General features: G+C 35.5%; 1 long non-coding RNA gene across 1 annotated transcript; it reads right to left on the bottom strand.

The window, feature by feature from the left end:
* Positions 1–68,538: 68,538 nt before the first annotated feature.
* Positions 68,539–282,459, bottom strand: LOC140523835 (uncharacterized). The gene is made up of 5 exons (XR_011973486.1): positions 282,179–282,459; positions 252,237–252,343; positions 247,901–247,961; positions 69,761–69,823; positions 68,539–68,693 (listed from the first exon to the last, which is right to left on the bottom strand). It is a non-coding gene; the product is annotated as an uncharacterized lncRNA (long non-coding RNA).
* Positions 282,460–288,358: the final 5,899 nt, after the last annotated feature.

Below are 288,358 nucleotides of genomic sequence, written 5' to 3'. Positions count from 1 at the left end.
AAAATGTAGGTTAAATCTAAGGAAAATCAGATTAACAATTAGATCTTTCCAAAAAATAGGATGGGCTACTTTAAGAGGTAGTGGACTCACTCTCATTGAAAATCTTTAAGTAAAATTTCTCTAGATAGTTATTGCATATTATATAAAGGATAGTCTTATTCCAGTTGTTGTTAATAATGAGATTCCAATTTAATTACCATCATCCTGCTGGAAAAGACTATGCCATGAGAATGCCTAGGCATGCAAAATCAGAAACCAGAAATTGCTCACAGTTTTAACACAACTCTTAGAGAAATAGTGCCTAGATTTAGATTTCATAGAATCCATACTGATTATAGTCAAGATTTGAAGTAGAAGGTATTTAAAGGAAGTGTTAGCTTTATCAAAAATCAGGCAAGTGAGAACTACAGAGACTTGCATCCAAAGAATTCCAATGTATACTGCTGTGCATAGTAGTAGTCCTGGAAAACTGAGTGGAAGACTAAGTAGAGTTAATGAATAAATGTTGAGTATATACAAAAATAATACTGTCCCAGGCATTGCCACATACTTGAGGATATCTAGATTCAAACCACATTTATTATTATCTAAAGATGGAGATGAGCTGCAGGCTCAGCATCATTATTTGATTTCTGATTGAATGAAAGATTAGTTTATGCTAACTTTGTCCCAATTATAGATTTTTCTGAGAACTCAGAGTGGGAAAACACAGTGGTGTATTGATTGAGTTGGCCATCTATTTGGATCAGATATATATAAAATTTTGCCCAGGAGATCTATTCATGCTAAAAAATCTTGGTTTCTTGAGTAAACATTATAGTGTCTCACTAGACATCTAACTACTTTTCAAAGATTAAGCAATATGTTGATCTACAAAATAGTCTCAGAGAATGATTGCAAACCTACTGAAGTCATACATAAAAGTTGCCTACTGCTCAAAAGGGAGTTAGTCAAACTCCCTGGTGATCATGGGGACAAGAGAGATAGAATTGGTTTAGCTCTCTCTGACAAAGGCCCATCCACCATTGGTTAATAGGTTGCCACAGCCAAATAATGACTCCAGATAAAAATTTAGATGAAAAGAATAATGAATGTTGAGACCTTCTTGAAAGTCAGGAAAGCCTGCCTTGGAGGACATAGAGAGAAATAGGGAATTCAGAAACCATCCTACTCCTGCCTAATTCTCTAGTTGTGTAGCCCCAAAAAGAATGAAGGCCAATTACCAAGTATTTCTTTAGTGTCCACTATATTCTGAGCACTGTACTTGGTGGGGGTACATACTGCAGAAGATGGTGCCTGAGCTACATAATAAAAGAAGATAAGGAATCTGTGAAGTGGGGGTAAATAGGGATTGAATTTCAGATGTGGGTAATGGCCAATGTAAGGTATGCAGATGAAAGATGTGTAATTAATGCATGAGGATCAAGGAGAAACCTATTTGGTCCAGTTCTCAGAGTACAGAAAAGAATTTCATGTCCAATGAAGGTGAAAAGATAGATTGATGCCAGGTTATATAGAGCTTTAAAAGTTAACCAAAGGAGTTTATATTTGATTCTGGGAACAATAGGAAATCATTAGAATTGGATGATTTGAGAGTAATATGGTAGAAACATGCTTAAAAGTACTTTGGTAACAGTGTATAGGAATTCATTAGTAGTAGTAGTAGTAGTATTTAATATTTATAGGCACTAGAATACCAAAATACTTGAGGCAGAGTGAGCAAATTGGAGATCGCTGAAATAATTCAGGTAGAGATGATAAGGGCTTTAGCTAAGATAATAGTCGTGTGGGTAAAGAGAGGGGTTGGATACAAATGATGTTCTGAAAGTAGTAATGGCAAGATTTAGCAACTCATTGGACATGTAGGAATAAGGGAAAGTAAGGAATTAGGCTAATGCCTAAAGGTTTTGAACCTGAAATACTAGAAGGATGCTGGTGTTTTAGAGATAAATAGGTAAGTTTAAAAGAGGAAAGTCTTGAGGGAAAAGATAATGAGTTTAGTTTTAGACAAATAGAGATTCAGATGGTTTCAGGATATCCAGTTTTGAAATGTTTGGTAGGCAAGTGGTGATACAAGATTAATGCTCAGGGAAGATACCGGAACTGTCAATACATACATACATACATGCTCAATACAAAGACACAGGACTATGTAAAGCTTGATTGGGATCATCTGTATAAAATTGTTTTCAAATTTGAAAGAACTATTTGCATTATATTTATCATGTGAGTCAATGGTTATTATTATAGAGTAAATATGTGTTCTTTATACGTAGACTCAATGTGTGATTTTTATGTTGCATTTGAACTCCATAATTTGTCTAGAGTATATAGCACAGTTATTATATGTGATATATTTTATTTCTTTATGTGACCTATATATGTGGCTATTATATACTATGTTCCTACTTGAATTTCTTAGGATGATGACCTATCATTGTGTCTGCTGATAAACTTTTATCATGTATGGCTGTGAAAACAATGTGATTTTAAATAACAGTAATTTTTTGTGTTGTGTAATAGGGTGCAGAAAGAAGAGGGTGGAGAATGTGAGCCCCCAGCATGAAAATGTCACCGAGCATACATTATTACTGTAGCTGTACAAAGGGTAAAATGAATCCCTTACAGGGTGGTGAGATGCATTTTGACATAAATATGCAACTGACCTGGCCAGTGGAAAAAATGAGAAAGGGAATCTGTTGCAGATGGTAAAAATGTTGAAGGTGGGAAGAGTTAGCTGTGCTAGGAGAAGTCAGGGCCCTCTAGATTGTTACTTTGAAAAGTCAGCACTTGATATATTGCTAATTGAAACTGAATTGCTTAAGCAAAACAATTTTGGATATTAAGTCTTTAACTCACCTGTGCATTAAGTAGTCTGACTCTGACCCTTTCACATTGTATTGGGGAAAATGAGCTATTAATTGGGAAATAATTAGCTCAGACCGGGAGACATGAAATGAGGTTGACAACATTTGCTGCTTGATTCAATTTCTCGTTATTTGTCACACCATTCTTTTTTCATTAAATACCTTATGACCAGAATTCCTATGTCATCTGAGATGGTATGACATAGAGATATGTTATTGGCTTATCAAAATTTTGTATCTGAATGGAAAATGGCCCAAAATAATACTTATGAACTTGGTTGTAAGTGATAGGGGATACTTATATGTGTAGCTACATATGCATAAAATTGTTTTAAAAGTGGTACATATGATGGATTGCCAGAGGAGAGAATGGATGAAAGAAGACCTATTTTAGGGGGCTATTGCAATAGTTCAGGATGGAGAAGGAAGTTGCTAGCAGTAGAAGTAGAAAAGGAGTATGCAAACATTTGCAAAAACAAAACAAAACACTGATAAAGTGAAAATGACATGACATGGTCATTAATTGGACATGAAAGGTGAGAAAGAATGGTGTTCTCAATAAATGAATTGGTAATGCCAGATGGAGAAGACTTAGAAAATAAGATAACAAACTATTTTTAATCAATTGGGTTTGAGGTACTATTGTGACATCTAGGTACAAACAGTGTGTGTGTGTGTGTGTGTGTGTGTGTGTTTGTGTGTGTGAAGAGAAAGAGAGAGGCACAGAGACAGAAAGAGAGAGAGAGAGAGGGAGAGAGAGAGAGAGAGAGAATGGTGAAACTTCAAGAAAATAAATAATGGAAAGTAGAATTTTTAGAACAATACAAAATGAAATTCCACCTTTGATTAATTGTTCTATAACTGAAAGATCAGGGAAAAGAAAAAAAATCCAGAAGCCCCTGCTTGCCCAGTACTTACAAATGAAAAGGAAATGGTGAAGGATTGGAAAGTACCAGCAATCCTTTGAGGACACCTCTACTTGTGACTTGTCCTGCTTAATTTCACAAGCTCTGAAGGTAGACTTGGAAATTGCCCAATCTAACTTTTGCCCTTTCTCTGCTTTAATAACCACCAGCTGAGGGGAGGAAATATGTGACTTGAGGAAATTATATGCATTGTGAAGTATTTTGAAAGAGCTATGTCAGCCTCCTACCATTGTACTTGTAGTTGGTAGGTTAACCATTTCCAAAGTCAAGTCACTGAATCTTGTGAAATTAGATTGTTCTGTAATATCATCACATCTTCCTATCCTAACATTTTCCTTTAACTGAACTTTCTTTAACAAAGAAAGTATAACCCACTCATGGTTCATCATTAAAATAAGTTCAAGTGTCCTAGGGTCTAGTTCTAACTTGGGTTCATTATTGCATTAGCCATGGAGAAAAGTTAGTTTTTTCCATTGCTATTTTCTATTCTATATAGCAGGATGAGAATTCTTCTTTCTTTCCCAACCAGCAGTTATACTTTGTTGCTTAGGAAAACTTGAAATTTCATTGGCCTGTAGATCAATTGGATAATTTTGGAGATGCCATGAAAAAATCACCAGATAGCTGCTGGATGAATTAAGTATTAAAGCTAAACTCTAGCCACAGGCTAACATTCAATATTAGAGAAGCACATTCTTCATTTGTAAGTAAGTTGAACAAAATTAGGGAGTGTGGCTCTTCAGTCATAAGAGGTAGCTCATTGAAATTGTGATAAAGTGGTATAGGGTATATAGCATTGTTATTTTCCAATCCAATCCAATAAGAATAGAAGACTAAGGAAAGTGATGTCAGTTAGGGTTTGAGTTAGCATCATAGTTCTAAGTTTAGAAGTGATGACCTTATCCTGGGAGGGGCATTCTATGGAGTTGAATCCAGGAAGGAAAACAGATGCAAAGTGGAGTGAGCTCTCCCAATCTTACCTCTTTAATAAGTATGTTTAATGTGTAGGTAAGTCAAAGGAGTGTTAGAGATTTAATCAACCATATATTGCTTATCTAGTTCCATTGGTATTTTTTTTCTGATTGAGGATAGTTCCATCCTCATGGTCCATGTTCTCCCAGGAACTCTGAAAATTATCTACTTTTTCAGGACACTGGGGTAATGATGTGAAGTTACAACTTCTATACAGAAATGCATATTGGAAAATCAGGAAGCCTGAAAGTCAGGAAACTTCATGTAGATGCTAGCCTCCAGGGCCAAATTCATAAATCTGAACTCAATCTGCTACTCAAACTAACAGGAAATCTTAGCATTAAGGCTTCATTGAGTTAGACTAGAAAGGATCTCAGAGGTGATCCAGTCTAACAACATGATTTTACAGATGAGGAAACTGAGACACAGAGAGATGAAGTGACTTGCCTAAAGTCACATAAGTAGTAACTGAAGGAGCTAGGATTTGAATTCAAGACTTCTGACTTTACCCTTTTCACTATACTACTCTATCTTTAATATGACAGAATAGATATTTATGGAATCTTCATGCTGTATATATATATATATATATATATATATATGTATGTATACACATACATGTATATGTACATATACACACAAATATATATACATATATACACATATATATGTAACTCCTTCCTCCCATTGGCAACTTGTTATTTTCAAGAGTTTTCTAATGATACTGAGAAATATCTTGCCTATAATTCAGGCAAGACTCAAAACAAGATTTTCTTAACTCTAAACCCTATAGATATACAACTATATAGGACTATAGATATAGACATCTATACATATGGAAATAGACAAATAACATCTTTTTTTACTTTAATTTGTGGTTTTTGCATTTTAAAATTTCATTTTGTTTCTTTTGTTGATGGGAATGGTGGAGCATAAAGATGCTCATTTAGCTGCCCTAAGTCACAGAGTTGGTGGCAGATGCAAGGAGCCTCATTTCCATTGCTATCTGCCAAAGAGAGTATAGATGATACTATATAATTTGATTCATAGAGTCTTAATTATAGGATATAAAATGTACTGTAAGTGGGCCTTTAGCCAGAATACATTTTGTGTGGTATTGCAATGAATAGAGATTTCAAAATGAAGCAAATGTTTAGTTGGCACACTGGTCATATTTAGCGAGAGGCATTGTTGTCTAATGAATAATTCAGTAAAATGGGAGACCCATTCTTGGGTTATATTTTACTTGTGTTACTAACTTCCTGTGAGATCTTAGGAAAGTCACTTAATCTCTCAGTGCTTGTCTTCTCTCACTATAAAATGGAGAGTATGTACTTGTTTCATTTTGAGTCCACTGAGGATTGTAGTGGTTTTAAATATAATAGTCTACGAAACATGCTGAGCTCTTTGGAAGTGAATGAAAGACAAAAGCAAAGCAATGGTATTATTGTTCCTATTTGTGTGTGTGAGTGTGTGTGTCAAACTATTATTAGTATTAGTATTATTTGGGTAAACACATTTTATAATGACATATTTGTACAGGAGGGAGCTGTTATTTACTTGACATAATAACTTGAACTTACACTAAAATTCTCGATTTTGTGTTAAGGCATACACCCACACAAACACTTAACTTTTCCTGTAATTTGCATTCTTTGAATTTTATTGAATTATTCAAGTAGAAAAAAATCCATTTTTTCCTAATCCCTGGGAATACCCTATTGAAAAGTTCTGTCCTACATTCCACTCTTCAAAGATAAATTGCCAACTACAAACGTATTCCAGGGGATCCTTAAATGCCAAGTATTTTTATTTTAAGGATAGAAAGGTGGGGGGAAAAGAAATAGGCAAAATCTCTTTTGAAATTAATGTTTTCCTGTAAAGTTAACTGGTGGAAAAACTCCCAGGGTGTGACACAATTATACCTTTGATTGAGAGAGGAGTGGTGTTCCAGAGGACAATGCACTGAACACCCCATTAGTTCAGGTAAATAATTATATTGAAGAGGGTGGGGGCTAGACATAACCTCTAGGTTTTGGTTTCTTTATAGTTTTACTCTGTGCTAGATCTCCTAATTTGCCTCATTATCAAGATGGATCATAATTAAATTTATCTGCTGAGACTTTGAAGCATGTTATTTATTTGGTGTCAATGACCTTTTGCTGTTTTCCCTTTTAATATTTCCTTTTTGTATGATTTTCTTATCACAATGAAATATAATTAACACTGCAACTCATAAGAAAGCCTCACGACCCCAGGTACAGGATAAGAACAAAAAAGGACAGTCTGAGACATATATTACATTAATCCAACATTAAAGTTTATATATTTCCAGCCATACTATTTTAAGTAAGATTGCAAGTAAGTAAGAAACATAACAGTAAGCTATGACTTGCTTGAGAACCCCACAGACTTAATATAATTTTAAAATATCTGATAAAGAGTGTGGAAGGCAACATGGCCTAGTGGATCTCTATCCAGCCCTGGAGTCAGGAAGAGCAGAGTTCACATCCTGCCTCTAACATACACTAGCTTTGTGTTCTGGGGAAAGGTGACTTTAACCTATCAGTGCCCAGAGGAATTTCAAAGACTCTAAATTATAGATAATCTGCAACTGTGGAGGAAGTTTTCAGTGAATTCCCCACACTAACACAATCAAAGGCTTGGACCACAGACAAGATGCCACTGGGTTCTTGTCAGAGTATGAGAGGAAATAAGAAAGGGTTAAAAGATAAAGTTGGAAAGGATGCCTACCACAATAAACGACTTTAAGTATGAGTTACTCAAACCTAGCTTTACCCACCCCCTTCTATTTTTTTAATCTTTCAGGTGCAAACAGGTACAGGGCCATGGTCTCTGAACCCCTTTGTTCATTCCTGTTATGGCACTTAACCTTGCTGTCAATATCACCCCCTACTCAATAACCTCCAGTGATTCCCCTGTGACCTCCAAGATTCAATATAAAATCTTCTGTATGGATTATTTTGAACAAGATGCTTTATCTCCTAACTCTAAGAATTTTCATTACCTACCCTTTATACCTGGAATGCTTTCCCGCTTCATTTTCCTGGCCTCTCTGACTTCCTTCAAGTCACATCTAAAATCCCAACATCTACGCAAGAAGCTTTTGCCAATACCACTGAATTTTAGTGGTTTCTTCTGCTGATTATTTACAGTTTCTCCTGGAGATAGCTTGACTATACATAAATGCTTGCACGACGTCTTCCCTTTTAGAATCTTAACTCCATGAGAGCAGAGATTATAATTCACTTTTTTTTTTTTTTGCTTCCCCAGTGCTTTGGTTTGTTATTTAGTTGTTTTTTCAGTCATGGTTAAAACTCCTTGACATCTTTTCCAGCTTTCTCCAGCTCATTTTACAGATGAGGAAACTGAGGTGAACAAAGTTAAATGACTTGCCGAAGGTCACACAGCTAGTAAGAGTCTGAGGCCAGATTTGAACTCAGGTCTTCCTGACTCCATGCCCAATACTCTATCGGCCTCACCACCTACCTATCATCTAGCACATGGTAGATGATTAATGAATTTTTACTCACTGACTGCTTCCTCACATTCTGCTTCTTTGCATATGTGTCTTATTTCTCCTATTAGATGGAAAAGCTCTTGAGGAGAATATATTAAATAATCAATGAAAAAGCATTTAACAGCTGACTGTGTTCCAGGAACACATAAAAGTGACACAGCCCATGCTGTCAAAGAGGTTATATCCTAGTGGAGGTGATAACGAATCCATAAATACATGTACGTATGCATATATATATATATGCATATGTACATATATACACACACATATATCTGTGTATATATGCAATGAATCTCAGTGCTTTAAAGAGGGAGTGTACTCTAGTGTCTGAGGGAATCATGAAAGATTTCACATTATGTGTATTTATTTTTGTATACTGCATATCCCCAAGCAGCATCTTACACATAACTAGCAGATTGTATGTGTGTGTGTGTGTGTGTGTGTGTGTGTGTGTGTGTGTATTACAACGAAAATCTCAAAAGACCATTTCATCCAGTAACCCATGGAGAGGGTGAGAAGGTGGGCAGGGAATTATAGATGAGTCTAATACAGAAATCTTCTATCATAGAAATTCTACAACTCTTGTGGAAGCTTGTCAGTAAATTTATTTTTTCTATTTTAATTTTATGGAATTATTTCTTATTCGAATAAAAAATTGTAATAAAAATAGCTAACATTTTTATAGTGCTTACTATGTGCCAAGCACTTTGCTAAGTATTGTACAGTTATTATCTCATCTATTCCATACACCAACCCTGGGAAGTATATGCTATTATTATCCCCATTTTACTTTTGAGGAAATTGAGGCAAACAGATTTAACTGACTTGCCCTGGTCACATAGTTATTAGGTGTCTGAGATCAGATTTCAATTCTTTCTGACACTACGCCTGGTGTTCTATTGACTATGCCATCTAGTTGACCACATGACAATTTCAGCTTCTCTCTTTGGGTTTTATCTTCTGTGTAGAAAACATTCAAGCTTTTTCTTTTTTTAACATTTAATATTTATTTTTTCTCAATTACACATAAACACATTTTTAGCAATAATTTTAATAATTTTGAATATGAAATTCTCTCCTTCCCCCCAAGAAGGCAGGCAACTTGACATAGTTTAAACACATACTGTCATGCAAAACACTTCTATATTACTCATGTTGCAAAAAGCAAACAGAAGAAAGAAAAAAACAAGAATAGCAAAGTGTAAAATGGTGTGTTTCAATCTGCATTCGGATACTATCAATTCTTTCTCTAGAGGATGATGGCATTTTTTATCATGAGTCCTTTGAGATTGTCTTGGATCATTGTTTTGCTGAGAATAGCTGTCATTCACAGCTGATCATTGTACAATACTACTGTGACTCTGTACAATGTTCTCTTGGTTCTGATCACTTCACCTTGCATCAGTTTGTGTACATTTTCCAGGTTTTTCTGAAATCATCCTGCTTGTAATTTCTTATAGTTCAAAGGTGTTCCATCACAATCAGATACTGTAACTGTTTTAGTTATTCCCTAATTGATGGGCATCCCCTCAATTTCAAATTCTTTCCCACCATAATAAGAGCTGCTCTGAATATATTTGTAAATATAGGCCTTTTTTCCTTTAAAAAAATCTCTTTTTGATACAGAACTAACAGTGGTATTGCTGGGTCAGTGTATATCCAGTTTTATAGTTTTGGGGGCATAATTCAAAATTGCTCTACAAAATGGTTGGATTAGTTCACAATTCTGCCAACAGTGCATTAATGTCTCTTATTTTCCATATCACCTACAACATTTCTCATTTTCTTTTTATATTATATTAGGCAATTTGACAGGTGAGAGGTTGTAACTAAAAGCTCTCTTAATTTTCATTTCTCTTATTAGAGGAATGATTTGAAGCATTGTTTTTCATATGATCATAAATAACTTTCTTTTTTGTTTGGTCTGAAAACTGCCTGTTTATATCCTTTGAGCAGTTATCAATTGGGGAATAACTTGTATTCTTATAAATTTCGATCAGTTCTCTGTATATTTGAGAAATAATGTCTTTATCAGAGAAACTCATTGTATGTTTTTTCCTTTTTTGTTTTCCTTCTAATCTTGACTGCACTGGTTTTGTTTGTGCAAGGATTTTAATTTGATATAATAAAAACTTTACACCCTGTAATGCTTTCTATTTCTTGTTTGTTTGGACACAAATCCTCCTCTTATCCATAAATCTGACAGGTAAAATATGCCATACTGCCCCAAATTGCTTAGGGTATCACCCTTTATATATCCATTCATTCAAACTTTTCTAGATATTTTCACATATGGAAAAAAAATACTGTAAGTAGTACTACCAATCTGTAAGTTAGTAGCACTACACAAGAAAATCTCAGAACTTTACAATCATTTTCTACTACTTTTGAAATCTTTTATATATTCAAACAGAGAGAGAGAGAGAGAGAGAGAGAGAGAGAGAGAGAGAGAGATACAAAAATCATGGTCCAGATAATTCTACATCTACAAATTCTCTTAAATCAAAATTTGACTTAACATATTTTCTCTAGGCTTTCAGTCTAGGACCAGTCTAGGGTCTAAACTTAGATCTTAACTGCCAGGAAAGACCCTCAGAAGACCCACTTCTTCTATACTGACCTAAGTCATTCACATCTCAGATCATTTATCCATAAAATAACATATGCATTCTATAGATGGTGATTCCTTATTACTAATTGTTGGGATTGGAAGCTCAATTCCGTGCGGACAGTCTCGGGCGGGTAAAGGTGGGAGCTTCTAAATCTTAGAGCTCTCATGAGACCCCCCCAGGAAACGGCAGGGGATCGAGGTGAACCGAGCTATCTCGAGTAATTCCGCCTCTTCCCGTGAGAAACATGATGGGAGAGAGATCTCCCCGCCCTCGAGATTGTCCCGGATCTGGGCACACCTAGTTACCTAACAGCACGGTATTCAGATGCAAACTATGCGGCTGAAGGTTAAGTAGGATTGAGGAAGCCTGAAAGCTCTCTTAGCACGTGAGGAGCCAAGAGGACAGTAGGCTCCGCTTTTCTTCTTTCCTCTCTCCCCTCCCCCTCTCTCCCCACTTGTACTTCTACTTCCAATCCCTTAAGATCTTAGCCTCCTTAGGAAATCTCCCCCTCTTCCTCCTAAGGAAGATCACCCTGCACTTGTAACCGAGACCCTGAAATAAAGCTCAACCCTTGTTCGACTCTGGAACGTCCTTTCTCTCATATGAGCATCCGGTTTTGGCCAACCGAAGACCTCGGAGGTGAGGTAAGAAGACTCGGGTAGCCCACACAGGCCTCTAGGCCTGCCAGTTGGCGCCCCAACAGGGACTGGGAGCGCAGATAATCCTGGGTGTTTTTGGGGAACACCCGGAAGGGGCTGTGAAAGAAGAGAGTCCCGAATCCTAGATTCGGAAGGAGAGAAAGAGTGAGAGAAGCTTCCCACACCCATGGGAAAAGGGCAGAGATGGGGAATCTATTGCCAGTAATAAAGCCATAGGAACTGAGAAACTTCACAGGGAATGCAGGAAGGCGGGGGTCACAATAGAGTTAGATGACCTCCGAGAATTTTGTAAAAGGATTTGGAAAGTTTCTCCTTGGCTCAAGCAGGCAGGAATATCAAGAGAAAAATGGGGAGCGGTCGGAGAGCAAATGACTGCTTATGAGCAACAATACCCTGGGGAGCTGGAGGATTTAGATTTCCTGATATTCGGTGTAATTAAGAGCCTGCTGGAAGGGCTGGAGAGGCCAGGGCGGGATTGGAATGAGAGTGGAAGCGGAGAGAGGGGAGGGGAGAATTCGGGAGGGATGGAGAGTCCAGGCAAGCAGAAAGTTAAGTGGAAAGTTAAGGAGCGTAAAGAAAAAATAGGTTCAGAGCTCCATCTAGTGGATAGGACCTGCCTTAGTGGTCGCTCAGTACCCCGGCACTGGAAGCTCAAAGAAAGCCAGAGGCCAGTGTGGGGAATAGGAGGGTACCAAAATACCTTAGAGACAATGCACCCAGTAAAGTGGGAGGCAGAGGATTGCCAAGGGACCGTATGGCCGTTGGTGATTCCAGGACTTAGTTTTAACATCTGAGGCAGGGACATTATGAGCCGCCTCGGGATGAGGTTATCAAATTTTTAGTAAGGGCCATTGCTGTTGCTCTGGAGTCCCCACCCTTGAATTGGAAGTCAGACACCCCGATTTGGGTGGAGCAATGGCCCCTGACTCCAGAAAAACTCCAGGCACTACAACTACTGGTTAAGGAGCAATTAGCACCCTGGAATGCTCCTGTGTTTGTTATAAAGAAAAAATCTGGGAAATTCAGGTTCCTTACAGATGTTAATCAAGCATTTGTGAGCACCTGGCAGCAGCTATACCAAAATAAGCAGCCACTATGCATTCTTATCAATTTTACCTTAAAGGCGATTCTCGCTAAACAAAGAAGGGGAAAAGGTCGCCTAACACAATCAGAGCTTGATACAGCTGTGTATACACACAATTTTTTGCATATCTCAAGAAACTCACATACTACTCCAGCTATGAGACATTTTGTGACTTTTCCAAGACAACCCCGCAAGGAAAGTAATACCCAGGCTGGATATAAAGACACATGGGCCATGGTAAAGGATATGGCCTCAGGGAAATGGAAAGGTCCATATAAGATACTAATATGGGGTCCAGGGTATGTTTGTGTCTCCACAGGAAAAGGTGATGCATGGATTCCCATTAGAAGGATCCGTAGGTGGGAACCGATGTCGGAGACGGCAGAGATGCAGGAGGCAGAGACCCCGGAGAGCCCGGAGACCCCGGAGAAGGATCATACACCACCTGAGCCTGCTGCTGACAGCTTTAACCTTGCTGCCCAGAGAGGAGGCAGCACTCATCACAACTGCAGACACTGCTGCTGACAGCTTCCCATCTAGGCATCTCTTTCCACCGGCTGAAGGAGGACTTTGATATCACAAACCCAGGACTTGGGGGGGGAGGAGGTGACCAATTTTCCACCTGTATAGATCCATTTGCAAGATTAAGGGGGGTGGTGACGTGTAAGGCACCAACACCAGCTGCTCCTCTTAAAAAATGCTTTGGGATCAGTTGATTGCACTTCCCCTGTTGTAACTCAGCCATTTAGTTTCATCTTTGTTTTATTTGATGCCTCCCTTTGTCAGTTGTTCTAGCTGCAGATTTCTGTGTGAATGAAGTCTTGTTGTAGGGTACTCATATGCTAAAGGCCTTCCTAATCCACTCAGCCTCCAGCCACTGTTTGCTCTAGAGCCAGGTGCACTCCGCGCATAACAAAGAAGGGGAGATGTTGGGATTGGAAGCTCAATTCCGTGTGGACAGTCTCGGGAGGGTAAAGGTGGGAGCTTCTAAATCTTAGAGCTCTCATGAGACCCCCCCCAGGAAACGGCAGGGGATCGAGGTGAACCGAGCTATCTCAAGTAATTCCGCCTCTTCCTGTGAGAAACGTGATGGGAGAGAGATCTCCCCACCCTCGAGATTGTCCCGGATCTGGGCACACCTAGTTACCTAACAGCACGGTATTCAGATGCAAACTATGCGGCTGAAGGTTAAGTAGGATTGAGGAAGCCTGAAAGCTCTCTTAGCACGTGAGGAGCCAAGAGGACAGTAGGCTCCGCTTTTCTTCTTTCCTCTCTCCCCTCCCCCTCTCTCCCCACTTGTACTTCTACTTCCAATCCCTTAAGATCTTAGCCTCCTTAGGAAATCTCCCCCTCTTCCTCCTAAGGAAGATCACCCTGCACTTGTAACCGAGACCCTGAAATAAAGCTCAACCCTTGTTCGACTCTGGAACATCCTTTCTCTCATATGAGCATCCGGTTTTGGCCAACCGAAGACCTCGGAGGTGAGGTAAGAAGACTCGGGTAACCCACACAGGCCTCTAGGCCTGGCAACTAATGTCCAAGAATCAGGGCCCAGAGATAGCTATGAATAAATATTTTAAGACAATAGCAAATGGATCAACATTTAAGTAAGCAGGGGAACCTGTGAATTCTCAAGAATCATAGAAACAAAGGAGAGAAATTCATGAAAGATTCACTAGAGAAACGAGAAAAGTAAAAGCTGAACAGAAACAGTATAAACATGCATGTTTATATATATATATATATATATATATATATATATATATATATATATATATATATATATATATATATACTTGCATACATACATGTATTCATACATGCATATATACAGTATAGAGACATAGATTATATACATATCTATTGATAGCAGATATATTCTTAACCAAGGGATAGAGGTAATTATAAAAGATAAAATGTATAACTGATTATATGACATTGAAAAGATTCTGCATAAACAAAATTAATTCATCTAAAACAAAAAGTAAAAAATTTTGCGTCAAATTCATCTTATAAAGATTTGGCATCAAAGATATAGAAGCAATTATCATGCATAAGACAAAAAGTCATTCTACAAAACATATAATGTTTAAAAATAAGAAGACACTGAACACAACTACAAGTTATTGCCAACTATAGGAGCAGAGCCAAGATAGAAGAGTAAAGATAAGAACATGCCGGAGTTTTCCCAAATTCTCCTCCATTTAAAATGAAGCTTCAAAATCAATTGTGGTATGACACTACCAAGGAAAAGATGGGATGAAATAATTTTCCAGCCCCAAGACAACTTAGAATATTCAGGAAAGGTTTATCTCAGGAAATAAAACAACAGACCTTGGAGGTGATTGAATCAGTAGTATTAACTCCCAGAGTTCTCAGATTACAGACAAGTAGGGTGGGAGGGGGGGATAACTGGTCAGAAGGAGATTACATGGGATATTTGCAGGCACTGGCTGCAGGACTGTTGCATTGCCCATATAAGGATCCAGGAGGCAGAGTCAATCCCAGGACAAGGAGAAGCTCTAGCACACTAGATTTCAAAGCCACAGGGGAGCAGGGCTCCTGATCACAGTTATAGAGAAGAAAAGAGTACTTGAGGTTGCTCACAGATCATAGCACAAGCTAGGAGAAGAGTAATCACATCTTTTCTTAAACAGTATCACTTTTGAAGAACTGACAACTTAAGGACCCTCAGAACTAGTTCAGAAAGCAGCAGAACAGAAAGCCCTGAATCTTGGAGCAATGCCACCTCCACCCTTGGAGCACAGCCATCTTTACTATTGAGCCAGAGGTAAATAAAAAAAAAAAAGGGGGGGGGGGCTGCAATTCTCTCCAGATATATATCATATCTGGTTTATCTAAATTTTTTTCACTTCCTTAACTTAATTTTTATTTGTTTTTTTTGGTTAGACTTATCTAGCTCTGAGAGGGAAAGATTAAAGTCCCCTACTGTCATAGTACAACTACCTTTCTCCACCTGTAATTCATTTAACTTTTCTTTTAAAAATTTAGATGCTATAGTATTTGGTGCATATAGGTTCAGTATTGATACTGCTTCATTGTCTATGATACTTCTTTATCAAAATGTAGTTACCCTGTTTATCTCTTATAATTAAACATACTTTAGCCATAGCTTTGTCAGAGTTCATAACTGCTACCCCTGCCTTTTTTTGTATCAGCTAAAGCATAATAAATTCTACTCCAACACTCTATTTTAATTCTTTATCTGTTTCCTTTAGGGCATACTGCTTGTTGATTCAGTGGAGTCGACATGGAGGTGTTTATACTTCATTCAAGCTAAATTTCAGCACCAGAGTCTTTTTTGAAATTGTCTTAGGAAAACTCTTTTAACCTTCTGCTGTATATTATTAGTGATATTCTGTCTGTTTGTGGAGGAAATCTGAAGAACCTGGAAATTTCTGACATACTCTGTCATCTTCTCAAAATGGAAAAATAAAGAAGCAATAAAAAAATCTGACTATAGAAAATTACTATGGTGACAGGGAAAATAAAAACACAAACAAAGAAGAGGAGAACAATGTCAAAATAGCTGCATGCAAAGCTTCAAAGAAATATGTGAAGTGGTCTCTGGCCCAAAAAAAGAAAATATTTTGGAGGAACTCAAAAAAGATTTTAAAAATTAACTAAGAGAAATCAGGAATAGAAATTAGAGTGATACAAAAGAATAATGAAAAAACAACAATCAATAACTTGGTAAAGAAACAACAAAAAACAGGAAAAAGTATATACAAGATACATTGATGAAAACAACTCCTTAAAAATAGAAGTGGCCAAATGGAAAATAATTTCTTAAAAATTTGAATTGGACCTCTAGAAGCTTATGACTACATAAGGCATCAAGAAACAATAAAACAAAATCAAAAGAAAGAAGAAGAAAATGTCAACTATCTCACTGGAAAAACAAGTAAGCTGAAAAATAGATTCAAGAAAGATAATTTAAGAATTATTGATCTTGCTGAAAGCTATGATCAATTAAAAAGCTTGGACAGCATATTTCAAGAAATTATTAAGGAAAACTGCCCTGATATTCTAGAACCAGAAGTCAAAAAAGAAAATGAAAGAATATACCAATCACTCCCTAAAAGAGATCCTCAAATGAAAACTCCCAGGAATATCATAGCCAAGATCCAGAGCTCCCAAGTCAAGGAGAAAATACAGTAAACAGGCAGAAAGAAAAACTGCAAATATCATGGAGCTACAGTCAAGTTAAGACAACATTCAGCAGCTTCTACATTAAATAATCATAGGACTAGGAATATGTTATGTCCGAAGGCAAAGCAACTAGGATTACCAAGAATATCTTACTAATCTTTGCCAACCTAATGGTTGTGATGTGGAACCTCAGAATTGCTTTCATTTGCATTTTTCTAATTATTATTTCTAATTTCTAATTATTTTGGAGCATTAACAAGAATAACCTACCCAGCAAAACTGAATGTAATACTTAGAGGAAAATGGATATTTAATTAAATAGTAGAATTTCAAGCATTCCTGATGTAAAGACTAGAACTAAACAGAAAATTTGACTTTCGAATACAAAATTCACAAGAAGCATGAAAAGGTAAAGAGAAAAGAGAAATCATAAAGGATTCAGTAAGGTTAAACTATTTACATTCCAGAACAGAAGCATGATAATTGCAACTGTAAGAACTTTATCATCATTAGGACAGTTAAACTGAGTACATAAAGACAGAGAGCATGGGTACAAATTGAAGATGACAAGATGTTATCCCCATAACCCAAAAAATATGAACAGAAATAAGAGGTGACAAAGAGGTATGCACTGATGAGGGGGGGGTTGGGGAAGGAAGAGGTAGAATGAGGATAATTATCTCTTATAAAATGGTACAAAAGTGTTTTTACAGTGGAGGGGAAGATGAGGGATGGCAGGCAATGCTGGAATCTTACTCTCATTGGAATTGGCTGAAAGAAAGAATAATAGACACATTCACTTGGGTATAGGAATCTATCTTACCCTATAGGTAAGTAGGAGGGGAGGGAGATAAGAGAAATGGGCTGCTCATAGGATTGAGGGAGGCAGTGGTCAGAAGCAAAACTTTTAAGGATGGACGGGGTGAAAAGAGAGAGACAGAGAGAGACAGAGAGACACACACACAGAGGGACAGAGACACAGGGTGAGAGAGAGAGAGAGAGAGAGAGAGAGAGAGAGAGAGAGAGAGAGAGAGAGAGAGAGAGAGAGGATAAACAGGAAGAAATAGGATGGAAGAAATTACACAGTAAGTGATCATAACTGTGAATGTGAGTGAGATGAACTCACTCATAATATAGATATAGATAGCAAAGTGGATTAAAAATTAGAATCCCACAATATGTCGTTTACAAGAAAGAAACTTGAAGAAGAGAGACATACAAATAGAGTAAAGGTAAAGAACTAGAGCAGAATCTAGTATGCTTCAGCTGAAATAAAAATTAAATCAAGACTGACAATCATGATATCAGACAAGCAAAAGTGAAATTACAATCTAAGTAAAAAAGATAAGGAAAGAAACTATATCTTACTAAAAGGTACCATAGACAATGAAGTATTATCAGTACTGAACATATATGCACCAAATGGTACATCACTGAAATACCTAAAGGAAAACTTAAGCGAGTACCAGGAAGAAATAGGCAATAAAACTATGCTGGGGAGCCTCAGCTTTCCCCTCTATGACCTAGATAAATCTAACCTAAAAGCAAACAAGAAAGAAGTTAAGGAGATAAATAGCCTCTGGAGAAAATTAAATGGGAATAGAAAAGAATATAACATTTTTTTTTCCCATATTACATGGCACCTACACAAAAACTGACCATGTACTCAGGCACACAAACCTCACAACCAAGTTCAGAAAAGTAGAAATATTAAATGCATCCTTTTATGATCATAACACAGTGAAAATAACATTACATAAAGGCAATGGAAAGATAGATTAAAATGATTTGAAAGTAAATAATCCTGAAGAAGTGACTGGATCAAAGCACAAATAATAGGAACAACCAAGAATTTCATTAAAGAGAATGACAACAATGAGACAACATTGTTGAATTTTAGTAATGTTAGAAAAAGCATGAATAAAATTATTTAATAAAAAAAGAGATTATGAGTATTATGAAGAGGGAAGTTTCAATTAAATAATGAGTCCTGAAGCCAGATTGAGAGTTAATGAGAAGACAGTAAGTTGAGGTACTAAATATAGATCAGTTTTTCTCTTTTACATAATTATTTAACAAACATCTACTTTATCTCCTTCCCAATCCCCCACCCAATGAAATGAAGAGAAAGAGAAAAAAAACAATCCCCATGTCACAAACTGTTATAATTAAACAAAAAAAATCTCACATTATAGAGGCTCCAAATTGTATGTCTTATTCTGAATCTTGAGGTGGGTAGCATGTTTCATCATAAATCTTCATTTTCCCTGTATAGGAATAGAAACAATGTAACCTTCTCTGATCCCTTATGAAAATGGGGGAAGCAGGCAAGGGAGCATACAAACCTTACTCTCTTTGGAATTGAATCAAAGAAGCAATAATATACACACTCAGGTGTAAAAATGAACAAGACAGAAATGTGTATGTGTATATATGTGTGTATATATATATATATGTACATATATATATATATACACACATATATAACATGCATATACATGTATCTGTGTATATGCATAATATTAGAATTCATAGAGTTTTTGTCCAAGAAGTTCAAAGTTCTGAACAAACATCCATCTGTTAATTCTCTTTTTGTTTCTTTCAAGAAATTAATAAATACTATTGATGACAGATGAAGTAGAAAAGTCAAATTACATAAACAGAGTCAAAAACAGAACTCAGGTTCTTTCATTTTGGCCCATTATGTTTCTGATTATCTTTTCACTGACTAAATTAGGTTTTTCAAATCAATCTAAATGAAGATTTAATAAAATCCTAATGGTGATAGGAAAAAAAGGAGAGGGATGTAACTCTTCCCCTTTTATCCACCTCAGTGCATGGTGCCTAAGCTTTGGGTGAAAAAGAACTTTACTTCCCCGGATGCCACCAGAAAGAGAGGAAGACTGCCCTAATCTAGTGGTTTTAAAAACACAGCCTACCCCTAAATCAGAATCTTTGTTGTAGAGGAAAGTTAAGGGATTCTATGGAATACCACACATGCAGCACATCATTTCCCTGATCTGAAAGAAATCGAGTCATTATTTTCATCCTTTTATCTTTTGGCAGTATTAAACACTTAAAAATATTTCTCAATATTAATGGACTCTGATTAAAAAAGATCATATCCTTAGCATTATAGCCTAAGCCTTAGCAAAACTCTGAAGGGAAATCTTCCTCATATTTAACTTAAACCCAGCCTGTTGCTATTTAAATTCATTTAATTTTGTTTTGTCCTATGAGTAGAAAGTGAACTGTGGTGAGTCTCTCTCTCTCTCTCTCTCTCTCTCTCTCTCTCTCTCTCTCTCTCTCTCTCTCTCTCTCTCTCTCTCTCTTCTCTCTCTCTCTCTGTGTGTGTGTGTGTGTGTGTGTGTCTTCCTCTCTCACTCTCAGCCCCTTTGCATTAGTTGCATACCTGAAACAAGCTGTACCCTAAACACTGTTGAAAGCCATAACAGGGATTATATCCTGTTCCCTAGGTTCCTATAAATCCAGTAAATCCAAAGGCCCCAGGCACCAATTTAATTTGATTCAAAAGACATTAATTAACCGCTGATATTTTATAATGCAGGTGCACAGGAAACAAAGATTTAAAAAGGAAAGTGTAACTATCTTCAAGGAGCTTACATTCAGATTCTGATTCTGCCTTGATTTTCATAAATTACAGTATTAGCTTTGGTCAAATAACCTCAAATCTCTTGGTCACTATATATTGACTCCTCATTGTCTTCACTATTTATTAGATGTTTGTCATTATGCCAGAATGTCTCTAAAGGGAATATGAACACCAATAAAGAGAAATAACAAATTCAAAAACATAACATTTTTGTTAGCAAAAGAGCTGAGTTTTATATAGCTCTTTAAGATTTAAAGGAATGTTATATTTATCCATATGTATGTCCATTCATTCACCAAGTTTTTATTAAGCACCTACTATATGTCTGTGCTGGAAATACAAAGGCAAAAATGCTGCAGTTCCTGCCCTCAAAGGGCTTCAAATCCACTAGGGAGATATTAGAAGATTCACATTCATATGTACATGGAGGTGATTTAAGATACATACATACATACACGTGTGTGCATGTGCGGAGAGGCAGAGAGAGACAGGGGGTGGGGTGAGGAGAGAGTCTCACCACAACCATGTGAGACAAACATTTTAGCTATTATCTCCATTTTATGGATGACATAACTGAGATTCCTAGGGGCTAACAGACCTCCCTACGATCATACTCTAGTGTCAGTGATAGGATTTGAACCTAGGTCTCTTTGGATTCCATGTTTAGACTCTTCTACTCTGTCATGAAGCTTGCTGAAAGATCAGAACTAAAGGTAAAGGATTTTGTGCTACTTAAACATAAAATTCCCTAGCAATGAGATGTCTTTCTAGGACATCCAAAAGCAGTTTGGTATTTCAACGAATAGAAGATAGACATGGAATCAAGACTATTGGAGTTTGGATGCTGCCTCAAACATTTACAAGCATGTGACACTGGGCAAGACACCTAAATTCTCTGAGCTTCAGTTTCCCCATACATGAAATTGAGATGTTAGCATTTACATCACAGGTTTGTTTTGATGATCAAAGCTTATAATATATGTAAATTGCTTGGCAAACCCTAAAATACTACCTAAATGTCAGACATTATGATGATCATCAGTGGATTAATATTAGAATGCTGGATCTGGAGTTGGAAAATCTGGAATCATGTGTTTACTACTTCCGTGACCCTTAACTATGTAAAATGGGAATAATAATAGAACCTTGCCCTTTTCGTTGTCATAAGTACAAAAACATAATACTTGTCAAGCAATTTTCAAACATTTAAGTTCTGTACAAATATTATTATCATTGTTATTATTATTCATAAGTAGTAGTGTCTAAATAGTCACACTTTGACAATATCCAGATTGTTTGATTTCTTTGGTGCATGTTTCCACCAGTGGTGCTGTGCGCAACCCATCCACATCTCATGCTGTGTGATGCTTGCCCATATCATTCCATTAATGCTTCATAGTGGATTTATCCAATGCACTGGAAGCCTTCTGGGATTTTTGATATTTCTTCAACATAAGTGGAATACTCTGACTGCCCATTTATTTTGTCTCACTCTGACTACATCACTGGCCCCCTCATTTTTTGAGTCATGCATGTCCTAAAGGGTATCTTTAAGCCCCTTCTTATGTGTGTCATCATTAATAACATACCAGTGCCTTCTGACACCCACTGTGCAGCTTTACATTGCCCTTTGGGTCCCTGGCAATTTGCATTCTTTGGAGAGCATGCTGTGCCATGATTCACAGCCATTATCAAATCATCAGGGAAATTAGTTGCTTCTGGAATCTAAAAATCTCTGTTTTAAAAAACTGTTAGCCCAACTTCTCTAAATTCAAAGTCAATATACTAGTGGTTGCCCAGGGCTTCCAATCTCCTTACAGAATGGGATGAGTGAAATTTAGCTCCAGAACCATGACCCCTTAGGCTCCAGCCCTTATTACACACCTCTTTCTACATATTGCACAGAACTTGCAAAACTTTCCTAGTGATAAAAAAAATGCTTATTTTATACAATGAATTCATTTATGCACATAGTGATGAAGATGATGATAATAATAACAATCTTCATATAGTATTTACTATATGCCAGGCACTTATCTAAGCACTTTACAATTACTGTTACATTTAGTCCTCAAAACAACTCTGGAGGTATGCTGGTGCTGTTATCCTCATTTTAGAGAAAAGGAAACTGAGGAAAGCAGGGGTTAAATGACTTGCTGTCACAGTTAGGAAGTGTCTGAATTTGAACTCAGGACTTCCTGACTCTAAGTCCAATGCTTTATTCTGTGTGCCACCTATGTACATACATGTACATATATACATATATATAGGTACATTATATACACACACATGTGTATATATATATATACTGCATATATGCTTAGCCAATTTATGTCTAAATTCATCTGAGTATGCTCATTCATAATTAAATCTCTAGATCAGTTATTGTCTCTTAGCCTGTAATAACAAATATAATCAGACTATATCTGGAGCATTATGTCTGGTTTGAGGCATAACACTTAAAAAAGTTATCTAGAAAAGAGGGACCAGAATGTTGAAGGAATAAAAAAAAAAATGCATGCAATAATAAGGATTGATCAAAGAAACTGAGAAAATTTAGCCTGGAGAAGAGAAGACTTGGGGAGTGAGCCATTATCATTGTCTTGAAGCGTTTTGTGGATTTTTGTATGGAAGAGTAATTGAATTCAATTGACTTCCTCCTCACTAGCAGTCCCCATGCAATGACTGTGAAGCCTCTTATCTGGTATGTCCAACATACCAGAAGTATGCCCAACTTAAGATTGTGCTTATTGTGAGGATAAAGTGAGATGACACTTCTAAAGTGGCTTGCTAACCATAATGGTCTAGATAAGTGCTAGCTATTATTTTTGTTACTGTTGTTGTTAAGTAATTCCACCTCCCAGAAGTCTTCAACATTATGTATGTCCAACAGAAATAGAATGGATTGGATGGTCTCTGAAGTCCCTTCCAAACTTGTGATTCTTTCACCTTAAACTAGAGGCAGAAGTTTACTGCAAATAAAAGTTTTCCCTAGATTTCCAGCCCCCTGCCACCATGTCACTGCTCCTCCAGTCAGTCAAGAAATGCTAATGCATTCCCAATGGCTCGTTCTCTTCTGCTCTTCTCTTGAATCTAGTCACCTGTTGATGGGTCTCTAGTCCACACTAGTATATGGGTCTCTACACTTTGTTCTCCCATGATCCACTATGCAAAGGAAACTGATTATTCTTCACTGGATGTCTAACTGCTTTGGACCTTAGGGATTATTGATAACTTAAAAATTCAAGTCCCCAGACCTCAGATTAGTTATCAAATCCCAGCAATCCTATCAAGCCCACCCAAGTACATTTTCTATTATAGTCTCTCTTCTTCTTAAGGACCAAGTTTAACCTTTGATAGTCTGAGTTTTGGCAGTTCACGATCTTACTGTTATTAAACTACCTGATCCCTGTGGTACTAGTATCTTCTAGTTAGGTGTATAGTGGGTTTGTGTCACATATCTAGTCAATCAATAGCATTGCCCAAATGTTTCCTTCAAATTCAGTCCCTGCTAATTCTCAAAAATATATTTCACTAATAAAAGATGTTGGTAAGTAAAATCAGACAATTAGAATTTAATCTAGGACAAGCCTTCGGGTCAGTAAGATCTGAGTTCAATCTAGCCCAACATTTATTAGCTATGTAACCATGAACAAGTCATTTGACCTCTGTCTGTCTCAGTTTCCTTACCTGAAAACAGAGGTGATAGTAACACCTATCTCTCAGGGTTATTGTGAGGATAAAGTGAGATGGTATTTGTGAAGTGGTTTGCTAACCTTAATGGTCTATGTAAGTGCTAGCTATTATTTCTGTTATTGTTGTTGTTGTTAAGTAATTCCACCTCCCAGAAGTCTTCAATTGTTAAGGGGTACAGACTGTATAGTGAAGTGGTGTTTACATAAGTATAGTCATTTTCCTCAGATGGACCAAAGCCACAAAGAACTGACAATGATACCTCAAAATAAATTGCAGAGTATTGATAGAGTTATTGATTGGGGACTTAAGGAAAAGCACCTAGGTATAAAAAGTGTACAAAGACTACTTGTAAGATCTTTACTAGAGAGGTCTCAATACCAACACATCCCAAATTTAAAAATATAGTAGCAGGTCAAAGAGTTGGGAAGAAGGAATAAGGAAGATGATAAGTAATGGCTCAAGTGAATAGGTTAAAGTCTGCCAGATTAATATCGTGGATTCATCTGCTCTAATGAAGAGTCATCCTGCCAATCTCCATGTTCAGGGACTAGAGATGATGGAGGCTAGTAGGAGAGCCATCCACTTTAATAGCCCCCATTTTAATGTTAAGTACTCCTTGCAAAAACAATATGCTTTTTCCTACTTATTTGTATAGCAGCTTAAAATATGGCAGAAAGTATATAAGAGCAAGATGAAGCTGACAGCAGCTGTAGGAAATCTTTATCGAATACTAATTTTAGGAGAATAAACTTATCTTATTATAAATGTTTTGTTATAAGGAGTACAAAGGGTGAGCTCAAATGATAAGTTGAATTTTAAGGAGCTTATGAGTTAATGATCATTCCCAAGAAATTTTGTAAGAATACATTTCTATTTCCCTGCTGTTTTTCTATTGTTGTGGACTGATTTAAAAGCTGGATATTTTGTAAAAGGAATACTCTAAAAAATAACAATAATAACAATATCATATTAGAACAGAATATGCAAAGTTGAACAGCAGGCATTCCAGTGAGGGTTGCAGCAAATTATTTTCAGAGGCTTTGTAGAGAATTCTTTTCAACTGTAAAAAGATTCAGATCTCAAAGTCTTTAATAATGAGAGGCTTTTTGTTTATTAATTTCCTTCCTTTTTTCTTTGCAAGTGAGCAATGGAGAATTTACACATAACAAAGTAAAAGGGGGAACTCTCTGGAGATCACATATTATAGAACAAAAGGGACTATTTGGTAATATTTTCTTCAATTTGTGAGCTTTTTCTAGAACAAATATCATTGTGGGCACAAGTATACGATAACTGATGGGATTTTAAGGTGGAATTCTCATTTTTTTAACAAATAAGTTAAGGCACTGAAGCTGGAAAAATAGATTCCGAAGGTCTGCTTTGAAACCAACACTGTCAGTACGACATTTAACTTGCCTTTCCCTGTCATCTCATCTGCAAAATGGGATCAATAAATCTAACATCACTAACATCACAGAGTAATTTAAATGTGATATTATTTAATGCCTTCTAAAAAATTTTTAAAAACACAAACTTTTAAACATCTGAGTTATTTTCAGATTTATTAGTCAGTCAGTTAATAAGCATTTATTACATACTACCTACATTCCAGGCACTGAACCAAGAATGAGGACTTGAACAAATGTAAAAATATGATAACTTCCCTCAAGGATTTTACATTAGAATGGGATGGAAAACAGCAATATATGAGCATACTACATACATATAGTTATAGTTATATATACTTATATTTTATATGTGCATAGAAGATATACAGGTATTAAATGTATTTTACTTCAAAACATCAAAGATATATACTGAGAAAATTAGGCGGCACAGTTGCTAGAACTACTTCTTGACTTGGAGTCAAGGAGACCTGATTTCAAAATCTACCTTCACTTAGTAGTTTTGTGGGCCTGAGAAAACCTTAACCCCAATCAGTTTCAATTTCCTCAAGTGTAAAATGGAGGTAAGAATATCACTTACCTGACTGAGTGCTGGAAGCATCAAATAAGATAATATAGTAAAGTGTTTTGAAAATTTTAAAGGGCATTTTGCAGCATTCTATTAGGGATAACATTTGCATAAATGAATACATATGAAGAGGGAGAAAAGTGGCACAATGGATAGAGTGCCATGCTTAGAATCATTAAGAACTGAGTTCAAATCTGGCTGCAGACATTATTCACTATGTGGTCCTGGACAAGTCACTTAACCCTGTTTTCCTCAGTTTTCTCATCATAAAATTAACTGGAGAAGGAAATGGCAAACTACTCCACTGTCTTTGTCAAGAAGAATCCAAATGAGGTCATGAAGAGTGAGACATGATTGAATAACAACATACATATAAAATTGAAATAATGTAATTTTTTAAAGACACTAGCAGCTTGAGTGATAAGAAAAGGTTTCATGCCGGAAGTGGCACTTGGCCTGGTATTTAGAGAACGTTAGGGAATCTGAGTTTGGCATTGAGAAAGGAGGTTATTCTAAGCATGAAGGACTGTCGAAGTAAAAATATAGCAACAGGAAATGGAAACTCTTGTATGAGAAACAGTAAGATAAGTTAGGTCAAAATATGTCTATCAAAATCCCTAAAACTCCCCCTATTCACTTTAAAGACCTTATCCATCAAAGTGATTACCACAAGAGCTAAGCAATATTCAAATCATTCTATTTAAAAGACATATCCTACTATCACTGCCTAGCCTCTAGGCAGAGCAAAGAAATACCTTAAATAGGAGGATCAATAAGAAAACAAAGGAGAAGTAAGGGGCTTGACTCCAGAAAGGTTGAAAATGGACTGAATAGCAACACTTGCCTTTTCAGTCCATGGTTGTACACAGAGAGTTGAATTGAGATAAATCATTTCATCTTACTCTGCATGGATCCGAATTGACTGAGATCTAAGAGATAGCCACAGTCTATTCTTTGGTCTGTGGTAGGAGTTATAGTTTATAGAACTTGACAGCACTTAAAACTCTATCTTCTCTGTTTTCTGAGCCTTTTTTTAAAGACTGTCATACGTTTTATGACAATCTTCTTAATCAATCAACCAACAAGCATTAATTAGGAACTTAATACATGTCAACCACTATGCTAAACTTTGGGAATAACCCCCTAAAAAAAGAAAGAATGGAAATAAGAAAGGAAAGGAGGAAAGAAGGAAGGAAGGAAGGAAGGAAGGAAGGAAGGAAGGAAGGAAGGAAGGAAGGAAGGAAGGAAGGAAGGAACTCCTGATTTCAAGGAGCATTGTACATATACAGAAATATTAGCCCTCAGGTTTCTTACAATACTTTGTATATTTTATACTTAAGGGATTATTTTTTAAAAGTTATGTCTGTATATATATATATATATATATGTATGTATGTATATATATACATACATATATATATTAGCATTTAAATTCCCCGAAAAAGTTAAGAACTAAATACTAAGCATTGTTGCAGTCAACCAAAGCCCCTAACAATCATAAAACTTTATGTTTGTGTGTTTCTCCTACATATATACATGTAGCAGTATGGGAATTATATGGGACAATCAATAATTTTGAAAATGGTTTCATTTTGTGACAGCAATAGCCCTTTGAGTGTGCATCTACTGACACTAGGTAGAATAAAAAAATCTGATCTTGATTAGATGGAAAGTGTTGTTGTTTGTCTTTCCTTCTGGAAGAGAATCAAGGAAGGTCTTGACTTGCAAGTGAATTGAATTTAAATGAGGGAGGGCTGTACAAAGTCACCAGCCTCACTCTCTCCCCAAGAGTCATCTTGGTCCAGTGGCAAGATATAGATCAGGATGTCTGGAGAATGCCCTGGATGCAGTGGGAGACCTTGGCCTTTTTAAAATAAGGTCTTTAACAGATCTTCATTTGACTAAAGCAAACATCCATTTAGTGATAGAGCTGATATCCTCACTTTTAGTTAACTATCTATCAGTTGAGTGCTGAATTTCATGCCATACAGATGTATTTGATGGAACATATTGTATAATAGAAGTTTTCTTAAAATATAAAATATTCATAATTTTTTAAATAAAAATTTAATTATTTCATTTTATTTTGTACCAACTAAGCCATGTACCACTGAATGGGGAGAGGAGAGTAAATATTTTTGTTAAATTCAATTGTTCTCATATACCTGAATTCAACAATCAAGGTCAGATATATATTAGTGAGAATTGAAGGAAAAATGTGTCAGATCAAAGAAACCCAAATATTGTTCCTTTCTTTTTATTATTTGGCAGGGAGGAAAGTTATGGATGTTTAACTAAAAGAAAATTTCAGAAGCATTCTTTCCCAATCCCCTGCCTCTAAAGATAAGGTTTAGTATATATATTCGATTGTTCCCTACCAGTTTCATCTGTAATAGGATAAAACCAATGGCCAATTTAGAAATTTCAAAAAGTAAATACACACCTCTCTGATTTCATTCTAAGTAGTTGATCTAAGCAGGTGTGTTGCAAGGAGGATAATCATTTCCCCAGATATTGCTGTCAAGAATTTCCTCTGTCCTTAAACATGAAAAAAAAAAAAGAAGAAAAATAAATAAACCAAGAGCATGTTTTTAAACGTGGCTTTCTTTTTATCCTTATGTAAGCTTCTAGAGGGTGGGTATTGGCTCCCTGGGAACACTTAAATATTAAGTAAACATTCTGAGAGTTCTGGTTTTTTTTTGTTGTTGTTTGTTTGTTTTTTTTAAGTATGTGTAGGGGGGGAGTTAAGTTTAGTTTTAAACATTGGATTTAAAATGGGATTGATTTGTGTACTAATGGGGTAATTTCCCAGGTATTTGTTCTAATAACAAACAGCATTTGGAACGACTACTATTCCGCTGTAACTTTATAGCTAATTAGGAGAGTATCTCACTAATGCACACTAATGAAAGGAAGAGCTATTACAGATTAGCAAGTGAAATTATCAGGGTCAGCCTCATGAGCTGTAGCTTGCTTGTTCCTGTAAATATATGCTGTTTTCTTCATCTGTAACAACCCAAAGCTCACTCAAATATATAATAGTCTAGTATGTGAGTAAAATAAAAGTCTTGCTAACGTGAGCTCTCTACAAAGTGCTATGAAACCCATATTGGGAAGTGAGATCTGAAAGCTTCAGTTTTGAGGTACCAATTAGAGTGCTTCCTGAACCCTGATGTGTGTGAGAATTAAACATGAGAAAGAGCCAGGTGCTGAGAAAATCCCACATAGGTTTCAGCATCTTTGCTGTCTGACCTTGCCCTCAAGTCTTCCCAGAAGTAAAATGTTATTATGGATAGAGCAGCAGACTTCAAGTCTTAAAACCTGAGTCTGAGGCCCAGCTCCACCATTTATTAAATAGCCACATGACCTTGAACAAGTCACTTTTCCCTTTCTAAGCCTCAATTTCTTCATATTTTTAGGGTAGTTATAAAATGATGGAGCTTGGTATAATACAGTTTAAAAATTAAAGTCCTGATGGCTAGGTGTGAATTCCATTTCTGATATTTAAGCACTCTGTGACAGTGGGTAAGTCATTTAACTGTTCAGAGGCTTTGTTCCTCATCTATAACCTGAGAGGGTTGAAACAGATGACCTCAAAGCTCCTTCCCACATATAAATCTATGATATTATTATCCTAGAAGTCATTTAAACTCTCAGAATCACAGCTTCCTTATCTCTAAAATGAGGAGGTTGGACTATGATTATCTCTGAAGGTACCTTCCAGCCCTTAATCCTATAAATACTATAATGTATGTTAAACATTCTGTAGCTTTAAAGCTTTGTTCAAATGAGAGTTATTGTTATGATGATCTGGTATTTCAGGTCATATCACAGTGGTAGGTTCAATAAGGATAGTACTTCAGAAACAGCAAGTCAGTGTGTGAAAATTCAAAGACCTATTTGGCAATGACTGCTTGCATATGACTTCAGACACCAGGGTAGAAGTCAATTTCACAATCAGAAGTTAAGCTGGGTTGCTAAAGCCATAACATTGTTCCTCCTTTCAAGAGTTTATATTCTCAGGTCACAACATGGATTTAGGAGAAAAATAGTAATAGAATAGCATGACCAAAGTTAGAAGGGACTCCAGAGATCATCTAATCCAATTTCCTCATTTAATAGATGAGGAAACTGAGGACCCTGGATTTGAAGCAATTTGCTCAAATAGGTATTTTTGGTTTTAATGGCTCGTATCCCGGACTCAGAATTCAGCAATTGCAGTCACTGTAGGAACTTAACTATACTCAAGAAAGCAGCCTAGGATCACCTCAAGAATTTTTTTAACTCTGTGTGTGTGTGTGTGAGAGAGAGAGAGAGAGAGAGAGAGAGAGAGAGAGAGAGAGAGAGAGAGAGAGAGAGAGAGAGACAGACAGACAGACAGACAGACAGACAGAGACAGAGAGAGACAGAGACAGAGACAGAGAGAGACAGAGACAGAGACAGAGAGATGGATTCATTTAGCAGATTTTCAGTACCCGATGATGTTGGGCCTAACATTGCTATACTCTATGAATTATAGCATATGTTTATGACATTTCTTGTATTAATTTTTACTTATATATATTTATAATTATGATATATTATATGTGAGTATATATTACATATGTTTATATATACTAATATCTATACATGTTGTCTCCCCTGATAAAACATAAGCTCCTGAAGGACAGAGACTGTCAAAAGCCTTTGCATCCTGACAAACAGTCTTATACATGATTTAATAAATGCTTGCTGCCTCACTGATGGATTGGGTCTGCTGTAGTATTTCCTTGACTGGTTTCAGTGTTTCCCATGAACTGTATTTAACTAGCAATACAGAATCCACAGTAACATACTGCAACAGCAGTTGGTCAATCAGAAAGGAAATAATGATCACTCCAAGTCCTCTGCAACAAAAACAACATGCAGAAGATAAATCTTAATAAAATTATCCAGCCACTGTTGTAGAATCAGCTAAAATAGATAAATCAATCAATTAATCAACGGGAATTTATTGAGTCCCTAATATGTACCAGACAGTGTGGTAAGTGTTTAAAAAGATGAAAATTCCTGACCTCAAAGACTTTATTTTCTATTGGGAAGTATAACATGCACATGAGTAAATAATATACAAAACAGATGCAAGAGAAATATGAGATGGGTTTTTTTGGGGGGGCAAAGGGGGTGCAGCTAAGCAGATCAGGAAAGCGTTCTATAGAAGGTATTGCTTAAGCTAAGTTTTGAAGGAAACAAAAAATTCTAAGAAGTGGACATAAGGTAGAGATTTATTCCTATCCTGGGGAACAGCCAGTGCCAAAGTTAAGGAGAGAGGAGAGGTAATGTGATGTGTGTGCAGCAAGACTAGTTTGCCTAGACTGTTGAGCGTAGAAAGGGGAGTAACAGATGAGATTAGAAACAGGTTGTATTTAGGTTATGATGGCCTTTAAAAGCTAGACATAGGAGCTTAAATGTGATCCTCCAGGCAATAAGGAGCCATCAGAGATTCTGAGTAGGTGAGTAGTTTGGTCACAGCTTTCTTTAGGAAAATCACTTTGGCAGCTATGGGTAGAAAGATGAGAGATACATGAGACTGGATACAGGGAAAGTAAATAGGAGGCTACCATAAGAGTCCAGCTGAGAGGGAAGGAGAGCCTCAACAAGGGTGGTGATCATGTCAATAGAATAAAGAGAATGGATGTAAGAGAAATTGTAGTTAGAAATAATAGATTTAACAAAACAATTATATATGTAGGAAAGATAAATTGAAGAATCAATACTAAGCTGGATGAATGGAAACATAATGGTGCCCTCAAGATTAGTGGGGAAGTTTCCAAAGGAGGTCGACTTTGGGGAAAAGATAATGAGTAAAGTTTTGAACATGCTTATGAGATATTATTTGAAATATGCAATAAGCAGTTGGAGATTCATGACTGTGACTCAGGAGAAAGATTAGTAACTGAAGAAAACACCAAGTGAAAGAACACAAAACTAGAATGGACATGACCCAAGAAAGAGCTTTGGGCTACCCCCACAGGGAAGATCCATGATTTGAAAATGAATCTACAAAATCTGAAGAGATATTAGACAGATAGAGGAGGACTAAATGTAGTATCATGAAAATCTATAGAAGAAAGAGGACCCAGGAAGAAAGGGTAATTGACTGTTCACTATGGTGCAGGGAGTTGAAGGATAAAGACTGAGAAAGGATCATAAGATAAAAGGTTTAAGAGATCATCAGTGACTTTGTAGAGATGGGTTAAAGATAGCTTTTCCCCCTTAGGAATTTGTCTGTGAAAGTGAAGAGCAATACAGAAAGATCTATTATAGAGTGGTAGAGTAAGCTTTTGTTTTGTTTTTATTTTTTTAAAGGTTGAGTAGACTAAACTACATCTGTAGGAAGCAAGAGAAGAACCAAGGCAAGTAATGAGGATCAAAGTAACATTTCAGGAAAAACAAAAACAAAAATATAGCTTCAAGTGGTATTGTACACCAGCGAAATAAGAAGGAACAGCTTTTCAAAGACCAAAATGATGTATTGTGAAAAGGAATAGGAAAAACAGGACCAAAAGGCATAGAATTGAAAATAGTGTTAAATTCAGTTGATGCTGCATAAATCTATCAAAAAAGAAGAGACACTATGGAGAGTGGCAAGAACATTGGTTTCAAATCAGTCTTTTCAGTAATACATGTAGATGGCAATTATTATTATTCATAGAATCATTCTTTGTTACAAAGAAAAAAGAATGGTGAAATCATGCAATGTATCCATTTCCTCAAATCCCACATTTCGCACATTCAACAAATGATACAAAAGGTAATTTTGTGATGAAACTTTTTTTCTTAATTTCACTTATTAAAGATTGCAAGTTTAAAGACTAACATTTCAAAACAAAACTAAGAAGCTTCAAATTTTATTAAAATGTATTCCAAAAAACATATCCATATGACAGCATGGTGAACATTTATAAAGGGAACCATGTAGTTGCTTTGTTGACACAACATCAAAAAAATCAGATTTGGCTAATCATTTTTTTGGGGGGCGGGAAGGGGATACATTTGAGGGAAGATAGAAGAATAATAAGGATAAATCAGCCATTAGTTTTGGTATCATGGGGAAACAACCACAATCTTGAGTTTCCCAGTTCATATAAAAATCATAACTGATATAAGATTAAACTGTTTGAATCTGAAAAAAGTAGTGTTTGTATATTCTGTATTATCATTTGTGCATTTATGCCCCATATACAAAAGCTGGCCAATTTGCTGATAGGCCAGTTCATCTAAGAATGAGCTATTAAAAAACACTAAAGGGTTATTCAAGAGCTTATGAAATTTTAACACACTTCCAAAATGTCTATTACTAGTATGGAAGCTAATTTATTTGCACTTGTGATAAGAACATTAAACAAAACATTGTAATCCATTAGAAATTATTTGTGCTAGATTTGAGCTTTGAGATATTGGCTAAGATAAAAAGAAAACTAGACAAATAGCAGCATGTCACTGTAACGTAGTGGAAAGAGTCTGGGGTTTGGAGTCAAAGGAGGTGTGTCTAAACCCTGGCTCCACCCACACTTGTATGAACCTAAATGTCGCCTGCTTTAGGTCTTAGTTTCCTCATTGAAAAATAAGGAAGATTGAACTAGTAGATCTTGAAGGTCCCTTCCAGGTCCTCAATCTATAGTCTGATCCAATAAATCCCACTTGGTTTAGGATTAGTTGATTACAATCCCATTTACAGCTCTTAAGGAATATGTGTCTCAAAACTTGTGTTACACTGAATAGTCCATTTATATTTCTCTCTAGCCCCTCCACCAAGTAGCATTGGCTTTATGTTGCATTCTGGCAACCAACAGATTTGCTATTTTGGTTTTCCCTTCTGAATCCAGGCCCAGCTCTTTCCCTATTCCTCAGTTAAAATCTACCTACTTTGTATCCCATTTCCTCAGGGTCCTGATCTATTCTGGCTAATATGATAAATTAATTCACGCTAACATTTTAATAACTTATAATGGCTTAATGTGTCCCTTTTTGCAGATAACATTTGCATTTTAACAGAGGCCTTCAATCCCTTAAGCCAAAGGAATGAATGATGGTGGGAATTTTGGAACTGTAGGAGGTCAGTGAAGAAGGTAGTGAGGTATTCCTAGAAAAACGGATATCCACCAGCTATTCCAAATACCTTTAGCTTGCATCGTTTCTAAGAAATATTTATTGTAACATGAAACAAATAAATCCTCAAGCTAGTTGGTTTAGTTCAGTTATCAGCTTCCACTATGATATCACAAACACTTGCACTCTTACTGAACCTCAGACCCTGACAGAAACTGCATTTCATTCATCATCCTTGGGAATCATGCCCTCTATTTAATCTTCTGTACAGGAGAAATCTACCACTGGGGCACTTTCAAACAATAAATCTTTGCAAGGCAAAAACCTTAAATGTTAGTGCTTTTCTAACTTCATACTTAGTCAAATTCTGTAGGTTGCCCCTAGGAAACTTTTTTTTTTTTTTTAATATAGGGAAGGCTTAGGCAATGAGCTTTTTCTGTGAGATGATTAGTTAACTGCATATAATCAAATTTACTGAATAGAAAAAATGGATAAATTTTACCACCCAGGGAAGATTAATTAATTGGCTGCATTCAAGTTCCAAAAAAAAAAAAAAATTGAAAAAGAAAATCTGGTCAGGTTGGTCCTGAAGACATTCTAGTTGAGTAAATTTAATGATATATAAGCTTGTAGGATTATTTCTTCTCATGTTTATGGAGATAACAATGACAGGGAAAACTTAGCTTTGGAAAAATTCAACCATGGTTCTGCCTCTCCGTTTTGGCATTTAGGCCTTTACTGGCAGCAATAACCATAAAAGAGTCTAACCAACAGCACCCTTTCCTCCAAATATTTTCTCATCTGGGCAATGACCAAAATAAAAGGATAACTACTTTCTATTGGTGTCCCCACATAGAAATATTAAACCATTAGTAATAAGAATATTTCCTGAGATGCTGAAATCAAATCTTTGGTGAATAAAAAAGATTCTTCTGAAAGAGGAATTTCTTCTATCTTAACCATCCATCCAAAAGATGTATGATTTTGTGTCTCTCTTCTTAGGATAAAATAAAATGTTACTGTATAATATTTGGACATCAAAGTTACCTCAAGTGGGGTAGCTTTATGTTTGCAGGATTTTGTGATGGGAATGCCAATGAAGATGGAAGCTTCTTTGAGGGTCTGTCATAATATAGACACCCTCCTTTTTGGTCACCAACTTATAAATCTTACCTGTTGGTCTAAATATTGCTGTCATATCACTGACTGCTTTATTCGAAAATGGTCTGGTTTCTATCACAATTTCCATTATGTTGACATAGATCCAAAGACCTAATAAACAAAAGATATTCCTTTCAAATTCTTAATACCAAGGGTGATATTTGGACATCACTTACCCTCAACACATAGCATAGTGTCTTGTATGGTGTAGCTGGCTATCTAATGAATGTTCGTTGGTTGATTGATTCAATAATTTAAAGATATATAATTTGGTTGGTAAGTCTTCCAATAACACCTTCTATGGCCTCTTTTATACCTCAGTACAGTGGTGTCAAATTCCAATGGAAAAGGGACCACTTAACCATACATAAACAACACCACACATAAGGAGTCCTTTTGGCTGTATACTGACTTAGAAACCCACATAGCAACATTATCTGTTTTCTATTGCATTATGATTTATTTTGTTAGATGCTTTTCAATTTCATTGTAATTTGTTTTCAGCCACACTCACAAGTATTAGGTGAGGGAAAGGGGTAGATGGAATGTGTTTGCCACTTCTGCTTTGGTAGACAGCTTGTTGTCGTTTTATTAATGACTATTATCTTTATATTTCTATTTCCTCTTTGTCCCTATTTAATTCTCTCTTATAACAAATATATGTATACGTATACAAAAAAAAAATCCAGTAGACTTAATGATTATGACATATTGCACATTTGTTTCTTCAGATAGCAAGGGTGCATCATTCTAGCTCCCTAGGACCAATTTTAGCCTCTTGACTTCCCTGGCTATGTTCAAGCCCCCAGCTAAAACCCTACTTACTATATGAAAACTTTTGCCATCCCCCTTCAATTCTAGTGCGTCCATCTAAACTATTTTAAACTTATTTTGTATATAGCTTTTTAATACTTAGCTATTTACATCTTGTCTCCCCCATCAGACTATGAACTCTTTGAGAGCAGAAATTCATTTGCCTTCCTTTCTCTCCCCAGTGCTTACCACATAATAGCTGCTTAATAAACGTTCATCATTTACTGACATGGTCAGAATTTGACTTCCTTTTATGCTGCGTATTCAAATTACCAGAGTCATTGTGTATATCATTCTCCTTGCTTTCCATATTTTACTAGTAGTAGTAGTGATAATAATAATATAATAATAATGAGAGCTAATATTTTAAGTATTTTATAATGATGACCTGTTTAATCCTCAGACCAACCTGTGAAGGTCGATATGGTTGATAGCACTTGAGTAGCTCTCAAAAAATAAAAATACCATTATTCCCATTTTACAGCTGAGGAAACCGAGGCAAAAAGAGATTAAGTGAATTGCCCAAGGCCACATCACTAGTGTCTGATGCCACATTTTAATTCAGGTTGTCCTGACTCCAGGCTTGGTGCTCTTTCCACTTCCTCCCTTACCTGCCCTATATATTTCCTGGCATATTAAACTGGTACTTCTTAAATGCTTAGGGGTTGATTGATTTCCTTTTTCTCAGATCATACAAATCTCACATTTCTCTTCATTTCTCATATTCTTTATTTTTTAGACTACAATATTACATCATTGCATTCTCATACCATAGTTTGTCCAAAGATCTTCTAACTGATGCGTACACCCACTGTTTTTAGGGGTTTTGTTTCCTACTACAGAAGGTGCTACTAGGAATATGTGGGTGTATATGGTTCCTTTCTTTTTTTGAATTCTATGAGGTATATACCCTTTAACAGATTACTAAGTCAATGGGTATATAAAGCTTAGTGGGATTTTACTTTTTTTCAGACTTGACCACTTCTCTCCTTATTCTAATCTCATCATTTGTGTGTGTGAAAAAACCATTTAATTATTTACAGTCAAAACTGTCTATTTCATCATTTTTGTTCTTTTATTTAAGTATTATCATTTAAGGCCTTTTGGGGGTTCATCTGTCTAGGAATGCTAGACAGAACTGGGAGAAAATAGTTCATTTGAGTCATATCTATTATTTTTTTTATTTGTATTTATGACTTCTTAAATTGAGTTCTGGTTTTTGCTTTTCTATTCTGTTCCATTGAGCTAGATATTTATTTTTTAAATGAGTAACAAAGTTTGATGATTATTGATTTATAATATAATTTGAGACTTAGTAATGCTATGGCTGCTTTTCTATTTGTTTGGGTTTTTTGTTTGTTTCCTCTGTATTTCTGGACCATTTTTCATGAAAATGGATTTGATACATTCTCTATCTTATTAAAGTAATTCCTTAGTAGTATTGAATGGTATGGCACTGAAAGAGACAGAGACCAGATCTATGGTTTGATTGTTCCAGGAAATTTCTTGAAAAAGAAACAGTATATATGAATGTCAATTGATAGCTTCTCTGCAACTTATACTCTTAGAAAGTTGTCAAAAGCATTTGCTCAGGATCACAAAGGTAACACTCTATCAGAGGTATGATTTGAGCCCAGGAATTCTTGATTCCAAGGGTGAGTCTCTAGTTACTATGTCATGCTTTCTCCCTTTTATTGCTACTATTAAAGTGAAATTGATTTAGGTAATCATGCCATTATATTTTATTGTCATCATCTAATCATGGATAAATAATGTTTCTACAATACTTAAACATTTCTGCAAAGAATATTTTGAGGTTTTGCTGCATGAATTCTGAGTGTGTCTGGAAGGGAGGTTAAATCTTTTTTTTTTTACAGGTTTTCTGAATGTAATTTCTCTTTCTATCACTGAATTGGTAGAAATTCCTCATAAGACACTCGTTTAAAATTAAAAACACAGATTAGGTATATAGTAGTATTATATTAAATATATAATATTTATTATATATTAAATATATATTATTTATTTCTTTTTTTATTATTTTTATTATTATTTATAAATCAAGAAACAAATATATTAATATATATAAATATATTAAATATATAATAGATTATAATGTGCTACATTATACTATGTTAATACTATATTATATTTAATATTATATACTACACTATATAATATTTAATATTAATATGATAATACAATATAAATATATGTATATGTATGTGCATATTTGTATGCATATAGTTAATACTATAGTTTATATGTGTGTATATCATTATTAATACAGCATATATAAACATAGTTACTATTACAGTATATCTATACATTGTATATAATTGCTCTATATCTTTTTCAATTTAGTTAGAATCCATTGTTAGTATGAAATTTGGCATAGACATATATATAATTGTAGGTCTATGCCAAATTTATATGTATGTCTATGCAAAATTTCGTGTGTGTGTGTAAACACACATGCTTATACATATGTGTATATGTACACATATAGTTTCTAATTTGTAATGGTACCTCTGAGTATAATAAAACTTACTTATCCCTACTGATTCAATTTTTATTGATACTTTGTTTAAAATTATTTCAACACCTGTTCTTTTAGGTAAGTTTTCTTCTAGCCCTTGGTATTCATTCTAAAACTTGCCTGTTTTTCAAACATATTTCTTCCAAAAAGATTTATTAGGATTTATTTCTTTATCCATTCTGAATTCTCTTTCATTTTATTAGGTAGTTTAATCTGTTTATAAGGATATAAAAATTGGGCTTCTATTTTTCTTTTGTTTAAAGTTTTATTTTATTTCTTTCTTTTTGAATTCTTCCTCTCGCAGTCAAAATAGGAGTAAAGCTCAGTATCATCCCTACATCACTTCCTTGCCAATATGGGTAGTCAATCTCTTTGACATGGGTAACATTCATTTGTGGTACCCATTTGGAAGAAGTGATTATTTACAATCTTATTCCTTATTTCTTTCCTTTATTTCCCCCACCTCCCATGGACTATATATTTATATCCTATCTTCACTCTCTCTACATGCCTCATGCAATATACAACGTCTTGCAAAAGAAATCTATTTGGTTCATTCCATTCACTTATTAGCTTGCTTGCAGAAAATGACCGCTCTTCCCTCCCTCAGCTTTGCTTGTTTAGTTTAGTCTTTGAGGGGCTTTGTTCTAGTAAGCCATATTTCCTGAGTCTGTAATTGACAGATGAGGCTACTCAGCATGGTGGAAAAAACAAGGCCTAGGTAAACTTCTTATCCTAACATTCACTACTTGCCCCTCATAATGCCCATATATTTCACCTCTGAATATGTGTCTTCCTATTCATCTTGGCATCTATGGTTATCACTTTGAAGAGTATATATGCATACATACATACACATGTGTATATAGATATATATTAATATATGTTAATATAATATTAATATATATATATTAAATACCTGTAAAAAAATGTCTCTAAACAAACTCTAGAGCAGCAGAAGTCACAAAACAACAGAGTGAAAGAGATTTCTAGACCAAGGCAGCCTGGAAACTGACAAAAAGGTTTATCATACCAGGCATGGGGAGGAGCGTAGCCCACAGAGCGCAGCCCAGCCTTGGCAACTGGCCTCATGGGAAAGAATCCCTGGCAGCATCTGCGGTTCACAGATCTCTCAGCCCACAAATGCCAAAGACACCTTCAAAGATCAGTGAGAAAGCTCTTTCACCTGGGTAAGAAGGGAACACAGTCTGGCCTCAGTCCCACGTGGCTGCAGCATCCATTTTTGGAGACCTCAGCCTAAAGAACCTGGGGGAATTGAGCTGCTGATCTGGATCTTGGCCCAGGGTGAAGGCCCCAGGGAGGGGAGGAGCACTAGTTGGTGGACCTGGTGGAGGCTCTGGAGAAGGAGTTCTCTTCACAGATCCTGGGCAGAAAAGCTTGTGATTGTTCCCTGACCAGAGCACAGGTCAGGAGAGGAGCAAACTCTTCTCCCTTGATTGTGCCATCTTGGAGGAACTGAGAACTTACAGGTCCCTACAGTATACCCTCCATTTGACAAAGGACTCAAAAATCAAGTAACTGGCTGGAAAAATGCCCAAAAAAGGGAAAAAAATAAGACTATCAAAGGATACTTTCTTGGTGAACAGATATTTTCTTCCATTCTTTTGGATGAGGAACAACAATACATACCATCAGAGGAAAATCTAAAAGTCAAGGCTTCTGCATCCAAAACCTCCAAAATGAATATTCAGTGGTCTCAAGCCTTGGAAGAAATCACAAAGGATTTTGAAAATCAAGTGAGAGAAGTAGAGGAAAAATTGGAAAAAGAAATGAGAGTGATACAAGAAAATCATGAAAAACAAGTCAATAGCTTGCTAAAGGAGACTCAAAAAAATGCTCAAGAAAATAACATCTTTAAAAATAGACTAACCCAAATGGCAAAAGAGGTCCAAAAAGTCAATGAGAGAATGCTTTAAAAAGTACAATTAGCGAAATGCAAAAGAAGGTTCCAAAGCTCACTGAAGAAAATAATTCTTTAAAAATTAGAATGGAGCAGACAGAAGCTAATGACTTTATGAGAAACCAAGAAATTACAAAACAAAACCAAAAGAATGAAAAGATAAAAGACAATGTGAAATGTCTCACTGGAAAAACAACTGACCTGGAAAATAGATCCAGGAGAGACAATTTAAAAATTATGGGACTACCTGAAAGCCATGATCAAAACATGAGCCTAGATATCACCTTTCATGAAATTATCAAGGAAAACTGCCCTGATATCCTAGAACCAGAGGGTAAAATAAATATTGAAAGAATCCAGCAGTCACTTCCTGAAAGAGATCCCAAAAAGAAAACTCCTAAGAACATTGTAGCCAAATTCCAGAGTTCCCAGGTGAAGAAGAAAATATTGCAAGCAGCCAGAAAGAAACAATTCAAGTATTGTGGAAATGCAAACAGGATAACACAAGATCTAGTAGCTTCTGCATTAAGAGATCAAATGGCTTGGAATATGATATTCCAGAAGTCAAAGGAATTAGGATTAAAACCAAAATTACCTACCCAGCAAAACTGAGTATAATACTTTATGGTAAAAATGGAATTTCAATGAAATAGAAGACTTTCAAGCATCCTTGATGAAAAGACCATAGCTGAATAGAAAATTTGGCCTTAAAATACAAGAATCAAGAGAAGCATGAAAAGGTAAACAGGAAAGAGAACAATGGGAGGGGGGGCACACTTGTGAGGAACACTTTGGCCAAGGCCACTCATGTCTGTAGTATATACAGGACTTCTATATATTTTCTTTCCTCATGGTACCCTCATACTGTTCCCCACTAAGTGCAGAAGTTTTGCTGTATGGGTGGTTCCTTAGGTCCACTTCACTTCACCCCTCCATTCTCAATTACCTGAGCTACTTCTCTCTTGAGTCCATAGGCAATTCTTTTTCCTACCAGGAATTTGTTTCTTGAAGTTAGTTACTACCTTGAGTTGTTTGCTTCCACTCCCTTTCTGTGTTGCTATCTGTGGTTGTATCCCTTTCTGTGTCTTCTGTTTCCTGTTTTATTCATCTGAACTGTGGCCTCAGATTTTCTCTTGCTCTCCGTCTGTCTTTTAAAGCCCACTTGTGGTATGGTTAATCTTTTGTCCAGGCAATGGTTAGGCTCCCATTCTCAAAACTGAGGGATTTTCCACATTTTTTTAAAGGAGATCAGGGCACGTATATTATTATCTTTACACTTAATGTAATAAGTGTTTCCCTGACAATTATTTTCTATGATTACAGCTTCTTCTTGGAAGTTGTTTAGGGTACATCCCTCCTCTACTACCCTAAATGCATCTTATTTTGGTCTATAGAATATAAAGTCTTTGAGGTTAATACTTTTTTTCACTTTTTCTTTTGTTTCCTCAGCACTAGGGGAAGTGTCTAGTACATAAAAAGACTTCAATAAATGCTTATTGATTGACCATCTCTACATTATGATTTTCTTTTATGGATAATTGATAGGATAGGGTCCAGACCTATGATTTTACTAGTAAGTAATGGATATTTTTATCAATTATTTGTATTGTCAATAGATGAAATTCTTATTGACTTCTCAAATGACTCAAAGATAAAAAGTATAGCTACCAGGTATTTCCATTATTAGAATAATCTCCTTGAAAGTAGAGAGTGTGTCATATCCCCAAGCACCTTAAACTCCCTATGTCCCAAATAAAAGTCAGTCTTTCCCCCAAAACCTTCCTTGTTTCCAAAGCTCCTCATTATTACTGAGAACTACACCATTCTCCAAATCACACAGGCTCACAGTCTCAGTGCCATCCTCAACAACTTACTCACACTCATCATATATTTCCATTCTCTTATCAAATCTTGACATTTTTAGTCCTACCTTTACAACATCTCTCACGAATACGACCTTTCAACTCACACAGACACCACCCTAGCTCAGCCCCTCATCACCTCTGGACCATTAGATTAGGCCTGTAATTGGTCTCCATGCTTCAGATCTCTCTGTTACAATCCATCCTCCGGTCTATTACCAAAATGATTTTTTTAATGCACAAATCTGACTGTCCTCTGTCCTTTTCAATAAACTCTAGTGAGTTCTTCTTAGCTCCATAATGAAATATAAAACCCACTGTTTTGGCACATAAAGCTTTTTACAACCTGGTTCCTTCCTGTGTATCCAATCATCTTATATTTTATTGACTTTTGCGTTATTTTTTATCCAGCTACAATGGCCTATCTGCCATTCCTCCAACATAGCAATCTACCTTCTGACTCTAAAATTTCTCACTGGCTGCCCCTCATGCAGAGTGTTGTTCTTTCACATCTACCTTTTAGCTTCCTTAGCTTTCTTTAAAACTCTAAATCCTACCTTATAAAGTTCTACATGGCCTTTCCTTATCGTTCATCATAACTGTCCTTTTCCCTAGCCATCGTACATTTTGTCTATGACTATCTTCCATTTACACAGGATACATACAAACACACACACACACGCACACACACACACACACACCTTTGTGTGTGTATATATATATATATATATATACATATATACATATATAGAGAAAGATATGGATATATAGATAGATACAGATATCTATTGTGTGCACATATAGCTGCCTGCATGTTTTCTATGTGGTCAGAAGGTGAGAAAAGAGATGCTGTTCTTGCTTTTCTTTTTTAGCTTTAGCATTTAGCACAACGTTTGACACATATTAAGCTCTTACTAAATATTTGTAGACTGAGTGGCTAGCTAACTAGATGACTGACTTTAGATTTAAATCTCTAGAAGCTACCACAGTGCCTGATAAATAGTAGGTGTTTAATAAATATTTACTAATTGATAACAAACACAATGGATGATCATGAGGATTCTCAAAGAGACTAAAAGGTTAAAGAATTGGACCAAAGCTAACAATGTAAAAATTAAGAGACAAATATGTGTTAGATTTATAAAAATCAAACTCAAAAGTACAAGATGATAGAAGTATGACTATGTAGGAGTTCATTTAAAAAATATGTTGAGGTTTTGGCAATGATAAATTCAATATAAGGCAATAATACATCTCCAAAAAATTTGATGTGATGGTATATTAAGACAAGTACAGGATTCAGAATGAGTCCAACTGTGTGCTGCCCCGGTCACACAACAGCTGGAGCTTCACATTTCAAGAATCAGGAAGATGGAGAAAATTCAAAATAATGAAAGTGTGTGTGTGTGTGTGTGTGTGTGCATGCACGCATGTGTGCAGTCATCTAAGAAATGGTTGAAGGAACTGGGGATTTTAACCAGTGGAAAATAAAATGTAGGAGTGACGTGATACCTGTCTTCTAGTAACTGGGAAGTTGTTAGTTAGAAGGTCAATAAAATGTACTGGTTTTTTAGAAGACAGAAGTAGGAATTTGGTGTACAAATTGAGAAAAAAAAAGACTTAGGCTTGATGTCAGAGAGGAAAAAGCTTTCCTATAAATAAGAACTATTTCAAAATGGAATGAGCTGCCTGGGGAGGTAGAAGGATCCCCCTCATAGAGATATTTATACAAAGGCTTTGTGACCTTGTCAAGAATGTTGTAGAAGGCACCCTTGTTAACATAAAGTAAAGTTGGCCTAGGAGGCCTCTAAGGTCCTTTCTAGCTCTGAGATACTGTGATTCTGTGAAATAGCTGTAAATAGAGAGAATACATTTCATTATGTCTCTCCTCAGTTTCTTCTCCAGACTATATAATGGCAGTGGTTATAACATAGGCTTTTAGTCCATAGTCCCTCCATACTACAATCCTGATCATATTTCTCAAGCATTATATTAATTTTTTATAGCAAAGCTTCATTACTGATTAATTCAGCTTCTGGTTCAATATGGCCCTTGGTGCTGTACTTATGTATAGATAATCAGTTATTCTTTAGCTTGCCATGTATATAGAGCTTTTATTCCTCTTTAAATAGGCTATTCTGCATTTATTCCTATTAAGGCTCATTCCATTTATTACTGACCATTTTTCCAAGTCCATTTTAAGTTGTAATGTTATCCTCCTAGGCAAAAACTATTACTCCCAACTTGATTTCTTCTACAAATTTAATAAGCATTCCTTCTTCCATCATCCAAATCAAAGTTATAAATAAAAGTAAAATCAGGCTAGAGATAAGTCCATGTACAAATAGCTCTGAGGTCAACATAGAACAATTGATAAATACTCTGTACATAACCCAATAAACAGTTATTAATATAAAAATCTAAATTGTGTTTTCTATATTAAATCATGTCAAAAGGGATGAAAACATATGGTGAAATAAAATTAGTGGATTCTATTATTCTCTTTCCTCTATGGATCCCTCACTATGTCCTAGAAGGAAATGGATCCATTTGATATGATTTATTATTCCAAACTTATGCCAATGGTTGATTAATGCCTTATAGTCTACATTTTAATATAAACTACTTACAATCTTCTAGGATAGAAAAGATTAACATTGGTATTTTAGAGTGTCTTAGAGGTAATGATGGACTTATATTTTCAAACCCCTTACACTTGAGACTTTTAAAGTAAACCAAATGTCTCTCAAAACCTTCATTCAAGGTGGTACCCAGGTCAGCGATCTCTTCATTTCCCACCCTGGCTATGCCCCTTTGTTTCTCCCTCAGGTCCTTGGGACCTCTCCTCCAACCTTTTCAGTTTCCTATCATACATAATTTCCCTGCATTAGATTGTAAACTCCTCAAGGGCAGAAGGTATCTTTCATTTTCATATTTTCATCCCCAGCATTGTATTGTTAATGTATTTTTGCTCCATTTGAAGAACTTTCCCACCCATTAATAGGCCCACGTGACCTGCTTAAATCACATGGAAGGAGAAGTCGCATGTGGTGGGAGGAGAATGCTGAAAGGATGGAACAGAAGCATGGAGCAGAGCTGGGAAGAAGTTGCTAAGAGTAGTTAGAGTGGAAGGAGAGAGGACACAGGCAAGCAGATAGCTAGTCTTGTGAGAGTTTGCTTGTGGAAAGGTCCCAGCAGGTGGGGAGGCATGGGAATGGCTTTGTTCCCTGCAGTGCTAATGTGTATTGACTCCTTGGTTACTATGACAGATTTGGCTTTCCGGTGTTGGGATTTAGCTTTCTGGTGTCTGAATAAATGGGTTTTTTTTCTGCCTTCTATATGTCTATATGTTGGTGATTCTACAGCAGCATATTCACAGTTGTAGTTAGTGCTATGCATATTGCCTTGGTGATACAAGCACTTAGCACGGTACCTGGAACATTTTTGTTGTTGTTATAAAGTAATTTCAGGTATGTCTGATGGTTCCTTAGCCCATTTGGAGTTTTGTTAGCAAAGATACTGTAATGGTTTGCATTTCCTTCTCCAGCTCTTTTTACAATGAGAAACTGAGGCAAGCAGAGTTAAGTGGCTTGTCCAGGGTTACAGAGCTACTAAGTGTCTGAAACCAGATTTGAACTCAAATATACGAGCCTTCCTAACATCAGGCTCAACACTCTATCTACTGTGCCACCTAGCTGTCTTACCTTTGGAATATAGTAGGTACTTAATAAATGTTTAACGACTGATTGACCAGTCAGAACTATAAATACGTGATGAAATTTTTGGGCTTGTCTAATCATTTGAATTATTCCTTACATTGATACAAGAGGCAGGGCTTGAAATGTGTTTGGTAGGGATACCTCTAGAAAAGGTTGGTTCTCTGACTGTCAGTATATAACGTGTCATGGAGCACATACTCAAAGTCACAAGTGGTTAACATTTTCTACACCATGGACCCCTTTAGCAGTCTAGGGAAACCTATGGACCATTTCTCAGAATAATCATCTGACTTAATTCAATGAATAAATATGTAATTTTTGTCCCATCTAAATTCACAGGTCCCCTCAAATCTATCCATAAATTTCTGGATTCTATTATAATGACACCTAGAAATATTTCCAGTTTGGGAGAACAGGATGGAATTTACATTCAGGCTATTAAAGTCTTTAAGAAGCCAGGGTCATTTCTATGTAAGGGCATGTTGGAGCCAGCTTAGCAGATTGCTAAATGTTTCAGCATAATTTATACCTCAGATACTAAAACTATAATTTTGTTGGTTATTTTGACTTAAGGAAATGGTGAAGAAAATGTTAATAATGTAGATTAAACATAAAAGTGTATCATGGGTACATATTTTCTTCAGAGATGGTTGTTAAACATCCACTAGCACATCTCTGCTTCCAAACCATGATATTTTCACATTAGTCATGATGAAAAAACTAATTAGAATTAATGAGAGGAACCACAAGAAAAAGGAACAAAACAAAAGAACAAAAGAAAAAAGGAGACCAAGTAGTCTACATTCAGACTCCCAAGTTCTTTCTCTGGATATGGATAGCATTTTCCAATATGAGTCTTTTGTAGTTGTCTTAGAAACTTGCATTGCTGAGAAAAGCTAAGTCTATCAGGGTCAGTTCCTATAAGTCTTTCCAGGTTTTTCTGAAATCTGCTTGCTCATCATTGATTATAACAATAATATTCCATTTTATGCATATACTACAACTTATTCAGCCATTCCCCAATTGACGGACATCTCCTCAATTTCCAATTCTTTGCCATCACAAGAAGAGCTGCTATAAATATTTTTGTACCGTGAATCCTTTCCCATTTTTAGGATCTCTTTGGAAAACAGACCTAGAAGCGATATTGCTGGGTCAATGGGTATGCACAATTTTATAACCCTTTTGGCATAATTTCAAATTGCTCCCCAGAATGGTTCCATCAGTTCACAACTCCATCTGTGGTCCTTTCTTATGAATCAGTAAGTATATTTGCATTTTTAAATTGTAATCCATTTCCTGCCAGATGTTCTTTTAGTTTATTTCCTTTATTTTTTCTTTTAATCCTATTTGCAGAAACTGAAAGTTTGTTGTACTTGCAAGCATCACCTCTTTCTTAAGCCCCTCTCACTGTCCTCATTCTTTTCCTATTGAGTTTAATATATTTCTACACTAAATTGCTTCAGTGTGGTGTGTCCAGTACTTCTTTATTCATCTAATTTAAGAGTAGATTCATCTGTTGCCTGTTCCCCTCTTCTTTCATTTTCATATACTCTCCTCACACTAGCAGACTAGTTTGTTCTATCTCCAGTACTGTTCCAAATGTAGGAAAGAACAGTCACAATAGGAAAGGAAGCAACAGCAGAGCCATGTGTTCATGGTTTTTGTCAACCCTTATGAGTAGAGTAGGCCACTCATGCTAGCTCCCTTTTCGTACCTAGAAGCTTACCACAGACCTTGCTTCCTATGCCAGATCTCGCTGGGCAGGAGAAAAAAAGAATAGGGCTTATTTTATTAGTTAGTTAACTAGCATTTATTAAGGACCTATTATGCTCTAGGTACTGTGCTGAATATTGTAATTTAGTGACTTTTGAGTGCACTCTGAGTTACAGATCAGCAGCCCATCAAAACTCCATTCCTTTCCTACAGGTAGTGGGTTGAAAACAGTCATAAAGCACCTATAGATGCTCTGACGTGGAAAGCATAGTCCCTCTCTTCCATGCCTTCAGGTATCTTCAGAAACAGCCTTACTTGGCCAGCTTCCCATTATATCTCTATCAGTGAAGAAGTAGAGACAGTAAGCATAGTGATGAAATCTCAGATTCTTGAAATAACAGGGCATAAGTATATCATGTACATCTCACTATGTTTATATACCTTAAGGATCTATAATTTTGCCAGTATGAGTGGTCTACCAACATAGACACCAATGCTTCTATAATTCATTAGTACCTAGTCTTGGAAAGTTATTATAACTACAAAACACGTCACCCTATGGTTTCTCTTAACTTAACCAAACTGGTCCTCAACAAGAGTTCAAAACAGGGCTTATATTGAAATTATTCTGGTAAAAGCTACAAGAATTTGCTACCAAATGACAAAACCTTTAAGAATGCAAAGTTAGTTCCATGCCAAGATGAGGTATCAATGGAAGACTTTACAGGAGGATTTTTTAGATGTGTGATGTCATCCATATAGGGAATTCCTGGTAAGGAAACTTCCTTTATTGATGCAAGTTGGCAGATATTCTGCAATTTCTACTCTTTTGGGGTTGATGATCAAATGGTCATTAAATGATTCATGCTTTGGTTACATGATTTGTTCATGGTCACATTCTAACTTTTACATGTTAGAACATAGATCTTCCTGACCTCCATAAACACCAGCCTCTTTGTGCTATGCCATATTGTGTCTCTATTTTGTTGGTCTATTTGGGGCAGGTTGGGTTATGTGTTACTGAATCTATAACTTCAGAAGTATAGGGAAATGTAAGACTAAATTCTTATTATCAATATAAGTCTTCAAAGGCAATTTAAATTTTTAGAGAATTTTCTGGGAGATGTAAATCAACTTGCCCAAGGGATCCTTAACCAGAATTTTTTAGAGGAGAACTTCATTCTTCCCGTCACTTAAGCCACCACCTAACTACAACCTTACATTATCATTATATTATACAATATAATATGAATATGCAGCCACATATGTATATGCATTCATATCAAATAAAAATCTGTTTATATAATATATATATTTGGGCATGTATGTATATGTATTCATGCATATCTTTGCTAACATCCATTGGGCAATTCTAATGTCATCTTCATATCAAAGGCATCTTCAGCTGAGATAAGTGACTTGAGAGGGAATTTGTGAGAACGCGAGGATCAGACATAAAAGAAAAGAATTGCGCTGGTTCTTTTTGACTTTTAGAAGGAATATTTTTATTTAAAACTATTCTAATCTACCAAAATACCAAAATAGCATTATCCTTCCTGCAACCCATGTTCAACTGTTGAACTGAAAACATTTTGTAAATTCACCCTTAGAACAGGGTCCTCCATGTGTATAAAGTACGTGGATGGGGTGGGAACATGAGAAGTACTCAGTATTATTTTTGGTGACCTAGTAGTTATAATCCACAAGAAGGGAGACTCAGGAGCTCTGTCTGAATAAAGACTGTACCATTATTCAAGATGTTTGCATAGACAATCAGGAGAATGTCATGTAATGCATTAATTCATTTACCCTTTTTAATGATCTAAAAATAAAGATAGGAAGCAAATGTTCTGATAAGTATACAAAGGTCACAGGAGATGACCAAAAAAGAAATCAGAATTTTTTTAAAAAATACTTTCACAATATTCACTTTTTCAGCATCCTCGCCTGATATAACAAGCACAGCTTCTCAAGTTGATAAAGTGCATTTTAAAGGACTGGGGGGAGGAGGGGCAATGTTTAAAGTCTTATTTTGCACATAGGAGTAATTTTATACCATTTTGAAATCAAGTGGATTAAGTAGTTACAGACAATTGTTAAGCCATGAAAATAATCATAAAAAGAAGGGATGGAAGAGATCCTTGCAAGAGACCCATGTTAATTACCCTTGCAGCTGGAAGATCAATTTGCATATAGAGTCTTTGAAGCCTGTCAGGTATGAATTGAACCACTGAACTGCTACGTTTTGATAATCCAGCTTTCTAAAGCTTTTTTATTTTTTCTCTGAAGATGTTATGTTTCACTGTATCAGTCTTTTTCTATGTGAAAGTAGTGACTACTAAATAATTTGCTCCTGTGTATTTTATATGTTTATAACTTGCAAAAGAATTGATAGTGAAACACTGTCATAAAAGCATGAATGTCATTGATTAATTTAAAAAAAACATCCAAATAATAAGAGACTTAGGTTCAGTTGACAACAAAAGCAGAGAATTCAAAATGTAAGTCTCCTAAGGAGATGGATGGTTTACAGATTTCTAGTAGGATAACATGTTCCCCTATTTGGGTTTCTTATATTAATTCAGACAGGCACAGGAGCAGTGGTGGTTCATTGTACTTAGCAATAATCAAAGCTCATTGGAGTATTGTGTCCAATTCTGAGTTTCACATTGTCAGAGGGAATTCAGAGATAGTTTAGAGGGAAGCCACAGATTGATTAAAGGATTATAGAGCAAAACCTTAGAGGAAAGGCTAAAGAATAAATTGTTTGCCTGAAAGAGAGAAGTTTGAGAGGCGATTTGTAATAGTCTTCAAATATATGTAGGATCTTCAGAGAAAAATGTCCTTTTAGCCTCAATGTCTGGTTATATTAGAACAAAGGAAGCAGGTTTAGGTTATAAGCCATTGTTGGTAAACTTATGGAAAAAGTCCTGATAGCAAGGGGTTCAGGAGTCTTTCTCCCCAGAAGTGATGATATTACCCACTCCTTCTCACCAGTCAAATCTTACCCTTCCTTTAAAAAAAATAAATTTGTATTCACATTTTTTTTTACATTGTCAAAATTTCTCCCTGTATCTCTCTCTCTCCCCCTCCCAGAGAACTGTCACACATAGCAAAGGATATATTTTAAACAAAAAATAAGTTAAAAGAAGGAGAAGTAAAAAAAAATCAGCAAATTCATACTTCCATATTCCATACTTGTGGATCTCCCACATCCTCCAAGGAGTGGGAGTAGATGTTTTCTCATATCTCTTTTTTTGGAGTCATGCTTGCTCTTTGAAATTTTGTAACAATCAATTTGGATCGTTTTGTGGTGATTGTTCTTTACACTTGCATTATTGTAGTCATCTATAATATGGTCTTGGCTCCGTTTACTTCATGATCTATCAGTACATGTAAATTTTTCCTTTTCTCTCTATATTCATCATATTTATAATTTCTTATAGTGAAGATATATTTCATTGCTTTCATGCACCAAAAATTGTTTAGTCATTCTCTAATCAACGGGGAAAAAATGTCTAATCCTTTACTAACACAAAAAGTGAGGCTCTGGATATTTTGGCATATATGGGCACTTTCTTCTTATGATACATAGGCATAGTAGAAGAATCTATACGTCAAAAGGTAATGGACATTTTAGTACCTCATTTGCATAATTCCAAATTAAGATTTTTTTTTTCAAATATTATCAGCTATCTACATGAGACTCCTCTCTACCATTCTTTCTAACATTGTTTTCTCTTTTCCCTCAACTTCCATGGCAGTTATTACTTTCAATAGTCACTTGGGCGCTTAATTAAATGATTTTAACAATACTTCATATGTTCATGTTTTAAGTTATATCAGTCCTTGCCTTACTGGTATTGCTAGAGTTCAGATCTTTCTCATTTCATACTTAAGTGATGGAAATAATTTTCTCTGCCTTCCATCTACCTCTGATCCACTCCAACTAGATGAAGCACCTGAAAACATTTTGCACGTACTGACCTAGGATAAATTCTAAAATCATTAGTTTGACTTTCAAAATTTTCCATAATCTGCCTGCTTCATGAGTCTTATTTCTCATTTCTTTCCTACATGACTCCAGATAAATTAGTTTACTCATTTTCCATCAATGTTCCATGTGCATTCCTACCTCCACACCATTAACTGTGCAATTGTTTCTTAATGAAGTGTTTGCTTTATTTTCACTTGTTTTAAATCCTATCTGTCCTTGAAGCTTAGTTCAAATCTTACCAAATGTAAATGTTCTCTTGGGTGCTGAACTAAGCAATAGGAATAGAAATAAGCATAGGAGAGTCTCCTTGCTCTCCAGGATCTTAAAATTTATTTGGTGATACAAGTCACAAATGTAAAAATCATTATGTACAATATATAGTGGGCTCTCAAAAACATTTGATGATAAGAGGTGATTCTAGTGCTCAGTATGTTTCCAATAAGATTGTGAACTCCTAGAGATGAACAATCCTATCTTTATTTACAAAACCTAAAAAGTAAAGAGTTGCATATGTGGTAGGTTCTCAACAAATGCTTGTTGAATTGAACAGACAAAAGGTTTAAGAAGTCAAAAGGACTCTCTTACTGTGGAGGTTTTTTAAAGGCAAAATCCTTTCTTATTAGTCTTGCATAATTTGGACGCCACACTTCCTGAGGGTAGGTGGTGGCTAGTTGACTTAAAAGTAGTTTTTCTAATGTCATATTTCTCTGGTCTGCTCCCAGTCTTTCATTGTTGAAGAGAACCAGTGACATCAGGATGGTGATGTCTTGACTTGCAAGTGAATTGGATTTAGGTGAGACAGAGCTGTGCAAATTTACCAGTCCCACCCTCACCTCCACAGTCATCAGAGTCCAGTGGAAGGACAACTGGTGATGGCTCAGCATGTAGTAGGAGACCTTGGCATTTTTAAGCTAAGGTCTTTCCTAGGTCTCAGTTTGTTTGAGGCAACACCTATTCAGTAGTTAAAAGCTAGGTATGGAGAAGGAATATTTTGCTTTCTATTTAGGCCTGAAGAGTACCTTATGCTACTGACATCCACTTTAGTGAAAAATGGAGAGGTTACTTAATGTCATGACCTTGGTCGAGTAACTTCCCCTTACTATACCTCTGCTTCTTCTTCTGTATTATTTCCAAATTTCCTTCAAGATCTTATATCCTAAAAATTAGGAGTAAATAGACATTTTTGGTTGTCTTCATTAAATTTTATGATTTATATTGGCCAACCAAGGGTTGTGGTTAGTCTTTCAAGTAGTAAAAAAAAAAACCCAAAAACTTTCTGGCTATTAACCACAAATTTCCTGTGTCAATATAGATTTCTGAAGACTGAATGCCAAATACATCAGACGTTCAAAAGACAGAAAACATCTAAAAGAAACCTGGGTAAAATCTAAGGGATGTGGTATAAAGAGAAATCCCAAGAAACCAATTCAAATCTCAGGTAGTTCAGAAAACAACATGTTTCCACAGTGCCTTGCTCATTGTATGCATTTAGGAATTGTTTGTTGAACTGGATTTTTGAAGGTCATCATGTGAATTGATAAAAAAGATACTTTTCCTCCATCCTTTGAGGAGGTAGTCCTGAACAATACTTAAATGTTCATGTCATTCTGGTTTTTACCATGAGACTCCCTTACCTGACTACTGAATGTTCTCTCTTCTGAGCCTGAGGCTGGCAACTTTGTACAACTCTGCCTCACTTAAATCCAGTTCACCCATGAGTCAACATATTGTCCATGATGTCATTGGTCGGTCCTCTTTGAAAATGAAGGACAAACAATAACTTTCTCAGTTATGGACTTCAGTAAGTTCTCTCTCTACTTGTCTAACTGTTCTGCTTCCATTCTTGCTGATTCTTCATCCACATAATGCCTCTTAACTGTGGAAATAGCCTTTGTTCTAATCCCTCCATGCCCTAGACCAGGGCATCTTAAACTTTTTCCATTTGCAACTCCTTCAAGTGCTTCTTAAAATGTGACTTATGCAGAGTCACAATCCACAATTTAAGAAGCACAATCTTAGATTCTCTTACCTGATAATCTTATCACCTCACATGATTTAATCACCTATCTAACCCTAGTCTCTCTTGACCTCCAGTACATTAGCATCTGCCTGTTGGATATTTCAATCTGGGAATCCTTTAAACATCTCAAAATCACAATATCCATAATTAAAATCATTATCTTTTCCTCCTAAACTCACCCCCTTTCTGAACTTCACTATTTCTTTCAAACAAAGCATTAGTCTTCCAAACACAACCTCACAAGTTCACAACCTTAGTTATATCCTTGGTTTTTCACTCTCTTTTACCTCATGTATCTTATCAATTGGGAAATCTTCCTGACTGTCATATTCTCACATTTCCTCTCCTTTCTACTTAAGTACCCACTACCCTAATTCAGTTACTAATCACTTCTCACCTGGCCTACAGAAATAGTCTCCTAAATACTGCCTGCCTCCAAGCTCTCCCTTCTCCAATCTATCCTCCACACGTAGGATAATTTTCCTATAGTGAGGTACAATCATGTCAATCTACTATACAGTCAATTTCAATGGCTTGTTATTTCCTCTAGGATTAAATGTAACTTCCCCTATTTAGTTTTTAAAATCCTTTACAACCCAGTTCTAACTTAATTTTCCAGTCTTATTATACATTCCTCCCTGTCCCACACTCTGCATCTCATATTTGTTCAGGTAATTCCCCACGCCTGGAATACATTGCAAATTTACTTATGACTCTTAGAATCTCTTGTTTCCTTCAAAACAATGCTCAGGTTACAGGTCCCACCCAAGATTTTTTCAACTACCCTCTCAGGTATGGCCCCCAAATATATATATATATATTGTGTGTGTATAAAATTTGCATTTATTTTGTATGTGCTTGTTAATGTACATGGTATATCCATTGAGAGAGTATAAGCTCTTTGATGTGAAAGACTGTTATAGTTTTATCTTTGTATTCTCAGACCCTAGCACACAATCAGTACTCAGTACTTAAGTCATTGTGTCAAGTACTGTGCTAAGATAAGATCTGCGTATACAAATAAAAACCAGAAGGGGGGGTAGAGAGAGAGAGAGGGAGAAAACCCACAAAGTATCATGAAACTGGTCAGTAAGGAATGAAGGAGACCTTCTGTGAAGAATCTACAATCAGAAGAATTGCCCATGGAGGCTAAGTGATCTTCCAGAGTGAGAAGGTTGTTGTAGAAAGAAGTCTGGGAAAGAAAGAGTGGAACCTAGAGAGGAATGAATGAGTACTTAATTGCACATATAGATATAGACATATATAGATAAATGGATATAATATAGATATAGATAGATAGATAGGGATGGATGGATGGATGGATGGATAGACAGACAGACAGACAGACAGATAGATAGATAGGTAGATAGATGGATTCTGATTTAAGATTTAACATCTTCTAAAAGTGAAATAAGGAAGTCTCCTTATTGCCTCTCTCCATCAACCATTTATTCTTTGGATGACATTATTAATAATTCTGCTTCACTGTCACTGACTTTATGAAACTATCTGACTTTAATCCCAGAACATCTCTCAAATTATTGGTATGCCACCAACTTGCTACATTCATTTCTTTGACTCACTTTGCCTTCTCTCAGAACTCTTATTTCCTCTATCTCACCACTTACAGTCAAGCTCAATTATTACCTCTTTTAGTGGCCACCCATGGTGGCCAGCCCTGTGATCGTTCTCCTCACTTCCTCTTGCAAATGAAAAGGTCCCCTGACTACTCTCAGGCATTCCTACCTTCCCCAGAGTTATGATGTCCAATTCAAGAGCAGAGGTAGGCATAGCATCCTGCTCTTTTGTTATTTTGTTTTTGTTTTTGCTTCAGGCTTAGACAGTTTCATAGCTGTTGACATTCTGAGGTTAGCTTTATAATCGCCAAGTCTAGCAACACTGTCCCTAGAGAACAGTGAAAGATGCATTAACGTAAAGCCTCAGGAGTCCAAGGCCTACCCAAATGTATATTTTCTCTGACTGACAGCAGACAAGATGCCATGTAAAATGTTATAGCCTCTAAGCAGTTAAGTGACAGTCATTACTTTCAAATGCTATCCTTTGGCTCATTGTAAAAGTAGCCCAAGGGTACCACTACACAGTCATTTCCCAGGGTCACAAAACAAAATTTTCTGGGTATTCAGTGGTTCTCAAATTGTATAAAGTATACATTGTAATTATATATCTGCTTGGTTTCAGATTAATATCTTTTTAAACATGGATGTATGTGAGGACTTGTAGCAAGAGAGTCAGAGTTAGCCTGAGGAAAGAAGTGGACAGTGAAGGGATTGAAATCATGAATATTGCTTTGGGCAGATAGTCAACATGTTTATCTCTTACCTCTAAACTGAAATTTGAGGTGTACTTTTAAAGGCAAACTTACAACAAAATTATACAGATATTAGAAAATTAAATCTCCATCTTTGTAGGAGGAGCACACAAAAAAATGTTTTCTTCCCACCACAGCTTTGAACATGCCTAATTATGCCTTCTAGAAGCAGAAGGAAAAGTTGAGAAGGTTGGGAGGAAATTGAACTTTTTCTCTCTCTTTCTCCTCAATCAAGACAGCAAATGTCTACTGGGAGTCCAAAAGAATGGCAAATGCCATGGGAGTACAAATGAAGTATAAAAGATGTATCTTGCCTTGATAAATTTGTAATTTTTTTGAAACTGTCATATTTTTAAAGAGGTACATAAAGACCATGTGTTAGTCTGTGAAGGTTTTTTTTGTCTCCACAGTTCTATTCATTCCTTGATGTTAATTCAAACATCACAAGGACAGAATATAACAATAATTATAACAGCTAACATTTACAAAGTGCTTTAAAATTTGCAAAGTACCTGACATATGTTATCTCATTTGATCTAATGATCCTTTTCCCTTCATGTTTGAAAAATACTCCTCAGCTTGGAACTCAAAGTCTTCCTTAATCTATTTTACCATAAATTTCTCAGCGTAGTCTGAAACTCCAGCCACACTGTAGTATCTCACCATTCCCAGGATGCATTCTGTGTTTCCTTATCTTCGCAGCAATGCCTAGGTTAATTTTTACATTTGGTAAACTCCTCCTCTCTCTCCCATAAACCTATATCCCCCTCATCCACTTATCAAAATCCTACCAGTCTTTAAAAACTTTTCCCATTTCAAATGTGACTTCCTCCTTTATTCTTTCCTGATTCCCCTCAACTAGATAGGATCTTTCCCTTGTATGAATCTCAAGAGTATTTTGTTTCCATTGCCTTTACAAACTGTCTTCCAAGGCTAGAGCATTCTCTCTCCTCTGCTTCACTTCTTAGAATCCCTAGTTTCTTTCAATACTCAATTTTTGCACTTGCTACATTCTGCATAAGTCCATTTTTGATACCTACCGTTTCTAATCCATTTTAACCTTCTCAGCCTTCATGCTGATTACTTAGTATCTGGTTTGGGCAATCTAGGATACTCAGACACCTTCCCATCTCCTTCGACTTTCTCTCCCCTCTGATTGGTGGGCTAGAGAGTAAAATGTTAAACTCCTCCCACAGGGCAGAGAAATTGGATTTCCAGCTCACTTCACTTTCCATCTACAAATCTTCTTGTTTGGGAATAAGATACACCCTGGTACTCCCACTCCCTTTCTAGCTTCCATTTCTATTAACTTCCCTCATTAGATTGTAAGTCCCTTGAGAGTAGAGACTGTCTTTCCTTTTCTTATTTATATATCCAAGTGCTTAGTACAATGACTAAAACTTTGGAAGTATGTAATGAATATTTATTGAATTAAATTTATACACAATTATATAAAATAAGCACCTTGACATAATGTATAAAGAGTGGATAGCATCTAAGCCAGGAAGACCTGGGGTTTCAGCCTGTCTTTGATACTGCTTGTATGAACCTGGACTAATCACTTAACTTCTCAGGATTTTAGGAAACTTTCTAAGGTTAAAAGTTGCAGAGATAGTTTTGATCTGAAATCATGGAGGGAATTTCCTATATAATTCAAATCATAGATTCAATTGCTATCCTTTTATACATGTGCATGTTATTTCTTCATTTTGAGTACAAGCTTTTTGAGGTCAGGAACTATTTTAGTTTTGTTTTTGTATCCCCAAAATATTACCTGCACATAAGATGAGCTTCTAACATGCTTGTTGATTCTTAATTGATCAATTTATCTACATATTTCTTGTCATTGATTACATATTGCCTTGCAAAATAGTTATTTATGTGCCTCTCATGTGCCTCCACAATTATTATTACCTCCTTGAATGTGGGGAGCATAAATTATATATTTATGTAACTCCCCCAGTGCCTAGCATAGTGTCTTGTCCACATTAGGTACTCAGCAAATGTATGTTAGATAAAATTGAATTCTTCCCAGTCACAATGTTTTATTTATACTCCTCTAAATCTGGATGAATGATTTCACTAGTATATTCAGGTTCTGGTGTAGAAAAAAAGATATAATTTTAAGGCTCTTTAATAAGATAGATATCTAGCCTGAAAAATGTTTATTTAATGATTACATACTCAAAGATAAGTGTATACCTCTTCTCACAGTCAATAAAACTATCCCAATCCAAATTCAACTGTAGGTAGTTATAAAAACAAATCACGCCAAGTCAAATAAACTTCCTTTGTATTATCTTAAACTCTAAGATTTAGTAGGATCATACATTCCTTGATCTAATGCAACAAAGTAAGCCTTCTTTTTATAGCTGGGAGAAAAGTTTATATCATGGAACTGTTGTCTTAATACAGAAGAGGAGGAAAGGTAATTACCAGTGTTGAATATAATTAAAATGTAATTTAAATGCATTTTAAGCCACAGATGGGTTTTACATAAAACTTCTTAGCTTATAGATCTCTGACAAGTTCATTTTATTCATTGAGAAATACAGATAAACTGAATGGATATAAGGTAATATTGTGGTACCATGGAAATAACACTCAGCTTGGAATTGGAAGACCTAAATTCAAGTCTCTGAAACTCTACTTACAAGCTATGTGATAATGGGAAGGTCATTTAACTTTTCTGATTCCAAGCCCCCTGGTTTTTCAGAATGTCTCTGCAGGAATGACTGACTGTAATATTTCACCTGGAATCCTGGCTCCATTGTCAACAGGACTGGCACTCCTAGGTTCAATGGCGATTTCTATGTGTACTTGAAAAGGCCCATTCCTTAGAACTACAGCATAAAAAAAGGACAGAAAGAGGAGAAGATATTCTCTCTTTCCCAATTCATTTCATAATCCACCCATGGGTAAATTGCAAGTGATCTTCACCTTCAGGAAGCAGCAAGAAATTGCCACTCAGGTAAAATAGAGAGATTGTTTCAGTCTGGTAGTGGCCTCTTCTAGCTAGATAGCCATTTAAAGGGGACTACTCCCAGTCAGATGACAGAATGTAGAATGAGAGAAGAGTCCTACCCGGAAGCAAAATGCCTCCATGTTAAAATATCTGGGCTTGTATAAAACAGTCTCTTTACCACTGTATCTACCACAGTGCCTCGTTTACAGCTATTAATGACATGATAACACCACAGAGCCTATGGTTCTTCAGTATAGTATGGTGCCTATTAGGTGCCTAATAAATGGTTATTGACTATGGACTGACAGTTGTTACTAGGTCAATATTTCCCATAATAATCTCTAAGGGGAGGTTTATTTCTATGGGAAGAAATCTTAAAATTATTGCCACTAGGAATCCAGCAGACAGGTCAACATCAAAAAAGAAAAACAGAATCATTTGGTAAACATTTGTATTTTTTCATACACAACTTGAAGGCAAATTTCCACTGACCAAATAATGTCTTAAGCATCTAAAATTTTATTCTGAAGATATGTGAAAGTATATAATTATGAGTAGAGCCACACACACACACACCCCAAAAAAGCTTGAAAAAACATCACTATTGATTCATTATACTCTTTCTTGTTGAGTATAATGTGTGCATCTTTTATAAAACAAATCAATTAAAAATTATTTGAAATAGTTAAAAATTTTAGCAAAGTTGGAGAATATAAGATAAACCCACATAAATCATCAGCATTTCTTTATATCACCAACAAATCCCAGAAGCAAGAGATAGAGAAATCCCACTTAAAATGAGTGTAAACAATATTAAATAGTTGGGAGTATACTATCTGCCAAGACCAACCCAGTAACTATATGAACACAATTACAAAATACTTTTCACTCTAAATAATTGGAAAAATATAAGTTGTTCATGGTTAGACTGAGCTAATATAATAAAAATAACAATTCTACCTAAACTGATTTACTTATTCAGTGCATACCAATCAAAGTACCAAAAAATTATCTGATAGAGCTAGAAAAAAATAACAACAAAATTCATCTGGAAAAAACAAAAGGTCAAGAATATCAAGGGGTATGAAAAAATATAAAACTATACAAAGGAAGGTAGCCTAGTAATACCAGATCTCAGACTATGTTATAAAGCAATAATCACTAAAACTATCTGGTTCTGGCTAAGAAATAGAGTGGTGGATCAGTGAAATAGCCTAGGTACTCAAGACACAGTAATCAATGACCATAATAATTTGATGTTTGATAAATCTAAAAACTCAAGCCTTTGGGATAAGAACATAGTATTTGATAAAAACTGCTGGGAAAACTGGAAAACAATAGGACACAAACCAACATTTTATACTAGATATCAAGGTAAGGTCAAAATGGGTTCATGATTTAAACATAAAGCCATAAGCAAGGAATAGTCTACCTATCAGATCTACAGAGAAGGTAAGAATTTACAATCAAATAAGAGAACATTCTGAAATGTAAAACAGATAACTTTTATTATATCAAATTAAGAAGCTTTTGTACTAACAAACCTAATGCAACCAAGATTAAGAGGAAAGCAGAAAGTTGTGACACTATCTTTGTAGCAGGTGTCTCTGATAAAGGCCTCGTTTCTCAAAAATATAGAGAACTGAGTCAAATTTGTAAGAATGTAAGTCATTTCCTAATTGATACATGGTCAAAGGATATGAGCAGGCAGTTTTCAGATGAAGAAAAATCAAAGCTATTTATAGATACATGAAGAAGCACTCTAAATCACTTTTGATTAGAGAAATGCAAATTAAAACAACTCTGAGGTACTACCTCACACCTATCAGATTGGGTAATATGACAAAATAGAAAAATGAGAAATGTTGAAAAGAATGTGGGAAAATTGGGACACTAAATGCACTGTGGGTAGAGTTGTGAACTAATCCAACTCTTCTGGAGATCAATTTGGAACTATGACCAAAGGAAAAATCAAAATGTGTGTATATTTTGATCCAGCAATACCACTACTACCTCTGCATCCCAAAGAGAGCATAATAAAGGAGAAGAACTTACAAGTGCAAAAATATTTATACCATTCCTTTTTGTGGTGGCAAAAAATTGGAAACTGAGGGGATTCTCATCAGTTGGGGAATGGCTAAAAAAGTTGTGGTATATCAATGTAATGGAATGGTATTTTGCAATAAGAAATGATGAGCAGGATAGTTTCAGAAAAACCCGGAAACACTTGTACAAACTGATGCAAACTGAAATGAGCAAAACCAGAAAATCAGTGTACACGGTATCAGCAACATTATATGAAGATCAACTACGAGTGACTCAGCTCTCCTCAGCAATACAATGATCCAAGACAAGTACAAAGGACTCATGAAGGAAAATGCTATTCACATCCAGATAAAGAACTGAAGGATTCCAAATGCAGATCTAAGCCTATTTTTTTTTTTACTTACTTCATTATTTTTTGTGTTTTTTTCTTTTGATCTGTTTTTTCTTTCACAACTGTGACCAATACGGATATGTTTTACATGGTAGCACATGTATAATCTATGTCAAACTGCCTACCATTTTTGGAAGAGACGGGAGGGAAGGAAAGAGAAAAATTTTGAACTCAAACTCTTGTAAAAATGAAAGTTAAAAAATTGTCTTGGCATGTAATTGATTTTAAAAAAAAAAAAGAGTGTTTGGAACCTCCAAGAAGAAACTATAAAGAAATGAACCTTGTCAATCACCTGTAATTAAGGAAGAGGGAAAGAAATCATTTAAGAAAACAAAAAGAAAGATATTAGAAGTGAGAGAACCAGGATAATTTATAATTATAGAAATCAAAAAAGAAAAAATTTCAGGGAGGGAGTGATTAACAATATCAAGTACAGTAGGGAAGTCCATACCTCCAAACACCTCTTAATCTACATGGAAAACTACAGTAGAAGTACTGGAAGGCAAAATAAGAAGAGAAAATTGTGATATACATGAGGAGTGGTATCCTTTAGGATGAAAAATCCTGTATAGGACAGCAGACTTAGCTCTGCCTTTAGGCTAGAAACTTAGTTTTACAAATGATGGTCCTCAGACTGTGAGCACCTTTTAAAGGCCATTTTTCAAGGCTGATCACAAGCAGCCCAATTATAAAGGGATTGATCTTTTTTTAACTTATTCTTAAATATTTTATTTCCCTCCTTGCTTAATTCAATCTCCTTTCAAATGAATGAATCATCAGGACATAATGTGACCATTCAGTCACAATGGGAGACAGTGTTGCATTATTGGGATGGACCTAAGAGAATTCAAGAGGAACAAAGTTAGCTAGGGTCAAATTGAATTGTCTTAACTCAATTTCTAAGGTAATCCCAATGTTTATTGTATATTGTGGTTCAGAAGACTTAAAAAGAATATTTATTATGTCAAACTCAGGAGACGTATTTTTCTCTATGTTGTAGTTGCAATCAGAGTGGCAATAAATTTAACAAGACATTTCCTGAGGTTGCAGGTCATTTTGTTAATTATTCAGCACTAGGAAAGTTCATTTTCTTAAATAAAAATTGGCTGTCTAAAATGATGAATTCATAGAAAGACTTAAAACTGTTAGAATTTCAAGTCTATTTACTCTTATTGTTTGGGTAGAGGATATTTCTGGAGAAGCTTTCCTTTTGGTGAAAGGTGGGGGGAAGAAATGTTTTGTATATTGCTTTGTCAATTTACTTTCTTTTATTTCTCTAAGTAGAAAGTAGGAAAGAATAAGACCCAGGAGATCAACCTCCAACCAGATTTTCTCTCACATTCAATTTTGGGGATTTTCTTCTTCTACATCTCAGCATCTCCTACCCCACCCCCTCAGCTCAGAAATGTCTGACTGCACATTTGCCAAAGGGGTTTTTACTATGGTAACCTTCAGGCCTATACAAAGAACATAGTCAAAATAAATAGCTCCCTTTAAATGTCATTATGCCGAGTAAAATTCTATGTAGTGTATTAATAGGCCTCCCACAGCTAAATCCTAGCACACCACTTTGAAAAATGTCCCCCTCGTGTGTATCACTTAAACTGACAAAAGTGAGGGAATTCAAGAGTTAAGAGGGACCATTCTAGCTCTTGTGAAAATTAATAGAAGGCAGAAGAGTATAAATTAAAAAATGAGAAATAAGCAAGCTTTGTTTTAGAAGGCATTTTACTTTTTATCCTCCCTAATGTTATTTTAATGTGTGAGTGCTGATGAGAGGGATGGCTTTTTTCTTTGCCATTTAATTTGCTCATTTTTTAATTTAATAAATCTTTAATGGGAGTTGAAATCAAGTCTTTGTCATGAAGAAAGGACAAGAACAGCTATATATTTATTTCTGTCACCGCTATCAGAAATAATAATAATGATAACATTAAGTGATAAAAATGGCAATAGACCTGAATAGCAGCCTAATAGCAGAATTTACCCATACCTTATGTGTTCACAGCATGCAATGCATCCTGAATAGATATATCAGTTGTTCATTTTTTAGGGCTTATTAAGGAATAAGCTAATTTTAAAAAGTTATTAAGGAATTAGTTAAACTATCTAATAGACCTCTGGAGACACCCTGATTCATGATAAAAGTAAGTATATCTCTAGGATATGTAGGATATGTTTCCAACTGAGGTACAGTTGGAAACCTTTATGAAAATATTTTAGAGCATATAATAGGTCTTTATTAAACCTACTTATTTGTTCTTTTTTTTAAAGACAAAATGAATTAGCCATTGTTTTATTTTCTCACTGTCTTGAGCCTTAGGCAGCTTGTTTTAATCCATATACGGACTCATTAGGATAGCTGAGAAGCTTCACCATCCATAGCATATAGAAAAAAAAGACATTGAGGCTAATCAGAGCTACAAATAATCTGTCTACTTAGGGCAGTGCAACTCTCGAGGCCTTTATTTCTTCCATTTCAACTCCTACTATTTCCCCCCCTCCATATCCTCCTCCCGGCCACTCCAGTGATTTTTCCAAATGGTCTGGATAAACATTGAACAAGAGGAATAAGAAAACAGACCTGTGACACCTCACAGAGCCGTGAACAAATTTGGATCCTTTCTGGGTTTTTTTTTTTCTTTCCAAAAATTAATCATGAATCCTCCTTTTACAGCTGAATGTGAATTTCCTAGCCCCTTGCCCTCTTGTAACCCTACTAAGACTCAGAATCTCCAGTCATGAGCCACCACTTCTGCTTTAAGTTTTGACAGTGGAAAAAGAATTATTTATCTTTTATTATTTTCTATGACCTGCTTATGAAAGAATTACATAGGTTTAATAGGTAGTCATTCGTCCTCTTCAGGACTTGAGATAATGAGAACCCTAGATGTATGTTGAAGTATAGAATTCCTAGCTAAATGTGGTATCAATTTACTGGTCATACACCTTGACAAGTGTATCATCTAGTAAGAGTATATGTGTGTGTGTGTGTGTGTGTGTGTGTGTGTGTGTGTGTGTGTGTGTGTGTGTGTGTGTGTGTGTATGTATGTGTGTGTGTGTATAAGTACATAAAATTATCACTGGCAATATTTAAAAGACTGGAAGTCCTTTTTACCCTTTAAACTATCTCTTCTATTCCACTTTCAGAAAAAGAGAAATTCACATCCACACAGAATGAGAATCAATTAAATTAAATTCAATAAGCATTTTAAATTTTATTTTTATTCTGAATTTTACACGAAGGTGAACATTGTTGTATACAGAGTAGAATAGAAAGAGGGCAATGTGTGCAAAACCATGCATTTTCTACTACATATATAGCTTATGGGCTTATTTTTTAAAGCATATACTAAATTCAACATGTTACTTTCAAAGCTTGTCTGTTTCAAACTGCTTTGTCCTGTTCTTTTCTCTGCAATTTTAAAACTGCTTCTTTTCTTTTTGTTTTTGATTTACCAAGTTTATAGCTAACTCTCTATTTACTCTTACATCCAATCAAATCTGTATCTGTTCAAAAAGGTTCTTCTGGTTTTCTCAGAAACCACTTCTTTATGAATTATGGTACAATAATATTTTACTATATTCATACACCATGATTTTTCAGCCATTCATCACTGATGTACAACCTCTGTATTTTTCAGTCTTTGCTACAACAACAAAGTTACAATAATTTGCTTTTTGGTACATATGACTCTCCTCTTAATTTTTTTATCGTTGCCATATAGGCATCATCAAAAGGGTTTATATGGTTTAATGACTTCTGAGACACTGTTCCAAATTGCTTTCCAAAATAGCTGGAACAATTTACAGTTCTGCCAACTGTGCACTAGTTTGCCTGTCTTCCTGTAACCCCCTGCTAATTGTCATTTTCTTTTTTTTTTATCCTTCCTAATCTGATTGTTGTGTGGTAACCTTTAGAATTTTTTAACTTGTGTTTTTATAATTATTAGTGAAATGAAGCATGTTTTCATATTGTTGTTCATCACTTGACTTTCTTCTTTAGAGAACTACCTGTTTATGTAGTTTGATAATTTATCTAATGTGGAATGGATGTCAATCTTTTATACTTGAATCAGTTCCTTTTACCATTTAGATATAAGGTTTTTATAGGAGAAAGTTGCCGTAACTTTACCAGTTACATTTCCCTTCAAATTGTAAGCGCATTGTTTTTTTGGTAAAACTTTTCAATTTTATATAATCAAAATTTTCCGTAGCATTTTCTTTGGCTGTGTCCATCCTTTGCTTGATTCCGAATTTTCTTCCTTTATCTCTGGTTTAAAGACTTTTCTTCTTCCTTGCTCCTACAATTTGTTTGTGATGTGAATCTTTAAATATAAATTCAAGCATCCTTGAAGCATATTGTGAAGATCTTGGTCAAAATCCAGTTTTTTTTTTCAGAGTTTTTTCCAAGTTTCCTTACACTAAGAAATAAGATTTTAGGGTCTATAAACAACAAACTATGTCAATTTGCTTCTGTACGTTACATACCTAATATGTTCTTGTGATTAACTTTTCTAATTTTTAATTGGCACCAAATCATTTAGAAGATTCTGCTTTGTAATACAATATAACTTGAAATATGTTAATAATAATCCTCACCTTACTTCACATTTTTTCATTATTTCTCTTAATAATCTTCACTTTTATTCTTCCATGTTATTTCTTTATTTTTTTTCTGCTTCTATAAAGTAAACCTGTGCTAATTTGATTGATATATTCAATTTAATTTAGGTAGCTTTATCATTTTTATTATACTAGCACAGCCCAACCATGAGCAATTAATATCTCTTCAATTATTTAGATCTGTCTTCATTTTTGTAAAATGTGCTTCATACTTGCTACACATATTTCCTGTTTGTTTTAATAGGTGGACATATATATTATATATATATATTTAAATATTGTAGTTATTTTGAATGACATTTCTCTTTTTATTTCATCTTTCTGGTTTTTGTTGTTAATATATAAAAGGTTAGTGATTTGTGAGGGTGAATTTTTCATGCTGTTACTTTACTGAAGTTATTAATTATCTCAATTAATTTTAGTTGATTCCCTAGAATTCTCTCTGTGGAATATAATGTATTCTGCAATAAGCAAATGATCGTCTTGCATCCTCTATGACTATATTTATTCCCTCAATTTATTTGTCTTAGCTAATTGCTAGAGTTAGCTTTTCCAGCACCATGTCAAATAATAAAAATAATGATAATGGACATTTTTGCACAAAGAATTAGACCTTGATTAAGTATCCTTTTATAGCACATTCCTCTTGAGAATGGATAAAGAAAATTGGATCCAGCATAAATTCACCAGAATTGTCCATCTTAAGTCAGAGAATAACTCATATGCTCTGCGTTGAATTTGGTTTATTTCTCGTTCCTGTTATTTCCATCCTCTTTGGACTCCTCAGGAAAAGAATGATCTGAAAGTATTATTTGTCTTATAGAAAAACTGAAAAAAAATATCCACATTAGAAATATAAGGCTAATAATTTAGCATTTATTTAACTCTTTCAACTGAATCTGCAAACAGTTTTAACTTTGGCCATGGCTTACATATGTTTGTAATTATACACATTAAAAAAATAAATTTTGTATTCAATAGACCCAGTGTTTCCCACTCAAGGGAATAAATCTGAATCCCCATATGCTTTGAGATGGTATGTGTGTGTGTGTGTGTGTGTGTGTGTGTGTGTGTGTAGGGGGTGCATTTTGCATGACTTGGAAAACCTTTTTGCCCATCTGAATCAGAGATTAAGGTTCTTGTGTTCCTCTTTGAAGCATTTACTTGTGCCTTGGAGTCATCTCATAAACTGTGGCATGTACAGAGCTGAATTAGTAAAACTCAGAAAAGCTGTCCTCTTCACTATAAATGGACTAACTTAATTTCAAGATTCAAAGAAAGACGCAGATTCTATTTAAAAAGCTGAATATAGCATGAGTTGTGTAGATTTCAGCTAGTAGGTAGTGTAGCATCAACTGTAAAATATATATGTGACCCAAAGTACAGGTATGATAGATTTTATATGTGCTATATTCACAGATTATTTCTTCATTGTTTGCAAGTATACATAGCCTATTTTTTTTTTAATTTGAAATCCCCCTATATTAATCCAGACTGGGACCATAATACAATTGAAATGGTGATGGCTTTAGAGTCAGAGTACAGATTGTACAACCCTAGACAAGTCAGTACATCCCTCTGATTCTTTCTTTCTAATGATTATTTCCAATTTATCCTGTAGAGAGCTTATTTGTATGTAGCTGTTTGTATGTTATCTGCCCCATTTGACTGATCTTGACCAGGAAATGTCTTTTGCCTTTCTTTGTATCTGTAGCACTTAGTAAAGTGTCTGACATGTAGTGGGCCCTTAATTAATGTTTATAGAACCTGCCTCAGAGTCAGGAAGACGTGTTTTCAATTCGTGCTTCCTACATCTTCGTTCTGTGACAATAGGCAAGTCACTTAATCTCCCGGTGCTTTAGGCAAATTTCCAAAACAATAAATTTCAAACAAGCTTCTAATTCATGTAAGTGCATTGACTTGTCTCACCAGGAGTTCTCCAAACTGATGATGATATAGGTTGAAACCCGAAAATTACATGATTTAGTATCATAGGCCCATGGGCTGAGGGCAAGAAGGACTGTTTGAGGTTACGTACAACAATCCCCTCTATTAATAGGGAATGCATAAGGAAAATGAGGGTCAGGGAGGTTAAATGACCTTCCCAAAGTCAACCAAAAGAAAATGACAGGGTCAGGATTGGAACTCAGCTCCCCTGGTTCTACATCTAGCATTTTCACCACTGCATTATTCTAGATCCATGTCTATTACCCAGAACTAGGGGCTTTTAGGAGCTAGTCATAATTCATTTCTTTATTCAGACAAAGGATAAAATAATAGCAAATGAGCTAGAATTAGCAAAATGATTAGCAGTTGTCTTTTAGTCAGTTATACTAGGCTCTTAATTCAAGAACCCAGTAGGTGATGATGAATCCTTTTCCTGTAAAGATAAAAAAAGAACACTGATGGTTACAGACCTCCTTTACTTGACCCCAAATCCATTGGTGACTATTAATCTCTATTTTTTTCTAAATGATAGAAATAATGACAAAATGGTGTTTCCCATCACAGCGTCATTGCTACAAAATCAAGGTACCATATGCTTCTGAAGGCTGGAAAACACTACAAGTATCTGAACATGTATTTTGTAGATGTTTATGAGGATCATTTGTCAAGAGCTGGAAAATGGGAAGGAGTCTCTGGAGATCCCACATTTTATTGGGAAGTTCTTTCTGTCCATTAAGTGTTTTTATATTCTGGCTTGGGGAATTGTAACAGCAATACAATGGCCTTGACTTCAGCAGGATCCAGTAGCTTAACAGTCTGTCCTTAAGTAACCCATCATGATTAAAAGGTTAGGTACATCTGCCAATAGTATCTCTCAGCTCCAGTTCACATTAAGAGACCATACAGCTGGATCAGCTTAAACTGATATAACATACGTGCCTTCTGTGCTTTGTGTACAGGATGTCAGTAGAGAGAACATTTCAAGGGGGTGGGGAGGAAAAGGATGCATATCACACTGCTGATTTCCTACAATATCTTCCTAAGGACTTTCCTCTCTTTATTCATGGATTGGCCTACCACAGCACATTAAAGGTCAACGTAACCTATACCATTTAAAGAAAAATGCTTAGCAACATTTGCTGTACTACTCTTGGTTCGTTTTTTTTTTAGAAATCAAATTTCCTTGATGGTCTTTGTTCAAATTTCAGAAACTTCTATTAATTGAAATCATTCATCTGATACATTGTTTTCAAGATTTTGGGGTCTTAAGGCTTGTCTGGAACAGACCTGAAATTCTAGATGGGCACGCAGCAAAGAACTAAGGTAATAATAAAAGGGGAAGGATTGGACCCTTTCCAAATCTTCCACAATCTATAACAACACTGTTCCATTTTCAATTATTTTGTCCCTTTGATGAGCTATTAGTACGATATAGTTCCAAAAGAAAATCAAATTTGCTGCTGAGGAAAAGTTGGAAAATAATAATTTATCCACACTTGCCTTTCATGGAGCATCTGTCTTGATGTGAAAACTGGTCTGTCACCCATTTTCTTCATTTGAGATCTAAAAGCAGTAACAAAGTAAAATTTTAGTTTTAACTGTCCTTTTTAAGAGATGAGCCTGGTGCACTCTGGGAAACATAAATATTAAAGGCCATAGAAATAATGTTTTGTTTTGTTTTTAAATTAATCAAACAAAGAAAACTATAGCTTACTACACAAAATCATTTTGTTAATTAAAAAAATTAAAATTCACAATTTAGTCACTCAGATCTACTGGGAAATTTGCATGCTGCTTAATTAGACTCAGGGAAAAAAAATCTGAATATCATCAGCTTCCACTGTAAAAGGAGGCAAGCTGCTACCCAACCTCTAACCTAAGGAGAAGCCATGGTCACACTGTTTAGTTCAACCAAATTTGTCCCCTTGCCCCTCCCCCAATTCACAACAACCACATGGTCCCTAAATAAGACTGAAAATGAGATAGGTTCTATCCACCAAATTGTGTTCACCAATAAATCAGTCGGTAATAATACCAAAATGCAATGGATATCCCTTCTGCAAATTGGTAGGGAGGGGGAAAATATCACTTTGGCTCTGTGTGCTTTGTCTTATTTTCTGGAAGTTGCAAAATAGGGAAATAGATTGGTGCTAGTTACCATGAAGGTCATTTATCAGAATTAAAATCCTGGAATCACAGAATTGAAAGGAACCTCAGGAGGTCATCTGGTACAGCCCCCTCCCTATTAATCAAAAGGAAACATAACATATGCCCCAACATATACTATTATTTGTAATTTGAAATTGACATGGTATGGATTTCTGAAAGCCTTGGGCAAATTACCTTCCTCTTTTTTGCCTTAGTGTTCCTATCTATAAAATGATGACAATCATAACTATACATATACATGAATAATATATAGAGAATATATGTATATAACATATATGTGTACGTATGTATAATATATGTACATATATGTATATGTATATGAATAATACAAACTATATATATGAAAACTAATTTCTTGGCTAGTAACATTCAAAAAGTTCCTTTCAGAAATTAAATAGGCAAAAATATATAGTTTAAAATGGGAAAATGGGAAGTGTGCAATGTGAGGAAACAACCCAGGTGGTAATATTCTCATCAGCATATCTTCATGTGTTTCTCATCCCCAAAGATGCTGTTTCTGTAAAGCTCCCATGTCCCTAATGTCAGGGCATTCAGTAACATACCAGAATTCCCTTTGCAAATCTAGTGTTCAGTGTGGCATTTAGCACTGTGAGGTTGGGAGAGGGGAGTGAGATTTAAAATACAGATTAGCCAACAATTAGCAGAAAAAGAGGTACTTCCCTAGTATGAAACATGGACTCTTGTGACTAGTAAAGAACATGATTTTCAAAATGATGGCTTTGATTCTCTGTCTGATTATGCAACTCCCTTCCTCACCTCAAAAAATTGCCATGACAATAGATGAGTATGACTTGCTAGTGAGCATCAAAGCTGACAGTGTCACCCCAGAGCAGGTGGGATTGTTTCCATTTTCTCTAGGCTCCCTGATGAGTGAGAACAGGAACAGCTCTTAGGCTGACTATGGCCCAATCAGCTCTGTGATCTGTCTAGGAAGAAAAAGTGCTGTTCAGACTCAGAGCTTCTCCCTTACTACACTTGAGCCTTAGTTTCAGCAGTTAACTTCAGCCATTTGAACTGAACAGAAATGGGGGAAAAATACAGTTGAATCATATTTCCAATAACAGAAAAAGGAATGAAATGAGGGAGATAACAATTATCAGAATAAAGGGAGAATCCACAAACTACTTTGTCTCTTTCCTCTAACTCTGTATAAGTTGGTCTTATTGTATCTAATTCCAACTTTGTTTTACTAAATTCTAGGTAATAATACAAAATTCACAACCACCACTTGATGAATCAGTAGACCAATCTTCACTGGCATTGCTAAAAGTACTTAATTGCTAGGAGCTATTAAAAAATCTCTAGTCATTCCCCATTGTCTCTGGAATAAAACAGTAAATTATTAGTACTGTATTTAAAATCCTTCACAATATCTTCCCATACACTTTTTTACTCTCTTTTTTCCCCTATTACTTTCCTTCTCATATTCTTTATTCCAGACAGCGTGACCATGACAACTCTTCCCCATATACATTTCATCTCTTATTCTATTGTCTGCAAAAATTGTGAAATGAACTTTCTTCATTTCAATCTCAAAGAATCTCTATTTTCTTCAAGTACAACTCACTCACCACCTCTTAGAGGTTGTTCCTGATCTTCTCAGTTATTAGGACTTACTCTCTTCAGCTTACATCGTATTACTGCATATATTTACTTTGTATGATCTTTTTTTGTGCACTGATTGTGTCTCCCCTCATAGAATGTAAACTTCTTGAGAGTAGATCTTATTTCATTTTAATCATTATAATCCCAGCACTTAGTACCATGTTTAGTAGTTGTATGTTGTGTTTGCTTGATTGAGATTGTAAACTGATCTAAATATTATTTAACCCTGATATTTCAGAGTTTCACAATCAGTCAACAAACATTCATTAAGCACTTACTAATGTATGAGGAGCATAAATACTGTTTATCCTTCACCACAGAACGATGTAAATATTACAATCTCCATTGTATGAATAGAGATTGAGAAAGCAAAATTGATGATAACAAAGTCAATTTCATTAGAGAATGATTTTTTTTTTTTTGCTCAAAGGATATTTTGGATTGGAATAACTAACTTTATCTTTAGCCTGAAGGAGTCCAGCAAAGCAACAGGACTTAGTAAGTAACAGAGAAACTGGGAATACCTCCTAGGAAGAGGAAACCTTCAATTCTCCTGCCTTTCATAGCTAGCACATCCTAGTGTTCTTTGGACAAAATATTGGGACAGTGTTCTTTAGAAAACTTTCCAAAAAATACTTAGGAATTATTGTACCAAAACAGAGAAAGTATTTATGCAACTATAAAATGATGTTATAAAAATAACTGAAGCCTGAATTGATTGAATAGATTTTAAGAACATAGCACTAGAGAGGAAAGGGACCTCAGAAGTCATGCGATCTAACCCCTGTCTCTCTCACTACTAGGACTCCCTTCTTCCTACTTATATTTTTGAAATTTCCCTTGATATGTGTTTTGAATATTTTGTCCCTCCATATTAATTTTATTATTTTTTCTAGTCCTATTCAATAATCCTTAAATTGCTTGATTAATAAAGCACCAAATAAGTAAATTAATTTAAGTAATATTGTCATTTTTATTATGTTGTTATGGCTTATTCATGAGCAAGTAGTATTTCTCTGGTAATTAAGGCAGTTTTTATTTCTATAAATAGCATTTCATAGTTATATTCATGTATTCTTATAGGTACCTTGGAGTAGAATCCCAAATGATTTATACAATAAATAGGTAATTCAAGCTGGGTCTCATGAGTATTTTCCAAGAATACTAATGATTTGTGTGAATTTGTTTTATATGCAGCAACTTTGCTGAAGTTACTATTTCAATTAATTGTTAGTTGACTCCCTAAGGTTTTCTAAATATACCAACAAGTCTTAGAAAAATGATTTTTCTTATTTATGCTTATTTCTTCAATTTCTTTTTCTTACCTTATAACTATAGCTCATTTACAATACTTTATTAAATAAAAGGAATAAGAATGTATTTCTGTGATTCACATCTAATCTTATTAGAAAGGATTCTAATTTATCACTATTACACATAATTATTTTCTCATTATACTGTGAGATTCTTAGTAGTTGTAACTTTTTTCTGTACTTGCAGCACTTTGCAAACTGCTAGACACAATACATGACTGACTAGCTCTTGGAGATAGATGATTGCTAGATAGATAGACAGACAGACAGACAGACAGACAGACAGACAGATAGATAGGTAGGTAGATATAGATGCGAATGTAGATATAGATGTGTGTTATATAAAAAGATCCATTTATTATGTTTTTTTAATGTTTTGAAAAGGAAGAAGTGTTTGTTAGTCAAGTTTTTGCCTATATGTATTGATATAATTATATGATAATAGTTTTATATTATAGTTATATAATATAATTATATGATAATTTAAAAATATGCATTCCTGATATAAATGCAAACTGGTAATAGAATATAATCTTTGTGATATGTTGTAGTCTAAGCTAGTATTTTAATTTTTTTTCATCAATAGTCATTAGAGAGATTGGTCTGTAGTTTTCTTTTTTTCTGTTTTCATTCCACCTGACTTAAGAATCAAGATCAAATTATGTGTCATAGAAGGAATGTAATAAGAAACTATTCCTTTGCTATTTTAAAATAAATTCATACAATATTGAAATTAATTTTTCTTTAACAATTTTACAGAATTTGCTTGTGAATACAACTTGTCCTACAATTTTTCAACTTCTGGGAGTTCATTTATGGCTTGTTTGATCTCTTTTTATGTGAAACTTGGTTGTTCTCATCTTATTTCTTGTTCTACTAATCTGACCATTATACGTCTTTTTAAATGTTCAGTTATTTAACTTCTTTTATCAGCATATCTAATAAATATCTAATACAGTAATATCTAATAAATCCTTAATTTCTTCATTTGTTGTGAATTTTCATTTTTTTTTTTACTTTGCTAATGGTATTTTTTTCTTATTACCATTTAAATCAAATTGTCCCCCCAAAAAACACGTCGGCCTCTACTTTTATTTATTAATTCATTATTTTGTTTTTCTTTCAATTTTGTTAATCTCTTCCTTCATTTTCAGAATTTCCATCTTTGTGTTTAATTAGGTCAGATTAATTTGCTAATTTTCTTTTTGTATTTTTGAGTTTCATGCCTTATTCCATGATCTGTTTTCTGTTGCTCACTCTGTCTCTGTCTCACTGTTTCTTTCTTTCTATTTATTGATTAATGAAATCCTTTAAATATATAACTTTGCCTTTTAGGACTGTTTGGGCTTCATCTGCAAATATTGGTATGTTAACTCATCCTTGTCATTGTCTTCAATGAAATTAGCTATCATTTTTATGATTTGTTCTTTGACTCATCAATTTTTAATATTAAGCAATTTAATGTTCAATTGATTTTATTCTTTTTCAGCAGATCTATATTTAATATGATTCTGTTGTATTGTGGTCACTAAAAAATGTGTTTAAAAGTTGTAATTTTCAGCAGTTTTTCAGGATTTTATGCACTTGTACATGGATAAAGTCACCGAATAAACCATCAATCAATGTCATATACAGCTGAAGTATATGCATGTTCCTTTTAATTCCCATTTAATAATCCCTAGATGGTTATAGTATACAAATTTTCTAAAATTACATTTGGCTTTTCAACTTTGTAATGTTAAATAGATTTATGTAGGTACAAAAGGGGAAATATCTAGCTACCAAAGGTCATCCACGATTATAATGTATTTCCCAGATAACTATTTTTCCTTGATTTTTATATTTGTATTTCAATGTTCCTATTCAGCTCTGTTATTTTTACCAAGAATGTTCAAAAACCTTCCATTTCACTGGGGGACTTTTTATTTGCCTTATTAAGTTCTTAATACTGAGTTCTCCTTTGTTTCTGGATCCATACTACATCAAGGATCTTTTTTCTCCTGGAACTAATTAAGTCTCTCTTGTAACTTTTTTTTTTTCCTTCAAGAGACAGCCACCAGAATTCAAGCATTTTCTTCAGCCAATGCCCTTCTCTAATTGCTCAAGGGACCCTGTTCTTCTGGACTGTTTGCCAAAAGCAGAGAGGTGAAACTATTAGTGTGATAATCAGATTATTATGCAATGGTGGGGGAGATCTAAAATACCATTTTTTCCTACTCCGCTACCTTTGTCCTCCACATTATTTCTGAAAGAAAAAATTTATATAGAAAATATGTATGCCCCAAATGAAGAATGGTTAAACAAAGTATAATATATGCTTTTGCACCAGTTACCCTGTGTGCTCAATGGACTAACACTACCCAAAACAATGATACATTAATGTAATCCAATATATATGAAGGTAATTTAATTGTTACATAAGGAATGATAAATATAAAAAATTCAAAGACATGCACGAAGTGACATATCGTAAAGAAAGCAACGTGTAAGGCCACACATGATAAAATAATGCTCAATGAAGATTATATTAAAAGGCAACCAAAAATAGAACACATAAAATGAAAACTATTAGTGTCATACAGCCAAAATTAGAAATTAGAATACTAAAAAAAAAAAAGGAGAATAACCTATCCATCATGCTTGTTATTGCGTATATTTTTTCTTAAATGCTTTTATTTAAATGCTACAGTGTTGGATTTGAGATTAGGATGACCTGAATTCAAATCTGGTCTCAGATACTTACTAGCTTTGTGACCCTGGGCAATTCACTTAATCTTTGTTTGCCTCAATTTTACTACAAAATAGAGATAATAGTAGCAATTACTTCCCAGAGTTGTTGTGAACATCAAATGAAATCATATTTGCAAAGTGCTTAGCACAATCCCTGGCATGTAGTAGAAACTCTAAAATGTAAGCTATAAGCTATTAAAGCATTTTGCAAGCCATAAAGTGCTATGTATACATGGTAACTATATATAGAAAGACATATATATGTGTGTATACATATATGTATACATATATACATACATACGTGTACATGTATTAATGTACTACAGAAAAGTATGTATATATGTACAAAAATATAGCAACTCTTTTTGTGATGGCAAAGAATTGTAAATTGGGAATATACTCATCAATTGAGTATTGACTGAACAAGTTGTAGTATATGAATGCAATGGAATTTTATCGTTCCATAAGAAATGGTAAACAGGCAGATTTCAGAAAAACCTGGAAAAAAGACTTGCATGAACTGATGCTGAGTGAAGCAAGCAGAACCAGAACACTGTATACAGTAACAGCAACATTGTATGATGACTGACTTTGTTAGACTTACCTCTTCTAAATAATGCAATGATCTAAGAATTCTAAAAGACTCATGATGGAAAATGCGATTCACATCCAGAGAAAGAACTATGGAGTCAGAATGCATATCAAAGCATACTATTCTCTCATTTTTGTTGTTTCTTTTTTTGATTTCTTTCTCATGGTTTTTCCTTTTTGTTCTGATTCTTCTTTCATAGAATGAGTAATGTGAAAATATGTATTATCTCATGATAATACGTGAACAACCTACATCAGATTGCATGTCATCTTGGGGAAGGGGGAGTAGAGGGAAGGGAAGAAATTTAGAACTCAAAATCTTATAAAAGTAAATGCTGAAAACTAAAAACAAATTAATTGATTTTAAAAAAATGTGTATACATATATATGCTATATATAGGCTGTGTATGTATACATATATAAACGGTAATACAGTATAATTATATGGGGCCAATGCCCATATGCATGGGATAGAGTGGAAAGTACACCTAAGTGATTGATCAGAAGTGTACATTGTGTCAAGAACAAATATGAAATTAAAATCCAGTTTTCCTGAAGTTTTCTAAAAGAGTAGCCTTGTTAATCTTGGTGTTTTAGGCAGATCTTATTTTTTCTTGGGTTATCAAACACTTACTTTTAAATTACTGTTGATATTACATTCATCTTGCGATCATTTTAACTGACTTCCTTCAAACAGTCGCAATATTATATCGTGCCAGATGTCATATCTATATAACTAAATACAAATCATTAGAATCCTCTATTTTGTGACACAAATCAAAAGTCAGATTTATAACCGTCTTGGCTAACAGAATCTGATCCCTGCTTATTGATATCTAGTAGCCTGAAAACTTTATTCTAAACTATCCTCTTCTTTCTCTACAATTTTTTTATCTTTCCATTTCTATTTTCAGAGTACATTACAAAATTACCCATCAATCAATTTTTTTTCTATTCCTCCTTCTCTTCTTTTCCTTCTTCCTTTTCCTCTTCTCCTTTTTGCTGCTGTTGCTGAGGTGGTGGTGGTTTGTTGTTGTTCTTTTCTTCTCCTCCCTCCTTTCTTCACTTCCTCTCATTCTCCCATCCCAATAGTTATTCAAATCTTTTCAGCAGCATTAATGATATCTCTCCCTATAAGTATGTACTCAGAAAGCACTGTACTTTCAGAGTATAAAGTATAACTCTTGCACTGAGGTCCAGTCTATGAAGCATCTGCATGCCCCAACTTGCTTTTTATGGCTGTTACAGACTAGAAAAGTTAAATTCTCTTCAACTATAAAAAATGATCTTCCACAATAAAATTATCAAACAAGTGGATTTTTGTGTGATTTTATCCTTGATAAGTCTTTTAATTATCAATGAGTATATGAAATATAGAGTTGACTGTTAATGACATTTTTAATTTTTCAACTTCTGGATGCAAAGAAAAGAGTTAGTATTAGAATATCTATAGAAGAATTTATAAGCTATTTAAAAATCAGAGCTAATAGACAAGTCTCAACAATAAGACATATAGCATATGATACACAAAGCAGAGGAAAGTAAAAAATGTTGAACGTACACATATTGTACATGACTTCTGTTTCTTTTCAACTTCAACTTTTTAGAAAAACAATTTCTCTTGATGTACAAGATCTGAAGGATGCAGCAATAGATTGGGAGTTTTAATTGAATTTTGATGATACATGAAGCCCACAGTAGTATCTAAACTTGAAAAAAAAAGGTATAACAACTTGATTATAATTGATAGGACCTATCACTTTACACTCTTGTAAGTAATCAGTCATTTTTAAAACATACCCAAAAGATCAAGCTACTGACATTAGGAAGCCAGTTCTATTTCACAGTCTCTTTTTAGAAATAATCCCATCAAAACTGAACCAACTCAAGATCAGGAGGTGTGTAAATATTACAAGGGCATCTCAAACTGAACGATGAACAGGGAGTGATTACTTTTAATACCTACCTACTGGAACTCAAAAATCAATTGCTTTAGTTACTATTTGTTTTTATCAAAGTAAATCAATCACTAAAAGTTCATTTCATTCATTTTTGAAACAGTTTCTATACCTGCCCTTCTATTCCAACAATAAACTTACTTGCTCGCCTCCTACCTCCACCCCCAACACAAATAGACCATATGTGGATCAGAGCCTTTGAGTATTTGTCAAAAATAAGATGCAGCATTTTACTGAGTCACCTTGAACCTGTACTGGCAGATTGACTCACAGTCAGACTTTATGCTTTATAGTTTGTTGGGCAGATTTCCATCTGCATGACTGGATTAGATATAAGAATACCTCCACCATAGCCACTGTTCTCAGCATTGCTGGACTCTTTGGATGCCCTTCTTTTAACCTTCATCTAGAAAATCAAGTCTTAATAGACAATGCATCTTCTAGTAAACTGCTGTTTCTCTCTGTGTGTGTCTGAGTGTGTGTGTACATGTACGTGTGTGTTTCCCCTTCACTCAGGAGCAAAGCCAGAAAAGCAAAGTCACAGCCCAAGTCTGAACAGCAAGTGCCTTTGACTTATTGCTGTGATTACTCTAATTGCTGATCTACTTAGTGGGAGGCTGCAGGAAGCTGTTTGGGAGTAATCAAGCTGAGATGGGCCCTTCTATTTATAAGAGTCCTGAAAATTGTTCCTCCCCCAAAAGAATTTAATTGCATTTTTTTTTCTTAAAAATAAATTGTATTCTCTTCTATCCTGAATCCTGGCCCTTACCTCACCTCCTCATTTATTATCTAATTAACCGCAAATTAAAACTCTCCTCTTTGATTTAGAGTTTTAAACACAAACCCTATAATGCTTATTAAGCTGAAATCCAATGCAAACCTTAAACAATTCTATAAAAATTTCTAGATTTTTTTTTTTTGCTTTCAGTTTTCCTGAAGAAATATCTTCTGTATATATTCAAGTTTCCATATTATCTATGGAAAAGGAATGATTACTTTTCATTGATGCCTACTATAAATGAAAAGTTCAGTTAACTTAGTTACCATTTGTTTATACGGGAGGATATATTAATTCCTAAAAATTCGTTCCTTCCCTTTTGGATTTTTGTTACAAATTTCCTTTCCCACTCCTAAAACTGTATTTTGTCAACATAAAGTAAGTATATTGGAGCCTGTTATTCAGTCACTAAATTAACCAACAAGTATTTATTAAGCAGCTATAATATACCAGGCACTGTGCTAAACCCTGATGATAGTTAAAAATAAGAAAAAAAATTCATAATTTTAAAATTTCATCAGGAAAGGCAATATGTGTGTATGAACACATAAATACATGTATGTTAGAACAAATATAAAATGGGATGGATAGCCCTAACAATTGGGTGCTCAGGAAAAGTTTCCTATATTATAGCTGGAGTCTGAGCTACATCGTGATAGAAGAGAGCAATTCTAAGTGGTAGAAGTGAAGAAGGAGAAAATTCTGAAACTTTCAGCTAACATGGTAGTGGGATGGATTGCTGTAGGCTTTAGGAAACAAGAGAAGGTTTGAAATTACTTTTGTAGGAATAAAAATATGACTTTGTTGCAGTGAAGGACATATAACAGTTCTGCATCATTATTTCATTTTGCTTTGTTTTATTTTGTTTTGTTTTAAAGGAAAAGTAGATATTGTTTCAAGGTTTAATTTCTCAGATCTTTGGAAGAATTAAACAAAATTTTTAACCTATCCTCCTAGTGACTAAGGAGATATAGGTGAAAGAAACAAGGGGAAATGTTGCTGCATTTGGTTTTTGACATATCTTTTAAATAATTCTTTTCTAGAAAACAATCAATGTTAAGTAGTTAAATGGAACTGGGGTGCTAGTCACTGGTCCTTTAACAATAAGAGGAAACTGATCAGTGGGAACTCACAATTCCTGCAGGTACCCTGGAATTCTGTAAGAAGTCCTGGTCATGAAAGAATGGGACCAGAGTCTACATTCTACATAAGCAAAATCAAGAGGAATACATCTTCTTGTTTTTCAGACATTTCAATCATGTCTGACACTTCATGATTCTATTTTGAGGTTTTCTTGGCAAAGAGAATAGAGTTATTTGCCATTTTCACCTCTAGCTCATTTTACAGATGAGAAAACTGAGGCAAATAAGGTTAAGGAACCTGCCCAGGTCCCACAGTTAGTAAGTGTCTAAAGCCAAAATTGACTCAGGTCTTTCTAGCTCAAAACCTGGTAATTCACCAAAACCTGGTGAATCAACTAGCTGTATATAAACATAATATGTACAATAATGTATTTTCTAAAGGAAAATGTAAATGAATAAAAATAACTAATGGATGTAATCATAATAGCTAACATTCATGTAACACTTATTATTTGCCAGTCAATGTGTCAAGTGCTTTATAACTATTATTTCATTTAATTCGCACAATATACCTAAAAGGCAAATGCCCTTATTACCCCCATAAAGCAGATGAGGAAAGAGAAAGCAAACAGAGGTTAAATGACATACCCAGGGTCACACAGCTAGAAGTGTCTAAGGCCGGATTTGAATTCCGGTCTTCTTGACTCCACCTCTATCATTCTAGCTGAGATACCTCCTAACTGTTCCTAAAAGAAATAATGAAATTATACCTTCTTCCCTAATGGAAAGGGATGGGGGGATGACTATTAAGAAAATATTATACACAGTACCATATCTATTTTTAAGTTTTTATTTAATTCTTTTGGGGCAGAGTTTAGTCACAAAAAAAAGTTTGTTTATTTGTTTTTCCTGGTGGGGTGGAGGGAGGGGGTTGGTAAATGGCCAAGATAGAAAGACAATAGGCATCATTAAATCACATTTTTAAAAAATAAGAGAAAATCTTCAGTTTGAATTCTACTTTCAACACTTAGTAACTCTATTAGAAAGTCTCACTTCTCTGAGAATGTTTCCTTATCTGTGAAATAGGAATTATAATGCTATTTTTCTCATAGAGTAGTAAGGCAAGTATTATAATCTTTAAAATGCTATATAAGTTATTGTAAGAAAAATCTTATTAGTATCCCTTATCCCTTTACATATAGCATTAACTCTGAGCAGTTATCTAGTTTTGAGTTTTACTTGATAACAATGAGGGAAAATTTCCTTAGTCAGGGCTCAAAGCCTAGTTGTAGTTGTTGTTGAGTCATTTTAGTTAGGTTTGACTCTTCATGAGCCCATTTGGGATTTTCTTGGTAAAGATATTAGAGTGGTTTGCCATTTCCTTCTCCATCTTATTTTACAGATGAGGAAACTGAAGTAAACAGTATTAAGTGGCTTGCCAGGGTCATGCAACTAATAAGTGTCTGAGGTCAGATTTGAACTCAGGAAGATGAATCTTCCTGACATCAGGTCCAACATTATATCCACTGTACTACCTAGCTACCCTATAGAATCCTCTTTGAAGTTCTGCCTGGATTTGATTAATAGCATTCTATTTTAATGTTACTTACCTCAGATAAAATAAACTATCCACTTATATTGCCCACCCTACATATATATTCACGTTTCACTGAGATATTTTTATGGAAGACAAGTTTTAGTCTTTATAGCTCTGTTCCAATTTCATCTCCTCTTTCATTTGTTTGTTTGATATTATGATTAGCCACTCTTGGCTTCCAGAATGTTGCATGCTATTTGCGGGGAACAACACATATATAGGTAGCCTATGTATTTTGTGGGTTTTGAGGTTGAAAGTAAAAATAAAAGGAGGGATACACACTCTGTCTGGGTCCTTCCCCTTTGGAATTTGGACACTTTTTTGTTCTCCCAACATGTAGTTCCTACTTCTAAGTCAGTGTCTTTGGCTCTACTCAAGCTGAACTATCTCTGCACATGCACAGGAAAGACTAAAAATAAGGAAAGTAATTGTCTGGGAAGGGAGCTTTGACCTAAGAATCTCCACACTAAGAATTAAAAAGATCCTAGTCATGTTATTAGACAGTTGATTACTACACTCATGAAAATAACAAAAGAAATGTTGATTTCATTATTAAGCCCAACAAAAGGTGTAGAATAAAGGATATATTTTGTATACACTATCTCCCACCTTAGGAATAGGATTTCTCTATATATTCATCTATTTAAATAATTTTCTGTTTTCAGAACAATGCTTATTCCTTGAATCATCTCCTAATCTTACAACATAAGTTTTGTAAGGTGGCATTATCATGCTCAGTGAAATTTGCCTATTGTTGAATCATTTCAGTAGAATCCAACACTTCATGACCCTATTTAGGGCTTTCTTGGCAAAAATACTGAAATGGTTTGCCATTTCCTTCTCCAGGTCATTTTACAGAAAAAGAAACTGAGACAAACAGGGGAAAGTGACTTGTCCAGGGTCACAAAGTTATTAAGTATCTAAAGCTGGATTTGAATTTAGTTCTTCCTGATTGCAAGCCCAATGCTCCATCCACTGTACCACCTAGCTGCCCTAATAAATGTTTTTAATTGAAAATAAAATGAAATTTTATTGAAACAATTAGTGCAGTTTAAATAGTGCTGTCAAGTATCCTTATGGGTTGAAAAACTACAACCAATGGGTCAAATCCTCCACTAGGTGATACTGTGCTGCCTCTTTCAAAAAATCATTTTAAATGCAGCTAGGTGGTACAGGAAATAGAGTACCAGCCTTGGACTCTGGAGGACCTAGTTCAAATCTAGCCTCAGACAATTACTAGCTGGGTGATCCTGGGCTAGTCACTTAATCCTGGTTGCTTAAAAAGTAAAAGTGGTGGTTTTAATATTCTTAAATAAAGCTTAGGTATATTTTTTTAAATGTAAAAAACCTTTCTTAACTCCCTCACATGCAAAAATAAGTGACCAATTTGCTCCGCAGGACCTAATTTTCTGACCCCTGTGTAGAAAAAAAAATCCTACAGTGATGGAAAGAACAGCAAATTTAGAGGTAGATGACCTGGCTTCAAATTCCAGCTCTGTTGTTTCTTACCTTTATGACCAAGGGAAATCATAGAATCTCTCTAAGTCTCAGTTTCCCCATTTGTTAAATGAGGAGAACAGATAGTATAGTAGGGAGGGCACTAAATGTGAAGCAGGAAAGACTTGGGTTTAAATCTTGCTTCAGATATTTACTAGCTGTATGAGGCCAGTCACTTATCCTATCTGCTTAAGTCTTCTCATCTATAAAATTGAGTGTGATAGACTTGTTAGTTTCTAAGGTCCCTTCAGACTTTGAATCTATTGTCCTATGATCTCTGAGCTTCCTTCTAGCTCAAAATATATAATCCTACTAAAATACTTTAACAAAGCATTCCAGAGCAGAGAGAGATAGTATTTTTATATGTGTAGCTGTGTTTACTAGTCAATTCCCATTTGAAATGAGTTTTGGCTGTCATGTACATAGAGCTCATATGAATAGATTGTAAGCTCTTTTTAAGAAGTGACTCTATCTTGAAAACTTTCCCTTGGCACTCTCTATGAGCTGCCATTTACAGCACTCTCAGAGCTGTGAGCACTTAGTAAATTTGACCTGTCTGATTGACTGTTCTATTTCTTTCTCTTTGCCCTTAACTAGTGTTCAATAAATCACATGAACTCCTATTGTTTGGATCTTACAGCAGGCAGGCAAAGACAGATATTCTCTTACCACTTGAACACTATTTTATGCTAAGATCACAGACTTGTCGAGGTCTTTGGGATCTACAATGATAGGCATTATATAAATATATAGATAGTTAGATAAATAGCCTGACAAACAACCATATTTTACCTGTGTGCATATCAAAGTGCTACAAATAAGAATTTCAAGATATTTTACCCACTTTCTCTTAGAAATCTTTTCTGAATCAGAAAATTTATTTCTGAATTCAAAATCATAGATCATAGAGGCTCTTCTTATTCTTACCGAGTGATGAGTTTATAAGGTAAAAATAAACATGCTAAAAACCAATAATTCATAGGAAAACAGATTTAAAGCTAGACCCTTAGGGATCTTAGAGGCCATGGAGTTCAGTTTCTTTGTTTTAAAGAAAAGGAACTTTAGTTAAAAAAGGTAAGCACTGGAGAACACAGTTTCTGAGGAGGGATTTTCATCCAGGCTTCTCTGATTCTTCCTCCACTACTTAATCTACTATGTCACACTACCTCCTGCATAGCATTCAATCAAGAAATCGACAAATATTTACTAAGCACTTACTTTGTGCACTGTATTAAGTGCTGGGGATACAAAGAAAAAACAAGAAAAAAATGTCCCTTTCCTCAAGGATCTTGTATTGTAGTGGGGGAGACAAAATGTGCATAACTAAGTTGGTATTGTTTTACTTTATAAAGCAATTTGATTGAGGAATATAATTTCAGATGCTTTCAACATAGTGTAACTAGTTCAGTTTTATTTTTTAAGGTGTCATAGGGAAAGGCACTATATACATCATTAAAACATAGCATTCTTTTCTCCAGAATGATAGATCTAGACATGTTTAAAGGACTCTAGAGATTATCTAGCCTGACTTCCTCATTTTACAGATGAGAAAACTTAGATCCAGACATGTGACATAAGTGAAGGTCATCTAGGTCATTAGTGGAAGACTAAGGGCTAGATCTTGGGTTTTCTATCTCTTGGTCTCTTGTTTTTTTCCACTATACCTTTGACTGTTGAAATAATGATCAGAGTCAATAAATTCTGTCTTTGATGGTGTTGGAAGCATTATAGAAGACTTCATAAATAATGGCTAGGAAAAAATCTTGTAAGCAAGTTAGGGCCAAGTGTCAGGAAGACTAATAGAGAATCTGTATCTAAGGGACAAGAGGTATTTATTTTTTATAACCAGAGTAGTAGAGGATCAAAGTGGAGGTATTTGTATAGAGATCAAATGCCAGACTCATAATGTCCCTTACAGACAGACAAGCATTACAGCTAATAAGAGTAGCACCGAGAAGACTTGGAGAAAAGTAAAAGACGCTAGCTTTGGCCTTATAGCATTACAAGTTAATGGGAGAATAGTAATTTATATTTGAGGAACAATTCCACGTGTTGGCTTGCAAAACCTGACAGGTCTACTGGCAGACATGCCTACTGTTCTTATCCTTGATGTGACATAGACTGTAAAGGTATCCTGATGTATATAAGCCATGAAAAATTCCACTGAGTATCATTATCATGAGAAATGCAGAGTCTAGCTGCCCTTGACAGTCAGTGATGCTGTTAGCTGGCCTTCTGGAATTGTAGCAGGAGAAAATGCAGTCAACATATTTTAACCTTCCCAGCTATTCAGGCACATTCTGATCTTACCAAATGGACTGATAAGAAGCAAAGTACAAACTTGGCGTCAACCAGCTGTTTCCAAACAACCAATAGGAGGTGGAGCCAGTCTCTACTTTTTTTCTGTTTTTAGATCAAGTCAATGCCTTTCAAGGCTAAGACATCAACAACAATTTTTCCATTGCATAAAACATAAAGGAGTAAGCTTTCAAATGCATCAGAACTCAGAAAGGCAATGGAAAGAAACAAATAAAGGAAGAGTAATTTAGATATGCTGTGAAATCAAGCAGCACCTGAATCAGGAACATTTATACAGACATAAGATTATATAGTACATTTCATTCTGATCCAAATTAAATTGCATCTGTGGAAAGTATAATCAATAGTTTGTAAGTGGTAGTTCTTTCCTTAAAATATATAATAATTATTATCTCTTTTCAATTTTTTGTTTATGAGGAACTGTAATCCATTTTCAGTGTATATATTGAAGGGGAGAAGAGAAAGGAGGCTGACCAAACCATAGGGTTATATTGGAACTAGATGAAGCGTGGGAGTAAGTGCAATAATTCCACAGCTTCCTACTTGGAAATGAGCCCAGTTTGAAGAAATAAAAATAGAAGTGTCTGAATACAACTGAAAGGCCCTGCTACATGGAAGTAAAATGCCTGTTTTCTTCAGAGTTGTTTTCAGACTTCAAAATTCCCAGATCCCACAAATTCTTAAAACAATATGCAAGGTATAATATCTCTCTTTCTCTCTCTCTCTCTCTCTCTCTCTCTCTCTCTCTCTCTCTCTCTTTCTCTCTCTCTCTCTCTCTCCCTCCCTCTCCCTCTCCTTCTCCCTCTCCCTCTCTCTGTGTATGTGTGTGTGTCTCCTTTCCCTCCCTCCTTCCTCTCTCACTTTACTATCTTTTTCTGTCTCTTTTGTTTTCTCTCTTATTCTCAATTTCACTTTCTACTCTCATTATACAAATCCTGCCTCTGATAATTTGCCTTTGATAGTTATAGGTATAGATATTTGAGCTTGAAATGAGATCTCACATAAACTCAAGGTCACATTGACTTAAAAGAAAAATCCTTCCCAGTGAGTAGTTTCCAAGCCAATTGTGCTCATTTTTCTAAAAACAATTACACACAAAAATTTCCAAATGTATTTAGCAACCTGTTTCTGATTTGCCTTCAGGGTCTTACTTAGCATATTACTAGTATCAAGTATTCAAGGTGGAAGAACTGGAAATAGAAAACAGATTTGGGAAACCAAGGCCAACCACTTATATAAGATAGTAATAATGAAAACAATGATAATATTGTATAATCTTAGAGCAACTTATGATATATAATGCTTTCACAAACAGCGACTGATGCATTCTGAAGGTCTAGGTTGCAGATTTGGTTGTTTCTTTCTTGCTACAAGCAAGCTTCACCCATTCATTTAACTTTTCCAAGGTTCAGCTTCCTCATTGCCAAGATTATCTTTGTTTCCTTTAAACTAAAATATTTTATGATTTTCTCTTATCTCTCATCCTTTCATCTCATCATTATTCTGCTAAATTCCAATTCTGTTGATTCATAGTTACCTAGAAGTAACCCAGGATTCTCACAGGCTATGCCATTACCATTGACCTAAAAATGCTTCAAGGACAATCTTGATGATAAGTGATATATCTGTTATCCAAACACCAGCCTAGCCAGATTTAGAGAGGATCATCCCCAGTTTGGCCATAGGATGATGGATTTTTCAGACCTAGTAACTTTCAATGACATTGCATTAAATGGTAGAGATGCTGGGGAAAGGATATACATACCTGTACTATCACTGATCCTTGAAATATCCTTCAATCAACCAAGTGACAGGCATTATTAAGCATGCATTGTATACCAGGCACTAGAGATGCCCAGACAAAAGTGAAATAGTCTCTGTCCTCAAAAAACTTACAGTCTATAAGGCAAAATCATCCTTTGAAATAGATGGGGGGGGGGGGGAGTCATAACATTATTTTAGAAATAACAAAATTGAAGCTCAGAGGGCTCTAAGTTATGGGAACTGTAAGCAGCAGAACTGGGAATCAGAACTATGTCATATGACAGTGTCTATCATTCTCTTTGTGCCACTGAGATCACACAAGACCATTACGTTCCTTTGCTTCCCTTCTTACTTTAAACTTCCACCTATTGAAAAGGAAGCTTTATGCTCTCTGATCTATCCCATCAGCTACATCATCCATAGTTGATTGGTCTGGTGCCTGAATGGATCTCATTTGGAGTCAAAGGAAGCCTTATGTTTAGGAGAGGTAGTAAGGGTGCAAAGCAGAAGAAGAATCTAACTCAGGACATTTTAAACCTGTGTTTATACAGAATTCATTGGTTTCAGTTTTAACATATGTATATAGTTTCCACTACCACAAAACCTCACAAGCGTTTAGATCTTAGACTTGTAAACAGGTTTGATTTTCTTTTATTGAGCCTCTTCCTTCCTCACCCTTTATTGCAATCAGATGGCCTTAATTCCTTTTCATATACTTAGAGTAATGAAATATTTTGTCTGAATTAAGAATAATCATGTGTTCAAGAAGATCAATCCCAGAACAACAAAAAAGAGAATTGTTTTCAGCAGATCTATTTACAGTGACTGAACAACTAGGGTTTAGATGAATAAATAAAAAGACCAGTAATTTTATTGAATTATATTGTTCAATTTCAATTGTGTCTCCTAACGTAAACAGCTCTGTGATTGATGTGTTATTGAATATTTGTGGAGTGTGTCTGTAATGAATGTGTTTATGAATGACCCTCTGAGAGTAAATCAATGTTAGAAAGAGACCTCTGTTGATTTGGAGTTTATATGATTATAAATCAAATTTTAAAATGTCCAGATTCTAACTAACATTGCTTTCAAATTTACGAAAGAAACAGGAATTGCAAAGAACCTCAAAACCTTACTTATTTAAAGATTTAAAATAGGGATAAGGATGTTCATTTTACCTTACTAATATCTTAGCCTATATGTGATATTCCTTTGGGGGATAACAAAAGGAAATGCAGATTCTATTTCCATGCAATGGTTAATCTTTTTCTAAAGTTTATTTACAAAAGATAAGAATAGGCCATGATAGACAGATAATAGACAAGGGGGAGAGAGGGAGAGAGAGAGAGAGAGAGAGAAGAGAGAGAGAGAGAGAGAGAGAGAGAGAGAGACAGAGAGAGACAGAGAGAGACAGAGACAGAGACAGAGAGAGACAGAGACAGAGAGAAAGAGAGAGAGAGAGAGAGAGAGAGAGAGAGAGAGAGAGAGAGAGAGGAGAGAGAGAGAGAGAGAGAGAGAGAGGGAGAGAGAGAGAGAGAGAGAGAGAGAGAGAGAGAGAGAGAGAGAGAGAGAGAGAGAGAGAGAGAGAGAGAGAGGAGAGAGACGGAGAGGGAGAGGGAGAAAACAGAAACAAAGACAGACAGAGATAGAGAGATTTAAATATTTTGTATGTTTATCTTTGAAAAAAAAATTTGTTGTCAGCATAGTAGACAAAATGAATATTTCAGAAAAGAAAATGCCATAGGTTCATTTCCCACTGAGGACCTAGAAGTAGATTAGATAACATGCAGACCTGTCAAGGGGGATTACTTTATATTGGCCACAAGAGTTCTTGTCCTCTAAATCCTGATCCTAGGGACCAAACCAACTAACCATATGGTCACTGAGCCAGCTAGGCTCCTAATGCTTAGAGACCTGTTACACTCCAATATTTAAATGTCTGTCCACTGCTGTCAGAGTCCTTAACTTTTACTTTCATTCCATTGTTTTCCTTCTTCCACCTAATAATTTAAATCAATTCAAGTCAATAAGTAGCTAATAAGTATCTTCTATGTATAAATGCTGAATACTCCCCCCAAAAAAGTTAAAAAAACAGACTTGTAATTTAGCAAGATCAATTTGACAGCTACATGAACGGTGGACCAGAGTTGGGAGAGACTTGAGAAAAAGAAACTAACCAGCAGGCTATTGCAATAATCTAGGGGTGAGGTAATGGGAGCCTAGACCATGGTCTTGGTAGCAACAGAGGAGAGGGGGAGGGGAGTAATATGCTGCTAAAGTAGAATTGACAGCACTTGACAGTTGATTGGAGAGGGGTTGAAAGGCAGTGAAGAGTCAAGGCTGATACTGAGATTGTGAGCCACTCTAAACAGTAAAAGGGAAATTTGAATAGAGAAAGGGTTTGGGGAGACAGGTAATGCACTGTTTTGAATGCTTTGAGTTTAAGATGTCTAAATTACTTAGTTTGAAATGTCCAGTAGTAAGTTGGAAACTAGAGATTAGGTGAGAAAGCATGAACTACATAAGGTAATGAAAAAAGAATAGTATAGAAGGTTTGAGGCTTTAGAGAAACCACCATTAGCAAGCATTAACTGGATTGAGTTCCAGTAAAGGAGACTAAGGGTTGTTCAGATAGGTAGAAAGAGAACCACATGTCATGGAATCAAAATCTGGGGAGAAGAAACTGTCAAGAAGAAGAGGGTGATCAAGAGTGGCAAAAGTTGCAGAGAAGTAATGAAGATTGATAAAAGGATATTGGCAATTAAGAGATCATGATTAACTCTGGAGGGAACTGCTTCGATAGAATGATGAGGTCAGAAGCCAGATTTCAGAGAGGTAAAAAGATTGTGAAAACAAAGAAAGTGTAGCTACTGATTGTAGAATGTCATCTTGACAAGTTTATCCATGATAGGGAGAAGAAATATAGAATTACAGCTACGAGGGACGGATGGATCAAATCAGGGTGTTTTTGAGGATGGGGATGTCACCAAAATATTTGTAGACAATGGAGAAGCAGTCAGCAGACAGGGAGTGGTTGAATATTAATGAGACAATAATGAACATAGAGAAGGGAGTTATCTAGAGAAGATGGGATATCATTGGTTAATTTATACATGTATGCCATGTAAAACAAGGGGGAAGACAAAAAAACAACAGTGGAAATCATCTGAGTGTTATAAGATGAAGAAAATAGAAAAAAGGGACTTCTCAGTGAACGGCGGCAATTTTTTTTTCAGTAAAATAAAAGATAAGGCTGAGCTAAGAGGTTGGGCAAGTGGGGAGGCAGAACCATGGGAAATTAAGAAGAGATGAAAAGGTTTAGAGAAGTTTGTGTTGACTTGGATGATGAATCAGTTAGGAAGAAGTGAAAGGATTGCCTTGCCACAGTGAGGGTCCAATTGAGATTATGTAGCATAAATCTGTAGAAGATTTAGGCCACAAGATTTCATGATTTTTTTCTAGCTGCGTTAAGTATCATGTGAGTAAGAACAAAGGCATCAGATGATAGGAGTAATAAATGGATGAGACTTGGTAGGGCTACATTGTTGCAGGGTTAAGGGTCAAGGAACTCTAGAAAAAAGAGCAGGTTGGACTTGAACTAGTTCACCAAAAGGGTCAAGACAGAGTAGGGAGGAGAGTATAGTCAGTGCAGGGTTGATGACTTGGGAAAGAACTGAGGGTTGGAAGGACTGGAAGTCACAATGAGTATTAAGGATGGAACTAGGGGATACAAGACAAAGGAAAAAGTACAAGGACAATATATTACAATCCAATGAGGGAATTTGTTTATAAACAAGGAAGTGGGAAACTTCGAAGTGATGGCAAAATCAAAATTGATCAAGATTCATCAAGATTTTTTTTCTACACTTATTCACAGGAACAAAGAGCAACATATATTCAGAAATTATACATATATGTATATGCACATACATACATAAGCATACATGAAAATAGACATAAAAATTTTATGTTACCATACATGCTTTATATATTTTTATATATTATGATATGGCAGGGCATAGTGGAAAGTGGACCAGCCTCAGAATCAGAAAGACATGGGTTCAAATCCTGTCTCTGACACAAATTACCTTTGTGAGCCTAGACAATCACTTAACCTCTAAGTTCTCCAAACAAGTCTGCAAGGACTGTAAGTAGAAGTGAAGATCTGCATTACTAGAGGGAGTTTTCTCAATAGGGGTCCCCTACATTGAAGAAATCACAGGTTTCATTAAGTCTCACAACTTCAATTATCACCTTCCTATGGATGATTTCCAAATTGGAAGTGGTCATATTATAATGAAAAGAAACTGTAACTTGGAGTCAGGGTACACCACACTCAAAAGTAAACTTGATAATGAGTTTGAAAGGGGTAAAAAAGATTATCTGGAGGAATCAGGCCACATAATAATTATAATAGTCCAATATGTTATAATAATAAAAACAATATGCAGTAATAATAACAGCCATTAGACCTTCTGGCTCCCCAGCCAAACAGAAGCATTTAGCATGTGCCAAGCATTGTGCTAAACACTTTACAATTATTATGTCATTTGATCCTCACAATAACCCTAGGGGTAGGGGCTGTTATTAGGTCTATTTTTAAGAGAAGGAATCTGAGGCAAACAGCAGTTAAATGTCTTACCCAGGATCACAATATTAGTAAGTCTTGGAAGCCACATTTGCACTAGGTCTTTCTGACTCCAGGTCCAGTGTTCTATCCATTATACCACCTAGCTACCTACATATGTTTCTTTTATAGATATATTTCAGTATCTTCATGCTTCAGGTTTAAGCCCACTGTACCCAGCAACTGCGTGTATAAGAGGGTATATTCTGGTTAGAATGACGTGTTTTCTACCTTCTAACTTTGCTATACCATCTCAGTAAATACACATTTGCAAAATTAATTGATATTAACAGCTATAACAATTTTGGAGGAACACGCCCTGGTGGGGGCTCATGAGCATTAGATAGCATTAGAAAACCCAGCCCAATAGGATTACTCAGTAATGAAATTCTAAGAGGAAGTGCTGGCAGATATCCCCTGAGGACTGAAAGTTGCCAATGTGGGTGAGAGTTGAAAGAATGAGCTGTATGTATGTATATTCATGCATATGCATCATATACATACATGCATATATCTATGTGTTATTGTTGCAGTTCAGGTTTCAGTCAAGTCCTACTCCTTGTGACCCAGTGAACCATAACAGGCCAATACTGTCCATGGAGTTTTATTGACAAAGACACCGGAATGGTTTGCCATTTTCTTCTTAAATAGATTAAGGCAAAGGGAGGTTAAGTGACAGGACCAGGGTTACACAGCTAATAAGTGTCTGGTGACTGATTTGAATGCGAATCTCCTTGTTTCTAGGCCCACCATTCTATCCACTGAGTCACCTAGCTGTCTTAATATTTATTTGTGTATATTTCCACATATAAACCATGTATATGTACATATATGTGTATATGCATATGTGTATAAAATGTTGCACAAGTCACTAACCTCTCTTTTTCAGTTTCTGAAGTTATAAAATGTAGTAGATTAAAGATGATCTCTAAGACCTCATCATCCTCTATGAATCTGTTTCTATATAGCTAGATTCAAAATCTTTCCTAGGCTACAATCCTTCAATTCTAATATCTGACTAGACATTTTTAATTTAACTGTCTAAAATTGAACTGATCATTTTCCCTCTCAAGCCAACTCAATCTCCTGACTTTCTAAGTTATGTTAATGCTACGACCATTCTTCTAGTTGCACTGGCTCATTTCAACAAAAAAATAATATATGCATGCTTTAAACTTTCATTCTAGGAAGAGCAATGTTCTAAAAATCGAAGAAAATTAAACCATTAGATAAGACATAGCTCCTGTCCTTTTTGAGCTTACAATCTAGCACGACAGATTAAAATAGCTAAAATGCAAAATAATACACAATAAATGATTATGTAATCCAATTTATACTTAGTCAAAATTTGCCTCTATAACATGGTCAACAAGTAATTATCCAGCTTCTTCTTGAAGACCCATACTGATAGAGCATCTCTAGAGGCAGCACATTGCATTTAGCAACAGGTCTAATTATTAAAAACCTTTCCCGACATGAAGTCTAAATATTCCTCTTTGCAACTCCACTCATTTCTCCTATTGCTGTCCTTTGGGGAAAAGCAGAATAAGTATAATTCCTCTTCCAAAAGATAGTTATTTAAGTATAGCAAAACTATTAGCCATGCCTCTCTTAATGGAACCTTGGATGACTTTACCTTTTTTTTTTTTGGAAGGAAATATCATACTAATGGCTCTTATTCAGTTCAAAATCCCCTAAGATCCCCAGATTTTCATCATAGGAATCAATTTAAAGTCATACCTATATTATCCTGTATTTCTGAAGCTCCTATTTTAAAGCCAAGTAAGCACAGTGGGCTCAAACCTACAACATGAAGATACTGAAACATATCTATAAAAGAAACATATGTGGTCAGATGGGTGGTATAAAGGATAGAGCACTGGACCTGGAGTCAGAAATACATGACTTAAAATGTATCTTCAAAGATTTTGTTAATTCACTGGCAGAAGTAGTTCCCACATTGCTCAACCCACAAACCCCAAAGACAGCTTCAAAGTCAGTGAGAAAGTCTTTTCATCTGAGCAAGAAGGGAATGTGATCTGGCCCCACCAGTAGCAGCCACTGAAGCAGCAGCATCCTTTTTAGGAGCTGTCCACCCAGAGCCCCTGGGGGAATTGAGCAGCTGATCTAAATCTCAGCCCTGAGGGAGGCTGTAGAGTGAGGAGAAGTGCTGGTGTGGCAGAGCTTGAGGCCTTTGTGGAGAGGGAATTCTACTCACAGATTCTGGGCACAAAAGTTTTTGATTGCTCCCAGTGTAAACTCCTCTCCCTTGATTGTGCCACCTTGGAGGAACTGAGAACTTACAGATCCCCAGAGTATATCCTCCTCTTTACAAAGGACTCAAAAGTAAAGTAAATGACTAGGAAAATGCCCAAAAAGGGGAAAACAATAAGACTATAGAAGGTTACTTTCTTGGTGAACAGGTATTTTCTTCCATCCTTTCAGATGAGGAAGAACAAAGCATAACATCAGAAGAAGTCAAGACTTCTACATCAAAAATCTCCAAAATAAATATCCAATGGTCTCAGGCCATGGAAGAATTCAAAAAGGATTTTGAAATCAAGTGAGAGAGGTGGAGTAAAAACTGAGAAGAGAAATGAGAGAGATGCAAGAAAATCATGAAAAGTGAGTCAACAGCTTGCTAAAGGAGACCCCTCCCAAAAAATGCTGAAGAAAATAACACCTTTAAAAACAGACTAACTCAATTAGAAAAAGAGGTCCAAAAAGCCAAAGAGGAGAAGAATGTTTTAAAAAGCAGAATGGGCCAAATGGAGAAGGAGATTCAAAAGCTCACTGAAGAAAACAGTTCTTTAAAAATTAGAATGGAGCAGGTAGAAGCCAATGACTTTATGAGAAACCAAGAAATTACAAAACAAAACCAAAAGAATGAAAAAATAGAAGACAATGTGAAATATCTCATTGGAAAAACAACTGACCTGGAAAATAGATCCAGGAGAGACAATTTAAAAATTATGGGACTACCTGAAAGTCATGATCAAAAAAAGAGCCTAGACATCATCTTTCATGAAATTATCAAGGAAAACTGCCCTGAGATTCTAGAAACAGAGGGTAAAATAAATATTGAAAAAAATCCACCAATCACCTCCTGAAAGAGATCCAAAAAGAAAAACTCCTCAGACTATTGTAGCCAAATTCCAGAGTTCCCATGTCAAGGAGAAAATACTGCAAGCAGCTAGAAAGAAACAATTCAAGTATTGTGGAAATACAATCAGGAGAACACAAGAACTAGCAGTTTCTACATTAAGGAATCAAAGGACTTAGAATATGATATTTCAGAAATCAAAGAAACTAGGATTAAAACCAAGAATCACCTACCTAGCAAAACTGAGTGTAATACTTCAGGGGGAAAAATGGTTATTCAATGAAATAGAGGACTTTCAAGTATTCTTGATGAAAAGACCAGAACTGAATAGAAAATCTGACTTTCAAATACAAGAATCCAGAGAAGTATGAAAAGGTAAACAGAAAAGAGAAATCATAATGGACTTTCTAAAGTTGAACTGTTTACATTCCTACATGGAAAGATAATATTCATAACTCTTGAGACTTTTCTCATTATTTGGGTAGCTGGAGGAATTACACACACACACACACACACACACACACACACATGCACAAATACACAGAGACTGAGACAGAGAGAGAGAGAGAGAGAGAGAGAGAGTGCACAGAGTTGAATAAGAAGGGACGATATCTAAAAAGTAAAATTAAGGGGTGAGAGGAATATAGTGGGAGGAGAAAGGGAGAAATGGAATGGGGTAAATTATCTCTCATAAAAGACACAAGAAATAGCTTTTTCAATGGAGTAGAAAAGGGAGGAAGTAAGAGGGGAAAAATGAAGCTTTCTCTCTTCACATTTGGCTTAAGGAGGGAATAACATGCTCACTCAATTTGTTATGAAAATGTATCTTACACTACAGGAAAGTAGGGGAGAAGGGGAAAAGTAGGGTGAGGGGGTATGACAGAAGGGAGGGCAAATGGGAGGAGGGAGTAATTAGAAGTAAACCCTTTTGGGGAGGGACAAGGTCAAAAGAGAGAATAAAATAAATGGGGGGCAGGATAGAATGGAGGGAAATATAGTTAATCTTATACAACATGACTATTATGGAAGACTTTTGCAAAACTAGACATATATAGCCTATATTGAATTGCTTGCCTTCTCATTGGGGATGAGTGGGGAGGGAGAAAGGGAGAGAAGTAGGAACTCAAAGTTTTAGGAATGAATGTTGAGAATTGTTTTTACATACAACTGGGAAATAAGAAATACAGGTAATGAGTATAGAAATTTATCTTGCCCTACAAGAAAAGAGAGAAGATGGGAGTATGGGAAGGGAGGGGTGTGATAAAAGAGAGGGCATATTGAGGGAAGTGGTAATCAGAATGCAAGGCATTATGGAGTAGGGGGAGGAGAAAGATGGGGAAAAAATTTGGGACTCAAAATTTTGTGGAAATGAATGTTGAATAAAATAAATAAGTAAACATTTAAAAAAATAAAAAGATTTTGTTAATTTTTAGTTAATTTAGTTTAACTGTTAATTTAGCAATTAACAGTATTAAATATATTTGATACTATATATTAAATTTATCTTAATTGATTCAGCTTATCAAAGTAACTTACTGAGGCCTTTTTTTCACACTGTCATTTAATGTTACTTATCCATTTCCTCTTGATAACAATCTGTGTTTCTAATAAGAATGACTTTGATGACATTAAGCAAGTCATTGATAAAAATGTTGAATGACATAGGGCCAAGCTCAGATCATTGACAGGTTCTCTAGTGACCTCCCTCCAAGATGGCATTGACTCATTATGACTATCTTTGGATCTAACCAAAGTCCATGGTAAAGAACATTTTTTAGTCACCTTGATATCCTCTGCAGGACCTAATCTATCATTTCATAAATTATAGATGTGTAATAAATGATTATCAAATAAACAGACAAAAATTATTGTCAATTTTCATAGAAAAACTGGAAAGAACTATACAAGTACTCCATATTAGATTTTTAAATATAAATATATGATTAGTTAACCCTTTACAGTGTCCCAGAGCAAGATGATGAGGATGATGATAATTGTGGAAATTACACCACGTGAGAAAGCAGATACCTGCTTTCAGAAAGTTTATCATGTGCAAGGGGTTTTAGAATTGTATGTGATGTTCCAGGGATAGAAATAGGATCAGAGGACTGAAAGATATTTGGAAACAGATTTTAGTTGAATATAAGAAAGGTCTTTCTTACAATTGGAGCTGTCCAACAATGGTGTAGGTTTCCATGAAATATTGAGGCCCTTTTCACTGGGAGTGTTCAGGCAGAGATGTGGGATTATCAATTGTCAAGGACATTGCCTAAGGGTTTCTGCATTGGATTGACTAGAATGACCTCTAAAGTCCCTTTAATTCTAAGATTCCATGATTCATTTTTCTCAGAAACACATAATGCCCACTGATATGAACCAGAAGCTACGCAATTATGCAATTAAAGTCTTAGAAAACACATCATGCTTCAGCTGGGTTTTTTCAACAGCCACAGCAGCAGCATTTCCAAGTATGAATGATGATGGGAAGTTGGGAGGGAGAGAACAAGAGAAAGAAGAGAATACCAAACAAAGCAATCTATTCCTCATTTGTGAAGTAGGTTTAATGGTAAGTTTGACAAGATTAATTTAATGATTACATTTTATTACCATCAAGAACTCAAACATCCTTACAGCCAAACAATTGACTGATAGGTATGAAGAATATAAACTCCCACTGTGCTTATTTTTTGTTGGCTTTAAAAAGCATCTGATTTCACAGAATAAAAGCTTCCCTCTATCAAACGTCTATCATGGGAATGTCAAAATCATCCAAGATTCCTGAAAGATTTAATAAAAGATTACATTGATGGATCACCCTCTGATTATCAATACCAATACCAATCAAGTAATAAAATAAGGAGGCATATGGTACACAAAGTTGTTTGCCAGTCTCAAAAAAATGTACAGCACAGAGCTCAAATGGACGATTGATTCCATATGGAAGGGAAAGTGCTTCTGACTCTCCTCTTTGTACATGACAATATTCTGATTACGTCAAGCCCCTAAACATTACAAAGTCACCATCATTAGATTAGGTTTGTAATCACTCAAAACAGTTCAGTCTAACTAGAGAAAATAAAACAGTGCACAGATTTTAAAGAATTCTGTTGTTATTCAGTACATAACCATGGGTAGATACTAGGTTGGTAATGAGCTGAGAACATAATGGAGCAAGAGAACAAGAATCAGAGAATGGGCTGGACTATTTTCAGGAAATAGTATTTGCTTTTAATAACCACCCCACCCCCCAATTCTCCTCGGAAAAAAAAAAGGAAGGGCACAATATTTTCTTAATTTCTCTGTTGCTCCAGTGATGCTATGTAGCCATAAGTTACAGAATGCAACAATCACTAGAAAAGTAATATTATGATTTACACAGGGTGATAAAGATGAAATTTGGGGTTTGGATAGACCATAACATATTAACCACTTAAAAAATAAAACACAAGAGAAGGGCCTATATTCATGTTCTCTTCACCTTGCTAATGACTGTATCTTTTCAGCATAATAGAAAATTCAATTCAACAAACATACAATTGCCAACTATGGTGCTAGGCTGCATCCACTGCCAGAAAGATAGTGCTGCTTTTCTCAGTAAGAGTGTCCAATGAGGCCATAAGGCATTGCTGTGGAGTTGCTATAAATAAATAACTGAGGGAAATAAACCAAAACATCTAAAATCACATCACCACTTATGGTAACCCAAGCTCTACAACTCCATAAGGTTTCTTTGGAAAGAAGCATCAAGATAAAAAAATAGAATTGTTTGGTTTGAAAGAATAGAGAAAGAAGAACAATATTAAGAAACTATACTTTTAAACCAAATAAGGAAGAGAAGGAAGGAAGGGAGGGAGGAAGGAAAGATGGAAATGTCTCACCAATTGATATCTTTGAGATGATTTAAAGACTAGGAAATTTTCTCAGACACTGAGATTTGAATAGGAGGTGGAAATCTACCTTGATATTAAGTTGCTTGCTGCTCTAAAACTCTACCTCTTTAACTCTGGTATTCTCCAAATGATGTTATATGTAAATAATTCCAATCCAAGAATCATGTTTAAAGCACCCTCTACGTGCAAGACACGGTGCCATATACTAGGGGTACATTAACAAAACAAAATGAAAAACCAAGTCAAAAATAATGTGTCCATGCCTTCAAAGATAATATATTCTACTGGGGACAGAGGGGATCATTGTTCAGTCATTTCAATCATATAACTTGTAAAATATATGTGTGTATATATGTATGTGCATATACATGCATACATGCATACAGATATATATGTGTGTGTGTATACATAATTTAATCATATGAGGAAGGAGAGAGCACTAATGACTAGGGGATCACAGAAAAAACTGGAAGGAGACTTTTAAGCCATCCAGTCTGATATCATCCATTTTTCAGTTGAGAAAACTGAGTGATAAATGACTTAGTCAATGACTAAGATCACACAGTTAGAGAATGGAAAAGACAAGATTCAGATTCAAGTTCTCTGACTCCAGATCCAGCATTGCTTTTGCTGAATCATGATGATACAAAAGCCTAAAGATGAGAGGACATTCAGAGGGGAATTACCCACAATATAAAATACTACATCCAAGTCAAGAAATAGCGCAGGTTTATGAAACACTACAACTTCAGAAAAATAAAAATTTCAGATTATCCAAAAAGCAATGGTAGGACCCACTCTTGCATATGAGTAGGCCAAAGTATAATGTTGACAATGGCTTATGTATAAGGGGTTAACATTGTAGACATAATGAAGATATATATTACCAGTAAAGGAAGTGGGCTTTTTATGTAATGAGAATGGGAAACAACAGGACAAAGCTGTGAATTCTATGTTGAAACCATTGGTATGTTAAAAGAACTACAGAAATTCTTCAATTACTAGGGGGATCATCTATGAAAAATTAAGAGAAAAACGTGGAAATAATCACACAGAATGAGAAAGCAAAAAGGGTCTGAAATCTACATCAGTGAAAAGAGTACCCACATAATGGAAATGTTGATCTTTCTACTCTTTAAGTCCAGGATTTCATTTATGGAGACATTTCTCAAAAGAATTCTTGCAAAGAATATTTTAACATTTAAATTATCAATATAGAACATTAAAAACATTCAAAATGTGATAAAAGACAGAAAAAAAGAATCATTGAAAGAGCTGAATGGATGGTTTCCCTATTTGTTAACTATCTAAAGTAGCCATGGAAATATTGTTAGTATATTTTAAATTAGTTCCATATAAATTTTGAGCCAGAATAACTATTTCAAAGAAGTAAAATAAGATTAAAAAAATTGCACTACCATGTAGTCACCAAACACTTACAACAAAATCCTTTCCCATGGATCCTATTAATGAAAATTCTTTGATGTCTTACTTTTTTTATAAGCAAAAGGGTTTACTTATCCCACTCCATCAAATAACAGTAATGTTGTCTCTATAGTCTTTGCTGTTAGCTCAAGTGCTGCCTCCCACTTGAGACTTCTGATGGTACCCCTCCCCATGTGTTAGTATTTTGTCCTTGAAATTAATTTGTATTGATTTTATATAGATTAAATATTTTCCTACCTGCTGTATCTCTCCCATAGAAAGTAAGCTTCTCTAGTTGGATGAAAATAAGAAAAATATTCATCTTTCCAAGGAAACGTCCTCTGGTAGAGAGACAGAGATGACACAGAGAGGGGAGAGAGAGACAGACACAGAGACAGATACAGAAAGATAGATGAAGAGAGAGACAAAGAGATAGACAAGTTAATGAATTTCTCACCCAGTCAGTGTGTCAATGACAGAATTTGATCTCAGAGTCTGTTGACTCGAAAGTCAGTTCTTGATTCATTATTTTATTCTCTTTCTGGTTATTCATTCAAAATTTGAAATTAAAACTCATTTTGTATTTCAATCTTAGACATATATGATTCTTTTCTCTGACTTTCTTTCTTTAGATCTTCCACCTTCCCAGGGGGAAAACAAGTCAATTAAAAAGTCTAGAAGTTTGTATTGTAGTTTCTACCAAACCCCAACTGGCTAGTCAGTGTTATTTCATAATTCCTATCGAATCCATGTAGAATTTGGAGATTTTCATGCTTTTTGTCTCTCTGCTTTCATGAAATCTATACCGTTCTGCTATGTGAGTTTATAGAATACTGCTGACAAGTGTATTTTGCATTTTTCTCCCCTTTAAAAAATTCCAAAACAAATAAATACAACCTGAGAAGCAAATGCTCATAGGGACAAATTGTTTCAATAAGAACTGGTGTCAGCTCTAGGCATCAATACTACTGAACCATGATCAGTTAAAGAAAGCTAATGTTTATGCAATATATTTGTCTTACTGACCATTCAAGGAACTTTGAATGATAATACTTGCCTCTTCAACAGCCAGTGGGCAAATACAGGCTTCAGACAACATCAAATTGAAAGAAATATGACCTTTCAATGTCATTAGTTAAAGTGACAACAGCCAAGATTTTGAAAGCTTGATGCATTTTTCCTATTCTTAACATACATTGTAGTTCAAAAGATATATACAGGAAACTAACATAAAAGATGCTACACTATGAAAAAAGGTAATTGCATTATCAAAATAAGAGCTGTAAATATATGCTATTTCAAAGAAGTCTAATGAAATCATGAATGTCTACTTACAGTCTTTTCCTTGTGTTGTTGAATCATATTAGTTCTTTGTCATAGTCATCAAATCCACTTGTGGAACATTGAGGAAACAGTTAATTGTTCTGAATTTGCTCCCTTTTGCCTTTTTGTCCATTAATCTATTTATTCAACAAACACTTTTTATGTACCTAATATGCCCAACATTCTGTACCCAAACCAAAGAGCATGTGAAAAAGAATGCAATACAGTCTTTTCCTATCCTTTCCCCCTTTCTGAAAATGTGTCATTCTAAGAGAAATAAGGTTACAATCAAAGTACACTAAGTAAAAGTAGAATTTAATAAGAAATATACATGTAAGATGTGATGAGTTTTCAGGGTAAGCTGAGATTTCTGACACCAAGAGTTTTGGTACCATAATTCACTGTGTTTTTGTCACCATGAAATAATCATCTGTTGGCATTCTGTACAAAGCAAAAGGAGCAGAGAGTGTCTGCATTTCTCCAGTAGCTTGTCATCTAAAATGAAAAAAACAGTCTTCTATGTAGTAAAGGAGAAGTATATGTGCATATCGAGGCTGTGCTTTTAAAAGCTTATTAAAGATATTCACACACACACACATACACACACACACACATACACACACACACTCCGTATTATACAATCAACTCCTTTTGATGTCCTATCAAAACTCATAATGTTATTTTCTTCCAAATCTGATTTCCCACCATTATAATCTTCTTTATGCCATTTCTTAGTGGGCTAATAGGGTAAAGCATTAGCTCCATAAACCCACAGTTTAAATTCATGTGTGATACCTGAAGAGGAGAAGTGCACATATAGAGTCTCCTATTGCTTTCTATCCTCATTAGATAGATTAGTTTAATAAGTTAGCTAATTAGCAGGCATACTATAACTGGCCCAGAGAGAATAGATGACAGCAACAGTACGTTTTGATTTGGAGGAGGACATCATAGCAACAATGAACTTTGAAATGACAGAATGAAGATGTCAAGCCAAGGAATTTGTGCCCCACTGTTGATATCCAGAACATGAATTGAGATGAGAGAATCAAAATAGGGTAGAAAGGAAATAGTTAGTAGAACTCTAAAGCCTAACATTGGTCGTAAATGTGATCTATTTTTTTTTTTCAATTTTACCTCTGGTCGACCCTAACAACTGATGCTGAAGGACTTATAGGTATCCATCAATAAAGGAAATATACCTAGGTTGATACTATCATGGCAAAATTTCTAGATTAAATAGCCCTGGTCTTTAGTGTTTTCCAGACTTCGGAATTTAAATTTCTACCCCTAAAAAAATAGAATTTGATTCATTTTTATTAATGCAAGTTTACTAAATATTTTGTTTTGGGTGATCGATTCCTGTCTTGTAACAAATAGAGATAAAAGTGAAAAAGAGTGGCAGTAGAGAATTAAGCTATAAAAAAATTAAAATTCTAAAAATGAATTTTATGTACTATCTCCTTCTCCTTGATCCAGTGAATTTCTATATTTTGAGTTGTCTAGTAATGAATGATGACACTTAATAATGAAAAATAACATATCTTTAGCAAGATGTGTTTTTATTTTGGGGATTAATAGTCTTTCCACAGTGATTGCTTGGTTCCCATTGGTTTCATTCTCCCTTCTTTTCCCTGTTTTCCAGTTTCCTTTTATGTCTTGTCTTCTCTAGTTAGGATATATGTTTCTTTAGAGTAGGGGCTGTCTTATTTTCTTGTTTTTGTATCTCCAGAGTTTAGCACAAGGAGTGGCACATAAGTGCAATTCAGTGTTCTTTCCTTCCTTCTTTCTTTCCTTTTTTCTTTCCTTTCTTTCTTCCTTCCTTCCTTCCTTCCTTCCTTTCTTCCTTTCTTCCTTTCTTTTTCTTTCTTTCTTTCTTTCTTCCTTCCTTCCTTCCTTCCTTCCTTCCTTCCTTCCTTCCTTCCTTCCTTTCTTTTTCTTTCTTTCTTTCCTTCTTTCTTTCTTTCTTTCTTTCTTTCTTTCTTTCTTTCTTTCTTTCTTTCTTTCTTTCTTTCTTCCTTCCTTCCTTCCTTCCTTCCTTCCTTCCTTTCTTTCTTTCTTTCTTTCTTTCTTTCTTTCTTTCTTTCTTTCTTTCTTCCTTCCTTCCTTCCTTCCTTCCTTTCTTTTTCTTTTTCTTTTCCTCTTTCTTTCTTTCTTTCTTTCTTTCTTTCTTCCTTCCTTCCTTCCTTCCTTCCTTCCTTCCTTCCTTCCTTCCTTCCTTCCTCCTTTCCTTCTTTCTTTCTCTCTTTTTCTCTTTCTTTCTTATCTATCTTTGCAATATCTATCTTTACAACAATTAGGTGAAAGACTCAACCTTAATATTAGGCTCCTAGGCCTAAAACAAGTCAATCTTATGGTATGTCACTGATCATATCTCTACCGAGCAGAGCAAAATCACTCCTTCTCCCCAAGAGAGTTGATTGGGTAGGTCAGAAAAGGACTCAGGCACACCCAATCCAGCAGGGAGGAGAGAAGAGAAAGGCTAGCTACTACCACAGAGAGTCAACAAGATTATACTTATATTAAAGAGCATGGCAGTGACAGTACACCTCTAGGTCCTTTGTGTTTTTTTTCTTTTTAAGTAACAGAGGAAGTGTCTTTTGCAGACAGTCTTTCCCTTTGGAGGATCAGTAACAGTTCAATTACTTTATAATATGCATTTTATTTTGTGAATACTTTCCTTCTCTCCTTCCATTTATGGAGGTGTTAATCTCTTTGATTATATCACAGTTGGGGGAGAATGGGCCTTCACTAACTATGCTAACTTTCTGTACAAACCATAGGAACCTCTGAACTCTATTAAAACCACTGATAAGTAATCTTGGAAAAACAGTCTCTAGGAATGGATAACTGGGCAAGCACAGCAAAACACAGAATAATTACTGCTTTGTTGACTTATTCTGAGAGCAATTGTGACCAGACAACTTTCCATGATAAATGGAGTTTTAATTTATTATTCCTATAGGAGCTAGTAATGGTGTTTTTCCCCTTGACAAATATTTCCCAAAGTAATAGGCAACACAAAGCTAACATGGTTTATTGAATGTGAATCAATCATCATGTATTTTCACAAATCTAACACCAAGTCTGAGTCTACCTCAAAGTTCATCTAACTGGATAGAAATCTGCCAGGGACTTTGTCATCAAAATCCAAAGATGACTCTGAACAGAGGCTCCCCAGCAAACCAACTTTCCACATATGATCTGTGGAAACTACCATACCATATGCATGGTAGTACAGAAGCTGGTTGAATAGTTTGGTTAAATATTGGTACAGATTCACCTACAAAAATCTTATAAGATAAGGAAAGAGTAATACATACATGGCATAAAATCTAAACTTTAGGAATTTATAATCAAAAGCAATGGAACTGGTTTTCCATGTGACTGCTTAAGTAGGTATAGGCAGAAGAAAATACATGGTAAATGGGAGCAAAGAAGGTCTGTGAGGTGACTAAAGCCAACCAGGGCCAGTCTGTGAAGGCTTAATAAGTACAAGTCAGAGTCAGAATGGTAAAGGAGGGAGGGAGGTGGTTCAGTGTAAACAGTTCCTTGAAGATTGTCTTCTGTTCTCTACTTACTCAATGCCCAGCCCTTGAAAGTTGTTCTCCTTCTCCCAACTCTGTTGAGATCATTTTCTTAAGAGAATATTGAATCCACTTATCTTTTCTAATCATCACTGTTTTTTATTTCTCTGAAATATTTCCTTGATGCAGAGTTCTTGTACTGGACAGGGCTTCAGAGGTTATATAGCCCAACCCTTTTATTTTACAGATGAGAAACGTGAGTCCCAAGGAAGTAAAGGGAATTGCTTCAGGTCCACAGATACTAAGGATCAAGGAGAATTGGAACCCAGGTCTTATGATCCAAATGTCCCTATTCTTTCCGCACTAGAATCACCACCCAATCCTTCTTAAGATTCATTTTTTTCCTTAAACTTCTGTGACATTGATGCTATCTTAGTTCTTCTTTGGCTACCAACTTCTTAGCTGTTATCCTTTTCACAATTTACTACATGAAATATACAGTATTTCCAAAGGTTCTATTATTGCCCCTCTTCTCCATCGTATACTTTGTCATTTGGCAATCTTATTTATCCCTAGGCTATCACTGAATGAGGTTTTAATCTATGGAGATGGAATCTGTATTCAAGACCCATTTTCATATCAGGGCCAAATTTATGTTGGATACCACGTAAAAGTTACACCACTAGCACTTCAAACCTAATTTGTACAACATCAAAGGCATCATCTTTTCCCAAAAAACCAACTCTTCTTTAACTTTGCTTTTATCGTTTTTGTTCTCAGAGTTTAGCACAGTCTCTGACACAAAGTAGGTGCCTAATAAATGCTTGTTGATTGATTATTCCCTCTGTCATTTTTATATGTCTTCTCTCTTTTGAGTTGCACATTAACTCTGTGAGGAAGTGATTATAAATATGTAGGGGAAGGGGTTTTACATTTTTTAATTAACAAAAATCTACTTTTTCTCCCCTAGAACTCCCCTCCTTTGAAAAAAGAAAGGAAAACAAAATCATTGTAATAAATTTGCATAGGGAAGTAAAACTAATTCCTGCATTGGCCAGACCCAAAAATATCTGTCTCAGTTTTGGTTGTAAATATTATTAATCACATTTTACAGGTGAGGAAATTGAGGCTCAGAGATATTGGTAGTTTTCCCACATAGCTTGTGAAACCAATCCTGGTGCTCTTTCCACTATGCTTCTCTCATAGTACGTAGTATATACTATCATGTGTTACGTATCTTTTCTTTTATCTTCCTCTGTCAACCAGATTAAAAGTTCCTTGATGAAATGGATAATGATCGATTTTTTGTGTCCCTTGTATCACTTAGCACAATACCTTAGTTGTTGTTGTGTTTGTCCTTTGTTCTTGAGGAGAACCATAATATCAAGATGATGACATGAGTTGCAGTTGACTTTGATTTGAGTAAGGAAGGGTTGTGCAAGGTGACCACCCTCACTTTCTTCTCCTGAGCCATCTGGGTCCAGTGACCAGATATTCATCAGGACAACTAGCGATGGCCCAAGATTCAATGTGAGATCCTGACCCTTTCAGGCTAAGTTCTAACCACATTCTCACTTTGAGAGAAATATACCCATTCAATGAATAGACTTCAGAGGCAGGAGAATCACAAAAAGAATGAGACCTTTTCACCGTAAATGATTGAATTCTTGGTGGATTTGGGCTGTACATTCACCTTTTGTGACCCAGGGCATATTGTGGGGGTATTTTGACCTAATTCTGCTGTGCTTTTTCACCATCAGAGTTTCTAACTTCTGCAAAGTGTTGGTGGATGGAGGTGAGCAAATCTGGCCTAGAGTGCAATGAAGACTCCCCTGCTATGAAGGCCTTTTCCATGGATTTTTTTTTTTTTTTTAGAAAATTCTCCTTCTTTCCCTGTTTCTAGATTTCAGGCCATTCTCCTGCCTCTGCTGCTTTCCATGTAAGCAGTGGCATTGTCCTGAGCTGACATGCAGTGTGTGGAAAGAGTTCTGCTCTTTCTGCTAGAGCCCATCGTAGGCCCCTCTTCTGTGAATGATTGAATTCTGAGGGGACTGGGCATGTATATTGATCTATTGTGACCTGGGTCATATTTTGGGGTATTTTACACTAGTTTGGCCTGTGCTTTTCCTCCATTGGACTTTCTAATGTCTACAGAGTGTGGATGGATTGATGTGTGCAAATCTGGCCCAGAGTGTAATGAAGGCTCCTCTATGTGAACACCTGTCCCATGGATGGCATTGTTTTAGAGAACATTTAGTAGATATTCAATAAATAACTTTAATAAAATTGGATTACATCAATCCATATTGAATTAAATTGAAGTTTACTAAAGTTATCTCGATAAGTTTGTCATACTTGAGTATATACCATAGTTTACCATTTAAACGAGGGCTGAATATGTTTAAAGAATGACTTATAATTCTACTTGAATAGAAGGCAGATATGGACAGGTGAGGATAGAAAACCACTAGTTTGGGTTGTAACACTGTACTTTAAAGAATCCATTTTCCATTTGTTGCAAGCTTGTTGTTTACTCAATGTGTTAAGAGATAGCCTTCAGCTGCTTTGGTTCCCACAGAAAATACACAGAATTCTAAGAGGGAAAGAGCTAAATTTATTTGAGATCAAGAATCACTTCTGAGTTTTTTGCCTTTTCTAAGACAATGCCTACTTTCCAAAATAAATCACTTTATGTCCTTGCATTTGCTTAGGAAGGAGTTAGGAGAGAATGGAAATCATCATGGGTGGAGAGCAAAATGTCCTCTCATATCTGCATATCTGCTCAATTACAGGGATTTTATGGGACATCACCCAGATATGAAGTGCAGTTAAGATTTAACAATGTGCTTTCAAGCTGTCATTTTTTTTCTGACATTCATCAAACTATACTGTTCCATCACTTTACATTTCTCTTCCTTTTCTGTGTCAAAAATCTTACCCAATAAACCCTTTCCTCATAATTATTCATCTATTTAAAAAAAACTTATTTACCCAATGAATAAAACTAGGAATGTGGTTAATAAGGTGATATTCCTTTTCCCATCATTCTTTCCATGAAAACAAGCAATTTATTATTTCTGACTGACAAATATTTGGAGTCTTTGACAAGTCAAAGGAATGTTTCAACATTCATAGTATATTTTCAGTTACCAGAATATATAGGGTAAGACACATACACATACACACACACACACACACACATACACACACACGTACAAGTGCACAGAGAGAGAGAGAGAGAGAGAATATAAAGTAACACAAATTCCTTGAGAAAAGTAAAGTCTAATTATAGTGTACTCTGGTTATGTACATACCATGCCAAAATACACAGATACAAGTAAAAAATTTAGCCCATGATATAGATATTTTATCTGCATATCCTATATATATATATATTATATATGTATATAATATATATATATATATCTGTATTTAATTAAATGGTTAATATTATATAGACATTATCTGTTCCTTGCAGTTTATCTGAAACAAAGGAAACCACATATATTCCAAAGACTTCTCATTTGTTTTTGAAGCTTTGTGGCTTATGTGTGTGTGTGTGTGTGTGTGTGTGTGTGTGTGTGTGTGTGTGTATCCAAAGTAAAATATATTTTCCAAAGGCAGATACTGAGTTTCATTCTTTGATGACTCATGTTTTTTCTATTATAAGTAGCTTTAATATACAGAATTGCAAATGAACAGTACTGATGAAATACAGAGGTATTTAGGTATATAGGACCTAAAGAAGTAAAGTCTAAAACAATTCAAGCTGAAATTTGTTGGCAACATATTAGGTGATGAAATCTATTGATGAATGGTGATATCGCAACCCAATTTTATTAGCATTTTTAAAGTAATGTAGAGCGACAGACTCATCAGATTGAAAGGGATCCTAGAGATCAAACGTTTAGGTTCCCTGGTTAAGTCCTTTGGAATGCAACAAGGGGTAAGGGAGGTAAGGAGGAAAGCAAAATTCCAGAAATGATTTATCAAATAAGAGAACTAGACATGGAAGAGCATGAAAGAAATATCAATGAACAAGAAAGAGTAGAGAGGAGAGGAAGAGACAGGTCAGTAGCAAGTAGAAAGATTTGGTGAGGTTTTTTATATATAGAAAATTTGCTGAACCCTCCTCTTCTATGATTATAGAATGGAATATTACATATGTTGTCAGGCACAGCAAATGTGTTGACTGGTTTTATTGAACTGCTTTTGCCCCCTCTTTTTTAAGCATTATTATAAGGAGTGATTCATGTTTTGAAAAGGGGGGGAGGGAAATATTAAGAAATAAAGGTGCTATAAAATAAAGTATGTCAATAAAATAAAAAAAGGAAATTCCTTAGTCTTTTAAGTGTATATGCATGTATGCATTTTCTCTGCCATTAAATCAATTAGCAGTACTTTGTCATCTGCTTCAAAAAAAAAAAAAGTAGTTCTATTCTGGGCAATTTTCCGTACTGTTTCCTGTTTTTTTTTTTCATTCTATCCCACTCCCCATCCCCTGGAGATCTCTGATCCTTAAATTAACTCTAGGGTCTGCTCAATGTGCCTAAACAAAAAAGCAAACAGTTCTAAAAGAAATACAAACCCAGGAAGTGTATTATGAATTAACTTTTTTAAATCACTTAATATGCTTTAAATTGTTTCCCCAACTATAAAATAAAAAGCTAGAACAGATTAATTCCCTTATATCTCTAAATTCTACCAACTATGACAGGGGCTTTAACTACTTTATTTAATGCCACAAGTTTCTGATTTAACCCTTCTCCCACTAAAAGTTTTCAAATGAATCTATTTTTAATTCTTTCTATAGGAACATTTATAATGAAAGTCAATAAGAAAATAAATTGTTACTTCACATGATCAGCAAGATGGTAGAGTAGTAGCTTCTCCATAAATACCTAACCTAACAACCACAGAAGAAACTAATCTTTAATAATTAAAACTGAAGCCATAAGATATGAAATTCGAAACAGTTCACTTTATAAAAGATTCCTGAAATAATATTGAAGCATTTAAAAATTTAAAGTTCCCATTCACCATTCTCAACCCTAGTTTACTCATGCACCAGGCATAGCTGATGCAAGCAAACTCACTTGGAAATCACAAGTAATTCTTGCCTATTCTGTCCATAGCATAGTAGTGATATACTCTCAGACATGAAAAAAGAATCAATGTCCCCTACCCTAAAAAAAAAAAAAAAGAAAAAAAGAAGGAATGAAAACCTGGCTTAGGTCAGTGTTTTCCTCATGGAGTGTACTTTGGTCAAAGACATAAATAGACCTGCACAACGCTCACCTCAAGGAATCTGCAGACTGCTGAACTTTGGGGTCTAAAAAAGAGAAAAAGTATATGTCAAAGCAGTAGAAAGGGGGAAAGACAAGGTAGTGAAGATGGAAATGAAAGAAAACTACTTCTGGGAATACAGCAAACTGATAGAAAGACAAAAAACTCAAACTGAGAAAGAATAGCTATAAGTCAAGCTACCAAGCAGATAGTGAGATTAATTTTTTTTTTAAAAAAAAGGAAGAAATGCTTTAAGTTATTAATAATTAGAAAAAAAGTCAAATGTAAAGATGTCACACCTATCAGAGTAAAAAAGTTGGCAAAAAAGAAAATTGATAAATACTGGAGGAACTGTGGGAAAACATACATTAATGCATTGTTGATGGAACTGTGATCTATTCTGCAAAACAATTTGTAACTACACAAAAAGTCACTAAATGATGCATACCCTTTGACAGAGCAATGCCATTGTTGTATCTATATTCCAAAATGTTCAAAGAAAAAAGGATAAAGTTTCATACGCACAAAAATTTATAGTAACTTTTTTTAGTGGCAAACAATTGGTATTCATCAATTGGGGGATTATTGAATGAGTTGTGATGTATGAGTTGGATTAAATACTACCTTTCTTTGGTACTTAAAACTCTTTATATCCTGGACCCTCTTACCTTTCTAGTTTCCTAGCATTTCAGCCTACTATAATGACTTACTTAAAGCTCCTCAAACACAATACTCCACGCTGTATCTCTATGCCTTTGTAGTAGTTGTCCCCCATGCCTATAATGTTCTGCCTCTTCACCTCTACCTCTTAATTTCCCTGATATCCTTCAAGAATAAAATTAACAGTTCAAAGCCTACCCTCTTGAGGAATCCTTTCCTGGTTCCTTAAGCTGTGAAGCCTTTCAGAGTACTTTCTATCTACTCCATATACATTTGGTATCCTAATGTAGTTTAATCCTTAGTGCAGTTTTAAGCTATGAAAACTTGGTCTTAGTGCAGTTTTAAGCTATTAAAGCCTTAAAACCTTTAATAGCTTAAAACTTTATATGTATATGTATGTATACATACATTTACATGTGTGTATATATGTATGTGTGTTCATGTGCATGTATATATATGTAAGTATGTATAGATAACATATTAAACCTACCTAGTTATTTATATATTATCTCCCCCATTTGGTTTGGTTGTATGCCCCTCACAGGCAAAAGCAATGTTTTTTGCCTTTCTTTGTATCCCTTATACTTAGCACAATGCCAGGAACATAGTAAATACTCAATAAATACTAGTTAACTATTGACTGACTGAATCACTGGCAGTGATTATACCTTCAAGCAGGTATAAAAGCAATGGTTCCCCAAAGAATCGCACACCACCACATTATAAGTACTACTTTCCAAAACCCTTCTGCCCCAGCTCTTGGCTCTAACCTGTGGATTCTCTAGTCACTAAAATGATAGAATTTGTTAAGTGACCTCAGAGCTCATATCCTAATCCAACATGAAGCATGAAGAATATGAGCAGTTTACATTTCTACAGCAGTTTACAATTAACAGTCTCATATATGCAGTCTCTCAATTGATCCACAAAATGCTATAGATAGGTAATGCAAATATTATTGTTTTCATTTTTAAGATAAGGAAATAGAGACACAAGGACATCAGTGACTTGTTCAAGGTCATTACAACTGGTATAATTAGTAGATAGCGGAGATGAGGATTAACTGTTTTTTTTTTCATCCCCAAGACAATCCAATGATATTTAATTCAGCAGAGTTTTAAGTGACTATTATATGTCCATTACTCTGCTAGGGAATGCAGTAGGTTTAGATAATACATAGCCTATATCTTCATGGAACTGATAGTGTAGTTGACACAAACACAGATACAAACAATTAATTTAGTATTGTAATAAAATCTAGAATTCTTTGCATTGTAACATAGTCCCTTCTCTACCGAATATCTTTTTTTAATACCCTGATCATCTAACTTTTATTTGAAGGTGACCCCACCCCCACCCCCTCAGAGATATCAAACACTATTTTGTGAGGTAGCTCATTCCATATTTTGGACAGCTCTATCCGTTAGGAAGTATAGATTTAGGTAAAAACTGTTTCTATTTAATTCCCACTCTTCCTTACTAGTCACATTCCTCCTGTGGCTAAGAAGAATAAGGCTAATCTTTCTTCCTCATGGTGACTTTGGAGAGACTAGTTGGATTTTTGACTATATTTCCCTGCTCCTGTTTTTAATACTCCATCATCTGGAAGAGCCAGGTAGGGCATTGCCTAAGCCCTTCTGATGTCTACAGCACCATGACTTAGATTGTTTACCCAACATCTGTCTCATCCCTCACCCAACACTATAATTTGACTGGTCTATGAGGAACCATTATTCCCTCATTTGGTTCAAACTCTAGCCCTAGTTTCTGTGGAATTATATTCATTTTTATCTCTATGGTTCAGTTTCTCCAACTGCGAAGTGATTTGAGATCCATCCAAGGGCCCTCAGAGTCAAATACTGACCGATTGCTATTTTTTCATTCATAGTATTTCTTAATTATGTAGTTTTGGAAACAATTCACCAGCTATAACATTTAAAGTATAAGAGATTTTCCCCCTTCTTTTACAATTGTACATCATCCTATCATTCTATGATTTCTAAGCAGTATACTCCCTCGTTCCCAATTTATCATGAACACAAAACTTTCAACTGCCAGGATAGGGAGGGGGAGAGGGGATGCTTTAAATTAAGACATAGAATCAGCTTCATGTTTAAAACATCTAAAATAACTTTGCTGTAGGAAAGAGGTTACGTACTCAGACTGAGACAATATTCTCCGACAGCACCGAGGCTGGAGTTTTGTTTCAGCCAGCAGCTTGCTCTCAGAAAACAACAGAAATAAAAGGTCATATTCAAGTCGTCTAATATTCTAATAGGGACATTTTTAACCTTGAACTTAAAAAAAAAACACTGAAATTTTCCATCGTATGGGTTGCTAAATATTTAATGGTCAATGCCAGGGGTCTCCAGGGTGAGCTTTCTTGAAAAATTGAATTCCTTCCTGGGTAGTACAAGGAGTTAGTGTTCAGTGGTGGCCTGGGTACTCTGTGTAGCCCATGACATGTTTCTTTTTTTTTTTTTTTTTTTTTTTTTGTCCCCTAGTGAATCCCCAAGAGCCTCAGGCCAACCTTTGTTAAGAGGAAGGGTTTTTTGTTTTTGTTTTTGCTGGTTTTTTTCTTTCAGCTGGGTGTGGGAGGGAATCACTGTGTGCGGGCCTAGATTTTGTCAGTATTACAGACCAAAAAAACCTGAAGTTTGTGGCCCAATGAACAGAAAAGGGTCCCAAGGAGCTAGTATGCCTGTGTACACATATAACTTTACATCCAATTTAAATGCACATTTTAGTGGGAGTTTTTCTTCTTACAACCAACAAAGGAAAACGAATGTTCCTGCCCTAAAGCTTCTATCAAAGAACCATACATAGTTCCTTTCTTCCTCATTCCCTTTGATAAAGGCCTTAGGGCTGAAACCCTGGCTTTTCTTTCATTCATTCCAGTGAAAGGGGGATAGTGGGGGGTGGGGAGCACTTTTAACCCTTTCCAGCCAATCTTGGGCTTAACTGGCTACACATAGCCAGCCTATTAGGATCTCAAGTTTTCTCATAGCTTAAATATGTCCAGTAACAAACTGCACAGGATTGGGAGGCATGGATTGTGTTACTAATGAAATCATAGGTTATTTGTTATACTGATAAAATGATAAGTTGATTGGAGACCTGGAGGATCCAAAAACAGAATCAATGAGTTCTGATTGGATTTGCAGCAGTAGAGAATTCAAATAGCAATTCAGCTTCCTGCATTCAATTCCAAGGATCTAGCTTACCAAACTGTGTGTTTAGGATTTTGCAAAGATGTATTTGCTTTGGTAGAATGGGTTTCAAACGAACCATCTGGTTTTACAAAGAAGCATGTCATAATTGTACATTTACTCTACATGGCATGTTTCAGAAGGTACAAGGTGAACTATACCAACCAGATCCAAGACTACTTTACCCCTCTTCTCCTCAACCTGTCTTTCTATCCCTTTCCCTCTTTCAAAATCCAGAACAACATAGCTCCTACTTTCCTTTACCCAGTCCCCAAGTTATATTTGTAAAAAAAAAATCTTGCATCAATTTATCCCCTTCTCTCTCTCAAACAAACTTTAATTGTGTTCTACTAGTCAACACAAGTCAATTTATCTCCTTGTGATAAATATACCCAGTGACCAATCCTCAGATCATGGAGTCACTTAACAGAGTCAGAACCCAGCTAATAATTTCAGAATTACTAGCTACCTAGGGATGGTGCAAGTATAGCAAAAGGCTGGTGTTACATTATGGGTTTTTTGCTTTCAAAAATGGAAAAGATTTTGAGTATTCAAAAAAGACATTTGTGTTGACCCCAGAATAAAAATACATTTATCCAAACACCCAAAGATGAAGTAACTTCTTTTCTTCATAGCAGGTTAGAAGCTTTACGTGCTAAGAGAAAAGGATAAGAACAGAGAAAGTGGGGAGACTATTTAGTTGTGAGCAGTGGGTCTTTCATTTGCTGTACCTTTGATTACCAAACTAAAAGGGAATGAGGCACGAAAGAAGAGAAAATGTACAAATTAGAAACCTTATAATAATCATTCCACATGTTCCTGTCTTTTTACCCAAAGTTTTAAGTGTACAGTCTAATATAGGACTCTGGATCTAGGAGTCAGATCCCCTAGACTCTAGTGCTTGCTCCGCCACTAGTTCTATACTTGACATTCACCTTGTTCCTCAGATTTATTTCTTTATATGTAAAATGAGGGTGTTAATATTTGTATTGTTGTTAGCATAGGGTTATTTTGAAGTTCAAATAATATGATATATTAAAAGACCTTTAAAATTATGAAGTGTAATATATTGTAATGACTTCTTTCCTTATCTTTTGGACATCAGTAAAATATGAACCTAATTTGAGTATAGCTAATAAGAATGATATGTGTCCAAATTATAATTGTGTAGAGTTGTCACAAACGTGTATTTTGTGACATGTACATGCTTTTGCTTATGTTAAGAAACTTGAAGTATGCTTTTTTTCAATACAGGTCTTGAAATGTGACACTGTGAATTAAATATGAGATCACAGATATGGCCTATTAAATGAAGAATACCATGCAATACATTAGCCTTTGCTCAGGAACAAAAGATTGAGATGAGTCCACCAAAGAAGACAGTGACCATTATAAAGAATTATTGTAAATCTACAGAGCCCTCAAAAGATGGGAAAAATGATGCCTCAATAACTGCAAGCAGAGACTTTATTAAAACACAGAGAAAGCATTTTTCCCCAAATACTACTTGGAGGAAAACTACCAAGAAGGACTAAAAGGTAGAAATCTTCTTAAAAGAAATTTCTCTGGAGGAAAGAAATAGTAGAAGAAATAGTTTAGAAGAAAAATTAGTAAAGTTTACTTCAGTAACAGTAACTCAATGAAAATTAGAATAAACAGAAATAAATGAATCCACATAAAAGAAATAAGAAATAATGGAACAAAATTTAAAAAAACAGAAGAAAATATAAGATAGTTGATATATATATATATATGTATGTATGTATGTATGCATGCATGTATATATGATTGGTTGGTTGGTTGGTTGGTGGTTGTCCTTCATTTTGGAAGAGGACCAAAATGACATCACCATGATAAAGTGAAGTTTCAGTGTGTCCAACTGCGGCTGATCAGACCAATATAAACTCAGAATGCTCTACCACAGGTTGGACACAGATAGTCCGTGTGAATGTTTGGGATGGATACTCTAAATTTTTGCATCCTATGTTTACTTAGTGCTGTCTCAATTCTGCTTTGCTCATAGAGCAGAACACCCTTTCTGATGTGAGCATGCCATGCTGAGGGGTCCTGTGCCAGTGTCTCCCATGTTGTACAGTCCAATCCAAAGTTCTTGAGAGAGACCTTGAGAGTGTCCTTGTATCACTTCTTCTGACCATCATGTGATCATCTGCTCCATGTGAGTTCTCCATAAAATAGTCATTTTGGCAAGCGTACATTCTGCATTCGAACAACATGGCCAACCCATCAGAGTTGTGCTCTCTGAAGCATAGTTTGAATGCCTGACAGTTCAGTTCAAGCAAGAACTTCAGTGGTACCTTATCCTGCCAGGTGAACCTCAGAATCTTCCTAAGACAGTTCAGATGGAAGTGATTCAGTTTCCTGGCATGGTGCTGGTAGATTGTTTATGTTTCACAGGCATACGACAATGATGTCAGCACAATGGCTCTGTAGACCTTCAGCTGGGTAGTTTGGGGTGTATGGTGTGTTCAGGGAGGACCAGTACCTTTGGTATGATGGCTGCTGAGCCCTCTTCAGGGCTCTTTCCACCTTTGGTGTTCACCTGTTCCACCCAACTCTCACCTGTGGCTCTAAGAAGCTATAGCATGCACAGCATCTACACCTGGTATACTGTTTCAGCAGACAGGCCAGAACAGGTTGAGGGTAACCAAGAGGTCTCAGACTCATTCATGAGTTAAGGGAGTATCTACCCCAAACATGTGAAGACTTCCTCTGGTACATGAATGGATGAGAACAACTTGTTCCAATGGCCATGAAGACAGATGAAGCAGGTGATGTGGAGCACTTAGAGCTTGGTTAGACACTGAAGATGCCAAGGTCATCCACTGCATCCTGAGCCATTGCCAGCCATCTTGACTCTATCCTGCCACTGGACTGTGATGACTCTGGAGGAGAGGTTGAGGCTGACAACTTTGTGCAACTCTGCCTCACTTAAATCCAATTTATGCATGAATCAAAAGACATCACCCATACCATTTTACAATCATGCCTCAAAGTCCTGTGATGACAGGCAAATCATGTATGTATGTATGTATGAATGTATATGTGTGTATATGTATGTGCATATATATGTGCATGTATGTGTGTGTGTGTGTGTATATATATATATTTAAACTGACCAGGAAATTAAGCCAATAGTGGAAAATTTAAGAACTATTGAATTCAATCCACTATACAGTTATTGTATATACAGTTACACAGTTATTTTTTTTTAAAGCCTGGAAACTATATTTTGAGAAATCATAACTGAAGACTGGCCAGATCTATTAAAAGCAGAGGTCAAAGTATAAGCAAAAAGGATATACCAATGATTTCCTGAAAGAAACCCTAAAATGAAAAGTCCCAGAACTGCCATGATCAAAATCAAGAACTCTCTCATTAAAGAAAAAATGTAGGCCACTGCAAGTATACCAAAAGCATCAGTTCAAATACTAAACACAGTCAGCATCATCCCAGACTTAGTAGCTTCTACTAGAAGTGAGAACAGACTTTCAAAACAAGATTCTGAAAGGCAAAAGATAGAGGTCCATAAACAAGAATATCTTACCTTGCAAAACTGAATATAATCCTATTAGGGGGATAAGAGAAAGAGGGAATGAATCTTTCATGGAGTAAAGGACATTTGTGAATTTCTAAAGCAAAGACAAAGCTGATTAGGAACCTCAAAATGTAAACATAAAGAGTCAAGAGAAATCTAGCAAGATAAATGCATTTGAGCAACTGGAAAGAGCTCTTATCTCATAAAGTTATTGAGAGAAAAGTACTTTGTAAATCTTAAAGCCAAATAGAAATATGAAATAGCATTATCCATGAAAAAATGGAAGAAAGGAAGGAAGGAAGGAAGGAAGAAGAGAAGGAATACAATATGGTTAACTTAGTATAACTTGTTCTTAGTGAACCTATGCTAGTTCCTAAATATTCCTACATTATTTCTCTTTCTGTTTACAATAATTCAATACCTCAAAGCTTACAATTTTGTCAACATAAATACTCCTGAAATTGATGAAAATCATAATCCCTTTATGACTCAACATAGCAGTAAGCACCCCAACATACAAAGGAGTACCTGCTATCATAGGTTCTTAGATCTGCTTTCATGAAAGGAAACCAACTTTCAAGGGGTTAATAATCACTACATATGTATATATATATATATATATATATATATATATATATATATATATATATATATATATATATGTTATACATATATCATTCAGTTAGTTGAGGGAGTCAGCACCCTGAATTTCAAGGGAACATATGGAGAGATCAAAAGATCAACAGACATGACTTCCTGTGCCTGAATTCAAGCAGCTTCCCAAAGTTCTCATCAGGAATTCAAGCCTTCCTAACAAAAACTAAGTCCCAGGGCAAAACCTTACCTCTGAGTATTCATATACTTTTTAGAGCTAGAGGGAATAACCCTCTGACTTGGTGCCTCAATAGAAAAAAAAAAGGTATTTGGGACTCTCTTAAAAAACAACTCCCCTCATCAAGCTTCCCACAATGGGCAGGTCCATCAATGGGTGGAAAAGATCTTTAATCACACTAAAATAACTAACAATACAAATACACAAACTGTTTCTAGTTAAAGAAAGTCTTGTTCTGTACTCCTTGTAAAGACTCTTGATTGATAAAGGCAAGATTCAATCAGGGGTACTTGATTATAGTTTCTACATAAATATTAGCTATCAAAATAGCAATTAAATAATTGTACTTTCTTTTATAGGTTAACTTTGTACCACCTATCATGAGCTATAGATTTATATCTATGTTGTTCTCTTTGCTTCCAGTCATGTTAGGTTAAATATTTTCCAAATAACATGCTTTGATACATTGCTATATTAGTGATAATAATAATGATGGTAATAGCCAGCATTTTTATAATGCATTTAAGTCTGCAAAGCACTTCATAAAGATTATCTCACTTTATCTTCATGAAAACCCTAGGAAAAATTATGTCCATTTGACAGATGGGAAAACTGAGGCAAAGAGTAAAGTGGGAATAAGGGGAAGAGAACAAGCATTTATATAGTGCCTACTATGTGTTAGAAGATGTGTGGGTATTCAAAGAGGACTAATATTTCTGGTGAAAGGGCTTGCTGAGCCCTTTTCAAGGCTGCGTATCCACCTACAGTATCCAACTGGCATTCAACTACAACCTGTGGCTCCAAGAAATTGTAGCATTCATAGTGGCCACAACCAGGTAAACCATCTTGGCAATCAGGCTAAACTAGATTGAGTGTAACTGATGGGCCATAAACCCATCAATGAATTAGGGAGGTTATCTACCCCAACCACGTGAAGACATCCCCTGGTGGAATGGGCAGATTAGAACAATTTGTTCCGTTGGCCAAGAAGGCAGTGAAAATAGGTTCTGTGGAGCATGTAGAGCTTGGCCAGACACCAAAGACATAAAGGTCATCCACTGCACCTTAGGCCATCACCAGTCATCCTGACTTCAGTCTTTCCATTGGACTTAGATGTCCCTGGAAGAATGAGGTTTACAACTTTCTGCAACACATAAATCTGATTCACATATGAGTCAAAACATCACCCTCTGATATCACTGGTCCTCTTCAACAAAGAAAGACAAACAATAACAACCATGTGCCAGATACTATGCTAACTAAGCACTTTACAAATATTATTTCAGTTTATCCTCAAAAACAATTTGTGAGATAGCCACTGTTGTTATTCCCATTTTGTAGTTGAAAAGACTGAGGAAAACAAAGGTAAAGTGACTTACCCAGAGTTATATAGTTCATGTCTAAAACCAAGTTTGAATTCTTCTAGCTCTAATACTTTGTTTAATATAGCAGTAGCACCTAACATAGTCCATCTGGATCAATGTAGATATTCTCTTTTTCATTACAGATCACATGTTATCCATTTCTTCTTATTCAGTATTATCTTTATGAAATATCTATCCAAACTAATCTGTGTGTGTGTGTACCATAATAGTTCAATAAACTGTTTTTTTAATCTTGATAAAGATATTTCAATATAATTTATTTTCTTTGTAATCTTATAAATGTTATTTCATGCATTTAAAAACATTATTACAGAAGGCATCAGACTGCCAAAAGGTCAATGAAATTAAAGGATAAAGAATACAAGCACTAGAAAGAGACCTTCCATGAGATCTTTTTTTATAAAAGACATTTTGTGAGAATAAGCACAACACTTAGATTGTCTATGTTATCCCTTCCTCTCTCTCCCTGCATGATCTACCTCCTTTTTCCTTCAGTTGATATCTATCCACTGCTTTTTTGATGCTACAGAACCAAAAATGTAATTGCATTGATCAATTGACACAATGGGTGTATGGCTCTTTGAAAAGTATCGTGTGCTATATAAGAAATAAGGTAATCTTCATTTTCATCCAACGAATGTAGGAGAAAATGAGAAGTTAAAGATAGATTTTTGTTCGCAGGATATTGGGAAGGGCTGAAGGAGTGTACTTTCCTGAGGGTATAAGGGAGAATAGAAACTCCTCCTGCTACCCACCAACCATGCACATAGGTAAATGAGTTTATCTGTTATACTTTTGTTTCCCCTGAGGTGGTTATTAGAAGTTTCCTCCTTCTCTTCAGTCATGTTTGGAATTGTTTTCAGGATGTTTAGACTCTTTTCCTCGAGTTGTCACCAGCTCATTACCACAGAATTACATTTTACAAACAAGAGCTGGCTAGAGAGCCAACTTGGCTTGGTTGTTGCTGTCTAAGGGAATTGTAAAAAGGATAAATTTCCTTCGTTTTGAAAAGACGAGCACAATCTGACCAGCAGGCAGTCAGATATGCTGCCTTTTTCTTCAGTGCTGGCTCATGGCCTTTTGCTCTCTGGGAAGTTGTTTTCTGATGAAGTGAATTGTTTGGTGGCATAGTGAAAAAGACATTTCTTTTTCTTCCCCTTTGGAAATACCAAGTGCTCTATAGGAAGAGTGTTTTCCAGCTTCATTGCAATAAACTTTGCAATTACAACTTCAAACATACTAACTGAATACTGGTGACTAGAAAACCCCTATTCTAACATGATATACTTTTTGAATATACATAAAAATCTCTCTGAAGGAAGAATTGAAAGACTTCAATTGTTCCAATATCCACACTTTTCTGGGGAACTGAAATTATCATGTCAGTTTCATTAAAATAAACTTTCCTTTATGTGTAAATGCTTATGAGGATAATCTGAGTGCTCTGAGACAAGAGAAGGCAGAACTTAGTCACAACCCCAGTTCTTTCAAACCAAACTTGTCATATAAGAACTGTCTGAAGGAACTATGAATGGTTCACCTGGAGAAGTCTAAGAGACATATAATAGCTGTCTTCAAGAATCTGAAAGGTTCTCAGTGGGAGAGGGAAGCAATAAGAGTAATAGGTAGAAGTGATAGACAGGAGGATTTAGGGCTGATATGGGGTAAAAAAAAACAAAAAAAAAAAACCTTTCTAATTAGAGATATCCAAAAGAGGAATGAGATATCTTACGAGGCTTGCATCCTCACTTTGGGAGCTTGAGAAAAGCCTGAATGATATTTTTTTCAAGTGTATTGTAGAAGGAATTCCAGTTCCATTATGGGATTGTACTAGATGGCCTCTGAGATCCCTTCCAACTCTAACATTTTGTTATCACATAAGACTGAGGATATCATACTGTGTCAGATCAATGGTCTTCCCAACATAGTACTGTCTCTGATAGAAGCACCAGTGGATGGGCAGGCATAGTTTCCCTATATTCACTTAAAACTTTGAAATAATTCCAAATATATTTATCACCTCTCCAAAGAACTTCATAAATTATGAAGGCATCAAATCCTAACTTCAAACAAACAAAAAATCCTCTACTGACTTTTCCTCAATAGGGTAAGTGTATTTGTATATTCTTTAGTCCTATCTGTTATTATAGATTCCATCAGCCCATCATATATGCAAAGGAGACTAATTAGTCTGGAATTTTCAGTTTCCCCTGGATCTTAATTTATATACTGGAAGAGCTCTCCGGGTCATCATGATAAGCTATTATGGTGGCAAGATCTGATGTAGCAACAATTCATTCCAATCACATTATTGAGAGACTCTTAGGGCCAGAGTTATTAATGGCAGACCAGAAAAGAGGAAATTAGAAATAGTTAACACAACCATAGGCAGTGCAGTATAGTGGAAGGAGCACTAAGTTGGGAGCCAGAAGACTTGAGATTGAATCGTGAGGAACTGGGATAATTATGACAACGACGATGACAATGACGATGATGACGATGATGATGATGATGATGATGATGATGATGACGATAGTGATGACAACAATGCTGTTAATCATTTCAACCATGTGTGACTTTGGGTTTCATTTTGAGGGTTTTTTTGGTAAAGATACTGGAGTGGTTTGCTATTTCTTCCTCCAACTCATCTTACAGGTGAGGAAACTGAGTTAAACAAGGTCAAGTGACTAGCTCGTAAGTGTCTGAGATTAGATTTCAGCCCAGAAAGCTGAGTCTTCCTGACTCCAGGCACAGCACCCTATTCACTGTACTACCTATCTGCCCTAAAAATAACAATATATATATTCTATATCGTATTTATGGCATATATTATATTTATATTTATTATATCTGTATTATGCATATATATTATAATAACATTACTTATATTTATATCGTACATACTATGTGCTAGACACTGTGCCAAGCAGTTTATAATTATTATCCCATTTGATCCTAACAACAATCCTAGGAGGTCAGTGCTATTATCATCATCATTTTACAGATGAGGAAACTGAGGCAGGCAAAGGTTAAATGACTTGCCCGGGAGTCACATAACTAGTAAGTATCTGAGGTAAAATTTGAATTCAAATCTTCCTGACTTCAAGTTCAACACTCTATCTAGTGTACCACCTTCATGTTTCTACCTGAGGAAAGTTGTCTAACCAGGAGGGTCTCAGTTTCCTCATGGAATGGACCAGGAGATTCTTAAGTGTTTTCCAGCTCTAAATCCTAAGGTCTAATGTGTATATTTAGGTTAGGGTTATAACTGTAAATCTAATACTTTCCATACGTAATAGTAATAATTATCCTGTCAACGTATTCCTTATACATCACTAAAACCAGTCCATGAGCTGAGAAGTTAAAGCAACTTTACTGATCACTCATTTACAACTCTTCTTTTAGTCTCAACAACTGAGTGAACATTTCCTCACTCCATTCCTCCCAGGTCCTGGGTGTTTCAATTCAATTCATTTAAAAAGCACTAGTTAAATGCAAGATATCATACCTTCATTTTCAACACAAATTTTATTTATAATAACTCTGAAATCAGACATCTATTCTCTTAGGAGCATTGAACTTCCCAAACTATGTGAGTACAACGTGTTGTCTCAGAAACAGAATCTGTGTAACATCAGTCATACGTTTCTCTCTTTGGGTCTCAGCTTCCTTATCCATACAAAGTCCCTTCCATTTAAAAAGTCTATGAGTCTATTACCAGTTCCATCCCATTATAAAACAAAACAGTGATTTCCTTGATTAAAGTCAAGGACCAGCATAAATGTTAGACCTTAAACTTCTTGAGGACAGGGTTTATTTGTATTTGTCTATCTCCTAGTGGCCAATATAACGCCTTCCACATAGTAGACAAACAACAAATGTTGATTGAATGAATTAATTAGCCATTTAATAGCTTTTCCAGAGACATAATACAGTTCAAGTGGATTAACTATGACCTATAATTGAAGCATTTCCTCCAGTCCTCTAATCTGAAAGAGGAGGATCTTGATTGGACTGATACAACTTTTATTACCAGATAGAGGATCCTCACACTATACACTGTACATTATAACATCACTGTTGGCCTAACTCCTTTTCCTTCCAACTGGATAAAAAGTAATAGTCTATCTCTAAGGCTAAAGTTGGGCTAAAAGAGCTTCTTTGCTATTAATAATCCTGGATCACAAAGGGAAGGCTCTGAGACTGCCTAAATGGTGTTTTGCTGAAGATTCACTTTAATCCAGATCATTTCAGGATTCAGTAGTTGATAATGATAGAACTTTCATGCTTCTACAAAAATTATTGTTTACTTTTGAAATGGAATCTTATCATACCTTTAATCATTAGAAATCCTAGCAACTGTTACAAATGATAACATAGCTTTTGAACTTGGCAATGAGCTTGATCAAGAACAGGAAAAAGTAATAAACAGATAGCAGACACGCTGAGTCAACATGAAAGAGAGGAAAAGTATTGCTGAATGTTGGGAGTATATATAATCAAATAAATGAGATAATAATTGTAAGGTACATAGTACAGCATTTGGCATAGGGTAGGCACTGTCTATCTATCTATCTATCTATCTATCTATATATGTATGTATATATATATATATGTATATATATATATCCCTCTCTCCCATGTGTCACAAAACCTGATATTGAATCTAGGATCTGCCATTTAATACTTACGTGACTGGTAGGTGATTTCACGTCCATGGGCCACAATATTCACATCAAGAAAATAGGAGGAAGTACATCTGCTACTACAGAATTATTATGAGGTTTGAATAAGATAATATATATATAAAACACAATGGAAAGGTAAAGTTTTATAATTATTTCCAGTATATCATTATCATTATTCAGGATAATCCATGCAAACACACACATACACACACACAAACGCATATATGGATGTATGTGTATATATATATATTATATATATATATATATATACATAAATACACACACACACATATATCTGTTTAATTTTCTGCCTAAATATGGGGAATTTGGAGATTTGAAAAGATGACCTTACAATTCAGTTTCCATGGTTCTATTTTTCAAATATCTTCTTTCTCCAGGCTTTCTATAAACAAATGTTCTAGAAGACAAATACTAAAAATGGTTGTGGTTTGGCCCATTAGCATTTGTTTCTTCTGTCTCTCCTTCCCTCCCTCTCCCTCATTCCTGCTCCTTGTGGAATGCTAGCAAATTCCTCCACTAAAGCTACAGACTTCTTACTTGTTAGAATATATGTTTTCAAATTCAGCAGTTGCTGTGAAAAAATATAATATGAAATCGTGAGGAAACCTCAGTGGTATTCCAAGTATCTGGGGCAGGGGGAGAGGGGACTGCTATGGTATTTTCCCTAAAAAAAAGATGTATGTGCACTAAAACAGTGTTCTTTTAAAGACACAGAGTACTGCATTTATTTCTTCTCAACCAAAATTAACTTACATTTTTCCAATATATATTTTTTACTTATTCCATTAAAGATTTTCCAATTACAATTAGAAACATTCTTTTTTTGAGTTTTAAATTCTCTCCCTCTTTAGCACCCTTCCCACTTCCTTGAGATGGCAAGCAATTTGATATTAAAATACAAATGAGAAGTCTTACAGAACATATCTCCATATTAGCCATGTTGAAAAAGAAAACAGACCAAAAAGAGAGAGAGAGACAGAGACAGAGACAGAGACAGAGGGAAAGAGAGAGAGAGATTATAAAAGTTATGCTTCAATCTGCATTCAGAGTTCATCAGGTTTCTCTCAGGAGGTGGACAGCATTTTTCATTACAGGTCCTTTGGAATTGTCTGGATTGTTTTCTTGAACCAAGTAGTTAGTCTTTCACAGATGATGATGCTTACCACATTGCTGTCGCTATGTCAAATGTTCTCTTGTTTCTGTTCACTGAACATTGAATTAATTCCTATAACTCTTCCCAGGTTTTTCAGGAACCATCCTGCTCATTGTTGTTTTTTTTATACTGCAGTAATATTCCATCCCATTCATATCACAACTTGTTCAGCCATTCCCCAATGGAGAGACATCCCATTGATTTCCAATATTTTACCACCACAAAAGTAGTTGCTACAAATAATTTTAGTACCAAAACATCCTTTTCTCTTTTCTTTGATCTCTTTGGGACACAGACCTAGCAGGGGTACTGCTAAATCAAAGGATACACACAGTTTTATAGCCTTTTGGGCATAGTTCTAAATTATTCTCCAGAATGGTTTGATCAATTCACAACTCTACCAACAGTGCATTAGTTGCCCAATTTTTTCACATCCCCTTTAACATTTATTTTACTTTTCTGTCATGTGAGTCAACCTAATAGATGTGAGGTGGTCTCTCAGAGTTGTTTTAATTTGTACTTCTGTGATCAGTAGCAATTTATAGCATTTTTTCATGAGACTATTGATGTTCTTCCAAAAACTACCTGTTCATATACTTTGAACATTTATCAGTTGGAAAATGTCTCTTATTTTTTTTTTCATAAATTTGGCTCAGTTCTCTACATATTTAAAAAATGAATCCTTCATCAGAGAAATTTGCTGTAAATTTTTTCTCTAATTTTCCTGCTTTTCTTCTAATTTTGGTTGCATTAGTTTTGTTTATGCAAAAGCTTTTAATTTCATGTATTTGAAGTTATCCATTTGATTTCCTGTTGTCCTCCCTATCTCTTGTATAGTCATTTCCTCTTCACTTACAAATAGATATGACTGATACGCAATCCACTGAAATTGAAGTAATGAATATGAATAACCATGGCAAAGGGAAATAACAACAATAACAATAATATTCAGATAGTGCTTTAAGGTTTCCATATGCTATCTCATTTGATCCTTGCCATTACCCTTTGAGGTAGATTCTATTTTTAGCCCCTGTTTCAAAGACATATCACTCTGAATGGAAAACTCAGTTCTAAGTGAGTTATGTCACAACTTCAACTTCCATACTTTTCCAAGAGGATCACAGTCACCTAAAGCTGGACTACTCATTTATTCCAAATTTTGCCTCAATTAATCCTTGTTTCTGAAAGGCTGTGTGGAATAATGAATAGAATTCCAGTCTTGGAGTCCAAAAAACCTCCATTCATCTAATTGTAGGGTTCAAGAATTGGAAGGGATCATCATGGATTACCAAAAGATGAAACATATCACCTACAACTCACCAGGACATGATCATCCAGTCTTTGCTCTGCTTCCAGTCCTGTATCTGTCACATAGCACCTATTTGACCCTGGACAAGTCATATAAACTTTCAGTGTTCCAGGTAATTTTCTAAGATTGCAAATTACAGAGGAGTCATTGATCTACAATGGTACAGGAAGTTTCTTCATGAAGATTTCCTCATACCAACAAAAGTACAAGGCAGGTATAAATCAGACAAAATGAATAAATGAATGAATGAATGAATACACATTTTTTTTATTTATTCACGCTTTTATATTTTTTTAGTTTGATCTTCAATAAACATGATTTAATAGAAAATATGATACAGGACATGTGAAATGATGGAGATGGATTAGGTGAACCGTAAGGGAGCTTCCAACACTGTTCAAAGCATAGTAGGTGATTTGCTTTTAGAAAAGTAGTTCTTTCACTTTGAGCTGAGAAACAGACAATATATACACATTTGTGTGTATATATACACATATAAGCTCAAAGCACATATACACATATATGTACATAAATATAACTTGTATATATAAATGCATGCTTTCTCATTTTCTGAGACCTTCCTTCTATATTTAGGCTCTTTCCCTTAATCTTCATTCATTCTCTATTCCCCCACTCATTGTTTTCTCTTTCTCCTCAAATATGTAAAATTCTTCTTTTCTTTAAAGGAAAAAAAACTTGATCTTTCTCTTATCACCAACCATTATCCTATAACTTTCTATTACCTGGTAAGCTTAATAGGCATGACTAGACCTGCTACCTCAATTTATATATGTGTGTGTGTATTTATGTATGTATGTATACATATATACATATGTATATGTGTGTCTAGTGCTTTGCAAACAATGAAATGCTGTATAAATGTTAGCTATTATCATATTGGTTAAATTTCTCTAAGAAATAATCACAGTAAGAAACAATGTTTTTACTTTTATCTACTGCTATTTCCCAGAGGCAAAAATTATATTTAACTAGGGAGTTTTGAACTCTAGAAATGAAATTTTCTTCTTGAACTTATTTTTTTTTTTGCTAATTTGAACTCTACTCCAATTATCTGATGGTCTCACTGAATATAGACAGTAGATTTAGAAGTGAATTCCCATGTTACAAACAAATTCTTTTCTGTCTCTTAACCATATTAAACTTATATTCATTTTTACTTTGGTGATCATCATTTCCAAAACCTTTTTTTCTTCTAGAAAAAAATGCTCATTAAATAGAAATGAGGCTTTAGAATAATCTGCCAGGCTTAGATCTTCATTTCTTTAACCTGATCCATGTTTTCCAAAATGTTTTCACTATCATGCAACATTATGCTTACTTCTCTACTAAAGTTTTCAAGTCTCAATATATAAACTTCATTTTAAAAATCATGTTGTCATTCCTAACATGTCCATACTTCTTTACTTTCTGAAAGAGATGCATAAGCTCTCTTTGCCTATATCATAGCATTTATGCCTATGGTTGTCATAAACGCTGAGTAGGGAGATGACGAAATATTTCATAACATTGTGGGAGTTTTTTTTCAATGCCTCTTTTGGTCATACAATGAAAGTAATTTTGCAGACTCCTTTCTTTTCATCTCTGAGAAAAAAATAATGAGCTATGCATATATATATATATAATTTATGTATTCTATTTTTATTTATAGGAAAAATATCAAGTTAAGTCAAAGCAACATGAATTTACTAATAGCTTACTATATTCCAGGCTCAATTCCAAATACTAGGGATACAAAGAAAAGAAGAAAATAAAAACAGCCCTTGACCTCAAGGAGCTTGTAAATGAATGGGTGAGACAACATGCAAAAAAACTGTACACATGCAAAAACAATATACATAAGAATAAACTGGAGGTAATCTAGGAGGAAAGACTCATCATTGCGGACAAGATAATGCTTCTTGCAGAAGGCGCAATTTTAGTGGAGACTTGAAGGAAGTCAGAATATGAAGAAGAGGAGGAACAACTGAGCAAGTCTAACGTCACCCTTCCTACTCCCCCCACCTCCATCTCATAGATAATAGTATCAAGGGAACTTGTATCTCATAGACTCTGACAGAGAAGAAATTTGAATATAGATCTGCTGGTTTCAAAGCTAATGTTTTCCCACCGTACTACCTAGGCTGGTCCTGAGATGACAGGCTATGGCCAGGTCAATACTCAAAGTCTTTCCAGATGGGACAACTGATCAGCATTTGTATTTTACTGTCATTAATTTTGAGAACACAAGGTCACTTCCTAATGATGTTTTGCAATTTTTATAATATTTATTAAATTATAATTGTCATCATTAACAATCATTTATTGAGAACCTACTATGAATTGTGCATTGCTAATAACTACAAAGGGTTATATGATGGTCCCTGACCTTAAATAAGGAGGAGGCAGATTGTGAATAGTTTTGAAAATCAAACTGACCAGTTTGGGGCTTTATCCTTTAAATAAAAGGGAGCTGTAGAAAAATTTTGAGGAGGGTAGTGACATGGGCACAGTAGTGTTTTGGCAAGCTAATCTTCCATTAGGCGATTAAAGAAAGTTTCATTTTAAAAAGACTATGGTAATTGCAATGACAGGAGCCATGAGTGCACAGAAATGAGATTATGAGTATGTTAACAGTGAGAAGAGAGAAAGAGAAATGTCAATTTGATTAAAAAAAACATGTTTTATACTACCATTTACCTATTTAATATAATTTGTTAAATATTCTCAATTATATTTCAATGGGTTAAAGAGAAAGAACACTGAATTTGGAATCAGAGAACCAAGGTTCTTACCTTGGATCTATTATTAGCTATTTGTTTCACTTTAAGTAAGTCACTTAGCATCCCTCTGCCTCAGTGTTCCCATCTATAAAAACAGGGGTTAAACAGGTGATCTCTAAAGTCCCTACCAGCACTAGGCCATCTGATCATAAATTCTTTGAGGGCTTAGATCACTTCTCTTATATCCCCCACAGTGCCAAGCTCAATGAATCCTTGCTAAATGAATGATTTTAGATAATTATATGGGTACCCAACCTATCTGTGGAGAAATATAGAGCTAAAACATGGAATTTGTATTCTTCCAAAGCAAAATCATCTTTTCACTTTATTTAATTGAAGAAGCAAAACACGCAGTAAATTAAGTCCAATTTGTATGCAATTGTGCATGCAATGTAGATCTTGGCATTAACTAGAGAAAGCTGTGTATAAACTTAGATACCCTTATATTTGATTTTAATATTAATTATTTACTTATATTTTTCAGTGTACTTCTCTTTCATCCAAAGAAACAAATATCAGAGCTCTCTATTTTCTAATTTAATGAATGCAAAATCCATGAGTGATTTTTAAAAAGAAAAACAGAATCTCCAGGGACTAATGAATTTCTCTAGTTTTGCAGTGCTAATACCCACAGACATTGGAGGAAGCTTGCAGTTTCTTAAAGAATTCCACATGGGTTTTATTCATGCAGATTGGTTGTATTTAATTACATTTATCATTCCAAAATATTCTGCACTTATAAAAATATTGAATGATTTGTTCAAGAAGCAATGTGCAATGTCATATTTTATAAAATTTTGTATGCCATATGTATCTATCTTGATATAAACTTAAGAACAGACTTTAAATAAAGGTTTTAAATTAAACTTTCCATCAGTGTCTTTATCTCATTACCCTTAACATATGTATATACACATATATACATGTGTACATATATATATATGTATGTATATATATGTTTTGCAACCATGGAAATTTTACCTGGGTTCATTACTCATTTATACAGATTCATACTTGATTCACATGTCCAATCATCACACTCAGCTAGATTTAAGTCTTCAGCTTGCTGTCCCCCAAAAGGAGAACCTTTAACTTGGTCAGTTTTCATTGTTTTTTTTTTTAATTAAGTTGGAATTTCTCCTAACTTGACATATTTTATTTTCTCTAATACTTTTATCATAGAATTATTTATCTTTGAAAAATAAAAAATCACAGCCAAAAGAAAGTCCCAAGATTTAAAGTCTGATGAGACCCTACTTTAAGACTCAGACCAATATTAGGTCTTCCAAGAAGACATGAGAAAATTTATTAGGCCTCGAGGTCTCACTTTAGTATATACCAGTTGGAGCTAATTATACCCCACAAAAGGAGAAAGAAAGAATGTTTCTCTAGACCCTAAGGATAAAATTAATAACTTTTTTATAAGCTACTGAAGTACAGAGACATAAAGGTGTTCTTACATTGTTAAGCTATAAAACAATAAAAAGCATAAAAAAACAAGCTTTGGTATTTGGGGAAAAATAGATTAATGGTAGTACCAACACCAAGCAACTGCTTCTAACACCAAACTTCCTTACTCCAAGTTCTATTTCTTCTATCCTACTTTTCTGAGGGAAGGAATTGCTCTGTTTTTTAGAGTCACAAAATCTTAAAATCTTAAGGATAGAAGGTATCTCAATGGTCCTATACTTCAATTCCCCTCATTATATGGATGAAGAAACTGAGGCCAGAAAGATAGAAAGATTGGCCTGTCCTTGTTATTTATTTGAGGACACAGTCTTTTGATAGCTCTAAGGTTGTAGTTATCACCAGACAAATAGTGGCAATCTTACTGTGATCTTTTTTAAAGGAGGATAAAGAACAGTTTAAGATCCTTAGGGGTATGGACTGTACATGATTCTATCTTCCCATTCCCAGTGCCTAGAATCATTCTTTGCACATGCAGGGGCTCATTAAGGGTTGGCTAAGTTGAATTGATTATATGAGCTAAACTCTTGGTTCAGTATCTAAAACAACACTGTAATTGAGTAAAATAATAATTCAAGTGTGTAATAAGTGCCTATTCTGTGCCAGATCCTATGCTAGGGAAATAAAAAAATCCCCCCATACTTACGAGTTTACATTCTCTCAAGACAATAAGTTCATAAAGAATGGAAACAAACTAAATAACCAGTAAATACAGAGTGATAAGAAGGAAGGTAGTAGCAATAAGCAGGAACAGGGATCACGGAAGGCATCACGTAGAAGGTGGGGCTTAAGCTTTATCTTGTAACAGCAATATTGTTTTAAGAACAACTTTGAGAGACTAAGTCATTTTGACTATTGTGAATACCTAGATTAACTACAAAGTACTTAAGAAAACTGCTATCTGTATCTAGAAAAAGAATTGATAAATAGAAATATGTATAGAATGATTTTACACATGCAAGCACACAAAGGCATGTGTGCATAATGGTAGCCATCATCTCTGGAGGGGAGGAGGAAAAAAAGGAAAAATTAGCAAATTGTACATAATAGATTTGAAGTTTCATGTACAATTATCTTTTTTTTTATTCTATGTTATGGAAATGTTTGTTTCATTTCCTAAAATAAAAATAAAGAAAACAAAAGAAAAATGAAAATAATTCTATGAAGTTCACTGGCTCCTTGTAGGTCTTTTAGCCCCATGATGGTAATGGTTCAGAAATAGTCTCCACACAACTTTGGCCAGGCAAATGATTCTTTTCACAATATTGTTTCACTTACAAGATGAAATCTCAGCAGAATTCTAAAATGGACAGAATTTGTTTTGACAAATTTACCTCTCTTTGTCTCCTTCTGTGGGATTCCACCTGCCCCATGGTGCTCATCTGAAGCTCCTTCTTATAGCTCTCTGGACCTAACATTCACATTGTACTTTCTGCTCTCTACCTCCCACTTACTTACTAGTATGAAACCTAGTTCATTTATTATTTAAATATTCAACAGGTGCCTACTGTGTGCAAAAAAACAATTTTGGTACTCAGATACAGATAAAGATAATTAAAATATGGTGGTTGCCCTCAAGGACTATAAATTCTCATTTGGTGGGAATAAAACATAGAACTAGATAAAAATACAATACAAAAATACAATACAAAATTGTAAAAAAAAAATACAATATGTAAATTATATAGAAATGTACAAAATGAGGATGGAGAAATTATTTCATATGGGAGGGTGAATGAAAACTTTATGGAAGAGAGTAACATTCTCTCAAAGACAGAATCATAAATTCAGAGTTTGAAAGGATCTTACAGGTCACATTGCTGAACACCCACATGTTACAAATAAGGAAGCTGGGGCTCAGATATTTTCCAAGGAAATGTACTGTAGAACACAGAGCCAGGATTTAAACTCAAGTATTCTAAATCCAGCATCCAATGCCCTCTATACAATACCATGATGCCTCCTTTTTTTCCACAAAGGTTGAGAAGATTTTAGGAAGCAGAGATTAGTGGATAGGGAGTTGGAGTAATATGAGGCTTAAGAAGTGGCATGTACAAAGGAATAGAGGTGGGAAAGTAGAGAAGGTATAGTGATTTTTATTCACTAATATAATTGTGGTATCTTAGAACTCATTGCAGCATATGTAATGAATATTTGATCCTTTGACACTACTGTACTGTGAATTTTGGAACTCCAAAGGTATACATGACCCTCAGACTTTCCTTTTTACATACTCCATAGCTTTCCTGTTTCTGCACCTAGTGGGGGATGCCCTACTTCCCATCATACTTTTTGGGAGGCTGTGATAAGCCTCCCTGATGGCCACCAAGGATACCTGACAGATGAGCAGTAAAATGGATACAGGAGAGTGTCACCACCCTTGGACCTCCTTAGGAAAAGCTTGATTCAACCAATCTAGAAATCAGCTACTGGAACCTCACATTCTACCTGGTTATCCCTGGTAGAATTTGACCCCACATGCAGTAAAACTTTAAAAAAATCCCTACAGTCTCCATTGAATCAAGAGTTCCTATCTATGATGCAGGGCCATGAGCATGTTCTCCACTCTTGCTGTTATGATTTAGGACACAAACCAAGGCTGTGTATTGCAATCCTTTGTTCCAATATCAGATAACTCTTCCTTCTTTATCTCATGTGTTGCTAATGAAGATTGGGACTAAATTTAGGGGCTCTCACTCAGAAATTCCCTCACTAAACCCTATTTCCCCCAAAAAGAGGGACTCAGCTCTTTGAGAATCACCCAATTAGCAGAGGAACCAGATAATACCCCAAACAGCTAAATCACCAGAGTTCCCTTCACCAGTCCTTAGAGGGTATGAATTTAAGACTCTTCACCATCCTAGTTGCCTTCCTTGAACTGTTCCAACTTACCAACACTCTTTCTTAAATGTGGCATCTAGAATTGAATTCAAATGTGGCTTTTGTTCTAGTTTTCCTTGTGATCTTCAGATTTTACCTTGCCTTGTGTGGAAATTACTAAGATCTCTAAACCAGGACACTAAGATATGTAATCTGACTGAGCTTTATCATCACAGCCTCCCATATCATCACTGATATGGCTGTGCAGGGGTCCACAAACACTTGCTTTCATATAGAGATGCTATTGCAGGATTGCTTTATCTTTTGTTGAATGAATGGATGAATGAATGAGTGAATTAATTAATTAATTTAAAAAACTAAGAGTTTACTGTATGTGCAAAGCACTGTACTAAGTGCCGGAAATAAAAAGAGAAAAGACAGTCACTGTTCTCAAAAAGCTTGTATTGTAGGGAGAGGCAAAACAAATGGGAGCATTCAGCCAAAGCCAGATGGAAAGTCCCATGGTTCTCAGGTGAAGCAGCAAAGTGGATGGTAATGTTTCTTTCATATTATTTCTACTGACTGAACTCATATTAGTTTCTAATGTTGAACCATTTGACAATGTCAAGGACTTGAATAGCAAGAACATTCTTTTCCAGGTCTTCAGTAGCTATGTCCATAGCATCTGATAGATCAGTTGTGTTTCCAGAGGGGTTGTTTCTCAGGTTGAAGGCTGTGGGCACCAGATTAGAAGCATTGCTCTTGGGTTCAGGGTCCTAGGCTGTCTCCAGTGGATTCTGAAGGAACATCATACTCAAGGTGGTGGTGGTGATCTGACTTACCTGGAACCTACTGCTTCTTTTCTTTCCCTCAGGGTAACCCTTGATGCTTCAACTAAGCTGGCTTGCCTGCCCTGTGGGTGACAGTTGGTTGGTAACTGGTCAACATAACTGGCCTCTTCTCCATAGGAGCTACTTCAGTGGATAATGGCTGTGGGTATTGGACTGGAAGCAGTATCAGTGGTATGGGTAGTTTTGAGGACAGGGGACGGTGTTACCACTAATAGGGCTCTTGTCTGTCTCTGCTATCTGTTGGTGGCAATAAGCAGCTTAGAATCACTAAAAGTTCTGTATAATTTGCTGGATATAATATAGGCCATTACCATCTCCCTATCTGGTTCTAGTTCCATTTTACTGCTAACCTACAGAATTTTTACAAGATGAAAACACTGAATGATGAATTAAATGAACTCCCTTTTCAATTGCATTTTATATTCTGGTAATATCCATTTCTCATCCACTTGGTTTTTCTGAGTAGATTACTGGGTACAACTTTTTTCCCATTGAGTAGTCTCCTGGGGTTCAATGAAATTAGCAAAATAAAATATTGAAACAGACATATTTGAAGCATCTCATTATTTATAAAGAATACCTTTCCATGGAGACTTTGTTCAGGACATGACACTGGGGAATACCTTTAGGAAGCATATGACTTTCTAATACAGTGAGATGGAATGCGGATAATAATATTTGCTTTATATGCCTCACAGGATTTATTCTGAGAAAAGCCTTTGAAAACCACAAAGTGTTATGTGAAAGTGTTCTATCATTATTATAATTATCATTACTATATGCTAAAGCATTTTGTAAGTGATAAAATACTATATAAAATCACATCATTATTATTATTATGTATCCCAGTTGTTTGGTCATTCAGTGGTGTCTGACTCTTTGTGACCCCCATGGACCATAGCATGCCAATGTTGTCCCTGGCATTTTCTTGGCAAAGATACTGGAGTGGTTTGCCATTTCCTTATCCAGCTGAGTAAGGCAAATAGAGGTTACATTATTTGCCCAGAGTCACAGTTAGTAGATGTATGAGACTGGATTTGAACTCAGATCATTCTGACTTCAGTTAGTGTTCTATCCACTGGACCACCTAGCTGCCTCATTATTGGTTTAAATAAGCAAAAGGGCTCAAGAAAGACGTTCAAGTTTGAGGGTGTGTTTGTTTTAATTTTGATGACACTCTATATTGCAAAGCACTTTGTAAGTATTCTATAATTATTGCTATTGTTTTAATTATGCATGCCAAATCACATTACAACTATAGAAAGCTATATGGGTGCTATTATGATGTGTTGTTTTCACTTGTATTGTAAACTGTAAAAATGCTATAGAGATGTAAAGCATAATTAAACAGAAGGTATTATATGACCAAAATAACATGTGGCTCCTCATGTCACTTAGCAGAGGTCTTCCGATGATGTCTCATCCCCAGGATACACAGCTAGTTAGCCCGTTCCCTTAGAGTAAAGGTGAGGGTTAAGTTCAGTGTGGATAAAATTTTTAAAAAGAATATTCAATCTGGTTGAAGTTAATGACCAGAATTATTCTTCCTCAAAAGAGGACAAGAGGAGCAAAAAAATGACAGGGGCAAGGATCATTCTATTAGAGATGATCTCACTTTGGTCAGGAAGTGGAGTGTGCCCTAATGCTTTTTAGGGGAAAAAATCTAATGGGATTCAAAGGAAGCAGAGTTTATCACCCTTTCATCCATTTCACCTCACTCTTGTGCATACTGAAAACTGGTTTTCAACAATGTCATTCCCTGGGTTTAGGGCAGATGCTTGCAGGCAGTCACTTAAGTTTTTAATTTTACATTATGAATTGGGCATGAAATACACACCCGAATTCATGCATAAAATATCCTTGGCAAAAATGACATCCCCAATGTAAGTCAATTATTAATGAGCTTGGCTTCTAACTTACTGAGCTTCAATTGCACAAGAGTACTGCTAAGGTTCGGTGTATCTGACAGCAAATGAGTGACTGTCGTTGCATCCCCAGTAGTCTGAGGAAAGCATCAGTCACAGCCCAAGTTATTTCCTAGACCTGGATGTAACAAGTGAAAGGTTTCTATGTATTATGAAGCCACTGCCCTAAGGGAAGAGATAAAATTGCATAGCAATAGAATAGCCTAGCAGCCCTGAGTCCTGGGCAAACCAACCCTAGGCTTTTGAGAATTAATGAGATCTTTGGAGGATTAGAGAGACGCTTATACCTCTTCCCCAGCATCTTAGCCATTTTTCAACAATTGGATGCCCATATCCATGTAGTACATACTCCGGTGTTTTCAAAAGAGTCTGATCACATTTGTTTTTCTATAATTCTATAATTCTGTATTTCTTAGATGAAAGGGTCTTGGCATGAGGATGAAATGTGACTGTTTTGCCTCTGGTTAAAGCAATTGAGGTCAGTTTTTTTTTTCTTCTTCTTCTCATAATGCTGCTGTAGTACGTGATGCTTTAGAATAAGCTTTTATTTTTTAATTTCACAGAGTAAATCTGAAAGAAGACCACAAATAGTTAATACCAAACTACATTGTTAGAGGGAATTCCTTGACCAGGATGTCTCTCTAGCAATGAAACCACTCATCCAACTCTTAGCCTTATCCCTATCCTAAAAGGGAAGATAGGGCCCCTGAAGTTACGCCACTGGACAGCTTAAGGATGATGTCACAGAGGTCAGTTACTATGACCTGCTACAATATATATCCTAAGGTCATCATCATAGAAGTTTGGGCTAGTGAATTTATCCAGTTTGGTCATTTTGATATTCTCAGATCTAAAAGTACAGACCTATCGATATTTTAAACACTATGCGAATACACATGCTTTCTACCACATTATACATTTTCCAATAGAGTTTCTGAAAAAGATAATTCCCATTATCATTATTCCTTCCAAGAATTCTCTTTGATAGTGCTCCCAGATACAGACATAGTGAGACATAGAGATTCTATGTTATATTTTGATAGCTGTAGCATCAAACACATGACAAACATAAAAATTATTGAACATGTCATGAGCTTATAAGATACGTTTTACTTTTATTTATGTATTTTATTACTTCATACTATAGTTTAAATAATAACATACCATTTTAATGAATTATGTTACTTTTAAACAAATTAAATGAAATTTCTACCTAACCAGTTTTTCTGCATTAATATATTGATTCTGATTGATAAAGCACATATATTTTATTAATATTATTGGTTAAATAATTAAATTTTGTGCCTTATGTCTATGACAGAAGACAGTCCAATTTACATAGGGAATACTTTTTCTTAACTTTTTCAATTGTTCTCCAAAATGGGCAACATTCATAAGATAAGACTTATTTGTCCTGGTGGTTTATTTTAATATATTGATGGCTCTCTGATCTCATCTGCATACTTCTACAAACACTGATTAGACACATTCATATCTTTCCATCCTGTACAATTCCTGTCTATGTTATCTCATAAATCCTTTGTAGAGGATCAGCCTCATGTACTTAAGTCCTTACTCTAGGCCTTTTCCTTTTTCACAAATACTGTTTCATGATGCAAAACACTCAGGCTATGTCCATCCTTATCCTGTTTATATAACTTCTTTCCCTCCTTTCCAGTCACACTTGTCAAGGTAAATAGTGGTTATATCACTTCTTGTATGCAAGTTGCTAATTATGTAAAACAGCCTACTTGCACTCATCATGAGTCTTTCATTGCCATTTGGGTCACTTTTCTTCATAGGCTGCAATTTTTCATGAAGAATGGGGAAACACTGTTAAAAAGATGAACTTTGTATAAGGGAGATATGGGAGATCTTTGAAAAGCTACACCATTTCTCAAATTCACACCTGACACAGAAATCACACTGGAAGTGAATCAATCTTAGAGGCCGTGAGGAATTGATTTTCAAATGATCTCAGGGAGGGGAAGAGTACCAAAGAATAGAAATTCTTTATTTGTTAGCCACACAGACATAGAAACCCAGAAAAGACTTCAGCAATTACGAACTTATCTAGATAACTAGGTGGTACAGAGGACTGAACATTAGGTCTGGATCCAGGAAGTCAGATTAAATCTGCCCTCAGGTACTTATTAGTTGTGTAACTTTGGCAAATCACTTAACCTTTGTCTGCCTGATTTTCTGTACTTGAGAAAAATGGATAATAATAAGTACCTACTTCCCAGAGTTGTTATGAAGATGAGATAATATTTGTAGTATTCCTTGTAAACTATATAAATGGGACCTAATAGTATTATTAGTTTTTCACCTTTACAATACTTTATGAGAATGATGGACATATCAGGGATATCTAAGATAAAAATGTTAAAATGAAAAATAGGCTTCATCAGACTACCAAAGGGGTTCATGGCACACACAAGATAAGGTTAAGAACCCCAAGCTAAACACAAGAACTGGAGGGCTTTCACAATAAATTTTCCAGAGGTTACAACAGGTTCATTCAAAATTAATTAAAAGTCTTAGAAAACACAAAGCTCTATACTCTTTGCTGGTTACAAAAAGCACTTGATCTTCAGAGCAAAATGAATATTGGTCACATTTAGGAAAAAAGAGAAGAGGACCCAAATTTCCCATTTTATGCGATTAGTCAGATAATTTGGATAACTGTCAAGTGGTTTGATCATTCTTAATCCTAAATCACTACAAAAGAAATCCAAAGCAACATTAAAAAAACAACAACAACAACAACAGATTAATAGCTTGCCTGTCATTCAAGATTTGATAAGACCTTTACATCATTCCACCAACTCTATATCATGTTTTTCTAAAGGAGAAGCATTGCTTAGCAGGAGTTAGCCCAGTGTTCACAGACTCCTCAAGGGATCAATGAAATTGAATGGGAGAAAAAGTTGTATCCTTATTTTCACTATCCTCTAACTGAAATGTAACATTTACCTTCAATTATTTAAAAAACTATTCCAAGAACAGGTCCACAAATTTCACCAACCTGCCAAAGGGGTCTATAATCATACATAAGAAGAGATTAAAAATCACAGGCTTAGCATATTCAAGATTTTACCTTGTTCTGAAATGATAACCATAGGGCCCATTCAATAGAATATAAGAGAATATAAGTAACTTTTGAGGGTGTTGTACTGACATCCTCCCCATCTCACAAGACAAGGACAAGATATCCACATCAAGACAGCCTTATATGTATTGAAATATAAATGCATTTCTACTTGCTTTGATCACTGTTCTTTTAAAAGCCAATTCCTACTCATCAGTTTCTAAGTTTAGTGCCAGGCAAAGCATTAGGGACAACCCTGTTATGCCACTATCTTTTCCATCAGAAGTCCCAGATCTTGAATCTTTCAAATTTCAAACTACCAATACCTATTCCTTACTAGATTTCCCAATCATCTTCTGTTTCAGGGATAAAACTGCAAGATTTTCTCTATGGTCTCCTTCACCCTGTCCCATGATAACAACTTATCAACTTTTAAAATATTTACTACTATTTTTATGATTCATTATGAAACCTATAGTAGTTTTATAAATTTGAGGGAAGAATAATATAATAATAGGATATATATATATATATATATATTATATATATATATATATATATATATATATATATATATATATATATATATATATATATATATATATATAATATATATATATATATATATATAGATGAGGTATAATAGGATAAAAAGTCGTTGGGTCCACAATTTACAGAAATCCTAATAGTTATTTCTACTCCTGCACCAGGTATATATGCCATATTTCTTTTGGCCAGTTAATTTCTCCTGCTGGTCTAAGCCTTGATATCAACTAAGTTTTAGTTGATAGATGTGGAATCAGCCTGTGCACTCTTCAAAGTCTCTGCTTCTTCAGCCCACTCACTCTAAGGCACACAGGAATCTGGGCTTAGACAGAGTCTTCCCTTCTATTGTCCCAAGTTTTACCACAGAGTCATTTCACTTTCAACCCACTGGCCAAAACTCTGATACCATCAGAAGCCACTCCTCCTGTAATTTTTACCTTATTCTAAAAGGCACCTAATACAGATTCTGTGAGGGGAATCTTTTGAATGGAACTTTAACCATTAGCCGTTGATTAAGAAGAATTAATTAATAAACTTCACAAAAAAAAGTCACCTTTTCTGTCTATACCATCTGATCCTGAAACTTCAGGACTAGGGTTTTACGAGACCTTATTATTGAACTTTTAGCACTCTGGCTTTACTCTACAGCTGCTTTGTCCCTGACTAATTTGGGGTCCCAGGTGAGTCTACTCATAATTCCCCATTATTGACTAAGCTCAAATGATAGAAGTACCCAACGGCCAATAAGGAATAGTCATCTTTGGAACTTGTGAGCTAAGGACAAAAATCAATTCCTACCTTCAGGTTATGAGCCATTAATCCCTTGTTCTAGAGATAGGTCCTGAACACTACATGTTATAATCATCACAATCATAAAAACTATGAGTACATTATCAAACTATCCTAACTCCCCTTCTTTTTCCTCCTGATTCTTCCAAGAATTTCATATGACTTACCACCATATTAAGTCACAAGAAAAAGAATAACATACCATAGACAATTTCTACACTTGAAATCAGGGGAGAAAAATCTCCAGGCCTAAAAATGATGCCATTTCCTTTTTTTAAGCTAGAATATAGAATGACTGTTACCAAATGCTGACAGGAGGTGACTGAGCAAGGAAACAGTAACTGGGATCATTATTAATCAGATGCTAAGGAATGATCCAGAAATGCTTACAAAGGTAGATACAAAGCAACCCTCTGGATCAAGAGCTTGGCATGAGACTAGAAGAAAAAGAAAAGTAGAAGAATGTATTACCTCTTTGTGGGCAGATTGGTGATATAGTAGATAGAGCAACAGGACTACAGTAAGGAAGACTCATCTTCATGAGTTCAAATCCAGCCTCAGACACTATGTGACACGGGGCAAGTCACTTAACCTTTTTTACCTCATTTTCCTCATCTTTAAAATGAGCTGGAGAAGGAAATGGCAAACCAATGCATTATTTTGCCAAGAAAACTCCAAATGGGGTCACAAAGAGTTGAAAATGGCTTAAACAATTGAATGAAAACATTATCTCCTTATTGGCCACATGTGCTTTTCCTCTCAATCAGTTTGTGAGCTCTCACTTGTTCTATTTCGTATTTTGTACATCTGGATGGAGGTAGTGGTGTTGTTTTCTCTCCTCCTAGTTTTTCCTATCATATCAGCAATAGAATTGTCTACGCAGAGGTATCCATAAATTATACCGCAGTCTAGGAGTTTCTAGTGTCTGGAAAGCTTGGAACAAAAGGCAGAAATGCTAATGGGAACTGTTTAATTCAGTGAGTATATGTGCTGTTACCCAGGTGCCAATGACATCCCTCTGACCAGCACAGAGGCACCAGGGACCAACCCAGCATACATTTTTAATGTGCTCAGCTGTGACAGCATATACACAAAGAAGACCTTAAGGCCTTAAAGTCGTCCTCTTGGAAACCACTGCACTTTTAGGGGCCCAGAAGAAATGGTTTAATTAATCTTCTTTTTCAGGATCGCTTTTTTATATGAATTATGTACACTGAAAACCTGCCAATTATAGCAAATTAAGGGACTTGGCAAGTGCATCCCTTGGAGGCAGATGGTAAATAATATTCAGATTCTGACTTGAAATAGGCCTAGAGATTAGTCAGTGGAGAATTTAAAAGCAATCCAGATATGTGAAAGAAATGGATTTAATGTGAACCTAAGAATAGGTTATTGTTTTGGGGAGGTAATGATGACATGCTAAAATTGATGATTCATAAATAATGAGAGGTACCCCGTGAGTGGCAGCAGCTTCTGATGCCCCTTCTCTGTTGGCATTTGGGGTTTTTTATGAATATTTATTTATTGTGCTCTTCTATGACTACATAAAATAAACAAGACACCCTCACTCCCTCTCCTTTTTCCTGAAGGCTGGCAGAAATTGATACACTGGGTGAAATCTCAGAACTGAATGGGGCAAATCGAAAGACTCTTCCTGCAAACCAAATAAGGGCCATGTTCAGAAGAATGTTCTAAGTGATCTCCTGGGGAGGGACTGAAAGAGAGCAATTGGTCAGGGCTCAACTCACCTTTCAACTCCAGAGAACTCAGTTTGTGCCTGGGTTTAGTTACTCCAGTAATGAGTGTGGCGATCTCAGTTTATTCCCCTAATAGCCGTTTCTCCTTTTCACTAATTCGCCACAGAAACAATTCAGGACAATTGGTAGTCTCAATAACAGGCTCCAGGCCGGAAAACAACAGGAATGGTGCCAGTTAGAATGGAGGTGTGTTGGCAGAGCCAAGAAGAGAGGGGACAGCTCACCCACCTTCAGCTTGCCCTCTGCCTCCCTTCTTCACTGAAGCTTTTCCAATCCATCCCGAATCCCACCCAGCCTAAGGACAGAAATCTTTCTGGAGATCCCGAGCTCCAGAAGAGACAGATCTCAAAGTCAAGTGCACGGTTAGTCATTTAATTCGTGTTCGGCCTGGGATACTAAATTTAGGAAATGACTCAATCATCATCCACAATTACAGCTATTTTCGAGGCGGTAAGTGATGCAGTATACCAGTACTGATGCAAAAGCATACCCCAATTAGTTTCTGCAAATGCTCTTCCTGCAACAGGGCTTGTTTCCTAGGAGCCTTCAATCTAATTATGAAGCTTGATTTTCCCTCAGGGCCCTCCTTGCCGGATGATTTCATTTTACACTTAGGCTAACCTTTGCTGTCAGTGATGTCACTGGAGTGCGCCTTCTCGGGAGAGGCTCATATGAATACACTAAAAGGTTAATTTGCTTGATATTTGGTTAAAGAGGCTTTCCCTACTACAGGGGTCCCATTCTGTTTTAAATGGGTAGTGGTATAAAGCCATCTTCTTCAGATGGCAATTTGCACCCAGCCAGCACTAACAGAGCTTTATATACTAACTATCCAGAAATCACTCAGATGGAAAATAACTGCTGAGGAAGAAATCTGTGGATCCTTTCTCCAATTCACATTATTCACTCAAAGAGACTTAGCATATTTCTTAGTGGTTTTTCTCATAAAAACAAGAGCTGCAAGGCTCAGTGGAAAATGTAAACAGTTGCACCGCAGGGGAAAAAAAATTATGTTCAACTGTCTTAAACCATCTGACTTATAAAATAGGAAGCAAGAGTAACTCACACACAGAAAGCCCATCATCATTATGCCCCAAGTGCAGAATGCATATAATGACTACATATGGTATCACTTTCTGGTATTCACCTGTACTTCCCATCACTCTCTGTGCATGGGAATTGTTGTATAAGACTAAATATGGTTTTGGGGAACAAGCATAACCCAACCTTTAAAGCCATCTGCAAAACTGATCCATAACACAACGAGCTGAAATTGACATTAAACCTGTGCCAGGTTTCACTAATTGAAAAATAAAAAAAAAAATCTAATCAACTTTTTTTTTCTATTTGAATGATAAATACCTGGTCCAAATGATTAAAATAAAAACAGTAACACTAATTCTGTGTCAGCTTAGATCTTTCACTTTATTCTTTCACTTTTCTTTTGCTAGAAGAACCTTCAGTGTTCCTTCTCCTTAGTGGGTTTTCCCTTGTATTTTGGTTTTTGTCTTCATAGTTTTGCCTAAAGCAGTATATTCCTCAAAATTAAAATATATTTCGATGTTTAAGATTTTAATATTCATTCTTAATATCACTTTCCTTGTTTCAGATACACAATTCTTCATAATTTCATAATTATACTAACATCCGGTTTCATATTCTGCCTTTGATACACATTCACTATAAGCAAGACACTTGTCAATGTCCCAAGAAACTCTGAGATTTTAAATTGCAGAGGATCTTGTGGTTTGAATTGCTGGAAGAGTTCTCAAATTGGTTTTCATCCCAACTATATACAGACACACACATATATATCTTTGTATCTATATATGCATATAGATACAAAGATATATATGTGTATACATATCTATATATATCTATGTATATAGATACATAGATATATATGTGTGTGTTTGTGTGTATATATATATATATATATGTAAAATTTGTCTAGACCAAAAGAAAAAAAAAACACTCATGCTACTGCATGGACTGAATTTCATGGGACAATCTTTAGAACCATGAATTCATAGTTACCAGTCTAAGTGGAAAGAATCTGGAGTCCATGCTTCACCAGAAGACCCAAGACAGTTTTTTGGTTGTTGTTTTTGTTTTTTGTTTTTGTTTTTTCACACAAGGTCCCTCATACAACATTTATCGTGGCATCCCACATATGACTGAAGAGCAAACTTGCTGAATATGAAATGTATAAAGTTCTCTGACATCAGTCATGGAGATGGTGCTAGAATTCTCTATGGCTATGACCGTGGAGTGTCAATTTTTGTAACTTAGAACTCAAGATCATATTCAAAGCTTTAATAGATTGGTAGGGCCTACAAAAACTGACACTGAATTATCAGAGCTACAGAGTATTTTGTCACCAATGGCTAATCTCCTCACTCTGGAATGTTCATATCCCCTTGGTGTATCATCCCCTTTGAACATCACTTGGCCAAGCTAGACAGCTTCTCTTATTGGTGAGTTCCTCTCAGAGTCTCCATTTGAGGAAAGGGCCAAGACCAGTCAACCTTCATTGGCTTCCTGGCTCTGTTCCTGACTTTCTGGACTTAGAAACCAATGGCTTTTTAGAAACCACAGCTTTTCAGGTCTTTTTTATGTGTTGTCTTGCTTCATTAGAATATAAATTCCTTGAGGGCAGGTAGTGTCTTTTTGTTTGTATTTGTATTCTCCCCTCTTAGAACAGTGCCTGTATAGTAAGTACTTAATAAATATTTGTTGCCTTTTGGCCTATAAATTTAGAGTGGTTCCATATCAGAGCTTCATTCATCAGGTGCTGATCTTCTTGGGTCATATAAATTCATAAATACTAATTGCAACTGACTGAAATAGTAAAATCAAAAGGAAGAGTGGATTTAGGGATAAAGATCACCTTCAGAATTGTTAAACAGAAGGACATATAAGGTGAAGAATATGAGGTGCATAAGTGGACTGCAGCATATTACCAGCAATTATTTATTGGAAAAAAGGACTATAAAAAAATCAAGAACTCATAACAGAAGAAAATTAAGTAGACCAGTCAGTCATATAGTAAGAGGAATGGATAGCAGATGGACAGACTAATTACTGTGCTGGTAACCACAAAAAAAATTTTTTTTTTAACTCTATAGAAATGAATCCATCTGGTTGGATAGATGCTCTTTAGAGGATTTATTGGTGATAAAGAAGAATCATAGGAAGAGAATTACTAAATTAGGTACAATATAACTTAGGGGAAAGAGTTCTTACAGTTGTTATCTTAAAGGAAAGAGATGACGGATCCATTACTTAATTTTGCAAAGTTTTATTGACATTTTGTTTCTTACATCATCATACTAGCTCATGTATTCCTCTCCTACCCTGCCCTAAGAGTCATACTACATAACAAACAGTATTTTTAGAGGTGAAACTAAAAGTCAGCACAACTTATACATTGAAAAAGTCTAAGGTGAACAGAGCCAAGATGTCAGAGAAAAGATAGGAAGTTGCCTGAGTTCTTCCCAATTTCCTTCAGAAACAATATTAATTCAAGCCTCTAAATGGATTCTTGACTAACAGAACCTACAAAAAGAGTAAAACAATTTTCTAGCTTTAGATGACTTGGAAGGACTTCAGGAAATATCTGTCTCACTTGGGTAGAAGAGGAGCACAGCCCAGTTCAAACAAAGTTCAGGCAAGCCAGCAGGAGGCTCTTAGCTCAGTACAGATCAGCAACTGAGGCCCCTCTGTCATGGCTCAGCAGGCCAGCAGTGAGGTTTCAAGCCCCAGCATAGAAGGCAAATTGTGAGCCCTGGAACACTTGAGAAACAGTTTGGAAAAGAAAGGACAAAAACTGACTGAAAATAACAATTCCTTAAAGAATACAATTGGCCAAATGGGAGGAAAATCCTTGAAGAGAAAGACTACTTAAAAAATACAATTGGCCAAATAGAAAAGGAGATACAAAAGCTAAGTGAAGAAAATAATTATTTAAAGATGAGAAATGAACAAATAGAAGCTAATGACTCTATGAGACATCAAGAATTAGTCAAACAAAAGCTAAAGGATAAAAAACATTGGGAAAAATTGTAAAAGATCTCAGTAGAAAACAACTGACCTGGAAAATAGATCCAAGAGAGATAATGTCAGAAACACTGGACTACCTGAAAGCCATAATCAAAAGGAGGACTTGGAAAGCAATTTTCAAGAAATTATCAAGGAAAACTGCCCTAGATATCCTAGAACCAGAGGGTAAAATAGTAATTGAAAGAAGCTACCAATCACTTCCTGAAAGAGATCCCCAAATGAAAACATTCAATGAATTCAATGAAAAAGGGGACTTTCAAACTTTCCTGATGAAAAGACCAGAGCTAAATAGAAAAATCAATTTTCAAATGTAAGACCCTAGAGGAACACAAAAAGATAAACAGGAAAGAAAAAAATAGCACCCTATTCAATAACGTTAAACTGTTTACATGCCTACATGGGAAGATAACACTTGTAACTCTTGAAAACTGTATCTCTATTAGGGCAAATAGAAGGAGTATGCATATTTAGAGTGTGTGGATATAAGTTGACTGATGTGATGATATAAAAAAATTAAGGGGTGAGAAAAGGATAGTATTGGGCAAAAAGGAAAGGGGAACAGAATACAGTAAATTATATCACATAAAGAGACACAAAATACCTATTGCAGTAGATGTGAAGAAGGGAGAGGGATGAACATTGTTTGAACCTTACTCTCATCAGAATTGGCTCAAAGAAAGAATAATATGCACACCCATTTGGGTATAGAAATTTAATTTACCCTATAGGAAAGTAGGAGGGAAAATAAAAAAGAAAAAGTAAAGAGAGATGGCTATAAAGGAGGATAGCTTGAGGGAGGTTGTGGCCAGAAGCAAAACACTTGTGAGGAGGGACAGGGTGAAAAGAGAAGGAAGTATAAGTGGGAGAGGGAAAATAGGGTAGAAGAAAATACACAGCTAATAATAATAACTGTAAATGTGAATGGGATGAACTCTCCCATCAAACAGAAGCAGACAGCAGAGTGGATTAAACTAAAATTTAAATTAAATTTAAAATTTAAATTAAATTAAAAGAATCCCAGGGGGCAGAGCCAAGATGGTAGAGTAGAAGCAGGAACATGCCTAGGTTCTCCCCCAATCTCTTCAAAATACCTATTAAAAATGACTCTAAACAAATTCTAGAGTAGCAAAAGCCCCCAAAAGACAGAGTGAAACAGATTTCCAGTCCAAGACAATCTGGAAGGCCAACAGGAAGGGTCTATAGCACCATACTTGGAGCAGAGAGCAGCCCAGCATGGGACATACCAGCACAGACAGGACTGGAGTAGGCCTCAGGATGCTGGATCATTGGCAGCTATAGCAGTTCCAGACTACTCCCACAAAATGGCAGACAACTTCAAAGGTCAGTGGGAAAGTTCTCTCATCTGAGTGAGAGAGGAACATGGTCCAGCCCCAGAGTGGCAGCAATGACACTGCTACATTGGCAGCTGCTTCTGAAGCTCTTGGCCTGTGGGGGCCACAGACTGTGGGGGAATCAAGTGGCTGATCTTGGTCACAGTCCTAGGTGGTGGTCCTGGAGTGAGTAGGAGCACTGGCATGGCAGAGCTGGTGGTAGCTGTGGAGAGGGAATCCTACTCACAGTTCCAGAACAGAAAAGGGTGTTTGTGGTTGCTCACAGGCCAGAGTGTAGGCCAGGAAAGGAGTAAACATCTCTCCTTTGATCATACTACTTTGGAGGAACTGAGATTTTACAGGTCCCTAGAGATATCTCTGAAAAGAGCTGCACAAAACACCTGAAACTTGGAGCAATACACCCTCCACTTAACAAAGAGCTCAAAAGTCAAGTAATTGGCTGGGAAAATGAACAAAGAAGGGGGAAAATAAGATTATAGAAGGTTACTTTCTTGGTGAAAAGATATTTTCTTAAGACAAGGAAGATCAAAGCATAAAACCAGAGAAAGACTGCAAGGTCAAGACTCCTACATCCAAAGCCTCCAAGAAAAATATTAAATTGTCTCAGGCCATGGAAAAGATCAAAAAAGATTTTGAAAATCCAGTAAGAGAAGTAGAGGAAAAATTGGAAAGAGAAATAAGAGCAATGCAAGAAAATCATGAAAAACAAGTCAGCAGCTTGCTACAGGAGAACCAAAAAAATGCTGAAGAAAAGAACACCTTTAAAAATTGACTAACACAAATGGCAAACGAGGTCCAAAAAGCCAATAAGGAGAAGAATACCTCAAAAAGTAAAATTGACCTAATGGAAAAGGAGGTCCAAAAGCTCACTGAAGAAAATAATTCCTTCAAAATTAGAATGGAGAAAATGGAAGCTAATGACTTCATGAGAAAGCAAGATATTATAAAACAAAACCAAAAAGAATGAAAAATAGAAGACAATGTGAAATGTCTCATTGGAAAAACCATTGACCTGGAAAACAGATTCAGGTGAGATAATTTAAAAATTATTGGTCTACCTGAAAACCATGATCAAAAAAAGAGCCTAGACATCACCTTTCAAGAAATTATCAAGAAAAACTGCCCTGATATTATAGAACCAGAGGATAAAAATGGAAAGAATCCACTGATCACCTCCTGAAAGAGATATTAAAAGGAAAACTCTTAAGAATATTGTAGCCAAATTCCAGAACTCCCAAGTCAAGGAGAAATATTACAAGTAGTCAGAAAGAAATAATTCAAGTATTGTGCAAATACAATCAGTATAACCCAGGATTTAGCATCTTCTTAACTAAGGGATCAGGGGGCTTGGTATATGATATGATCTAATTCTAAGAATGAGTAGTTCAAACAACAAATGAAGAGAATTTAAATGAAGAGGAAATTAAACCAATAATTAGGAGCTATTTTACCCGTCTATGCCAATAAGTCTGACAATCTAAGTGAAATAGGTGAATATTTACAAAAATACAAATTGCCCAGATTAATAGAAGAGGAAATAAAATACTTAAATATCTCCATTTAAAAAAAAGAAATTGAACAAAGCCATTACAAACTCCCTAAGAAAAAATCTTCAGAATCAGATGGGTTCACAAGTGAATTCTACCAAACATTTAAAGATGAATTAATTCCAATTCTATAGAAACTATTTGGAAAAATAGGCAAAAAAAGGAGTCCTATCAAATTCCTTTTATGAAACATATATGTTGCTGATATCTAAACCAGGAAGAATCAAAACAGAGAAACAAAAGTATAAACCAATTTCCCTAATGACTATTAATGCAAAATTTTAGAATAAAATATTAGCAAAGAGATTATTACAGCAATTTATCAAGCAGATAATTATCTATGGGCAGGTGGGACTTGTACCAGGAATATAAGGCTGGTTCAATATTAGTAGAACTATTAGCATAATTGACCATGTCATTAAAAAAGCCTAAAAGAAATCATATGATAATCTCAGTAAATGTCAAAAAGCTTTGGACTATAGAGAGCACCCATTCCTATTAAAAATATTAGAGAGCATAGGGATAAATGGTGTTTTCCTTCAAATTATCAGTAGCCTCTATCTAAAACTATCAACAAATACTATATGTAATGAGAATAAGTTAGAAGTTTTCCAAATAAGATCAGGAGGAAATAGGGGTGTCCATTATCAGCAGTAATATTGTACTAGAAATGTTATCTTTAGCAATAAGAAGAGAAAAAAGAAATTGAAGGAATTAGAGTAGGCAATGAAGAAATAAAACTATCACTTTGCAGATAATATGATGCTATACTTAGGGAATTCTGACGAATCAACTAAAAAAACTTCTTGAAATAATTAACAACTTTTGCAAAGTTGCAGGATACAAAATAAACCAACTCAAATCATCAATATTTCTATATATTACCAACAAAACACAGCAGCAAGAGATAGAAAGAGGAATTCCATTTAAAATAACTTTAGGCAATATAAAATATTTGGGAATCTACCTGCCAAGACAGTTGTAGAAACTATATGAACACAATTATAAAACACTTCACAAATACAGTCAGATCTGAAAAAATTGGAAAAATATTAATTGCTCATGGGTGGGCTGAGCTAATATAATAAAAATGGTAATTCTCCATAAATTAATTTACTTATTCAGTGCTATACCAATGAAACTACCAAAAAATCATTTAAAAGAGCTAGAAAAAATATTAACAAAATTTTTCTGAAAGAGCAAAAGGTTAAGAACATCAAGGGAATTAGTGAAAAAAAATGCAAAGGTGGATGGCTCAGGTGTACTAGATCTAAAACCATATTATTAAGTGGCAATCATCAAAACTACTTGGTACTGCAGAGTAGAGTGGTGGATCAGGTTGTATATACAAGACACAATAGTAAATGACTATGGCAATTTATTGTCAATTTAATGGTTACTATTAATTTAACCCAAAGACCCTCGCTTCTGGAAGAAGAACTCGTGATCTGACAAAAAACTGCAGGGAAAACTGGAAAGCAATATGGCAGAAACTAGACATAGGGCCACATCTTACATCCTATACTTAGATAAGGTTGAAATGGGTACATGACTCAGACATAAAAGGTGATACCATAAGCAATAAGAAAAGAAAATATAGTTTACCTGTCAGATCTATGGAGAAGGGAAGAATTTCTGACCAGACAAAAGATAGAGAACATTATAAAATACAAAATGGATAATTTGGATTACATTAAATTTAAAAGTTTTTGCAAAATAAAGCCTATGCAACCAAGATTAGAAGGAAAGAAGAAACAATTTTTATAGCCAGTGTTTCTGATAAAGGCCTTATTTCTCAAATATATAGAGAACTAGGTCAAATTCATAAGAATACAAGTCATTCCCCAAGTGATAAATTGTAAAAGGATATGAACAGGTAGTCTTCAGATGAAGAAATTAAAGTTATCTATAGTTATATGAAAAAATGCTCTAAATTACTATTGATTAGAGACATGCAAATTAAAACTGCACTGAAATATGCCCACATACCTATCACATTGACTAACTTGAGAATAAAGGAAAGTTATAAATGTTGGAAAAGATGTGGGAAAATTGGAATACTGATACATGTTGGTGGAGTTGTGAACTGATACAACAATTCTGGAGCGTAATATGATACTATGCCCCAAGGGCAACCAAGGGCCTTTGATCCAACAATACCACTACTAAGATATATATCCTAAAGAGATCATAAAAATAGGGTAAAGGATCAACATGTACAAAAATATTTATAGCAGCTCTTTTTGTGGTTGCAAAGAAGTAGAAATTGAGGGGATGTCCATCAATTAGGCACGTATGAATGGAATTTGAATATTATTGTTCTGTAAGAAATGATTAGTATGTAGATTACAGAAAAACCTGGAAAGACAGATATGAACTGATGCTCTGTGAAGTGAGCAGAATCGGAAGAACATGGTACACAGTAACAGCAATACTATGTGATTATCAATCATAATAGACTTATTTCTTCTCAGCAACACATCAATCCAAGACACTTCCAAAAGACTCATGATGGAAAATGTTATTCACATCCAGAGAAAGAACTATGAAGTCTAAGTGCAGATTGAAGCATACTATTTTCACTTTTTTTGCTTTTGTTTTTTTCTCATGGTTTTTCCCTTTTGTTCTGATTCTTCTTTCATAGCACATCTAATTTAGAAATATATTTAATATGTTTATACATGTATAACCTATAGCAGGTTGCTTGTTGTCTTGGGGAAGTGAACAGGGAGGGAGACAGTAAGAAAATTTGGAAATCAAAATCTTATAAAAGTGAATATTAAAAACCATTTTATGTGTAATTGTAAAAAAAAATAATAAAATATGATTAAGTGGCTGTAGTAACAACACGATATTCACAGTACTTACGGCAGCCATGAATATGCCAACTTAATTCTGAATCATGAAATACAACAAATTCTCCACATGGAAGAAAGAACCAAAACATTTAGTCAAGCACCAGAAAGTAAAATTCTAACACCAGAAAGCCAAATCCATCACAATAACTAAGAAATCTATACACAATAAGAATGCAGACAACAACGCTATCCCCAGGCCCTCCCCTTCCTAGGGCCTTCCCACAAACCAACTCCCTTAATAAAATCACAAACCAGCTCTCCCACTCACACTAGTTGCTGCTTTTCCAGCTCTGACTGTTCTCTGACTAACCTCCTCTCAGTTCTGCTCTAGCTCTGCCTCTTCTTGTTCCATGTGACTTGCCTCATGTGACTTAAACAGGTTGTATGGGCCTATTAAAGGGTGGAAAAGACCTTCTCGTTAAGAAGCAAAATTATATTAAGAATAAGCAAAAGTGCATTATTAATACAGAGGAGGAAAAAATTAAAAATTAAAAAATGTATTATAAAAAGGGAAAAAAAAAAGTTCAAAAACATGTGCAATGTATAACACCTGTGGACATCTCAGCTCCAAAAAGGTGTAGTTTGGGGATGTATTCTCTTATCTCTTCATTAAGTTCCATTTGATATTACAATTTTGTTTCATTTTACTTTTGATTTTTTGGTGTGCCACTGTTCTTTCCATTTACATTATTGAGTTATTGTGTATATTGTTATCTTGACTGCATTCACTTTATTCTGAATCAGTTCTTAAAGCTATTTCCATGCTTCTCTATATTCATTACATATATCATTTCTTATAGCACAGTAGTATCCCATTACATTTAGATTCCACATTTATTTAGCCATTCCTTAACTAATGGGCATTTACTTTGTTTCTAATTTTTAGCTAATACAACAAAAGTATTTTTATAAATATTGTGATGTTGTGATATGTGTACTTCTCTGTATTGATAGTTTCCTGAGGTATAAGCCTAGTAATGGAGTGTCTGATTCAAAGAGTGTACGGATTTTAACCACTTTATTTGCATAGCTCCAAATTGCTTTCCAAAATGATTTAACATGTCATAGCTCCACCAACAATGTATTAGTGTTTTCTGTCTTCACACAACCATTCCAACCTTAACTGTTGTCATTTTTTCTCACATTTTTGCCAGTTTTAAGGACTTCAAGGTTGTTTTGATTGTCCTTCATCTTATTATTAGTGATTTGGAGAATACACATTAATGTTGTCTGTGGAAGCTTTTCAGTTTCAAATAATCAGCTATTTATCCTTTGTAATTGTCTCTACCTCTTATTTAGTCAAGAATCTCTTGCTCATAGCTATGATATATATGTGATCTCTTTCTCTTTTAATTTTTATTGTCTTTATTAAAGAAGTCATGTATCCATTTAGAATATATTGTGAAGAAGTTGTGGCATATGAATGTAATAGAATACTATTGAGCTATAAGAAATGATGAACAGGTAAACTTCAGAAAAACCTGGAAAGACTTATATGAACTTATGTTGAGTGAGGTGAGAAGAACCAGGAAAACACTGTACACAGGTAGCAGCCAAAGTGTGTAATGACTGACTTTGATGGTCTTGGCCCTTCTCAGCAATGTAAGGACCTAAAACAATTCTAGGGGACTCATGATGGAAGGTGCCATCCACATCCAAAGAAAGAACTGTGGAGTCTGAATGCAGAATGAAGCAAACTATTTTCTTTTTTTGTCATTTTGTTTTGTTTTTCTTTCTCATAGTTCCTCCCATTCATTCTAATTCTTTTATGATACTATATGACTAATGTGAAAATATGTTTAATAGGAATACATATGCAAAGCCTATATCATATTGCACAGTCTTGGGAAGGGGGAGGAAGGGAAGGGAGTGAAAATTTAAAACTTATGGAAGTGAATGTTAAAAACTAAAAATAAATTGACTTGTTAAAAAAATAGGAAAAAGGAATATATTGTGGTATTTGATATAAAGTGTTGGTTTAAGGCTAATTTTGAAATGCTACTCCTCCTGCATCCTTAATTCTTTTTATTATTTCTCCTGTTATTCTTGATATTTTATTTATTCAAATGAATTTTGTTATTATTTTATCAAGCTCTAGAAAGTAGCTCCTTGATATTTTGATTTGCATGGCATTAAAAGTGTATATTAATTTGGGAAGTATTGTCATTTTTATTATGTTGGCACGGAGCACTGCATATTCCTCTATTTTAGTTGTTCTTTATTCTTTTATTTGATTTTATTTTTAATTTATGGAATAAAACAAGCATTTCTATTACATAGTACAATAAAAAAGATGATTGCACATGAAACTGCAAATCTACTACGTGCAACTTGCTATTTCTTTCAATATACAACAGAATTATCATGTAAATTTCTTCTTTTCTTCCCTTCTCCCACCATCTGCCCTTGAGATAGCTGCCATTAGACACAAATAGGCATATTTTTGTAAAATTATCCTACATGTACTTCTATTTCTGAGTTCTTTCTGTGGATGCCGATAGCATCTTTCTTCAAAGCCTTCATAGTTAAATTGGGTATTTACAATAGTCAAAATTATGTATTCCCTCAAAATCATTCTTAAGACAATATTATAGCTACTGTACATGGGGTTCTCCTGGTTCCACTCACTTTGTTATTTATTATTTCATACAAGTTTTCCTATGTTTTTCTAAAACCATTGAGCACATCATTTCTTATAGCACAGTATAATTCCAACACAATCATATACCACAGCTTTCTCAGCCATTCTCCAACTGATGGGCATCTCTGCAAACTCCAGTTCTTTCATACAACCCAAAGAGAGCTGTCACAAGCATTTTTAGAATGTGTAGCTTCTTTTTTCCCTAATTATCTTTGGAAATAGACTAAGTAGTGGCATTGCTGGGTCAAAGAGCTTAGATAGTTTAATATCTCTTTGGGCATTTTTTTGGCAGATTCAACATTTTTCTTGTGCATATTAAATTGGATACCAAGGGTAATATGAGAAAATGGAATCTTAAAATAAGATAGTTAAAATCTAAGCTGAAAAAATGTATTTAAATAGTCAGATGTTTTACTCACAGTATTCATAAGTATAAGGTCTATCACCACCAGGAAAACTAGATTTATACCACATAAATATTAATGGGGAATCAATTATATGTTGACAGCTGATTAATGAATTATTCTATGGTCCAAATGAAAATATATGGAATCAAGTTTCTATGTCTTTGTTTTTGTTGTTGTTCCTCTAGGAGATGTTGACTTTATTAACAAGGTCTATGTGTAGGAAAAAAAAAAGCTGTCATGGGGTTTGACAATGTCCTAAGTTTCAAGGCTGATCCTCCTTGCTTTAAGTCCTCCTGCTCTTTATTCTTCAAGAAGCACTTTGTAGTTGAATTCATACAGGCCCTTTGTATGCTTTAAGAGGTTGATCCCCAGATACTTCATGCATTCTAGAATTATTTGGAATGGGATTTTCTTCTCTATTGTTTCTTCATGTGTTTTGTTATTATGTATAAATACTGTTAACTTTTTTGAAGGATTTTTTTCTTTATCCCTCCTGCTTCCCTTTATTTTTCCTGGAACAAGGTTAGTGCAGAAAGATACCCTGTATGAGTGACCTCACTTGTACAATAAGTATTATACTTTCTGCCCTCTTAATGAATGAGAGAGTGATGGAGGGAGAGGGAGAAACCAGAACTGAAAAGAGAAATAAAATTTTTAAAATGTTTCCCAAATAACAGGACAATACAAATTAGAGACATTTAGTGAAATGATTGGTATTTAAAGTTGGCAACAAAGTTTGGCCTTTACAACTGGGGTGGATGAAGCATTTCTTAAAGTATTCCCAGCATCAAGAAATAAAAAAAAATATATCTTTGGGTGACTATTAAGGTCCTGTTATTTAAGACAGTTTTCTTGAATATGCATGCCAATATAGTTATTTGTGCACATGATTTCTGCCTTCTACTAGACTTTGAGATTTTGGAGGGCAGAGATCAGATAAAATAAATATGTCTTCCCTTCCATCTCATATCCCTGAATAAAATAGGAATAATAACTGATGAATGGTGAAAGGATTAATGCAAATATTCACCAACCCATTAAACCTAGGATTGAATGTAGGTTATGTGACCAAATTATCATATAAGTTGGAGGGTTTATGGGTTTAACAGTAACATACCAAGGTTATACATTTAACCATATTGTGGGAACAACTAAAAGTCATGTTATCTATTTCATTTAAAATTTGTCAAGCCTCTATTATGTGTAAAACACTGTGCCAAGAGCCTCAGATAAAAAGATGAGGCTTTTATGGCCATGTGCCATGAAGATGGGAAACAATGTTGGAGTAACATACACTTTGTGCTTTATAGTAAAGCACTGTGTGCACATTGTCTTTTCTCCCTAGACTGTGAACTCCATTAAGAAAGACAGATCTTTCAGAGACTTGTATCTCTGTGACCCAGCTCATTCCTCTTCCTTTCATAAGACTGGTCATGGGTGGTATGATTCTTAGATTTAGCCATCTTTATGTAGGTAGAGGCTCACTGCTAGTAAATTTTAAGGATTTGTTTTATAGCCTATAATTTTGCTGGAGCTATGAATTGTCTCAATTAGCACTTCTGCTGACTTCCTAGGATTTTTTCAAGTAAACCATCATACCATCAGTAAATAGGGAAAGTTTTATCTCCTCCTTACTGATCTTTAATTCCTTCAATTTCTTTTTCTTTTTTAATTCTTATTGTCAGAATTTCCAGAATTATGTCAAATAATAATAAGGAAATTTTGTGCAGGTCCATATTTTTTCTCTCATTTATTTTTTGATTAAACTTATCCAAAGCTGACAGAGGGATACTGAAGTCTCCTGTCACTATTGTGGTATTGTACATGTCTTCTTGAAACTCAGATAACATTCCTTTTATGAATTTGATTGCTAAAGCATTTGGAGCATAGTGGCTTACTACAGATATTGGTTTGTTATATGTAGCTCCTTTAAGCACACTATATTTTTCTTGTTTGTCTCTTTGTTTCTTAAATGTTTGGGGATGGCAACTTCTGCTTTTTTGGATTCACTTAAAACATAGTTAAAAAAACTTTCTTATATCCCTTGAGTTTCATTTTGTATATGTCTGGGGTTGTATGTGTATGCTGTGTGTATGTTTCTTATAAGTAATAAGTTGCAGCATTTTATTTTCTTATCTAATCTGTCACTTTTTTCATTTTATTGGATAGTTTGATCCATTCACATTTAAAATTATAAGAGTCAGGTTTATATTTTTTTTTCCATCTGTCTCAGAACATTTTCATCAGTTTCCATAAGTGTCTCTGGGTTGCAGCCTCCAGCAGGCTTTAGCTCCTAAAGGCTGTGGTCAAGAAAGCCTAAGCAAACTTCCACAGTATGAAGCAAGATCTCTATGGCAGGGCTTCTTAAACTTTTTTCACTTGAGACCCACAGTTTAAGAAGCAATGATCTATGGTACTGGAAAGGTAGCAGGGGGGTGGGGGGGAGCAGAAGGAGAGAAGGGGATAAAATAGAGTGCAGAGACAGGTCATGTCCTTAAATTTGTTATTCAACCTTGCTTCCAGTAGCCTGGGAGGTAAGGGAGGAGTGCTGAGTGAGCTCAGGCTAAGTGAGCATCAGTGACTTGGTATGGAGTTTTTCTTAGCCTTCTTTTGAATTCTTGCTGTCCTAGACAATGGGAAAAGCTGAAGTTGTTTTATCTTTAGCACGTAATTTCTGTTTTGGAGTGCTTTGAGAGATCATGGGGATCATAGAAAATATCTAGCACACCATCTTGTAGATCCATTAAATTTGGAAGATGAATGGAGCTTATATCATTTTTGAGTCACATAGGTAGAGATTTTCCATAGGCAGTAGAAAATTTAGATCAGAAAAAAAGGGAGGGTTGACAAATAGATTTAGGTATCCTCTATACTGGTGTTAGTTGAATCAGTCACTCAATCAACAAACATCCACAAATGCTTTCAATATGCTACGGGCTAGAATTTGGTCAATAGATTCATATTATATTGAATATATGGTCAAGAAAATGAAGATTAAACTATCTCTAGAATTTAATAGATTCCATCTTCTCAGAGGAAGGAATCTGAGCATATGTAAGTATACACAAAAAAATAATAAACAAGGGAAGAAGTTGCTAGCATCTGAGAAGATCCAGCATTAGTCAGATTGTGAAGAAAAGTCCTAACAGCTAAGAGGATCAGGAAAGGATCAAGACCATGTATAAGATGGTATCTGGGCTGAATACTGCTTCTAGAAAGTAGTACTATGGTAGAAACAAGATGGCAGAGGAAAGCCAAAACAGAAGCTTCAAAAGATTTTAAGACCAGAGAGTAAGGGGATCTGGCAACAGGTCAAAAAGTGATTACAAGGGACCCCTATGCAAGCATTGGATGCAAGAGTAGATGTTCTTTGACAACTCCATTGCCTATACCCACTTATGGGTTAGAGTTCAAGGTTGAAGAGGAACACTTTTGGTTAAGAGGGAGGCAAGTACTAAGGAAAAGTAATGCTTTCAGTCATAAGGGATCAGGGCCCATGAAGAACAGAATCACTTCAAACTTTAAGGGAACAGAAGCCATGAGAAGCAGCATTTCAGGTCCAGAAGGAGCAGTATTGTTTTTAATCACAAGGGATCAGGGTCCTTGAGGAACATTATCAATTATAATTCCAAGGGAACAAGAACCCTTCATGGATAAGGACCAAAATGTAAACCATGAGAACAGAGACCACATCTCCCCAGATCATGCCACCTTGGAACTACCAAAAACTTCCAGTCCCTCCAGAACTAACTGAAAATAGCAGTCCAAAAAAGCCTGAAGCTTAAGACAGTGTCCCTCCCGCCCCCATGGCTGGAACAAAACCCATAAACATAAAGTTTGAACATAAAGTTCAAAATCAAGAAACAGGATGGGAAAAGAAATGAGCCAACAACAACAAAAAGAACTTATTAAAAGCTACTATAGTGACAAGGAAAATCAAGCTGCAAAATCAGAAGTCAAGGAAGTCAAATCAGCTGCAAGTGAAGCCTCAAAGAAAAAACAAGTGAAATCGACACACATCTAACAAGAATTCATAGAAGAGTTGAAAAAAAGATTTTCAAAATCAAATAAGAGTGGTAGAGGAAAAATTAGATAAAGAAATGAGAGTTTAGGAAGAAAATTTTGAAAAGACAATTTTAAAACAAAATACTAGCAAGGAGATCGCAGCAATATATCATGAACATCATACACTATGACCAGGTGGAATTTATACCAGGAATGCAGGACCAGTTCACAATTCAGAAAGCTAGAAACATGATTGACCATATTTCAAAAGATGCAGAAAGAGTTTTTGACAAAATACAATATCCATTCCTATTAAAAACACTAGGAAGCAGAGGAGTCAATGGAGCCTTTCTTAAAACAATAAATAGTATCTATCTAAAACCAAAATAAATATAATCTATAATGAGAATAAACTTGAAGCCTTTGCAATATGATCAGGGTGAAGCAAGGATACCCCTTATCACCACTATAATTCAATATTATACAAGAAATGCTAAATATAGCAATAAGGCAAGAAAAGAAAATTGAATAAATAAAAAAAGGCAATAAGGAGGAAAAATTGTCATTCCTTGCAGATGATATGACAGTATACTTAGAGAACCCTAGAGAATCCACTTTAAAATAGTTGAAATAATTAACAACTTTTACAAAGTTACAGGATGTAAAATGAACCAACACAAATCATCAACATCTCTATATTCCACCAATAAAATTCAGCAGCAAGAGATAGAAAGAGAAATTCCATTTAAAATAATTGCAGACAATACACAGTATTTGGGAGTCTACCTGCCAGGACTAATTCAGAGATGCTATGAACAACATTACAAAACACTTTCACACAAATAAAAACAGATCTAAACAATTGGAGAAATATTAATTGCTCATAAACAGGCCAAGCCAATATGGCAAAACTGGCAATTCTGTGTAAGTTAATGTACTTGTTCAGTGTCATACAGATCAAAATATCCCCCCCAAAAAACTGACCTAGAAGAAAATAGTAAAATGTATGTAGAAGAACTAAAGGTAAAAAATATCAAGGGAACTAATGGGGAGGAAGGATAAAAGATGGTGGGCCTAGCAGTACTAGATTTCAAACTATATTACAAAATAATAATCATCAAAACAATCTATTGGCTAAGAATTAGAATGGTGGATCAGTACAATAGATTAGATAGATGATACACAGTAATAAATGACCACAGTAATTGAGTGTTCATTAGATCCCAAATCCAAGCTTTTAAGGTAAGAACTCACCAGATGACAAAATTGCATGGAAAACTAGAAAGCAGTTTGGCAGAAACTAGGCATAGAGCAGCATCTCAAAACAGATACCAACATGAGGTCAAAATGGATAAATGATTTAGACACAAAAGCTTAAATCCTAAGTAAATTAAGAGTACATGGGAAAATGAGAAGACAAAAATCACTGGAAAAAACCCTGATGTTGGGAGAGATTGAAAACAAAGGAAAAAGAATGGCAGAGATGAGATGGATAGATAGTGTCATGGAAACCACAAACAAGAACTTGGACTGACTCTGAGAGATAATGGAGGACAGAAGGGCCTGGAATGCTATGGTCTGTTTGGTCACAGAAAGTTGGATATGACTGAGTAACTGAACAACAATATTTTCAACATGCAACTGGGCATTATTTAATGAAATAAAATGTATTGAAAAAATAAATAAAAATACAAAGCTATAGAGAGGAAAAAATGCTTTTTATGTATGGGGGGACAGTAAGTGCAAAGGAAGCAGAAAGGAGAAGTTGAGCATTGTGTGTGATGACATTTAAAAAGGCCATTTGACTAGATTGAAGTTGGTTTGAAGTATAATAATCATGAAAAGTTTAAAATCAGGAGAGTTAAGGTCTTGAAAAAGAATAGAGAGAAAAGAAGGTCAGGAATACCACCCTGAGAAATACTTTACTTGAGGGGTTAGAAAACAGATAAGGAACCAGCAAAATATATCTAAAAACAGTTCTTAGTGAGTGGAAAAAAACAAAACAAAACCAGAATATTATGAAGCTTTGGAAGCTCAGGAGGAAAGAGTAGTTACCTAATGGATGTGACTGGTCAACAATGTCAAGTAATTGCAGAGTTCAAGGACAGTGACAATGGCAATTAAGATTCAGGAAAGATCAACAGGGACTTGAGTCATCAAAAAAGCTAAGATTCAGATGTTCAGATCTATCTATTACCATAACAAAGGGGATATTTCCTCCAACACCCATCATAATTTGTCAAGGGTCATCTTTTACAAGAGAAGCCTTTATTAATTACCCAAGTTATTAGTTATGTCGACCCCTCAGAAAGCATTTTGCATCTGTTTTGTATCTATGTTGTATTTACTTATCTGTATACAGATATTTCCTCCTCTTCCTACCCCACTACCAATAGAACATAAGACACTTGGGCTTGAGGACTGTTTCCTTTTTGCTTTAGTATCTCTGTGGTTGTTTGTTCTTCACTATCAAAGAGGGTCAATGACATCTGTGAACTGGATATAAGTGGGACAGCGTTGTGCAAAATCATCAAGTCTCACTTTCTCCTCCAGAGTCATTGAAGTTCAATGGCAAAAAAAAGGTCAGGATAACTGGTGATGGCTCAGGATGCAGTGATGAACTTGACCTTCCTAAATTAAGCTTTTCTTCCCAAGTCTCAGTTTGACTGAGGTCACACCCATTCAATGACTAAGGGCTAGGTAAAAGGTAAGACCAAAAATGGGCCAATTTACCATCATAAAGATATTAATAAGGGAGGGGAAGATCCTCAGACACCTTTCATTGTATCCCAAATACTTTGCAGAGAGCCTGGGAAATAATATATGCTTAAAAATTGCTTATTGACTGACTGGCTGAGAATACCAGTGGAGTACATGGGCTGTAATTCAGTTTTTCCTCCTTCTTACCAAGATTTCCTGTTATTTGTCATGGATAACAGGGGTAAACACTCAAATCACTGTAAATAATACAAACAAAAGCTCAGAGAAAGACAGAAGAATGCCAGGCTGGTAATGCCAGTGGGTAAAGGAACAGTGAGGAGATTAGGATATAGGGTTCATGTCAGGCAATGGAGGGAAGTATGACTAGGAGACTAATGATAGAACAAGATTACGAAATTATGGACTGAAAATTTTAAAATTTAATTGCTTAAGTATTTTAGGAGACACCTATCTTAGGAAAATTAGCTTTTTGACTGTATTCAGGATAACTTCAATATGGAGACTCCAGAAAGAGGAAGACAAGTTAGAATGCAACTGAAAAGGTCCAGGACCAATGTAGTGCTTTGATGAAGTTACAAAGACTGAGGAACTTTTCCGATACTTAGGAGTTATTGTCATAAGTTAGTATAAACTAACTAAAGTATCATTAAGTTAGTATAAACTTAACAGCAAAGTAGTCATTATGCCCATACATCACCACAGTTGATCTGTAAGGCTTTCTTTTGTTTTGACGCAGAAAATGAAGCAAAATTTGACAGCATCATGGAGTATACCATAACTAAGGCAAGTAGTTCTTCTCTTAAATTGAACATCCTCCTCATCGCAGGTCTATGACTGCAACTAGGAATTTTTAAATCACAGAATTAGAGTACTGTATCTGAGTGCTGGAAGAAATCACAGGTCAGGTCGTTATATCGTTAAGTAACAATCTTCCTACAACTCATCTAACGAATGTTCATCTAGTCTTTGTTAGACCTCTAATGAAGGAGACACTGCTCTTTCCAAAGCAGCCCATTCCATTTTTAGATGTTAGAGTGTTTTAGATGTTAAGGGTTTTTTTTCCCCTATACTAATCCAAGATTTTCATTTGCATAATTTCTACTCACTGAGCAGGTGATGCTCTCTAGGACCAAACAAAATAAATCCAATCCTTTGTTAAATGACAGAACTATAGATATTTGAAGATAGCTACAGTATCCTATATGTGTTCCCAAAACTCTTAGTGCAGTTTTAAGCTCCTAGTATGGGTGAGTCTTCTCCTATCCAAGTCATATATTGTCAGGACTTTCATGTATATCCTTAGGGCACTCTCACTTATTAATGTTGTTCCTAAAATGTGCCACATAGCATGAAACACAGTACTTCAAATGTTTGATCAGTGCAGAGAAGTGAGGGCTACCACCTCCCGAGTCCTGGATACTGTGCCTATTGAATATAAACTAAAATTATATAAGCTTTTTATCTGTTGACCCACATTGATTTGCCATCTCCTTTAAATGATCGGAGATTTAAAATAAACTGCTGTCTAGTCACCACTCTGCCATCTTATACTAGTGTAAGATCCCAGAAGCATATGTAACAGCAAAAATAAACAATAACTATATTATCAGGAAAAGTAGAAAATAGGTAGATCCATATTTATTTGCAAGTGTCACAAAGGAGTTCAAGTTGAAGAGGGACCCCCAACAGATGGTGAGGTCTTCCAGAACAAAAGGTATTGCAACAAGCCCTAGAACACTCTCCTGGGATTCAAAATCTCTCAAAAGAATTTGATTTAATCATCCATACAGAAAAACCAAGTGGATCAATTTATATTCCCAAAATAAGATCTTCATTTAGAGAAACAACCTTTTGAATTCATTCATCAATATATAAACCATACTCATATGTATTACCAATTTGGGCCTAGAATTGAACAGCAAAAGGAAGTCGGCCCAGATTGCCTTTGAAGTTATTTTAACCACCCCAAGTTTTTGCTTGAAACAAATACCTTTCTTTTTAGTATTAGTATTGAATATGTTTTGTTAAATAGTATTTATCTTAAAAAAAAAAAAGAGTAAAAGAACACTATTATCTTTGAAGAACTGAAAATAGGTACCACCCAGAATTCAATGGAGAAGTATATGGTGGGTATACATAGTGACACATTAGGAATAAAGAATGACAAGAAAAACAGGAGGAAATGGAATCATCAAAAATATATAAGTCAAAACAAAGATGAATTTTTCAAATAGCAATAATGTGGAATAACAGACATGTCATGTGTTCATTATCATCCTTGTGATATAAAGAAAAGGCAAGGAAAGACTCTATCACAGACTTATCAGAGAGTAGAGGAAAGACTAACATACGAAGGCAGTCACTGATAAGTAATGACCTGCCTAATTATAAGAAATATTCATACCCTTGTGATCATAAATTCATTTGAATTTTTTTATTATTACCCTCATTTCAAAGATGAGATAGTTGAGGTTGAAAGAGATTGTCACTTATACATGCTTACACAGTACATATTGGAAACAAGGACCTGAATACTTATTCTCCACTTCTCTAGTACCAAAAATCAACTTTAGAGAACTAGATATAAGCAAACCGATTACCTTAACTGAAATAGATTTGTCTATTAAAATTATCAGCTTAACCTCATTTTAACTATGAATGCCCAAGAGTAAGCCCTCTCCTTAGGGATTCATAAGACAGATTACATTTTCACAACACTGAGACATCAGTTTGTTCTGACTCAGATTATTAAATGTCACACCCTGAATCATCCATCCTGTTTCATAAAGCACCCAATTTAAGTGTCTCCTTGGACAACTCATAAGTGGAAAGTTCCACTTCTAATGGATGTGTCAGCATAGTACTTTATCTAAAATTACCGGCTTTGGAGGTCCCATATGAGTTCAAATACACTAGTTTTCTAGATACAGTAAAAAGGACAAATAATCAATACAAATTATTCCTGTTTGTTGTTTTATGATCTCATTTGGGGATTTAAATATATGCAATGAAACTCCTCATTAATATTCTAATTTTTATTAACTGTATGCATAATGTTTTATCTTTTAAAGTGTTTTCCACTTACAATATGCTATTTTTCTAATTATGATATTTTCCAAAGGGAGCCCTTCCCCCCACCACAAAAAAGTAGAAAATGCTACAAGGGGGTTTCACTGAAGTGCATTCTATAACTGGCCAGATGTTCATTTCAATACATGCATCATATAAATCTAAACTGATGAGAATGGTAATGGCCCAACTCAATCTGTCTTATCTGGTGAGCTCTGAAAGGACAAGAGTACAAAGTGTAGTTAATTTTTTTTAAAGTCATGAATTTTAACAACTTGAGGAAAGAAAACATTTTCACATTTTATTATTTTGATTTTGTGGACAATAAAGTTGACTCCCCACAGTGGTCCTCTTAGTATATGAATTACAAAAGGCAGTTTCCAATTATAGATCAAATCCAAAGATTTTCTTACAGTATAGGCAGGTTTGGAATGAAGGAAAAAATATTTATTCAGAAGGAAGAGAAGAAGGAAAAAAGAGAAGGAAAAGATGGCAAAAGACAAAGGGAAGAAAAAAGTCAGGAAGGGAAAGAGGAGGGGAGAATAGAGGAAAGAAGGGAGAGAGGAAGGAAGGAAGGAAGGAAGGAAGGAAGGAAGGAAGGAAGGAAGGAAGGAAGGAAGGAAGGAAGGAAGGAAGGAAGGAAGGAAAAGAAAGAGAAACAGAGAGGAAGTATAAATGAATTGCATGTGGTTAAAGTTGTTTCCTGTTTCTCTTCTGAAAATTAAATGAAGAAGGACTCTCAAAATGAAATTCTGACAATATCATCACAAATGGTAGAGATGAGAAAAATAAGGCATCTCAAAAGACAACATGGCTATACATGGAACACTATGATTGGTTTTAATTTTAAAATGGCATATACCAAAGATGGAAGGAAATGCATATATCTAAGAGTAACTACAAAATGGGTGCAAATGTGTATAAAAATATAAGAAAGTTAAGATCTATAGTAACGTATTTAAATAAACAGAAGATAGTAACAAGAAAAACAGAACCATAGACAGTTGAATGACAGTCAGATGGCTTATCCAAAGATTTTTGATTCAAATAAGGAAATTTGGCAATGTGCATGGAAAACATTTTACTGCCTTTGGGATAAGAATTCACTATTTTGTATAAAAAAATTGTTGGGAAGACTGGAAACTATCTGGCAGAAACTAGGTATAGACCAATATCTTACATGATTAGAAAATCAAAATGGATACATGGCAGATATAAAGGAATGCTTCATAAGTAAATTAGAACATGAGTCATATTACACATCAGCTCATGGATATGAGAAGAATTTATGAATAAACAAGATATAAAGAGCATGGTGAGATAAAAAATAATTTTGATTATAAAAAATTAAAAGGATTTTATACAAATAAAACCAATACAGCTACTATTAGAAAGAAAGTAGAGAAACGGGAGAGGGGAGATTTTATCAATAGTTTCTTGGATAAAGAATCACCCATCCAGCAAAACTGAGTGTAATCAATGAGGGGAAAAATTGATAGTCAATGATGTAGAGGAATTTAATGCATTCTTGCATGAGGCAAGATAATAGAAATATAAAGGAGATAGCTCTGATTTAACTTGCTGCCACAAAACTTTGGCCTCTTATGATAGCATCATGTAATCATTTCCCCCATGGCAGTAGAATCATGGATGTGATAGGATATACTATGACTCATCCATGTTAATACAATAAATATACATATATAAACATACTACATATGTTTATATACATAAACATGTATATAAACATATACAATGGGCACAGGGTGAGTTGAATATGAAGGGATGATATCTAAAAAATAAAATTAAGGGTGAGAGAGGAATGTACTGGAAGAAGGAGAAAGGGAGAGGTAGAATGGGCTCAATTATCTCATATAAAAGAAGCAAGAAAAGCTTTTATAGTGGAGGGGAAAAGAGAGAAGATGAGAGAGAATGACTGAAATATATTCTCATCGGATTTGGCTTTAAAAAGGAATAATATTACATGATCTAGGTATAAATACTGATAGTACATACAAATTGGTGAGGCAAAGAATAGTGTATTTATCAGATTTATGGAGAAGGGAAGAATTTTTGACTAAAGAAGAGATAGAAAGCATTATGAAGTGCAAGATGGATAAATCTGATCACATTAAACTGAAAAGTTTTTGTACAACCAAACCCAATGCAACCAAAATTTGGAGGGATGTAGAAAACTGGGAAAGAATTTTTACAGCTAATGTCAGTGAGAAAGGCCTCATCTCTAGAATGTAGAGATAACTGAGTCAAATGTACAAAAATACAAGTCATTCCCCAATTGATAAATGGTCAAAGGATATGAACACACAATTTTCAGAGGAAGAAATTAAAGATATCTATAGTCGTATGAAAAAATGCTCTAAATCACTTTTGATTAGAAAGATGAAAATCAAAACAACTCTGAGGTACCACATCACACCTATCAGATTGGCAAACGTGACAGAACAGGAAGATGATAAATGTTGGAGAGGATGTGGGAGAGTTGGAACACTAATACACTGTTGGTGGAGCTGTGAGCTGATCCCACCATTCTGGAGAGCAATTTGGAACTATGCCCAAAGGGCTACAAAAATGTGCATACCTTTTGCCCCAGCAATAGCACTTCTAGGACTGTATCCCCAAGAGATCATAAAAATGGGAAAGGGTCCCACATAAACAAAAATATTTATAACAGCACTCTTTGTGGTGGCCAAAAACTGGAAATCAAGGGGATGCCCATCAATTGGGTCATGGGAATAAATTATGGTATATGAATGTAATGGAACACTGTTGTGTTATGAGAAATGATGAACAGGAAGATTTCAGAGAGGCCTGGCAAGACTTGTATGATCTGATGCTGAGCAAAAGGAGCAAAACCAGCGGAACTTTATGCACAGCAAGGACCACAGTGTGCTAGAGTTTTTTCTGGTAGACTTACAACTTCATTGTAATACAAGGACTTAAAAAAAATTCCCCATGGTCTTCTAAGGCAAAATGCCTTCCACATCCAGATAAAGAACTATAGAATTCAATCACAGAATGTAGCAGATCAGTGTGTGTGTGTGTGTGTGTGTGTGTGTGTGTGTGTGTGTGTGTGTGCGTGTGTGTGTGTGCATGTGTGTGTGCGCATTGCGTTTTGGTTTCTTACATGATTTCTCCCACTTGTTTTCATTCTTCAACACAGCATGACTATAGTGAAAATGTATTTAAGAGGAATGTATGTGTAGAACCTATACAAAATTGCATGCCATCTTGGGGAGGGAAAATAATAATTTAAGTTATATGGTAGTTATTGTAGAACACTGAAAATAAATAAAATTAATTAATAAAAAAGAAAGGAATAATATGCACACTCAATTGGGCATGGAAATCTATCTTATCCTACAGGAAAGTAGGGGGGAAGGGAATAAGAGAGAGGGGAGAAATAGAAAGAAGGCAGATTGAGGGGGATGTAATCAAAAGCAGACATTTTTAAGGAGGGAAAGTTTCAAAGAAAAGGATAGAATAAATGAGGGTGGGATAGGATGGAGGGAAATAAAGTTAACTTTGACTTTCACAACATGACTATTATGGAAGTGCTTTGAATTTACTACACATGTGTAACATATATCAAATTGCTTGCCCTTTCAATGAGGTTGGGTGGGGAGAGAGAAAGTAAGATAATTTGGAACTCTAATTTTTAAAACATGAATGTTAGAAATTGTTTTTATATGCAACTGGGATATAAGATACACAGGTAATGGGTTATAGAAATCTCTCTTACCCTATAAGAAAATAGAAGGGGATAGTAATAAGAGAAAGGGGGTGGTGATAGAAGAAAAGGCAGATTGGGGAAGAGGGAATCATATTGTAGGCCTGCCATCATGGGGTGAGGGGAGGGAAGAGATTGGAAGAAAATTTGGAACTCAAAATCTTGTGGAAGTAAATGTTGAAAACTAAAATAAATAAACAAATTTAAATGTGAAAAAACAGTTTTTTGGATAAAATATCATATCTCAAGTAGAGAACATTGTCAAAATATGAATGAGTCATTCCCCAATTGATAAATGGTCAAACTATATTAACAGGTAGTTTTTAGATGAAGAAATCAAAACCAATATAATAATATGAAAACTGTCTTAAATCATTATTGACTAGAGAAATGTATGTTAAAATAATTTTGAGACATCATTTCAAACCTATCAGATTGGTTAAAATATTAGAAGGGGGAAAATGACAATGTTGGAAGGGATGTGGAAAAAGTGGGACTGTTGGTGGAACTGATCTGACCATTTTGAAGAATGATCTATAAATATGCAGTATACCCTTTGACTGAGCAATACTACTTTTAGGCCTGTTTCCTGAGATGATCAGGGAAAAAGGAAAAGAAACCATGTATTCTAAAATATTTATATCAGCTCTCTTTGTGGTATGGAAGAACTGGAAATTGAGGAAATGCCCATCAATTGGGGAGTGGTTAAACAAATTGTAGTATGTAACTGTGATGAAATACTACTATTTTGTAAGAAATGATGAGCAGGTTGACTTTAGAAAAACATGCAAAGAGTTGTATGAAATAATGAAAACTGAAATGGGGAGAACCAAGAAGATATTGTATACAGTAACAATATTTTTCAAAGAATAACTGAATGACTAAGCTACTCTGAGAATTATAAATATTCAAATCACCTACAAAGGAACTATGAGGGAAAATTCTATCCACCTCCAGAGGAATAACTAATAAATAGAAGTATGCATAGTATGGTTTTACATCTGTGTGTATACAAATGTATATCTTTGTCAAATGGTGGCCTTCTCTAGGGATTGGGAGGGAGGGAGGGAGACAGTTTAAGATTTAAAATGTAACAAAAAAAATTAACTTAATTTATAAAAGAAAACTTTCTATTAGCACTCTGTATGCTGCAACATTTTATCCTAGATTCCGTACAGGATGAAGAAATGGGAAAATCTTTTTAAAAATCAGTCAATCAATAAATTCTTATTAAGTACCTACTATGTTCTAGGCACTGTGCTAAACACTTTTTAAATGAAATTTAATAATAATGTAAAATTCTATGCTTAGGTTCAAAAAACCAAACACATAGAGACAGAAGTGAAAGAAGGAAGAAATCTGCCTTAACATTAATTTATTTTTTAAAAATTAATTGTTTTGGTCAACTCCAAGCTCAATATGAGTCAGTAGTGTGATATGTCTGCCCCTCATACATCACAATAACTCAACCTTGTGATTCAAGACACATTAAGAGAATTATAATATCCAGGAATATGAAGAGTATAATCTCTGTATGCTCCATGTTAGTTTGACACATTAATTATAAAATATTGGCTAATTCTGAGTACCACTTTAAGAAGAATATTCTCAAATGAGAGCTCAACAAAAGAAATTCAGACAAGGTGGTGAGAGGACCCAATCCTAATATCAAGAATAATTGAAGGAATTGTGTATAATTAGTCTGAAAGAAAGAAATCAAAGTTGACTACAAGTATTTGAATACTTATATATACATATACATATATGTATGTATGTATATACATATATCTGTATGTGGATATGTATGTACATGCAATATATATGTTATGTATGTATGCATATGTACATAAGTATGTGTATGTGTTTGCTTATTTATTTATATGAAAAGGATGAAACTTCTCTGTAGCTCCAGAAAACAGAACTAAGGTCAATGAATGGAATATAGAGAGAGATCGATTTGGCTTCTCCATAGGGAACAATATTCTAGGATTTAAGGTTTTCTCAAATGGAATGGGTTACCCCTTTGGAGCAATGAGTTCCCCACCATTGAAAGTGTTTAAGCAGAAACTAAGTAAACACCTGTCAAGGTTGTTGTAGAGGGAATTAGTCCTTTCAGCAGAAGATTCTGTTGGATGCTCTCTAAGGTTTCATTCTATTACTAAAATTATATGATCCTATGATTTTTTTGTGAGGAACTAAAATATACTCTCCATATTTTTATTTTTTCTTTCCAGCATCTTAAGAGGCGTCAACTTCAAGACATGCTATGATATCAATACAGTGTCAAGCACCAGACCATAAACTACTAAATTATGGAACATGTGCCACCGAGGCAACCAGAAAGAACGAACTGACAGTGGTGGAAATTATTCCCCTTTCCTTTCCTCCTTTTAAGGGGTCACCCAGACATCATGAGGTAGCCAGGACAAAAGAGTGACATGGCAGTTTACTTCTTCTGGAGGAGTTGGGAGTCACCAGTTGTAAGCCTTGTACCAATACAGAGGTTCAATTGTTCCTCTGCACCTTACCAAAAAAAACCACAGTTGCTCCATCAACCATCACCACACCATCCATACATGGAACCATTGGTCACAACAAATGGAGAAGTTTTGAATGCTGTGGATAAGTTCACTTACCTTGGTAGTGTATTTTCCAGGGATGTACACAGTGACAATGAGGTTGATGCACACATTGCCAGAGTTAACTCAGTGTTTGGGAGGCTCTGAAGAAGGGTTTGAGAGAGAAGAGGTATTAGACTAACTGTCAAATTGAAGGAGTACAGAGGTGTTGTGCTGACCTCATTGTCATATGCTTGTGAAACATGGACAGTCTACCAGCTCCATGCCAGGAAACTGAATCACTTTCATTTGAACTGTCTTAGGAAGATTCTGAGGATCACCTGGCAGAATAAGGTACCAGATACTGAAGTTCTTGCTTGAGCTGAACTGCCAACTATTCAAACTATGCTTCAGAGAGCCCAGTTCTGATGGACTGGCCACATTGTTTAAAAGCAAAATGTATGCTTACCAAAAAGATTATTTTATGGAGAACTCACATGGGGCAGGAGATCACATGGTGGCCAAAAGAAACTATACAAGGACACTCTCAAGGTCTCTCTCAAAAACTTTGAATTTGACCGTGCATCATGGGAGACATTGGCACAGGACCACTCAGCATGGTGTGTCCCACATCAGAAAGGCAGCTGTGCTCTTTGAGCAAAGCAGAATTGAGACACAACAAAGTAAACACAGGATGTGCAAATTTGGGATATCCACCCTAAAAATTCAAATGGACTATCTGTGCCCAACCTGTGGTAAAGCATTCTGAGCTTGTATTGGTCTGATCAGAGGCAGTCAGACACATTGAAATTTCACTTTACAATGGTGATGTCATTTTGGTCCTCTTCAAAGACAAAGGACAACAACCAACCAACCAACCATCCTGACACAATGCCCTCCTGCCTCAGGGCACTGTTATCTGACCTATTGAAAAATCCTAAGGATATCTGACCTTGACCATCTGATACTCCACAGTATTGTTGGGACTTCCAGTATTTTCCATCCATCCAGTAACTGACTTCTCTTTTATGTGTTGTCTCTTCTTTTTCTTTTTATGCCTCCAAAGTTTTAGATCGTGTTTAGCAATAGTAGTTGCTTAATAAGTGCTTTCTAAGATATGCATTCTAAACCCTATCTTTTCATATTCAGGAATAAGAGGGATTTCAATCAATCAAATAAATCTTTATTAAGTACCTACTACTAGGTTTCAGGCATAGTGCTAATCTTAGGAATACAAAGGATGACTGAAACAATTCATTTTGTTAATACCTACTTAGATCTCTGATAGCCATACTTAATTTCCTTTCTCTTGTCTTACTGACCCCTTACCTAGCTATACTAGTTATCTTTTCTTCTCTTCCTTGTCTTCTTCTTGCTAAAGTTCTTTCAGATCAAGTCCTTTTCTTTTTGCTGTCTCTTTCACTTCTTCTGAGGGCCTCTATCTCCTTGAATCTTTTTTCTTTATCTCATGTCCACCATATTTCTAATTCATTTTACCTGTTGACTCCAGAGACATTTTCACTTCTTTTTATTAAGTTGCCTCAACCTCTATGGTCTCCTCCTCCCATTAAGGAGCCCCTTCTCTAGATCTCCAGTTCAGGAATTGCCAATGCCAATCATGCTATTCAGATCCTGATTTCCCAACTTTTATACAGATATCTTCGCTCCCCCAGCCTGCACTCCAATTCTCCTATCACTTTTTCTTCTTTTGTTTTTGAATGTATTGTCTTCTTCATTAGAATATAAATTCCTTGCTGACTAGAATTGCCTTCTTTTTGCTTATATTTGGATTCCTACCTTTTGGCAAAGTGTTTAATAAGTAATAAATCCTTTAATAAAAATTTTGATCAAATCTTCTTCTCATTGAATCCTTCTATTTCACCTAAGGTCTCTCCCTTTTTCTCCCTTCCTTCAGCCTTTCCTCTTCCACTCTAATATTCTCCTTCTCTGGTTGAGGGCTTCATTTTCTTCTTTTAAATTTGCCTCAAGTTCTCCTAAATTTCTCTTTCTCAAATTCAATTGGACTTTATCAATTCTGAAGTTTTCAAAATTACTTTCACAATTTCTTTTCATTTTTCACCTGAAGTTCTTCAACAACTTTCTGTCATGAAGACAGAATGTAGACTTGTGACATATTAAATTCAGTATCTCATTAGATCTTCACAACTTGGAGATGTAGATATTATCTCACACTGGTCTCCCCATCTCACCCAGGTGGCAAGTGCAAGGCCTACTCAAAAACCAATTCCCCCTACTGATTAGTACAAGAACTTTAACCAACTCCATTTTCAACCTGGGACAGCTTGACCATCATTAGCCAATCTGGTAGCAGCCCTCCTCTTGCCCCTCTTATTCCTTGGAGATTACCATAGGAAGGTGAATTCATAAACACCCAATCTCAAGAGATCTTCAAGAGAGCTTCAACTTTCCTGGTAACTGGGAGAAGAGATATGTGCCACTGTACTTACCTATCTATATTTTGCAGATGAGAAAAATTAGATTCATAAATATTAAGTGACTTGTCCAAGGTCAGATGACCAGTAAATGGCAAAACAAGGAGTTGAGGTTTGCTGAAGAACAACTCGATGTTCCTTCCATATAGACCATCATCTTCTTCATCTTCAACATCATCATCAGTGCATCTGGCACAATACTAAGCAACGGAATAACCCAAATTTGAAAGAAAACTGCAAGCTTTGGTGTCATAACTCACAAAACTAGAATGAGCACTGGGTTTGCAAGGAAGGAAACAAGCATTTATAAGGAGCCTATTATGTGCCTGGCACTGCACTAAGCATTATAAAAATACTATCTTATTTGATTTTCATAACAACACTTGGAAGTATGTGCCTTATTATTCTTATTTTTACACTTGGGGAAAATTGAGGCAGACATACATAACTTGTCCAAGTTCACACAGTAATTGTCATTGGTCAGATTTTAACTCAGGTCTTCCTACTTTCAGGTCAGGGCTTAGTGCTTTATCTACTGTGCCACCTAATTGCCTTTAGCTGGAGTCAAAAGTTATAGGTTTGACTCTCAGCACTGCTTCTTAAATCTTATGTGACCTAAAACAATTACTTAAGCATTTTAACCTCAATCTCCTTGTCTCTGTAATGAGGGTGTTGGACTAGATAGTCTCTTAAAATTAATTTCAACTCTAAATCTAAGTTCCTGGGAACTCAACCTGAATGCAGCCATCTACTTTCTATGTCCCCTCAGCATTTACTGCATCCTTTCTTAAGCTTGTTTTCTTTTCTGGTTCAACACTAGAGTACAAGCTGATGAAAAGCATCTTCTAAGTCATGTCTTTTCCCTGTTAAATCTCCATAGCTCCCATTACATTACCCAATAGCCATTTGATTAAAAAAAATTACTCATGGTTGGCTAAGAGACAATTGGCTGAAATAGAAAATTTTAGGGAAAAGAAGACTTTTTTCAGTAAATGTACCTGAGACTGAAAGGGAACAAAGTATAGCTGATGTCTCCCAGAATTCTAGGAGAATACAGGTCAGCAAACTTATTGGCAGAACTTATTTGCAATAAACATATTGTAGTTATCAAACATTTTGTTATAATTTAGGTAGTTAGCTAGATGAAGAAGAAAAAAACCATTGCTTTATATACAACTTGAACACTTTCTCACTTTAAAAAATCAAATAGGGAAAAGGAAATGATCTTTAAAAAAAACTGCAGGAATCCTTTTGAAAAGCTAAGCTCAGGAGCTCATCTTATGATTTTAGAATTGAACTGTTTGGTCACTGTCTAGCACATTTAGATGTCCATAGATTATTCAGATGTTTATGGTGATTTTAGTATGTATAGCCTGCCTAAACATGGAAGGGCAGCCTACCTCATATCTTCTCCAGTCCTATGATTAAGCACATACCAAGAACATTTTTGGAGAATCTAGAATTCTGAAGGCCACAGGATCATAGATTTTAAAGCTAAAAGGGATATTACAGATCCATTCCAACATCTCATTTTACATATAATAAAAGTCAGACACAGAGAGGTAAAAGTGATTTGCCCAGCATTATATAGCTAATGAATTTTGGAGCAAAATTTGAAATCAGATCTTCCTGACTCTAAGTCTATCCACTATTACATCTAGCCACCCTTATTCACCCACACCACATAGGTGTCTTTGTTTGAGCACATAATGCAAAGCACTAGAAATACAATGATGACAATAAAATTCCAGGCTTCAAAGAGTTTTATTCTTCTGATGAGATAACACAAGGAAGATGAAATTATAGGGATCTCAGCCTTTGGGTTAGTTTGACATTTGCTTGATATGATTATGATCCCTTCTCATTTTGAGTGGCCTCTCTCATAGTTGGAAAACTCTCCAGTGGCATCAAGCGCTTTGAAGGATCCAGTTAAACATGGCCCTCTGATTAAGTCTTTCCACCATGACTGATAATTTGAGGAAGTAGAAACAACTAACTGGGATTATCTACAAAGAGGAGGCTGGCTTTAAAGTTAATTGGATACTTGAACTGAACCTGGAGAAACCACAGAAACAATATGGATATTGATAAGGCACAAGATTTTGGGTTAGAATGATCTGAATTCAAATCCTATCTCAGACCCTCAGCAAATCATTTACTTTACCTCTCTATTCCTCTGTTTCTTCATCTGAAAAATGAAGTTAGATCTCTAATATCTTCTTCAGTTCCAAATCTAAGATGCTAAAATAAGGATTCAAAGAATCAGAGTAGAGGAGGAAATATATTTAGTTGTATACCTTTGGACAAATACACAGCAACAGGAAATGGTATCTCACTATTAGAGAATAGCTTTTAAGATTATAAGATCATAAATCTAGCACCAGGATCAACTTTTGAGGTCACTGAGTTCAACCACTTCAGCTTACAAATGAGAAAACTCAGAGCCAGGTAAAATGACCTGTAAAATGTCATACAACTAGTAGGTGACACAGGCATGATTTGAAGTCAGATCTTCTGACTCCAAAGAGATGTTATGGAATAGTGGTTTGAGAGAAAGCCTTGAAGTCTGAACTTGTCTGGGTTGCAGTTCTTTCCCAGATTTATACTGGTTTGTGTGAATCTTGACAAGTCACTTAAACTTTCAGTGCTCTAGGTAACTCTCTAAGTTTTTAAGTTGCAGAGAAGTTGCCATCTTGCAATAGAAGAGGGAGTTTATATATCTAGCCTTTTTTTTTTCTCCACACACCAATGAAACCATAAGGATAATCCTTATCTTTGTCCTCTGACTGCAAATACATTACTTTCTATATAACCTCAGTAGTCCAGTTTGGCAAGAATTTAGATTATATAAAGGGGAGCAGCATGATAGGTGCCACAGTTGATACAGAACCAGGCCTGGAGAGAGATCTAAGTTCAAATCTGGCTTCTGACACTTACTAGCTATGTTCCCCTGGACAAGTTTCTTAACCCTGTTTGCCTCAGTTTCCTCATCTATCACATGAGCTGGACAAGGAAATGACAAACCATCCCAGTATCTTTGCCAAGAAAATCCCAAATTTTGTCACAAAAAAGTCAGATAAAACTGAAACAACTGAACAACAACATGAAATAGGATGTGAAGATTAATGGGCAAAGAGCATTAAATGCTAGCTTTATGAATTTGTATTTTATATTTGAGGTAATAGGCAACAACTGAAGGGGAATGGCATGCTCTGATTTATGTCTTAAGATTATTTTTACTGTAATGTGGAGAATGATTGATTATGTGAGAGACTAGAAGTAAGTAGACTAGTACAACAGAATAGATGAGAGGGGGTGTTGGTCATGAGAGTAGAACAAAATGAATGGAGAGAGCATATGGCATTAGAATTGACAGGACATGGCAATGTGGGTCTGATGTTCAGGGAAGATGATTGGGAGAATAGTGGTATCCTTTAAAAAAATACAGAAGTTTGGGAGAAGAGTAAATTTAGTGGATAAAATATTTAATTGATAAATCAAAGTTTAATTTTGCATATGTTGAGTTTGAGCTACCAAAGAGAGATGTCTAACAAATTAATTGATAAAGGAGTAGAATTTTCATTACAAATCAGGACTGCATATATGAATTTGAGATCCATTTGCATAGAAGTAATAATTGAACCCATAAAAATGAATATGGGATCATGAAAGAAAGAGCATAGATAATAAAAAAGGAAGAACAAATGTAGAGTCTTAGGGAATATTCACACTTATAAGGTAGAAAATGGATGATGATTGTAGAAAAGATACTGGATTCAAACAGAAGAGAGAAATTAGAGATAGCAGCATAATGAGAACTGGGGATTATATAGAAGAAAAGTTTGGTCCAGTGTCTTGAAAGCTTTGAGAGGGTCAAGAAGGATGATGACTGAGTAAAGGCCACTAACCTTAGCAGTTAAAAAAATCACAGGAAACCTTAGAGTTAGTCATTTTAGTACAGTGGCAAGATTTTAAGCCAGGTTGCAAGGACTTGAGAAGGAATGAATTGTTTTGAAGTAAAACCAATGAGTATAAACAATAATTTCCATAAATATTGCAATGAAAGAGGACATATATAGCATGACAGATGAAGATATGGTAGGGTAAGTGTGGAGGTTTTTTTGTTTGTTTTTAGGGAAGGCAGGGATGGGCAAGGGTAGGATGAGGTTGATCTGAATATGTTCATGGCCAACAGGAAAAGAGACAGCAGATAAAAACATACTGAATATGGGGTGAAGAATTATTAAAGCTACAAATTCCCATAAGAGATGAAATTATGGGATTAAGGACACAAGTGAAAAGATTAGCCTTGAAAATACATAGCCTTAGCCATGTATTACTTACAGACAGAACATGGAAAGTTAGGTCAGGTAAAGTTATAGAGAGATATTGAGGTGTGCTGTGGGTGAATGAGGGAGTACACAAATGATAAGACAGAGATGAGATCCTCTGCTGAGATAAAGGGGGTTTAGGGTTGTGATGGAGTCTTAAGAAGGAAAGGAAGTTTTAAAACACACTCATTGTGAAGTGCAATAGGGAATCAATAATAGATGGACAAAAATATGGGAGAGCAACAGATAGAGCTCAGGTGAGGTTAGATAATTAACCTAGTCACCATAGGTTGCAAATTCTTCTAGCAATTCCTATTGATTTTGGTGTAGAAGTAGACATAAAACTATGAAAAGTACATGTTCCCAAATAGAGAGGCAGTAAGCACTCAATGTGCCCCCTGGAAAGTACTGCTCGAATGGGTATATAGTGTTCAATGTCTCCACTAGTTACCAGGTCATATAGCCATCTCAAGGAGCTATAGTTCATTTCTACTGTGAATGTATCAGCAGTCCCTGAATTTCAGTATTATTATACAGCATTCTTGATTAACTTTCCTAAACTCTATCAATATCTATATAATATCTATATTATACCATAGGTATAATAATTCACAATACTCTCATGGCTCAGCCCCCATCCCACTGAGATTTGAATCTCTTTTCAAATTCTATATTACCCAAAAGGATTAGTCATCCATAGGAAAATTAAATGTATTTTTTAATACAGTGAAAATGGACTTAAATGCCTTGGCTTTAAAACACTTAAGTGGAATGAACCCAATATGTGATTAAACAAATATTTATGAAATACAAACTGTGTGCTACTGTAAAGAGTGTGTCAACTCTTTTGTGGTTTCACTCTCCATTAAACATAAATTGAACTTATTAGTGTTGGTTTTTCCCCAAAACCTGCTCTTCTTCTGAACTTAACTATTTTTATGGAGGGATGATTCACAGCCACAACATCCTTTACTCTCTCTTGCTCATGCTAATTGGTTGCCAAGTCTTTCAGTCTCCACATTTTCTCTTCTCTCCACCACAAAACTATCCCCTTTGTCAGGACAAGTGATTACAGTCAAAGGGGGGAATGTCATAGTTCAGGATCATATAGACAGTACTTTCTAGGTAATTCTGGATTTTAAGTAATCCATACGTGACTAAAATAAAATAGGTAGCTATACCAAGGGCGTTGAGGAGGCTGAAGAATCATGGGATCAGAGTATTTAAGGAGACATCAACATGAATAATATTTAAAATCTACATATGTGAGAACAGAGGTTGGAGTGGGGAGGAAGGCTTTTAACTACATAATTGTAATAGTAATTTAAATGGGAAGATCTTTCTTATTCATTAATAGGCCCATGTGGCCTGCCTGGGTCACATGGAAGCCTGAGTTACATGAGTCACATGGAACAGGATGGGGTGGAGCAGAAAGTGTAGAAAAGGAAGAGATGGAGCTAGAGCAGAGGTCAAAGAAGTCAGAACTGAGAGAAGAGAGAAAGCAGCCAACTGGTTGGTGTGAGTGGAAGAGTTTGTCTGTGATTTTAAGGGAATCTGTTTGTGATTTGTTTAAGTGAGCAGAGTTGTGGGAAACCTAACAGAGAGAAGGCTTAAGGATTGTATTGTCCTCTGCATTGTTATTGTGTATAGATTTCTTTGTTACTATGATGGAATTGGCTTTCCGATGTCTAAATAAATGTTTTGGTTCTGTCTTCCATGTGTAGAGTCTACTGTATTTCATGGTTCAGATTGTGTTGGCATATTCATGGCTTCCATAGGCACTGTGAATATTGCATTGATATTATAATAATACACTCCTTGAGAATAGAGGAACTGCCATCTGGGTGTCTGTAGATGTCTGCAACAAGTACCTGGACATCGTCTAATAGGCAGGTGAAATTAATATCAAAGGAAGAAAAATAATAGAAATTGAAAAAAGGTTTAAAGTGACAGAAGATAGCAAGGAGAATTCAAAATCCTCCTCATAAAGACTGGCTTTTATTGCATGTTGGGAAGGGGAGAGAGTTATTAAGGAAGAAGCAGTATTGGTCAGGGATAAAATGTCTTCTAGAGAAAGTATGGTTTCTATGGCACCAGAAGATGGAAGGAGCATGAAAGGAAGTTATCTATAATAAAGGGATATTAGTTAGCAATACAATCAGTGCAGGCACAGAGAAAGAAAAAGAAGGAAGAAGATAAAAAACTAGAATGAGAATAGGGCAGAGGAGAACTTGAAATGAAGAATAAGAGATGTGTTTTTCTATCACATCTCTGAATTTGCAGCTACCTTTATTATGGTCATTGTTTTGAACTGTAGTCCCATTTGATGTAAGTCAATTTAAAAGTGTAACTAAAGTGCTCACAGACAGTAGATTTATGATATTGGAAATACAGGCATATACTTCGACATGGGATCATCGGAGCATAGAATGAGCATTAAAAGGGACCTTGAAGGTCATCTAGTCCAATCCCTTCAATTTACAGATGAGGAAACTGAGGTCCAGAGAGTTGAAGTGGTTTAAGATCACTCAAATAGTAAATCCTGGGATTTCCAATTCCAAACCAACTCACAGTTCATTTAACTATACCATACTCAGGCCCTCAGTTGATGAAACATGAAACTTTAACATTTTCACTTTGGCACTATCTTCAATAGGCTAGCTAATTTATGTATAACATATACATATGTGCATAACTATATCACATCTCATAAATAAGACATAGATATTTATCAGACATATTTCACATTTTAAAGCCTATAGTCACAATGCTGTTTCATTAATATATTAACTTGGCATGTTCCCAAGTATAAGCAACACTTAGGGTAAAGATGCCATTATCTACTTCTTAGTTGCCTACTAAGGTGATAAAGCAAGAGCTATAATGCTCAAAGTTACTCATTAGTTTGGTTTTCATTTCCATCTTTCCATATTAATAACTGTTCATGTTTTCAGATTAGCATTCTGTTTACCATGTGCTTATTAATAAGTTGAATGAGCAGGCACAGCCTGCACACTCCCAATCACTACTATGCATGAGCTTTCCCTGACACTCTACAGTTGAGGAGAGCTTCTTACAGAAAACATTTTGGATCTCATAGCTACACTGGCCAAGTTTATATCCTTCCCAGTTCAGAGGCCCATGCCGATGCCTCCAGGGGCATAGCTGGGCCTATTTGCAAGCTGGCTCCATGAATATTTAACAAAGAGTTTGAGAGAAGCTTGACTAGAGATCCATCTGTTAAACTGCTGGAGACATACCAGACATCCGTGAATTAACTACAGAATTGGTCCATTATATTGTCAGGGTTCGATAGAAAGCCTTACATTCACAGCTGATCCCACATCCCAAGTACACAAGCCTAGCAATAGGAATGAAAGGGGTAGAATTGGTGAATATAAATTGTAGTACCAAATTAAGTTAATTCTCTCTGCAAATCAGTTAAGAGCCTCATGACAGGTTTAAGAGGACACCCTGAAGCCACCTCAGAGAGAGACTTAACCTTATGCTGCTATGTCATCTCCACCAAGGTATGTCAGTCTGATCCCAACTTTTGAGAATCCTTTCATCATGTTATTCTCTGGGGGAAAACAGCACCATCAAAGGAGTCAGGCCAAACTAGACATATGCTATTACAGTCATTTCAATCCCAACATTTTATAATATTAATAAAAATAATTTACAAAACAAAACTACCCAAAACACCACAAATCAGACTGCCACACTGTTTTCTGTCACCCAGTGAACGATGCTGTTTGTTTCTGGGGAATGAAGAATGTCTAGATTTCTAATAAATCATTTATACCTCATAAAAAGTTGTGTCAAACTCCTTGAGGGTATATGATGCCTATATTAATGTGGAATTTGAAGAGACTGCATCCTCTGATACCAAGTCCACTCTCTTCCAAAACTTAGAGTCTTTCACCCTTCCAAGGAGAGATTAAAAAATGAAAATAGAATTGTTGGAACATAGAAAAATCATGTGTTGCTAAGTACTATTGCTTATCACTACTGATGATTCTCCAAAATTTATAAGAAGAGAAAGGTATTTTGGCCAGAGGAAGCCACAGTTTCTATTTTCAGATTATATGTCCTCCCTTTCTTTGCTGTTTTCTACTTCTCAGCATCCAGGTCCCAGCTCACCCTCTGTGACATGAAAGGAATAGCAGCTATTAGAAGAAGGCCCTAAGGCACTTTGGCGTGGCAGGGGAGGGGAGATAAAGTGTTTGACACTGGGAAAATAAGGAAATGATTTAGAGCTTTGGGTTGTATTCAGATTAAAATACCAGGAACCTGATTCTGTACTCCCCTACCCTCTCATACTATCCAAGTACCTTAAAGAGTCTCTTTATCTCCTAAGAAGACATATTGTGTATCGATACAACTTCAATTCAATCTTACAATTCCTTTTTCATTTCAATTATTTGGAAAGTAATTGTGAAACTACAAAATGTAGTAGAAAGGACATTGAATCCAATCATGTCTCTTTCACTTGCTACTTGTTTGACCATGGGCAAGTTATAACCTCTCTGAGTTCCAATTTGATCTCAATTTCCTTATTTGTAAAAGGTGTACCAGATGATCTTCAAGGTGCCTTCTAGCTTTAATAGTCTATGATCCTGGAAAATATCCTACATATATGTAGTTGTATGTATTTTATTCAGCAGGGGGCTTGAGCCTGTAAGTATACACCTTTGGACCAGATGAAAATTGGAAGATAAGCACACATTTTTCTGATTATAACATAATGTTTTTATTTGTTAAAGGAATTGTAAAACAATAAAGTCATCACCAAACATGTATTTCAAAGTCTTTATGAAAGCCCTATTGGAGAAAGTTACACTTGAGCTAGGTTTTAAAGAGGAAACCAGGAATTGTCAAAACTCCAAAAGTTGGGAAGGTGAGCATTCAAGACATGGAGAACAGCCATAGAAATGGTAGATGAAGTTTTGTGTGAAAGGGACATCAAGTAGTCAAGTATGACTTGACTATAGAGAGTATGGAGAGTTTGAGGAGACAGCACTGAACTTGAGTCAGAAAGAGCTGAGCTCAAAGCCAGTGTCAGATACTTACTAGAGGTATGAACCTAATAAATCACTTAATCTCTCTTAATCTCAGTTACTTCTATAAAGTAGAGATAATAATAGAACCTACCTCCCACAATTGTGAGAATTAAATAACAAAGTCTTTTGCAAACCTTAAAGTGCTATACAAATGTATCTATTTTATCTAGCAGAAGCAGTAGTAGTAGTTAGCAGCAACAGTAGTAACAAAGGATTAGCTTGTGAAGAATTTTAAATGCCAATGAATTCTAAATTTAATCTTGGAGGTAATAGGCAGTCGTTACAGTCTGTTGAATTTGAGGGAAGGGTGACAAGGTAAAATAGATTGGAATGAGGAAAGGCTAGAGGCAAGAGAGACAAATTAGAAGGTTATTGCAATAGCTCAAACCAGAGTTGCTGAATGGGGGTGTGTAGGGAAAAGGGGATTTATGAGAGAAATGTTGTAGAGAGAGAAATTACAAGAACTGGCAATGATTAGTCAGGCTAGGTGACTAAGAGAGAGGAATGGAGAATGACACCAAAGTTTAAGATCTGGAAAACTGGGAAGATAATGATGCCCTTTATTGTAATAGTAGAATTTAGAAGATAGAAGGGTTTGGTCAGAAAGAAAACATGTTCTGTTTTTGACATACTGAATTTAAAACGTCTATGAGATATGAGTGACTCATCTTTTCTAATCATACTGCTACTAGATGATATCACTTGCACTATTTCTTGCATAAAGGTTATCTTTGGAAATATGATTCAGTGAATGTATGCCCACCATTCATCACTTCATTGACCTTTAGATCAACTACAATTTTGATGACTTGGTCATTGTAGTGATCCAATATTCTAAAACACTGAAATAAGAAACTGAAGGAAAACTAAATAGATAAATTTTGCTAAATTTTAGTAATCCATAGCAATTTAATTTACTTTAATTTAATTTAGTAGTTAAATTAATTAACAAATAGTAATTTAGTAATCTATTTTAATAATCAGTATTTTTTGAGCTTTGAGGGACCTTATCTAGTCCACATTCCTTATTTTACAAGTAAGGAAACTAAAATGCAGAACAGGGAGGTGACATGTCCAAGGAGGCATAGCAAATTAGTGACCAACACATTATTTCTTCTAACTGTTGCCTCTTTTCCCCTCTATCTCTGCCATTGCTATCTTGGGAAAGGGACCAGCCACTTGTCCCTGCTTTTGGCTTCCACTGACCAGAGTACTGAGATTTTGGTTCTTCTACAGTGTAAGAGCTGAGTTTCATTACGTTTAGTTGTTATTACGTTTAGTTTAACATCTTTAATTGTTATTATGTTCAATTCAGAATGTGATTTTTATCATTCTGTCTCCTCACAGACAACGGTATGCTGAAGCTAGCTCACTGGCCCTGAACAACAAAAGTTTAAACCTTGGAAATTAGGAAAATACTATGAATCGGGATTTGACTTACTGCTTTGTTGATTTCCAGAGTTAAGAAAGTGACAGAAAAAATGTTAATAATGCAGATTAAAATTAAAAGTTATCATCCTTGCATTTGTTTTAGAGAAGTGACTTAAGTGTTGCCCAGCATGCTTTTACTTATAGCTATACTTATACTTATAGAAATTATTCTACTCCTCACTACTGTTGAGGTTTGGCGTACCATAATAAAGTTTGGGGTGCTTGGAATTCCAAAATACCTACACACTGGGTCTTGCTGAATGAATTCAACTTAAGACTTCTTTCAGCCAAAGTAAAACAAAGTTTATTAAAGATTCGCTATAGTGGGTTGATTCTCAAGGAGCCCAAGCATTTGTGATGCTTGTATTGACAAGCAGGCCAGATAGAATCTCAGATAGACAGAGTCAGAGCTGGATTAATTCTGATCACCCTCATGGAGGTGAGATAGAATTTATATATTGAAAGACTGTGGAAAATATCTATAGGTTGTCTAGTAGTCTGGGAGGAAGGTCTAAGAAATATCTTGATGAGACTGGGGTTACTAGTCATATAATCAAGGGTGGGAAACAGCTAGAGGCAATTGGGAGGTATCAGACAGTGGAGGGCTTTGGTTGGAAGCAGGTGGGGCAATCCAGAGGTAACAGACAATGGAGGGTCAGGCTAGGTTAAGGGTAACAGATTTGAGTATGAAAGGCCAAATTAAGTGAAAAGATTCAAGGGGAGTTCAAAGAGATTCCGAGAGGCTGAACCACCCAAAGATACCTTCTTTTCTCTCTAAATTGAAGTCACAGTCTAAAGTGCTACTCTTTTTACCATCACTGCTCTACTACTTCCCACTAATTCTCAATACATAAATGAGGTGTTAAACCTTAATAGAGACATGATCAAACTGCCTGAGGATGCCACAAAAGATAGGCCATTGGGATTCTTACCACCTAAATGTTTTCCCTAAAGCCAAGTAACTCTTCCGGGCCTCAGTTTCCTCATCCATATAAAGGTGTTCAAGTAGATGTCTGAAGTCCTTTACAATTTTTTATCTATTTTCCTGTGATCTAAGCATGTGGACAATAATTTAGTTTTTACATTTTAAAATACATTTAAACATTTTAAAATGAGATTTAATGGTAGATTTGCTGTAGTTCTATTAAGATTTACTTATACTTTCAGGTCAATAATGGCATTAAAGCATATGCTGAATAATTGATACTTGTTGAATATCAGCTAATGTTTTTTAAGAATTATGATGTTATTGACAATAATCTTTTGGCCTTAATTCTAAGATTTTTCTGTGTATTTATATTTTATATTTTATGTTATATATCATAGATAATTACACTTTTTATTTATGTTATACATTTATACTTTTCAGTCCTCAGGGACTTCTTTCATTCTCCATGAGGTTTCCTAGATAATAGCTCATGACAAGTTGGTAATATTCCCATGATGCCAGGTGATTATGTAGAGCTTCCAATGCTGGGGTGACTAGGGAGGCAAGTCTTCTAAATATAAACCTTAGAGAATGATGACATTCTGGAAGATGTCACTAGCAGGTTAGCCATGGACAGGAACGGAGACTGGCAGTTAGCCATCCCTGACCTCCTCACCGATCACTCTAAATAAGTGCAGTAAGCTTGTACAAAGTGTGATTGGGCTACCCCAACAGACCTAGCTCATGCTTTATGTTCACCTATGGCTCCCTTACAGATTACAGAGCAAATGCCTGAATGCCCTGCCCTCCTAGTAGCTCTACCCTTCTGTTCTCTCTGCAGGATCATTTGTTGATGCTTTAAACACCCTAAGACATATGTCTCCCAGTCCTGCTGCTGTGAGTCCATCTGCCTTTTGTAAGTACTCTTCAACTCTGTTTCCTTCTTCTAATATGACTGCCTATCCTCTCATCACAAGGGTCACTTTCTCTAGTTAACAGGCCACAGTTGATCTTTTTGAGGAAGAGTGATGTGAAAAAGCATTCAAAAGCCTGCAGCCTCTTCACTTTAATCTGTTATCAGCTTTCTCTCCCTATCAGGGGGGAAACATTTTCCCTGTACTATAATTGAATATCCTCTCCAACTCCTCAATGTTTGTCATGCTGAGTACTGTAAAGCCATATTTTTCATTCAGTTAGCTGTATGAAAAGTCACCAGGGAATGCTACTGCTCTCACTGATTAGTTTAGCCAACACCCATTTCATCACCATGGTGGAGGAATCCAGACCTCAAGGAGAAAAGCAGAAGTGCCAGGTTCCAAAATACTTATTATGCAACAATCTTACATTATGTGCTTGAAAGAAGGATTTTTCAATGTTTACATTCTTGGTTGAGTATGAATCTTTATACAAAATAAAATATTTTATATTTCAGTAAAGGACAATGGAGTTGTTAGTGATGAAATCTGATCCCTTTCATGTAAGTACACTGCCTTAATTTCCTTGCTCCAGTGGAGATAAAGGGGTAAAACTAAGTTAAAGCTAAAGAGAGAGCACCATTTAGGGTACTCAAAGGGAAAGAGAACTCAATTACTAATACACCACTTCTTGAACCAAGGGAGAGGAAGGGAAAATATATGTATGCATGCATGTATATATTTATACACATAAGTATATATGCACATGTGTCTGCATGTATATATCAGGAGAATATTGAAGTGTCATATACCCACATATAAGCACAACTGACTGCTTCACAGCTATGGAACTATATATCTTTATACACATTCATACATATACTCATATAGAAACATACCTACAAATGGATATAAAAAGTATATTATTTGACATCTGAGAATGGTGGTAGTCAGGAGTTCTTTTACTGATGTTGAAAAGGTATTCCTTGAGGCATTTCAGAGGCTCCTGCATGGTCCTCTTGAGGGACTGCTACAGTGGGCTGCCCTTTTCAGTAAAGTAAGAAAGCAAGAAGGACACAGAGCAGACTCTAAAATATAATAAGTCAAAATTCTGTTTGTTTCTGAGAGTCAAACGTAAGAGAAAGAATACAAAGATATTGCTCCAAGTCAAAATCACAGCCAGTTAAACTTTTGATTGAATAATAAAATCTTTGCCTAATGGAGAGAGAAAAGCACTAGGCCTATTTTTAGTTTCACTAAGGCCTAAGCAGCTTAGGAATGTTTCTGCTTGCCTTTTCCCCCCTAATATATAAATAGCCACTGAGTCCTTGAAAGAAGAGATTTGAAACTGAATTCTTCTCTTTATCCTATCCTAGCTTACTGAGAAATGTCCCATTCCTAGGAAACTGGGAGATATCAGTAGGAAGAGGGGGAGAGTCCTTCCTTTCTTGAATAGTGTGTGAAAACTTCTCTATGAAACAAAAAAATATATATATTCTTATGGACCAATCCAAAATTAAAAAGTGGAAAGTCTGATAGTCCTGGTTAATTAATGGAACTACTCTGCTATCTGGGAATTTAAAAGACCCACCAGCTGGTTGTATCTTGTTCAGAAACACCTTAAGAATTAAGACACCAGCGTGTTGATTTGTTTTGTTTGAATATACTAAGATGCTATGACATGGGAGTGGAGAGAGGAAGTAGATAAGAAGGAATCGATTGGAAGTGACAGTAAGGTAGAACAAAAGAAAATAGTATTGATAAAATATCTAAAAAAGGAAGAAAAAGAAGTATTCAAAACTGGGTAGAGAATAATTGTGTGACAGACAAAGCAAAAAAAGTGGAAGACTGGAAAGGGAAAACCTCAAAGCATGTAGTGACTCTATATACTCCCATACATCACTGAGCTATGGTCAGGTTATTGATTGTCACCACTTGTTTAGTGATAACAGTATTTTGTCTATCTGCAAGGTCTCTAAAACAAAACAAATTGGGACTTTAGAGTATTAAGTTCTTGGGAATTTATGGAAATAAAATCTTCTATTTTCTTTCTCATTATGTTCATATTTGAATTGTTGAAAAAATTCAGAAATCATTATTTCTTATTTATATTTCTTTTCTTTATTACCTCTGTTTTCACTTAAAGTCTGCTGAAGTAGAAATGTGATGTTCTCTGCAAAGTACAAACACCTGAAGGCATTCTAGGAAAATTAAATAATGTAGTGGTCTAATACTAGAGATTCTCTTCAGTGGTTTTAACTTTTGAAAGGTTTTGTTTTTAATCCATGTTTTTATTATTAAGCTAATGTCACCCTTAGCACATATATATATATACACTATCAAAGTACTTTTTGAAGATCTTACAAATATTTTGGATTGATTCATTCCCCTCATACCTTAGATAAAAATTTAAGATACTATGGTTTCTTTTGAAGGAGTAGTTGAACTAGATTCTCCTAAATAAAATATTTCTAAAAAGTTAGATCTCTCTAAAATAAAATTCATGAGAGAAATGTCTGTTTCATGATGATATGTGTGTCTGTGTGACAATTTCAAGTATCCAATTTTTTTCTTAAATATTTTACAAAACAAAATATCACTTGAATTTGAAAAAAAAAAATCTGTACAAAGGCAAGTTAAAAAGCATTATTAAAGGTAATATGTTAGCCATACATTGTTTTTTTAGAGATTTACTAAATGCCTACTATGTGCACTTCATTAGAGCTAGTAACTATGGGGTATGTACCATCCCAGGTTAATCGTATTAAATACCATTCTCATCACTTTAAGCTGCAACTTTCTTGACTAATTATCTGACCAAGTCTTCCAAAATCTAGTCCCAACCTGTCTTTACAATCTTCTCCTATTCCCTGCAGCCCATTACTCCTCTACAGAAATACTTCTCTCTAATTTGATTGACCTATTACTTTCACCATTAACATTCCAAGTTCTTTATATCCATGAGGAAGGTTATAGTGGAAAGAGGTCTGAATTTGGAATCAAAGGATCTGGACTTAAATCATAGCTCTACTACTTGAAACTTGAGTGACTTTTGGGCAACTCAACTAATCTTTATGACCTCAGTTTGATTGTATTGTAAAGGAATTGGATTAATCCAGAGCTTCTTAACTTTTTCTGTGCATGTTTGTGTTGTTATGAACTATTTCTGGCAATCTGGTAAACCTTTATCAGAATAATGTCCTGTAAAGCATCACAAAAAAATACATAGGATTACAAATCAACTATACCGCAAAAGATGTATTTATCCCCATCCAGAGTTCATAAACCTGTCAAAATCTATTTATAAAATACCCACCCTTAAGGGTTTGTGGACCTCAAGTTAAAAACCTATGAATTAGACTCAATCAGCAAGCATTTACTAAGCATTTATGATGCACTAAGCACTGGGTATACAAAGGTGAAAAAAACATCTCAACAAATTTTCCTCAAGTCTTACTTTGAAGATCTCCTGGGAGGGCACTGTCTATACCTCCCAAGATAGCCCATTCCACTTTTAAGTAGCCTTAATTGTAAAAGTTTTCCCTTATATTGTCTCTAAATCCATATTTATATACATTCCACCCATTCACCCAAATTCTACTCTCCAGGACCAAGCACAACAAACATAATCATTCATAGATGGGACAGTCTTCCATATACTAGAAGATTTCCAGAATACTGCACCCCTATCCCCACAAAAAAATCTATTCTCCAGATCAAATACCACCAGTTCCTTCAACTAGTTACCATATGTCATGATCTCCTACTTTCTCTCCTTGATAATTTGCTAGCTCCTCAGATTCATTCCTAAAATGTAGAATCCAGAGCTAAGTGGATAAAAGACAAAATAGAAACAATGCACAGCTTTATTTTCAATGTCACTGTCAAAGTGATGTAACTATCATAATGTATATAAATACCACAAATACACAATGCAAGACTTAAGTAATTCTGCCAAATGTTTATAAAACTTTTTGGCACATGCTGTAATTAGCGTTTTCATACCTTTAAAAAAAAGTGGAAAATGAATTATTTCCTAGACAAGAGGAATAGTAAAGGAATAGAGAAGTGAGAAAGTAGAGAAGGTTGATTAGCCTGGAGAAGAAAAGGCTAAGGAGAGGAACCACATCCCTTTTTTCTTTGTTGAGTCCAGCACACAAATGTGCCCAGCAAACATCATTTTGTAATGCTTTTGACTGATGATGGTGACTTAATAATTATCTTTACGTCCATAAAGAGCTATTAAGAGACTACTAGCAAATGGCTCATCTCCACAGAGGACTGAAGAAGAGGAAATGGATCTAAATTGTACCAAAGGAGAGTTTGTTTAGATATAAGAAAGAATTCATTGGCCATGAGTGAGGAAACACTAAAGCATGCTGCCAAAGAGTTTGTAGGCTCACCATCCCCAGAGATCTTCAAAACAGGCTCATCATCTGTCTTGCATGATTTAGGCATTCACTTTCCTGGAAGCAGAGGATTGGGGCATAGCCTTTCCAAAGATATAGTTCTACCCTAATAAGATATAATTCAATGTACTACATTACAGTGAATTGGCAAAAATTAAATGTTGAAAAATAGCTTTTGAGGATTTTCTTGGGAAATTTATAGGCAGATTGAGGCACAGGGCTAGAGGAAATGATCTTTAAAGTCTCCTCCAGCTATAGGAATCCATGAATCTGTAAATATGACTTCCATGAGACTCATGTCTTACCAGAGAACTCTATACTAATGGTAGTGGGCAGTGGCAGAGAGTAAAGAGAACAAGGCAGGGGGCTCAGAAAAGATATGTGGGTTTGGTGGGTGGGCTTAGCAAATTTTAAAGCATTAGTGAATGGGATTGTTTTCCTAAAAGAGAAATGTAGTTTTCCTAAAAGAGAAATGTAATTTTCCTAGGAGAAAGGAACTGATTTCTCTTTTATGAGGCAGAATTCCTTCATAATTCTCTGAGCCTTTTACCATAGCTGCTATAGCATGTGTTTTAAATTATATTGTATGCATGTGTTCTCTATAAAATTAGCCATCATGACCCATTGTTCCACAGTCCTTCCTTTCATCACATTTTAGTGGCCTGTGTTCCATATTAGCAAATAACCCATAGGGAAAATTATGCATTTTCCATACACTAGCTTTGTTACATGCTTGATAACACTTATTGCATGTGTAAAGGATATTGGTCAATATATAAAATATTTTTTAAAAATATTAAACAAGTGAACAATTGTTTCCTTATGGAAAGCAGACTAAAAGGTCAAAATGAATATATCTAGTGTCAATATCAAAACAGAATTAACATCTCTACTTTTTAACCTATATGTACACAGATATATAACTCCATCAATATGTTAACTAGAGTGAAGGCATTTTGCCAAGTTTTGAACCCACTCAAATTCCATGAGTTCTGAGTTTAAAATGAAATTTAAACCTTTCCAAGTTCAAGATCCTTTTCAGTGCTGTTAAAATGTGACTTCCTGATAGAAAGACTAAAGGCTCTTGGACACCAACTTGCCCTTACAAAACATTATAATAAGTTAAGTGTAAATGAATCAGAGTCATATGGATTACATTTACCTTGAAATCCATGAATTTTAAAACTATTGAATGGAAAATTCTTGGTAAAAAAAATCATGCTTTGGATTTGGCCAAATCTAAATCTTTTGAAAAACTGTTTAAGATATTTTTGCTTAACCAGAAATGTGGCAGAATTTTCCACTTTATGCTGTCAGTAAAAATACAACCTGCTGCCTTATGGAATGAACAAATGCAAGTTAAGTCAACAAATATTTATTAAGCACCTATATTTATGGTCAAAGTTTGATGCTAGAGCTACAAAGATTAAACAACAACAACAACAAACAAACAGGAGATTACAGTCTAACCTGGAGTGAGTCACAAATCAATACAATTAAGTTTGAATGATAACAGTGCATAGGTAAGCACAATAAATCTCTGCATTAATCATGTACAAAAAAAAAATACTTGTCCCATTCTACATTCTGAACCTATCACCTCTCTGTCACTATAAATCCTTTAAAATCATGTTGGTCATTGCATTAGTGGGAGTTTTTAAGTCTTCTAAAGTCATTTATCTTTCATTATTACTCTTATTTATATATTTTCCTGGTTCTACTCATTTACTCTGAATAAGTTAGTGAGGTTAATTTCAATCTCTTTTAATAGATTGGATAGGAAGGAGAGAATACAGATCTTTGTAGAAAAATAAGATGAGTTTATGAGAGAACAGTAATAGGTATGGGGAGGTACAGTGTTGTCATTGTTGTTAAGATATAAGGATTCAGATGAACACAAAAGTAGGGTATGTTTGTGTTGCCCATGTAGGCTTGGTGTATATCAATATGGTTTTGTGTAAATGCAATTTGCAGGGAAATGTAAACAGAAAATAATTCCTTAAAAATTAGAATGGAGCAAATGGAAGCTAATGACTTTATGAGAAATCAAGAAATTATAAAACAGAACCAAAAGAATGAAAAAAAAAACCAATGTGAAATATCTCATTGGAAAAACCAGAGACTTGGAAAATAGATCCAGGAGAAAGAATTTAAGAATTATTGGACTTCCTAAAAGCCATTATCAACAAAAAGAGCCTAGACATCATCTTTCAAGCAATTATCAAGGAAAATTGTCCTGATATTCTAGAATCAGAGGGTAAAGTAGAAATTGAAAGAATGCACCTATTGCAATTGCCTCTTGAAAGAGATCTCAAAAGGAAAACTCCTAGGAATATTGTAGCCAAATTCCAGAGTTCCCAGGTCAAGGAGAAAATATTACAAGCAGCCAGAAAGAAACAATTCTCATATTGTGGAAATATAATCAGGAGAACACAAGAACCAGCAGCTTCTACATTAAGGGAATGAAGGACTTGTAATATGATATTCCAGAGGTCAGAGGAGCCAGGATTAAAACCAAGAATCACCTACCCAGCAAAACTGAGTATAATCCATCAGAGGAAAAACTAGACATTCAATGAAATAGAGGACTGTCAAGCATTCTTCATGAAAAGACCAGAGTTTAATAGAAAATTTAATTTTCAAATACAGGAATCAAGAGAAGCATGAAAAGGTAAACAGGAAAGAAAAGTCATAATAGACTTATTAAAGTTGAACTCTTAACATTCCTACATAGAAAGATAATATTTGTAACGCATGAGACCTTTCTCAGTATTAGGGTAATTGGAGGAGACAGGCAAAAAGATAGGAAGATAGAGAGATAGATGGATGGATGAACAGGAAGAAAGAAAGAAAAGGAAGGAAGGAAGGAAGGAAGGAAGGAAGGAAGGAAGGAAGGAAGGAAGGAAGGAAGGAAGGAAGGAAGGAAGGAAGGAAGAAAAAGAAAGAAAGAGAGAAGAAGAAAGAAAGAAAGAGAGAGAGAGAAAAGAAAGAAAGGAAAGGAAAGGAAAGGAAAGGAAAGGAAAGGAAAGGAAAGGAAAGGAAAGGAAAGGAAAGGAAAGGAAAGGAAAGGAAAGGAAAGGAAAGGAAAGGAAAGGAAAGGAAAGGAAAGGAAAGGAAAGGAAAGGAGAGGAAAGGAGAGGAAAGGAGAGGAGAGGAGAGGAGAGGAGAGGAGAGGGAAAGGAAGGAGAGGGAGAGGAAGGAGAGGGAGAGGAAGGAGAGGGAAAGGAAGGAGAGGGAAAGGAAGGAGAGGGAGGGAAGAAGGAAGAAAGGAAAGAAGGAAGAAAGAGAGAAAGAAAGAGAGAGAGAAAGAAAGATGGATGGATGGATAGACACACAGAGAGAGACAGGCAGATGGATAGGTAGATAGGTAGACAGACAGACAGACGGATAGATAGATGGCAAAAGGTAAGTTGAATATGAAGGGACAATATCTAAAAAATAAACTTAAGGGATGAGGGAGGAATATATTGGGAGAAGGAGAAAGGGAGAAATAGAATGGGGTAAATTTTCTCACATAAAAGAGGCAAGAAGGTTTCACAATGGAGGGGAAGAAGGGGAAGGTGAGAAGGAATGAGTGAACCTTACTCTCATCAGATTTGACTTAAGGAGAGAGTAACACACATGCTTAATGTGGCATCTTGCTCTATAGAAAAGTAAGGAGGAAGAGGACAAGGGGTGGGGAGGATGATAGAAGGGAGAGCAGATTGGGGGAGAGGGTCATCAGAAGCAAACACTTTAGAAAAGGAACAGGTTCAAAGGAGAAAATAGAATAACTGTGGGGTGGGATAGGATGGAGGGAAAATATAATTAGTCTTTCACAATATGACTATTATGGAGGTGTTTTGAATGACTACACATGTATGACCTATATTGAATTGTTTGCCTTATCAATGGAGGTGGATAAGGAGAGAAGAAGGGAGAGAATTTGGAACTCAAAAGTTTTATAAACAAATGTTAAATAACTGTTTTTACATGCAACTGGGAAATAAGTTATGCAGGCAATGAGGTATAGAAATCTATCCTGCCCTTCAAGAAAGTAAAGGGGAATGGAATAAAAAGAGGGGATGATAAAAGGGAGGGCAGACTGGTGGAAAAGGCAATCAGAATGCATACCATCTTGGGGTAGGGGAGGAAAAAGATGAGGAGAAAATTTGGAACTCAAAAATCTTGTGACAATGTTGAAAATTAAAAATAAATAAATTTAAATCTTAAAAAAAGGATTTCCTTAGAAGAATTAGTGGTGAATAACTAGAGAAAATAAGGAGATTAATATAGTGCTTTGATATAATTCTGAGGTAGCTGGGTGGAGCATTAGAGTGCTCATTCTGAAATCAGGAAAATTCAAACCTGGCCTCAGACAGTGTGTGAATCTAGGCAAGTCACTTAATCCTGTTTATCTCAGTTTCTTCATCTATAAAATGACCAGGAGAAAGAAATGGCAAAACATTCTAGTATCTTTGCCAAGAAAAACCCAAATGGTATCATGAAGGGTTAGACATAACTGAACTGATTGAATAAAAACAACAACAAATAATATAATTCTATTAAATCAGCACCTATTGCATGCCACCCCTATTAAGTGACTTCTATGGAAAAGTTATGTTTTAATTTTTTTTCTTTTTCTTTTTACCACTTCATAATATTTCTTCCAATGACATGAAAAGATAGTTTCCAACATTCATTTTTGTAAGATATTGAGTTCTAAATTTTTCTCTCTAGCTAGCCCTTCCATCTACCCTCCCTAGGACAGTAATCACTCTGATGCAGATTATATATGTACAATCATGTTATACATATTTTTACATTAGTCGTATTTTTAAAGACAGTTCAGAACAAAAGGGAAAAACCAGGAGAAAAAAGGGACAAAAACAACAAAAAAGTGAAAATAGTATGCTTTGATCTGTATTCAGACAATGTGGATAACATTTTCCATTATGAGTCTTTTGGAATTGTCTTGAATCATTGTATTGTGGAGACGAGCTAAATCAATCATATAAGATCATTGCATAGTGTTGCTGTTAGTACGTACAATGTTCTGGTTCTTTTCACTTCACTTTGCATCAGTTCATAGAAGTCTTTTCAGGTTTTTCTGAAATCCACCTGCTCACTGTTTCTTACAGAACAATAGTATTCCATTATATTCATATGGCACAATTTTCTCAATCATTCCCTAATTAATATGCATCCCCTCAGTTTCCAATTCTTTGTCACCAAACAAAACAAAACTGCTATAAATGTTTTTGCACATGTGGGTCCTTTTCCCTTTTCTATAATCTCTTTGAGATACAGACTTACTAGTAGTATTGTTGGATCAAAGAGGATAACAAGTTTTACAGCTCTTTGGGCATAGTTACAAATTGCTCATAGTTACAAAGTGGATCAGTTCACAACTCCACCATGACAACTCCATACAAGTTCACAATAATGCATTAGTGTTCCAATTTTCCCACCTCTTCTCATTTTCCTTTTCTGTCATATTAACCAATCTGATAGGTATGAGGTGGTACTTCAGAGTTGTTTTCATTTGCATTTTTCTTATCAATAGTAATTTAGAGCATTTTTTCATATGACTATAGACAGTTTTAATTTCTTCATCTAAAATCTACCTGTTCATCTCCTTTGACCATTTATCAACTGAGGAATGACTTGTATTCTTATAAATTTGATGCACTTCTCTATATATTTTAGAAATGAGACCTTCATCAGAAACACTGACTGTAAAAATTATTTCCCAGCTTTCCACATTCCTTCTAATCTTGGTTGCATTGGTAAGTTGCAAAAGCTTATTAATTTAAAATAATCAAAACTATCCACTTTGCATTTCATAATGCTCTCTTATCACTTGTTTGGTCATAAATTCTTCCCTTTTACACAGATCTAACAAGTAAACTTCCTCTCCCAATTTGCCAAGGCTATCATCCTCTACGTTTAATCATGTACCCATTTTGACCTTATCTTGGTATACCATGTGACATATTGGTCTATACCTTATTTTCCAATTTTTTGTCAGTTTTTATCAAATAATGAGTTCTTATTGCAGAAGATGGAATAGACAGTAGATTACTATAGTCATTTACTATTGTGTCTTTTGTACTTAACCTATTCCAATGATGTATTTGTATTCCTATTTCTTAGCTAATACCAAATAGTTTTGATGATTGCTGCTTTATAATACAGTTTTAGCTCTGGTACAATTAGGCCACCTTCCTTTGCATTTTTTCCACCGATATTCTTGATATTCTTGATCTTTTGCTCTTCCAGATCAATTTTGCTATTATTTTTTTCTAGCTCTATAAATAATTTTGCAGTATTTTGCTTGTAATTGCACTTAATAAATAAATTAATTTAAGTAGAATTGTCATTTTTTTATTATATTAGCTTTGCCTACCCATGAGAAATTGATATTTTTCCAGTTGTTTAGATCTGACTTTGCTTGTGTGAAAAATGTTTTGTAATTGTGTTCATGTAGTTCCTGAGTTTGTCTTGGCAGGTAGATTCCAAAATATCTTATACTGTCTACAGTTATTTAAATGAAATTTCTGTATCTCCGCACTGCTAGACTTTCTTGGTAGTATATAGAAATGCTGCTGATTGAGGTGTGTTTTAATTCTTTTCAATGAACAAGCATCTACTGTCTCTCAGTGCCACCTATGCAAAATGGAAAGAGGAAAAATAAAAGCAAAACTCCTGCAACAAATATGCAGTCAAGCAAAATAAAGTTCCACATTGGCCATGTTCATAAATGTCTCATTCTGCCTATATATTCCATTACTTTTATGGCAAGTATGAACAAATTATGATACTAAGCACTAAATACACAAAAACAGAAAATAATTGTCTCCACACTTAAGGAGTGTGGAGTTACATGGGGAGGTTAAAGGTCATAGAAAGAATAAGAGATGTATGTATCATACATGGAAGTATGATAGTATGATTCATTGTGATACGATGATGGAAAGTCATGGAAAGAAAGAAAATATGGTGGAAAGAAATTACGATATTTATCAGGGAGAATTTCATGGAGCTTATGGTACCTGAATTTGGCCTTGAAGGGATGAAACAGAGATTTCAGTGAGATACAGATTAGGGCAGGGAGTGGAATTCACTCTAAACATGAGAAATGACATGAGAAAAAGAAAAAAAGACATGGAAAAATGGGAATGGGAGTTAGTACAGTTTGACTAGAATGTAGTATACTTCTTCTATGTGTATGTAGTAGTGTATGCTGAATTTGTAATATTCTTGAGGTCAGGATCAAAAGTTTAACCAATATGCAGTAGCTAATGGAAATTCAACTGGAGATGGAAGTGTGGCTAAATAGGAGTTTGCCTTAAATGAGTGGTGGGGGGAATAACAATTTTATTAGATTATAACCATGAACTTTATTAATAGTGTGATTAGGTAGCTGAAAAAAGATAAAGCCATCTTAGACTTTATTAAGAGAAGTATAATATCTAGAACTAAGAATTCAATGATCCACTTTAATTTCTGCCTTATTCAGTCAAAAGCTGAAATATGGTGTATATTACTGAGTTCCACAATTTGGAAAGAACAATTAGAAGCTAATGACAATGAAGATGAAGGGATTTAAAACCATGCCATATGAGAATAAATTGAAGAGACTAAGGATAATTAGCTTGAAGAAGAGACAACTATCTTCAAGTACTCAATACGCTGTGAAAGTGTGATTACCTCTGTTCTGTTTGGCATTAGGATCTAGAAATAGGACCAATCAGTAAAAGTTGCAAAGAGACAGAAAAAAACATGTTAATAATTAAAGTTATGCAAAAGTAAAATATACTGCCTTGGGAGGAAGTGGGTTTCTTCTCACTGAAGGTCTTGTTCAGGTATTGTTTGGATTTGCTGTCCTCCAAGGTCCCTAAATTGGATTCCATGACTTACACATGCTTGCATTAAACAAGAATTTATTAAGCTGCTAATATGTTGCATTACTCTTCCAGAGGCTGGGATACAAAGATATTAACAAAGTAGCACCTACCATGATAGCCTTTTATCTCTTGGAGAAAAGTAACATATGCACTAAAAGTAAATGAAAATATATAAAAACAAAATACAAAGTAATCTAGGGAGGAGGCACCAGCAACTGGTGATATTGAGATGTTTCTGATGTAGATAGTATCACTTGAGCTGCAAGTTGAAGGAAGCTAGCCTTCTTTTCAGTAATATTCATTTTTATTATTCTCAACTTTACAAATACCAACAAACATAACTATTTCCATTCAGAAAGAGAAGAGAATTGCATATTAAACTATAAATCTCTGCCATATCCTAATTTCTTATTAAAAGTATATATAATAAATCCAACACCTTAGTTTTAAAGCTGTTGTGCTTGTGTGTTTCTCCTTTTCAAAATCCTGTTTCCATCTGATCATTCCTTGAACTTACTTATTGACGGTTGGCTATCATTTCTTCTTCATTGTAACTTTTACAATTATTATCCCTTATCACCATCTCTCCTTCCCATTCAAAAAATAAAACCCGAAATCTTCCATTTTACAAACAGACATAGCTAAAGAAAACAACTCTATTTAGTCACCATGTTTAAAACTATGTTTCATTTAACAATCACTTCTCTCTCAGGAGGTATGAAACATATTTCATCACCAGTCCTCTGAAATAATAGTCATTGCAATGGCCAGAGTTTTCAAATCATCCAGAGCTGCTTTTTCTTTACATTGTTGTGATCACTGCATAAATTGTTCTCCTGGGTTTGCCCACCTTTCTCTGCTTCAGTTTATAGAAAGCTTCCCTAGTTTCTCTGAATCAATTCTTTTCATCACTTCTTAAAGCATAGTAATATTCCATTGCATTCAAATATCCATTGTTTTTAAAGCCATTCTCTAATACACAGATACCCTTTCCCCTTAAGTTTCTATTTCTTTACTATAAAAAAGGGGTGCCATGACGAGAGAATCTACTATAGTTGTGAACTTATTCTAGTCATCTAGGTTTACCTTCTAGTCATTTCTTGACCCATAATATTCCTTAATAGTGTTCATCATTTCCTGCTTAAACAGAGCTACAATTTCATGTTTGGGATATTCTACAAATGTCAGGTCCTGCTTCCATTATGTATTCTTGAATTGCTTGTCCATGCCCTATTTGGTTGTGACATGGATTTCCTGAGCTACTGCAATTGGCTTCCTCTCGTCCCCATTCCATCACAGCCACAGCATTTCCACACTAAAAAGGACTACCAGATATCAGATCCCACTTTGTTGTGTGGGGTCAGAGTGGTTTTAGTCTTCATGGTCCTCAGGAGCACCATCAGTCAGAGTACCGCTGATTTCTTTCTTTATTGCTCTCCTACCACAAACATACACACATCTAGCGTGTCTCATTGCCAACTCCCAGCCTTCCAGTTAGGATCAGACTGGTCAGATCACTTCAGGTTTCTGACTTCACTTGATGTTCCAGTAGCCCCTCCAGGAACAGAGTGCTACAGCTTTCAAGTGCCATGGGAACATCTCTCATCAGATCATGGGCAGGGTTCAGGCTTCCTTACCTGTGCTTACACCGGCTTTTCTGATAATGTTGTCCTTCATGCTTCTAACTATCACTATGTGCAGTCTTGAACTAAAAGAAAGAGCTTATTGTTGTTTCTCTTTTGATTTTTTAATCTTTATTCCATCTGGAGTCTTTTTACATTTTGATGGAGCATATGTGGAAAAGCTAGGCTCCATTGTAACCTTTCACACTGACATCTTAACTAGGAATATGAATTTCAGGATTCTATGAAGCAGAGAGGAGGGGGAGTGCATTTCAGGTATAGACAATAGTTTTGGCAAAGCCATGGAAGATGAAATGTGTTTTATTTCAAACAAACAGACCAGTTCATTTAACTGCAATGTAGAATGTGAGAAAGGAAAAAATGTGCAAAAAGCCTAGAAAGGTAGGGTGGAGTCAGATTGTAAGAGTTTTAAATGCAAAAACTGAGGAATTTGTATTTTATTCTAGAATCCAAAGAGTCACTGGTGCTTCTTAAGCAGGTAAGCAATGTGGTCAAACCTGTGTTTAAGGAATATCAATTTCATGGAAACCAAGGAAAGAGAAGATATCAAGAAGTAGTATATAATTCATAGTGTCAAACCACAGAAGTCACGAAAGATAAAGGAAAAAAATATATCTTTCATGTTTGGCAACAGCCATGTCACTGGTAACCTTGGAGAAAATTTTTCAGTAGACAGGAAAATGGTGATCTGATTACTAGATCTTAATGAGTGAGTGGTAGTGAGAAGGTAGAGGAAGCAAATGTAGATTATGCATTCTTGGAATTCGGCAATAATGGGAAGGAGAGATGGGACATTCACTTAAGGAGGCATGAGAGTCAAAGGAAGATATTATTCATCATTATTAATGTTGGGGCAGCTAGGTGGCCCCACAGATAGAACACCTGACCTGGAGTCAGGAAGACCTGAATTCAATACTGCCTCAGTCATGTACTATCTGTGTGACTCTGGGCAAGTCACTTAAGCCTGTTTGCTTCATTTTCCTCATCTATAAGATGAGTTGGAAAAGGAAATGGCAAACCACTCCAAAATCATTTCTGAGAAAATCTCAAAAGGGGTATGAAGAATGACTGATAAACAACAAAGTTTTAATGATGATGATTTAACAATGAAGAAAATGATGATAGGAATAACTTGAATATGTTTGCCATGTGAGGGGCAATAGCTTGTTAGGAGGGGAAGATTGAAGCTGTAGGAAAGAGCTAAAGTGTAAGTGAAGGGACAAGGTCACAGAGGAGAAAGAAGATTAGAGGGTTAAAGTTCCAATTCAAGTTCTCAAACCTCAGGTTGTTACTATGTAAAAAAAAAGAAAGAAAGAAAGAAAGAAATTGTGTTATTTTGCTAAGCTTGTACACCTGTTCATTTAAAATATAATTTGTGAGCTCTCTATATAAAGGGTTCTGTACTTTAAAATGACAGGAAAAGTGTTTTAGGTTACAGCCACACTACCAAATCCAAGTTCACATAATTGTCTAACTAAATTGTTGCAAAAAAACTACTTGCTGACATTAAATTTTATCTGCCAAATTCAGCTTTATGATTTCAATTCTGTTGAATTGGATTGCATGCTGCACAATAATTTCCTGGAACTCTACATATTTTAGAAACAAGTTAGAACCTTCTTCATGCTGTGCATTTTCAGAGCTATGCTGTCTTTCCAATTTTGTCAAAACAATATGCATGCTTGGTCTGAGGATATACTAAAGGGCTTAAATGAATACTTATGATTCCTTAGTTTGACAATGAGAATGAATACCATAAAGAAAAAAAATGAGCTTAATATGAATGTGATGAGTTGCTAATTTGTGTCACAATTTTATTGCAATATATTCAAATATGGGTCATACTTTCCCCCAAAATCTAGTTTATATAAAACCTGAGTTGGATCTATAATCAGCATTTTGATTTGATTCTTTTAGAGTTTACTTGTTTATCCTCTGCAAAGTCCTACTCCAGTACCCAATAAAGGCATGGAGGTAACCCTGGATTCCTAAAGACTCTGCCAGGAGATGACAAGCTCTGGTAGGTTTTGCTAGGCTCAAAACACTTTGAAAGTGGTTTGGCAACAGACAATCTGCTTTGCAGAAAACCCTACCTAATCACAGAGAGGTTCTTCACTAGTAGACTGGCAATTTGGTAGTCAACTCCTTATGCTTGGCAAGCCATGAAAAAATGAAAAATACAAACTGACCCTCAGTTCTTTCTAACCACATTTCACTTCTGAAATGACAGTAGAAGAGTTGCAGAAATGGTAATGAGACGTTCTAGGAATCACCATCCTTATTTATAAATTAACTTAGTTATCACTACTTCAGATGGGAGTTCATGGCACAATAACCAACTAATAGGCATATTACTAAAGCAATGGCTAATTTTTTAATGTCACAGTCCCATTTACATTCTGATTAATCTAATGAATGTGGAATAATGCTTTTAAATGTATGAAATAGAATAAGTAGAATTCCAAAGAAGGTCAATAATATTGAAGTGCCCTAAAGATACACACACATATACATAAACACACACACATACACTACATTACATATAGTATGTATGGACCCCAGGTTTATAAGACCTGTAATAGGGAAATGGAATATTTTCATTCTCTCTGTTGAGAAAATCAGAAAGTTTTTTTTTTTTTTGAAAAAAGGAAGTTACAGACAAATAGCCTAGTTCACAGCTATTCTTTTGAAATCAAAATCATTTCCAGAAACAATATGAACTATCACTTCATAGGGCATGTGGTCATTTCATATTGCAGCACCAATATGTTACAGAGAATGATCACTGGAGAAATTCTATATAGAACTGTTATATAATTTGCAGTGAAATCATCAAAATCAAGTTAGCATATGCTTTGAGAAGGAATAAAATTCTAGGCATGGAGGACAACCAATGAAAATTTCCATAGTTAGAAAAGGGAATAAGTTGTGTGAACAGCCAGGAAGACAGTGTCAAGGGATCATAGAGAATGTGGAGGGGAGTATGATGTAGAAAGATTGGAAAAGAAGAGACAAAATTATCAATGTCTTGAAAAGTGAAACAAAAGGTATTTGATCCTGGAAGTAATAGGGAGCCACCAGAGTTTCTCAAGTTAGCGGGTAAAACGGTCATACCTGTACCTTAGGAAAATCAATTCCATGCACAAGTAGAAGATGGACAAGATGGGGGAGAGTATTGATGCAGGAAGACTAACCACCAGGCTATTGCAAAAGTCCAGTTGTAAAGTGTTCATTTCCTGATCTAGGGTTTTCAAAATTCATCTCAAACAGGACTCCTTACATGAGAACCTTCTTGATACCCCAGCTGCTTCAGTCTTCCAGAAATGACCTTTTATTATTCTTTTTTCTAATATTTTCAGTTGTATATTGAATTCATTCAATTCCTAATCTTTCTCTCTTTAATTAAAATGAGTTTACAGAGAGTTAATAAAATTGTTTCTATGATTTGTTCTTTGACCACTCATTTTCAAGATTAGACTATTTAGTTTTCAATTAATTTTAAGGTATGTTTTAAAGGCTTTTGATTAAATTTTTTTTTTGCAGTGTGATCTGAAAAAAGTACATTTATATTTTCTGCAATTCTGAAGTTATTTATAAAATTTTATGCCCTATTACATGATCAATTTTTATGAAGGTACTGTGTACCAGGTACAGCTCAGGTAAAACTGAGACAAATATATAACGCTTCCTATTCCAATTAATATTATACAGAAGTCTATCTAACTTTTCTAAAATTCTGTTCATCATGTTAAATTCTTTATTGTTTATGATCAGGTTTATCCAGTTCTAAAAGGGATAAATTGAGGTCACCTACAAAGATTGTTTTATTATCTATTTCTTCCTGTAACATTTAACTTTTCTTTCAAGAATCTGGATACTGTGCCATTTGGTACATATGCATTTATTATTTTGGAAAAATGTAGTTTCCATGAATATCTCTTTTAAATAAGGACTGATTTTGCTTTTATACTTGCTTTATCTGAGATCATGATTGCTTTTTTGTTGGTGGTCAATCATTTTGTCAGTTGTGTTAAACTTTTAGTGACCCCATTTGGGGTTTTCTTGGCAGAAATACTGGAGTGGTTTGCCATTTCTGTTTCCACCTCATTTTACAGATGAGGAAATGAAGCAAACAGAGCTAAATGACTTGCCCAGGGTCATACAGATAGTAAATAGCTGAGGTCAGATTTGAACTCAGGAAGATGAGTCTTCCTGATCTAGGTCCAGCACTCTATTTGTGTAACCTAGCTGCTTTCTTGTAGCTATTTCCCCTCCTATATCCCTGCTGAGATGAATTTCTACATTCAATTGAGTGTGAATAGACATTTTTTCTCACTTTGAATCAATTCGGAAGAAATGAGCTTCAAACATTTCCTGCTCTTCCCACCTCATTTTCCCTTGTAAATGTAAATGCAAAAATAGACCTAATTAAAAGAGATATTCAGGAAAACTACATTGTAAAAACCCTTCCATTCATGCCTCTTTTATGTAAGATAATTTTCCATTTTCTTCTTTTCCCTTCTCCTTATTGTAAGGGGATCCCTCTTTCTCACTCCTCCATCTCCCCCCCCCCCATAATATCCCAACATAATAAACTCACACACAACTGTCCTCTAAGTAGACTTTTTCTAATTGCCCCAATAATGATAAAGTCCTTAGGAGTTACATGGCTAATCTTCCCATATAAGAATGTAAACAATTTAACCTTATTAAGTTCCTTATGATTTCACTTTCATATTTATCTTTCTATTCTTCTCTTGGGTCTTATGTTGGAAAGTTAATTTTTTTTTTTTATCCAACTCTGGTCTTTTTATCAGAAATGCTTGAAGGTCCTCCATTTCATTAAATATCCATTATTTCCCTTGAAATAATCATATTTAGTTTTGCTGGGTAGGTTATTGTTAGTTGTAATCATAGCTCCTTTTGCCTTTCTGAATATCATTTTCCAAGCCCTGCATTCCTTTAATATGGTAGCTGCAAAATCTTATTAGAACATTACTCTGCCTGTGGTATTTAAATGGTATCTATCTGATTACTAGAAGTATTTTTTTTTTTTTGGACCTCAGAGCTCTGGAATTTGACTATAATACTCTTGAGAGTTTTTATTTGGAGATCTCTTTCAGGAGGTGATCAGTTGCTGTGTTCAATTGTTTCAGTCATATCCTACTTTCTGATCCCATTTGTTTTTTTCTTGAAAAAGATATTGAAGTAGCTTGCAATTTCCTTCTCCAGACCATTTTAAAGATGAGGAATTAAATAGAATGGTAGTGACTTGCCCAGGGTTACACACCCAGTAAGTATCTGTAGCGAGATTTGAACTCAGGAAGATGAGTCTTCCTGATTCCAAGCTCAGCATTCTATCTACTATGCCACTGTCCAGGTGATAAGTGGCTTCTTTTAATTTTTAGTTTGTTCTCTGGTTTGAAGCTATCCGAGACGTTTTCCCTCAAAGTTTCTTGAAGTATGCTATCTATGCTCTTTGCTTGGTCATGGCTTTCAGGAAGTAAAATAATTTTTAAATTATCTCTCCTTGATCTATTTGACAGGTCAATTGTTCTTCCAACAAAATATTTCCGATTTTCTTCTATTGTTTTTCAGTCTTTTGACTTTGTTTTATTGTTTCTTGAGATCTCATTGAGTCATTAGTTTCCATCTGATTTTTTAAAAACTCATTTTTTCCATGCTGTTTTATACCTTGTTTACCAAGATGTCTCTTTTCATGATTTTCTTGTATTTCTCTTATTTCTCTTCCCAATTCTACATCTATCACTCTTAAATGATTTTTAAAATCTTTTAAAGTTGTTCTTCTCTACTTCTTTCTTTAGGAGGACTTCTTCTAGGGCTTATGTTTCATCTGAGCTGAGTTCGCTTGTCTTTTTCTTAGTTTCTGTTTAGACCTCCCCTATCACCATAGAAACTTTTTATGACCAGGTTCTTTTTTGTTGTTTGATCCTTTTTTCCAGCCTATTTCTTGATTTTGGATTTTACATCAGAGTTAGACTCTGCTCACCTCTGGGGCTGGAGGAGGGATAGCTAATGCAAGATCTATGATAAATCTGGGCTCAGTAGATTTTCAGTTTTGCTAGGGAGGTATGTTGTGGGGAGTTTTCTAGTTACTGTCCTGGTTTTCACTCTGGTCCTTATCCAGATAAAGCTTCTTCTCCTTCCAGACCACAGTTCATAACCATTTCTCAACACTTGAATTGCAACCCAGAACTTAGTCACAGGAAACAAAGCTGCCAAATGGTGTGCATTCCTGCTCCCATGCTAGTACAAGAGTCCCCTGTTATAGCTTTCTGACAAGGTGTTTAGTACCCTTACTATCTTTAATCTCCAAACACTCCTGCTACTGCCCTACTGCTGTTCCTAACATAACCATTACCTCCAAGTCCCATAATTGCTGATGCTTCTGCCATGCCTTGCTCCTAGCCACCATCACATCATATCCATAGACCTCTTTTTCTGTCATGCTAAGCTGTTCTGTGCTATAAAAATATCTTACTATGGCTTTTTTAATCCCCCTCAGTATCTGATTTGATGTGCTTTTTAAAAGTTGTTTAGAAGTTGGGAAAGCTCAGTAGAAATATTCATTGCCTTCTGCCATCTTGGCTTCATTTCTGTTGCAATAATCCTATTTCTCTTCCTAAATCAAGTCTCTCTCTTCTCTCATTATATTTTATTCAGCTGTCAAATTAAACTTTATAACACAGAGATCTATGTCATTCTCCACCTCTGTTCAATAAACTCCAGTGGCTCCCTATTACCTCCTGTTTCAAATATAAAATCCTTTTTTTGGCTTTTAAAGCCCTTCACAATTTGACTTTTTCCTATATTTCTAGTTTTCTTATTTCTTGTTTCCCTTCGCACAATTTATAATCTAGTAACACTTGCTTTTCTTGCTCTTCCTTGTATGTGCCATTCAGAGATGACCAATATTCTACACAATACTTTATATGAAGACTTAATATATTAAGGATCAGCCCACATTGGCTGCCAGCATTAACAACAATAAGCTTAGTCACTTGGAGGAGATTGGAAAGTCAAATATTGTTAATTTTCTGAGTTTACATGACTACAAAGTATATACTTTATCATGTATGATTAGGTTATACACATGAAAATATCACTAAAGCCTTCAATAGCTGAGAACTGTTTGAAATGTGGCAGAGCAATCCATGGAGATTGTCTCAACTCTCTAATTACAATGAATACATCTAATTACTGCAATTACTCAGCATATTATTCTTTTGTCTTACAAATTCATGTGATCTGCAGATCCTGGGTTATACTTTTCCCTGTTTAAAGAAAAAATCTAGTGTTTTAAGAAACAATGAAGCTCACCTAAAGGAAAAATTTGTGAGTGACAATAGGTCACTATTTTTAGGGGAAAATGATATTTCCCATTCTGTCTTGGTTGTTGTACATGTAAAGCATTTTGTCTACTAAGAAAAATGATAGCAAAAAGGGAAAGGGAGAGGAAAAATGGGAGGGAAGAGGAAAGGGAATCATCAAAGATAATTGGAGGAAATGGGCAAAGCTAATAACCTGAGCTAGGAAAGCACTATCAGTTATTTAGCTTATTACCTGTCAGACATCATTTTTTTTTGCAAGTAAACCTAGAACTAAACAGCCCTCAGCCCACAAACAAGAACTGAGAGGGCTCTCCAAAGGAGAGTTCAGGCTTTGAAAAGGAAAAAAGTAACCAGTTTCTGATCCTTGAAAGGAATAGTCATAAAGAAGACAAGCTCCAGGAAATCAGCTATCAGGTACATGACCATAAAAGTGAATGGCCTCCAAAAAAAAGAAAGAAAGAAAACAAGACCCAAATGCTAGCTTTTAAGGGAAGGAACCGAATTTCACCATAAAGACAAAATCATCTTTAACTTCCAGCTACTTAATTTGCTTGAAGCAAACCAACTAGAAAGGAAAGAACAGGTCAAAAGCATAAGATATTATTCCCAAGGAGCCAAAAAGAGCCCTAGGGAGGATGAAGAAAGGTGTTTCATGTTCATTTTTTGACAGTGTAAAGTCCATGGAAGGATTTTTTTTTTAGATTAAGAGAAATATCTTCCTCAAAGAGGTGGTTCAGAAATGAAGATAAAACAAAGATGCAATTTCTAAACAAGGAGTGGGGGACAGTGTAAAAAATGCAAGCTGCCTTGCAATCCAAATCTATCTTGACTAGAAATGGTGGAGAAATAAAAGAATGAATAAGAACTAAGCTAGATCAAAGCTCAGTTTACGTTTATATACAGGACCAGAACTATGAACTGCTACTAGCAATAAAAAACCCTCAGGAAACCTGAGAAAGGGTTATGTTATAACTTAGGATTACCGTTGTTGTAGGAAAGAAGTAGAAACTTATGTCTCCCTCTATAAAAGAACTGACTGGTTGGATCACTAGAAAATAGTAAGGTATAGCTTGAGAGATTCTTTTAAAATGGGAGAGGTAAGCCCTTAGCTCATTTGAAGAAGAAAAAAAGTGAAATAGGAGGCTGTACTAGGACTGAGAAGAATCTAGGAGTTTATTGCCTGTAAGAGGATTCCCATAGATATAAAGACTAACTAAGTTATTTCTCCATATCTTGAGAAATTTTATGTAAATTATGTTAGTGTAGACATTTGGGCATAGGGGAGTCTCTGTCTGTAATTATATCAGATGTAGGAAAGTCCCAATAAGGAAACTTTCTTTACTGATAAAGATTGGTAATTCATCTATAACTTAATCAAGTACCAGGGCAGGAAGCCAACCTAGCTGAAACAGTAAGATACCCAGAGAGTGAGAGAAGAGGAAGCAAGTGCCAGAAGGGTCAAACAATTGCCACCACTTTGACCACTACTTCCCCTCCAACCCTAGTGGTGACAGCCCAAGAACCTGAGCCCATGAGCTCTGGAAATTACACTACCTTCCAAGCCAGTAGTTCTACTTTCACCTCACTTCCCTCAGTTATTGCCCAGTGAAGCTATCCTTACAGGCATGTGACCTAATAACTGCATTTGCCAGCATTGTAGACCTTGTGTCTTTGGAAATCACAGCTCCTAAAAACCCATAAAAGAAATTCCTTGACACTCCAGTCCATGGCAGTAACAATTAGTTGAATAAATATCAGAAAAATATAAGGTTCAGTCAGTGTAAATGACTTTAAAAACATGTATTATGGGATGGATCCAAGATGGCAGAAGAAAGAAAGTACTAAGCTGAGCACTCTGATCATTCCCCTCCAAAGAACTATAAAATGCCTCACATCAAATTTCGGATTGGCAGAGCCAACAAAAGGTCAGGGTGAGAGTTTCTTCCAGCCCAAGACAACTTTTGAGGGTGTAAAAAGATATCTGTGATGTGGAGGTGTAGGCTGGATGAAACATCAGTGGTGGATCGAGGTGGTGGCAACAGAAAGAGCAACATCTTTGGGAGCTCTCAAGTCAGAAACAGCAAGAAGACCTAGCAACTGATCATACAGAGATTATGGGGCTCTCATGTTACAGTATTGGATGCAGGACAAAAAATTCTTTGTTAAATCTATTATCCATACCCACTTATGTTCAAGGGTGGACAAGAATACTTTCAGTCAAGATTGAACAGTAACCCTAAAGAGCAGTATTGCTTTTGGTCACAAGAGATCAAAGAATTGATCACATGGATGGTAGAGCAGGGGCTCAGCCAAGACAGAGGAGTAGAAGGACAGATCTGCTGTAGTTCTCCACACAAAGCTCATAAAATACCTGTAAAAATGACACTAAGCAAATTCTAGAGCATCAGAAACTACAAAACAACAGAGTGAAAGAGATTTCCAGCCCAAGGCAGCCAGGAAGGCCAACAGGAAAGGTCTATCTCATGGGGCTTAGAGCCAAGGCACAACAGGGACAGGACTGGAGCAGGCTTCAGGGTGTGAAATCAGGGACAGCAATTGCTGTTCCCAGATTCCTAAAACCACCAACATCAAAGACAGTTTTAAAGGTAAGTGAGAAAGCTCTTTCACCAATTGAGAAGGGAGCAGAGTCCTGTCCTAGCCCTGGCCCCAAGCAGCTGCAGAGTCCATTTTTGGAGCCCTCAGTCTAAAGACCCTGGAGGAATAAAGCAGTCGACCTGGATCTCAGTCCTCAGTGGTGGCCCTGGGGTAAGGAGGAGCACTGATGTACTGGAGCTGGAGGCAGTTGTGGAGTGGGAACCTCTACTTGACAAAGCACTCAAAAGTCAAGTAGCTTAGTTGGGAAAATGCCCAAAAAGGGGGAAAAAAGACCATAAAAGGTTATTTTCTTGGTGAACAGGTATATTCCTCCATCCTTTCAGATGAAGAAGAACAAAGAATGCCATTAGAGGAAAATATCAAAGTCAAGGCTTCATCATACAAAACTTCCAAAATAAATATAAAATGGTCTCAGGCCATGGAAGGGTTCAAAAAGGATTTTGAAAATCAAGTAAAAGAAGTGGAGGAAAAATTGGGAAGAGAAATGAAAGTGATGCAAGAAAATCATGAAAAGCAGGTCAACAGCTTGATAAAGGAGACCCCCAAAAAATGCTGAAGAAAATAACATTTTTAAAAATAGACTAACCCAAATGAAAAAAGAGGCCCAAAAAGTGAACGAGGAGAAGAATGCTTTCAAAAGCAGAATGGGTCAAATGGAAAAGGAGGTTCAAAAGCTCACTGAAGAAAATAGCTCTTTAAAATTGGAATGGAGCAGATGGAAGCTAATGACTTTATGAAAAACCAAGAAATTACAAAACAAAACCAAAAGAATGAAAAAAATAGCAGACAATGTGAAATATCTCATTGGAAAAACAACTGACCTGGAAAATAGGTCCAGGAGAGACAATTTAAAAATTATGGGATTACCTGAAAGCCATGATGTAAGAAAGAGCCTAGACATAATCTTTCATGAAGTTATCAAGGAAAACTGCCCTGATATTCTAGAACCAGGGAGTAAAATAAATATTGAAAGAATCCACCAATCACCTCCTGAAAGAGATCCCAAAAGGAAAACTCCCAGAAATATTCTAGCCAAAATCCAGAGTTCCCACATCAATGAGAAAATATTGCAAGCAGCCAGAAAGAAACAATTTGAGTATTGTGAAAATACAATTAGGATAACCCAAGATCTAGCAGCTTCTATATTAAAGGATTAAAGGACTTGGAATATGATATTCCAGAAGTCAAAGAAACTAAGATTAAAACCAAGAATCATCTACCCAGCAAAACTGAATATAATAATTTCAGAGGGAAAAATGATCATTCAATGAAACAAAGGACTTTCAAACATTCTGAGGAAAAGACCAGAGCTGAATAAAAAACTTGACGTTCAAACACAAAAATCAAGAGAAACATGAAAAGATAAACAGGAAAGAAAAATCATAAGGGACTTCCTAAAATTGAACTGTTTACATTTCTACGTGGAAAGATAATATTTGTAACTCTTGAGACTTTTCTCAGTATTTTGGTAGTTGGAGGGATTGTATACATATAGCCAGAGGACACAGGGTGAGTTGAGTAAGAAGGGATGATATCTAAAAAAATAAAATTAAGGGGTGAGAGAGGAATATATTGGGAAGAAAAAGGGAGAAATGGAATGGAGCAAATTATCTCTCATAAAAGAGGCAAGACTTTTTCCATGGAGGGGAAAAGGGGGGAGGTGAGAGGGGAAAAGTGAAGCTTGCTCTCATCATATTTGGCTTAAGGAGGGAATAATATGCGTACTCAATTTGGTGTGAAAATCTATCTTACACTACAGGAAAGTAGGGGAGGAGATAAGTGGGGTGTGGGGGGAAATGATAGAAGGGAGGACAAATGGGAGGGGGGAGTAATTAGAAGTAAACACTTTTGGAAAGGGACAAGGACAAAAGAGAGAAGAGAATGAATGAGGGACAGGACAGGATGGAGGGAAATATAGTTAGTCTTCCACAGCATGACTATTATGGAAGTCTTTTGCATAACTACACATGTAAAGCCTATACTGAAGTGCTTACCTTCACAGTGGGGATGTGGGGGAGGGAGGAAGGGAGAGAAGTAGGAACTCAAAAATTTCAGAACAAATATTGAGAACTGTTTTTGCATGCAACTGGGAAATAAGAAATACAGGTAGTGGGATATAGAAATCTATCTTACCCTACAAGAAAAGAGAGAAGATGGAGATAAGCTAAGGAGGGGTGTGATAGAAGAGAGGGGAGACTGAGGGAAGGGGTAATCAAAATGCACAATATCTTGGGGTTGGGGAAGGGCAGAGATGGGGAAAAATTTGGAACTCAAAATCTTGTGGAAATGAATGTTGGAAACTAAAAAGAAAGAAAGAAAGAAAATGGGCACTGATCACTTCTGGTCCAAAGGGAGCAGGACTCCTGAGGAGCAATATCACTTCTGGCCCCAAGGGAACAGGGTGCCATCATAAGTAAAGACCAGAATGCAGACCAGGAAAGAAATGATCACACTTCTCTCCAGAAAACACCACCCAAAGGCAAAACAAATTTCCAAATTACCAGAATTAGATCTGAAATCAGCAGCACAGAAAAAGACTAAAGCTTGAGACAGTGGTCTTCCCCCACACACCTTGAAGTGAGCCCAACTTAAGCACAAAGTTGAAAATCAAGAAATAGGGCAGGGTAGAAAATTGAACAAACAACAAAAACAAAAGAACTTGAACATAAAAAGCTACTATGATGAAAGGGAAGATCAAGACATAAATTCAAAAGAAGACAAGGAAATCAAAACAACTACAAGCTGAGGCTCAAAGTATAAAATATGAAAAGGATACAAGTCCAACAAGAATTCCTGGAAGATCTTTAAAAAAGATGTTAAATAACAAATAAGAGAAGTAGAGAAAAAGTCGGATAAAGAAACAAACAAAGGAAGAAAATCATTTTTAAAAAAGACAATTAGCAGCTTGGTAAAAGAAGCACAAAAAAGTTACTGCAAAAATAATACCTTAAAAAATATTAGCCAAATGGGAAAGAATATATGAAAGTTCAAGGAAGAAGATAAGACATTAAAAATTAGAATTGGGCAAATAGAAGCTAATGAATCCCTGAAACATTAAGAAATGACAAAAGCCAAAAGAATGAAAAAAATAAAAGAAAATGTGAAATACTGGAAAAACAATTGACTTCAAAAAATATATTAAGGAGAAATAATTTTAGAAGTCTTGGACTATCTGAAAGTCATAATCAAAGAAAAAATCTAAACATCATATTTCAAGAAATCAAGGGAAATGGCCTGGATATCCTAAAACTGGAGTGCAAAATAGAAATTTAAAAAATCTACCAATCACCACCTCAAAGAGAACCTAAAAGGAAAACTCCCAGGAATATTATAGCCAAATTCCAGAGCTTATAGTTCAAAAAGAAAATACGTCAAGAAGTATAATGAAATCATTGAAATATCACAGAATGACAGTCAGGATCACACAAGATCTACCATGCTGAAGGAGCTCAGGGCTGGGATTATAATAATCTAGAAGATTATAATATGTCTAGAAGACAAAAGATCTGACATCACAACCAAAAATAATTGAGTCAGGAAAAAATGAATGTAATTATTCAAGGGAAAATGAATATTTAATGAAATAGAGGATCTTCAAGAATTTCTGATAAAAAGATGAGAACTGAATAGAAAATCTGACTTTCAAATACAAGTCTCAAGAGAAGTATGCAAAGGTAAACTTAAAAGAGAAATCACAAAGAACTCAATAAGTTTAAACTGTTTACCCTTCTATATGGGAGGTTGATACATGTTGTATCTAAGAACATGGTGATGATGATGGTACTTAGAAGGATTCTATATAGAAAGATAGAGTGAAAGTGAATCAATTATTTGGAATGATGTAAAAACAAATGGATAAATGAGAAAGAGGTATGCTTGATTAGAAGGTGGAAGGAAGAGGAAGAATGGGGAAATTATATCACACAAAAGAAGTATGTTTTTATACAGAGCTTTTACATGGAGGGGAAAATGATGGTGGGGGTGGAGGTGAGCAATTCTGTAACCTCATTCACCTCTAAATTGATTCAAAGAGGGAATACACACAGACAGTGACACACATACTCATTTGGCAACAGAAATCTATCTTGCCCAGAAGAAAGTAGGAGGGAATGGGAATAAGAAAATGGTTGGAGGGTTGATAAAAGGGAAAATGGTAACAAGAAGGCAGTGATCAGAAGCAAAACAGACTGCAGAGGAGGGACCTGAGAGAGAGGAGAGGAGAGGAGAGAAGGAGGAAGAAGAAGAAGAGGATAAGGAGGGAAAAGCACAGCTGTAATCACAACTCTGAATGTGATAGTAGAATAGAACAGAACTCACCCATGGTAGAATAGAATAGAAAACAGAATCCAACATCATGTTGTCTACAAGAAACACACATGATGCAAAGGAACAAACAAAGCATTAAAATAAGGGGCTGAAGCAGAATCTATTATGCTTCAAGCAAGGGAAGAGACCAAGGAGCAGTAATCCTGGTCTCAGAAAAAGAAAAAGAAAAAATGACCTAACAAAAATAAAGAAATAAATATGGGAACAATATCTTGCTAAAAGGTATCATATACACTGAAATAATATCAATACTAAGCATATATATATATATGTATACACACACATACATATATATATATATATATATATATATATATATATATATGCATCAAGTGGCATAATATCCAAAGTCTTAAAGGAAGAATTAAACAAATTATAGGAACTAGACAGTAAAATGATACAAGTGGGCCACCTCAACTTTCTCCTCCTAGAGTGAGATAAATATAGTTATAAAGTAAATAAGAAACAAGTTAAGGAGATGAATAAAATCTTCAAAAAGTTAATTATGATCAACCTACAGGGGAAACTGAATGGAAATAGAAAGGAAGAGAATGACAATGAGATAACATTTTGAAATTTATGGGATGTAGCAAAGTAATATTTAGGGGGGAAATTATGTTTATAAAGATGTATACCAATAAAGAAGAGAAATAGAAGATCAATGAATCGATCATTCAAGTGAAAAAAGAAAAAATTAAACATCCCTAATTAAACAGCAAAACAGAAAACCTGAAAATCAAAGGAGAGATTAGCAAAATTGAAAACCAAAAAAGTAATAAATAAAAGTAAGAGCTTGTTTTATAGATAAAAACAATGAAATAGATAAACCATTGGTTAAATTTATTTTTTAAAAAGAAAATCAAATTACTTGTATCCTAAACAAAAATGGTAAATGCTCCACCAATAAAGATGAAATTGTAGCAATGCTTAGGAGTTATTTTAGATGATTACTGACCAATAAAACTAACAATAAAGTGAAATAGATGAATATTTACAAAAATATAAATTAAGATTAACAGAAGAGAAAAACAGAATGCTTAAATAATTCTATCTTAGGGGGGGAAAGAATAATAATCAGTAAATTAGTTCCATAAGAAAAGAATCCCCTAGAAAAAGATAGACTTGTAAGTGAATTCTACCAAATATTTAAGGAACAATTAATCCCAATAATATATAAACTGTTTGAAAAAATAGGTAAAGAAGGAGTCCTATGACTTCTTGTTTTATGAAACAAATATGATTTTGACACTTAAGTTGGGTAGAATATGAATAGAGAAAGAGAACTATGGACTAATTTCCTAAACAAATATCTATGCAGATATATTTTAAAAAATACTAGCAAGGAGATTACAGCAATATACCAAAAAACATCATATACTACAACCAAGTGGGATTTATAACAGGAATGTAGAGCTGGTTCAATATTCAGAAAACTCCTAGCATAATTGACCATATCAATAATAATACCAACAGAAATCATATGATTATATCAATAAAAATGGAAAAAAAACCTTTGAAAGAATACAATACTCATTCCTATTAAAAGCACTAGAAAGCATAGGAATTAATGCGGTCTTTCTTAAAATTAGTAGTATCTACCTAAAACCAAGAACAAGCACTATCTGTAATGTGGATAAGCTTGAAACCTTTCCAGTAAGATCAAGGATTAAATAAGAATGTCTATTATCACCACTATTATTCAGTATCATACTAGAATTGCTAGATATAGCAATAAGAGAAGCAAAAAGAAATTGAAGGAATAAAAATAGTCAATGAGGAAATGAAACTACCACTCTTTGCAGATGATACAATGGTATACAAACACACTAAAAAACTAGTTAAAACAAATTAACAACTTCAGCAAATTTGCAGGATATAAAATAAACCTACATAAATCATCAGCATTTCCATATAATATTAACAAAACATAGCAATAAAAGATAAAGAAATTCCATTTAAAATAACTGCAGATAATATAGTATACTTGGGAGTCTACCTGCCGAAACAAACTCAGGAAGTATATGAACACAATTTCAAAACAATTTTACACATAAAGACATACTAAACAATTAGAGAAATATTCATTGCTCAAGCGTAGGCTGAGCCAATGCAGCAAAAATGATAATCATCATAACAGTCTGGGATTAGCTAAGAAATAAAGTGGTGGATCAGTGCAATAGAGTAGGTACACAATATATACTACTAAATGACCATAGTAATCTACTGTTTGATAAACCCAAAGAACTCACCATTTGACAAAAACTGCTGGGAAAACTTGAAAGGAGTTTGGAAGAAACTAGGTATGCCAACAGCTTACATCATCTACTAAAGTAAGGTCATAATGGATAAATGATTTAGACATAAAAGACATATCATAAATAATTTGTGAAAGCATGGGAAGATGTATCTGTCAGTTCTATGGATAAGGGAAGAGTTTATGACTAAACAAGAGATAGAGAAGATTACAGGAAGTAAAATGGGTAATTTTGATTACATGAAAAGTTTCACACAAATGAAATTAATGCAGCCAAAATGAGAAGGAAAATAAGAAACTGGGGTGGGAGAATTTACAGCAAGTTTCTCTGATAAATGTCTCCTTTCACAAATAACATTGGGGACTGAGCCAAATTTCTAAAAGTAAGAGGCATTTCCCCAGTTAATAAATGGCCGAAGGCTGTGAACAGGTGGTTTTCAAAGGAAGAAATCAAAACTACCAACAAGCACATGAAAAAGTCTTCTGAATCACTACTGATTAGGGAAATAAAAATGAAAACAACTCTGAGAAACCATTTCACACCTATCAAATTGTCTGACATGACAGAAAAGCAATGTTGGATGGGATGTGGAAAAACTGGGACATTAATGCAATTTTGGTGGAGTTGTAAACTAGTTCAAACAATCTAAAGAACAATTTGAGTCTGTTTCCAAAGGATTCTAAAACTCTGCACACCCTTTGACACAGCAATACCACTATTAATTCTGTATCCCAAAGAGCTCAAAGAAAGTGAAAAGGATCTATTTCTATAAAAAATATTTAAAGTAGCTTTTTTTGTGGTGACCAAGAAATAGAAATCAACAGGATGCCTATCAAGTGGGGAATGGCTGAGCAAGTTGTCTTACATGATTGTGATGGAATATTATTGTGCTATAAGAAGTGACAAGCAGAATGGTTTCAGAAAAATGTGGAAAGACTCATATAAACTCATGCAAAATGAAGTGAGCAGAACCAGGACAACACTGTGCACATTAGCAGCAATATTATAAGGATGTTTAATTGTGGAGCCATGAAAAAATCCATCTATTTACCCCCAGAGAGAATTGATGAACTCTGAATGCAGATTAAAGCATCCCTTTTTTACTTTATTTTCTTGGGGTTTTTGCCTGTGCTTCCTTTTGCAACATAATTAATATGGAACTATATTTTGCATGACTTCCACATGTGCAATTGTTATCAAATTGCTTGCTTTCTCATGGATGGGTGATGGGTAATGGGGGGGGGGAACATTTGGAATTCATTTTTAAATGAATGTTTAAAAATTGTACATATAATTTAGAAAGATTTGAAAAAATACATTAACCTGTGTTTTGCAATTGTACCCTAAAAACCACTAGGTTTTTCCATCTCACCAACAGCTCAAACCTCCTACATGTGTTTTTTTCCACACACCTCCTTGAAAGCAATAATTTTCTTGCTTTTCTGTTTGTATCTTCAATGCTTAGTGCAGTGTTTGGTACTAAGTAAGTGCTTCATAAATGCTTTTTCAGCAATTTATTCAACTTAATGTCTTAGTGATTTGTCTGTGACATTAAGAGATTAAGTTATTTGATCATGGCCAAAAGCCTAGTATGTAACAAAGATCTTCCTGATTCCAGAGTCATGCTGCTTTCTCTATGCAACACTGTTCTCAAATAGCAGCTGTTGTTCTTTGAGACAAATATATGATGATTGGAGTATGTTGTTTTCAATTTCATATACCAAAAGAAACTCAGCACTCTTCATCTTTTTCTTCTCTGAGTTCCTTAACCAATCCTGTTAGCCTTTCCTCAAAGGACCTACTTTCCAACCTACTAAATGAAATTGTGTGTTGGTAAAGAGTCTCAATAATGTAACGTATTTCCCATCTGTTAGAGTTGTTTGCAGTGTCCTATATACATGTGTGAGAGCTAAGAGAAGTGGCATTTGAACAGAGAGGCTCAGGAGACCTATGAGTGGTTATGACTTCAATCCTCCATCGAAAGGAAAGTGCCACACCAATCAATGCAAGCACAAAACAAAATGTACAGGTTCAGGATGTCCTATGGCACTGCTAAGCACTTGAAAGTAAAAAATGACTCGAGTTTTAAGCTGGCAACTTCATGTTCTACATAAGTGGGAAACAAGATGACTAAGATAATTTGTCATGCCTAATGATAGGTGATCCACATTAAAATCTTATAATAGCATGAATGTACATGTATAGTCATTCACATAAAGGCCTGGTTTTTGTTTTTAATATGCATAATAATTTCTCAAGTAATTTTTAAAAGTTATCATCAATTAAATAGTAAAATAAACATTTATTAAGAGTCTAATACTTTTTAGGTATTATGTTAGATGTTGCAGATACAAAGACAAAAACAGTCTCTGCTTTCAATCAGTTAACATTATAACCAGAAAGAAAACATGCCCATATATAAGTATCTTTTTTAAAAATTATAAAAGAAATACTAGGTACTCAGGAGGCACAGTTAGAGGAATTAACAACTATGGGATACATTGATGACTAGGAAAAAAGATGTTTAAGGTTAATCATGAATAAAAGGAGAAGACATTTTATCTATCAGAAACACCAAAAAAGTCCATCTTGGCTGGGCCATAGTATTCTTGGAGGTGAGTAATATATAGTAAGACAGAAGATCAGGTGAAATCAAGTCACATCAACAAGTACTTATTAAGTATCTACTACATGCCAGACCCTGTGCTAAGTGCTGGGGATACAAAGAAAAGAATAGTTCAGTCTAATGAGGGAGATAAAGTGTAAACAAACATATACAAATAAGATAAAGATAGATACAGGTTAGACAGACCGACAGACAGACACATACGTACCTATACGCACACAGGATAAATTGGAGATAATATAGATGTAAGGCACTAACGTGGAGGGCAATTAGCAAAGACTTCTTGTGGAAGTTGAAATTTTAGCTATGACATGAAGGAAAGACCTTTTTCCTTGACCAAAAAGTCAGAAGCCAGAAATAAGGAGGAAGAACATTGCAAGCATTAAGGGCAATCTATCATGTGATATGTATCTGTGCAAATAAGAGCCAGGGGGCCACTGTCGGTAGATTACAGAGTATGGTGTGAGGAATAAGGTATAAGCAAACTAGAAAAGTAGACAAAGACCAGATTATGAAGGGCTTGAAAAGCCCAATGGTGGATTTTAAATTTGATCCTGGACATAATAGGGAGCAACTAGAATTTACTGAGTAGGGTCAATATGCCTAGACTTGGATGTAACCTTGTAAAGTTGATAGACCTTGAGGTCCCGGGTTCATCAGGCTGAGTGACAAGGGATGTGCCTGCATCAGGTAGGATACCACCAACAGGGAAAGGAGTTCAAACCCCATCACACACACATACACACACACACACACACACACACACACACACACACACACACACACACACACACACACTTCTACCTAATTGAAAAGATGCAGAATTTGAGAGAAAAACTGCAGAGCTGAGATGAAATGTAAAATGCCTAGTCAGCAATCTCCCATATCGCTTTGTGTTTAGATGGCTTTTAGTATCAGCCTCCCAGCAGTGTGTGAGAACAGTTATTACCTTACTTAGTTTATTTCTGTCAAATACATGTTTTTGAGTGTTCCATATTGAACATTTCTATTATATGTAGAAAATAGCTATCTTATACTTGATTCATATTGTCCTTTGCTAACTTCTATTTTCCCTCTAGAGAGAGATCCTAGACATAAGCAAACACCTAAACCTTAAATAATTTTTTCCCCAGGGTGTAGGCATAAGGGATATAATGTGCCAAAAAGTCTGAGAAAACAAATTGGATCTTCCTAGGTCAGGAATTCTTACCATGGGGTCCAGTTTGTGAACATGAAAAGGAAAAAAAATTTACATGTTTATTGTCACTAATCTCTAATTAAAATTCAGCATTTCTTTCTTAAAAACATTATTCAGAGAAAGAGTCCATAGATTTCTAAAGGACTCCTTTACACATACACACACACACACACACAAATGGTTAAGAATTCCAGTTTTAAATAGTCTCCCCTATAGAACTGAACCTGGTCTACGTCACATGTGTGCATTCAGGTCAGATGGACTTTTTAATGGAAAGGGAGTATTTCAAGAACTCCTCCCTCATTAGAGCCAGATACATTTCCTTATTACTATACTTATATTAAGTCAAAATCTGTCTCTATTTTATTTATTAGTCCTAGTACTGTCCTAAAAATAAACAAGAGATATCTACTACCTCGTCCACATTATGGTTCTCCAAATACTTAAACATAGCAATCACGCTCCCTCTAAGCCTTTGCTTTAAACATGTCCAATACCTTCAGCTCTTCCCCTTTGTAATATGACTGATGTCTCTTTATGTCTCCTAATTACCCTTCTTTAAACATCTTTTGGATTTTCAGTGTCTTTCAGCATTGAATATCATACTCTAAATGTTTTTTGCCCATCAAAAAGTTCAGTAGGACATCTAATTCCTTTGAATCTGGACATTATACTTCAGCTAATGCAGCTTGAAACTATATTAGCTTCTTAGCAGCTAGGAAATAAAAAATCTTTTTGACTTTTTATTAAGCTTGTGGTCATCTAGTACCCTGTTAGGTCTTTTTCAAAGAAGTGTCTCTGCCATTCTGTATTTGTGTGACTGATTTTTTAAATCTGCCAAGTTTTATTTGGATAGTTTTAACCCATCTTTCTGGCCTGTTGAGATCATTTTGAATCTTGATTCTGTCATCCATCATAGGAGCTATCCCTCCCAGCTTTGTGTCAATCAGTTGACAAGTATTATCCTTTATACTTAAGGCCAAAGGGCTAGTAACAAATAAACTGTTTCTTAAGAAATCCCTTTATCCACTCAAACTGAAATTGAGTGTAACCCATTCACCCATTCCATTATAGAAAGCAAGTACCAGTTACAGTGCCAGTACAGGAGAAAGAATAAGGTGCTGTGGGGTACGGAGGCAGAAAAGAACCCAGATTTGCTTCATGTAACATGTAGTAATATTTCTGTGGGTAGTCTTATTTCTTAATTTCAACTTTTCTTTCTCCCTAAATCCTTACTACTCACAATTAATTCATACTCCTCTGTCCACCACAGATAGACTGATCCAATGAATGATTTGTCATCTTTGTTCTCATTATCTGATTCCCCATCTAGTCAAAACTGCTAATTGATATGCTCATGTAATTATAACTGCTCAAACCATATGCTCCCCCAAACCCTGAAGCATCCTGAAGATGTAGAAGTTTCTACAGAAATACGCTACAGGTAAACATCTCTGCCCACAACATTGGGACCTCTGATTCTTTCTTGTCTTGTGTCTTCATTTTTCTAAAGTTGGTAAATAGTCTAGGGATTATAACTTCAGTTATTTCAAGAGCTGAGAAATTTCTTAGTGATAATGATGAAGTTGTTGTATAGATCCACCTTAATCATAAATTATGTGATCAATGGGCATAATCTTTTTCACTTTTCCATAGAGAAGAGCATATAGTAGTAGGCACTAGACCATAACAGTGAAATATATCTAAAGTACAAGAGAAATAAATAAGATTCCTTTGGGGCAAAGCCTTGTTAACCATAATATTTAAAATTTTCATCTCTCCTCAGCTGTTTCTGTGTAATTTTTATAAATCATATGATTTATGATTCTCCAAATACTGTTATTTTTTTCCACTTGACCATGCTTAAGTAAAATTTTATTTTTCTCTTTATCTCTTATAACTGGACTTGGTCATCATCACTACATTAGTCTAGATTCTTATCACCACATACTTGAACGACTAGGGCATCTTAGTTTCCCTGATTTAGGATTTTCTCACCTCACCCAACAATCTATCCTGCATATTGCAGACACAACTATTTTTTAACTTGTTCTTTTACTATAAAAATTGTTCCTATGATTCCCCCATTTCTAATGCATCAAATCTAAATTATCTTGGTTGGATTTCATAACCTGATTACATCTCACCTTTCTAACCATTCAGTTTCATTCAATGAAAATTTATACATCTATTATATGCCAGGAACTTGGAATACAAAGAAAAAGTAGTCTCTGCCTTCAGGGAGCTTTTGTATTACTAGAGCAATGATATGTACAAGGATGAGGAGATAGAGGATAAAGAAAGGAAGAGAGATAAACAAGAAAACCAAACTACCAATATTAAAAATGAAAAGGGTGAACTCACTTCTAACAAGGAAGAAATTACAACACTAATTAAAATGACTTTGACCAACTGTATGCCCATAAATTTGACAATCTAAATGAGATGGAAGAATATTTTTAAAATATATAAATTGCCCAGATTAAAAGAAGAGGAAGTTGAATACTTAAATAATCCCATCTCAGAAAAAGAAATTGAACAAGCCATCAATGAACTCCCTAGGAAAAAATCTCCAGGGCCAGATGGATTTACAAATGAATTCTATCAAACATTTAAAAAACAGTTAATTCTAATACTATAGAGACTATTTGGGAAAATTAGTCAAGAAGAAGTTCCACCAAATTCTTTTTATGATACAAATATGGTTCTGATACTAAACCAGGATGAGCCAAAAACAGAGAAAGAAAATTATAGACTAATTTCTCTAATGAATACAGATGCAAAAAATTTAAATAAGATATTAGCAAAAAGAATATAGCAACTTATCATGAGAATAATAAATTATGACCAGGAATGTAGGGCTGGTTCAATATTAGGAAAACTATCAGCATTATCAATCATATCAACAACAAAACTAAGAGAAACCATATGATTACCTCAACAGATGCAGAAAATGCTTTTGACAAAATACACCACCCATTCCTATTGAAAACACTGGAGAATACAGGAATAAATGGAGCCTTCCATGAAAAAATAAGCAGTATCTACCTAAAATCATCAGCAAGCATTATATGTAATGGGGATAAGCTAAATGCATTTTAAAAAAGATCAGGTGAAACAAGCATGTCCATTATCACCACTGTTATCCAATATGATATTAGGAATTTTAGCTTTAGGGGAGACAGAGCCAAGGCAGTATAGTAGAAGGCTGGACCTAGTCTAACTCTACTACGCCCATGGCCCATAAAATACCTATAAAAATGACTCAATAAATTCTAGAGCAGCAGAAATCACAAAATGACAGAGTGAAAAAGATTTTCAGCCCAAGGCAGCCTGGAAGGCAGACAGGAAAGGTCTATTGCACCAGTCTCAGAGTAGAGCACAGCCCACAGAACACAGCACAGCCTTGGCTGCATGGCAAGGCAGGGGTAGGATTGGAGCAGGCTTCAGGGCACAGAATCACAGGCAGCAGCTGCAGTTTCCAGATTCCTCAACTCATAAATGCCAAAGACAGCTTCAAAGATCAGTGAGAAAATTCTTTCATCTGGGTGAGAAGGGACCAGGGTCTGCATTCAAGTGGTGGCAGGGTTCATTTTTAGAATCCTCCACCTACAGGGGGCAGAGCCAAGATGGCGGAGTAGAAAGACGCACATACGCTACCTCTGAACCCACTGCCCATAAAATACCTGTAAAAAGAAAGAACCACCGGCAAATTCTGGAGCAGCAGAAGCCACAGAATGGAGCAGACAAGATTTCTGCTCCAGAGAGCCTGAAAACCTCTCGCAAAAGGTCCCTTGCGCCCAGGACCTGGAGCAGAGCCCAACCCTGCCTCGGCGGTGCAGCACCAAAAGGAACAGATCCAAGCAGGCTTCAGGGACAGAATCTCCAGCAGCTGCGCGGGTCTCTCCACCCACAGGTGACAAGGGTCGGTAAGAGGGTCTCTTTGGCAGGTCGAAAGGGGAGTGGGGTGCCCCCATAACTCAGGCCCCCTCGGGAGGCAGCAGTGGAGGTGGGATCAGACCAGGGCTTCCCCAAGCAGGCAGGAGCCCGGATCCATTGTTAAAGGTCTCTGCATAAACCCCCTGAGGGCACTGAGCCCAAGAGGCGGCCCTGCCCCCACCTGAGCACCTGAACTTGATCTCACACTGAACAGCAGCCCTGCCCCCGCCCAAAGCCCTGAGGCTGGGAAGCAGCATTTGAATCTCAGACCCCAAGCGCTGGCTGGGAGGATCTGGAGGCGAGGTGGGGGTGGAAAGGACACTCAGAAGTCAAGTCACTGGCTAGGAAAATGCCCAGAAAAGGGAAAAAAAATAAAACTATAGAAGGTTACTTTCTTGGTGAAGAGGCATTTCCTCCCTTCCTTTCTGATGAGGAAGAATAATGCTTACCATCAGGGAAAAACGCAGAAGTCAAGGCTTCTGTATCCCAGCCCACACAATGGGCTCAGGCCATGGAAGAGCTCAAAAAGGATTTTGAAAATCAAGTTAGAGAGGTGAAGGAAAAACTGGGAAGAGAATTGAGTGACATGCAAGCAAAGCATGAAAAACAAGTAAACACCCTGCTAAAGGAGATCCAAAAAAATGCTGAAGAAAATAACACCTTGAAAAATAGGCTCACTCAATTGGCAAAAGAGGTTCAAAAAGCCAATGAGGAGAAGAATGCTTTCAAAAGCAGAATTAGCCAAATGGAAAAGGAGATTCAAAAGCTCACTGAAGAAAATAGTTCTTTCAAAATTAGAATGGAAGAGATGGAGGCTAATGACTTTATGAGAAACCAAGAAATCACAAAACAAAACCAAAAGAATGAAAAAATGGAAGATAATGTGAAATATCTCATTGGAAAAACAACTGACCTGGAAAATAGATCCAGGAGACACAATTTAAAAATTATGGGACTACCTGAAAGCCATGATCAAAAAAAGAGCCTAGACATCATCTTTCATGAAATTATCAAGGAAAACTGTCCTGAGATTCTAGAACCAGAGGGCAAAATAAATATTGAAGGAATCCACAGATCACTGCCTGAAAGAGATCCAAAAAGAGAAACTCCTAGGAACATTGTGGCCAAATTCCAGAGTTCCCAGGTCAAGGAGAAAATATTGCAAGCAGCTAGAAAGAAACAATTCAAGTATTGTGGAAATACAATCAGGATAACACAAGATCTAGCAGCTTCTACAGTAAGGGATCGAAGGGCATGGAACAGGATATTCCAGAAGTCAAAGGAACTAGGACTAAAACGAAGAATCACCTACCCAGCAAAACTGAGTATAATACTTCAAGGGAAACATTGGTCTTTCAATGAAATAGAGGACTTTCAAGCATTCTTGATGAAAACACCAGAACTTTAAAGAAAATTTGACTTTCAACACAAGAATGAAGAGAAGCATGAAAAAGTAAATAGCAAAGAGAAGTTATAAGGGACTTTACTAAGGTTGAACTGTTTACATTCCTACATGGAAAGACAATATTTGTAACTCTTGAAACTTTTCAGTATCTGGGTACTGGGTGGGATTACACACACACACATGCACACGCACATGCACACACACATAGAGACAGAGTGCACAGAGTGAATTGAAGAGGATGGGATCACATCTTAAAAAATGAAATCAAGCAGTGAGAGAGAAATATATTGGGAGGAGAAAGGGAGAAATGGAATGGGGCAAATTATCTCTCATAAAAGAGGCAAGCAAAAGACTTATTAGTGGAGGGATAAAGAGGGGAGGTGAGAGAAAAACATGAAGTTTACTCTCATCACATTCCACTAAAGGAAGGAATAAAATGCACACTCATTTTGGTATGAAAACCTATCTTACAATACAGGAAAGTGGGGGATAAGGGGATAAGCAGGGTGGGGGGGATGATGGAAGGGAGAGCATGGGGAGGAGGGAGCAATTGGAGGTCGACACTCATGGGGAGGGACAGGATCAAAAGAGAGAACAGAAGTAATGGGGAACAGGATAGGATGGAGGGAAATATAATTAGTTCTTACATAACATTACTATTATGGAAGTCATTTGCAAAACTACACAGATTTGGCCTATACTGAATTGCTTGCCTTCCAAAGGGAAGGGGTCGGGAGGAGGGAGGAAGAGAAGTTGGAACTCACAGTTTTAGGAACAACTGTTGAGTACTGTTCTTGCCACTAGGAAATAAGAAATACAGGTAAAGGGGTATAGGATGGAGACAAGGGCAGAGAGGGATGATAGAAGAGAGGGCAGATTGGCAGACAGGGGCAATTAGAACACTCAGTGTTTTGGGGTGGGGGGAGGGGACAAAAGGGGAGAAAATTTGGAACCCAAAATTTTGTGAAAATGAGTGTTAAAAGTTAAATAAATAAAAAAATAAAAATACCAAAAAAAAAAAAAAAGAATCCTCCACCTAAATGTCTTGGGGGAATGGAGCTGCTGAACTGGACCTCAGCCCTGAGTGGCGGTGAACAAGTATTCTCTTTTTTAAAATTTTATTTGTTTTCAGTGTTCTACAATCACTTCCATATATCTTAGATTTTTTCCCCTCCATCTCCCTTCTTCCTCCCTCCTTCCCCACTACCTCCCTGAGACAGCATATAATTTTATATAGGTTCTAGACATGTTGCATAGATTAATTAAAATGAATGGGAGAAATCATAAAACAAAGCAAAACAAAATATAACACAAAGGAAAATGGTCTGCTTAATTCTGTGATCAAATTTCATAGTTCTTTTTCTGGATGTGGAAGGTATTTTGTCTCAAGAGTCCATTGGGAATTTTTTAAGTCCTTGCATTGCAATGAAGTACTAAGTCTACCAGAAAAATTCCTCACATACTGTGGTTCTTGCTGTGTACAAAATTCTCCTGGTTTGGCCCCTTTCACTCAGCATCAGTTCATATAAGTCTCTCCAACTCTCTCTGAGGTCTTCTTGTTCATCATTTCTAATAGCACAATAGTATTCTATTACATTCATATACCACAACTTCTTCAGCCATTCCCCAACTGATGGGCATCCTTTTGATTTCCAGTTTGGGGCCACCACAAAGAGAGTTGCTATAAGTATTTTTGTACATGTGCAACCCTTTCCCATTTTTATGTCCTCCTTGGGATACATCCTAGAAGAGGTATTGCTGGGTTATAGAATGTGCACATTTCTGTACCCCTTTGGGCATAGTTTCAAATTGCTCTCCAGAATGGTTAGGTCAGCTCACAGCTCCACCAACAGTGAATTAATATTCCATCTCTCACACATCTTTTCCAACATTTATCATCTTCCTGTTTTGTCATGTTAGCCAATCTCATAGATGTGATGTGGTACCTCAGAGTTGTTTTGATTTGCATCTCTCTAATCAAGAGTGATTTAGAGAATTTTTTCTTATTACTATAGATAGCTTTAATTTCTTCCTCTGAAAACTGCTTGGGAACAGGTATTTTCTTCCATTCTTTTGGATGAGAAAGAACAATGCATACCATCAGAGGAAGACATAAATGTCAAGGCTTTTGCATCCAAAACCTCCCAAATAAATATGCAATGATCTCATGTCATGGATGAGCTCAAAAAAGATTTTGGAAAACAAGTAAGAGAGGTGGAGGAAAAAAATGGGAAGGGAAATGAGAGCAATGCAAAAAAATCTTGAAAAACAAGTCAACAGCCTGGTAAAGGAGACTCAAAAAAAATACTGAAGAAAATAACACCTTTAAAATTAGACTAATCCAAATGGCAAAAGAGGTCCAAAAAGCCAATGAGGAGAATGCTTTAAAAAGCAGAATCAGGCAAATGAAAAAGGAGGTTCAAAAGCTCACTGAAGAAAATAGTTCTTTCAAAATTAGAATGGAACAGATGGAAGCTAATGACCTTATGAGAAACCAAGAAATTACAAAACAAAACCAAAAAATGAAAAAATGGAAGATAATGTGAAATATCTCATTGAATATCAAATATTTCATTTGAAAAACAACTGACCTGGAAAATAGATCCTGGAGAGACAACTTAAAAATTAAGGGACTACCTGAAAGCGGTGATCAAAAAAAAGAGCCTAGACATCATCTTTCATGAAATTATCAAGGAAAACTGCCCTGATATTCTAGAACCAGAGGATAAAATAAATATTGAAAGAATCTACCAATCACTTCCTGAAAGAGATCCCCAAAGGAAAACTCCTAGGAATATTCTAGCCCAAATCCAGAGTTCCCAGGTCAAGGAGAAAATATTGCAAGCAACCAGAAAGCAACAATTTGAGTACTGTGGAATACAATCAGGATAACCCAAAATCTAGCAACTTCTACGTTAAGGGATCCAAGGACTTAGAAGATGATATTCCAGAAATCAAAGGAACTAGGAATAAAACAGAGAATCAACTACCCAGCAAAACTGACTAAAATACTTCTGGGGAAAAAAGATGGTCATCCAATGAAACAGAGGACTTCCAAGCATTCTTGATGAAAAGACTAGAGCTGAATAGAAAATTTGACTTTCAAATAGAGGAAGAGAAGCATGAAAAGGTAAACAGGAAAGAGAAATCATACTAAATCATTACTAAAGTTGAATTGTTTACATTCCTACAAGGAAAGATAATATTTGTAACTCTTGAAACTTTCCTCAGTTTTTGGGTAAATGGAGGGATTATATACGTATATGTGTATATACACATATATATATGTATATACACATTATATATATACATATATACACACATAGATATAGATGTAGGGCACAGGGTAAGTAGAATAGGAAGGGATGATATTTAAAAAAATAAAATTAAGGGGTGACAGAGATATATATTGGGAAGAGAAAGGGAGAAATGGAATGGGACAAATTATCTCTACTAAGAGATGCAAGAAAAAGCTTTTTCAATGGAGGGGAAAGGGAGGAAGGTGAGAGGGGAAAAGTGATGCTTACTCTCATCACATTTGGCTTAAGGAGGGAATAACATGCATGCTCAGTTTGGTTTGAAAATCTATCTTACACTACAGGAAAGTAAGAGAGAAGGAGATAATTGAGGTATGTGGGGGGGGATGATAGAAGGAAGGGCAAAGGGAGGAGTGAGCAATTAGAAGTAAGCATTTTTGGGGAGGGACAAAGTCAAAAGAGAGAATAAAATAAATAGGGGGCAGGATAGAATGGAGGGAAATATAGTTAGTCTTCCACAACATGACTATTATGGGAGTCTTTTGCATGACTACACATGTATGGCCTATATTGTATTGCTTGCCTGTGTGCAAGCAATCCTATCAGTGGGGATAGGAGGGATGAAGGAAGAGAAGTTGGAACTCAAAGTTTTAGGAGCAAATATTGAGAATTGTTTTTATATGCAACTGCTAAATAAGAAATACAGATAACAGAGTACAGAAATCTATATTGTCCTAGAAGAAAAAAGAGAAGATGGGGATAAAGGAAGGGAGGGGTGTGATAGAAGAGAGGACAGATTGGGGAAAGGAGTAATCAGAATGCATGATGTCTTGGGGTGGGGGGAGGGAAGCAATACGGAGAAAATTTGGAGCTCAAAATCTTGTGGAAATGAATGTTGAAAACTAAAAATTAATTAATTAATTAAAGTTTCAAAGAGAATAAATATTAGCTTTAGCAATAAGAGAAGGAAAAGAAATTGAAAGAATTAGAATAGGAAAAGAAGAAACTAAGTTATCACTCTTTGCAGATGATATGATGATATACTTAGAGAATCCCACAGAATCAAGTAAAAAACTAATTAAAATCATAAACAACTTTGACAAAATTGCAGGTTACAGAATAAACCCATATAAATTATCTGCATTTCTATATATTACTAAGAAAACCCACAAGCAAGAGATAGAGAAATTCCATTTAAAGCTACAATAGATACTATAAAATATCTGGGAGTCTACCTGCCAAAACACACCTAAGGACTATATGAACACAATTACAAAACACTTTTTGCACAAATAAAGTCAGATCTAAGTAAGTGGAAAAATATCAGTTGCACATGATCAGGCTGAGCCAATATAATAAAAATGATAATGCTACCTAAATTAATTTCCTTATTCAGTGCCATACCAGTCAAAATACCAGATAATTATTTTCCAGAGCTAGAAAAAATAAAATCAAAATTCACCTGGAAGAACAAAAGGTCCAGAAAATCAAGGGAACTTATGAAAAGAAATGCTAGGGAAGGTGACCTAGCCCTACCAGATTTCAAATTGTATTAGAAAGCAGCAATCATCATAACCATTTGGTACTGGCTAAGAAATATAGGAATAGAACTGTAGAATAGGTTAGGTACTCAAGACACAGTAGTCAATAAATTGAGCAATCTATTGTTTGATAAATCCAATGACCCCAACTTCTTGGATAAGAACTCAAAGTTTGACAAAAATTACTGGGAAAACTGGATAACAGCGTTGCAGAAACTGGGCACAGACCAATGCCTGACACCATACACAAGAATAAAGTCCAAATGGATACATGATCTAGGTATAAAGACTGATACTATAAACAAATTCAGGGAGCAAGGAACAGTGTACTTGTCAAATTTATGGAGAATAGAGAAATTTTTGACTAAAATAGAGATGAAGAACATTATGAAGTACAAAATGGATAATTTTGATTACATTAAATTCAAAAGGTTTTGCACAAAGAAACCCAATGCAACCAAGATTAGGAGGGAAACAGAAAACTGGGAAAGAATTTTTACAACTACTGTCTGTGATAAAGGTCTCATTTCTAAAATACACAGAGAACTGAGTCAAAAGTACAAGAATACATGTCATTCCCCACTTGATAAATGCTCATAGGATACCAACAGGGGATTTTCAGAGGAAGAAATTAAAAATATCTATAGTCATATGAAAAAATGCTTTAAATCACTATTGATAATAGAGATGCAAATCAAAACAACTCTGAGGTACCACACCACATGTATGAGATTGGCTAACATGACAAAACAGGAAGGTGATAAATGTTGGAGAAGATGTGTGAGAGTTGGAACACTAATTCATTGTTGGTGGAGCTGTAAGCTAATCCAACTATCATGGAGAGCAATTTGGAACTATGCCCAAAGGGCTGCAAAAATGTGCAAACTGTATGACCCACCAATACTGCTTCTAGGACTGCATGCCAAAGAGATTGTAAAAATGAGAAAGAGTTCCACATGTACAAAAATATTTATAGTAGCTCTCTTTGTGGTAGCCAAAAACTGGAAATCAAGGGAATGCCGATCAATTGGGGAATGGTTGAAGAAGCTGTGGTATATGAATGTAATGGAATACTATTGTGCTATAAGAAATGATGAACAGGAAGACTTCAGAGAGGTTGGAAAGACTTATATGAACAGATGCTGAGTGCAAGGAGCAGAACCAGGAGAACTTTGTATACAGTAACAATCACAGTGTGTGAGGAATTTTTCTAAAAAATTCCCCATGAATTCTTGAGGCAAAATGCCTTCCACATCCAGAGAAAGAACTGTAGATTTGGATTGCAGAATGAAGCAGACCATTTTCTCTTGTGTTAAGTTTTGTTTTATTTTGTTTTCATGGTTTCTCCCATTCATTTTAATTCTTCCATGCAACATAACTAAGATGAAAATGTATTTAATAAGAATGTATGTGTAGAACCTATATAGGATTGAATACTATCTCAGGGAGGGAAAGGAATGAGGCAGTAATGTGGGTGAGAGAGGAGGAAAAAATCTAAGCTATATGGAAGTGACTGTAGAAAACTGCAAACAAATTAATTAATAAAATAAGCAAATTAAATAAATTAAAGGAGGAGAGAATAAATTATCAATAAATTATCAATTATCAAAAATATTGATAGAAATGTCAATATCTTTATACTTATCTATATGTTTATCCTAATCCTACTATCAATAGATATTGATAAATCTATATCTATCTCCCAATTCTTAGCATAGTTCCTGGCACAATAATCAGCACTTAATAAATGGTTGCTGACTGACTTGACTGCAAGAGACTATTGGCAGTGAGAAGAATCAGGAGGCCATGGGATCATAAAGTCAGAACTGGAAGGGCCCTCAGAGGCCAACAATTCCCTCATTTTAAAGATCACTGAAATAATTCAGGTGAGAAAAAAAGACTCCCTGAACTAGGGTAGTAGGGGTACAGAGTCTATGGAAGGAAAGAAACTTATGACAGAGATACAGTGTGCTTAGAATTGATAGTTCTTGGCAACTAATAGAAATATAAAAGTAAAAGTGTCAGGGTGACTGAAGAAATTAGAGATATCTTCAAAATTGTGAAGCTATATGACTAGGAGCATCATAGCAGGACTCTAGAAGGAAAATTTGGGATGTAGCATAAGATGATGAATTCTCTTTGGAAATGTTGAGTTTAAGAGGCCCATTAAATATTCAGATGGAAAACTCCAGCAACCAATTGGTGATAGTTATTTACCATTCCTCCCCAACATATGACTCTTTGCTGTATTGAAACTGGTTCCCTCATTATCCCAAAGACATTTCATTCTCATCAACTCTCATGTTATGACTTTAGATATCAGAAGTCTAATGTCCAGGAACATGTAGCAACTCGGCCAAGGTCATATTAGTAATATGTACCTGTTAGGATTTGAACCCAGATCTTTTGTCAGCAAATCAATTGTTCTTTTCATTCTCATATTCTGCTTTTCAAAAAACCTACTGGCTCATGCAGGGATAGACTTTCATGACTTTCAACCTGCTAATGTCAAATGTTATGCAGCTAAGCTGACCAGCCATAGCTACACCTATGCCAATTAAATCACATATCATTTCAATTATCAAAATTGGAATGTCTTCCTTAGAAATTATTAAATCTATTGATTTCTTTTCAATTTATGCATTTGGTAGTAGGGAAAAGTCAAAATATCTAAAGACATTATAAGGCTACTCTGGCTTATACTAGCCATAGCACTGTTATTCATTGGGAACCATAACTCCTGAACAAAAAATTTTATCTTGATTTCAGCATAACTTCAAGATATGTTATATACGGATACAAGTGTGTCGCCATAGTTTGCCTCAAAATTATATTTCAGAAATGTTTCAGAACCCAGAAAATCAGTGAAGTGTCAGCAAGACCTAAATTTGGTATGGCATCTGAAGATCACAAGATTACAGTCTCATGTCTGAGAAAAGCTGAAAAACACAGTTGTTCAGAGATGTATGTGCAATGAATATACTAAAAACAAGACTGCAGTGAAATAGATGGGCTGTGATTGTGAGGCAGCAATAATGTGAAATGTCAAAACAGGTATATGCTCCCACAATACTGTTTAGAATTACAGTAGATCAGAAGAAAGAAAATGTAATGCTATTTGGCATTTGGGAGTATTAAGTGAAATGCACAACCCCAGTTTTCTTTTATGTGTTATGCTTTAGGAGAAAGAAAAGGGCTGGTACAAGTATAGCCTACATAGTCAGTACCAAAGGGTTGGTTTTGCTTGAAATGCTGGGATAGATCCTTTTATGTGGGACTTCTGGTTTAAAAAAAAATGTACTTTAATTGCCATATTGGAATAAAATAGTATATCCTAATGGTTGTGGTTTGTTATTTCTTCTTCCTCTAACTTGGAAAATAAATTAGAAAATTTCAACTCTACTACCATTTTTTATAAACCAAAGTGAAGTGCCAGAAATATTTCCTTGTTCAGATTGGGTGAGGGGAAAATGTATATTAAAATATTTTAAAAACAAACAAAAGCCCTCTCTGACAATATTCCAGAGCCCAGCATAACTGAGATTGGGCAGTTGTGGCTTTGCCTCTAGGATAAAAATAAGAAAATTAAGCACTTACTTAGAAAAAAGCAGTTAATATAAGAATATTCCAGATGAGTCACTTCCTGTCTCTCCTTCCCACCCTCCAACCCAAAAATCCTCTCCAGCAGCACCCTTGAGCTCTTGTCCCAATGTTTATCTCCCTACCCTAGAACAGAACTCCACTCTCTTTCATTATTCCTTAACTGGGGACATATTTTATGCCAGTTCCCCTGGATGGAGTTTTCTCAGGGAAAAAAAATTCCTAGATAAATCAACAAGCATTTATTAAGCACTTATTATATACTAGGTACCACACTAAATGCCAGGGCTACAAATACAAAACTTGTACACTTGTGGCCCTTGAGGAACATGCATTTTACAAGGAGGATACATCATGTTCACAGGTAAATTCATTTTTAAGATTTGTGACATGGAATGAGGGGCTTTAAAAATTGGGAAAGTTTGAAAAGTCATCTTAAAGTAGGTGTTATTTGAGCTAAAGCTTGAAGGGATATGGAGATTTCAAGACACAGCATTAAGGAGGAAGAAGATTCCAGGTATGGAATACAGTCTATGAAAAGGCAGATGGTATACCTATGTCAGAAGGCCAGTTGAGGATGCAAGTCCAGAGATCAGGAGAGAGAAAAATGCTACATGTGTACATCTGAGAGTCATCTCCATAGAAATGGCACTTAATTCTAAGGAAACTGAAGAGATCACCAATAAAGAATGTGGAAACAGAAGGAAAAGGGTATACAAAAAAGGCATACACTTCTTCCTAAAGTGTAGCACATATGTAATGAACTTACAGTGGAGACTAAGAAGGATGACTTCAATGAACAGGAAAAGAACTATAACTCAACATTGTCATGAAAATTCAGGGAGAAGTGAATATACAGAAAGAGAAAGCAGTCAGCATTGGCAAATTCTACATAGATTAAGAAGGATGAGGACTGATTAATTATATTACACTTAGACATATGGAAATCATTGGCAATCTAGGAGATATATTTCATTTAACTGATAGGAAGATGTCAGTATGCCTGGGGTTGAGAAGTTAGTGGGATTTGAAGGAGTAAAGGCAAGAAGTAGAGACAGCTTTTCCATGGAGTTTGACTATGAAAGGGGCAAAAAATAAAAGACATTAATAGCTTTTAGGAGTTACAAATTTAAGTGAAGGGTTTTTGTTTCTTTGCAAGTTTTATAATGTCTGTATGAAGGAAAAGAAGAGGTTGGAAATTTAGGAGGGACAGGGGATGGTCTAAGGAGATAGTCAAAGGAGATAGGAACAGACAAAACTGGAGGCACATATGGAGAAATCAGAATTGGAAAGAAAAAATGGCAAAGTTGCAATGAAATGAACAAAGAAGGAGAGGATGCCAAATTAATTTGCAGTTTAGTACAGAACAGGAGGAACTTGTGACAAATAGTCTCAAATGTAATAAAATATAAGGTAATATGAGGCATGGTTTTCTGTTTAGAATAGGGGTTCTTAACCTTCCCATGAATGTCATAGATCCTTTTGATGAAACCTAAGGGTCTCTTTTAAGGATAATGCTTTTAAATGCTTAAAATACATAGGATGACAAAGGGAAAGCAGTTGTGTGGAAATATAGTTATAAAAATAATTTTAAAATCACCTAAGTTATTTAAAAATCAAGTAAATAAATAATCAAGTAAAATCAGGTTAAAAATCTCTGGCTTAGAAGTAGTAGGAGGGGAGTGGTGTAGGTATTTGGAGAAGAGACAGTCTAGATTCTCTAGAAAAATATCTGTGGGGACAGTGACAATCAGGGAAGGTTTAAAAAAAAGAGGCATGGCACAGAGAGGACACAGCTGAGAAAGGATCAAAAAAATGTAGTGGACCCAGTCCATAGGCTTGTATGACTCTTCCAGCAGTCTTCAACAACAGACAAGCAGGAAAACAAATGATGAATGGTGGGAGTAATCCAGAGTTGGAGTGTGAAGACTGATGAGGAGTAATTATACAAGGGAAATAAGATTTAAGAGTTAAGGACCATGGAAGGCTTCTCCAACCCCTCTAAATTCTCATGTCTTCTCCTCCTTAACTATTTCCTATGTATCCTGCATATGGCCCACCTTGTATATATTTGTTTGTTTATATTTATCTCCCCTACAAGACAGGAAGCTCCTTGAGGGCAGGGACTATTTTTTAGCTCTTAGTGTCACCATCACTTAGCATAGCACTTAATGAATGTTTATTGGTTGAAAAGTTGAACTGATTAACTACTGATGGAGGTTATGAAAGAACTCAAAGAGCAAAGCCCAAAGAGGGATAGTGACTTGGAAAAGTTTGGGAAGGGTGGAATGACTGGAGTTCCAAGAGGACATAAAGAATGGGTTTAGGAGGATATACCTAGAAAATTTAGAAGGACAGGAGGTTGTGATCAGGTAGAGGATTTTGAGAGCACTTGAGGATCATGACCAGATTAAGGGTGTGACCATCCCCAGGAACAGCTGAGCAGGAGTAAAGGAAAAGATCACTGCAGCTAAGGATAAAATGATAACAAGAAGTAAAAAGTGTTTGGACTCGAGGAAGACGAGGCTGATAGTGTCTGAATTGAAGGGAGGGAGGAAGTTGACAAACTGGAAAAAAGAGTATTTAATGCTTCAAAAACAACTAAATTGAAGAGTCTGTGAAGGAAAGGAAGACTAAGTCAGGTACTGAATTGTTTGAGAAATGAAAAATGGGTCAGATTACTGTTGCTAGGATTTGTCTTTAGTAAAGTAACTCTATGAAACGTAACTCCAAGAAGATGTTGCGGAAGGAAGGTGGTAGCAAGAGAGTCTATAAGTGGCAATGAGGATCAAAAGGCACAATTATTCCCTCTCCTACCCCAGTGTACATGGGCAGGGACTATGGGAAAAGGTACTGCAAAGGTATGCCAATATCTCTGATTATGGCTAGATAACAGTTATATATTTATCAAGAAAAGCCAGATTTTGATGATAACTTTCAGGAAATGGATTATTTATTCACCCTCCCATGGGCATCCAGGGCAGCTATGACCCAGGGCTATTTTCTTCTTAGACACAAAATCTCTGCTCCAAGACCTTTCTTTTCCCTGGGGTTATCAGTTGATTGTACTGATGTAGCTGCTGCATATTAGGTTTCATGTACAAATGATGCTCTATAGTTAGATGGAAAGAACTCTCATCTTAATGACAAGAGACTTGATTTTGAATCCTATCTCCCACAGTAATGCCAGTGCCCAGAACAAAGTAGTCACTTAATAAATGTTTATTGATTAATTGGTTGATTTACTAATTATGGGACTATTGGAAAGTCATTTCAACCCTCAGTCTCAGATTCTTTATCTGTAACATGCAGGTGTGTCTCTTTAGGAATCAATGGAAATATGGGGAAAATACTTTGTAAACAGCAATGCTATGCTCACAATTCTCCCTATTCATACCCACAGTGTTTTGAGTATCCCGAGATAATTCATGCAATGTGCTTTGCAAACCTTAAAGCACTATAGCAGCTATTACCACTACTACTACTACTACTACTACTACTACTACTACTACTACTACTACTACTACTACTACTACTGCAAATACTACTACCACTGCTAATATTCCTGACAGCCAGGTAATCCACAGATAGAAGACAAGATCCTGCTAAAGAAAATTTTCAAAAGCTATTCATTCCTTCAGCCACTAAATATAAGTTTGGCATTAATTGAAATATTAACGTCTAATAAAGGAACCTCTGCCAATAAAAATAGGCTGCAGCACTGGTTTAAATATGCAAAAGCCAACTGTAAAAATTACCTGGCATGAGTTCATTTCTCAAGTTTGTGCTACACATGCAACAGCTAGCATGAATATGAAGCAACTTATTAAGTTTTTGTTATCAAGATAAGGGGAGGCAGGATTCAGCTACTGGGAAAATCCCCAGACCTGCAGAAGAAAACAAGATGATTTTTTCTGTTGTCATTTGATGTGTGTGTGTGTGTGTGTGTGTGTGTGTGTGTGTGTACGTGTGCGTGTTTTAATGGTAAGCAAACACAAGCTGTGTTGACAAAACCAGTTCATTAGAATTTTCCAGACCTGGATGAGCCAGGCTTCTTTGGTCACATGAGTAGCTGTAGGAACCTGACACTGAGCTTACCTGATGAAAGAGATGGAAGCCTTAGACTACTTAGGGTTTACAAATACAGACAAGACAGTCTTCACACTGCTTATGAGAATTCATTCTCTGAAAAAACATAATGCAAGCAGTATGAGGTCTATGTTACCTTAAAAAACTGCCCTCAAAGTTGAAAATCACCATGGATGCCTACTCAACTCTACCTTACAAAACTAACTCACCAAAAGTCATGTATCACAATTAGGGAATTTCCAAACCTATTAAAAAAACACTCAAATTTACAGTAGAGATGGGAAAAGATGGGAAGAACCTTACAGAAAGACTATCTAATCATGAATTTTGCAACTGTTTTGTCTCTGACTCAACAACTCCACCTCTATTCCTGAAAATGGAAAGGTCTTTTCACTGACAAAAGGAAAGTCATTTTATCCTAAGAACATAAATCTCACTATCTATGGGTCAGATCATAGTCAATCAAGTTCAGGACTCTATTTGTGACAGTAACATAATATATGTTATATATAACACCTACCCTCCGAGATTATCTCCTATTTACGCTCTATATACCTTCTATGGACATAGTTTTCATGTTATGTCCTGATTGGATTGTGAGCTCCTCACAAGCAGGTTTCATGCTTTTACTTCCCCAGTGCTTAACAGTGCCTGGCATATAGTAGACAATAAGTATTTGTTTTTTAAATGCCTAAGTGATATTCTTGGGAGGTAACTTGAATCAGTCATAAAAATGACAAATAAAAATAAACTGAAAAAGCCAAATTTCCTAGAATTACCAATTATGAATCTATCACCTATGAATCTCTTTTAAACCGGTTTTCCAAAATCCGTTTCATGGAAGGCTGGTGATGATAAGAGTTCTTAGGAAATATTTCCATTTTAATGACATTCCCCTTCTAAAGTACTACTTAAGAAAGTATGTATGCTCAAGCATTTTATTATGTATTTACTTATCTATGCCCCCTCTCTTATGAAAATAGTTTTAATTTTCTCTGTTTTGTGTCACTACTTTCCCTTATGTGCTTTTATTCCGAGGGAATTTCAGACTCTCTAGTCTCACATTTACTAATTTAACAATACAATATGATTCCCAAAATGTTCCATTGTCAAATTAGTTCAGGACAATCTGCTCTAGACATTCCAATTCTCCTCTAAGATTATGTCATTGCTTGTTGTAATGTGTGCTGTAAGTTTACTGCCTCCCGTGGGAAGTAACACCTAAACTTTCCCCCCTCAAGTTCCAAAGGGTCTCTTCTCTTACTAGCATTCCAAGATTAAAGACTAAATTTGGCCTCCCTAGTCCATACCATTCATGACTTGATAGTGCCAATTGTGCAGCACAGACAATAAATGCATTAGGGGAGGAGGAGGGCAAGTAGTGTGTCTGAGACAGCTCACAGAGGAAATAAAATGATGTGGGCTAGAGAGGCGTTTGAAGGACAAAGCAGTAATTAGGTTAAAAGGAACAATCAAAGGGGTGACAACTTTAGATGAACAGAGGGAAGGTGTTCCAAACATGGAAACTGAATAACCACAAACAAGTATGGGGGGGGAGGATTATGGGTCTATGTAGATATGTATGCGTGTACATATGTGTGCATACACTTATATATACACATATACATGTACATAAACTATATGGTATAATACAAATATAGTAAACATTTCGTGTTTACACTGTGTGCTGAGCACTGAACTAGCTTCTAAAGGAAATATAAAGGTTAACTAAAATAGTCTCTGCCTTCAAAAAGCTTCCTAAGATGGAAGGTGATAAGATGTAAACCTAAAAGTTATAATATGCAATATTATATTAAGGGAGTATATGTTAGGGAAACACAGAACAAGGTCTTAGTGGGATACCTGTTCCCAGTCAGGGGCATAAGGGAAGACTTTGGGGGCACCATTTGGAATGGCCCATAAAGGATGAATAGGAATTAAGCAAGTGAATATGGAAAAGGAAAACATTGTGGGTAAAAAAATCTGAGTGAAGGTATTGAGATGTAAAAGGAGGGTGTTAATGTGAGAGGCAATGCTATCAATTCTGTATCAAGCGTAGCAGTATAAACATGGAGGACATGTTCTCTGTGGAGAATACAATACATAAGACTATAATGTAGGATGGTTCCTGGCTATGGAATGCCTTGAGTGCCAGGCAGAAGACTTTTAACTTTACTAAAAAGGCAAAAAACAGGGGAGCCATAGCAAAGTTTTGAGCAAAAAGCATGATATCATCAGATCTGTGGATGCCAAAGTTAATTCTGATTATAATATTAGAGTGAATACCAGGTGAAAACGAGTGTCTACATTAGGGTGGGTAGCTAGAAATACCCAAATGGAACTTTGTTCTCATCAATTTGGAATTTTCTTTCTAATTATGCAGAATACAATTAACTCATGAGGGTCCATTCTATGTACCTCTTAGCTCTACCATCCCTTAAGTTCACCACAGGGGGTTCACAGAAAACAGTAAAGGTCTTTCTCTCTTTTACCATGAGGATACCCAATATACAGATAATTAATTAATTAGTACTCACTCTTACCACAAAACTTATCCATCTTCTTTATTTGATCATACCTTTCATTAATGACATTTTTTATACCAGTTATTCTTCAGAGCACCATCTATTTTATCTGTTATAACCTGCTGCCACTCACCATGCAACTGTCCATTGCACTATGAATAACCGTGATATTTTAATTAATCAAACTATGGTGTCCCATGACTCAGAGACATACAACACTAGCAGAAGACTGAAACTAGAAAAGAAGTCTTTTGTTTCACAGAAATGCTTGATGTCATGAAAGGTGCAATTCCATTTGCCCTCCTGTTTCACTATATCATGGGTTAAGTAAAAGTTAAGCTAGGAACTTCGCTGCCATTTACAATATTGGAAAATTTTCTTTGACTTCCAAACAACTGACTAGCAGGCATTTTGAACAGAGGAGGGAGGGGAATATGCATTTTTTAGCACCTACTACATGCCAGGCACAGTGCCAAGCACTTTACAAATATCTCATTCAATCCTCACAATAATCCTGCGAAATAAGTTCTATTATTATCTCTATTTTACAGTCGAGGAAAATGAAGCAAACAGAGGTTAAGTGACTTGCCTAGTGTTACTCACATAGTAAGTATCAAAGGACATAGTTGAACTCAGATCTTCCTGACTCCAGACCCAGTGATCTATCCACTGCACCACCTAGCTGCCTTTAAAAAAGAACCTGTTTGTAAGTGGAAGGCTGCCTCTATTGATCTATGGCATGAAATTCCTCCAAATATACAAAACACGTGTTTTGTACCTGAGGTTTGCCTTTAATTCCTTATGAGCAGAATTTTTTTTTTCCTATCCTAGGAAGATGATTTCAGATAATAAATTGTCATCTACAAGCAAAATTGGAAGAAAAACATTTACAGTACAGTGGGGGGGGGGGGGGACGACTGTAGGTCAGAGAGAAAAAACAGATTAACAAGCTGAGAACGTGTCCAATTTGGGACAAGCTCTGAACATCCTGGTTAAGTGAGCTTTTCATTTCTCAGGAAAATATCCTCACCATAACATGCTTCTTTGTTCAAGGCACTTAATACAGGCTCCTTCATCATGATAACAGGATGTCAGGTTTATATTGCTTTTGCTTTAATGATCCTAAACTGCCTGGAAGTAGGAATGCAAGCTATGACAAGTTACTGAAATTAAAAAGAAAACTCAAACTCCAAACTCCTTTCTCAAATTTTTATTATTCTGGGCATTGTGAATTTTAAAGAACAAATTAGCATAAATACAGGAAATGTATAGATGCCGTAAATGCACTGGGCATCCCAATTATGTTACGGTGTAAAAAAGGTTCTCCAAGAGTTTAGTAGGAGGATTCCCTCCCTTCTAACGCACCATAAATTCCAAAGGGCTTGTGCCAAACTGGGTAGATTGCACCCATTTATTAATATTTGGAATCCTACAAATGAGTTTCCTAAATGTTAAGTATTACTCATTTGCTATTTTATAGTGCTTTATTGCAGAAGACATCAGCCCTAGCTTTCTTGGTGCCCTCTGTAAAACCATACAAGCAATGCCTTGGGGAAACTTACATAACCTACACATCTGGGGGGTGAGAGAAGGGAAAAGGAAGCAGCACATTAAGGCTAGATTTGCTGATCTTGGAAATAGGTCTCTCTGCAGGAGCTTCCAAATGTGCCTTTGTTTATGTTTTGGGCTCTGGGTTGTTGTGCAGCCCAGTTCTAAGGAGGATGGGATTTGAAGCCTCAATAAAAAAATCAGAAAACATATAATTAAAATTGGAAACAGGGGATAGGTGAAGGAGAGAGCAGGAGTAATATTTATTTGGGACATTCAAGTCAGGGATATATAAGTTAAAGGAATTTATAGAATTTATTGATTTGGTTTTAGTATCTGGTATTAGGAGTGATATATGTGTGTATGTATGTATGCATGCACATATGTATGCATGCATGTATGTATAGGGCAGCTAAGTGGCACAGAGTGTTGGGTCAGTAAGCAGGAAGACATCTTTGAGACTTCATATCTGGCCTCAGATACTAACTGTGTGACCCTGGACAAATCACTTAACCCTATTTGCCTCAGTTCCTCATCTGCAAAACGAGCTGGAGAAGAAAATGACAAACCACTTCAGTATCTTTGCCAAGAAAACAGCAAATGAGGTCACAAACAGTAGGGCAAGACTGAAAAATGACTGAATATATATGCATAAATATAAAATGAATTATATTTTTGTGTATATGTAATGAATTATACCTGTAATGGCTCCCCCAATACTTTCCTTTGTGTGTTTGTTCTAGATGAGAATATAGGTATATAAGTATAGTTCAGGACCAAGATATTTTTCACCTTAACCATTTGAGAGCAATTAAAGAAAAGGTATCTTACAATTCAAATGATTGAGACAGATATTTGCCTCAGTTCTCTACTTTCTAAAACAATTCACAAGAACACTAGAAATATTTGAGACTAGGTCCAGCCAGACTAGTATATTCCATTTTTGTAATGTTATAATAAATGTACATTTTCTGGGATAGCTTGTCCACTTTCCATAACACCAGTTTCTAAGAAAGACTGTATGTTGTAACGCAAGGTCTATTGGACTTGGAATCAAGATGTGACTATAAGTCCCACATCCAACATTTAGTAGTTCTGTGACCCTAAGGAATTCACTTAACCTCTCTGGGACTTAGTTTTTTCATTTGTAAAATCAGGGAGGCTAGACTGGACCTGAGACGTCCCTTCTACGTCTAAATCAATTATCCTTTGATTTGAAGTATATTCCAAACTTCCTCTAGTTTGCCTGAATAGACCATTATATATGCCTTTAATAATTTACCTAAACCTTTCTTGGAGTTATTTATGTTTTCTTCCACCATTGGGGGAAATTAGCTCCTTAAGTTTGTTATCCAATCTGTAGATTTTACTCTGTAAAACAGTATTTTAAAAGATTTATCATGAAGCCACCTTCAAAGAGTATCCCCAGGCTCTTGGTCGCAGGCTAAATATAAATAAATCCATGTTAACATTACCAAAACATTTTGTGATTTTATAAACCTGGTTATTATGTATTTGTCCACTATTGTCACAGCATACCAGACTTCATATTTCTAGACCAAAATCCTAATTTTTTTAAGTTTATCCTCATACTAAGACCCCTTCATAATCTAATTAGTGTATTCAGAAAAGTGACTATACATTTCTGCTCTTTGCTTGCTTTCGGCCACTACCCTATTACCAAACCGTCCTTCTACTCCCACAGCATGATAACTTTGTTTAAAAAAAATATTTTGAAATGGAATTTTTTTTTAACTTTTTGAAAATATGAATAAACTGACTCAACGTGTTTCTTGTCTACATGCATTTGGCTTCTCAAAATCTCTACCAGAATAGTTAGGCATGACTTTCCCTTACAGAAACTGCATTGCCTCTTTACTCCATAGATCCTGCTTGTTTAAGGGTTCAGTGATTCTGTTCTTTATTCGTTTCTTTCAGCTTCAGGGGACTGAACTGAGATTCACCAATCTCTTGTCCTGAAAATTGTAACTGATGTTCTTTTCACGAACAGGAGTCTCATTGGCAATCCACCAGTCCTTCAGCACAACTACTGATTAGAAACTATTGGGGCCAATAACACACTTTTATTCTGAGTACTTTCATAATCTTTTGGTCATAATTGGTATCAGTCCAAATGATTTCTCAATAGCTTAACATCAAAGATATCCTCTGCCTCTACCAATAATGCTTGTGACCTACCTATTTTGGTTCCATAATCCATAATTCAAGAATCAAGTGACCTCCTTGATTCTCTACTAATATATCTGCTTTGGATGACCTGGTTTTTCAGCATCTTGTGAGTTGCTCTCAAATTACTTTGTGGCCCTCCTAATTCCTAATTTACATCTGAGCTACCACCCTTGGAGTAACTATTTCCCATGCCACTAGTTGCATCTTCCCCCTATTATGACTATAGATTTGTTATTTGTCTTTCCTCTAGATTTAGCCACATTTCCACCTATCCTTTTCACATCGTGCTGCTATGCTTGGATTCATATGGAGTTTACCCTTCACTTTCTCTATACAGTTTCAATTCAGGCATGCTGGACTTTTGCTTCAGTATTCCAGTCCTATTTAGTAGCTGACCACTCTAGTATGTTATCTAAAGATATGAATCTAAATTAATTTGCCACATTGCTTTAATGCATAGAATTTAAAGTCCTCTAAGACAATGGTTCTTTTCTTTTTTTCTTTGGATTACCAGAGCTAAACATGATGCCTTGCATACAGTAGGCATCTAATACATGCTTGTTAAAGTCTGAAATATTGAGTCTAAGTCAGAAAAAGGGAATGTATTCATTTATATAGTTCTTAAACATTACAGCTCACCACACATAAGACAACACTAGTTATTAAGCATGAATATGTGTTTCCTAAGAAGGTAAAAGGTATTGAGTATTAAAGCCATACAATTTAAATTAAGGCAATCTAACCTGAATAATGCCAGTGAAAGTAGCAGAACAACTGAAAAAAAATTCATTATTAGTGCACAGAGAATTCTACAAATATTATCTGTGTAAGAGTTATTTCTAAGAATAAGTTGCCTGGTATAGAAATAATTTTGCAGAATATAAATTGGCTTGGGAAGTTATTAATGCTGTTGAAAAAAACAAAAGCGAAATAACACTATACGCAAGTGAGATAATTGAAATGCGCCTTTGGTGGGAATGGTTTATGAAAAGAACATTACATGCATCCACTGGCAGATTTTTTAATACTAATAATTACTAATATTGAGAAATGTCAACAGCATGGAATGAACATGAAATATGTGAATGTGCAAGAATTTATGCTAATGAGATTTTACAAGGTGAACAATTGTTTTGTGTTCTTTCTTGTTCCCTTTACAATTCTATTTATGTTTAGGGTAAAAACAGCATAAATACTGAAACAGAGAAAGGAAATTCATAGTTGGTCCAAACATTAATCAAGTTGACCACTGGAATGGAAATGGATTCTTTAGACAGCATAAATGAGTAGGAATGAGACAACTGGCAGCACCAAGTGAATTTTTTTAAAGAGGAAAGACATACAAACACATATACATACATACATAAATACATACAAACATACATATATGATCTTTGATTTTCCTTTCTGACATGAGAAAAGGGGAATCAAGTAAAGAAGGAAAAAATATAGGAATAATGCATACATAGTCCCGAAGCATATATAATAGAGGCATTGCATACTTTTCAGTTTGCATAACTGTTTTGAAAGCTGTTTTTTCTACCATGGCATCAAAGAGGAATTGTCTGCTACTACTAAGGTACTTTAACAGTTTTAACAGTTGACCCAATAGAATTGAAACACGCCTGGAGACACAATGAGACAATGCCAGTAGAAAGCTGAGTTTTGAAGAGCGTTCTGATCTCTGCTGTGTTACTCACCATGCTGGGCTCAGAAGAGGCTGCTCTGCTTGTCATTTTCTAGCTGTTTTCCATCTCAATCCTGTGTTATGGGAATAAGGTACATCATATTAAGAGTGTGTCAGCTGACATTTGTGTCATGAAAACTGATAAAAGGAATTAGATTGGCAATGCAGGTATAAGAATTTGATTTCAAGGACTATGCTGTATGAACTCCTTTGCTGTTTTCCCTCTTCTTTTTCCCACATGTCTTGTAAATCAATTGCATGAATTTTAAAATGAGAATATTAATACTCTTATCTTATATGGAATCTTTCCTCCGTGGAGATCAATGCCCTCTACCATCTATAGCCTGCATCTACATTTCCAAGTGGATCAACCATCATTGATCACTTCAAGCTAAAAGTAAGTGAAATGAACTAAGAAAAAACTAAACTACATCATGCACTTTTTAAACTGCTTAAGAAATGCACAATTGAGTAGATGACCATTGCAATTGACCCAGCAGTACATGTAGACATAATTTGATTATTTTATAATAACTTTAACTACTGACATATAAAACTAAGGTTTTAGAAGTTCTAAAATATTTTTGTCATGTGAATACATATAGGAAAAAAACATTGTGAGATTAATGTCACTTGTACAGCTGCTTTACTGTGATGCTTCATCATAGCAGGAGATAACTTGGGTTCTTTAAGATTATTCCTGTATAGTACAAGACACGGTGATAGGTTATGATTGCTGTCCAAGCACTAGCTTGATTAAAGTCAATAGGGACTCAGCATCAGTGGTTGGGAAAAAAGTAATGAATTTTGGGGCTATGAAATATAACATTGCCACTGTTTGTGTTCATCTCTGTTCTACATAGGTAATGTTAATAGCAGAGTGGTAGAAAATGGGACTGAGGCTACAAAACAGAGGCTATCTGTGAACTAACTTAAGTGTTGGTATACACTGTGGTAGTATCAGTTTGCTTAAAGTTCCCAGAGCTAATGTTGAAGGGGGAAGGGGTGCCTAGAGGTAGGGTGCATACTAATCGCATAGAAAAAGATGTCTACATGTCTAAAGGGTACAATTTTTAAGCATGCATATTTTTTTCAATAGAATATAAGCTTGGGGAGCAGAAACAGGAGAACATTGTACACAGTTACAACTACATTGTGCAGTGACTAACTTTGATAGACTTGGCTCTTCTCAGCAATGCAAGATTCTAAGACAACCCCAAAAGGCTCATGAGGGAAAATGCTGTCCACACACAGAGAAAGAATTACAGAATCTGAATGCAGATTGAAGCATGCGATTTGCTCTCTCTCTTTTCTGTTTTGTTTTGTTTTGTTTTTTTTCTTCTTTTTCGTGGTTCATTACAATGATTATAATTCTTTGCGACATGATTAATGTGAAATTTTTTAATGTGAATGTATATGCAGAGTCTATATCAGGTTGCATTCTGTCTTGAGGAGGGGAAAGGGCAGGGAGGAGGAGAAAAATTGGAACTCAAAAGCTTGTGGAACTGCATATCATAAATTAAAAATAAATAAATAAATATTTTTTAAAAATATAAGCTCTTTGAGGGCAAGACTATTTAGCTTTGTCTTTGTTATCTCCAGTATTCTAACAAAGCACCCGACATTTTTAAAATCTATAATAAATATATGTTAATTTATTGACATGATTATTACATCGAGGTGTATACCTTGTCTTTTAGGGACATACACACAAGATGCTGCAATCTAATACAGAGACAATCTTGTCCATCAAGCATTTGAGTGCCAACAGGAAAAGAGTCATAAAACTTATGATTACCAAAGGTTTCCCCTTTTCATGGAGGATGCCCTTCAGAGAGTCAAAAGAAAAGAAGGATTTTTATGTAAGTATAAATGATTTTTCCAAAATTATAGGTCCAAATTCCAGTGGCTCTGTATTGCTTCTAAGATCAAACTCAAAATTCTCTGTTTGGCATTCAAAGCCTTACATAACCTAACCCCTATCTATTTTTCAAGTCTTCTTACTTCTTACTTCTTACTCCTTACCAGGTCCTCTTCAATTCAGTGACACTGGCATTCTTGCTTTTCCATAAATAAGACATCTTAACATTCAAGGCACTTTCTCTGGCTCTCCCCTATACTTGGAATGCTCTCCCTCCTTATCCCTGCCTACAGGCTTCCCTGGCTTCCTTTAAGTCCCACTAAAATCCCATCTTCTACATCAAGCCTTTCCTAGTCCCTCTTAGTTCTAGTGTTTCCCCTTTTATTTTTCCCATTTATCTTGTATATAGCTTACCTTTTATATATTTGCTTGCATGTTGTCTGCCCTGTTAGACTGTGGCTCTCTTAATGGCAAGGACTTTTCCCTCTTTTCCCATCCCCAGCAACAAGCATAGAGTTGGCACATAGTAGGTTCCTACTAAATTTTTATTTATTGTCTGACTGTGGTGATGAGTCTTTTGAAGTTGATTTTGTATTGATTCTATGAAACTCCAGAACACTAGAGGGCCTTCTGAACCCTAACCCTCAATAGGTATGCAAAGAGATAGACCTCAGCATCCATATTTAGAAAACCATATGGATAAGAATGCATATTACCCAGATAATAACACAAATGTGGATGGGCACGCCCAACAAGTGATGATTTAGTCCATCAGTATGTGTGTATGTATGCATGAACATCGTAAAGGTGCATACTGTATCATGCTATGTACATGTGAGTATACACATGTATGTGTACATGTGTGCACATGCATGTTTGAACATATGTGTATGTCTATATGTAGAAAGAGAGCTCATGAGCTGCTTCCTAAAGTGAGAGATTATCATGCTACATGATAATGTAACACAACGATCATGGAATACCATGATCTCAGAAGAATCAAAATTACCTATGACCGCAAAACTATGGAAAGATGCATAGTATATGAGAATAATCTGGTTAATGATGAGAGAAGTGGCACAGGAGATAGCAAAGAAAAATATAAATAGTAAAGAAGATAGGTTCCATTACGTATCAAGAGTGAAAGAAAACAGACAGAAGACCATGTTGTACTGGCATCAGTGGAATGCTCAGATAACTAAATATACAAAACGTACAAAAGTATCTATTGCAGTTCTTTTAATGGTGGCAAAAACACTATGCCTAATAATTGAGAAATGGCTGAATAAACTTGGCTTAAGAATGTGATATATAGTACTATGGTACTGTAAGATACGAGGAAATAGATGATTTCAAAGAAACATGGAAAGACTTACATGAACTGAGTTAAAGTCAAGTGAGTAGAAGTAAATGAAAACTTTACACCATAACACCTATGTTATTAAAATGACAATTTTAAGGAACTTTATAAGCTAACGGAGAATAAAACGAACAGAACCCAGAGGACAATTTATATAATAACAGTGTAAAATCAAACTTTGAAAGTTGTAAGAACTCTAATTAATATAGTAATCATCCCTGACTCCTAAGGATTAATGATGAAACATGAAATCTACTACGGATAGGTGATAAATTTAGAGTATAGAATGAGATATATAAATTTTTTGATATAGCTGTTGAGATAATTTGTTTTGCTTGACTATGTATACTTATCACAAAAATTATTTTCCCCTTTTCTCCTTATTTAGTGGAATGGGAATGGAAGGGAGAAAAAAATTATTTCTATAATTTTTTTTTTTAATAGAGTAGTGGGGATGCTACAGACAGGAAATTTTACAAGCACTTTCCAATGTGGTCACTGTAATATTAGTCTTACTTAATTGTTTTACTTTGTTACAGGGACCTCTCACTAAATGGGAGTGATCTGTAAATACTTGTTATATTAAAAATGTAATATAACTTTAAAAAAAGCTAAAGGAAGTCCTCTAACACTCATTCTATAGATAGTTTATGAAATATTTAGGAGAAATTATATACATATTACCACATGCATATTCACATACCTATAGAAAGAAGTCATCTATTATCTAAAACTAGAAATCATCTAGCCCAAATCTTTCATTTAACAGATGAGCAAAGTAAGGCCCAGAAAGGTTAACTAACTTTCTCAATCATATATCTACTTAGCAGAAGAGCCAGGATTGGAATAAGCCAGTCTCCCAGACCCCTGCTCTTTTCACTATATCATAGTGCTTCTCAAATTCTCATAAAGGAAGAAAATCTCATTTTGTTTCTGTTTCTAAACAAATCTCATTAGAGAATTCGGTAAATTGGTTTTAACCTTAATCTTTGAAATATATTTTACAAAGAAAAATATCAGCTCAAACTCACTAAGCTAAATTTGATAAACAATTTTTTATGATGAGATTTTTTTTTTTTTAAAGAACATGGATTTATGTTTTGGCTTAAAAAAAAAATTGGGACTTACATGATCTGATGCTGAGCGAAAGGAGCAGAACCAGGAGAACTTTATGCTCAGCAGCGACCACAGTGTGTGAGAGTTTTTTCTGGTAGACTTGGATCTTCATAGCAATGCTAGGACATAAAAAAAATTAAATTAAATTAAAAAAAGAACATTCCCCACATGATTTCTGGTTATGCTGTTATGTTTGTAGAACGAGGGATGCCTTCCAGTAATATAATACAAAATCTAAAGGATAAGCAAATTCATTTTGAATAAAAAAGTTTTACATTAAAAAAAAAATTGGGGGGCAGCTAAATGGCTGAATGGAAGTCAGAAAAAAGATTCATTTTCTTGAGTTCAGATCCAATTTCAGAAACTTACTAGCTTAGTAACCCTGGACTAGTCACTTAACCCAGTTTGCTTCAGTTTCCTCATCTGTAAAATGAGCTAGAGAAGGAAATGACAAAACACTCCAGTATTTTTGTCAAGAAAACTCCAAACGGGGTCAAAAAGAGTCAGACACAACAGAAATGACTCAACAACAACAAAATAAGAATTAACAAATACAATTTTCAAAACTATTAATAAATCACATCTATCGAAAAACACCGCAGTGTTAGCCCAGATTCACTTTCCATCCTAGTTCACTGTCCTGGCTATGGAATGAAAACTCTCCTTCAGAGCTCCCTCTTACTTCTTAGGTGCTCTTCTGAAGCAATGGCCTCAGAAAGAAGTATCTCATCGGTAGCAAACTCACAATTGAATGATAGCAGTAGGGGGTCTAAGACATACATATATCTAATCAAGGGAGGACAAAGAAACAAAGAGTATAAGAAAGGGGAGGGGAAGACATTGAGGAGAGAGATAATATAAGAATGACTTCTCTAATATCTTCTTACTTAGGAGACAAGAGGCCAGGAGGAAAAGAGAGATTGGATAAGGAGGATACTACTCTGAGCAGTTAGAAGGAAGGCATCAAAGAGTAATTAAATTTTATTGCCAAGTTTCCTGTTTAATTGGAAGAGGTTTGTCATAGAACTACACAGAACACAATCTAAAGGGATTTTGTGTATTATTTTTCCTAGAATTGAGAATCAAAATCTTTATTTTTCAATGAACAGGTATCCCTTACCCAGTGAAACCATATAAATTCCAGTGTAGTCATAGTTAAAGCCACATATTTTCTCTTCCAGCCACTTTGGCTTAGTAGTGCCTATAATTACAGAAATAAACATCTCTCAAAGAGTCTGAGAGAATTCCCCTGCCTAGTTTCTGCCCAAGCTTCCATTTGGCTGACAGCGATTCAACTCACCAACCAGTGAATGAACAAATAGCCAAGGGCTCTTTTGCCTAAAGGAAACAGTGCACAAGTAGTGCTCTCTTTTGACCTTAAAGGAAGACGATTTTTCAGAAAAACATGAATAATAATACTCTATGATTCAGGTTAGCAGATACCTAAAAGATAGGTTTCCTGAAGGTAGAGACTATTTCCTTGTTTTCTTTGTATGTGCAGAATACCTGGCATCCCTATGAAGTAGGTACTTCATGCTTATAGAATTGAAATGAATTATGCTTTGGGGCCTTCCTACACACACAAATTCTGGGAATTTTGAGATTCTGCATTTTAGTATATATCAATATTAGGTGGCTCAGTGGATGGAGCACTGGGGCCCAGAGTCCAGAAGAACTAAGTTCAGATATGACTCAGACACTTACTAGTTGTATGACCCTGGGAAAATTACTTAATCTGGTTTGCTTCAGTTTCCTCATCTGTAAAATGAGCTGGAAAAAGGAAATAGCAAACCATTTCAGTATCTTTGCCAAGAAAATCCCAAAAGGAGTCACAAAGAATCAGACACAATCAAAACAACTGAACAACAAAAATAATTCCACCAAACTGATAACTAAAAGTAATTTCTTCTATAATATATCTAATGAGTGGTCGTCCAGTTTTTGTACAAAGACCTCTAATAAGGAGGATCATTTTTTAAATAGCTTAAAATCCTTTTCCTCCAGAAATGTAAATAAATGTTGCCAAGTTTATATTTTAGAAATCATGCTTAGAAACCATATTCAGACAAGTAGGGATAAATTGTAATGAATAATAATAATACTTCATAGCTTACAAATCTCTTTACATATATTATCTCATTTGACCTTCTCTACAACCCTATGAGATAAAGACTATTATTTTCCATATTTTACATATGAGGAAATGAGAAGGAAGTAAGTTAAGTGAGTTGCTTAAAATCATACAACTAATAATTGTCTATGGAGAGAGTTGAATGCAGGTCTTCCTGGTTCTCATGCCAACTCTCTGTGAGAAATTAAAAATCACAGAAGACATATTTGTCTATATGTCATAGACATGTTTATTTTGCCATTTCAATAGATCCATGTGAGCACTTGAACCACAGTTAGGATCACAACCCATCCACACCTCTCACTGTGGCGTAGTTCTTATCCTTGCCTTTCCAAAAATTTTCTGTGGAAGATTTATCTAAGACCAGAGGTACACACCATTCCCACTCCATCCACATATTAATTAGGGAAACTGAAAGGGCAGTTTATAAGGAAAGGTTAAAGGAGCTAAATATATCCTGGCTGTATAACAACTGAGGACATGATAGCTGCCTACCACTGCTAGACCAGTGTAAACAAGAAAGGGAAAGAGGGATTGCTTAGCTTGAGGGTTTGGGGGGTGGGTGGGGATAATTAGGCTTAAAGGGATCAATTGAAGAGAGGAATCTTAAGCCTATCAGGAAAAACTTTCTCACAATGAGAACTATTAGAAGATGGAATCATCTCCCAAGAGAAGTGCTAGAAACTCCATCACTCAGACATTTAGAATTCAGCTAGACCCTCACAGGCATTCCACAGTGGCAGGCTATACACCCTTCCCTGTGCATTTCTTTGATTTGATGAAAATATGCTCAAATCTCTCCTGTGAAGAAGAAAAGTTGTGGATTTGAAGGTTTAAAATATAAAAAAAAAAAAAAATAAGAAGCATATGCACTTTCAGGTTACACTTGAAAACTCTGACAGGCTATGCTAGTTATTACCAGAGATAAGAGGCTCCTCCTTCCTCCTCATTACACTAATTACACCCTTAAGGGCAAGCTGGGAAAAGTTTGGGTTTGAATTTCTCCTCAGTTAGCCTCAGGGAGTAATGCAAAAGAGAGATGTGGATTTAGAACCCCCAAAAGAACCACAGAAACGATCCAGACAAGAAACAAAAAGAAATCCTGTAAACTCTGGGAGGACTTAGGTTCAGTGGTGTTACTAACTTTTTAGAGAGGAGAGAAACAATCACTTTCACAAAACATGTGCCCCCAAGGAATGACGCACCAACTTCCTCCTAAACTTAGAGTGTGTTATCAGTGTTGCCATATATATCAACAACTGCCTGACTGTGGCACACCATGTTTATCTAATGGACCATAATAGACAGCGCAAAAGAGTACAGTTGGAGACAGCGATCTTTAAGAATATTTTCCCAACCAAGACAATCTTTTCCTCCCTCCTTCTTTCTCATTCCTCAAATGGAGGAAAGGGACATTCTTAGCAAGATAGGCACGAGAGCACTGTTTAGGTAAATATTATTGTTTGAATCCACTATTTTGTGTGGAGACATTAAAAAAAAAAAAACTCTAGAGAGCCACACTATATTTTACAAATACTTAGAAACCTCATATGAAAACACAGGCAAGAAACTAAGAGAGCGTTTTTTGCAATCTCCAATTTTTCTTTGCTGAGATGTACCCTACTTAACCAATCAGCTCCCATCTGGAGGTCAGGATGGCAGACTGAGTGATCTGAAATAAACTCAGGACACTTAAACAAGGGTTTGTTTGTTTGTTTCAACTTGTTAAGTCCTCTGTTTAACTGTTTTACTTTCATGGGTCTCAACAGACTCAGGTGAAACCTTTCCATCTGTACAGAGATGTCAGAAGGGACAAGTGCCAAGAGCAGATTAACTTTACTGTTGAGCTTGTTTCCCTCTCAGAAACTTAGTTCTTGCCCTATGGGTTGCAAATATCCTTGGAGAAGCCTAATTTTCAATTCTCTTTTCTCCCTATTCTACTAGCCCCATTCCCTGAATAAAACTTCCAAAAGAGAATCTCCATAGAACTCATATCCACCAATAGTTTGGTTGCTTGTTATCATTCTGCATAAAAGAATATTTATTGCTAAATCCCATCCAACTCTTCATGACCATGGACCATACATAACATACCAGTGCAATCCATAGGGTTTTCCTGGCAAAAGTCCTGGGGTGGTTTGCCATTTTCTTGCCCAATGGATTAAGGCAAACAGAGGTTGCGATTTGCCAGGGTCCCATAGCAATAATATGTCTGATACCAGTTTGGAACTTAAGCCTCCCTGACTCCAGGGACACAAGGTAATGTAGTGGATAGAGTGCCAAGACTGGAGTTAGGAAAAATAATCCTTCTGTGTTCAAATCGGGCCTCAGATGATTAATTGCTGTATGACCCTAGGCAAGTCATTTAACCCTGTTTGCCTTAGTTTCCTCATTTGTAAAATGATCTGGAGAAGGAAACAGCAAACTATTCCAGTATCTTTGCCAAGAAAAGCCCAAATGGAGTCATGAAGTCAGATTCAGAAAAACAACTGAGCAAAGTATGTTTGAGGCTTTATCTCAAGCCCTCAAGCATGGCTAGAGGGACAGAGTGAGATGGTAAAGAAGTTAAAGTCAATTTTTCTTAAAAGCATATTTTTTTTTTTTTGCAAGGGGAGGGATGGTTCTGGGTATAAATTCCAGAGGAGAGTTTGAAGCAAAGGAAAATGGAGCCTGAGTGTTTGGAATTCAAGCTAAAGAAAGCATAAATAACAATTTCAGAATGAAAAAAGCAAAGTTAATGATACTAAGTCTTGTGTTAAATGAATACTAAAGAACACATTAGTCATCACACTTTCAACTCTGAGCTTCTGCCCAAGCTGCATGAGTCAATATCCCTCCTATTTTCCACCAAACATCATTCCTCTCTAATTCTTAGATCATTTCTATCAAACATTGTCTGAGAAAGTTTCTGATAAACATATTCTGCATCCTGAAAACATGATTCCTCACCTGGCCCTCCCATTTAAATCACTTATAATAACTATTGTATATCTGAACCTGTTTATGTTGTCTAAAAGCCTGTCTTCATTCATTCATTCAATAACCATTGGACAGGATGTCCTATATAAAGGATAAAGGGTAGGAAATCAACAGTAAGAAAATCTAGAGTCTAACATGCTCACTCAAATTCTAAGGAAGAGTGGATGGGAATAACCTAAATGATTCTGGCACAACCTGAAATAATCTATTCATGCCTGTCTCCCAACAATCCAAAAAAACAATCCCCAAAGCTTACCAAACTCTTCAAGTTCCAGTGAACCCATAGTTCCTGCTTTGGTATCCTGATGGTCCCCATTTACTGAAGTGCCCAAAAGTCTGCCTCTTTTGAATAGGCATCTAGACAAGACTAAGTGGGGCATTCAATAGACTTTCTCTCAGCGCCCTTATGACCCTGTGGGGTCCATGTTTGTTATTTTTTCATTCACTGCCCATAAAAATTCAGGCTAATTGGATTCTTTGATATACAAGTAGAAGTAGCTGACCAAACAACCACTATATTTCTGGAGTTGCAAGCTTCCTGAAGGAATTGTTAACTTACAAGCAACTTTTGAAAAGCAATTACATATAAGGTAGGTTCTAATTGCTACTGAACAGGTGACATTAATTAATTAATTCCCCTTCACCTAGAATTGCCTATTATGAGTTGAGTGATGAAAGATCTATATGGAGATTCCTGGGAAGTGGCCAAAAGCCTAAGTGCTCTGGAGCTTAAAGAGTGCAGGACTAAGCAATCAAAGACTCTCCCCTTTGGGGTTGGAGAAATTTTGCTGATGTCTCACTTCATAGTTGCCTGTGATGCATATCAGCACCTATCAGAAATATTGTACATCCTCCAATGAACTGAACAGCCAGGTTGATGCCTTCATAAAAATAGCAGAGGTTTGGAAAGGGGAAGTCCCTTACCAATCTGGACATGGGAGCCATGATGTCATGTTGCAGTAGAAACAGAACCTTCTCCCTAAGGATGAGGCAGTTACTTCTGTCCAATTATACTCCTCATGCCAATTAGAAAAACTACCTCTGAGACATCAGTATTACATGATCACCCAGGTCTATCTCTGACTGACAAATAAATCATATTGGTTCCCTCCTCCAATCTTAGGGCAAGAGGTTACTATGACTGTTCCTTTTTCATAATCCATCACTGTTGTATCAATCAGTACCATCAAAGCTCACAGAACATCTCCTTTACCTATGGGGTAACCCTTCCACCATTGCCTCTCTTCTTACCTAGTTTAATGGATTTTTATCCCCACTGACTTGACTAGTTTTTTTTCCTCACTACTTGGAAATGGCTAATTATTTTGGTAGCATGTAGACATCACTAAAGGGGTTTTTTGGGTTTTGGTTTTTTTTAATGTTTATTTCTTTATTTTTAGTTTTCAACATTCATTTCCACAAAATTTTGAGTTCCAAATTTCTTCCCATCTCTCCCCTCCCCCATCCCCAAATGCTGTGCATTCTGATTACCTCTTCCCTCGATCTGCCCTCCCTTCTAACACACCCCTCCCTTCCCTCATCCCCATCTTCCCTCTTTTCTTGTAAGGCAAGATAGATTTCTATACCACATTACCTGTATTTCTTATTTCCCAATTGCATGTAAAAACAATTCTCAACATTTGTTCCTAAAACTTTTAGTTCCAACTTCTCTCCCTTCTTCACTCCCCACCCATCCTCATTGAGAAGGCAAGCAATTCAATATAGGCTATACATGTGTAGTTTTGCTAAAGACTTCCATAATAGTCACGTTGTGAAAGACTAACTATATTTCCCTCTATACTATCCTGCCCCCCATTTATTCTATTCTCTCTTTTGACCTTGCCTATCTCCAAAAGTGTTTGCTTCTAATTACTCCCTCATCCCATTTGCCCTCCCTTCTATCATCACCCCACCTGATTTATCCCCTTCTCCCCTACATTCCTGTAGTATAAAATAGATTTTCATACCAACTTGAGTGTGCATGTTATTCCCTCCTTAAGTCAAATGTGATGAGAGTAAGCATCACTTTTTCCCTCTTACCTCCCCCCTTTTCCCCTCCATTGAAAAAGCTTTCTCTTGTGTCTTTTAGTAGAGATAATTTGCCCCATTTCATTTCTCCCTTTCTCCTCCCAATATATTCCTCTCTGACCCCTTAATTTTATTTTTTTAGATATCACCCCTTCTTATTCAACTCACCTTGTGATCTCTGTCTATATATGTATGTGTGTGTGTGTGTGTGTGTGTGTGTGTGTGTGTGTGTGTAATCTCTCCAACTACCTAAATACTGAGAAAAGTTTCAAGAGTTACAAATATTGTCTTTCAGTGTAGGAATGTAAACAGTTCAACTTTAGTAAGTCCTTTAGGATTTCTCTTTCCGGGTTACCTTTTCATGCTTCTCTTGATTCTTGTGTTTGAAAGTCAAGTTTTCTATTCAGTTCTGGTCTTTTCATCAAGAATACCTGAAAGCCCTCTATTTCACTGAATAACCATTTTTCCTTCTGAAATATTATACTCAGTTTTGCTGAGTAAGGGATCCTTGGTTTTAATTCTAGTTCCTTTGACTTCTGGAATATCATATTCTAAGCCCTTTCATCCCTAAATGTAGAAGCTGCTAGGTCTTGTGTTATCCTGATTGTGCTTCTACAGTACTCAAATTGTTTCTTTCTAGCTGATCCCAATATTTTCTCCTTGACCTGGGAACTCTGGAATTTGGCTACAATATTCCTAGGAGTGTCTCTTTTTGGATCTCTTTCAGGTGGTGATTGGTGGATTCTTTCAATATTTATTTTGCCCTCTGGTTCTAGAATATCAGGGCAGTTTTCCTTAATAATTTCATGAAAGATGATGTCTAGACTCTTTTTTTTTTTTCATCATGGCTTTCAGATAGTCTCATAATTTTTAATTTATCTCTACTGGATCTATTTTCCAGATCAGTTGTTTTTCCAATGAGATATTTCACATTGTCTGATATTTTTCATTCTTTTGGTTTTGTTTTATAATTTCATGGTTTCTCATATAGTCATTAGCTTCCATCTGTTCCATTCTAATTTTTAAAGAACTATTTTCTTCAGTGAGCTTTTGAACCTCCTTTTCCATTTGACTAATTCTACTTTTTAAAGCATTCTTCTCCTCATTGGCTTTTTGGACCTCTTTTTTCCAATTGAGTTACTCTGTTTTTAAAGGTGTTATTTTCTTCAGCATTTTTTTGGGAGGGATCTCCTTTAGCAAGCTGTTGACTCACTTTTCATGATTTTCTTGCATCACTTTCATTTTTCTTCCCAATTTTTCCTCCACCTCTCTTACTTGATTTTCAAAATCCTTTCTGAGCTCTTCCATGGCCTGAGATCATTGCATATTTATTTTGGAGGTCTTGGATGCAGAAACCTTGAGTTTGATGTCTTCATCTGATAGTATGCATTGTGCTTCCTCAACTAAAAGGATGGAAGAAAATGCCTGTTCACCAAGAAAGTAGCCTTCTCTAGTCTTATTTTTTCCCTTTTTTGGGGGGGCATTTCTCAGCCAGTTACTTGACTGGAGTCCTTTGTCAAGAGGAGGGTATATTCTGGGAACCTGCAAGTTCTCAGTTCCTCCAAGGTGGCACAATCAAGAGGGAGGAGTTTACTCCTCTCTGGCCTGCACTCTGGTCTGGGAGCAACCACAGGCACTCTTTTCTGCCCAGGATCTATGAGTAGAATTCCCTGTCCACAGCTTCCACCAGCTCTACCAGTTCAATCAGTACACCTCCTCACCCCAGGGCTGCCACTCAGGACTAAGATTCAGATCAGCTGAGCGATCCTCCCAGGGGTTTTATGATGAGGGCTTCTAAAATGGACTCTGTGTCACAGTGGGGCTGCTGGAGCCAGACAGCCTTCACTCCTCATGCAGGTGAAAGCACTTTCTCATTGACCTTTGAAGCTGTCTTTGGCATTTGTGAGTTGAGGTATCTGGGAACTGCAGCTGCTGCCAGGGATTCTGCACACCCAGAGGCCTACTCCAGTCCTGTCCCTGCTGCCTGGCCAAAGCTGGGCTGCACTCCACTCCATGCCCAGTAAGATAGACCTTTCCTTTCAGCTTTCCAGGTTGCCTTGGGCTGGAAATCTTTTTCACTGTCATTCTGTGACTTCTGCTGCAGCCCATAAAATACCTATAAAAAATGACTCTAAACAAATTGCTATTTCTACTAAGTGCCAAATTTAACTGATTTTTCTCCCTACTGACTTGGCTGATTTGTTTTGTTTAGAATTTGTTTAGAGTCATGTTTTGTAGGCATTTTATGGGCTATATTGGGGGGAGGGGCTTCTACAGATCTATCCTTCTACTCTGCCTCCTTGGTTCCACCCCTAAAGTATTTTTTAAGGAACCCACATCACCATGAAGGAGGTCTGACATTTGGCTTACCACCATCACATTGGCTGAGGTTTTGCCTACAGTACCATCCTCAGGCAGTTGGAATAGATTTTTCACTCAATAACTTCATCATCAGGCCTCTGATTATTTTGGTTAGATTTTCTGCTTCCCTGGCTATCAAAAAGACTTAATTGGTAAAGGTGAAATTCCTTTAAACATTTTTCCTGGTTGACTTTCTCATTCAGGTCTTTCCTTGTTCATTTCCTGCGTGGATTCACCTGAGCTTTGAAGCCCCTTCCAGAGCTCAATACTACATGGGAAAATGGCGTGTCTCTCTCAACTGCTAGTACTTTTTTCTTCAGGATGATTTGGACAATTCTTTGTCATAAAGGGCATGAGGAATCATGAGGTAAAAGTATTTGGAGGTGCCTTACTTTCTAACAATGTGGAGGAAGTTGAATTGTCTCCATGTAATTATGCTGATTATGAATTTTCCTGAAAGACAGTGACTCCCTTAGCTAATTTTGTGACAATCTTGAGACTCTGAATAAAGTTGAAGGAGAGTCCTTATTCAGTCCCTCTGAATGAAGTGGGCAGCCATTCATCAGACACCTGCAAAGAGGCAAAGCTTTTGTATCATCCCCCGATGTCAGTTCTCTAGAAGGACATGTTTTTTGGTATGGGCCAAGAAGCAGTGGCAGTACAGGGAAAGTGCCAGCATCTAAGTGGATCCTGGTACTTGGTTGCATGAAAGTGTCCTCTGACTTCCTTTACTATAGATTACCCTGACCTGAAATGTAGAACTAGTTAACATATCAGAGGTGTCCTCATCTATCTTAAGGCCCTGATATTTCTAAGGCTGTTCCTGTTCATTATCATCATCTTACATGAGGAGACCCACTTTACCCTATGTGAAAGAAGTAGGAATATTTCAGTACAGACCCTTCAGACTTAGCTGCTATCTCAAGAATAGACAAGCCATCATACCTTGTCCTGGTTAACTAGACCTGTTTATTAGTGAAGGTGAGGGGAATTGAATCCACTTAAGCCAAGTACTGCAATCTTTTTAAAGCATCTTTTTGCTAATCGTTGAATAACCCATAGGTTTTTTATTTCATTTTAATATTTGACCCAAACTACCAGGGAACTGATGACTCAGATCTGCCTGACAACACCCAAAATTATACAGGCAGTATATACAGATTCAGGTTCTTCTTCTGACTCAACTTCCAATTTTCTTAACAAACTACCATGATGTATCTCTAGAGGGCTGTGAAACAGTCTCAAAATGTCTAAATGATGCCAAAGCAATCTGTCATTTCAATTGGTGTAATAAAAAAAAAAATCAGCCAAGTCAGTAGGGAGAAAAATCAGTTAAATTTGGCACTTAGTAGAAATAGCAACCAGTAAATTAATATCATCACTTTTCAAATGGCTGTCTGATCATCTTGTAGGATTGATCCGGGAAAGATAATAAGTAGCTCATGAATATGGTATCCAAGACAAGGTGGCAACCTTTGCCCAGCAAAAATGATTTATGTCACTAGTGTCATAAAAACCTATATAGGACTTCAAAGAGAAAAATTGGGTAGACTAAAACTTATACATTTTTATTAAGAAGTGGAAAAGGTAGGCAGCTCCCTACATTAGTTTCTTGTCTAAAAGAGAATACACTGAAGTAATTTAAGTTAGGTTTTATTTTTAATAGGTTAGTAGGTGAAGCGTAGGATGAAAATAATGACATATATAAGAATGTTTAAGTGCTTAAGTTATCTTAAACTTGACAGCATTCTGCCAGCACACTGAAACATAAAGATAGATTTGACTGAAAAATACAAGCAGAATTGATTTCAATATCTAAGTGAACACAATTCACATCAGTTTTTTAAAGTATGTAAGCAGAATTCCCATCTGGAAATGTTCTTTTCCTAATTTGTGATATGTAGAAGTAAATAGTTTTATACATATACTTTTTTAGAAATCAAACTGAATAGCAAGCATTTATTAAATAAACAGTGACTAGGTGCTTTACATAACATGTAAAAGAGCAAAAGTTTCAATCCAACAAAAATTTGTTAAATACCTGTAATGTGCAAGTCACTATCCCATAGATACAGAGCCAAAAGGAAAACCAATTGTAGTTCTCAAAGAGCTTAAAATCTATTGAAAAGTTTGACCTCTTGTTGCTCCCTTATTTTTTTTTCTCTCAGAATTCACCTACCTTATCACCTGTTCTCCACGGGACAGGCTAAATCTATTTCTATATGTGCCATTAATGTCATTCTTTGCAATTGCCTCTAGTATTCAGCCCATCTTTCTCATGAGTTTTTGAATTTTTCTTCCCTATTAACTAGACATAAGTCTACAGACATGCCCAGGTTCATTCAATGATTAAAAATATTAAAGGTTCAAAGATTAAAAAGAAAAAGAATTTGTGCAGCCTTCCTTTTATTTCTTGTCGTTTTGGGGAGGGCAGGAGGATATTTTGAACTTTACAAATATGAGAAAATATGATAATTTTCAAAGAAAGAAGAACAGAAAAAGACAATTGCACATGCTACCATGAATGTCTACCATATACAGCTGGGATCTTTTCTTCTCCTTTATACCATACAATTAATTCAGCACATTGCCTCTAGAGCTGTCCTGCTTAGCCTTTATTTCCTTTAAAACCTTCTTCTGTCCTATTATGGTCCTTTAAAACTAATCTTTAGTGGTATCTTTTCTTTTTATTAGTATTACTCTAATTAATACCAGCTATCATTACCCTCCCCCAATATTAAAAATGAAAACTTGCCCCCTGCAACAAAACACAGTGAAAGAAAACAAACCTGTACATTAGCCTTGGCTAAATATTTATGTCACATTCTGCACCTGGAGACCATCATCTCTCTATCCAGAGGTGGGAAAGACATTTCAACATTGGTTCTCCTGAGTGATAGCTGATCATTTTATTGATCAGAGTTAAGTCTTCCACATTTCTTTTTCTTTATAACATTGTAGTAATTATATAAATTGTTTTGTTGGTTCTTTTTATTTCACTGTGTATCCATTCCCCTAGGTAACTGTCTGATTCTTTTAATCTGTCTACTATTCAAGCTCTATGTCTCTTCTGCTTTCCTGCTAAACTTCTGGGGAATGTTGTCTATAGAATTACCTCTACTCCCCTTAAAATGCAGTAATCGCTTTAAAGTATTTTGCAAACCTTAAAGAACTATATAAGTGTGAGTTAATACCATTTCCTATTACCTACTCCTTCTTTAACCCTTTGATGACTTCCATTTCCCCTCCCACTCTATTGAAACTGCTTGTTCTATAGTCAACAGTGACTTCTAAGCCTCAAATGGCCAGTTAAAATGGTCAATGACTACTCTACAGCTTTATTCACTGTTGACCACCCTTTCCCACTAGATATTATCACCTACATTAACTTTCAGAATACCATGTTCTCCTGACACTCTTTTATTTCTATAAATCCACAAGCACTATTAGGTACTTAGTAGGGGTCTCAGTGGGGCAACTAGGTGGCTCAATGGATAGAGTACCCAGGCAGGAGTTAGGAAGACTCATCTTCCTGAGTTCAAATCAGGCTTCAGATGCTAGCTTTGTAAACCTGGGAAAGTCATTTAATCTTGCTTGCCTCAGTTTCTTTATCTTTAAAATGAGAAGGAAATGGCAATCACTCTGGTATCTTTGTCAAGAAAACTCAAATGAGGTCATGAAGAGCTTGTTGTTTGTCCTTTGTTGTAGAGGAGGACCAATGACATCAAGAGGGTGACATCTTCACTTACAAATGAATTAGATTTAAATGAGGCAAGGCTGTACAACGTTATCAGGCTCACTCTCTCCTCCAGAGTTATTTGAATCGATAAGACATAGGTCAGGGTGAGTGGAAACCACTAGACTTCAACATCAAAAGAGTTTTACAAGCAATTGTTTAGCATTATTCTAAGCTCTGGGGATATAAATACAAACAGAAAGAAATACAGACGCTGCCCACAAAGTACTTATATTCTCAAGGGGAAACACATAAAAGAAAGCAGAAAAGCAGAAGAAGGCAAGATAACCTCTTTTCTCTCTCTACTCTGCCCCTTACTGTGGGTTTTCACCAATGGTCTTTCCTTAGCTTTCTAGGCTCATTTTACTCTCTCTGTAAGTTCCCTCACTCTTACACCTTTATTCATTACTTCTCCCAAATAAATCCCAACCTCTCTTCAGAGCTCCAGACCTACATCTCCAGTGTTCCTCAAGAAATGTGCCATTATCACAAGTTCAATATGTCAAAAACATGCTCTCATCATTACCCCCCAAATCTATTCAAGCTTCTCACTTCCCTCTTTATCAGTAATACCATCATTCACTCAATCTAGTCTTTTTTTCTAAATTTGGGATCATCTTTCTTATTGCTGTAATTGTTTGTTTTCCCCTGTCTCAGTTTTCTCATCTGTAAAATGGGTTAGAGAAGGAAATGGCAAACTACTTCGGTATCTTTGTCAAGGAAACCCAAAGCGGGGTCACAAAACGTTGGACCTGACTGAAAAATGTGATTAAACAACAACTTCTCAAGCACTAAGTCTTGTCAATTCTACCTTCACAATATCGCCCATACTCTACATGTAACCTCGCATATAGTAAGCACTTACTGAATGTTTGTCTAACCAATGAAAGGATGAGCATTATAACTTATACAATACCATTTTATGGATAACTGAATGAGTGTGATAAAAGAAACTTCTCCTTTAATATCTATAGTATGAACAAGAGGTAAATAAATGATCTATCATGCTTGGCTCATTCATTGAATAATCATTTATTTAACTTCTACTAAGTTCAAAGTACTTTTGTAGATTTGAAGGCAGAAAAATGAACGAGCCATAGGTCTTCCCTCAGGGAGTTTTTGTTTAGTAGATGATTGTAAATTGTAGTAGTTTTCTAAGGGAATGAATGGGAGGAAATGACATGAACTTATTCAGCACCTACTGTGTGCCAGACACTGTGCTAAGTGCTTTACAGATACTATTTCACTTGATCCTCACAAGAACCCCAGGATGCAGGTACTATTATAATCCCCATTTTGCAACTGAGGAAATTGAGTCAGACGGAGGTTAAGTGACTTACTTGGAGTCACAGCTAGTAAATGTCTGAGGTCCAATTGGAATGCAAGCCTTCCTGATTCCAGGTCTAGTTCTATATTTACTGTCTCTGTGGATGAAATAGCACCAACAAGACCATGCTGAACTGGGTCTTAGTACTGGAATGTCATGACAAGATGAAATTCACTTCCTTATAATTATATTCTTTAGTCAATGGTTCCATATTTTATGAATTCCCTTCATTGTATTAATTATCGGGAAGAGGAGCAATATATAAGCCTAAACTATGGTAGTCAGGTGGATGAAGAAATAGTTATTTTCTTTCAGATAATATATGCAGTAGAGTGGTAATTTGGCATAACAGGTAGACAGTGTGTCTTAGATGTAGCAAGACTTGGGCTCATGTCCAGGCTATAGGATACTAGGAAAGTTGCTTAACCTCTCAAAGCTCTAGGAATTTTCTAAGATTACAGGTTGTTTTGGTAGAAGGACCTTCTTCATCCATGAATTCTCTATATCAATAAAGTCATAGGTTTAATCCTTACTCATATCTCTATTGGTATATAATAAGGAAAAGCATTATCAAAGCCCATCACAACAGGAAACAGTTGAATATATTGAGATTGACTGGGCTGTAGGGTTATGTTATAAAGCTAGTCCGGAGAATTAGGTAAAGACATTTATATATGTTTGCAGGAGTGATGAAAAGTTCTATGTTAACTTGCATTAGCAGCATTTGTCTCATCATTCATTTGTAGAGGGAAACTGGGAGTCATTTGCAGCTCTGACTTTGGCTCTGTCATGGGTAAGAGGACCATTTACTGGCATCCAAACTATCTACTAACAACCTAGGGAGAACCTGGATCTGTTTACAGGATTAAACACCCAGAGTGGCCAAAAGGGATAATTATACTAGGATAAAAAAGCTCACATCGACACACAAATGATGATTTTAAAACATTTAATGGTGGTGAAGGGTAAATTATTTAACTATAACCAGGGATAAGAGCAGTTTGGTAGCTATTGCTTACTGCTATAAATTTGCCTTCCGTTTGCATTTCCTGGCTGCTGGCTCTGTTTATTTAAAGTCATTCTGAATGCTTTGCTAGAAAGGATTTCAGTGGTACTGCCAAATTTTCACTAGATTAAAAATGTGCATTGCTGATATTTTTATAAACAGTGCACACTGAGCAAGAGCAATGTGCTTTCAAATTCAATTTGCAGCTCTTCTCTAGTCAGTCTTTGCTCTGGGCCTTGGCACGTCATAGAATCTGCTCAACCTGGTTGCTTCCAATGAAATGTCCCAGGAAACTTACATTCAAGAACCCTTTATGGTTGCATTGCTGAATTATGTGTCTCTCTCCTAACCCTCTAACACTTATCAAGAGACACTGGCACTTCATCAGTGGGAATGTTTGAATGTCTAAATATTTGTGAGAAAAATGTCCATAGAAGAAAAGTTCCTTCCTTTTTAGGGGAAAATATATATGTGTGTGTGTGTGTGTGTGTGTGTGTGCGTGTTGTGTATATATGTGTGTGTACACTTACACATAAACATGTACACGTGTGTATATATGTATATGTGTACATGTACACACATGTATGTATATATACATATATACATGCATGTGGGTGGGTGTATATGTATATACACATGTATATCTATACAAAGAATAGAATTTTTAAAATTTTAAAAATTAAAATTACATTAATTAAACATCTCTTCATACAATCATATGGATCAGGTGGTATGCACTGATTTTAAGGTTGGCACAGGTTTGGAATTCTCAGAATCATTCTTGGTTTATATTTTTCCTTGGGTTACAAAATCCACAGGCATTTTATTAAAATAAAGTTTGCCTGCTCTAGGTTTCCCAGAGAGATGTAGAACCTGACCTGAAAAGCAATGAATCAGCAGATCAGGAGAAGGCAAGGGCTAAAGCAACCGGGAAATAATAAAGTGTTAGAACAGCAGGATTAAACTGGGACAACCAAGCAAAGGTGGGAGCAAGGCTTGGTGAAAATAGAAAGAAACTGCTGGAGTAAATTTGTACAAGAAGACAGATGACAGAAGATCAAGAAGAAAGCAGATAAAATACAAGAAAGTAAAACAAGAAACCCAGTGAGGGGAGTATCAAAATGTTATATAGTGGGAAGATATTTACAAAACTTCCCTGATGCCTTGAGGTCACATTGATCTTTCCTGTTTGATTATCTGTGCCTGACATTTCTGTCACTTAAAAGGGGTGACAGTTTCAGTGAAAGTTCTGGGAATACTTGCCAATTCCTTCCTGGTACTTTTTTCTTCTTCACAGGCTACTGTTGCCACTAGGCAATTAGTAGTGCTTCATTAAAATGACACAGGTAGGTCTGCCTTCAGTCATGGAAAAGCAAGGATGTCCTATGTGATCTATACACTCCTTTGTTTTTTGTTTTGTGTTTTTAAATAAAAATATTATTTCTTATTTAGAACATAATATAAATCAATTAATTTTGTTTTCTACTTAGAAAACAGAAGCTCAGATTAATATAATTAGAGTTTGAAAGGTATCATAGCTACATTATCTTTAAAATAACACTGTGAGGTAAGTATCATCCCCATTTCATGGATTAGGAAACTGATTCTCAGAAAAGTTAAGGTATGTGCTCAAGGTCACATAGCTCATAAGTGTCATAAATTTTTTATTCCAATTGATTGAATTATTGATTCCAAATTGATATCCAATGAATTATTGATTCCAAATCCAGTACTCTCTTCACTAAGCCTCTCCAATGTGAAAAAGATAAGCCTAAAAATACAAAAATTAAAAACAACACATTTATTTAATACCTGCTCTATAAATGCAAGTCATTTAGTGCCAATTTTGATTACCCCGTTTTTAACTTAACTAATATTTGTCCTTGGGTTTATTATCTGGCTCTCATTTAGGGGTGGCCTGTGGTCATTTTTACAGCCTCTGATCTATGCTCTGTCTAAGATTACATTCAGCTGATAGGGCATATGTGTTAAATACATTAGGATCTTTCTGCTACTCTGAACACTATATCCTATATCAACAAATACTTATTGAGCCTCCACTTAGGTTCCATTCCAATGCCTCATCCCAACATGGAGGTGACCCTAGGTTCTCAAAAGTTATGCCATGAGAATTCAGACTTTGGCAGGTCTTAGGAAGCTTGACAATCTTGGAGCTTGGGATGAGCCACAGACTTTACATATTTCACCTGAGTACCATATAGGTACTGAAATTTAGAGAAATTCATCATTTTCTAAGTGATGTTTTTCCTTTGTTCTTTCCCACCATGGCAACTCATAAAACCACTAAGGTGTACATAGCAGCTGCAACTGATAGCAATAAATAGTTTATTCCCATTTCTTCCACACTTGTGATGAAATCACAAACTAAATTGAATACCAAATAGGAGTTCTTAATCTCTTTATGTCATGAACTCGTCAGAATAATATTGTTCAATGCATAAAATATATAAGATTGCAAAGGATATCAATTATTTTGAAAAACAACAATCTATCTGAATACAAATGCATGTATACACACGCACATAAACATATACACACACGTATCTATATCTATATTCACATACCCCACTTTAAGAACTCCCATTCTAAAATATCTACTAATCATCTACTTTGTTCAAGGTGCTGTGTGCCACATTAGGTCAGCTGGCTAGAAGGGCTAAAGTTTACACTGTGTTCAGTTTGCCAGGCTGAGGCACAAAGTGTTAAACATTAAATGGAAAGGATAGTTAAAATGAGGTATTATAATGAAGTTTATCTGGACTATTGCAATAGCCTAGTTGTTCTCCCAGACTTTAGTCTCACCCCTCTCCAATCTATCCTTTGCAACAGCTGCTAAAGTAATTTTCTTAAAGAGCAAAGCTGACCCTTATTCAATAAACTCCAGAGGCATCCTATTAAGTTTTAGAATCAAATATAAACTCCTCTATTGGGTATTTAAAACCTTCCATATCTGTCTACAATCTACCTTTCCAGAATAATTGCTCATTACTTCTTTCCATGCACATTATAGTCCAGCCAAATTGATCATCTTATTCTTTTTCATATATAGTACACCATATTCTGCCTCTGATTTTACACTAGGTATTCCCCTTTGCTTGGAATACACTCTTTTTATCTCTTTCTCCCCAAATCCTCAGTTTACTTCAAGATTCAGCTCAAATTTCACCTTCTACATAAAGTTCTTCTTGATTCTTCACCTACTAGTACCTTTCCCCATCACCCACATTGCCCTGTATTATCTATCTACATATGCAACCATGTATGTATGTGTGTTTATGTGTATATGTGCTATCTACTTTGGTTACACTTTGAGCTCTTTGAAGGCAAAGATTATTGCCTAGATCAGCACCCTACACATTGTAGATGCTTATTATTTGTTTGTTGATAAACTATTTGATGGGACCAAGTTGGGAAAATGTATTCCTTAAAGTAAAGATCTGAGGAAATCCTTGAGAAAGCTATTAGGCTGTATTGGAGACAAGGGTAAAATGATGAATATAGAACAAGTCTCTGGAGCCACTAACTAAGGTATATAGAAAAAATTTATAGCAATGGTTAATCCAAAAGCTCTCTGTGGGCTTCTATTTCCCTTTAAGCATCTAAGAAGAAAACTTTCAGTCTTTCCCTGACTGTCCAGGCTTTCAGGATTCAAAGGACCCCATGCTGGTCTTTAACCAGGTAACTTTACTTTTAATATCATCTGTTATGATTGATATAATTTGACAGGGTTATCGGTCTGGTAGGTCATAGAACTATATATAATTTGCCAAGTTTTAAATAAAAAAAATTATAAAGTCTGTTTCACTATTCTTTGGAAAAAATAGTTTTAGATTAAAACAATATTCCAGTTTGAGAGATTCAGAATTGGTTGAATAGTCACATGAAAAGTTTGATGTCATCTGGGAAGGAGGTCTGTAGACATCCCAGGGAATCATGCTGGGTTCTGAGATATCCAACATTTTATCAGTAACTTAGATAGGCACAGATAGTAAGATTATACAATTTGCAGATGCCAAAAAGCTAAAGGGATAATTAATGTATCTGATAACAGAGTTAGGATAAAAAAGATCTTGACAGGCTGGAATACTGGACTAAATCTAATATGATGAAATGTAATATAGATGAATGTAAAATTTTATACTCTCATTCAAAGAATTAATTTTGTTTGTACAAAATACAAGAAAAAAATGGAACTTTAATTGATGTCAGGGTCAGAACATCAGTAGCAGCCAAATATGGCAACCAAAACTTGGACAACATTAAAAGAGGAATAGTAGCTAGGACTGGTGGTGGATGGAGGCAGAGGGCAGGGGGTGAAGGTGAATCCCACTCTCTTCTGGCCTGTAACACCACATGTTAAATATTGTATATTTGTCTCTGGGTGCCACATTTCAAGAACAATGATCTAAGTATCTAAAGGGCCAACAAGTGATAGCCTTCAAGTTCACATGAGAAAGGATTTAACAAAATCTAGCCAAGAGAAGCCTTAGAAGAAGCAGATTAGTGAACTTCCAATATGTGAAAGTCTGTCATGAAAAAGGATCAAACTTGTTTGGCTCCATGGGAGAGAACAAAAAATAAAGAATAAAAGTTATAAAGCAGAAATGTTTAGATCTGAATTGTATTTCTTTCAATCAGAGGTATCCAAAAGTGGAATTAATTGCTAAGAAGGTGGGGGTTGCTCCCTTAAAGAATACTTTCAAGCACTGGCTGGAGATGTTACAGAGGGGATGGCCTCTGATGTTCCTTCTAATTCTGAAATGATATAATTGTGGGTGCCTTCGTTACATGCCCCAAAGACTTGGGCCTCAGACGCTTGGCCTCCGCTTATCAATGCTTCCAAAATCTGACTGTGGACAGAGATCCTAGTCAAGCGAACTCTGATGCTCTGCTAGACAGTAGTAAGTAAACTAACTCAACTTTATTATCAGTACTCTTTCTCTAGTGACTTCTCAATTGCTTTTTAAAAAGGAAGCACATATGGTCAGTGTGTCTGACCCAGCTGTTACTAATTCTCTCGCTCATGACCACTCCCTCTGCCCAGAAAGTGATACAACCTAACTCTTTAAAGAAGTCAGATTCTTATTCCTCCTGTACCATTTAATAAAATTTAAAAAAAAAAATGGGTTTGAAGAGATAACATTTTGTTTAAGTCTCCACCCAACCCCCTACTTGGTGATGAGGTGATGTTTGCTCTTTCTCACTGTTAAGGAAATAACAAATACTCCTAAACCTCCATTAAACTACTTACAAAATTTAGGAAATAATGTGTCTTGCCAACCGCACAGAGTTGTAGTGAAGAAATACTGAGTGATTGAGAAGATAGATCTTTAGGGTCATTTGTAGCTTCAATCTATGATCCTTAAACTTATATAATTATATCTATGTAATTACAATTATATAACTGTAAATTATGTACCTTTTCTTATTGTTTATCATTATTATTGTTACCTCAAATGTGATAGTATGTGAGAAAGCTTCTTGATGCAGTATAGGAAAACAAAAATATGATTCAAAAAGCCATATGTGAACTTAATATTATAAAGAAATTAAATGTTAACAACATTTAATAAACTTAGAAAAATATTTTAATATTAATAGAGGCAGTATGACATAATTGGTAAAGATACGGTCTCAGAGCCAGAAGGCTGACATCCAAGTACAGCGTCTAACACTGGGAGACATCTAGGTGTTGCAGTGGATAAAGCAGTGGGTCAAAAATGAGGAAGACTGCAGTCTAAATCCAGAGTCAGACATATACTAGCTGTGTGACCCTTAGGCAAGTCATGTAACTTCAATATACCTCAATTTCTTAAACTGAAAAAAATAGGGATAATTAGCACTTACTTCATGGGGTTGTTGTAAAGATCAAGTGAGATAACAATTGTGAAAAGCCCTTAGCACAGTGCCTGGTACGTAGCAGGCATTTAATCCTTCTCCTTTCTTAACCTCTTAGTGTCCAAGGCAACTACTTTAAACTATAAGCCACAGAGAAGGTGCTAACCTGCATTAGTAGATGGAATTTCCAATCCTGGAAGTTACCTATACCAAGGAAATCACAGGTCCATTCTCTATCACTATCCCTATTTTAATACTGATGCAGCCGTCATGCTTCAGAATCCATAGCAATTCAGATAAAATTAGGCCAAGCACCTTATGAAAACCTGAATGAGGAAGAAATAGACAGTTGAACACATTATCTTTTTCTCAGAGTTCTTCTCTAATCCCTTTTTCCATGCCGGAGATGTATAGCATCCCCTTCAGGCTGGGGAAAAGTACTAGCCACAGCTTAGTTACCTTAAATGTATTATATTTAGAGTTGACACTTTCCCAAAAGTAGGGAATTAAATGTTTTGCTTAAAAAGGTTTTAGTTGTTGTTGCTGAACTGTGAGCATCTTGGGAGAATAAAATTGAATGAAATAGAGGAAGTAGTTTCCAAATGACTTTATTATTTACTTGACTTAATTATGGCAATAAGAACTTGAAGGCAAAATTCATCAGGTATGCAGATAATCAAGAGTTGACACTGGTATTTTGCATAGTCATTTATCATCAATGTCTTCTTGTCCTGTCAAACATTGTCTTTAGTATTCCAGACTGCATGGAAACTGCCAATTTCTACATTCCTTTGTAATTCCCTGATTCCTGCTCACTTAACTTTTGGAAATTTTTTAAATAGATGTCATCTCCTATAGCATTTTTCACTACAAAAATTAATTTTTCAATAACAATTGGTTATTCTAAAATGAAAATAGAAAAAACACAAAATTGAGGAAAATAAGCATGAAATAAGAGAAGAGCAGTAGTTTTGGGTTTCCTGTGAATTATTTTACATTCTGCAGCCAAGGAATTAAGAAAATATGTATTATCTGTCAAAGTACTATAAGGAAATGAAATCTCTCTGAGCAAAGGGAACACAATTTCCTTAAGGGCAAATGCTATCTATTAAAACTTGGTGCATCAGAAAGAGCAATGAATCTGGAGACCTAGGGTCTGGATTCATATCCTAACTCTGATGCTTACTGCTTATTTGACTCTGGGCCTCTGTTTCTTCATGCAAAATGAGAGTTGGATTCGATGGACTCTGAGGTCTCTGAGTTCTCAATGGTGAGTGAGTAAATGCACATGTGATTAAAAAGGAATCCACTGTGACTTTCACAAAAACTGACAAATTCCTGTACCAAAAAATTGGTAAGTATTGACACAGTAGGGTTGAGGAAACTCTATTTTGAGTACTTATGAACTGATTTAGAGACAGGAAGCAAAAAATATATTTTCTCAAATTGAAGAAGCTTAAATAATATGATTCCCCAGGGATCTGTAGTAGGTCTAGTCTAATTTAACATTTGAAATGACCAATGAAATCTCAAGATTTGAAGATGTGACATCAAACTGTTCTTAGCACTCTGATGGAAAAGCCATTGATCTTGGAGGCAAAAGATATTCCCACAGAAACAATGTGGCACTGGAGAAATTGTATTGGATTGTGAGTCAGAGAACTTGAGTTCAAATCCTAACAAGGCTACTATATGACTTCGGACAAATTGCATATTTGGATCTCAGTTTCCTCCTTTGTAAAATAAGCAGACTAGATTATCTCTCAGGTCTCTCCGTGCTCTTAATCTATGATCACAGTGATCCAGTTTCAAATCAAAACCTTGATGTTTACTAGCTACATAACCATAAGCAAGTCACTTTATGTCTCAGAACCTGTTTTCTCATCTGTCAAATAAATATGATAATACCTGCATTATTTTTGTCATTGAGTCATAAATGAAATAGTGTATAGTAAATGTACCATAAATCTGAAGAAACTATAAATGGGAGCTAGAAGGAAAAGAGAAAAGGAAACGAGAAAGGAAAGAGGTACTAGGGGAGCAAAAGAAGACAAACAAGAATAAAGTTATCAAAAATAGAGATAAATTTTAAAGCTAGTAAGTCTATACAAGGGGACAAAAAAACATAAAATACAATCTAATGGATTTAGCACAAAATAATTTTAAATATACTTATAGGATGATAAAGCTCTTAAATATCTATTGTCTTGAATAAGAAGACATAGAATAAAAAAGTAAAACTTTGCATTAAATATCTCTGATGACAAGTCCCATGAACAAAACCCATAAAATATCGACACAGATCTCTAAGAGCTAATTCTCAATGACAAGTGATCAAAGGATATGAATAGATACACAAACTATCAGCAAACATCTGAAAGCAGTTCAAAATTGTTAATCATAAAAGAAATATTCATTAAAAATTTTGAAATATTATTTTATACCTGTGAAATTCACAGTGATGGTAAAACGAAAAAAAAAATTAATCTTGACAAAGGTGGGAAAGTAGGTCCATTAATTCATTGCTAGTAGAACTGCCAATTGTTCTATTTTGAAAATCAATAGAGAATTATGCAAGAAGAAGTATTATTCATATCATTGGCCGGGTGATCCCATTACTCAGTTTAGACACCAAAGAATCTATTTACAGAAAAAAAAAGACTTATAAGTACAAAAACATTTATAATACCAGTGATGAGCAAAAGTTGAAAACAAACCATAAGCCTGATGATTATGAAATCATAAATAGGAAGAAATATGAGAATACTCATATTAAGTGATATACCTAAAGAAAATAGATGTTAGAAAATAATAATAATAACTTAAATTTGCATAGTGTTATAATACTTTGAGTTATGCAAAGTGCCTTATCTCATCTTCACAACAACCTTGAAGTAGGTAGTCATTATTAATCCCTATTTTACAGATAAGAAAACTGAGAAAGATTGAAGTTAAATGATTTCTCCAGAATAACACAAGTAGTCAATGTCTGAGAGACTAGTGAACTCAGGTCTTCTTTATTTTAGGTCCAGCACTCTATCCACTGTACCTACGCACATTGTCTTTTAATTAAGTAGAAGTCAATAATAAATGGCAAAAATTCTGTTTAAATACACTAGACTAAATTGGCACTACCTTATTAAATTTAAAACATGCAAATATTTCTCTTTTTCTGGACCAGATAAATTGTAAATGTTCCCAGTAGCATGAAATATAAATCACCATAACTGTTTTTATTTTTTTTCTTTTTGCTTAGCTGTTTAGAGAATATACATTTGCAGTTGGCTTATTTGTTTCTATTTGTCTATTAAAATAAAATTTATCAATGAAGACATGAAATAACAACATTATCTACAAAAGAGAATTGGGAATCATTGTTAAACAATTCTCAAACTGTTCACAATCCAATGTTTCCACAGCCAAAATGACCAAGAAAATTTTATTGTGATCAAGAAGTGTCTTGAAAACAAAACAGAAAACATAATTCTAACTTTGCATAAAACCATGATATGACCCAGCTGAAAGAGTTTAAGAACTTCTTAGTAGTCATACTTCTTCCCTTGCCTCCAACAAGAAACAGGGCATAGCTCTAGATGTCTGACCAGTTTCTAGCTAAAACAACAAATTCTTTGGCCAAAAGTCGCCGCATAGTCCCTAAGAACTAAAAATATAAATATACGAAGGGAATCCCCTAGTATGAAAACGTACTTTAATGTTCGTGTTCACTAGGACCACTTCCTCAAAATCTCTGACTCACTAGACTTTAAGTCTTGCCATTAATTAGTTTTGAGAACTGCTGATTTCCTGATGCCTTAGAGGCCTCCTTGGATTCATCACGTTAACCAACCAGTCTTCCTAAGCTCACCAGGTTTCCTCAACTCTAGCCCAGTTACGGATAGCACTATCCATGAAAAAATACCCAAACTCCCAGTCCTTGCCCTTCCTGAAATACTCTCACAGCCTTTTGTGCATTTTTATCACAACTTGCTATCATTTTCAAAATCAAATTAAATTATTGATATCATTGATATGTATTCACTCTGTCCAATGAGGAAGATCACAAATCACCCACAGCTTCTTAATTGTGGGACTCTTGCCAGATTCTTCTATAAGTTTTCATCACAGAGGGTCCCAAAAAAACATGTTTTTGGTTCTCCCTGATTGTCTCTTCATATTAGAACACCAAGTGGAGTTTTTTGTGTCACACTTACCATAATGTGATATATATGCTTTATGCATCATACGTTTCTTTAATGACATTTTTTGTACTGCTTCTCTTTTTTACTTCCTTGTTTGTAATGTGATGACTACCATTTGCCCCCCTTCATTACCCTTTGGGTAAGCCTCAATTTTAATTCATCATAGACTATAGCATTCTATGACATCAACAGAATATTGAAATTCAAAATATGGGCATTTGCTTCAAGGAAAAAGTTTGTGGTAATTAAAGAACTTTGCAATTTTCCAAAGGCAATCAAGCCTGCTCCACTTTATAAATCTGGAACTGACTTATTGTCCATTTGTGGTGTCTTTCTAAAACATATAAACTTATAGAAGAGTTTTATAGGTTGTCCAATCAATTTCATATCATTCTCTGAAGAATAAGCTTTCTTAATCCAGTTAGTGGTGGGCTTTTCCGATAGTAAAACCAAACTTGTTAGAGTGATTATGAAACTCATTTAGGAGGCTTGCTATATTCTAGGGATTTAATCAGCATAATGTCATCCATAAACCAGAGCATCTGCAGGATTTCATTATCTGTAAGGGATATTTCTTAAACTTGAACTCTGCACTCTTTCTGTCCTTTTTTGTTTCTCTTCTGCTATTTATAGTAATCAAACAAAAGTATATCTCTTGTCAAATCTTTCACCAACCATTATATAAAGTTGAAATATGACGTGGAGATGATTTCTTGCTTTTAAGGAAATGCTTTGCTCTACCAAATCATTGTTTTTATTTTGTTTTTTAAATATTCAACTAATGACAAGTACAGTGAGGTCTTATATTCTCTATATATTTCAATCAATTGCGTAATTGTAAATATATGGTCTACAGTGGAATATTGCTGGTGAATGCCTGTTTGTTCTCTTATAATAACTCTCCAAGAATGCTCTTCATGCAGGTAGAAATCATTCTTGTAACATTTTTAGAAGGATGAGAAGTAGGTATATAGTTCTAGAGTTAAGGATATTTTTTAAGTCTCCCCTTTGGGATAATAATATAATCTGATTTCCCTGCTCCTTTGCTTTTTGTAGCTTTCCCTCAAAATGCCTTGAGAATAAATCCTTCCACACTTCCAAAAATGCATCATAACCTCCAGTATTGTGCTCTTCTGTGTATACTTCATCCAGTCCAATTGCTTCTGGTTTTTTCTATCTTTGTGGGTGTCTTTGTATGTATGTTTTAATAGAATTTATACTTCCTCTATAAGCACATTTAGGACTGTGTTAGAGCTCAAATGCTGCAGCTCAATGGTTCTGGATGGAGGAAAGAATTGACTATAAAAATCTTTTTTCATCTTTCATCTAGTGGTTTTCCTCCTTCTAGCTTTATACTTGAATGCATTCGGGATGATTCTAATTTCTGCAAGTTTTGCTTTCTTCAAATTTCTTTCTTCAAATCTAGATCAGCTAATGATGACCTGGATCACTATACAACCTCTTCCATAATGGCCTTCTTCTCAGGCTGGCAATTCCTCCACCTCTTTTTTCCAGTTGATCACTTCTTTCAAACATCCATTTGAGGAAAGATTCATTACAGCCATCATACTTTGCAAACCTGGACCAGCCCATGAAGCACCAGACCACCTTTTCCTCTCTGCCTTCTTGCCCACTCTCCTTCCCTTTTTAGTTCCCTTTTATAATTCTCCTCCATTAGAATACAAACTCCTTCAGAAAAAGAGACCATCTTTCTTTCTGTTTTTATTTGTACTTCCAGTCCTTAGTACCATGCCTGACACATAGTACATCCTTAACAAATGTCTTCATACTCTCTCTCTCTCCCTCCCTCCATCCCTCCCTCTATCCTTTAGTGCTATCTTATGAAGCGAAGATGCTCATGATCTTACATATTCTCCATAGGATCCTAAAAAAATAATTCATGTCTCAGGTCTTCCTGATTTCAGGCTCAGCGCTCTATCCAGTGAGTTGCCTAGCTGCCTCTAGGTGGAGGATATTAAGGACTAAGCACTTTTTTGCATTGTTCTTCATTTCATGGATTGTAGTATCTGAAAGATGCATCACCAAGTATCCATCCATTTGTGATGTGTCCCTGAATTTAGGCTTGTGCTCAAAAAAGCACACATATTCTGTTTCAAGGACTGTATTCAAAGCCTTTCTGACAAAGGAGAAGCTATCAGAACTCATAGTCCATGGGCAAAGCTTTGTACAACTCAGACTCACCTACGTACCACAAAAAGGCATGAAAAGAGGCCTCCACAGAGTACATACTAACAGGCTAATTTCCTTAAAATCTACTTTCACATTGGTGCTCCTGATCAAAACTTTGTGATTCTCTAGTGCTTATTACAAGTTTAAACTTTTCCTCCTGTCCTTTAAAGACAACCGTAATGTATGCTTTCACTACATATAGTATTTTGCCTTATTTCCTGCTGCTCCTTACCACATACAACTTTTTAAACAAATATTCCAAATGCTAGGATGCTTTCCCCTATCCCACAATGTTGGACCCACACTCTCCTGCTTCTCTAAATTCTCTTTCTAGGCCAAGTTCAACTCATACTTTCTCTATGCAGTTTCCCTACTTTATCAGTTTTATTAAGGATTTACCACATGCCAGACACTTTGATAAATAACAACGATACAAAGAACCACTAAAAAAAAGTCTCTGCCCTCAAGGGAATTTACATTTTAGAGGGTAGTAACTGCATAAATATAATTAAATATTTAAAATATACTTGGGGATTATGTTGTTCCCATGCTCATGGATTTCTTTCTTCTTTATACTCTTGGTGGAGATGCTCAATCTCAGTCTGTTTCACATAGTTAAGAACTTAGTTTCACATTGTCTTCAGTTCACTGTTATCTACTTCATGTGCTGCTAAAATTGTTCCACCCTTAATTTGTAAAGTCCTTGAAGTCAAGCACCATTTTTGAAATCTTTGACCTCCTTGGCATCTAGCAATACAGCTAGGAAAAGAATAGATACTCTATTAATTCTTATTGGTTGATAGGCTACTGCTCCTTAAGAAAGGCATAGGTCATAAGAAAGAAGGCTAAATTTTCAAAAAGGAATAAGGAGTTGCTGTAATAAAAATGAAAGAATAGAGACTAAAGATTTTAATTTTGAAAAGATGCCGACTCATTGGTTTGATTCAAGTCCATGAAATTATGAAGGATATGGAGAAGGTTAATACAGGCCAGGTCATCAAACTTTAGGATTCGAAAATTAAGGAACAGTCACTGAAGCTTGAAAGAAGCAAGTTTAGAAATCCTAATCACTACAAGTGGTAAATTTATAGAATTGTTATACTAAAAGCTAGTATTAAATAGATTAAAATCTTTCAACAGGTTCCTGGACAGCATAACCATGATATTCTATACAAAATAAGAAATTGGGATTTGGCAAAAGTCTGTTCCTAGCTTTTGATGTGAGTAACCTTATATGACAACATTTCTCTTGAGACCTGTGTCAGAAACCAAAAACTAGGCTGGATGAACCATGGGCCCACCATGACAGCTTTACAGTAAGCGCTAGGCATAATCTTACCCCAAAGTCATGAAGTCATGTTGCTTTATGATTTACCATTTTTTCTATCATTTCCCCATAGAGCAAGGGTTCTTAACCTGGGGCCCATAAACTTGGTTTTTAAATATATACATGCATACATATATGAATACATGTTTGAAATTTGCTGACAATGTTGGAATAAATGTGTTTCCTTTGTGATCCCATGTATTGCATGTATTTAAAAACATTATTCTAAGAAGTCCATAAACTTTACCACATTGCCAAATGACTCCATAACACTTAGATATTCCTAAGAGACAATTTTATAACTCTTGTCATTAAACCAGGATTCAGTCTTCTTTCTTTTCTGATTTTATCCTATTACTTCCAGTTAAACCCACCTACCTCAGTTTTTAAAATTGTGCACTAAAATTTTAGTCCATATACATGGCTTTCATGTACCCCATTCATAAATATGTGCAGGCAGTGTGAGGTTTAGAGCACTCTTGTAGGGCTACAAGTAATTTTCGTAGCAGCAAATGAAAGGATTACACTTGATCTCTAGGGGCCTTCCCAGACCTTAACTTCTGCAAGTCTTAAAGTCTTAGGAGAAAAAAAAATTAAAAGAGGGAGACATTAATTCGGGCCTATTAAAAACCACTAGCTAGATGATATGAAAAGATCTTCCCCAAGGATTTTTAAAAGTTTCTTTATATTTAGCTTCATGGTTTTACAAAGAATATCACATTTCAGTGACACACTCGAATGAAACTAGCAGGTTTGAAAAATACCCTGTTCTAAATTGACATCTAGTAACCTAGTAGTGTGGTTTACTTACATTGCATGGATAACTTCTACTCCCCTGTGCCATAAACTGAGTCATTTTCTCCAATTTGATTTGATGCCATTCAACTCTTTTTAATTAGACAAGGAGGTGGAAGTTTCATTCAGGTGTAGCTGAGTCAACAGTCACACTATAAATCTGTGAGCATCATGAAATTGGAAGTGGAATTACAAATAATTTTTAAAGGGATATAACATTTCCTCTTCATGAAGGAATCAGGAGCATGGGGAGACATAAAGAAACCATAATAAAGGGATTTTAATGGGGAGATTCATGAAAAATCAGTTGTTTCATATGGACCTGATTGGAGAAATAACTTATTGATACCATCTGGCAGGGACAGGATTCCACGTGCAGCTATATATTTGACCTGGTTTTAAATGGTAGCTATGCTGATACTATCTGTCTCCTCAGAGTACTGTATTTCATTTTTTTCCCTTTCCAACTCAACTAATTCACAGCTACAATTTTCATCCTTAACTGTTATCTGCAAAAAGTGGGCCTTCCTGATTATTCAGTGAAGAATGATTCCTTCTCCCACTCGGTTCTGATGCAATGAGGTAACTTCGAACAGTTGTGGGCATAACTCATTTTCTTCACTGCAGGGAAAACATGAGTTGCTTACATCAAAAAAAAAAAAAATCTCACTGTTTCACTGCTAACTCATAGGTTTAAAGGGAAATAGAATAACATGTAGATTTCCTTCTTCCTTTTCCTCATCTTCAACTAATGGTTCAAAAGATAGTCAACTAATTATTCTAGTCTACATTAAAAAAATATATTTTAACTTAACTACAGGGAGTTAAGAGAAAAGGTAAACACATGCACACACACACACATACACACACACACACACACACACACACACACACACAGCAAAAGTATGCAGAAAAAGATGTTCTGTAGGAATCAGAAAACCTGAGGCAAATGAAAGACATAAGAAACTTCGAGAAAATAGCTGGTCATACATAACATATTGCTTTGGTGTTTTTTTTGTTTTGTTTTGTTTTTTTTATGGAATGACAAGTGGTTTTAGCAAAAATACTCAAGAAACTTTTCCCACCTCCCATGCTGCTCCTTCTCCTAGGCCCTAAAATGAACCATGGGTGGAGATGACAGTAATGAGGCCATTTGATAGAAATTATCTAAGTTGACACTCCCCACAGTGAAGATGGCAAATGCCAGGGCAAAAGCCACTGTGTTTCATTACCCTCTGCCCAGCATGGTGTTTCCTGTGTGTGAGGCCCCTGCAGGTAACTTTGAGTGAAAAATGACTTCTCAGAGTTTTGAAGTGTCTTTTAAACATTCAAATCCATTTGTTTCTGTGAACACTTATCTTTCTGCCTGTAAACAATTATCTTTCCGTCTTCCTCTTACATCATACTCCTGCTTCATTCCAGCCACCTGTGTTCTTGCATTACCTGTCTTTCCTTCCATTCCACTTGTCTTCTGGTAATTTTATTTGTTTTCATCTTTGAAGGTTTCTCTTATTCCTTGTCTATTTCACTCTAAAAATTTTTGTGTGTTTAAGATTTGCAAAACTAAGCTGACACAAAGTGAAGTGGAACCAGGAAAACAAATAAACGATGATTTCGACTAAGGAAAGAATAAAATCTGCAATAATAAAATAAGAATGCTGCAAAATTTTAACAGTCAAACTTGACCCCAAAGAAGATAAATGAAAAGACACACCTCTTTTTTGCAAGAGTAGGGGACCATGGGTGTACAATAGCATTTTTAATGTCAGAATTCTTGAATATGTTCATTAACATTGGGGAGCTTTTTACTTCTTTTTTTAAAAAAATTATAAGAGATGGCTCTCTGGAAAGAAACTGGGAAGGAAGGCAATGGGAAATATAAGGTATGCATAAATACAAGATAGTAATAAAATTTACCTTTAAAAATTTACATGACTGGGAGTAAGAGGAGTGCTAAGGGAAAACTGGGGTAAGTTGCTATTATCTCTCATGCCTAAATAATAGTTCTAATATTGTAATATTCTGTTCTTCTTGCTGTTTCTCACATAAAATACTACATCTTCCCTCAGTAGCCATTTTCACTGGCTATGCTCCATGCTTAAAATGTTCTCCTTCCTCACCTGTTCTTCCTGGTTTTCCTGAAATCCCAGCTTAAATCCTACCTACTATGTATGGGAAGCCTTTCCCAGTCTCTCAACTCTAGTACTTCCCTCCATTGATTATTTCTTATTTATTCTTTATATGGCATTTTTGTACCTAGGTTTTCCATGTTATCTCCTTTTTCAGATTGTGATCTTCTCCAGGTCAGGGATTGTCTCTTGCCTTTCTTTATATCCCAGTGATTACCATAGTGCCTGGCACATATCAAATGATTAATAAATATTGACTAACTGTTAGCAATGGACTGTCTGTCATGCAAGAACATTTCTCCTAAAAGCTTGGCATCTATCAGAGTTACGGGGTGCAAAAGATGGCAGCACCCAAAATGAAGCTGTCCTATCCTAAGACACCTCATTCTTTAGTTCTAAAATCTTCTGGGGAAAAATAACCAAATGGATAACAGAATCAAATATCAAGAGATAGGCTTATCTTTTTTAATATTGAAAAAAAGAAATATATTGTTACCAGGGATAGTGCCAGAGATGCATTGACAAATTTCAAACAGCAGCAGAGTAGGAGTCATGAAATGAGTTCCCAAGCTATAACTAAATGACAGCTTATCCAGAGGGCTCCTATATTTAGAATGTCCAAAATGTTAAATACTGGTTCAAAAATTGGTACAATTTAAAATGGTGTTACATTTACATGGTAGTAAAACTTGCATTCTAACAAAGAAACCCTAAACTTCACAATGCTCTCTGCTCTGTCCTATTCCAGATTCTTGTTATCTCTAGCCTAGATTATTTTAAGAGCTTCATAATTGATCTCCTTGAATCTATTCTTTCATTTCAATTCATTCTCCATAGTGCAGCCCAAGTATTATTTCTCTTGAATATTGGATTTAAATTTAGATAAAAATTGGATTCCTGTAAAATTTTGGATTTAAATATTGCTCAATCCAAAAAACAATTCTCACAGGCCTAGTTATGTCTCTCTGCTTCTCAGGAAGCCTTAGTGACTCCCTTTTGTCCTTAGGATAAAATACAAATTTCCGCATTTGGCGTTTTAACCACCTGGCTTAAGCTTACCACTTTCAGCTGACTACACATCATTCTAGGTAGTGTGGTTGGTAGAGTGCTGGACCTGAAGTCAAGATTTGAGTTTAAATCTGACCTCAAATACTCATTAGCTATAAGACCCTGGGCAAATGATAAACCTCCATTTGCCTCAATTTCCTCATCTGTAAAATGAGAATCATAATAGCACCTGTCTCCCAGAGTTGTTGTGAAGCTCAGATGAGGTAATGATTGTAAAGAACTTAGCACAGTGCATGGCACAGAGTTGTTTATTGTTATTGTTTATATATGTGTGTGTGTGTGTGTGTGTGTGTGTGTAATATATATAATGAAGTATATATTATTATCATTAATTCCCCTGGCACAATCTATACTCTAGCCATTTTAGTCTATACTGTCTTCTACTCTTGTCATCCTGTCTGCCATCTCTGTGCCTTTGCATAGACTATTACCCAGCCTGGAGATGTTCTTTCTCCTCACTTCTACCTCTTAGAATCATGAGCTCCCTTCAAGGATCAGCTTATATACTGACTCCTTTAAGAGTCCTTTCCTGATTTCCTTCACTTGTTAATGTCCTCCTATCATGAAATTAGATTGTAAATTCCTTGAGGACAGGAACTATCTTTTTTTACCTCTTTTTGTATCCTTACCACTTAACACAGTGACTGGCATACAGTAGTGCTTAATAAACATTGATTGATAGAAACTATTTTGTATTCCCTCTCTATATATTCTTTATTTATCTATGAACATGCTGCAATCTACCCTTCCTCTTTCCATCCCTCCAGCGCCTTAAGGAATCACTTTATATTTGGATGGCTAATATCTAGTGTAGCATTTGGCACATAGTAGGTACTTAATAATAAATGCTTATTGACTGACTGATAACAAGAAAAATATTGAAATAAAGAAGCTACAAGATGGCATGTTCCTTTCTCTTTCCTCATTCCCTGTCCTACCTATCTCTGTTTCTCTAGGGCTAAATGGTTCCTTCTCCACCGCTACTAGCCTTATAGTGTCCAGGGATCTTTTTTTCTTATGACCAATGAACTTTTCCCCAACACCCCCCCCATGGGTCAGTATTCTGGTGCTTTATCCCACTAGACCACTCTCCATTCTCCCTAGGCAGCCAATGTAGCATGGTCCTTCCTTACAGTGACGTCTTTCCCATCATATCCCCTTATACTCAATTAAATTTGTATCAGTAATTACTTCTATTATTTTCACATCCCAATTCTCAAAGTTGACCTGAGGACACCTTTTTTGCTGCTCAGTCCAAGTACTAGAATTTCTAGTCCAGACCTCTCTCTAGCTCAGCACTAAGTTTTGTGAGACCTTAGCAAGACATGTATATCTTTAAACATGCTATCACATTTCTAAAATGAGAGGGCTAGGCTAGGTAGTCTCTTCTATCTCTAAAAAATCAAAACCTTTGCTCCCAATTTAAACTCACTAATAAGACAAATATATAAATCAATAAGTGCCTATATTTTCCCTGATTCATATACCCTTTAATGAGTGTAGAACTACAATGTCATCTAGTCCAACCAATAGCTGAGAAGAAATGCCTTCTATAATATCCTCAAAAATTGGTCATCCAATCTCTGTATAAGGTCTTTGTTTAAGAGGAACCTGATATTTTCTGAGTTAATATATTTTATTTCTGGACAAATTAAGTTGTTAGGAGTTTTTTCCCTTTAGATCAAACACAAATATATATTTTTTCCTATCCATTGATCCTACTTCTGTGCCCTGGGACTAGGCAGAACAAGTCTGCCATATGACATCCTTTTCGATATTTCAAGGTGGTCATCAAGTCCCCATTTAGACTTTTTTTGCTAAAGCCTAAACACTTCCAAGTCCTTTAGCTGATCATTACATGGCATGATCTTCAAGCCCTTTGGCCTTCTGGTCACTTTTCTCCAGATATGCCAGCTGCTTTCCTAAATATGGCCTCTAGTACTGAACATAATATTCTAGATGCAGTCTGACTTCTGACCAAACTCTACTCAAATAAAACAGAAAAAAATAACGAGGAGAGCAATCTCACAATATAGAATAATTGTTTCTCTATTAGGAAATTCCACCTCTGTTTTGCAATTCAAATGCATTAAAGTGGGCTTCAGTATCTAAATTTTAGTGAACTGTTCAGAGGCATGCTATGTCAACTAGACACTGAGTGAATTTGGAAAACAGCAAAAATTAATATGCTATAATATAACATTATTAATATGTACTTAATACCACTCATTAAATAGCAGAGGTCAGGTTTATGCCTATTTCAGCATTCCATTTGTTTCCATCTATATCCTCTAAGCTTGTTAAAGTCTCACCAAAGTAACAGAACAATCATTAAAACAACGGTAAAAATTTTAGCTGAGTCAAAATATCACTTACCTTTAATACACATCAAAACAGGTTGTTGAAACTATAGCTAAAGGAAGATTCAAGTCAATTGGAGGACTGTTAGTATTAGGATATGGGGAGAGCAGGCTAAGATTCAAGATCCCCTCCATCTAGCTTCCTTTTTATCTGTATCATCCAATGCAGATATTCTGCTGTCAGCCAAGCTGTGAAGCTAAAAACTGTCACACTAAGGCTTCAGTTCTTTGAAAGGTGTTCATTAGAAGAAAACACCAAACTCTGGCTAACCCACAAATTAAACAGGTAAAATTTTCAAGGAATGAATGAAATTGACATTAAAATCAAATCTAGAAGAAATTCCTAAATGCAAATGTCAAGTTTCCTTCTATTAGTAGTTTAATAAGTCAGGGTCTGATGCCATTGTTAATTGCTATAGTGTAGAGATAGTCTTGGGAAAGGTTTATTAGTGGAAAGAATGGCAGGAAACTTTTTCTTTAATCCACTGCTTCCCTATACAAAGGAAAATAAGCAACAAAATGTTGATTCAGTGTCTTGCTTCACACAGAGCACAATGGTAACAATATCTTCAGCATAAATTTATAATAATTTACAATATGTATATGTATATAGTGCTATCTATGGAAAGGAAAAAAAAA

This window comes from Notamacropus eugenii, chromosome 2 (genome assembly GCF_028372415.1).
Source record: "Notamacropus eugenii isolate mMacEug1 chromosome 2, mMacEug1.pri_v2, whole genome shotgun sequence".
In the NCBI taxonomy this organism is placed as follows: Eukaryota; Metazoa; Chordata; class Mammalia; order Diprotodontia; family Macropodidae; genus Notamacropus; species Notamacropus eugenii.
The sequence above is the reverse complement of the archived record's forward strand: the minus strand, read 5'-3'. Positions and strand labels throughout refer to the sequence as shown.